We start from the raw sequence: 206048 nt of genomic DNA, 5'->3' as shown, positions 1-206048 counted from the left end.
TCAGTTTTCCTTCAGATTTTTACCTCTTTTTTCCCTACAGCCTTAAAATGCACATATAGATAAGAGCAATAATAATAGCTAGCTCTTATTAGATAAGAGTTGCTGAGTAAGGGGAGGTTGTGCCTTTTAAATGTTTTATTAAGCACTACTACTTGGAGAAGGTTTAAGTTTCTTATTTCTTAGTAACAAATTTCCACAGTAAATAGTGTCTTCATATCCAGAGTCACAAAATGATTATTCTAAAACCAAGTAATTTTTTTTATTAAATAGCTGCTGTGTAAGTAAAGGTCATATTGCAGAGTGGCATTTTGCCAGTATATGACAACTCATTGATTGCGATTTTTCAACCATATTATTCTGGGAACACTGTGGTAATCGAAAACTACCCAGAACTAATGTGTAAATAACTGCCTGCTCCCCTTGCTAATCCTGTGTAAGTGCCAAACTAGTATCCATTTTAGGAGAGGTGGTAAATCCTTTTGTTTGCATTCCAGGATAGCTTGAGTGTTTTTAAACTGTCACATGTTTTATTGCTTCCCTGTGCCCAGAAAGGTAATGCATCTTACTGTTTCTTTACAAAAATAATATTAATATAAAATACAAATATTTACATGCAATACTTTAATAAGACAGAAAGTGTGGAACGGTTGCACTGCACAGAGTGTACATTTTTCTCTGGAAAATTACAGGACTAGTAAAATATATAATAAATAATACAATGTTCAGCTCATCTGGAGAAAACCTTCTGTGGTGCTGTCTGGTTGTGTGGATTAGGGCCACTGGAACTACCTTTTATTTTTTAGAAGTTCCGTTACATTTTGTTTATTGTTTGTATTTTTAAATGTAAATTATTGTAAAAATAAAGGAAAGCAGGTATATCAGGCATGGGAGAAAGGATTGGTTCAAAAATCTTAAGAAATGTTACTAATATAAATTTGCAAGACAAGGGGACTAGAGAGTTGGAAGTTAAAACTACATGATACTGCCTGGAAAACGGAATAACCAAGATTTCTGATGGAAACACTCAAAATTGAGATTTACAAACCAAATGGGAAATCGTTCAAATGACCGAGAGATTATTTCCACAGTAAATAGAGGCGTTATAAAGAAAATTAAAGATGCTGCACAGATAATAGTTGTGTGTTAGTCACATATACACACACAGCTGTACACCTGGTTTTGACATGTATAACAGTCACATTAGCAATAGGTATTTGTTTCTGGCTCTGATATGTATATAAAATCAGAATCAGAAAAGCCATTGCAAATTTTGTAAAAATATTAAGGAATATTAGGAAAATATTTAGCAGCCATGTCTCACTGATTCTCAATACATTTTTATTTTGTTTTTTAAGAAAAAAGTTTCATATTTCCTCTCCCCCACGTTCTGTGCTTTCTTCAAGTCTACTGTTAAATTGCTGTTATAGAAAATCTACTTTATATATAGTTTTTACCATGGACTCTACTTTGAAGTTTGTGAATAAGATGGGCAAAGATCAAAACAGAAGACAGCAAGCCATTGTAAAAATAGAAGCATTAAAGCAATCTGTTATGCTCCTTGTTTACATCTCATCTGACATTAGGCTACTGAGGATTATTACTTGTAACAATTATATTTTGATTAGGATTCAGACATGTACAAAAACAGCAACATAATTTTAAGTTCACTTCTGTATTAAAGTGAAGTAACTGCTGAATTAATTTCCAAAACATTATGTAGGTTTCAAATGTTACAAAACACATTCTATACCCTGCATGCAGAATTTCAGTCTGCTGTGTTTGGGTTTGTTTTATAGTAATAATTGTTATGACAGTTAAGAACATGTTAGTCTCCAAAACTTCTAACCTTAAGAGAAGAAAGGGACAGAGAAAACTGTTACTGGCTTTCTGACAATGGCAGGGAGTGTGTTAAACCAGTGTAAAATTCAATTAAACTGTCTAGCCAGGTTTTTGAAGCTGAAATGCAGACCCTTTCAGTTAAGCTTCTTATTTTCCTGTGACCGACACCGGTGGATACTGTGTTATGCCAAAACCAACAGGCTGTAAAGCACCTTGTTTCATGCTCCCAGCTGATCAATATTTTTATTTTCCAGGCTTGCCCAGAAATATGGAGGCAGTATCACCTAACAGTAAGTAGAAACACCTTTTTTATTTTCTTGTACACCCAACCTATTTACTCTTCTGTGAACTGCTGACCATAAAATATAGACAAGCATCTTCTTCAGGAAGATAATAAACATCTGAAGAGTTTTTGAACTGGAGAATGCAATAATACGCTGTCCCTTTTTATCCATTCTTAGAAGTTCTGATTGTATTACTAGCATAATTTAATGACTGCACCCTATCACTTTCTGCTCCATAACTGCATTTACTGTATACATTACAAAAAGAAAGTTTAATTTTATACTGGGGTATAACAGTATTCCTCTCTCATTGTTTCCCAGATTTGGTTGTCAGATCCCCATATATTACAAGGCAGTTTCTTTAACTTTGATTTAAAGAACCTTACCTAGAGAATGGAATGTGAATTTTAGAAATAAACTTTAAAATCTTTGTACATGATTCTTAAAGAAGAAATCAACTGCCACTTCTTCTTTGGCACCTGGTTAGTTGGTCTATGGTTATAAAAATAACTACTGCACACTACAAATAAATCATTCAGTTTTTAATTTTTTTCTTGTATGCAAAACGCAGGGAAAATTTAAACAAACTGCACCTACATTAACTAATGTGGAGTCTGAAAACAAGATTTAACTTGTTTAGAATAATGTCTAATTGATCTACACTACAAACCTTAAATACAAAATAAATATATATGTATGTATATATACACACACACACACACCTTTATGTATAAAAAATTAGGCCTTGCCTATGACTTCTTTTCAACATAAGGAAAATGTGTGTTCAACTGGAATAACTTTATAACCACTGTAATCCTTGTACGATTAAAGAAACAGAAAAGTTTGTCCAGTACTTTTTGTTGTGCTGTGGTTTGAGGTTTTTCTTTCAAATAAGGGAATACTGGATGTCCTTTAAAATCTGTTCCTTGTGCCTTTTCAACATGTTGGAACTTTATCTTTTCTGTTTTAGCAGCTAAATTTAATAGTAAAGGATACACTCTGTTGAAAATCTTTCCTGTGCTTAGGGTTTGTTTTTTTTAAACATTCACTTTGGAAATCTCCATTTCTATATGCATATTTTCTTTGCTCTTAAATTACCAGATTAAAGAAGATGTAATAAGAATAGGTTTAGTTGCATTCATTTATATTGTTGTTTGCTTTATTTATTTAAAGATACTCAAAAGAAAAGATTCGATCCTTTGTAATTCTTTATGCTCCAGAAAAGGAAGTGTTAAAATGGTTTGTTAGATCCCTTATGGAACTTGAAATCTAAGAATCACATAGATAATGTGATGATGAATTAGGTTTCAGCTAATATGTCAAAATATATTTTGTTGTTCGGTCCTGTTTTGGACATTGAACAATTACTCAGAGAAGAGTTATAATCAACACTTCAAAAATTCTTACTTTTTAAAAGGCTACAAACAGATTCTTCCTGGCAATCATTGACAAGCAATCTGAGCTGTTTCACCATGAAGAATTGTAGCCAACTAATTTTCAGGGAAAGTATTTTGACTCTATACTTTCAATGGTGTGAAATTAACAATATCCACCAACAGAAGATCTACTTCAAAATTTTTGGAGCTATGCATGGAAATGTCATATTGGAAAAATTAATTAATTTGGAAAATCTGTGCTTGTGAGAGAATATTTTGAAATGTGATCAAATATACATACATATAAATATTTCCGATTTCATTACTAAATATGTAGTCCCTACCTTGTTTCTTATAAATGCCTTTGTTATTTAGTACTATAAATTATCCAGGTTTTTAAATTATGATGATATTTTGTATTTACATAGCATCTTTCATGTGAAGATCAATTTTGACAGCTACATTAATTGAAGCATAATCAGATTATACTTTTTTTAAAACTTCAGTTGACAACAGACATCGTAGACGTTTAAAATATAAAATATTTAATATAGTTCAAAAGAATCTATATTATTTAAACTACTTAAACATGTCAGGGTCAACTTTTGTTTTTTCACTTAAGAATTCTCTCTAGATCTAAACTGCAACAGAAGCAAATAATATCCACAGATGATGCTGAAACTGTTGTGTTAGACTAGACTTCTTGTCTATTTCTTCTACATAAGTATGACTAAAAGGTAGAAGTTGTTTGCTCTCATATAGGCATTCTACTGTTTAACTGCAGTCATCAATTTACAATTCCATCACAGTTTGCTATAAATACAGATTTATAAACAAATAATGCAAAAGAAGAAAAATACTTGCATTTATTATTTTTGGAGAATATGTACATCATTGCAGGTATATGTACTAATGTTAGATTCAGGTTTTTTCACACCTTAGCAATATATATAGCAAATTAACAACAGGGTTCAAACTGAATTTGGGAAAATTGTAAACTGATAATGTGCATAACATATATAGACATCAACCCAAGCAGAGCAACGATTATATTTTATAGAAATATGTGTCATGTTTATGAACTTTTAAAACCACTTCTATCATACCGCTTTGCCAAAGGTCCGTATAAAAATTGTGTTTAAATTCACATACATTCTTAAAATGTTCTTAATTAATCACTCTGAAAGCTTGTTAAAAACAACAGAACCCAATTCTTGTCTCTTTGTGACGCTTTTGATGATTTTATTCATTATATGTCTCTTTTCTAAGAGGTGGACTGCCATCTATTGACTCATAGTAGCTCTTGCACTTCAATGTAGCTTCAGGAGGAACAATGAGTACATAACAATTCCATTGCTACTGTTATGGTTGGTATTAGGTTTTAGTTTAAACTATTACGGTTGGAAATTTTGAAACACTAAAAAAAAGTTGTAATATTGTCAGAAATGTCTTGCTGGCAGCTTCTTTTTGTTAGAATTTCAAAAATGTTAAGAGGCAGTTGAAATGGCAAAAAAGAATTATGAGCAGAATATTTTAGTTTGTTCCGTGTCAGAAAAAACCAGACAATTAAATCATATTAATGATGCTTAAATTTAAAGGCTCTGTGATAATCAAAGGTTTATAACTGGAGAGGGTTAGGTTCTTGAAATTTTAACTAGAATTACTATTTAATGATCAGTTTTGATGATTATTTAAAACATGATTAAATAATTTTCGTTGTGGCTATTCTAAGTTTCTCCTTTTTTCAGAAAAAATAAAATAAAGTTGTCAACATATTTTATGGTTTTTTTCCTCTCATTGTTTCCTACATGCAATAAATGATAAGCAGATACACAGTTCTCCATTTAGCAAACTTGTTGTTACCTAACTCATAGCAGTAGGGTAATAATACAAGAAGTTGATTTTCAAAATCCAGTAAAAATAATTTTAAAATATTTTGGCCAGATATAAATAATGTGAGAATATGAAGAATCACAGTTCTACAAGAAAATAATTTTTAAGGGCCCCTGAAACAAGTTGAGTCCTACAGTGCATTGTCCCTGAGCCTTAGGAAACCTACCTATAACTCTGGCTGAAGAAATAGTATTGTTGTTTATGATTTTATTATGGTAGTAGCCAATGGCACCAATTGGTATTGGTGGCCTGGTTGTACAAGATGAGCTGCAAATACTCAGAAAGATGCAGTCTCTGATCCAAAGACCATACCAGCACTATAATCTCTTTCATATCATATCATATATATAGTAAAGAACACTTTCAGTCATAGCAATTCACTTTAAGAATAGCCTCTTTCTAAATTCTATCTTTCTGTTATTTTTCATTTCTGTTTATAAACTACTCACAACCCAAACTAGAATTGTATATGTGTTTGTAGAATATTTTGCTCTAGACAGATCCAGGCCTAGGAAAAAATCCTTCCCACTTCAGTTGCAAAAATAGTCCATACTGAAGTCAGTGGAACAAACAGGATTTATCTTCTAACTTTCATTTTTGGATAATTTTGTTCAGCTTTGCCGTTTGCTAAACCTAAAAATGCTCTGTATATTTAATCTGATCACCTTTCTTTTTTCCCTGTGGCAGTTCCCCTTTTAGGTAACTTTGCACTTCTTGGAGACCCACACACCTACAAATACCCCAAACTAATTTGTACTCAATCTTGACTGTATAGACTGTATCCTTAGATTGTGAAGTGCTTGGGACCGAGACCAGGCCTTCTGGAGAGTCTGGAAAATTCCTTGAACATAGTGAGCACTACCTTAAACAAATAATAATAGCAGCTAGCCCTGTTATTATACAGCAATATTACCCTCTTCAGAAGACTACTACTGCTGTGGAGTATTTCTGAAGAAAAAAAAATGCCATCACACTTTATATGTAACTACATGCGTGTGGCTTTGGGCTGAATCCAGTTTACTTTCACTGTGGCTGAGAAAGGCAATCAATCCAGTGGCTGGCAGTAGAAGCTAGACAAATTCAGACTGGAAATAATGCAAACGTTTTTAATGTTGAGAGTAATTAACCATTGGAACAATTTACCAAGAGTTGTGGTGGGTCTCCATCACTGACCATTTTAAAATCAAGATTGGATTTTTAAAAAAAAATCTTCTCCAGAAATTATTTTGGAGAAGTTCTCTGATCTTATATATAGGTCAGCTTAGATGATCACAATGGTCCCTTTTGGCCTTGGAATCTGTAAATCTATGAATAGCGTAGTGCCGTGGCTCTCAACCTTTCCAGACTACTGTACCCCTGTCAGGAGTCTGATTTGTCTTGCGAACCCCAAGTTTCACCTCACTTAAAAATTACTTGCTTACGAAATCAGACATAGATATACAAAAGTGCCACAGCATGCTATTATTGAAAAATTGCCGACTTACTCATTTTTACCATATATTTATAAAATAAATCAACTGTAAATAAATATTGTACTTACATTTCAGTGTATAATATATAGAGCAGCATAAACACATCACTGTCTGTATGAAATTTTAGTTTGTACTGACTTCGCTAGTGCTTTATACGTAGCCTGTGGTAAAACTAGGCAAATATCTGGATGAGTTGATGTATCCCCTGGAAGACCTCTGCGTACCCTTGCTTGAGAACCCTTGGCTTAGGGGGTCTACTAAAGTAAGTAAAATGAGTGGGATTTGGCTCTGTGGGGGGGGTATAGTGTGTGTGTGTGCGCGCACGCGTATTTTTTAATGAGCATTTACCTTTCAATCAAATAAAGGATAACTATGAAGAATGTAGGACAAAGCTTATTTTTAAAAAGCAACCCACAATGTTTTGTTTAAGGTACACAAGCGTATATTTCTATCTGTGTGTGTTCGTTCCTTTGCATGATTCAGGCTGAAAATGGGACAAAATGTACTGTATATTCACCTGATATGAGGCACAAGACATTAAGCACCAGGAAAGACACGGACAGCCACTGTAATGTTTTGGCATAAAATAAAATTTGCGTTCGTGTTGTATAATTTCATTTTTTTCTAACTATGTACATTATACTTTATCATAGCATATTGTAATCTAATGCATTCATACACTGAAGCATGTAGCAACCACAATCCAAGAATAAAATCTACGTACAATAAAGAAATATAAATTAATCTTTCATATATCAATATGGCCTTCTTCAGGAAATAGACGTAGAAAGACTAAGGAAAGGTAAATCCCAGCAGATGGACAAAATATAGGTTGTTTCTTGTTTTCTAATGTATTTTTCAGATGTGTAGATATACTTTAAAAAAAAATTCCTGCTGTTTTTAGGAGGGTTCTTTCCATAAGGATAGCTCATCCTTGATAATCCCTCCCTTCCTCTTCCAGTGTTCAGCCAGTAACGGTCCCCTCCCCCATCTCCTGTCTCTGCTAGTTTCATTTATATTACAACCCCAGTCCAAGATGGCCACCAACAGAGTTTTACAGACATCAGAATTTTTAACCAGCGGAGGCTACCGTTTAACACATTTTTTGACAATTTGTTAATCTTACTTTTAATCCACTTACATAAAAAAAGGTGAACCAGAAATTCGCTGTTTTGGCCTGTGTGCGTAAAAGACATGAAGGGACAATACATCTTTTGTGTTTAAATTTTGCGCTCTGATTTCTTTGTGTGCCATTATTACAATTCTACATGGCCTGCCACCTTTTTTCTGAAATAAAAATGTGAGCAGTCTAGCCTCAAATCAATTTAAATCCTTAAAAATGTGACTTTCAGAAAGCATTTTTAAAATACAGCATTTGTGAAAAAATATCTAAGCTGGAGAGTTGGAAAATTTGGAAACTAGAGAAGGCTTTGTAGGTTTTGTGCAGATGAAGGATGGAAAAAAGTATTTCGGTGGAGAGATTAAGTCTTGCTACTCTCCAGTCTTGCTGCTCTCTGACTCATGGATGGGATTAGTTGAGGCTCTTGGAACATGACTACAGTATTAACCCCTCTCGTTACTTGACCTAAGATTTCTAGAGCAGTAACTTTGTAAAGATTATGTAAATTATATTACATTTCACCAACTGATCACTGTTGTTGTCTTTTTAAAGAAAATACTGTAAAAATATTACTTTTGTTGGACATAGGCTGTATATTTTTCACATACGTTGGAGACACACAGCATCCCATCACAAGTTATATGTCAAAACTCACATAGCCATTTTACTGGATGTTTTACAGTGACGATAACCCAAAATTGCAAGGCATTTGAATTTGAAATAAGGATGACTTTGTGATGTTCTGTGCAATGGAAAAACCAGAGCATCTACACTTAGGAAAAAGTGGTTTATGATGTTTGGGTTGCATCAAGTTCTCACATGGCTTGAAAATTTATGCTGCAACATGCTTAGTTTAGGAGAATGATGTTCCAACCCTTTAATAATAACTGGTAGAGTTATTTTTTTTAATTATCAAATGTTTATGAAAATTTCATCCCTCCTGCTTTTACATGTGTGTGGCCTTTGCAGATGTTTCCATGAAGGTATTATGCTTTAAAAGTATTCCATTATTTTAAAAAAAAAATCAACCAGGAGTGGTTTGGTTTGACAGATTTATTAGTTAAAATAGAAACTTCTTTCATTTAGTTTTTGTTTTGCAGTATATAGTATTGTTTTCCTATTAATGGCTATTTCTTCCTTACTTGTGACTTCTTTGCAAGGTTAATTCAGAGTACGTTTACTGCTGTCACCATAGGGAACTCTTAGGGCTGGTCCTATTTCCAAATAGCCAAAGTATACAAAAGGCTACCCTGATAGCTTTGAGATATAAATTAGCAGTTAGATCATTCTACACATAGTAACTTTAACTGTATAATGAGTCCAAAATATATACTACAGGTATGGGTGAGATTGATTGTTAAAATGATGGAGTCTTTTCCAGTTTTTACTTTAAACTGCCTTTAAAATAGTAAAGGCAAAATGAACGATCTTCATAAGTAATAAAAAAGATCATGTTAAACTTTTGAATGTCTACAAACATGTACTCTATGCATACTTACCTGCTCAGGAAAATACAATTTTAGAACTAGATGCAGCTAACCACTTATAAGGGGAAATAATTGAAGTACGCAATAATCAGGTTTTGGTTTTTACTAGTAAAGACAGAGTAGAAAATTCCAATTGCAGATATTTTTAAGTGGCGACCATGTTACTATGTTTGTTTGAGGCTTTGCTATTGATGCTGTTCTTAATGTCTTTCTATACCTAGGGCTGGATCTTCAGCTCATGTAAATTGTCCTAGCTTTTCAGTGGAGCACTGTCAGTTTACACCAGCTGAGAATCTGGCCCTTAGCCGTATGCTATGTCCACCACTAAAGCACTCTGAGAATTCTATGCTGTTGTTAGAGCCTGTGAAAGTTAACTTTGTTGGAATATGAACCTGCAAGTGGCACAACAATGAACTGTCATTTATTTGAACCATTAACCATAATAGTTATTTTCTGAATATTTTCTATAATATTTTATGCTGAAACTAGGTGATGGTACGTATTAGGGCAGGGGAGTGATGTGGTACAGCTTAAGCCTTGATTATAAGTTGTGGTTTGATGTGCTGTTGGAAACAGTCCTACACCGGGAAGAGATGAATGGACTGATCTCATCAGACTGTTTTCATTTCTAACTTCTGCGCACCTATGTACAGTAGCCCCTTGAACTATTTCCATTTGTTAAGATCCATCCTTCAGTACATCTGTGACTTCCATGTGTCTTCTGAATGCATAATAAAGATATTTAAGGGACTCTGTACTTTCTGCGGGGTGGGAGACTAGGATCCTGGCTTTACGGGCGGTGAAATTAATGTATTTTTATTTCAATTAACAATAACACCTTTTTATTCTGAAGGCTGTTGTACAACACACGTAACTGTCAGTGATCCCAATGGCAGGGCATCCATACAACTGGGAAAGGATGACAATTACCCCAAATATTTACTAAGAACTGGAGTAGGAATCTCTGTGTTCTTAATGTCTAAACTGCCCTGTATTAATCTCTCTTCATCACACATTATTTTTGTGATGCACTGGAATGATTGGATAAATAGTTACTTAAGTAGAAAAAAAAATGATTAATGTTTAGATCTTATCAAAAGGCCTTCTCCCTCATATAACCACCACCAGCTTCATTTAACTAAAAGGATTAACATGTGCTATCATTTCTGTAATGTTTACGGTGCTGGCGACTATTTTGACTTGTTTTGTTTTTTTTTTAAATAAAAAAGATACCTATAAGCATTCATTTCGCTAATTTCTATGCTGACAAGTATTAACGATTTGAACAGTAAAATAAATAGGTGGAAGATTAGTGTCAGATTTGCTGCATTTTATGTTTACAGCCTTTAGTCTGAGAGAGTATGTAATAATTCTGTGCAGTTCACCTACAGTAAATATTTCATGCTTTTTACTGTAAATTGTTGCTGTTCATTGAATCTTGACATACAAGCTGTGAGTGCAGAAACAAAGTTTACTGCATTTTGTTAAAGTATGTGAGGTTGTGTCTAAGGTTGCTGTATGAAAAAAACAAAAAATTATGTTGTGGTTTAACATCTTTATATAAAATCTAGGTATACATATTTTTAATTTAAAATATTTGCATTTTGCTCTTTTAAGTGGATAAATGCCTTTGAATATTGCAAAATTTAAACAACAGTTTAAAAATGTAAACTGCTAACTCGGACATGGACATCCTGTTCTGATTCATAAGAATTTTGAGTCATAATAATAATGGCTCCTTTCCTTGTCAGTTGTCCAGTGAGTAATGGTCTGTAACTGGTATGCTTTAGTATCATTTAAAACTACTGCACTATATCATATAAATAATCTGCATGTTAAAAAGTCTATGAGTATTCACTTACCTGGGAGGAGAGAATATGGTGTGTTACACCAATTAATGTGTGTATATAACTCTTTTAGTAGACATGTATAGACCATAATTGCTGTTTAGGAGCTGAGAGTTTATCTTGTCAGTGAACTCAAACACATTAGATCATAACTTTTTAAGTTATGCTTGATCATGTTAATCATCTACAGATTGATTCCCTAAAAATATTCATTGACTTATTTCCGAGCGATCTGTCATGTCAATAATAACAGCAACACATCTAGGTATGGCCTGTCATGTCAATGAAGAAGTTACTATCTCTGACAGATTTACCGTGGTTTTGTTTTAATTAAAAAAAAAACCATAAAAGTGATTAAAATATAACCCCATATATTAAGAGTTAAAGAGCTTAGTTCCAGGCTGACTAGGCACCATTTTATTTCAGTATTAGCGAAGTCTCAGAACAGTGGGTGATCTGATTGATCACGTGTTAAAATAAATATGTATGACAAAGTAAGAAGTCTCTTGGCTCTGAATTTTTTGGCTTCTGTGGATTGAAGTTAGACCTTCAACTTTTAACTTATTTTAGTATGTTAATTTTGTTTGTAATGTATAGTAAATTTATTCCAAAAAGCCATGACTATAACTCTCAAATGTGCATAGATATACAATATATTTTTCCTTTGCTTCGGCAGTGCTTCAGGTTTAAACAGCCCATGACATTACTGCCATTGGCTGTTTGTTTCCACCACCACCAGGACTCGACAAACGTCTTTTTAATTACTCGTTTGATTTCGCAGTTTGGTGTATATCTACTTGAATGGGATATTCTCCATTAGTGCCTCATCTGTGCATCTGCAGTAGATTCTAATTGTTTTGTTATATAACTGTACCTACGATAAGTTCTCATACTGTAGTTATTTAGCTGACAATGCTGACTGCACATGGCATCTTTCTTTGTTTTTGTTCTTGACGGTGCTGTTAATTCTATTAGTAAATTGTTGCCCTGGCATTTTAAATAACCAGCAATAAAGCATAGGATTTCTCAGAAACAGCAGGTTGCCATAATGGCTCTAAAATGTTAGGGTTTATATTATTTTCTGTCTGTAAAGAGATTGAATTTAAATTATTATATTTATTTAGATATACTGGATTTGACAGTGGTATACAGTTTCTGTTTGACTTTTTGATGGGCAGCCCAGAGAACCTGGTTAAACGAGATCCCACTGATGCTGCTTTTTTGATGGTGGTACAGGGGTGTTTGAGAGGGGGGCATAGAAGTTTTCAGAAGGATGATTTGGGGACATGATTACTGTCAGTGGGGTATTGATTTAATTGATGTCAGAGGAAATTAAAATATTTTCTGCTTTGTTTTAAGAAACTTTAGTCTAGCTAGTCAAAGTTCCCCAAATCATGTTACAAAGTAAAATCTAGCGACAGGTACCAATAGAAATGGGTATATGGGAAAGACAATTTAAACACCATATGAAGTTTCAAAGAAGTTCATTTACAGATTGGTTTGAATTTGTTTGATCAGGGATTGTCTTCGCTACATGTATCAAATATTTCCTTAAAGGCAATTTATAGTTACCAGGGGCTCATTGCATAGGCAAATGAAAATAAGTACAAAGTTTCTGTCTGGGATATATGTGGTATCTTTAAAGGGGGATGCCTAAGGTACGTAGCTATCAAATTGTAGACGCTGCTTCCTGCCAAATGAACATTAACTTGGATAGTTAGTAATCATATTGGTCATGTGCCGGTGCCAAAGTTATAAGGAAATGACCGTGTCTTTTTAATAGTCTGATTATTTTAAATGCACTGTATGCCTTCACTCATCAATACAAGCAAAGGCAATACAGATTGACAGCTAGCTGATATGTCATTAACATAGGAATCTTTAGTTATAATTCGTTCCTCCTGAGTTTCTGATGTCAAGATAACACTCCAAAAGCACAGCTAGAGGGGACTGAAACACATTCTCTCAGAATCAGTTGTATTCAAGTACTACTGTAATAAGCTTGGTTTTCATATTCTGCCATATTTTAAAGAAATAATTCCTTTTCTGAAAAAAGCTTTACTTGTGGTTAAGGGTGTTCCAGTGGACCAGATATAGTTTGGGGGGGGGGGCGAAGGAAGCTGTAAATCATTTAGAATGACAGTAAAAATTAAAACCTTGGGGTTTGTTTAGCTCCCCAGTGTATTAGCTAATAAATATAACCAAGCTTCAGTTTTGTTCAGCTCCTAATTTTACAGGCTCTGGAAATGTTTGTGTTCAGATTAATGTATAAATGCTTGTGTAAACATGCATATTCTTAATAGTGTGAGTGTATATTATGTATGTGTCTATATAGTGTGTGTGTGCATGCGTATGTAAATGCATTTGATAGCTACACTAATAAACATTCAAATAAAATATACAGGGAGCCATATATGGCTCCTCCCCCTCCTTCAACTCCCTCTTTCCTCCCTCCACCCCCACCCCACATCAAAGCTTGTGGTCCTTTTCCATCCTTGTACTAAAAGGTTTCTTTGTAAGCCAGGCCATTTGTCCGTCATTGTTTGAGGTCCAAACAGTAGTAAAATACCCTGTCACCGATCCAGAGTGCTGTGAATGGCAGCTTCTCTCCGGACAATTGGCGGAGGTGCCTAGAAATATTCCTGAGAGGATTATTTAACCTTTCAATTTAGGGGGCACAAAGCCTGGCTGATTAATGAACTTTCTGATGGGTGCTGATAAGCGGATCTATTTCTTTATTTCCTCTAAGAGTGATTCCTTCTCCTGCCCCATATTACTATAATCTTAAACAGAAAATGTGGCAAATAGATTAAAAAACAGCACTAAAGAGTTTATCTGGCTGGCAAACTGAAGGAGCTAAATTAAAATTGGTAATGAAAGCAGTGGCTGAGCCCTGTATATGGTTTTTAAATGCGCTGTGTATTTTGAAGAGACTTATTCTCCAGCTTGCCTGGTAATGACTGCTTTTGGTGCACAGTCCGGGGTTGGCTTCTGTTATCCCCCCCCCACCCCCCCAAAAAATGAGTTGTGTTATCTGGATGACTGCAGACACATATGCATCCCCCTTTCTCACTGCATGGGCAGACAAGGTCGATAGCATTACAAGGTATTTGTGGCAGTGCTTGTTTCAGTTTTCAGAGCTGCCAGTTTCCAGCCAGATTTGAATTACAAAAGAAGAAGCTGGCATGAAAATTGAAAGGGTTTATCGGCTAGTCTGAAGCCTCATAGCACATTGCTTATTTATGCAGTCCATTTGCACTAAGAAATATAAAAAGGAAATACATTTTAAAAATAAGGTCATAAAGACCCAGATATGTTTAAGATGGCAAATAAAATATAGATCCCTATAATATCTTCCAGGAAACGATTTCACTTAATGTTGCACATTACTTCAGAGGAGCATTTATGTTACTGTCATAAATGTGTGCATTTGTGTCACTGTATAGGTAGTCTCTGGGGTTTAAGAAGGAAGCCTTTGCTAACTTACTTTAAAATTAAAATAGAGGAAAGATAGGTCTGTAGATTGAGAGCTCCATAGGAAATAGTTGAAATTTAATGCACCACCCTATTTAAATACCGTTTTGCATTCCATGTAAAATTAGGCATGGACCAGTGAATAAATGCCACCACCTTTGGAGAAAATTGGGATGCTTTTTAAGCCAGGAAGATTTTGGAGCATTCAGGGAGTGAATTGCTGTTATCCATACTGTCTTGCATATATTCATTGTTCTGAACTTACTGAAATTTTTTTTGTCCATTTTACAGAAGCGACATCCTAAATGAATATTTTAGTGTTTTTCCCCTATTCGTAAGAGTATCAAAAGATTACATTCATTTCTTTCATATGTATAATTTTCTAGTTTTTGTCTCTTGGTTTCATCTTTTCACACAGTGAATTGTAGCTGCCATTTGCATCTATTTAAAATGCATTATATAAATGTCTACTTCTGGAGAAGACTATCCTGTCTTACCCCTTGTATTGTGGATTGAACAAGTTATATTTCTCCTTGTGGTTATTTGCAGGTGTTTGCTTTTCCAGACTATCCAATTAAAAAAAAAATCTAGTCATTGATTTGTTACTTACTAGGTATCATTTACAGAAAATATAACTGCATAATTCACTCTGCTTTAGTAACACTTATTTCATTGTTTCTGCTATGTAGCCTATTTTTCTGAGGTTTATAAACACACCTAAATATACTCATTCACAAGTTATACCTTGTGAATAAGAGGTCACAAGCCAGGTGCAATTTAAAACAAAAAATTAATGGTTGGTGGATTTGAACAACGAATTTTTGGATGTGTACAGTTTATGTAAGAATGTAAGAAATAAATTTGACAAGGAATTGGTCCACTAAAATAGTCTAATTGCTTTGGTGGTTGTGAGATTTTTAAGCCAAAATATTTAAGTTATGTACTTCACCTGCATACTAAACATGCTCTGTACATTTTTTTTCATGAGTTTTCATAAGGATTTTTACTACGTAGCATGTGTGACTTAATGATGCAATCACGCGATAGACTAGGAATACTCTAAAGACGACGTTCCGGTCTGTTGTGTACATAATACACGTTTCAAAAATCTGCCTAATTAAGGAATTACCCAGTGGAGTGGAAGTCTGTTGGGTACATGACATGGTTTAAAAAAAAAATCTTAGTATAATTACGACATTACATGTTAGCTGTTACTGGCAGTTTTGAATGTAGGGGAATGACCTATAGTTGCTATTGCTTCTCCTAAAGTATAAATAGATTATGATCTGTTTTTAAAGAGAAATGAAATATGCTTTTACAGTAATGCAGTTGTTGTGTCACTTCCTTTGCCGCGTTTTGCCCAGTTGTAGTGACATCTGTAGTATGTCATGATACAGTCAGACCCTCGTGCCTTGGTCTCTGAAAGCAGACATAGCAGCACTGATGTAAGTGAGTTTCACTCTCAGTTTCACATTTCCTTACTTGTCTTTTTGAGTAGCACATTTATGGCCTACAGCTGCAGTCCTCATTCAAAATACACCCATTGACTTCGATGGGAGGTTTGCCTGAGTAAGGACTGCAGGATCATCTGTGTTGCCTAGATGAAGGTTTTTTTTCTGATTAATTAGCATTTTAATTGTTGAGCACTAGAGAGAGAAAATACTCTCTCAGTAGAATGAAGTAAGAAATAGCAGCAGAAAATGGAATCTGCCAGTGAGATGGAAACATAACAATTGCCATACCGGATCATCCCATCTAGTCCCAATATTTTTTGACCAGCAGAGGCCAGTGCCAGATGCTTTAGCGGTGGTACCAGAAATCTTGCAGTGGGCAGCTATATAGGATAAGCTGTATAGACAGTTTCCAGAGAGTTTGTGTGTTGGGTGCTAAAGTGGACTCTACCTACAATGTTGTTTGGTGTACTCAGGAAAATAGGCTTTAGCCTTAAAACAGAGGCAGAATGGTGGCTGGTAAAAACTGATCTGTGTAAGAAGACAGTGACCTTGGTTTCAGCTAATGTAATTAATAGCAATTGAAACTTTTCACATTTTACTCAACTGTCAAAATCATTCCATTAGGTATTTGTGGATCATAGTAGACTTGGTTCTTTGGATGGGGTTCTCGCTGATAATCAAGTGGGAATCCGATATCTTAAATTATGTTTTCATGCAGTTTATTAGAGAATAATGTGGCTTGGAAGGACTTTGTAAGTGTCAGGTCTAAACTTTATTTAATCATTGCAGTTCTATGCATTATTCAAGTTGGATATATGTGTGTGTATAAATTTGAGTTATGGAGTATGCAGTTAAGCACTGTATTTTCCTTTAAAAGTGACATTATGTGCTTGACTGTGAAATGAATAAACTTGTCAAAAATGCAGTGTTCAATTCACATAGCATATTCTAGTGTAGTTTGGTCTCTCTGTGTGTAATCACACACATGCATTAATATAAAACTGAGACTAGAAGATTCTCTTTAATTAGTGAGATTTAGTCAGATTGCATATCCTGGGTAGTAATGAGCTTCATATAAGCAAACCCTCATTGGATCAAAGTCAGTTTAGATAAGGGCAGCTCAAGGTCACAGAGGGAGCTGCCCAGCAGGCCAATTTGCATAAAAAATTACTGTCAGAAATAGGCCACTGAGGCAGCCCTGGCATTTTGATCTCTTGGCCTTTGTCATGGAGATTCCTGGTTGAGAAGAGAGGAAGGCCAGTGTCCCAGATAATGATTAACTGTTTTAATGGCATTCATTCATTCATTCCGCACTAACTACTCATGCAGAAAAAAGGGTTATGTAAAATGACATTAGAAGAAAAATCATTTGTAATCGTTGCATCGGGCTGCACTTTGAGGAGACATTAGGAGTAAATCCGTGGCGTGGTAGGCTTATGCTTTATCTTCTGATATTTACTGAGTTTACTGGTGCATGAAAAGCTTTCAGCAAGAATAGCAGATGGGATGGACCTTTCATAGGTAATACTATCTACCAGGTTATTACTTCTATATATTGATAGTGAAGTAATCTCCTAGATATCACCCTACAAATATAGATTATTTAAATGTTTGTAACAAAAAAAATAACATAGAGGAGCTACTTTCATGAATGCTTTATTTTGTACCCATTGGATTGGAGTCCTTAGATGCTTTTTTAAACCTTAAATAATAAGAAAATAGAGGGCTTAAAAACATACAGGTTCCCCTTGTGTTTGGCTTTTGGAAAGCCGTAGAGATGTGTATAGTTGTAATCTGAACAGTAAGTATTCGGTTTAATTTGTCTCTTTAAATCTGACCTTTTCTATTTGCTAAACACAAGGGAATGTTGTATGGAGCTTTTTTCGTGTCACATGAGCATACATTCCTAATGCAGTGAATACTCTCAAGGATTCTTGTTAGACCTTGTACAGTACAATAAGAAAAGCTTAACATCCCTCTCTTTCCACCACTGAGTTCTGATGTACAATTGTTTTCTAATGAAGAAGACCTATTCAGAGTGCCATCCTCTTTTCTTAGTAGCATGGTGTACTGTAGTTGGTTAAAAGATAGCATGCTGATAACATTTATCATAGTAATTAAAGTTTTCAGCTCAAAGTGTTACTCAGATTAACAGCCAGACGTTTATCAGTCAGATCAGCGGAACATGAACTTCTGAGGAGAGCTGTCAGAGGCTGTAACTGCTAAGAACTTCAAGTGCTAGTGTTGACCCATCTTTAAATAGAAGAAAAGACACAAACTACAGAAGTACACACATAATTTATGAGCTGGGAGGATTACTTTTATCTTGAACTGTAAGATTTAACTACTGGATTAGAGTGAAGGAGTCTATAAGTACTTTTTATTTATTCATTTAGTCATATAAATTACTAGCATTATCACTGGCAGACATGCTAAATTCTATGCTAGCAGTATCATTCTGATCCTTAAGTCTGGTGTTTATTTAACAAATCGTGTCTCAAGAGAGAAGAAACCCTGATTTTTCTTTTTCAAAATAAAGTTATGTTGTTTTAAGCTTCCTGTAAATTTTAATAGATATTTTAAATACATACAACAACAGTAGTCTAAATTGTTTTATTGGCTAAATCCATGTAACTCCATTTGACAGTGCAAGGTGTAAAACCTCACTAACATTGTAACAGATACTTTAACATATGTTAATATGTGTCTCTGATGTGTCACAGTTGCAATTTCACATTCCAAATACATTACAAACTGTAAGAATAAGACCATTTAATCAAATTTCTCCAGTTGAAATATAACCCTTTTAAGGCTTACCGGTAATAGAAATATAGAGTCATTTGTAATATAATGCAGTTGATCTTCCCTTGACAGATACACTCCACAGATATTCTAGATGAAGAGTTCTCTCTAGTAGACAAGTGGTGACTGAAGTAACCAGAGATAGATAACCTGTTGCAGTTTCTTGGTCACATCACAATGTGAGCGTCAATTGACATAAGCCTTGTAAACGGATTTCATACACATAAAATTCTGTATGACGGCAGAGGGCGAAGGATCCAGATTATTTAATTTATTTCTCCTTCTAAGGAACTCTGTATTAGAACCCATGGAACTTTATTTCCCATGAGTGGCAGGGTATGGGATCCAAAAACTGGAACTGGCCAAACCTACTAGGGTTGAAGGCTTTGCACACCACCTGTTCAAAAACAGTTCGAATTTATGAATGTTTTTTTTTCTCCTGTACATTAAATCTGGGGAGGGCTTTTTAGCCTGTTCTATGTAGTAGACAGAATGTCCAAAAAGCTAGGCTGGCACAAGTGCGTGGCCTGAACACATTATTACTAGCTCTATATCTTATCTACAGAGAGCGACAGACTATATATTTGTTGTTTTATATGAGATTTTCTCTTTTTGTCTTTGTGCTCCTTTTGTCACAAACACTGGTTTTCATTCTCTCTGATGTTTGCTCCATGTTTATACTGTTTTTCATTGGACATGTCCTTTCTCTGATTCTTTATTCACAGTGTGTAGTGAATGAAATGTGAACTGAGTTAAATGAATCTGAAGCGTGCTTTTAAAGCCATGTGGGTTCAAAATGTGGTGAAACAAGCTTGTCCTGTCCTACCAAAAATGTGGTCAGATGCATAAAAGATGATCAAGGAATAATCCTGTAGTTTCTATCTATTTTACAAGCATCACTATAATTCCTCTGTAAAGAAAGAATATGCAGTGGCATTAGAAGTATTAATGGGAGGTAAACACAATGAGAGGTTTGAAAGAAAAAAGCATCCCTTGCAATAAAAAAATATTGGTGAGTTCTTTGAAATCTCACACATTTTCCTGTGTTCCACTGGAATGAATAATAAAGGAAAATAGGTGGAGCTTTAAGTTAATTGGATTCTGTTTTGACCAGTTTTCATAGAACCTTTATTCCATCCCCCTTCCTTGGCAGATATGCCAACTCTGATTAAACAAAGGTTTTTTTATTGTTTTCTATTAAATAAGTGTGTGTTTATAACCTAGAACATATACATGTGTGCTCATGCATGCCCTTGAAAACATATGTGGTGGTACTCTGAGCAAAGTTATTATTTACTGGCTCTGGATTTAAAAAATAAAGCTGCCTGACCCATTGAGTTCAGTTTAGTGTTCCAAATCTTTCTTTGCATTAAAAAATTGTTCTGACTTCAAACAACTAAACACAATAATTTAATTTGGTGTTTGGTGGAGATTCAGATCCACTAGATTGACTTGAAAATTGACATTGGCAGATTCTGTTCAGTGACTGAGGGGAGGGGGCAGGGGAGGTGGAGGGTGAGAGGAAATATGAGTGTGGTAGATTTAGACTATGTATCTCTCTCAGAAGACCTTCCCCATATTGCCTTAAGTGAGTCCTGCTGGGAGGGACTAGTTTTGCAATACACCAATGCTCCTATCCAGCTGGTGGATGTAATATCTGATGGCCCTGGTTGTTCCCTGAGGATAGTGGGACATCTGCAAAAAAGAGAAAGAGAAATCAGCAGCCTACTTTCCTGTATTGAGAGTCGAAATAAAATGGCTTTATGGAATTGACATTGAAGTTTCCTGTCCCATTTGATTTTGGTTATCAAGGTTTAATTTGCTCTGTAATATTACAGTAACATGAGCAACTTGCTCCTTTTTCCAAACTTCTTGCTTGCAGCTGGAACGCTGTTGATTTAGACAGCTTTTTGTTAAGATTATTTTAATTGTAATTCAACATTTGGAATTCACTAGACCTAAATCTCACCTGTTTTCCATATTGCAGACCAGACCAGGATCAATCAAGAAGTCCAGTTCGTACTCTGAGCATTCTGCATTGGTGTACTGCTACAACTGCTCCCAGAAAGGACATTATGGATATGTAAGTCTCAGTAGTCTCTGGCTAAATGTGAAATGTATCCGTCTTATACATATGCTTATCTTCACTATGGTGTGTGGTTGGAGGAATGAGCTGAAAGACTCACGCCAGCACTGTAGACAGAACAACGGTAATTAAATATTTGTGATCTTGCAGCATTGTTAAAAATAATTGGATGCCACTGTAAAATGATCTGGAACAGATAAAAGAAGAAACACCGTAGGCTAATTTTTAAAAACGTGTGTGCATGCGTGTGTGTGTTACAGAGAGAGAGCATATATATGGAAGAAATGGATAGTTGCTGTAGGGATTTAACCTTAAGTTCTCCTGGGGTGGAATATTGTTGAAATATTCAGTCTCTCCACTTTAGTCAGCCAGACTATTTCAAATTGGCAGGATTTGGTACTCCCAATTGTTCTGACATTGGGATAGGTATATATTAAAGTACCATAGAAGGAGTCCCAAAACCATGCCTTGAAGCAGTGCCATCTGATTAGAAATTCCCCCAGCCCAGCCAACTTTCCAGGCCATTTAACCACCAGTTTTCATACAGAAAAAATGGATGGTTTCTAACCTGTAACTTAATGTCTCTTATTGAGTTTCATATAATTTCTTTATTAGGGAACAAATTTTGCAGGAGATGAGGGCATTTAGCACCTTACAGGATCAGTTCCTTGATATATATTTTGATTGTCAGTATCCTTACACAACAGGTGGAGCTCTGCACCTGTAGACACACAAAACAGGTGCTGTCATCTTAACTTTGCTGTGAAATATGTCAAGGGGAAATTTTACAGTGAGAAACAATATTGATAGAAAATCCACATTTCTAGTGTCTTGAAAGCTTTAGGTTCATGCTTTTCTAAAGCCTATGGATAGTATTCACCCAGACCCCCAAACACTCCTTCCTTCCCTCCTAACTGTTGTACATGGCAAATGCTGTGCCTAGGTGGACATGTTTTTCAGCATCACAAACAGAATAGGGTATGTTGTTTTCAAGGAGTTTCAGTCCTCATATGAAATGGTATTAGGGAAATAAGGCAGTTAAAGGTCAATCAGGTTAATTAGGGCTACCCCTCCAGCAGACTTAAAAGTTAAATGAAGAACTTTAAAATTGGTGCATAACTTTACTTGGAGCCAGTGTAAAGATTTCTAGATTGGAGTGCTGTATTGTGACAAACATGTACCTGTTAGGAAATCTGCTACACTTTGGATAAAGTGTGTCCTTCGGAGTGGGGAGGGACCCCAGAAAATAGGCAACTGCAATAATCCAATCTGTATAAAATATGAGCATTAGTCATCAGCCCTATGTCATTCATATTGAGCAGCAGTCACAAGCTTGGCAGTAGTTCTCAGATGGTACAAAGCGGTCTGCCTAATGATAGATCTAAGGTGCAAGTCATCTGCTTTAAGATGTAATGATGAATCTGCTGATAGTATGACACACTAACATTTATTCCTGTAGTTTGGTCTGTCGTTGCTCAATCTAGGATTTCAGACTTTAATTATCAGAACCTTCTACAAAGGAAATGTTGAAATTATTGGTCACATTTGTTATCTATAAACAGAATAAAGTCCAAACCAGTAATATATATATACTTGGTGCTTTAAAAGAGCTTATATCACAAAGTTGAAAATAATTATGAGCCGAAACATTTGGGAGAAAAAATTTAAACAGAAAACATGAATGATAATTCAGAAGTGTTAAAATGTTCTTGATGCCCAAAAAGTCACAATCAAGAGAGAAGACCACAGTGGTTAAAAAAATTAACCTGGCTTAGAGAGGAAGTGAAAAAATAAAACACTGTAAACAAGGAAGTGAAAGTTGATAGTAATGAATGTGTAAATCAGAAAATTGGGAATTGTAGAAAATTGATAAGGGAAGTAAAAGGACACAAGAACAAAATTATGCCCAGCGGAATTCAGGACAAAGAGAAGAAGTTTTTTAAGAATATTGGGAACAAAATGAATACTAACAACGTTATTGGTCCATTATTAGATGGAAATGGTAGAATTGTCAATAATAAAGCATAAAAGATGGAAGTGTTCAAAACATATTTATAAAATATTCATATCAGATAATGATGATGAAATAATTTCCTTTCCAACAGCAATTAAGGATGATGTTAAACTGCAGCTACTAAAGCTAGACATTTTTAACTTAGCAGAACTGGGTGACTTGCAACCAAGAGTATTAGAAGAGCTGGCCAAGGAGCTATCTCAACTATTAATGTTGATTTTCAATAAATCTTGGAACACTGTGGAAGGTCCAGAGGACTAAAATGATAGCTAAAATTTTAAAAAGGGTAAGCAGGGTGATCCAGGTAATTGTAGAGCGACCTGCCTGACATTGATTCCAGGCAAAATAATGGATACGGGACTTTATTAATAAAGAATTAAAGGAGGGTGATATAATTAATGCCAATCAGCATGGTTTTATTACAAATAGATCTTGTCAAATTAACTTGATACCTTTTCTGATGAGATTGCAAATTTGGCTGATAAAGGTAATAGTGTTGATGCAATAGACTTCTTTAAGGTGTTTGACTTGGCATCACATAACATTTTGAGTAAGAAATTAGAATGATACATAATTAAAATGGCACTCTTTAAATTGTCAAAGATATAACAAGATCCAATGGCTGGAAGTTGAAGCTGGACAAATTCAGATTAGAATTAAGGCACAAATTTTCAACAGTGTGAGTAATTATCCATTGGAACAATTTACCAAGGTCTGTGCTGGATTTTCCATCACTGGAAACTTTTAAATCGGGATTGGATGTTTTTTGTAAATAAGATGCTCTAGTTCAAACAGAAATTAATTCAGGGAAGACCTATGGCCTTTGTTAGGCAGGAACAGAGATGAGAATATCTCAGTGGTCCTCGCAGACTTTATAATCTGTGAATCTATTACCTTTGTTTAAAGCCTGATAGAACCACCCCAAAACCAGGATAGTTTTACCATCCCACAAACGGAGCTAACCACACCTGGCAGGAGTAAACTCCCATGGGACACAGTCCTGCAAGCTAGCAAAACCCAAAGAAAAGGACTTAGTTCACTCAAAATAGAGTTGAAACAAGGTGGGACTCTGAGAAGGAATCTTCAGTCGTGACTTGTTATAGGACCTGAATACGTGTAGACAACCCACAGCCAACTGCAACAAGGTGTATGGGAGACTAGCAGCCATTTAGCAGGGTCTGAGCCATGAGGATGAAATCTGTGTTTTTTTACCCACTCGACTTGACCCCATTGTGGGTGACACATCTACTCGCAATCATATTTCCCTGTGAAAGATTGCTGCAAAAGTGAATTCTGTGGCAATTGTAAGGGTGTGGAGTCCCCGTGCATAGTTTTCCACACATTTTGCCCCCAACTCAGCAGAAGGGTATTGTGTTTGCAGCCTTGTGCATCGTCAGAGCAGTTAAGAATTCAGTCCTTTGTAATTAAAGAATGTGTCATTCACACTTTGGCTTAAGTTGCTCTATTGTAAAAATTCCAGCTCGGAAGTGGCTGAAAGTACGGACAGTGGCCCTTGCAGACATCTTGGTAGTGTTGCACCTAGACACATGTAGTCAGTAGATAGAGTTCAAATCTACAAATCCCACAAACAAAGAGAGCTGGTTCATAAAGTAAGTACAAAAACCATTGCCCCTCTCAACTCAGGGTTCTAAGCAATGGACATCTCTGCCTGGGTTTAAAAAATCTGTCTTTAGAACAGAAAAAGGCTGCAGGAATGCCAAAATAACTAAATCTGCATAGTTTTCCTCAATTTGCTGTTTCCAAACCCCAAGAAGTAAATGACACACAGCAGAGTGCTCCTTTCCTTTAAAGCTGAAGTGTACCAAGGTGACTAAGGAGAGAGAAGGCTCAGATTATGGTTTTGTAAAGAACTATCTCAGCCAACGTTTTTCACAATCACCCATCATATTTTAAGCTACCTCTTACTCCAGTTGATGAAATCTGAAATACTCAGTACTTGCTAGAAATTTAGGGATTCACTAGACTTTCACCATTCCCAAAAACTGAAGCAACAGCAAAAGGTAGTTAATTGCTAGAGTTAACAGGACCATTTCCATCGATAAGATCATCGTAGGCCAACACACTTCCCCCATTGTTTTTAGATGTGGAAATACTTGGACATATGCTTAATACAGCATGGATGCCTTGAGCTTACAATTGCCATAGACTTAAGTTACCATATTATCTGTTTACATTTTTTTTTAAACTGTCGCTTCCAAGAATGCTCCATTTCATTACAATCTATACATCCAAGCCATCTATTGGAACAGGCATAACGAGGACTAATTTTTAAGGGTCTCACCATTAAGTGTAATAACTTCCCACATTAATCAGTGACAACCCATTGCATTATTCAGATTTTGCGGCAGGTTTTGCATGTAACAAAACTAAGGAACTGGGTAGTGTCTGCAGATGTGCCTTGCATTCACATTCAAATGTGTCAATCAGATAGAAAATACCTCCGTTGGGTTAGTAGCAGGCTGTGCTTTCAGTCCTATGTGGGTTACCTGTAGTGCTGAAAAATGCCCCAAGAGTATTTAATGGTACAAAGTGTGTGGCAGTGTATTTGAAAGAGAAGGGTGTGGGAAAGTGCATGCTGTAAACTATTGAGATGATTATTCAATGCGGTGAAGTTAAAAGAGGAAGCAGAAGTGCTGGTTTTGGAGCCATGTGCATTTCATCCACTAGGGCTTTACTGTCAACATAGTAACAACATGAAAACTAACGAAAGGGCCATCTGTCTGCCGCACAAGCCCTAGACTTGGTGCAGCATCTCAGAACAGACCTGAGGGAGTGTGTTTCACAGCCATCAAAGAAGATAACTGTGTCTTTGCATTACTTGTCTAAAACAGTATCACCGCTGCTTTTGAGTAAATATTTGGCAATTTTTTGGCTTAATGTTTCCTTTCACTTGCTCTCTTCCTAGGCTTCTCTCATCTTAAACCTTGGCCAAGTGTATAATATGCATCTCTGAAGCGTTTTTATGTACTAAAGATGCAGTTATGCTTCTCTGTCTCTTTATACCTGAGTGGTGCAACTGGAATTGGGGCATGTGAGAGCTGGGATTATGCAAAGAGCAGAATCCTGTGCTTTATAGAGACTCAAACTGTCTCTCTCCACCACTTAGTTTTACATTGAATTATTGCATTAGGAGGACTGGCTCATGCCACTCAAATTTAAAAGATGCTTTTTTCCTACCTATGTCTTAACATTTCATCATACAGGCATTGTTTCAAACAGACCTCATAGGAAGAGGAGGAGCGTTAGTTGCTTAACATGGGAGGGAATCCTTTATCCCCTTTTCTCAGGGGCTGCCTTGCACTTTTCAATATTCAGAAGAATCTAATAAGTGGTGAAAGCACCATGTTGGAGGCAAGAATAGGAAAAAGTTTGGGATTTGTAATTATCAGTAGTTAGACACAGATTACAAATTGCAACAATATATATTGCATGCCAGAAAAGGGAGTAGATTGATTCTGAGACCTACAAATTTCTATTGGAGAACAGCCATATTGGAGTCCTTATCCAGCGGCTCTGTGGTTGGGGGACATGCCTCCCCCAGTCTCAAAAAAGAAAACTGTTTTAGAATTCTGTAGAAAAATTCAGAAGTAGTTCTGATTTGTTTGTAGGCATTTCACCTGTCTTTGCTGTCTGTCCCATCACACTCCCTTAAAGTGGCCTATTTAAAGATAGCTGAAAAAATACTTCAGTGTCCTCCTCTTGATCTTTCCCAGCAGTAACCAGTTCATTAGCCATTCTACAGCCCCCCTGCTCCACATTTATTCTGCTAATATGTGTTTTGAGGAGTTTGGCAGGAGGGCTACGATCTTGACATGTCAGGTACTGATTACTGCTGGAAACAGCTTGCTAAATGTATTGTGCCAAATAATCAGTGCTTGACCTGGAATGGAAATCTTGTGGTCCAATATGTATCTCCTTCTTGGATATTCCTATTGTGTAATAGAATCCTAGAACCACAGAGTTAGAAGGGACCACAGTGGACATGTAGTCCAACCCCCTGCCAAGATGCAGGATTTGTTGTGTCTAAACCATCCAAGACAGACCATCCTACCCAGCCTCCTTTGGAAAACCTTCCATGAAGGAGCAGCCGCAATCTCTTCCATGGTCCTACTGTTCTTACAGTTCGAAAGTTTTTCCTGAGATTTAATCTAAACCTTCTATGCTGTAGTTTGAACCCATTGTCTCTTGTCCTGCCCTCTGTGGCAAGAGGGAACTTTTCTTTTTTTATGGCAGCCTTTCAAGTATATGAAAACCGTTATCATGTCCCACCCCCTTAATCTTCTCTTTTCCAACTAAACATACCCAGTTCCTTCAGCCTTTGCTCATCTGGCTGCATTCCATCCCTTTGATCATCTTTGACACTTGCCCCTGGATCCTTTCCAGTTTCTCTGCAACTTTTCTATATGTTGGTGACCAAAACTGGGGCACTACTCCAGGTGAGGCCTAACCAGCACTAGTAGAGCGGTACTATCGCCTCCTATGACTTGCATGCTATGCCTCTGTTAATGCAACCTAACGTTGCATTTGCTTTGTTTGCAACAGCATCTCATTGCTGGCTCATGTTGAGATTCTGGTCCACCACAACTCCCAGATCCTTCTCAGCAGCGCTGCTGCCAAGCCAGTTTTCCCCCGTCTGTATTTGTGCATTTGATTTTTCTTCCCTAAATGTAGCACCTTACATTTGTCTTTACTGAATTTCATTTTGTTATCTATAGGCCAATTCTCCAATTTATCAAGACCCTTTTGAATTTTAGCTCTAGCCTCCAAAGTGTTGGCAGCCCCCTCCCTCAGCTTTGTGTCATCTGCACATTCGATCAGTATGCTCTGTATTCCTACATCTCTGTCATTAATAAAGTAGGGCTGTCACGCGATTAAAAAAATTAATTGCGATTAATCGCACACAAAAAATTAATCGTGATTAATCACGTTATTAAACAATAATGGAATACCATCTATTTAAATATTTTCTGATATTTTCTGCATTTTCAAATATATCGATTTCAATTATAGCACAGAATACAAAGTGTACAGTGCTCACTTTATATTTATTTTTTATTACAAATATTTGCACTGTAAAAAACAAAAGAAATAGTATTTTTCAATTCACCTCATACAAGTACTGTAGTGCAATCTCTTTATCATGAAAGTTGAACTTATAAATGTAGAATTATGTACAAAAAAATAACTGCATTGAAAAATAAAACAAACCTACAAGTCCACTCAGTCCTACTTCAGCCAATCATTCAAACAAACTTGGTTACAATTTGCAGGGGATAATGCTGCCTGCTTCTTGTTTACAATGTTAACTGAAAGTGAGAACAGGCACATGCATGGCACTGTTGTAGCTGGCATCGCAAGATATTTACATGCCAGATGCTCTAAAGATTCACATGTCCCTTCATGCTTCAACCACCATTCCAGAGGACTGGTGCATCCATGCTTCCATGCTGATGATGGGTTCTGCTTGATAACGATCCAAAGTAGTGTGGATTGATACGTTCATTTTCATCATCTGAGTCAGATGCCACCAGCAGAAGGTTGATTTTCTTTTTTGGTGGTTCGGGTTCTGTAGTTTCCGCATCTGAGTGTTGCTCTTTTACGACTTCTGAAAGCATGCTCCACACCTCGTCCCTCTCAGATTTTGGAAGGCACTTCAGATTCTTAAACCTTAGGTTGAGTGCTGTAGCTATTTTTAGAAATCTCACATTGGTACCTTCTTTGCGTTTTGTCAAATCTGCTGTGAAAGTGTTCTTAAAATGTCAATGTGCTGGGTCATCATCCAAGACTGCTATAACATGAAATATATGGCAGAATGTGGGTAAAACAGAGCCAAAGACATACAGTTCTCCCCCAAGGAGTTCAGTCACAAATTTAATTAACACATTATTTTTTTTAATAAGCATCATCAGCATGGAAGCGTGTCCTCTGGAATGGTGGCTGAAGCATGAAGGGGCATATGAATGTTTAGCATATCTGGCATGTAAATACTTTGGAACGCCAGCTACAAAAGTGCCATGCAAAAGCCTGTTCTCACTTTCACGTGACATTGTAAATAAGAAACAGACAGCAGCATCTCCTGTAAATGTAAACAAACTTGTTTGTCTTAGCGATTGGCTGAACAAGAAGGAGGACTGAGTGCACTTGTAGGCTCTAAAGTTTTACATTGTTTTGATTTTGAGAGCAATTAGGTAACAAAAAAAATCTACATTTGTAAGTTGCACTTTCATGATAAAGAGATGGCACTACAGTACTTGTATGAGGTGAATTGAAAAATACTATTTCTTTTGTTTTTTACAGTGCAAATATTTGTAATAAAAAATAAGGTGAGCACTGTACACTTTGTATTCTGTGTTATAATTGAAATCGATATATTTGAAAATGTAGAAAAACATCCAAAAATATTTAATAAATTTCAATTGTTATTCTATTGTTTAATAGTGCGATTAATCGCGATTAATTTTTTTGAGTTAATTGCATGAGTTAACTGCGATTAATTGACAGCCCTATAATAAAGATGTTAAATAATACTGGACCAAAAACAGAGCTCTGTGGAACCACACTCGAGACCTCCTTCCAGTCTGACTTCATTTCATTAATAGTTACTTGTTGTTTGCGGTTGTTTAACCAATTATGTATCCGCTTAATGGCAGTTCTGCTGAGACCGTATTTCTCCAGCTTATTTATCAGAATATCTTGTGGGACTGTGTCAGAAGCCTTACTGAAATCCAGGTATACTATGTCCAGTGCATTCCCCCATCCATCAAACCAGTTACCCTGTCAAAGAAGGAAATCCAGCTGGTTTGGCAGGATTTCTTCTTGGTAAATCTATGCAATAATAGCACTACACTTAAAATAACTCCCTGCTTTACCTCTTGCTTTGAGACTGTTACACGGCAATATGTCTTAGGGCTTGTCTACACTTGAAATGCTACAACAGTGCCGTGGTGCTTCAGTGTAGACACTACCTACCCTGATGGGAATGATTCTCCTGTCAATGTAGGTAATCTAACTCCCTGAGAGGCGGGGTGGCTGGGTCGACGGAAGAACTCTTCCATCAGCCTAGCACTGGCTACACCCGGGGATAAGTCAACTTAACTGCTCAGGGGTGTGGATTTTTCACATCCCTGCGCGACATAGCTGGATTGACCTAACTTCTTAGTATAGACCAGGCGTCAGTAAACTTTTACACTAGTCTAATCTTCATTCTCACTGACACACGCTTTTCTTTCAAAACTGCCTTCCATTTGCATGAGCACTGAATGCAGTATGGCTAAGCTTCCCCAGCTACCGTTTTAAATGTCCGTCGAGATAGAGCCCACATAACTGAGATCACATAACCCTAAAGTCTGAGAGCTTTTTGTGTTGGTCACTCTGTTCACCAGCTCCTGCCTGTTAGTCAGTTTTCATGCTTGTACATAGTGTCAAGGTTTGCAAACTTTCAGGGAACATATCACAAAGATAATGTCATGGGGGTGAGGGGGAGGATATCAGAGATGTCAGTGTTGATACGTCATATCTACACACTGTGCTTTCTAGACTTTTGCTGCATATTTGACAGTATTAGTGTACTGATTTGTTCAGTGGAAAAAGAGAAAAAGTCAAAGATGAAATATTTTGGCATATTTTGTCAGCTAGCTGTGCAGAGGGCCAGCACAAGTCTTGAGTGGGATTTAAGTTGGGTATGGGGGCAAATTTCACCTTAACAGATCATTAATAACATTGCAAGCTTACGCTATAGACTGTAGACTTCTTGAAAACCTGAGACAAAGACTCTGATCCAAGACCAACACAACTTGCAAAGTATCTATCAAAAGGAATAAAGAAAGGAGGGTTGGAAGATGAAATCACTTAGATGGCAGAATAAAGGTGGTTTGAGTTCCTTAATTGTGAATTTGGATATTTTCAAGTGTTTGGAGTTCTTGGACATTTGATCTTTTAACTTTCCTGATTTTTAATGTGTTTTTTTGTTTGTGTGTGGGGGGTTTCCTGACTGCAGTGTGCTAATAAGGATTTTTACTCTTAAGTTACTGAAGTGTTCTCTGAACCTTAGCTTTACTTCAGCCAAGTTCTTTATCTGAATAGGAACCAGAGTAGTTAGAAATTTTAAAAAATGCATTCAGCTGCCAAGTACACTGCTGCCAGTTCGGGATATAGTGCCTCATTTAATCTTGGCCCAAAGACCAAGGAAATCCTAGCTGAAGACATTTCTAGTGTGTTGTAGATCTAAAGTGTATAGGAGGAAGAATGAGGTCGCGTAGGAAGAATAGATTGTAGAGTTGGCAGTACCAAAGTCTTGAAAGAAAGCTGCTCAGCATCTGCTGGGGACTTCACAAAAGTGAAAGCTACTGGTGATTTCATGAGAGCTACAAGACAGACTTAATTAGATTTGTGCAATGTTCAGAGAGGAAAAGAATCACACCTCCAAGAAATTTACAAGCAAAACAAAGCAGCAATTAGTATCACATGGCACCCTGAATAAGTGCAGTCAGGGTTATAGGAAGCAATACAAGTTTAGCCAGATTGGCTATCAAGACAGCAATAACACGGAATTTGTACGATTGCACGATTCGTATTTGCCAATCTGTGAGATTGATGAGCCTCACTATAAGTGAGATTGTGAGTACAACTAAACCAATCAGTTTCTGTGACTCAAGATTCTAGACTTTCCCATCTCATCTCTTCTTCACACCACGTCTGATGTATTTGCAGGCGAAGTCTCCTGCAGAACGTGTTTTGATTCAGTATCTTTCAGAAAGTTAATTTCGCCAGATCCCCTCAATCAATCAATTCATTTTTTTGTACAGCACCTGCCTACGGTGTGCCCGACTCTAGCCCTTCACTTCTGTGTGTACTACATTTGCTACATAACTTTATAAATCAAAATAAGAGCAGGTTTGTAATAACCGATGGGAGACATGGGATTCCATCTGTCACACCCCTAGCTATCAGAGGAGAGTAACAAAGAAGTTGAATAAATATTTAAATAAATGTTGCTTCATAGGCACAGTTGTGATACAAATATACGCAGGGCTATTGGAAACTTATACAATTTTCAGGATTTAAAGAACTGAAGGCCAGATCCCCAGCTGGTGTAAATCAACATTGAGACTTCAGTGGAATAAACCTGATTTATACCCTTTGAGATTCTGGCCTGGAGAATCTGGTTTATTTCCTTAACTCTGAAATCAATAATCCAAAGCTTAACAAGTTGTCACAGCATGTAGTAACCTAAAATGTGATTTGCAGGAGTGCTCAGAGAAGCGGATGTACAATGGGGCATTCCCTTCTTCCCCATTCATCTACTACTATGATGATGAGTATGACATCAAGAGGAGAGCTCAGAGGGCAAAGAGAAAGGTTGAAGGTATGGTATATTTTGTGAAATACTTCTTACTGACCATCACGTTTTTAAGTGGTCTCTAATCAGGGTACATTGGTATACTTACTGCTTTTTGTTAGGCATTTTGTAATCTTGGCTTTCTCCATGTTGTGGAAGATGATGATGGAGATTATCTCAATCAACAAGCAGGGCAAGGTTGATGAGTTTAGTAACCTCAATCTGTTCCTGAAATTCATTGTTCCAAGCCTCTAAAAGGAAGTACTTTAACCCCAAAAATCTCACTGGCCTTAAAATGGTTATAAACTGATGGGGAGTGTTCTCTGAATTGTAAATTATGTTTTTTTAAAAATCTGTTACCAAAAACAATTACAATGAAAAAAAATATATAGATAGATATATGAATGGCCACTTTCTACAATGAGACCACTTGTGGAGGAAGGTACTACTCAACATGAGTAAAACTGGCAGGGTCTGGTCATTACTCTGTCCAAATCTCTGAAAACGCATCTGTAGAACAGGCGTATCTACTTCACAGCCAGATCAGCAATTTTTGGACTGCAGAATTTTGACTATAGAAATGTCCGAGGTAAAATGGCACCGTTTGACTTTCCAATCCCAGATTGAATATATGGGTCTTCCAAAGATCATCGTTTTTTAAACTGAGCAAATTTCATATGAAGTCACTGAGAGAAAATGATTATGAAAACCCACAGTATCACTTTTTTGGCTGTAACTGCACTTTAAAATGACATGACGATAAACTTCTGGCTTACCCAGTGTTTACCAAAATGTCTGAGTTTTATCTAGGTCCTCAGATTTTTACATACCAGGTCAATTGCTGACCCCCAAACTGCAAACAGAGCTGTGGTTTTCCAGGGTTGTGGTTCTGGCCTCTTAGTGACCATTAAAAGAAACTATTCTATTTTACAGAACTTCAAGAAGCCGGCCTTTTGCCAGTGCAGTTCAAGAGGCTGCGCAAGGAGGAAGAGCGTAGGGGACAGTGTCTTAAGAAAAAGAAAAACCTTTGGAAAGAGCATGTCAAGAGTCCTAAAGAAGAAAAGCGCCACAAAAAGGCCAATAAGAAGTCCTGGGCAAAGGAACACAAAGAGAAGAAACACAAGAAAGACGCCCAAAGGAATAACGACCAGGAGGAGGACTTTCCTAGGGGGGGTAGAACACATTCCCCTAAGGGCAGCACAAAGCATCACAGCTCTGCCTTCTCTCCTCATGGCAGGAAAACAAAAACTGGCCAGGAGCTGCTGGATGCAGCTAAAAAGAAGAAGAAAAAGAGAAGGCAGAGAAACAAAAAGGACAGTAGTTCCACCATTGATGAGAGCTTATTCCTTATAAAACAGAGGAAAAAGAAATCAAAACAGGAATCCAGCTGCTAATCTGTCAACAGAAAGCTACGGTGGGAGGGGGGCGTAACTCACTACGGTTTTGCCATGGTATTTTTCTGACCCCGTGCTAAGATGTAGAATTTGAATCCACCTTTGCATAGAGGCTTGGACGTGTAAAACCAACACGAGAAAGAATACTGACCTTGTGACTCTCAGCTTCTGAAAGAGAGTATTTGCCAACGGGTAGAAGTGGTTCATGTACACGAGTAAAATCATACTGTATTTTTTGACAGTCCCTCTTTTTCTGTAGGTCGATGAAAGGTTGGGAACCTTTTTATTTTTGTTTGGGGTTTTTTTGTTTGGATGAATGAGGGAAAAGGTCCATAGTGGGGAGGTTTGGCCTTCTCTCCTTTGAGCGATTCCTTTTAAGAATGCTACACCTGTCAAAGTTCTGTAGTTGAGCAAATGTGATTCCCTTGCAGCCTGACTTTAAAGAGAGGCTTTCACACTGGGGAGACTTGGAGAAGGGGCAGGGAAGGGGAAAGTAAATAGCAATACAAAAAACAATCCTTTTGGTGAAGCATTTTCTTGCTTCTCACCCAGCTGGAGTCTGCAGTGACATTGTTGTATTGTACTTACAGCATGACAGTCGTCTGCTGTGGAAACTCATGGGATGTCACAAATTCATCATAATCACAGCATTGCAAGTTTAAGTATCAGGAGCAGAGGAACTACGAGGAAGCAAATCCTTGATTGAATAACAAATCTCTTTGCTAACTGGTAAGCAAGAGAAGTTCAATTAAAAAATATTACAAGCAGTTGGGTTGATATCTGGAATTAAAAATGCCATAGTTTTCCACAGTGTGGAAGTCCTGCTTCTTAAAAGATAAAATTATGTAGCCAAGCTATAGAATTGCAAGCAATTTACCTGCTTCCAGAAATAGAATGCCTAAGTTTAATGGCTTAATGGGTCTTTTTGTTTTGTTTTGTTTTGTTTTGTTTTTTAAGAGATGAAGTATTTTTTGTACTCAAAGAATTAAAAACTTTGTAAGGATAAATACTTTATCAAAGGAACCAACCAAATAAAGTTGTACATGGGGATACATGAAAAGATACATTGGTTATACATTTTCTTTTCAGGTAGAAAACAATACCTGGTTTTTGTTAACAAGATTAAATTATGTCAGTTCCGACCAAAAGGCTCTCTGCTATGGAATAATATAGATACCCTCTTCTAAGCACCTTTTCTAGCCTGAGCAAAACAGTAGCTAACAATAATGGCTTCATGGAGTTGGTATGTACTCCTTGAGAGAGTTCTGCTGGCTTTGAAACCTGTTGGATTTTGAAACGGAACAGGATGTGTGTTACCCTGTGTAGGCAAGCCCTTAGTTACATGGGGAAGATTGCCTTTATAGCTATACCAATATAATTATGCCCGTACAATTCCCCATGTGGACACTGTTATCCCAGGATAATTATGCTGGTAATTTTCATCGGCTTCTGGGTTGAAGGGATCACCTGGGTGAACGTAAGGATTTCAGTAGCCATATTCTTACATATCAGAGATTATTTGGAGCAAAAATAGACAAATATGAATTCATGTATCTCAGGCCCCAATTCCACTTCACATAAGATGTGTCCTCAGAGGTGGTTTCAAACTGATTTTTGTTTAACTCAATGCTGTATTTAAATGACAATTCTCTAGGGGCACTTGGAAAAAAATAATCACATGTAATTTCTTTAGTTCATTCTTGAAAAGACTTTTCCTTAATATCCATTCTGAGCCTCCTTCCCTATCTGGTGCATTTCACGTTCCTTTTCACTTCTCAGCAGACCATCCAGTCTGGAACAAAGGCCCTTGTGGGACAGCAAATTGCGGAGCTTTTCTTGCTTTGGATTGAATCCATCAGCCAACCCCCTAGCCTCTGTTCTGTCTCCGTGGTGTGGGGGTATGGCCAGGTAGCCCACGGCAAAGCAGCTGGGCTCCTTCAGAAGAGGAGAGTTTTCTGCACAGTATGAAGTGGTCTGCTCGTCACTCTCATGCAGTCAGCTCCCAAAGCCCAGGAAACAGCACCCAGCATAATGAGGTGTAAGTGAGCACCCAAAGGAACAGCATGGCCCCGTTCCTCAGGCTTGCACCCATATACAATGGGTACGTTCCAATGCTGGCTTCCCTCTCCACAAGTAATGGGCAGTCCAGGCACTGGAGATGCTGTTCCCATCTTCTGGGAAAACAAACATATTCAAAGCACACACGCAGTCCTGCATGAATGGAATTCATCCTGGCAGGGGGACTCCATGGGTATGTCTACACTGCAAGTAAACACCTGCTTCTGGCCTGTATCAGCTGATTTGGGCTCAAGGGGCTCAGCCTACAAGGCTGTTTTATTGCAGTGCAGATGTTCAGGCTCAGGGATCCTCCCTGCAATGGGAGAATCCAGAATTACCTCAGCAGTCAGCAATGAGTAAAAGGCCCCGGTGTGACGTGGCCTGTCATAAACGAGAGAGGCTAGAATGCGATAATTCAAGGGCAGGCAAACTTTTTGGCCTGAGGGCCACAATGGGTTTCCGAAATTCTATGGAGGGCTGGTTAGGGGAGGCTGTGCCTCCCCAAACAGTCAGGCGTGGCCCAGCCCCCACCCCCTAGCCGACCCCCCCCCCTGCTTCTTGCCCCTTGACAGCCCCCCTGGGACTCCTGCACCATTCAGCTGCCCCTGTTCCCTGTCCCCTGATGGCTGCCCCTGGGACCTCTGCCCCATCCACCCTTCCCTGTCCCCTGACCACCCCCACATCCCCCACCCCTGACCTCCCCCCGCCACCCCATCCAACCCCTCCTCTCATTCCTGACTACCCCCCCTGGGGCCCCTGCCCCATCCAACCACCCCTTCCTCCCTGTGCCCTGTCTGCCCCCCAGAACCTCTGCCCCTGACTGCCCCCTTTCGCCCCATCCAACTCACCATCACCTTCCTGACTGCCCCCCTGGAACTCCTGCCCCCATGTTCCCTGCCCTCTGACCGCCCCCACCCCATCCACACCCCTGCCCCCTGACCACCACCCCGAACTCCCCTGCCCTCTATCCCCCTGCCCCCTTACCGCACTGCCTGGAGCACTGGTGGCTGGCAGCACTACAGCCATGCCGCCCAGAGCACCAGGACAGGCAGCCGCACCGCCCGGCTGGACCCAGCCACGCCACCGCCTCACACAGAGCACCGAGTCAGGCCGGACCCTGCAGCTGCGCTGCCCCAGGAGCTCACAGAGCATTGCACCAGTGGCCGAGCGAGCTCAGGCTGCGGGGGAGAGGAAACGGCAGGGGAGGGGCTGGGGGCGAGCCTCCTGGGCCAGGAGCTCAGGGGATGGGCAGGAGGGTCCCGCGGGCCATAGTTTGCCCACCTCTGCGATAATTCATAGATTTTATGGCAGGAGTGACCATTACGATCAACAAACCTGACCTGCCCAACACAGGCCACGGAATCTCAGTGATTCCTGCCTCAGGCCCATCACTTCCGGTTAGCGTGAATCCAGCCTTGTATCTCATTTTCAAGACACCCACAAGGAAATAAAGGGCACAGTGCATTCCTCACCCATCCATCCTTCAGTGTCCACAATGTGGAGATGTGTAAACTTTATGTAACGGCATAGCCCAGTGACATGAAACACAGGGATTCCACAAATACAGTGCAATAAAAATACTCAAAAAAGCAAATTATAGCATCACTATCATTACCATAGTAATGAGGCAACACTATAGAAAATCTAGCAATTATCGTGCTTAGTAACTACAAGTGTCCTTTAAATAACCATATGGATTCATAAAATCCAAGATCAGACGGGACCACTTGTGACCTCTAGTCTGAGCTCCTGTATAACATAGGACTTCCCCAAATTATTTCTAGAGCAGATCATTTAGAAAAACATCCAATCTTGATTTGAAAATTGTCATTGATGAAGGATCCACCATGACCGATGGTACATTGTTCCACTGTCTAATTACCCCTACCAGTCAAAATGTAGGCCTTATTTCCCATTTGAATTTGTCTGGTTTCAACTTATGGCCACGGGATTTGGGGGGCTGCAGAGGGGATAGCTCAGTGGTTTGAGCACTGACCTGCTAAACCCAGGGCTGCGAGTTCAATCCTTGAGGGGACCACTTAGGGATCTGCAGCAAAATCAGTACTTGGTCCTGCTAGTGAAAGCAGGGGGCTGGACTTGATGACATTTCAGCGTCCCTTCCAGTTCTATGGGATAGGTACATCCCTGTAAATTTTATTTATTATATTATATTTACCTTTCTCTGCTAGATCAAGGAGCCCGTTAGTTAAATATTTGTTCCCCACATAGGTACTTACAAACTGTGATCAAGTCACCCCTTCACCTTCTCTTTGTTAAGCTAAATAGATGGAGTTCCCTGAGTCTGTCACTATAAGGCAGGTTTTCTAATCTTTTTATCCTTATTGTGGCTCTTCTCTGAACTCTCTCCAATTTATGAACATCCTTCTTGATTTTTGAGCACCAGAACTGGACGCACCAGTGCCAAATACAGAGGTAAAATAACCTCTCTGCTCCTATTTGTGATTCCCCTATTTACGGATCCCAGCATTGCATTAACCCTTTTGGCCACTGCATCACATTGGGAGCTCATGTTCAGCTGATTATCCGCCATGGCCCCCAAATCTTTTTTCAGAGTCACTGCTTCCCAGGAATGAGTCACCCATTCTGTAAGCATGGCCTGTGGTTTTTTATCCTATATTGAGCAGTACTAAAATGCATATTGTTTGCTTGCACCCAGCTTACCAAGAGATCCAGATCACGCTGAATCAGTGACCCGTCCTCTTCATTATTTACTACTTTCTCAATTTTTGTGTCATCTGCAAACTTTATTAGTGATGATTTTATGTTTTCTTCCAGGTCATTGATAAAATGTTAATTAGCGGAGGGCCAAGCACGATCCCTGCAGGACCCCCTGGAAACACACCTTTTCAATGACAATTCACCATTTACAGTTACATTTTGAGACCTATCAGTTAGCCAGTTTTTAATCCATTTAATCTGTGCCATCTTAATTCTATATCGTTCTGGATTTTAAATCAAAATGTCGTGCAGTACCAAGTCAAAGGCCTTACACAAGTCTAAGTATATTACATCAGCACAATGACCTTTATTAGCCTAATGTGTAATCTGATCAAAAAAGGTATAAAGTTAGTTTGACAAAACCTATCAATCCATGTTGATTTGCATTAATTACATTACCCTTCTTTAATTCGTTATTAATAGAGTCCCATATCAGCTACTCCGTTGTTTTGCCCAGGATCAATCTCAGATTGAGAGGCCTATAATAACTAAGTCATCCTGAATATCCTTTTTAAAACTTAGCAGAACTTTAGCTTTCTTCCTGTCTTCTGGAACTTTCCCAGTTTTCTCGAAGACTTATTGAAAATCAACATTAATGGTCCAGCAAGCTCTTCAGCCACCTCTTTTAAAACTCTTGGTTGCAAGTTATCAAGACCTGCTGATTTTAAAATGTCTAACTTTAGTATGTTCCCTTTAACATACTCTGGAGATATTAATAGAATGGAATGAGTATTATCACCATATGATAAGACTATATCATCTGTTTTTCTCCAGATACAGAACAGACATATTTATTGAACACTTCTGCCTTTTCTGTATTGTTGTTGATAATTCTACCATTTCTATCTAGTAATGGACCAATACTATTGTCGGGATACTTTTTGCTCCTAGTATATTCTAAAAATTCCTTTTTATTGTCCTCAACTCTGCTGGCCATAGATTTCCTTTTTGGGCGTCTAATAAGGTGTTCTTCAGTGATTCCCAATTATTATTAAAAACACTTGTTCTGAGGTGCTGAAGGATGTGGGAGGCAGACCAGCTGAGAGTCTCTGGGTAAGATAAAAGGTGTAAAAAATAGGGGTGATGTCAAGGTTGAGCTCTACTGTAGACCACCAGATCAGGATGAGAAGACAGATGAAGCATTTCTAGAACAAGTAACAGAAATACCCAGAACACAAGACCTGGTAGTAATGGGGGACTTTAACTTCCCAGACATCTGTTGGAAAAGTAATGCAGTAACTCCTCACTTAACGTTGTAGTTGTGTTCCTGAAAAATGCAACTTTAAGCAAAACGATGTTAAGTGAATCCAATTTCCCCATAAGAATTAATGTAAATGAGGGGGTTAGGTTCCAGGGAAATTTTTTTCACCAGACAAAAGACTGTGTGTGTGTTAAACAAACAATTTAATACTGGTACACAGTGATGATGATTGTGAAGACTGGTTGAGATGGAGGAGTCAGAGGGTGGGATATTTCCCTTACTGCTAAATGATGAACTAGCTATTGGCTGAGCCCTCAAAGGTTAATGCTCTCACTCTACAAGGCAGCAGGAATGAAGGGAGATATGCAAATTTCCCCTTTAAGTACACTGCCTTGTTAATTAGATCAGCTTGCTGAGACCACAGCTGCTGCAAGCTCCCTGCATCCTGAGCCCTGGTGTGTCCCCCCTGCTCTATGGAAGATGGGGTAAGTGGGGTGCAGGAGCAGGGGGCAGGGGGACACCCTAACAGGAGTGTCATGTATAAGAAACAGGAGGTAATTGTTCTGTCCTACTGGGCCCTGGCGAGGCCTCAGCTGGAATAGTGTGTTCATTCTGGGCGCCACAGTTCAGGAAAGGTGTGGACAAATTGGAGAGAGTCCAGAGGACAGCAACAAAGATGATTAAAGGTTTAGAGGACCTGATCTCCGAGGAAAGGGTAACAAAAACCTGAGCATGTTTAGTCTTGAGAAAAGAAGACCAAGGGGAACCCGATAAGTCTTCGTATATGGCGAGGGCTGTTACAAAGAGGATTGGGATCAATTGTTCTTCATATCCACCAAAGGTAGGAAAAGAAGAATTGGACTTAATCTACAGCACAGGAGATTTAGGTTAGATGTCAGGAAAAGCTTTTTCTAAATCTAAAGGCAGGTAAGCTCTGGAACAGGCTTCCAAGGGAGGTTGTGGAATCCCCGTCACTGGAGGCTTTTAATAACAGGTTGAACGAACCCCTGTCAGGGGCGGTCTGGGTTTACTTGGGCGTGCCTCAGCACAGGGGGCTTGGACTTGAGGTCCCTTCCCGCCCAACATTTGTATGAGTCTATGATCATTCACGTTTTTCTGATTAAATCCTTCCTCCGGGTAATGTGGCTCATGATTGTTTTCAGCTTTGTGAACTGGCCCTATTAAAGCACGAAGTGTATATATCATTAGTCTGGGCTTTATAAACCGGGCTGGAAGGGTATTAGCTATGGAGTGAGGAAGGGCCTGATGAAATGCCCAGTGATATCAAGGGGTGCTTTCCATTGACTTTAATGAGAGCTGGATGAGGCCTGAAAGCAGTAGAAGAAGCCTATTTGGGTGATTTCTCAGAGACTTAGGCCTGGTCTACACTAAGAAGGGGGTTCTAATTAGGGTACGCAAATTCAGCTACGTGAATAGCGTAGCTGAATTCGAAGTACCCTAATTCGAACAACTCACCCTTCCAGACACGGCGGGGTCGAACTCCGCGGCTCCCCCGTCGACTCCGCCGACTCCTTCTGCCGAGGTGGAGTACCGGAGTCGACCGCGGCGCTTCCAGAGTTCGAACTATCGCGTCTAGATCAGACGCGATAGTTCGAACTCCAAAAAGTCGAACTCTCCGCGTCGAACCGGCAGGTAAGTGTAGACGTACCCTCAGTGACATCCGCCAACTCTGTGGTAATCTAGATTCTACTGCCATGTTTTCAGTTTTGGGTCTCTGGTGCCTTACTGCAAAGTGGCATGATTTGTCTTGGAAGTTAATGGGAGCTGTGGATGTCAAAATCAGGCCACTTATTTAGGTGTCTAAATATACTGATCGGGGCCCAACATCAGGCGCAGAATGTAAAAAATGTGTCCGTTATCTCTCAGTGGTGGTGATGCTCTCAAGCCCTGGCTCACGCAGCTGGGAAGGAAGTGAATGGTGGTAAGAGAGAGCCATCCCCTCGCTGTGCTGAACGTGCAACCCAAGGACTAAGGCAGTTTCCTTTGCCACTAAATTGAGGAACATCAGAGTGCTGCTTCTACCCAGCCGGTAGACTCCGACTGATGCTCAGTTCCCTCTGCGTGTGGAATAGACCTGGCAGTGCAGATGGCAAATAAACAGCTCCCTTTGCACCCACACGCACCGAGAGGAAGCAGAACATTGGGGGTAAGGGGAAGGAAAAGAGAGAGCAGGAATGGGAAGGAACGGATGGGTGCTGGACACAGTGTCTCCCCGGCCCGTCGTTGCTGTGTAGAGCATGCTAGCCTTGCAGTCTCCATTCAAATGAACAGTGCTCCTACCGACTGTCAGTGGAACTCCCCAGCATGTGGGGGAGGTAGCGTACCGTGCAGGGCTGGAGCAGAGCCATGGAATGGAGAGATTGAAAAGGCCTCGAAGGCTCTAAGAGTCCATCTCTCTGCCAGTGCAGGATCATCCCTCACACTCTACTGGACCCTGTCTTGTCTAGTTTTAAGTGTCTTCAACAATAGTTCCCAGTCCCGGTACATGCCCGCACTGAACTTCCAGTTCTTGTCACTGGTGCTAGGCCATCTGACCTCCCGTCCTCCTCCTGATCTTCATTGCATCCCTCCTCCTCCTGCAAGGTGAACGTGGGTTTGGATGCTCTCCTGGGCCACCCTGCAGTCAGCTGAACACTCAGTGGTGCTTGGCGTGTTCTAGCCACTAGACTTGCCCATTGTGACCTGCTCCAAGCCTTGACCCTGCATTGTTCACTTGGTTTGCAGACGGGGGTCCACTGGCGGTGGGGGAAACTGAGTCTGGCACAGCTGAGTTCCTAGTTTGGTGAACCATTCTGAGAAGAGCTGCAGCATACCCATCCTCTGGCATGCCCACGGGGGAGCCCCTGTTCAAATCCCTTTTCCCCCTCAGGCCGAGGGGGGAATTGAGCCAGGGTCTCCCACAGCCCTGATAAGTGCTGTAATCACAGGGCCAGTGGTTACCAGAGGGGAGTTCTTTTTGTGTGGAGTGAGGCAGACATCTCACTCATTTTTACAAGAAGCAGCTTGGTCGCCTAGCCCCCGCATCCAGGAGAGGGAGTCCTGGCCGCGGATCTCCACCAGAGAGAGGCGCCTCAGTCCGCACAAGGGGCGGGGCTCAGCACACACCCCTCTCGTCCACTTTTCCCCTTGGCCCTAGCATGCTGGCTTTGGCGGCTCCCATTCATAGGCACCTCTCTCCCCCTATGCATTGTACAGGGAGCCTGGGCACCTCACTCAGGCGTGGTCAATCCCAGTCTTGCAGTGATTTTCCAAGTGCCTAAAAGTTTGCAACGCCTAAGTCCCTTTGTGGCTCTGGGGCTCAGTAACCTCCAGTAGAGCAGTGTTACCGGCTATGTAACCGAGCACTTGCTGATGGGCCGGGGGAGGGGAGGAAGTGCCACTGAGACTCGGTTCGACTCTTTGCTTTCTGAGGGCCTAATCCACGCGGGCAAAAAACCTCACTGGCTTCAAGACTGAGCTTGATAAGTTTGTGATGGGACGGTCTACAATGGCATGGAGCCGAACTGCCACTTGCTAGCAGCAAATATCTCCAACGGCCAGTGATGCAGCACTAGATGGGGAGGGCGAGTTACAACAGAGAATTCTTTCCCATGTGTCTAGCCGGTGGGTATTGCTCAGGGTCTGATTGATCGCCATATTTGGGATCAGGAAGGAATTTTCCCCCAGGTCAGATTGGCAGAGACCCTGGGGGGTTTTCACCTTCCTCTGCAGCATGGGTCACGGGTCACTTGCTGGTTTGAACTAGTGTCAGTGGTAGATTCTCTGCAACTTGACATCTTTAAATGATGATTTGAGGATGTCAGTAACCCAGCCAGAGTTCAGGGGTCTGTTACAGGAGTGGATGGGTGAGATTCTGTAGCCTGCATTGTGCAAGAGGTTGGACTAGATGATCACGATGGTCCCTTCTGACCTTAAAGTCTGTACGTCTAAAACATGAACTTCACTTAAGTTTTTTCAATCCCTTTGTCTCAGACCTGGTGGCCAAATGCTGCTGGCTTTTTCCCTGCTGTAATTTTTGCCTTGCAGGGTAATGAGCATTTTTGTTCTGTTTTAACTCCTCTGGGTGGTATTATTTTGGGGTAATTAAAGGTAGCAAAGGTTAATATTAACAATCACAGCTGTTATATCCTGCCTTTCCACCATCTGCTCCAAGCTTAATATAGGAGGTCAGCATCATTAGCCCCATTTCACAGATGGGGTAACTGAGTCATAGAGTGGGGAGGTGACTTGCCTAAGTTTGCCCAGCAGGCCTAGGAATGGGACCCGGTCTCCTGAGTCTCTGTCCAGTGCTCCATCTAGTAGGATCCACTGTGTTACTGGAGCACTTGGGCCTGGATCCCCAAAGATGTTTAGGCACCTAACACCATTGATCTCAGTGGGAGCTGGCAGCTACGCACGTTTGAGAATCTGGGCCCTGGAAACCCCCAATTGAGATCAGAGTTCCAATGTGCTAGGTCCTGTATATACATTCAGGGCAGATCTACACTTAAAACATTGCATTGGTGCTGCTGCACGACTTAAGTGAAGACACGCCTACACCAACAGGAGAGACTCTCCTACTGCCAGCGCTGCCTACGGGGTTAGGTAGATCTAATTGTGTGGATTTTTCACACCCCTGAACGACGTAGTTCTACTGACACAGGGCTGTAGTGTAGACCAGGCCATAGTGAGAGGCAGTCCTCGTCCCAGTGAATTTACAGTCGAAATAGACAAGACGAAGGATTATTTCTCCATCAACAGCTGGGCACTGGGGCACGAAGAGTCTGGCAGAGCTGGAGATTGGACCAAGCCCTTCCCTGCCCCATTCCTGGCCCCTAAGCATAAGATCATCCTCTTACATTCCACAAAATCAAATCAGGAGCATTTAACCGTAAGGCTCACCTTTTCAATCAGTGCCCGGGGAGTGGGGTCAAACACTAAAGAGTTTTCGAAGGAATCACAATAATAGAGTTGAAAACATTTTTACACAGGACAAAAGACAGGGTAGGAAGGGAACAGGGAAATCCTAGACAAGAGCAAACAGTGCCGGCAGTAATACTTAGTGACTTGTCCACTAGCAAAGGGAGCCTCAGCCGATGTCCTAATTAAAGGACAGTGTCTCTGTAAGATCCTCAGCTAGGCCAAGGGAACTGCAGACCTGAGTAAGTTTGACTCATCTCAATTTTATCCTATTAAACCAAAGTGCACGTCAGTATGTCATCCCTCCCACCTGCTATTTTTTCTTCTTTTAAAGAGCTGTCAGGCTTCACTCCAGAGATGTCTGGGACTGGAAAACATGCTCATCCCAGGAGGGGATGGTGTCTCAAGGTCACAGTTGATATGCATTGGTGAAGCAGCAGGAGGAAGCCTACAGTGTGTGAATAACTAAAGGGCTTTAGCTCAGCCTGAGCATGCAGGGCTGGGTGGGAGGCTCAGAGTCTTGGCTAGTATTGGGGGCAGATGTCCCAGGAGTGGGCAGGGGGGAAGAGAGAATTCAGTGTTTCGTTTGTTGCAGCTACTGCAGGGCAGACACTGCGGGGCTGGGGGTGGGGGGAATAAAGCAGCGTGTGTGTTCAGAGGAAGGAAAGGGGAGGACTCTGGGGAGGTGCTGGCTTCTCCTCAGCAAAGGCTGCAGCCAAGCCTCTGTTTAAAGCTAGCTGCTCCCTAGGGTCTACCACAGAGCTCTGTAAAATCACGATCGGGGTGGCATGAATGAGGAAGTGGTATCCACCCCTGCACAAGGGTCACCCGGTGAAATGAATAGGCAGCAGCTTTAAAACAAACAAAAGGAAGAACCACTTCACACAACACACCGCATGGATGCTGTTATGCCAGTGTAAAGGAGCTGATGTCTGTACAGTCTATTCCCGCATGGCATCACAGCCTCCACCCTTGGCTTTGTGTCAGTATAACTATAACAGTAAAAGGAATCATCACCCCCCCCCCCCACACACACACACGTCCTACCCGAGCACCCAAACCGTGTGTAGAACAAGCCTCACTCCTTTCCTTGGCAGCAGTAGTAGGCTCTTGTCCTCCTTTGTGGACCAGACAGCAGGGGAGGGCACACAGCTTGCACTGGGTTCCCTTTACCCTCAGGGTAGGGTACATGGGGGAAGTCCCCCAAGGTCATTTCTGCCAGGGCCAGGAATAGAACTTAGCCCCCTCTTACTGCCGAGCCAACTCTTGGCCACGCTGCCTCTCCGAAAGGTGAGGCCAGATCTGTGTGCCTGGCTGTGCTGTGAGGCAGACACAAAGGAAGGCCTGGGCAGTGAATTCAGTAGGGTTCGGTAAAGAGGGGGATGGTTGACTGTCCAGGGCACTGCCTGGGCATCTAGGAACCTTGGCTTTGCTGCAGCCTCCCTGCATGGTGTCTGGCTTACAGCAGGACCTGCCGAGACCTCCCTACCTTTCACAAGAGCTATGGGGATGATGGGACCCAAGCAGAGGGGCCCTGGGTTGGGGCAGTACCAGCGGTGCAGGGGTCTTGTGTGGAGCGGGAGAGCAGGAAGCAGAGGGCCGAGGCCAGAGGCTGCAGCCGCCCTCCCCTAAGTAGCCTTAGGCTCACTGAGCCTCCCTTCTCCCTCTGCGTCTGAGGAGGGTCATGCGGGGTCACACAGCCCCATATGCCCCTTAGCAGGCTGTTTGGTTCTTTGGCAAACTCGCTGGGGCCTGGTCAGCTCGCTAAGGGGGAGGAGCTGCAAGGAATCCCCTCCTCCCTGCATGGGATCATCACCGATGGGAATACACTGCACCCTCCCAAGGGGCACCAGCCCGTGTGTGCTGTGGAGCACTCAGCACCTCCCGGGGCTGGTGCTACACAGTGTCACCCCCGAAAAGCATCCTCCTACCCCTGCATCCGACCCATGTTCCTATTCCAAGTGAAACCAAGCTAGTGGGAGGCCATTACGCCCCACCACGCTCTTAGGAAGAATCTAGGCCCAGATGTAGGTAGGTGCCCAAGTCCCATTGAAACTGCTTTCAGTGCCAGTTAGGTGCCTAAATGGCCTTGAGGATCTGGGTCCTACGTGTGTAAAGGCCTTCGTATTAGAGCAGGTGAGAGCTGCCGCTTCCCCTCACTTGATGGAGATGTTTGTTTACCCCTCCCAGCCTTGGGCCAGGTTACAAGCATAAAATAATCCACCGTCGGTCCCGTGATGGCTACCCCTCACTGAAACGATCCCTCTGGAGGAGAAAGGACATTCAGGCTGGAAGCATGTGGACTGTCCAGCTGTATTTGCCTATCAGGAGCACTATGCTTCTGGAGCGGTGAAGCACATCCAGCAGCTTTACAGGCCTCCTAGAGGAGCCAGCTGTTATTCCTGGGTATCCCAGAAGCACGTAAAGGCCTTAGCCAAGACCAGGTGCAGTGTGGCCTAGTGGAAAGATGACTAGGCTTCAGGAGAGCTGTGTTCTATTCCAGAAGCTCTCTGAAGTCTGCCTCCCAAATAAGGGAAAGAAATTCAGAGGGAAGGGTTGAGCAAAGGGGATGAGCAAGCATCTCCAACAGGTGATTAGGAGAAAGCAGAAAGCCTATAAGAAATGCAAGGTGGGAGGGATCAGCAAGGGAAGCTACCTCTGGGAGGTCATCCTGCGTAGGGAAAAAGTAAGAACTGCCAAAAGCCAAGCAGAGTTGGACCTTGCAAAAGAAATTAAAACCAACAGTAAAAGGTTTTTTAGTCATATAAATAAGAAGAAAACAAAGAAAGACGTGGGACGGCTAAACACTGAGGATGGGGTGCAGATTAAAGATAATCTAGGCCTGGCTCAACACCTAAACCAAGATGGAAGTCAAATTCAAACAGTTTAATGGAACCAAAACAGGGGTCCTGGATAATCTCCCTCCAAGAATATTAAAGGAACTGGCACATGCAATGGCAAGGCCAATAACAAGGATTTTGAATGAATCCGTAAACTCAGGGGTCAAACCCCATGACTGGAAAGTCGCTAATATAGTTCCTATTTTTAAGGGGGAAAAGTGATCTAGGAAACTACAGGCTTGTTAGTTTAACCTCAGTTGTATGCAAGGTCTTGGAACAAATGTTGAAAGAGAGAGTCGTTAAGGACATAGAGGTACATGGTAATTGGGATAAAATACAATATGGTTTTACAAAAGTTTGATCTTTTAGAGGATAACTCATTTTTTAGACAAAGGAAATGCAGATGATCTAATCTCCCTGGATTTCAGTAAAGCATTTGATACAGGTCCACATGGGAAATTATTAGTTAAATTGGAGAAGATGGGGATTAATATGAGGACTGAAAGGTGAATAAGGAACTGGTTAAAGGGGAGACTCCAATGGGTCATGCTGAATGGTGAACAGTCAGGCTGGAAGGAGGTTACTAGTGGAGTTCCTCAGGGATTGGTCTTGGGGTCAGTCTCATTTAACATTGTCATTAATGACCTGGGCACAAAAAGTGGGCATATGCTAATAAAATTTGAAGATGGCACAAAGTTGGGAGGTATTGCCAATATGGAGGAGGACCGGAATCAGTAGCGTAGCTGGGGGGGAGCGGCTGCTCCCCCACCAAGCACAAGTGGTGCCTTTTTAATTTTACTCACCCGGGAGCCGGAAAAAAAAATGGCGCCACGCACTGCAGTGCTTTTACTGACAGGGCGGCGCTCCGGGTCTTCGGCGGCACTTCGGCAGCGGGACCTTCACTCGCTTTGGGTGTCTTCGGCGGCACTGAAGCTTCATCACCAAAATGCCGCTGAAGACCTGTGGAGCAAGTGACGGTCCCGCCGCCGAGGTACCGCCGAAGACCTGGAGTGCTGCCCCGTCAGTAAAAGCGTTGCAGCGGGTGGTGCCATTTTTTTTTCCACTCCCCCTCTTCCCTCCACCTGGCTACGCCACTGACCGGAATATCATACAAGAAGATCTGGATGACCTTGAAAACTGGAGTAATGGAAATGGGATGAAATTTAACAGTGAAAGGTACAAGGTCATGCACTTAGGGACTAACAAGATTTTTTTCTATAAGCTGGGGACATATCAGTTGGAAGCTACAGAGGAGGAGAAAGACCTGAGTGTATTGGTTGATCACAGATGACTATGAGCCACCAGTGTGATGGAGCTGTGAAAAAGGCTAATGCAATCCTAGGATGCATCAGGCGAGGTATTTCCAGCAGAGACAGGGAAGCGTTAGTACCGTTATCCAAGACACTGGGGAGACTTCATCTGTGCAATTTTGGTCTCCCATGTTTAAGAAAGATTAATTCAAACTGGAACAGGTGCAGAAAATGGCTACTAGTGTGATCAGAGGAATGGAGAACCTACCTCATGAGAGGAGACTCAAGGAGCTTGCTTGTTTAGCCTAACAAAACAAAGGGAGTGGGGAGATATCATGATTTCTCTCCATAAATACATCAGTGGGATAAATATCAGGGGGAGGGAGAGGAATTATTTAAGTTAAGAGTCAATGCTGGCACAAGAACAAATGGATGTAAACTGGCCATCAACAAGTTTAGGTTTTAAATTAGCCAAAGGTTTCTAACCATCAGAAGAGTGAAATTCTGGAACAGTTTTCCACAAGGAGCAGTGGGGGCTAAAAACCTAACTGGCTTCAAGACTGAGCTTGATACGTTTATGGAGGGGGATGGTATGATGAGACTGCCTACAGATGACTGCTGGCAGCAAATATCTTCAGTGGCCAGTGATGGGACACTAGATGGGGAGGGCTCTGAGTTACTATAGAGAATTCTTTCCCAGGTGTCTGACTGGTGAATCTTGCCCACATGCTCAGGGTCTAACAGATCACTATATATGGGGACAGGAAGGAATTTCTCCCCAGGTCAGATTGGCAGAGACCCTGTGGGGGAGGGGGTTTGCCTTCCTCTGCAGCATGGTTTGGTTTCACTTGCTGGTTTGAACTGGAGTAAATGGTGGATTCTCTGTAACTTTAAGTCTTTAAATCTTGATTGGAGGACTTCAGTAACTCAGCCAGAGGTCAGAGGTCTGTGACAGGAGTGGGTGGGTGAGGTTCTGTGGCCTGCAATGTGAAGGCGGTCGGACAAGATGATCATGATGGTCCCTTCTGGCCTTAAAGTCTATGAGATGTCCTCAGTGTCCAGTACTGGGCTAAAGATCATTCACTGTGTGGATCCCAAGAAGGCCTGTGTGAAACCCCTGTGGAGAGGAGAATGGATACAAATGTACCCTTGGCACTATCCCTGTGGGGTTGAAGATAAAGAACATTGTGCTGGACAGAAGGTCCATTAGTTCCTTTGGGTCTTCTTCATGTGGAGATCTAGAGGCCAATAGAAGGGCTCCAGCTTTTCTCCTATAGTTAACCTAATTCCATATCTGATCTATACACATGCTTCAAAGCTCTGATCTGTTCCAGGTTCAGGGTAAGAGAATCAATAGTCGTTTATGAGAAAGAAAGCCATGAATTGATCCTTCCTGTCTATGTATCTCTTACATCTTCTTCTTCTTCCTCTTATTCCATCAACTAGGGGTCAGGATGTCAAGCAAGCATCTCCTATCTTCATGTGCCTGAGGAGCCCTTAAGATCTAACTGCTTACCATCTTCTTCAATGCAATCCATCCATTGCCTCATTGGGTGTCCTTGAGATCTCTTTCCTACCACCTTTCCTGTCCATGTCTATCTGTAAGGGGGGGAAATCCATTAATTTAAACCTTGTCAGGAGATCTTAGATAGAAGCAAAGGATCCTTGTTGCCTATTAGGGATCAAATCCTAGCCCGATTGAAGTTAATGGCAAAAGTTCCATTGACTTCAATGGGGACAAGTTTTCATCTTAGGTCTTTAGCTGTCTGGTTGAAGAGACTCCCAAATAACATTTCCTGCAGAAGACTAGGATAATCAGGTAGAATCTTTGAGGGTAATAGCAACAATAAAGGCTATGGAAATTGCAACAAAGGCCACATTCTTAGTAAGTAAAGGAATCGACACAACTGTTGCATTATGGAGAAAACCTGATGATGTAGTTGATGGAGAGAGAATCCTAGTAGCCAGTTCAGGTCTGGTGCTATGATTCATAGGCAAGATGAAGGATGGGATTTTTGAAGAGTACCTAAGTGATTTACGAGCACAAGTCCCAAGGAAAGACAAATGCTTCTGAAAACCATGCCCAAGGGCACTAGAACTTGTTTATTGCTGATTGATTGCTGCCATTCATTAATTATTCAAAAGTACATTTCTGAATGAGGGGTTAAGGGCACAAAAGACTCATTGAACTGTTTCTAAAAAAATGTCAAATCCTAGTTAGACGCTGTCTTGGATCTGCATGGACAAAATACGGCCTCCATTAGGGAGGAGAGAAGTTTTTCCAATGGCTTGCTTCGATACAAGGAATGATGCTATTGATAAGATATTCCTTATCAAATTGTAACAATATTAAGGAGACAAGTTGGTGAGATATTATCTTTTATTGGACCAACTTCTGTTGGAGAAAGTGACAAGCTTTTGAGCTTACACAGAACTCTTCTGCAAACCACAATATTTAGGTGCAGAAGGTCAAATTTTGGATCTACGCTCTTGCCCCTTAGGAAAGGACCTCATCACACAAACCATCAGTTTAAAATCGTACCTTTAAGCCCTCATATTTACTCACAATGACATGTTATCCCTACTATTACTATTTACCTGCATGTTGGAAGTTCAAACCCTAAAGGAGTTTCACTCCTCTGGAGGTTTAAAGTGTGATTGTAATTCACCAAACCAATTGGCATGGTGGGATTCCAGGTTAATTGAGTCTCAATGAGTCAATATCAAATATGCTCAGTTTTCAAATAAAGAGATATTTTTCTAATGGACAGCCTCACAACCTGGGAGCTGAAAGTCAGTCTGGGTTCTTTCCTTCCGCCTGCCTTCACCAGTTGATAAACATTCTGCAGGCCAAACCATGCCCTCTGGGCCACCTGTGCAAACCTCTTCAATGAGGCTGCAAATCTGTTTCTGTTTGGAATTAAGTAAACAGTTCTGCTGATGATGCTCGAGAAGGAATAGGATCCACCTCTCTCCCTTGTACCTGTGTTAGCTCTGCAGGGCTAGCAGGTGTAAAAAGTGGTGATGGTACTTTATTACTGTATTTACACACACCGGATTCAGGCTGGCTCTGTCAGAAGAGGTCATTTGTACACAGATATTTTCCAGAGTAGTACCGCATTTTAAGACAGAATTTTAATATTCATTCAACAGGGTGTATTTTTTTAATGAATAAACTCCATCATTGATAAAGCCAGATTTTTAAAAAGCACCAAACAAAGAATAACATTCCACCCCCACCACCTCCCACCGAGGAGAATACATTATCATTAAGGCCTTACTTAATTTGCAGTATTGCGGAAATACCCGCAATATTAGGTTTCCATCGCAATTTTGTCAGCCACCCGGGGCTGACAGCGCATGGTGGGATTCCCGCTGTCAGCCCCGTGCATTAATGACTGTAATATAGCTGCAGCAAAATGTCTGGTTATCAAAAAAATTAGCAGGCATAACCTAGTAATTGAGTGTTTATATTGTTCCAGCAAATTTTTCTTAAACAAACAGGTCTTCTCTGGCTTTTCCAAGTTACTGCAATTAATAAAGGTCCATTATTACTTTTCCGCAATTTTCCATGTCTTGTCCACAACTCAGCCGCAATTATTTGACAATCATCCTGCAATTCAAGTACGGCCTTAACTATCATTTTTCCATAAGCGTTGTTTTCTCCCTTTCTTTCCTGACATATTAATGCAATTTGTCAGACGCCTACCCAGCTCTCACCACTATGGTCATTGACTCCATATGTGGCATTCACATAGGGCCTGATCCAAAGCATCCAGGGGTCTCCTGTGAGGGCTAACTGCGGAGGAAGTTTGAAGTGCTATGTCAGAATGAACACGGCTCTTTTGATAAACTAGGAAAGCTCTTGTGATTTTTGTAATGTCTGACAGCTTGGCCCAGATGACTCAAGCATAGTTTCCCAATGGAGACCTTCACGCAGGTTTGCCGGGTGAGAACATCTATCTGCATAAGAATTCTTTTGAAAAAAACCACATTTCCAGCTATAAATTAGCCATGAAAGCTGCCTGGGTTGAAGACGCTGCTCTGTGGACTGTTACCACTTGAAATCTCATTGTGTGTACTTTCTAAAACAAAGTTAATGAGGACTAACAATGCTGTGAAGGCCAATCTCCAACATTTCAACTCCCTAATCACCCCGAGAACGTGGCAGCACTTGCATAAAAATACATTTTTATCCTGTTATTCGGGGCTTAAACAGAATGTAAGCTCCAGGAACCCTAGTGTATGGAAAAATTTGCCACTGACTGAGCAGCCTAGATACATCTCGCTCCTCCTCCTCCACTCAACTTGTGTCTTAAGAGGTTCTTTTGAACTCTTGGTGGATTTTCTATGCCCAGTGGTTTTTCATTTTGCCTTTTAATTTTGACTTTAATGACTTACTTTTAACAAAAGAACAAAGTAACCACAAAGCTTTAAAATAATAATTAAAAAAACTCCTCACACACACATTGGGTTGTTTAAATTTTAAATTAGCTTCAGCAAAATTCTGCTTTAATTGAACTTAGAAATTTCCACCTAAACTGCATCCTGTGTATAGATTAGTCAGACACTCTGTATTCATCTATTTAGATGGCTGATCTGAAATCTGGGGGTTATCGTGTGTTTAGAAGGTATGTGGGTGCTATAGAATGGGGAGACTTTAGACTAATGTATAACTTGTACCTATTCATACAGACAAAGGTATCAGAGTGTGTGAGCCCAACAGAACGAATGCCTCCAAAATGAACCCAAGTCTGTTTTCAGCTGTATCCTCCAGTAAAAAGAGAACCAAAGAGGCAGAAGTTGTTGGATTGTATCCAGCTTTGTCACTTATTCTATGCCTATGCTGTGCAACCTCCTTTACAACAATACAGATTTTTATTTTATAAAAATAGTATTTTCTCTGTATGTGTGTACAGTGCACTGTAGTATTCAAAACAACTCAGTGTGGTGAGAAACAAAGAATTCCTTAAACCAGTCAATACAAATAGACTGATTTGGGGGAAAAAATAGTTCTTAGGGCAGTTCCAAAAGGTTAATCAAGTTTTTTTTAAATAGTATTTTTGTATCATTCCAACACTTCTTTGCTATTATATTTTTCCTCCTTTAAGGAGAGCAGACTAGGGTTCTTGAGAGAAAGTCAGTTTTGAGTGGAATTAACCAGAAGGTTCTGTCTGGGAAGGGGAAGAGTAGTGGGGAAATCTACATAAAATTTGTAAATACTTAAAATATTGTAAAAGTTGATAAGATATTCCAGAGTTTCACCTTTTCCAAATTGTCCTGTTTTCAACACTTGTCTTGTCTTGTCGGCAACTGCTACAATATATAACATAGCTGTAACAATTCCAGAAACAGTGCTTTGACTTTCAGTACTACAGCTGTAATTCATCCTTGACACAAGCAGTCCAGGGTTCCTTGTGCCGTTCAGTGATATGTCTTTATTCACAACAGCAGACAGGCTCAGAAGAGGGGGTTGAATGAATTTGATACACTAATTTTCAAACGGTGATTTTTTGAAGTTTCATTGCTATAATCTAACAGTCACTCAGCCCATAAAAATGGGGAGCTTTTGTGTTCATTCTCTTCATTTTTCTGACCAAAATGAGTCAGCGACATTATATAATGCTGCCCGGTGCTCTTTGTCATATAACTGTCTCCTGGCCACTTCTAACAGCGATGGTCTGTCAGTGTTCCTCAGTATCCATGCCTGGGTGTAAGACCTCCCCTTACGTAAGCACATATATATGTGTAGACATGGGACAACACTGAATTCCAAGTTCTGTTTCCCCCTTCACTACTGTTCAGAATGATAAATTGCCTCTGTTTAGTAAGAAGACAGCCAGCGCTATTCTTGTTCGATCTGTTCCCTGTTTACCAAAGCTCAAAGGGCTTCTGCTCAACTATAACATATTTTAAAATAAAGACCTACAGGGAGCCAACACTTCCATGGTCAACAACCGACCCAGAAAGAACTTCACTGAGGAGACCCAGTTACCAGAGATGATGTACCCTGGCAGAGTTCACCTCTGCTGAAATATTTAGTCTTTGGAAACCAGGCCTGACCCAAAGCCCACTGAAGTCAATGGAAAAACTCCCATTGGCTTAGGTAGGTTAGGGATCAGGCCCCAAGTCCTGTCTTCAGGGAGGAGTGGCAGGAGAATGGGTTGGCTTCATGAGATGGCAGCCAAGCAGCTGTTAGCAGCATCCATGATGAGTCATTATTAAGGAGCGCCATTGTAGGTATCACTTGGAGTGGAGTGGGTTATTGTCCCTGTGATGGGAGATATAAGGCCCATCCTGCCTCGGGTTGCCAATTTGGCAATATTTAAAATCCAGACACTCCAGCAGGAGTGCTGGAATGTCCCCTGCCCTGTCTCTTCCCCCTGAGGCCTCACCTCTTCCTGTTTCTTCCCCCCAAAGCCCCGCCTCTTCCCCTGGGGCCCCGACCCACGTCCACTCCTCTTCCCCTCTCCCTCCTGCTGCTTTTCTCCTCCCACTTCCCCACCCCCTGCCTGGGTCAGGAGGGACTCGCCTGCGGCGCCGGAGCTGGGAGCTGCACCCACCCAACGCAGGGAGGAAGTGGCCCCGGCTGAGTAGGGGCTGGCACGGGTGATGACCCAGCGCCTCCCCTGCCCACAGTAACTGGACTTTGGGTGTCCGGTCAGTAGATCTGACCAGACTTCCCAGTGAAAAACCGGGCACCTGACCACCCTAATCCTGCCACAGCTACTAAGGTGTTAAGAGGCAGTAGGTACCTCCTCAGCGGAGGCTAATTAGCGGATCTTCAACAGCTGGATCAGAGCCTGCAGACCAGGCAGGAGGGGACTGCTACGGGGACCTGCGTCAGCCACGAGATGGCAGGAAGCAGCCCAAGGAGCTGGACCCTCCTGGGAGAAAGTGCCGGAAGGAATTGCTCTGCAAAAGGTTCCTGGAGGTAGACGAAGGTAGAGCGTGGCCCAGGGAAACAGCAGAGGGTCTGAGGAAGCAGATCAAAGCTGCTGCCCTCCTGATGCCTGTGGATAAGGACTATGGAGCCTGGGGGAGGATGAAGACCTGACATAAGCTCACTGAACTTTTTTTTTATTGTACTCTTCACTCCCCTGGAAGGGGTGAGCCCTAGAAGTGACCTGACTGGGGGGGTGGCATTGTGAGAGGGGCTGTTGACAGGAAGCACCAGAGCCCAAGAGGCTGCTGGACCATGCCTGGTCAGGAGGGGGGCCCCAACTGATGAGTGACCCCTTCACAGCCCCCCAGGTAAAGGGAATAATCTACATCACTGAGCTAAGAAGCCCACCCTTCGAGGCACTGGGTAGGGGTGGTACTAACTCTTAACAGAGTAAGTTGGCCAAGCCTGGGGAGGTCAGAGGACTGAATTAGTGCAGACTCCAATGCAAGAGATCTAGGATCACCCAGTGTCAGATCCAATGTGCTGCCCTGCCTGGGAGAGGGACCATACCCGCCTTTTGCTGTGTGGACTATTTGCTTATTCTGCTGTGTCTTAACAGAGCTGCAGCTATTCTGCCAAAGGTGTTGCATGTTCTTTGCTCTGCATGCCTATGGCAAGGCGATGGATATATTCAACCAATCAGATTAGCCCCAGTGGCACTTTCCCTCAGTCTTCCAATCAGCAATCAACAGTTCTGTGCATCAGCAGCTTGGCTACTCGTGTGAAGGAAATATAATAGCAAAAATGGTTGGTTAGTCAACTCAAGAATGTCAAAGAGCAGAAGTACCACCATGTAATGAAAGTTAAGGAGGCAGACCCATGGAGTGAAAATGCATAAGTTCTGCATCTGCGTTACGGGTGACAATCTCCAGGACATGACAAATGTTGGAGAAGACGTGTCACTAAAAGCCAATAGCAGAGACAGCTCTCATCTACAGCAAGCAGATTGAAAGGAAGCAAAATCAAAGGTGACGGACCAATATTAGCCTCCCATGGCATTAGAGCAACTTTAAGATCACCATGGATTGGGAACCTTAGGTTTCTGTTTTGCCATCCAATTTAACATTTATACTTGTGTTTACATGAAATCCATCTACCAGCAAAGGGATTACAAACCCCAGGGTGTCGTCCACCACTGATCTCGCCCCACGTTCCTGCCCGTAGCACTCAAGCGCCTTCTCCCACAGCTAAACGTCCTTTCAAACAATTATAGCCGAGTGTGACACTGCGCTGCCTGACAGTCAGTAATTGGGCTTTTTTGCATTGCAAAATGATTATTAGCCCCTCAGTTCATTATCAAAGCAAATTTAATTTTTCCATGTAGAGGAGCCAGTTGCATTTATAAAGGCTATATTGTTGATACAGGCAGAAAAAATTAATTCACGACAAATGTGAGGAAAATTAATAGTCTTTAACCAGGACAATATTTGACTGTGTCTAATTGTCCTTTGCCATGTAAAGCATGCTATCTCCTGGAAAGTACTGACAGCGATTCTTCCTAAGGTGTTCTACATTTATTCTGAAGAGACTGTATTTAAACCATTTTAAAAATAGAAATTAACCTAATACCAATCTGGTAAATGTGGGGAAAAAAAGTTTCAGAAACTCCAAGTTTCAGCCGTCTCTGGTGTATTTGTGGGTAAAACCATTGGCAGAGCAACTGTGTACATTTCAGGAAGGGCTCATCTAATCCATCAGGCACGGGGGAAAAGAGAAACTGCCAAGGAACTGGTGGTCACTGAGTGCAAATGGCCCTGAACTGGTCTTTGGAGTCAGCTGCCTACTGGCACTTTGAACAGCTCCCCCTTCAGGTGTAAAGGGCGTGACAGAGAAAGGAATTTCAGCCACTCTAAAAATATCCACTTTAGAAAAATTATCATCTATTTAGTGTCAAATTAGTTATGATACTAATGGCAATAACCCCGACCAGAGCTTAACTTGTACCAGGGCTTTCTAGGCTTGGCAGGACATATCCCGAGCACCTCTGGGCTTGGCACATCAGTTATTAAAGTAAACAATTTGCTTGAGCCTCTTTCATTACGAATTAAGCACTGGCCGAGACAGTCATGCTCCTTGTCCCTTATTTAGTGCTAATGCAACAGGAGAGGAAGCACTACCACTGCCGTGTATAACGTCGTCCTTTACAACGCCGGACGCTTCCAATGCTGCCATTTTAGGAGCTCACACCTGTCTGTGACCAGCCTCGCTTCCTCTAACGTCTTGTTGGACAATGGGAACGGCTGCCTGGAAAGGGAATGTCATGCTAGAGCAAGCCACAGGTAAACCGGACATTACTGCTTCAGAGAGCCCAAGGATGGAAGATCAGGGCAAGGGTGAAAAGCACTGGCAGTGACAGCGCCTGCTTGCACCATGCCCAGCCAAATCCAGCTCTCAATCCAGCTGCTTTGTGCCAAGTGGATGGAACCCTTGTGTGGCACTGAACAGCCGCAAAATTTCTCATGCTAGCCCTGCCCCCAACTTCTGGTGTATAGAGTGTGTTTGGGGGGGGGGGGGTGTCTAGGGTATCCTCACACCCCAGCAATGGAATGGGGCAATTAAGTATGACTTAGAGCAGCCCAGAGGCTACTCTTCCTTACACGGATAACTGTTGACCCCGAGCTGGGCACCAGCATCACAGGAGCATAAAGAATTTAGGAAATCTGACTTACAAGGAAAGGTTAAAAAAAACGGGCTTGTTTCGTCTTGAGAAAAGAAGGCTGAGGAGGGGACCTGATAAGTCTTCAAATATGTGAAGCACTGTTATAAAGAGGACTTAGAGCAGTTGTTCTCCATGTCCACTGGCAGTAGGGCAAGACGTAATGGGCTTAGTTTGCAGCAAGGGAGATTTAAAGTAGATATTAGGAAAATCTTTCTCACTCTAAGGGTAATTCAGCTCTGGAACAGGCTTCTGAGGGAGGTTGTGGAAGCCTCAGGACTGGAGATATTTAAGAACAAGTTAGACAAACCCCTGCCAGGGTGGCCTAGGTTGACTTGGTCCTGCCTTCGCACCGGGGGCTGGATTTGACGACCTCGCAAAGTCCCTTCCAGCACTAGGTTTTTATGGTTCTATAAAGCAGGCTTGAAGGCACCTTTGCTCCCCTGCCCAGCCTTGCACTAAGCTCAGCACTGGGTCAGTGTCATTGGTCCCTCACATTTATACACACTGAAATTATTCTACAAGTGCTTTGGAGAGGAAAACTTTTTTCACAATCCCTGGAGGAACAGGGTCTGACAGCTGGCTTTGATCTACAGGGGTTGTAAGGAGCAGCCCATAGTTCACAGGGGCAATGTTACCTGGCAACTCCCTGGAGCATTGTGGGAAAGCAGGGAATCTGCAAACCCCAGCAAGGAGCAAAATCTTGCCAGTGCTGCACCTTCTACTGCCACTTCCTGGCCTGGCGGATGCCCTGGCAGCTAGAGCAGGTGGCTTCTGGAAGAGCTAGACAAAGAGAAATCAGCCAGTTTGCTCTTTTTCCTTGAGCCTCCAGCTTTCTCCAATCTGAAGCCCTAATCTGAATTCTGTCCCCTACTCACCCCCTTCACTGAGGGCTCTATGTATCATCTAGAATTAAGACAGCAAAACCTTGTCTGATGGGCCTCTAACGACCACACAGACCTCTGGAGCTTGAGTTTTGCAAGCGCAGCCGTTACTAAAATCCTTTTGACTGCATTAGAGCCTGGTTATTCGCTGCTGCTATGTCCTCCATCTCTCTAACAAGCATGCTTGCTTCATTGGAGTGTACAATTATTTTCAACGCTTACAATAACATAAACACTTTCACGCAGCTCTCTTTCATAGTTACACTGTGAAAGGCCTCATACTCCTCTGTCTTATAACACATCCTTTATCTCTACTGTTACATATACCTAAAACATCCACCTCGATCCCCCTTTACACTGATCTGAAATGCTCCCTTCGTTCTACTCAGCTAGGCAACTTGAAGTTAATTTGCATTGGATAATTATTTTCAATTAAGTGATAACAATCCTGTTCCGTACAGAAATAATCTCGTCCACAGGCCAAATAGTTTATCCTGACTAGGAAACAAGGCTAGAGCAGTGCCATTACTGTTGTCAAGCTACCAGGGCTGGAGAGCGTGATGCTGTGATCAGGGAGGGTTAAAGGAAAATCCCAGGGCTAATTCAGCTCTTCTCCATCACTTTTAAAGTGGCCCACAAATGCAATCAGCACTTGGTACCAATCCACAAAGCTAATGAGGTGGCTAACTCCCTATAACTAATAACTAAGTATTGTTGACACTCGGTCCATTCCATTTAGATTCCTAAATGAAAGCTAAACTGTTCCGAAAATCTGCTGCTTGTGCCTGTTGTGGCCTCTGTCCCTCTCCCTTTATAGCACCGGTGACAAGGTTTGGCACCAAAAGGGAGTGACGGACGAGCGATGCCCACTGTGTCATTATGATGCCAAAAAACCCAAATACACTTAGGTAAACTGGATTTAAGTTTGCAGATTTCAATCAGCCACTTAAGGGAAAAAATATCTCAACTCATGGGAAAAGTGCAGCTTTCTCAAAAGAAAAGCATTAGCCTGGAAATGAATGGTTAGGGTGCACTTTGCAGTGAGCGGAAGGGTGGGGTTGTACATAAGGCATTAGCTGGGATTCAGGATACCTGCGTTTAGTTCCCGAACCTGCACCAGACTCCCTCTGTGACCTTGGTCAAGTCTGTGAGGCTCTGATCTTGTTCCCATTTACATCTTGTCAAAACTCCCGGTAATTCCAATGGGCACAGAATCGAGGTTTTCAGCTCTCTGTGCCTCCAATACCCAGCTGTAAAGGGAGGATATTAATGACTGCTTTGTCTACTTAGCCGGTAAGCTCTTCAGGATGGGGACTCCTTCTCAGTATGAATATATTCAGCACCAACAACAATGGGGCCTTGCAGTGTTGCTGTATCATTTTAAAATGAGATGTTACTGAAATGTGCAATTCTCATCCCTAAACAACCTTTGCTCTGCCCGTGTCAGGGCAAAGCCATGTGGTGGTGCTTATGGGGCCTGATTTTCTGCAAATAAATGTAGGCGTCCTTGTGCACGCATTGCTTGATGTGTGCATTCCAATGGCCAGCTCCTCACGCCCAGGGCTAAATGCTCAGCTACTTAGCTAGGTGCATATGCAAGCCAGAGGTGTCCATTTTGCAAGCCCATAAATCCTGCATTGGAGCTGTGTGGATGGGGCCTAGCATACAGCACAAGCGATGTGACCCACTGTGTCACAAAGAATTTGACAGCAAAAAGAAGGCGTATTGATCAGATTATATCTCATTAAGGTTCACATCACTACCGGACACACTTTACAAGCCACAAAAGACTTGGTCATTCCACGTCTACACTACGGGACTATTCCGAATTTGCATAAACCGGTTTTGTAAAACAGATTTTATAAAATCGAGTGCGCGCGGCCACACTAAACACATTAAATCGGTGGTGTGCGTCCACGGTTCGAGGCTAGTGTCGATTTCTGGAGCGTTGCACTGTGGGTAGCTATTCCGTAGCTATCCCATAGTTCCCGCAGCCTCCCCCGCCCCTTGGAACTTCCGGGTTGAGATCCCAGTGCCTGATGGGGCAAAAATCATTGTCGCGGGTGGTTCTGGGTAAATGTCGTCAGTCACTCCTTCCTCTGGGAAAGCAACGGCAGACAAGCATTTCGCGGCTTTTTTCCCTGGATTGCCCTGGCAGATGCCATAGCATGGCAATCATTGAGCCTGTTTTGCCTTTTGTGACTGTCACCGTATGTGTAATAGATGCCGCTCGCAGAGGCGATTCAGCAGCGCTACACAGAAGCATGCTTTTGCTTTTGCATGATAGCAGAGATGGTTACTAGCCATACTGCACCATCTACCATACCATAAATTGGTAATAAGATGGTCATGGTTACCAGTCCTTTTGCACTGTGCCATTTGCTGCTGTCATAAGTGCCCCTGGCCAATCAGCCAGGGGCGCAAAAGCCAAAATTGGGAATGACTCCCTGAGTCAATCCCTCCTTTTTGGTATCTAAAAATAGAATCAGTCCTGCCTAGAACATGGGCAAGTGTATTAGAGAACCGCTGTATCATAGAACCAGAGAGCACAGCTGCTCTGTGTCAGATCCCACAGAAATTATGAGCTGTATGCTATTCACAGGGGGTGCTCCTGCAACAACCCCACCTGTTGATTCCATTCTTCCCCCAGCCTTCCTGGGCTACCATAGCATTGCACCCCCACTTGTGTGATGAATTAATAAAGAATGCAGGAATAAGACACAGTGACTTGTTAGTGAGAAATGAGTGGAAGGCAGCTTCCAGCTGCTATGATAGTCCAGACAGGACAGTAAGGAGTGTGGAGAAGAGGAGCCCAGCATCCCTCTGCTAGTCCAGGGGCAATTGAATCTTTTCTTTACACATGAAGGGTGGGGGCTGATGGAGCTCAGCCCCCTGTTGCTATTATGAGGATGGTTACCAGCCATACTGCACCATCTACAAGGAAAAATTAGGGCCAGGCGCCCTTGATTGACCTCACTGATGCTAGTCGGCATGGTTACCAGCCCTTTTGCACTGCCCCATGTGCCAATAGACTGATGACGAGGACGGGTATCAGTCGTATTGCACCATCAGCCACCCATGGCGGGGGGGGGGAGTGAGGATGTTGGTGTTGACGGCTGCAGCATCGCGTCTATCTGCAGCATTCAGTAAAGATAGGGTGACATGTAAAAGAGTCAAGAGAGGATTGTTTTCCCTTTCACTTCTGGGGGTGGGTGGGGGGGTGCGTAAATTGCCGAGCTATGCCCTGACCCACCGCGGATACGGTGTTTGACCCTAGAAGCATTTGGAGCTCAGCCAAGAATGCAAATGCTTTTCGGAGACTGCAGGAACTGTGGGATAGCTTGAGTCCTCCAGTCCATGAGCGTCCATTTGATTCTTTGGCTTTCCGTTACGCTTGTCACGCAGCAGTGCGCTGAGCCCCTGCTATGGCGTCTGTCTGGAGATTTTAAAAAAATGATTTTGAATTTCGTCTTCTGTAACGGAGCGCTGATAGAACAGATTTGCCTGCCCTTACAGCGATCACGTCCGCATGGTCCATGCGGGAGCTCTTTCTTTATTTTGATTTTTAACTGCATCGCCACACGTGCTGATCGGAGCTCCATGCTGGGCAAACAGGAAATATTCAAAACTTCGCGGGGCTTTTCCTGTCTACCTGGCCACTGCATCCGAGTTCAGATTGCTGTCCAGAGCGGTCAGTGGTGCACTGTGGGATACCGCCCGGAGGCCAATACCGTCGATCAGCGGCCACACTAACCCTAATCCGATATGGTAATACCGATACTAGCGCTACTCCTCTCGTTAGGGAGGAGTACAGAAACCGGTTTAAAGAGCCATTAAAATCGATATAAGGTGCCTCCTAGTGTGGACGGTTGTGGCGTTAAATTGGTTTTACGCTCCTAAAACTGATTTAAACGCCTAGTGTAGACCAGGCTATAGATTCTATAGCGGATACAGTGTTTGGGACTGTTTACTAAGGGTACGTCCATACTACCCGCCTGGGTCGGCGGGTAGCGATCGACTTTTCGGAGTTCGATATATCGCGTCTCATCTAGACGCGATATATCGAACTCCGAACATGCTCCCGTCGACTCCGGAACTCCACCACTGCGAACGGCGATCCCGCGCCGTGAGGACGGGTAAGTACTTTGAACTAAGGTGCTTCGAGTTCAGCCACGCTATTCGCGTAGCTGAACTTGCGTACCTTAGTTCGAACCGCCCCCCTAGTGTAGACCAGGCCTAAGATTTCATGAATGTTACCAAATGTATGAGAGGACCGTCGCTGTATTCTCTGCAGTATCATCATCATCAAAGCTAAACTGAAATTGACCGAGGCGTATTTAGAGTTCTTTGTATTGTGAGAGTTCTCTTTACTTACCAGTCGCATGATTTAGTAATTCACAAGGGGGCTCCCAGCCGCTAGTGACATTCTACTGAGAGTAGTGTACAGATAGAAAATCCTAATGTGCAAAGCAACAATACCATGAAAAGAAATACTGGGGGGGGAGGGGAATCATTACAGGAGTTTGGGTAAATGTTTACATTTTTTAGAAAAATAGGGTGAAATCCTGGTCCCCTTAAACTCAATGAGCGTTTAGGCATTGTCTTCCATAGGGCCAGAATTCACCCATAGCTAACAGCCTCATATGGCAGACAGCTCAGTTCAATGTACTGAAACTTCAGCATTAAAAATGTCAGAACTCTTTCAAGTGAAGATGGCAATACCCTTTAACCCACTAGAGGGCACTCTGTCTAGGCCAGGACTGAGTTACATTAACAGAGCCATGTTCAGAGGCTTCTCTACCTTGTGCATACTGATCTTATTTATTCACATAACTTTTGTTGACAAACCTCTGTACTGTAGACAGTGCTTATGAATGCTTGTAAGTTCCTGCATACATTAATCTCACTTAGAACATCTGCACCCCATGCTTTAAGGTGATGATAAGTGTTGGTGTAGTGCAATCCTTTGTAAGTCATCAAACAGGAAAGAAACATTCATTAATGTAAAATGCTGGCTTCCTAAAGAAGGTGTTAGGTCCTGCCTACCAAGAAGGCCTATTGAAACCAAATGAGCCATTATGGACCATCAAAGAACAAAGACTTTGTTGATTTCATTCCTCTCTCCCTGCACCCCATGAAGAGGAGACAGGCATATGAACTCATCCCATCAGCTTGAACTCTGTGGGAAAGGCAATAAAAATCCCTAACAAGAAGAAACTTGTATCTCTGTGCTGCTCGGACTTTGGGAGGACAAGATTTCTAAGCATAAGCAAGGGATCCTCAACTGCTTAGCCTGGATTAGCCCTAAAAGACATATAGAGTTTGCACATTACAGCAGCGTTTAGCACCTTTTGGAGCCTAACACTGTAACTCATTTCTGTGTGTGTGTTTCCCTGCTTTAACCTTGTAAATAATCTTTTATTTCTTCTTACTTGATACATCTTTAGATAGTTTATTATAGGATTGGCTACAAATGTTGTCTTTGGTGTCAGATCTAAAGTGTAATTGACCTGGGGTAAGTGACTGGTCTTTTAGGATTGGGAGTAACCTGAATATTGTTGTGATTTTTGGTGTAAGGGACCATCTATCACAAAGGCAGGCTTACCTAGCTGGCAGGCTAGACTGGAGTACCCAAGGGGACTGTCTGTGACTCCATGGTTGGCCTTTTATAGCGCCTGAGGAGCTTACACTTGATACTTGGTTGGTGAAATCTGACAGCCAGGTTGCGGTTGGTGCCTTGAGGTTGGTACTCCTGCTCGTAAGCCACTCTAGACAGCTTGACACACATCAAGCAATGAATGACCACGGAGTGGACAGAACTAGTTTGTCTGCCTAAGGCTCCCATCAGAGTTCTCCAGGCCCAAAGGTCTGCCATTGTGTACTGCCTGGGGGATCTGGGCCTTAGGTTATAAGCTCCTTGGAGCAGCATCTTAGTTACTGGGATCAGTATCATACTGAGCACGCGGACAGTTCTCAATACATGTATCTATTATATTCACGCATTGTCTCCCTTCCAGCATAGGGGAGTGAAATACAGTCACCGAGCTAAAATAAAAAGATAAACATTAGAGATAGTCGGAACATTTTTTGCCAAAATATGCTGTTCCGAAGCTGAAGTGATTGGCAGAGACGTGTTGGTTTCCACAAATCTCCATCAGGCAGATTGATAGCATGAGGATCCCTGGGCCGAGAGCCCAGCTCTGCGGAGCCTGGACAGCTGATGTTCTCACAGCACCCGCAGCAGCCATGCATAGCCCCGGCCAAGGCGCCCTTTGGAGATTAGGCACTGCAGGAAGAGCCTCCCAAAGGCTCCAGCATGGCAGCACCCTGCCGGCCTCTGATTGGCCAATGTGCACTATTTAACCCTGGAGGGTGGCTCAGGCCGTTGTCTGGGTAACCACGCAGATTTCTGGCCTGCTGTGACTCCAGACCATGCCTCGCTTTCCCATCTCCAGTCTCCAACCCAGCCTCACGCTGACCCTGTCTCTTGCTTAGTGGTCCCAGCCCTAGCGATTACTCCCATCCCTGCTCGGTGACTTGTGCACACCAGCCCAACTGTGACTGCTAGGCCAGACTGCCTAGGCCCTGGTCCCTTACATAGAGGCAGCAACAGCGGGAGAGACTCTATAGCTGAGGGCTAGAGGGACTAGCCTGGGTTTGAGGGCTGGCTCTGTCTGATTTGAAGTGATCAGGGGTTCTCCCCACTGCCAGACCTAGCCCCTAGGGTATGGAGTGTGACATACACAAGGCCATTGTTGTGAAAAGGTTTGAAAGGTTTTGTTTCCAGGCCAGTGTGGAACACAAACAAGTTCTGAAACCTTAAAAGTTGCCATGAGACAGAATTGGTCCCCACCAGTCAGCCCTTACACAAAGGAAACACCTTTGCTGAAAGTGGACGATATTTTTTGTAAACGTCGCACAGCTACCCCAAGCCAGGGAGCCAGTAAAATGAAGCATGATTACACCTGCATTCTACGCGAAAGGAAATGCGTTAATGCTTAGCAAATCAGTCATAGGGCCTAATCATGCTTCTGTTTGTCAGGCTTAGGTTCCAGGGGGTCAGGCTTGGAGCCGGGGTCAAGAACAGGTCCCCAAGGGTCAAAGCTGGCTGTAGCGTTGGGAGCAGGCCAAAAGCAGTGCTGAAACCAGAGCTGGGGGACACGCCATGGGTCAGACCCGAGGTCAGAGTCAGTAGACAGGGTCAGAGTCAGAGCCTGGACGTAGGCTAATGGTTGAAGCTGGGTTGGAGTCAGGTAGGGCTGGAGCAGGGTTAGAGATGGGCACGGACAAGTCGGGAGCAAGGGTCGGGTTTGGCTGGGACAGGACCTGGCTCAAAGGCCAGCTGGAAGCTTAGGGAGCCTGTAGCACTGCCAGGCAGTAGGAGAGTTCCTGGCAGAGTAGTGCCCGTTGCACAGACTAAGGGCTTGTCTACATTTAAAATGCTCTAATGGCACAGCTGCAGCACTTCTCCCGTCAGCGCAGGTAATCCGCCTCCCCAAGAGGAGGTCGTGTCAGCCTAGCGCTGCCTACAGAGGGTTGAGGTCGGTTTAACTATGCCCTGAGTGATGTAGTTATGCTGACCTAATTTTCTAGTGCAGCCCAGGCATTACTCCCAGCTCTGGCAGGGTCAGTGAAATACCTGTGCCTGGGGGTCATCTGAGCCGGGCCCTGCCCAGGGATAGGTTGTTGCAGAATGCCGGAGGGCTGCAGGCTCTGTTTACAGAATGAGTCAGTGCAGCTGAGGATGAGTCACTGCAGGCTCTGAGGGAGGGGTGAGTCATGGCAGCTGACTGAGCAGCCCTAGTCTGGCTGCAGATTTGCCTCATGTTACCTTCCCCACGGGTGCCTCCCCGGTGTCCCCGGGCCGGGTTTGTGGGGATAGGACTGGTGGCACTCACAGAGGGGACATGGATGTTGAAGGTGGTGTAGAGTCTGGGAGTGAAGGTGGGCCCATGCTCTTTCTTCTCTCCTATGTATGCTGACAAGCAGATTAGCCTTGTCCTCTTGCTGTCTCAAGGGCCCTGTTTGCTACTTATACGTATTGAGGTAAATACACATTCCTTTACATATGATACACCTGTTTAACCATTGCTGCCTAGTCAGGGCTATGTGAGTTTGAACATGAGAAGGTCCAAGGTCCTGCTAGCCTAATATCCTGTCTTCCGACAGTGACCAATGTCAGGTGCCCCAGAGGGAATGAACAGAACAGACAATCATCAAGTGATCCATCCCCTGTCGCCCATTCCCAGCTTCTGGCAAACAGAGGCTAGGGACACCATCCTTGCCCATCCTGGCTAATAGCCATTGATGGACCTATCCTCCATGAACTTCTATAGTTCATTTTTGAACCCTGTTATAGTCTTGGCCTTCACAACATCCTCTGGCAAAGAGTTCCACAGGTTAACTGGGCATTGTGTGAAGAAATACTTCCTTTTGTTTGTTTTAAACCTGCTGCCTATTAATTTCAATGGGCAACCCTTGGTTCTCCACACCAGTCCAGGGCACACCAGAGGGGGGGCAAGTGGGGCAATTTGCCCCAGGTCCTGGGCCCCACAGGGGCCCCCATGAGAGTTTTCAGCAGGTCCTTCAGTGCCTCTGAACACACCCGGAGTGAGTGAAGGACCCGCTGGCGAAGACCCGGAGCTTCTTCCACTCTGGGTCTTCGGCGGCAATTCGGCGGCGAGGGCTCCTTCCACTCCGGGTCTGCGGCGGCAATTCGGCGGCGAGGGCTCCTTCCACTCCGGGTCTGTGGTGGCAGTTCAGTGGGGGGTCCTTCACTCGCTCTGGGACCCGCCGCTGAAGTGCCCCGAAGATCCGGAGCAGAAGGACCGCCCCCTGCCGCCGAAGACCCCAGGCCCCCTGAATCCTCTGGGAAGCCCTGCACCAGTCAAGATTTTATAGACCTCTATCATATTCCCCCTTAGTCGTCTCTTTTCCTAGCTGAAAAGTCCCAGTCTTATTAATCTCTCCTCATACAACATCCATTCCATACCCCTAATCATTTTTGTTGCCCTTTTCTGAACCTTTTCCAATTCCAATATATCTTTTTTGAGATGGAGCAACCACATCTGCATGCAGTATTCAAGATATGAGCGTACCATGGATTTATATAGAGGCAATATGATATTTTCTGTCTTATTATCTATCCCTTTCTTAATGAGTCCCAACATTCTGTTCACTTTTTTGACTGCCGCTGCACATTGAGTGGATGATTTCAGAGAACTATCCACAGTGACTTCAAGATCTCTTTCTTCAGTGGTAACAGCTAATTTAGACCCCATCATTTTAGATGTATAGCTGGGATTAGGTTTTCCAATGTTCATTACTTTGCATTTATCAACACTGAATTTCATCTCCCATTTTGTTGCCCAGTCACCCAGTTTTGTGAGATCCTTTTGTAGCTCTTTGCAGTCTGCCTGGGACTTAACTACCTTGAGTAGTTTTGTATCATCTGCAAATTTTGCCACCTCACTGCTTTCTGAAAATCCAAGTACTGTATATTCACTGGGTCACCCCTGTCCCCATGTTTGTTGAGCCCCTCAAAGAATTCTAGTAGATTGGTGAGGCATGATTTCCCTTTACAAAAGTTGTGTTGACTCTTCCCTAACAAATCATGTTCATTTAGGGGTTTGGTAAATCTGTTCTTTACTATAGTTTCAACCAGTTTGCCTGATACTAAAGTTAGACCTACTGGCCTCTAATTCCCAGCATCACCTCTGGATCCTTTTTGAAAAATTGGTATCACATTAGCCATCCTTCATTCATCAAAAGTTGATTTAAGTCAGGGGTCGGCAACCTTTCAGAAGTGGTGTGCCGAGTCTTCATTTATTCACTCTGATTTAAGGTTTTGTGTGCCAGTAATACATTTTAACATTTTTAGAAGGTCTCTTTCTATAAGTCTATAATATATAACAAGACTATTGTTGTATGTAAAGTAAATAAGGGTTTTAAAATGTTTAAGAAGCTTCATTTAAAATTAAATTAAAATGCAGAGCCCCCTGCACTGGTGGCCAGGACCCGGGCAGTGTGAGTGCCACTGAAAATCAGCTTGCCATAGGTGCCATAGTTGCCTACCCCTGATTTAAGTGCTAGGTTGTATGCCAGAGTTAGTAGTTCTGCAATTTCACATTTGAGTTCCTTCAGAACTCTTGGGTGAATGCTATCTGGTCCTGGTGACTTATTACTGTTTAATGTTTGGCGTGAAAGAGTGGCAAAGAGATCAGGTCGAACTGCATAATCTCCTGGTGCTCTCAGATCACAACCTAGAGAGAGGCTGTCTCATGGGAAATGGGCCAGGAGGCCAGCATACTGCCATTGATAGCCTCCCGCTGCTCTGGGACAAACTTCCTCTGGATGGGCTAGTGGTTGGCTTGGGCAAAGGCCAGTCCATAAAGTTGCTGGACACCCCAGAGTCAATCAACAAGCGGGGTGTAGCTTACTTCAGTTGTGGCTGTGGCCCGGAGCAGGAGGGGGGATTGCAGGTGTAGTTGGCAGGCGTCCACCTTTGCAGAGGCACATGTGAGTAGTGAGAGGATTTTTATGGGAAATTGCTCTCCAGGTTATGTCCAGCCACAACCGTTCTACCAGAGCTGGATGGAGTGGTTTCCAGTAACCGTAGTGGATCTGGGTTTATGGGGCGCCCTGAGGCGAAGTGGCCACCTTCTCCACAGTACAGGCAGGGGCCATGCAGCACCTGTATTCCTGCTCTTGGTCTGCACAGTGCCTCCTGGTGATGTCGATCTGCATGGGGTCTGGGACAGAACTGGGCAACAGGCATGCGCAGGAGCCCTCGATACAAGGCTGGGGATGGGTAGAAGCCTGTTTCCTTTCCAGGCAGCTCTCACGCAGCCAGTTATTGATTCATAGGAGGCGCTTAATGTAGGATGGCAGCTCAACAGGGGGCTCTAGGGGACCCAAGCCATTTCCTTTATTGCGTTGTTCAAGTCAGTAGCAACATTCCCAATTACTTCAACGGGAGCAGGACCAAGGAAAGAATTACACAACCCTTGGTAGGACTGTACCACTTCCAAAATTCAGGGTATTTATAGACAATCAAAAGCTTCAACCTAAAGAGATGCAAAGGCAGAGCCAGTCCTTCAAACACTTTACTCACATGTCGGCCCAATGAGTTTCATGGAGTTAGTCCGCTGAGTAAAGTTACTCACTCCACAAGTGTTTGCAAGATCAGGCCCTAGATATTTGCTACAAATTTTATAGATGCGCCATATATCTATAAGCAAGGGGATGCACTGGCAGATATACTTGTGTTATACACATTGTCAGTGATCAACAGTAAGATTTGGGATTGCAATAGAAAAACTTGGGGCTAGATTCTCAACTGGTATGAACTGGTCCAGCTGCATTGCATTCAGAGGCGCAACCCTGATCTACACCAGCTGAGGAACTGGCCTGGGAGTTTTAGAGTAAGGCTGACAACTCCTAGTTGTTGTTTACTTCCCACAGCTCGCTAGTTGTTTTACCACTGTTTAAAGCTACATGCAAGGTATATACTGGAGAGCAGACATCTTCACAGTGAAGTAAGTTGCTTGGTGTTCTCATTTGCATGCCATACCCAGAATGCTTAGGGCACAAACTGAAAGGTTTGGGGGCATATTTATGAGCACATAAATTTCTATAGTGTGCTTTGCTTGAGTAAGATTTTTTTTTTAATCCACTGACGCCCAATCAGTTGGGAAGATTGGCCTGTGGAGCTCCTGCAAGTGAGAAATAGCCTATACGGTATCTTGTGAGTGGTATTTTTATATTCAAATTAGACATAATCTCCATGAATAAAATGACTGTTCCCAAAGGGATCATGCCCAATTTAAATGTCTAAAATGCCATTAAAAGGGCACTGGCTTGCCATTAAAATTTAACTCCAGCAAACCCCCAATGTCATTTGAATTATACTTTTATAATTAAGCCTGCGATGTTGGAATAATAGTTTTGATGTACAATCTGGTACTGTACAGTAAAAGTGCATTGTTTCTAAAAAGACCGCAGCCAGATCCATTGTTAACAACAAAGCTAAACACCAGTCGTGCCTGCATGCAAATAGGCAGCCATGACTTGGCAGTGCGACTCAGGGCTCCCAGAGAGAGGATGGCAAGTCAAGACCTCCGCTTAATAGAAGCTCAACGGGGAATAAGTAACATTCTGGTCTCAAGTTAAGGCTTTGACTCCTGCTCGTTAAATAGGCTCAGCTATGACAAATTACTACGGTAATAATTTTTATGACAGGAATTACTCACCATCAGTATGAGCCATGACCACTAAATATACTTGGCACTGAATTCTAGGTCGGTTTAAAAAATGTAGAGCAGGCATAGTTAGACTTCACCTCATTCAGCCAAGCCCATCAGAACTGTTCCTAGCCCAGAGCAAGACACTCAAAGTCTATGGATGCAGGAATCTCATGGGTAGGTCCCCTTGCTTTCCAGAACCTGGGCAAGTGGCTTTTTAAAACCTCAAGCCTGTGTAACTCATTGCCACGAGATGTTATTGAAGGCATGAATTGAGCAGGATCTTATTAATCACTTCTATTTCAGTAGCACCTAAAGGCCTCAGTCAGGTATCATTGCGGTGGACACTATATAAACATGTATCAAATGGCAATTCCTACCCCAGGAATGTCTACAAGACATAAGTGACAGAGGGAAAAAGCGAGTGGGGGATGGAGAAGGGCAGTGAGACAGGACAGAGTAACAAAACTAGGATTTCATAGCATGGACTAGCTGAGTACACGATTCGTAGCCAGTCAGTAATCACAATTCGCCACCCAATGAAAAAGAGAATTAGACCCTTATACGAATAAGAACCATCCACAGTTGTATTAAGTTAAAATATATTTGTAAGTGATATAAACCCTCATGTTTCAAGGCATAAATCAACTCCTAAATACCTGGGAATAGGAAGAAACGTTCCTGATGGACAGGTCATTCCACAAACTCCTACTGGTGCTGATCACAGTCAGGACATTGGACTTCAGACCACTGGTCTGATCCACTCTGGCAGCTCCTATGGCCCTACAAAGCACAGCTAAGCACACCAGCCAGCCAGGTAAACCTCCAAGGGAGAAAGGCCTGTGTGAATGAACTGCCTCCCCCCTCTCCACCCCCCCGAACAGCTGACCTGCTAAACCACTTCGCACAGCTAGCCTGTCTGCTTGCAAGTTTAAGTTTCAATAGGAAATCAATACGGATAGCGCTAAGCTGCTCCTGACTGCAGCCTGTTCCATGAGCCACTTGAGCTGAATGAGGCCAGGTGCCTTCAAAGCGGTGTTTAGCACACGGGCCAGATTGTCATGATGAAGAGTGCTTGAAGGAGGACTAGACCTCAGCCTTCTCCTAGAAGGGCTTACCCAGGAGCGTTAAACAGCCAACGCCTTCCAAGGGAAAGTCTGGGGGAGCAGCTCTTTGGACAATAAGGCCACTTATTTAGGAACCTAAATCTGGGCTTAGGAGCCTACTTTTAGGCCCTCATTTCTTTGTTACAGAGGCAGCTCCAGTGGCCTCTAGCATCACCTGGTAAGCATGTGGTCATGCATCTCCTGCCAGGAGCGGGCCTCCACAGTGGTCACGCTGGCAGGACTTGGTGGTATGATGACTGTTCTGGAGCAGGGCAAGCCGGCAGCTAACATGAGAACCGAACTAGCAGCCCAAGCTCCAGCGGGAAACTTGAAGCATGGAGACAGACTGGTTGATGGGGGAGGTTCACCGCTGTGGGAATCTCACACACGCCACTCGGTCGTTTCCCTCTCTCCCGACCTGTTCCCTGGAAGGAGGGGCAGTTCCTGCCCTGCACGTGCTCCTGTGGGGGCTGGCAGCTGCAGAGAAGCGGGAGGAAGGGCTAGAAAAAATTCTCCTCTAACTCCATTGCTGGGAGGCTGGTGGCAGCAGCAGGGACCGGGGCAGGGGAGCAAGGAGAGTGAAGAGGCCTAATCTCTCAGGCTTAGCAGCAGAGACCAAGGATGGCGGAGGCTGGGATGGAGCCAGTGCAGTGGATGTGCAAAGCACCAAAGCTGGCAGGAAGGACTCAGGTGCCCATTCCCTCCCCGCCCCTCTGAGCTGCAGCCAGCTGGGAGCAGGATCCCTTGTGAACTGCAGAAGGAGATGCAGGTAAGACAAAGGGCCATGATGGCTTGAAGGCCACACGTTTCAATACATGGGGAGAAGAACCTGGGGGTGGGAAATTTTCACCTGGTTTTGCCTGGTTCCTCAGAGGATCACCGTCCTTATCTTGACGGCCCCAAATCATCTGTCATCTCCAAATGTTGCCACCGCCAGCTCACCCCTTTCTCCAGATCACGACTCCATTTACTAAGCATGGAGCCCTGGGACACCCCCTCGTTACTGCATCGCCGTGCTGAAAAGCTGACCCCTCATTCCTACCCTTTGTTCTCTGCCCCAGCGGGCTCTGAGCCACGACTGCTTCCTCTCAGCCCGCGTCCGCTTCGTGCTTAACTGCCACCGGCGAGCCTTTGTCCCAGGCTTTTTGAAAGGCCAAATAAACAATGTCGCCCGTTATTAACGATTGTGTGAGCATGCGCAAAGAACTGGCGTAAGTTAGGGAGCTGGGGTTTTCCTGGCCAGAAGATGGCTGGTTCATTCTTACCTCACATTCATCGAGGTGTTGCAGAATTCTGGTTTTAATTGTTTCAGTCAGCTTAGCTAGCGCTGGCAGAAAGACTCCCTGGTCTGTAATTCACATGGTCTCTCCTCGCAGCTTTTTAAGGATAGAGCAACATTTGTTCCCCTCCTGTCCTCTGATATTAGTGCTGTAGCTGATTTAATGAGAGGTGGCATATGTTGTACTTGGCAACTCGGGTTTCCTTCAGAACGCTTGGATGCACAGCTTCTAGCCCAGGAGGTTTTAATGGACTGATCTTCCAGCGCCTCTTTTTTACCTGGAAACAATAAGTATCGCCCCAATCTCCTCTGTAGCAATGTCTGGTACCAATAAATCATTTAGTTTCTGCGTAATGTCCTTATCCTCTTTAATTGCTCCATTAGGCACTGACCAGCAGAGCACTTAAGCACATACTTAACAGAATCAAAGCCAGAGAGATGTGACTTGCCCCAGGTCACACAGGAAGTCTGTGGCAGAGCGGAGGACTGAAGCCAGATCTCTGGAGTCCCAGTCTAGTGCATTAACCACTAGGACATCCTGCCACATATTTCCTCTGAAACCTAAAGAGTTTAAATATCAAGTGTTAACATGTTACTCCCATTGACTTCAATGGCCATTGGATCGGGCCATAGCGCTATTAAGCTGTGACTGTATATTTGTCAATTAAAAGGGCTTTAAAAGGAATAAGTGTGGCACATGTGCAGTGCGTTCTTTTTATACCACACAATATACTGCACATTGTAACACTGTTGTTGTGGAGGTGCACATATCAACACAATACTAAATATGGATTTATTTGCACGATAGACCATAAGAAGTCTGAAGCAGCTATTGTATAACGAGTCCGTAATATACTTTATGCGTAAATATCTATTCCCCAGACAGAATATCTCAGAATGAGCTTTCTCTCGCTACCAAATAATTAATATGCATTAAAGTGTATAATACATATTTAAATATGCATTTAACTGTTTGAGTAAGTAGTTGGGTGAATATGCATGTTATACAAAATACATATTTAACTAATAGTGTAATTAATTAGAGAAAACATTCAAAACCACTTATTACTTAAGGGAACAGAATATCTGCAAAAGTGTTTTAATTACTTTGATTGTTATATTCTACAAAAACAAAGATGGAAGTGGTCTGTTCCAAGCAACATAAAAATGAACCTAACACCTGCTGAGTCAATCTGGAAAGGGAGAAAAAGTCAGTAAAAGAATCTATAGACTTCTGAGCAGCCACACAGCTAACAGACTGTGCTGGTTGTTATAAAGAAGATGGTGATCAATTGATCTCCGTGTCCACCAATGGTAGGACAAGAAGGAATTCACTAAGTTTGCAGCAAGGAAGATTTAGGTTAGACATCAGGTAAAACTTTCTAGCTACAAGGACAGTGAAGAACTGGAACAGGTTACCCAGGGCGGTTGTGAAATCCCCATCACTGGTGATTTTTAAGTACCGGTTAGACAAACACTTGTCAGGGATGGCCTAGGTATTCTTAATCCTGCCACTGTATGTAAGGGGGTGATCTCCTGAGGTCCCTTCCAGCCCTACCTGTCTATGATTCTATAGCTAGGGGATTCAGAAGTCCTCTAGGTCAGGCTTATTAAAAACATGTATGTGGTCTGGAACTTACAGCTTTTTATTTATCTACAATATAATGCAATAAACAAAATATATCATCTGATGGAACGAAGTAATCAGTAATTGCCCATAACACAGCCATCAATAACAAAATAATTAGTCTGAATATACAAAATAAATATGACTTTCTTCAGCTATGCTGGGTCTTGGAATTCAGGGCTCAGCTGTATCAGAATGTTCTTTCACGGTGCTGGTTGTTTCTAGCTCAGCCTTTTCAGGACAAGAATGTGCCCCCCCCCCCGGTGAAGTCCACTGCAATCGTTTGCCCACTGCAATCGAGTCTCACGTGGGAGAGAATTAAAATATTGCCAGCCCAGGAACCTGATTGTCCTTTTTACTAGGTTTACGGTGGAACTCCATAGGACGTGAATGGCATGACTGAGAGAAATGAAAATCAGCTGCAGAACTTGAAGCTGCTTCTTTACATTCCCTTTAAACCCAAGAGGCCTGTAGCCAAGCTAAGTGTGCGCTGCCCTGGGATCCCCTCGCCTTGGGCTTGGCTGTCCTCAGAATCAGCTGCCTGAGTATGTATCTAGCACTTGTCTGCATTATAGCTGAACCGCCGGACACAGTCCAGAGCATGTTATCACAAAGCTCTCAAAAATAAACTGTCCTGTATGGAGCAGTCAAGTCACCCTCATGAAGACTGCCAGCAAAGAAGAGGTGTGATGGCAGTTGTTGCTGGCACGGTTTAGCTTTCAACCATTGCATGCCAGGGCCCAGCAGTCAGTTACCTAAAGCTTTGTCAATGTCGCTATAACTTGGAGAGCGATATAAAAACCTGCATGAAATAGAAGTTTAGGCTGAGATTTTCAAAGCTACGTAAGGCCTTTGGACACTTCGATTTCAATGGGAGTTTGGCACCTAAATACTTTTGCGGCTCTGGGCCCCGGTTACTGTTCAAATCAAATGGGACTGGGGTGCCCAGATTCCCAAGACTGAGATTCCAATGCTGCCTAATGCTCCACTAACATGTTGGCAGGTCATTCTTAGTTCCAGTGGCACTGTGGCAGCAGAAGGAGCTTCTACTCCATTCCCGCTGAGATCTAAATCAGCCCCCCGATGACATTGCAAACAGAGGCCTGGCTCAACATTCTGAGGAAAGTTACCACCTCTCCCTGCAAAACACCGGGAGCCCCCGGACTCACTCTTGAACTTCATAAAACACAAGCAAGCTGCCAACAAAATGGAAACCATTCATCTGAACAACAGCCCAGCTAGCTAGCCTGTATACCCTGCGGATGGAGCCAGTAGCTCTGTCCCTGTCTATCCGAGGGGAGAGAGAGAGATTGCATTCACTGCTGTGATATTTCTCCCGTGGACATTACAAGAAGATGCCGCGGAAGGAAACAAGGCAAAGCTTTTTGTTATGCATGCATGATCTACAATGGATAAAACATAGGGATGGCATGTGTCATCCACTAACTCCCAGCTTGATTTCCACTTTGCATTGTGACAAGAGGTATAATAAAAATCCTGTTTCTCTACCTCTGCTCTCTTGTGCCTTCCGTGGGATCCAGCCCCAAGCCCTGCCTTTCAGTCACAGGGAATAGCTTCCTGGATAGTAAAGCCAAACGGGACCATTGTGATCACCTAGTGAGTCTGGCCTCCTCCATAACCCAGGCCGTAGAACTTCCCTACATTAATTCCTCTTTGAACTAGAGACAATCTGAGCAGAGTTTTATAGAAAAATCCATCCTTGCCCAGTGCTGCTTCTTGCTGATTGCTCTTCCTTCAGAGGGACCACAGACCTCCCAGTGGGTCCGGGTCATATGCTCCCGTGGCTGAGGTCTACCCAGTGGTACTCTCACCTCTATGACTTGCAGGCTATGTCTCTGTTAATACAACCTAACATTGCATTTGCTTTGTTTGCACCAGCACGGCATTGCTGAGGTGGTGATCCACTATAACTCCCAGATCCTTCTTAGCAGTGCTGCTGCCAAGCCAGTTAGTACATGTGAAGGTCCCCTGTGCTGTGCATCTTCCCAAAGACGGATCTGTGGGTCCATATAGCCCTTCCCAGTGGATTGCTCCAGTTTTGTTTCCCTGGGGAATGGGTGGCAAGCTACGGGGCAACATACTGTGCCTGATCCAAAGCCCATTGAGGCCAATGGAAAGACTCCCAGTGGGCTTTGAATCAGGCCCTTTTGTGGTTATCTGCCCCCTTCATGCATTTCCCCTCCACAGGGGGAACATATGGTCTGTGTCAGCAGCAAGTGTCCCAGCAGGCATCAGCTGAAGCAATCAGATAAACTCTCTCCAATGCAAATGTAACAGACAGATACAGGGCTCAGCCCAGGTTTTTACAGGCCGGTTCTAGTGTTGAAAACTCCATGGAACAGCTTGCTGTACATATGTCTCCATATTGCTAACCCGGGCTGGGAGCAAATTCAGAGCTCTCTTTGTTCCTGCAGTACAGCTGCCCCCTTCGTAACCTATCTAAAGGAGAGGGTGCCGATAGCCTAACTCTAGGGACAAAGCCTCTGCTTTTATGTTTGATTGGAGGAAACGGCCAATATGTCTTTTAAAAAATGAAGCAGTGTCCGCATACACGCCAGCCTCTAACTGGGCTGTCACGTTATGTGGCTTTGCTCACGGTGTCGCATTTTGCGAACAGGTATGTGAATCCGAGACACAAATATTGCCCCACCCAGCAGCCCACCGCATCGATGCCCCCATCAAGGCAGCTGGTGACAGGAGCTTGCCGAGCTCAGCCCTGACCACCGACGCTTTGTGCTATTGTGTAAAAGAAATAAATCAGACCATGTTAATTCTTTACAAAGAAAACAGTTTAATCACGGTAAGAAACTATACCTTGAGGGTATCATTTCATATCAATACAGGCAGAGATTAGAAGGGATTTGTGAGATTGTGTTTATTCCCAATTTAGGCGCTTTCCATAAATTAATTATAGAAGCAAAGCGAAACAAGTGAGAAGTACACTGGGAAATTCTCAGTGTTAGTCATTTTCATGCACTAATATTCATGCCATCTGCTTTCCTTTCTCTCCTTTCTTTAAATGCTCCATTGTTAACCAGGGCTTATTTTCTTCTGCTGCATTTGTTCCATCTACTTCTGTCGTGCTGTGGCGGGCGGTAACACAGCCTGCACTGTTACATTTATATTGAAAATGCATTAAAAGTAGGAATGCTTGTTTTTTGCAACTGGCACTTTACACAGCAAACAGCGCTTAGCCACGTGGCATGGATATTTATTCCTTTTGGAAAGCCAACACTTGCTTGGTCTTTACCCACTGTCAGAGTCTGAGCTATAAATTAGAACAGTGGGGGCTAGTTCATAGATCCCCAGGCTAAAAGGGACCATTATGATCATCTACTGCCGGGGGAGGCAGCCATGAGCTGCCAAGTAAGTGGCACCGAAAGTTTGCACCCTGGGTTTTGGGGGGGGGGGGGGGTTGGTTCACTGCTCCAGTCTCCCTGCACCCTGGTTGGTTTTTTGTTTTGTTTTGTTATTGGGGTTTTTTTTTTGTTTGGGGCAACAAAAAAAGCCAGAGCCAGCCCTCAGTGCAGGCAGCAGACAGGGCTAGCCAGACCTTGGGCTTCAGCCTGGAGATGGCTCGCCCATCCGGCCCCTGGGCCACCGCGGCTATGCTATTTTTAGCGACTAGCTAAATCAGTGGTTCTCAAACTTTTGTCCCGGCAACCCCTTTCACACAGCGAGACTCTGAGTGCGACCCCCCGCCCCTTATAAATTAAAAAAACACATTTTTTATATTTAACACTCATAAAGGTGGGAGGCAAAGCGGGGTTTGGGGGTGGAGACTGACAGTTCACGACCCCTCACATAATAACCTCGCAACCCCCAGTCTGAGAACCCCCTGAGCTAAATCAAAGCAAACACAAGTCTGGCTCTCCAAGCTGGAAATTACACCTCCAGCTCTAGTGCAGACATGCCCTAAATCTTAAAAAGCAGCTGAGTTCCTTTCAGCAGAACAACAGAGACGCTTGCTGACAAAAAGCCAGAAGAGGGAGCTCTGAAGACATAAGAGCTGCCCTATTAAGGTTGTTTGGGATTCACATTGTTTGCCTGGCCCCGTAAACAATTAGGGCCAGATCCTCTCCTGGTATAAATTGGTGTTGCTCCATTGGAGTGGTGCTGATTTACAGCACCAGAGAATCTGGCCCTCAGCCACATGCAAGAAAGATGGCCACAGATTTCACAGGTGGGTAGGGTGACCAGACAGCAAAGTGAAAAATTGGGACAGGGAGTGGGGTGTAATAGGAGCCTATGTAAGAAAAAGACCCAAAAATTGGGACTGTCCCTATAAAATGGGGACATCTGGTCACCCTACAGGTGGGTTACACAAGAAAGATCTCAGAAGATAAACCTTTGCATTTAATTGCATGGCCTACTGCCTTTGCTTCGCTAGAGTGGTCAGAAAATGTTTTTTAACACCATAGAAAGTTTTGATTTTTCATGTGAAACCCTAAAGATCCATTTTTATCTCAAAGGTTTTAGGGTCTCTCTGTTTTTTGATGACAAGTCATTTTTCCGCAGCGAGCAGACACATCCCATGGAAAATGTAATGTGGTGAAATCTCCAGTTTTCTGCTGAAAAACAGTTTGGATGGAAAATTATCAACTGAGTGGAAGTTGAGAAACCTGCTCATCTTGCTGCAGCGCCGTGAGGCCAGGCTCCACCCCTTTGGGGCACCGTGCATCCATGCAGAAGGTCATATGAGCACTGAGACCAGCTCCCAGAGTTGCTGAGCCCGGAGCATGTTCCCTGCCCTGTGCGGTGATTGTCTGCCCTGCTCCACACCTTGCTGCTGCACAAATCAGGTTCATTCCTGCTCTGGGCAGATCGAAACCTACTTTCAATAATACCATTCCAATTCCTGCATCAGGGTGAAGCAGGGTGGGTTAGGGAACGTACACAAGGGAAGGTGCCCACCTGTGATCAGCCACTTACAGTGGGGGCCAATGATCATCTCATCTACATCAGTGTAGCTACTACATTGGCTTCAGTGGAGTTGTTCCCGATTTACAGCAGAGTGAGGTCAAAGCAGATTCAGTGAACTAAAACCGAGCTACGAACTCGCAATAGGCTAAATCACAATGAGAACACAAATCCAGTCGGGCAAGTGTCCTGGCAGAGATCACAGAACAGTTGCATCACCCACACACTAATGAAGTAAGTCCACCAGGTTGAAACTTCCTTGTGAAGCACAGAACTGGGCTAGCCAGTCAGCTGCTGAGCAAGGACTTGGAGCTCTGAGATCTGGTTTCGAAGCTTCCTACGTTATAAACTGTTGGCCCTACAATATGATCACATGACCCACATTAGAGAAGAAGCAAAAGGCCAGGCAACCAAACTACAATCAGAAAATCATCAAAAGGGGAGGAGGGAGAGAACAGACACAAATGGATGAAGATACACTTGGTCATTTCTAATCTGATGTTGCAAGATCAAATGAATCATTTGTAGGAGAGAGGAAAGGTACTAGCCCCCTTTCTAAGCTGTAAGTAACAGGGCACATGAGAAAAAACAATAAGGGAAGATTCAAATCAAAGACAAAAATAAATAGTGTTCCTAGGATGGAACAACTGAAGCCAAGCAGGCTATAGTCATATGCAGGCACCACAGTAGGAAGAGAGAATTCCAGAGACATTTGAGAAGAAAGGAGAAATAGCGTATTCAGCTGCCGCATCACCAGCAGTTGGTGTGTCACTATAGCCCACTGGCCACAGGGGCCTAGTCGTGGAAGCGAGAGTGCGGCCTGGTGGTTAGAGCTGGCTCCAGGGAGGGCAGAGTCCAGGAAACAAACCGAGGGTCAGGACTGGAGGAACGGAAGCCAAATGCCAGAGCTGAGGGGGGAGGGGTCTGATTCCACCACTGCATTTGTCCAGTTTTACGTCAGTCTTACCTAAAATTAGAGCAGCATAGTAGTGAATCAGGCCCAGGATTTTTCTGAACTGCTAGGGTATTTTTTGTCTGCAGAGTTATGTTGGTCCCAGGCTATGAGCGCGACAAGGTGGGTGAGGTAACGTCTTTTACTGGACCAAATTCTTTTGGTGGAAGGGACAAGCATTCATGTGTAGCTCAAACTCTTGTCTCTTTCACCAATAGAAGTTGGTCCAATAAAAGATAATACAGGCGTTCCCAAACTTTTTGCCTGCAGGTCCCCATTTTGAGACTAACTTCTTTCCTGTGATCCCCAGACAGCAACAAAGCAACATACCGATCAAGGAATCTAATGCTTTTACACATTAAATACATTATTTAATGCTCCCTGATGTGACATATGGACTTGTGTGTTGCGACACAGCTTCTCGAAGTCGGACGGCATGGTAAAAATTGCACATCTAATCTCTGATGCAACATCAGCAGTAGATTGATACTGATGGACCCAAGTGCGCTGAATCCAGCTTCACACAAATACACGCTCACAAATGGCCCCATCAGTTTCAAGGCGCATGTTGAGCGTGCAGGACATTTGTTCTTGACAGGGAATCGGAACTCTGGGAGAGAAAGTTGGGCATAGGTTCCTCACAAGAATCGATCGCAGGAAATTTCGATGAGCTATTCAGTTTCAGCTGCTGGCAAATCCTTGGCATCAGGCTCACACTGAAAGGGGTTTCGCGCCCAATCAGATTTTGTCATCATGTCCAAGTCAAGGTAAAAGGATGCAAACTGTTCCTTTGTGTGGTGGAGATGCTCAGCCATCACCTGCGTGGGAGGCTGAATAATTTCATTGTCAGCCAGGAACTTGCAGAGCTGCAGGAAGGATTCATTTGTTGTCTTTAATCGATTAGTCTTCCAGAAATCAATTTCCTTTGTGAATCCTGTGATTCAATCACTCAGCTGATGGATGTGGGTGTTCTTTCCTTGGAGACCTGTATTCCATTCATTCACTTTCCCAAATATGCCTGTGACATAGGCAAGACGGCACATCTTCCTTTGATCACACAGGAAATCAGTGAATCCACTCTTTGTGCCATTCATTGCATAGGCACCCAGCTCATCTCTCAGTTCAGAAAATCATCCCAGTAGTTTTCCTTTCAAGGGCCAATGAGCTTCAGTGTGGAACAAAAACAGGTGATGAACGGACCCTGGGTTTCCACACACTGTTGCAAATAGCTGCACGCGAAGAGGATGAGTCTTCATGTAGTGCACAATAGATGAGACCTGGACTCAGAGCTTTAGCTGCCAGGTATTGTCTGTGAATCATGCAGTGAGTCCACACAGCAGATGGAGCAACTTTCTTTACCAAAGCACACAGACCTGGTTTGTGGCCTGCCATAGGCAGTGCTCCAGCTACACAAAAGCCCACTCTGCGATCACACGAGATATTTTTGTCTTGCATGTGGCACATCAAATATTCCTTGTGCCATCTCATGTTCAGGAAGTGGCAGCAGAACAGAATATCGTCATCATCAACTTGAAGAGCAAAAGCATCCGGGTGTTTCAGGTGCTCCACCAGTGCGTTGTCCTGATCTGCTGCCATCGCCGCAATCCTTCGCTTCACTGTGGTGTCAGAGAGCGGTGTGGCTTTGAGTTGGCTTGCCTTGGTTTCCCCACACATTATCTTTACCATATCGATTGCAGCTGGAAAAATCAAAGTCTCTCCAATGGTGTGAAACTTCTTGGCCTGTGCGATGAGGTGTCACCTTTTAAGAGTGGACAGAGACAGACATGGATCTCTTGAAGTGCACTTGTTGACATGGAAGTTCTTTCCAGAACTGGAAAAATGACCTTGGTGTTCTTTGTGACGGGTTTCCTAGTGTGATTTAAGAGTATGAGGCTTCATGCTTCCGCTAGCGAACTGCGACACATCAGGCACTTCCGCCTTTCTTCATTCTTGACAAAATCCCACTGGTGAAGCCACGTGCAAAGGAAGCCTCGTCATATTTGTGAGCAGGTTTCTTATGCTATTGTTTTTCCTTCATAACTGCGGGGTGAGACTCGCTGTTGGAGGCTGAAGCAGAGACTGTGTAAAAACAACTTTACAAAATGTCAGCCTCTGCACAACGTGACTTCGCATGCACCATGTGCTCTTGGCACGGCATCCGTGGAGCAGGTCTGGACACATCTGGGGGCAAACAGCATCGTCTTATGGGCTGAATCTGACCCGTGGGATCTGTGGATGGTGCGAGCCCATTTGGGGTTGCGACCCACAATTTGGGAACTGCTGAGAAAATGCCTCACCCAGTATATTTTTTGACATAGTCCCATGTAAATATTTGGGACCCCCCAGTCTCAATCTTTGTTACTTCACAATTCAAAAACAAATTGTTTTTAAACATCTATGGGATCTCAACTTCAAATAGAACTTTTTAATGCAACAGGAAACATAAACCAACAGTTGTTCTGCAGAAGTTCAGTGTTTTTCCCCAAGTCACAAAGGTTGGCATGAGCCGTGTTTTCTTATTAACCAGGTTTTCCCTCCTCACAGTCCTTGTCTTATTTAAACTGCTAGATTAAATAAGAGTGTGCAAACATAAACTGTGACAGGTCAGCTCAGTAAAGAGAACCCGGCCTCACCACTCATTGGTCCAAGGGATCTTATCACACAACCTCCCACTCCCTGGTCACACAAACTCGCTGAACTGACTGGCACAAAAACATCTCATCCAAAGGCCTGCTTTTGGACGCTGTCAGTGCCTTTGCTCTGCAATGCGGACGCTCAGTCATTTGAGACGGCTGAAGACGACGCTGGTGCCAGAGTTCCACAGCTGGTGTAAATTACAAGCACCAAATGCAGCTGGGAAGCAGTTACCTAGAATCTATGTGACCCGGCGGATTCCACCGGATGGGATGAAGATCCTGAGCCAGTCAGGGCTGTGAGTATTCCTTTTATGTCCATCCAAAGCCTCCCCTGGGAAAAGAAAGGCAGAGCAAAGCCCACGCCTCGCACACCATTGTCAAACGTTGCAGTCTGTGGAGTAACAATAACGTAAAACTGGAGTAACTGAAAGGAACCCCCTGCCCCAGTATGTCAGTGTCTCTGAAGTCAGTCCAGCTGGGTTGAAGGTGGACTGTAGCACTGAGTGAATCATTAACTTCCAAGGAAGGAGGTGCTGGATTTCCAACAGGTCCATGGTGCATTTCTCGAATGCTTGAGGTTCGTCTGACTCCCCCTCATCTGACTCCCCCAACTAGCTTGAAAGCAGACTCTGAGGCTGAAATCCTGGCTCCACTGAAGTCAATGGAAGCTTTGCCATTGACTTCAGTGCGACCAGGATTTCACCCCAGGTGAGGGGAGAAGTTGTTCGGCATCCATGAATTCATTACGCAGAGTCATTTCGTGGGCTTGGACATCTCACTGCGAAGCTGCTGTTTGGGTTTGATACAGATGGAATCACAAAATTCATAGCAATGTGGCTATTGGGAACTCAGTTTGCCTTGGCAATGATTCGCCTGCATTGTAAAGCTACTGTTCTGCCATTGAAATCCAGGGAAATGTTACCATAGACTTTAGCAGTAGCCTTTAACCAGGATGCCTGCTGGAATTCACAGGCATCCCAACATGTGCGACTACTGTTGTTTTTATTAGATGTGCTGGAGAAAACAGTACAAAAATGTAAGATTTCAATAAAATTCCCTACATTTAAGCCAATGAAAGGCCAAGGCATTTATAAAGCTCTCTTCTGCAACAATGTCACTTTACAATGTAAAAATCAGACAGTGTTCCAAATGATTGCAAATATAATTTTAATATTCTAACCAAATATACATTTCAAGCCTAGAACCAACAGTCACCTGACTTTACATGACAAATCTCTCTGAAAAAATTAGATATTGTTGGATTTTCTAAAACAAAATATTGAGCTTTGAGAAACCAGGTTAAATGAGGGCAGAAAAAATAGCAAGTCTTAATTAAAGAGCGTTTGATCCAAGTGGGAATTAGATGCTGAATGGATGAATAGGCCGAGTGCCTAATAGGGGAAAGTTAAATAATAAAACAGTCAAAGAGTTAGTTCCGAACTCTGTACAGTTACTCAGCCTTCAGTGGGGTCAAAACCCAGAAGGCCATGAATGGTGACTGGACTGGGTCCACCTGTTCTGGGGCCAGGTTGGCATGAGGCACAAAGAAGTCAAAAAACCAGCCCCAAGGCTAGAAATTCCAGCCCTGCATGGCACCAGAAAGCATTGTCTATGCAAAACGTGAGTGGAGTATGGAAATCCAGGCTGGTTGGAATTTTTGAATTACAAAATCGGGCGGGGTGGGGTGAGAATTGGGAAATCAATTTTTTTTTCTGAGCTGGTTGAAGTGTTTTGAAAATTTGAAGTTTTAAAGAGGTTTTTAAATTCAATTTTTTTAAACTTGAAAAAAGTCACCCTTGTTTGACCAGCTCTGTTGGAACTAGGTGAGATGCTTCTGACAACACGTGGTGAGATGCTTCTGACAACAGACCTGTTCACATCTATGGGTACAATCTATATGGAGTTTGAACGGCAAGGAGAAAGAGAGACCTCACCGCACAATTCAGCCGGGAACAGGGTAGCAGTGAAGGGAGGTATTTTCAAGACTGCCTAAGTGAGTTAGGAGCACTGTTTGTAGTTCTAGCCAAACCCAGGAATGTCACCGCAGACCCCTGAGTGGCCAGTGGAGTCACTAACACCTGCACATTAAACTTCAGAGGCTGCTACTGCGCTTGCTATTAGAGCATCAGTGGCTGTGGGAGGGGGAGTATTTCTGGGTCTCTTGCTGACCTCTGGGGAGTTCAAACCATTGCCTGACCCATCGCAAGCCCATGACTGGATAGCAGCAGTCAGTGGCCCTACTCAGTGCTCTGGAGAAAGCAGACGAGGTGCCTCAGAAGAGAGTCAGGCTGAAATCAGGCCACTCCTTTCCCTCCACACACACCAGAGGAGAGCTAAGGGCAGTGGGAAGGAGTCCTGGGGAGAGAGCATGTGAAAACTTGAACCTCTAAGTAAATGTGCAAATTTGGCCTGTCGTCACCCCCTCTGAACTGCAGGGACCCTGTAGAATTGTCCAGCCCTGGTTGGCACTAGACAGCTATCTGTGCAGCAGTTCCAGATTGTAAGTGATATTGACATTGGAACGAGCAATATCTGTGATATGTGAATAAACTTCAATAGTCCCTGGCCCGGCTGATCGCTGCGATCACATACAGTGTGCTGCGTCTCATCCTGCCCCAGAGGCGCTCTAGGGTTTAGCACCATTATTCGGGGATGTTTGGGGAAAGGAAGCAATTTCGTATCATTCCTGAGAGCCAGAGCCTCGCGGTGCTGGCAAGACAGGCATAATAAAGGCAGGCACGGTGCCATCTCAAACCCACAGGCTCTGCCAATGTCCTGCACTCCTGAGCTGGCTGTAGGGCTGCCCAGCCCGGGTTGCCCCAGTCCCAAGCAGGTGCCAGCTTGCCTGACGGTTTGTCCTGTGGAGGAGAGAGATGTCAGCCATTTCTAACTCATGTCAACTGAGGAAGGGACTCCTGGGAAAGCCCCTGTCCACTGCTGGGAGAGTTAGTCAAAGATTTTCCAGTGAAACCATTTTCTCATAGGAAAATAGGGCTTTGTCAAAATGTATTTTTCTGCAGAAAAAAAAATGTTGTTAGACGTAAGTGTTTCATAATGAAATATTTTTGGGAATGAAACCCAATTGTTCATTTCAAAATTAAGGGGCGCCCCCCCACACACACACTTCCCAACACTCTTTTCCAACTGCCAGAGGTTGGAAAGAACCCCTGCTTTTTCATGCCACTTTACTGTTATAGTTAAAAAACAATAAGAGTGAAAAGGGGGTTTTCTCCCCACTTCCCTCCTTTTTTTTCCCTTGGAAATGGGGGGGAGGAAGGGGGCAAACTGCTGGGGAAAACACCCAAAAAGGTTTTTAAGAACAGAATTTTGGAGGGCTTTATAAACCAAACCATTTTGAAGTCAAACACGTTTTCATTCGGGTTTAAAGTTTCCCATAGGAAATCCTCATTTTTTAGTTACAACAAATGGATGTGGATTCCACCCCCCTGCAAATCCCCTCCAATCCAAATCCCTCTGAAGCCACTAGAGAGGCTCCCAGTGACTTTAATGAGTGCTAGCCTATATATGGAAACGGTGGGAATTGCCCTGTAATGGGGCGGCCTTACCCTGCCAAGGACCAGCAGGCCTCAGGCAGGCCAGCCAGTCCTGTTCAGTCAGCCCCGCCCATGCCAGATTAGCTGCCTCCCAGCCTAAACGTGCAGGATTAATTGGGGTCAGGTGACAGTCTGAGACATCGGGGCTGAGAAAAGACAGTTGGGTAGAGGAATTGCAGGGGGTGGGTTGTGGAGGGCCGGGAAGGACTCCTGAGAACGTGCCTGAGACTCAGTGCTCTGCCCCCTGACACTTAAATGGAGCCCTCGGGTGGGCTAGGAGGAGCCCCAGTGGGGAAAGAACTCTTCGGTTGTTTGCATATTTGTGACTGGCAGGAGACTGAAATCTGAGAGCCACGTGAACCCTGGGAGAGACTGAAATCTGGCTGAGGAAAACCGAGGCAGGCAGAGCAATAGGTGGCCAGCAGGGACTGCTGCAAGGCAGGCGTGCCCTGCTATACCATATGATTTACCATAGATGGGGATGGGGGGAAAGGAAAGTTTGGCACAATTCCCTGGCAGAGATTCCTCCTACTCCTTCCCTTGGAGGGGGCAGGCTTCACCCCAGGCCTTCTCCTAACAGATCAGAGAGCAGCTCGGCCCGCCCCACAGTGCCACAGAGCTGGGGTGGTTTGCAAGAGGCACAGGCCTTGGCAGAAGCGCTGGCCTCCTTGGTGCCAGGCTAATAGTGAATGGGGCAGGGTCACGAGTCTGTGTGGCGTTGTACAGCTTGCCTCTCCCATACGCTGCTTTGGTTGCTAACGAGGCCGTAGCGATCTAACTAGAGAGGCAGCAGGTGGCCATCAAGGTCAAACTAAAGTTTTTGCCCAAGTCACCACTGTGTGAACGTGGTGCTGGAACGCTTTTTGCAGTGGGGGTGCTGCCTCTCCCTGTGCCACCTCTCCCCAGAACTGGGGCCAGGACCGGGCAGTGGCTCCGGGAGGGGACGGGAACGCAGACGGGGTAAGGCAGCTGAGGCTGGGAGCAGAGCTCCGGGGGCGGATCCTGCAGCTGGGACCCCGGCATGGGGCCAGGAGCAGAGCTCCAGGTGTGGGGCTGACGGCCGGAACCCCGTGCAAAACCTGGGAGTACTGCAGCACGCCCCACACCACACCCCTAGTTCCCATACCTATGGTGTGACCCTGGTTTTAAGCTGGCGCCGCTACTGGTCTCGGTGGAATTACACTGGTCTAAGAATGATGGAGCAAAGTGAAGAATTGGGCTGTATGTCTTCAGTGCTGTTTTGAATTCACCCCGCCCCGCACAAACAGGCATTACCACAGCCCCCTCCTGCGTAAAGAAAGAGGCATTTCCTCACACTTTTAGTGCAATCACTCACTTTGGCAAATAGGGAGTTAATCGGTTCACTGCCGCTGGTTAATGTGCAGTCTGGAATGACTCAAACCATGAGTATCCACCATGAGATCACACCACTAGAATCTAAAGGACATGGTATTGGTGGTAGGGACCATCTTGTGCTTTTGTGTGTGTATAGCACCTGTACAATGGGGTCCTGGAGCTCCTTAGCACCCTGCAATAGAAGCACGCTAAGTGAGTTCTTCAGTTGCACCCATCCGGTTGGTCTGACTATGAAATTTCTCCTGTCAAAGCTTTAAAACTAAAAATAAGCAGACGTCATTATCTCTTTTAATAAAGGAAAATTAAAATGCTGCTCCTTAGAACACAATTGCCCAAAGATTTTGGTTGCAGCTAACTAATTACAAAATCCCATGCCTTAAGAAGGATTAAATAAACTGGGCTGGTTAAAATCCCTAATGGAGAAAATATGTTGTTTTCTCCCCTACAGGAAACCTTCGAATTCTTAGACTGTTACTGCAAGATTATTTTTATAACAGCCTAAATACATGTGTTTGCACTTCAGTGAGCACAGACTTTCATCTGCTTAATAGACTCCGAATGTCACAAAACCTGAAACAATGATGCCCATTTATGATCCACATGTAAAATCTCTGGTGGTGCAACCTGCAAAAGGAAACGAATCACTGCTGTGAGTGGGGTATGATGCTCTAGATGACTGAGCAATGCAAAACTGAGACTGATGACAGGCACCAAACCCTCAACACAAAATTAAATTAAAAACCTGGCCTCTGGCTGGGCCGGTGACCTAGCCAGGAGGGGAATATGCTTCTGTCTAGGATAACTGGGTTCTGCATTCTTGCTCTTACTGCAGGGATTAAGGGCCAAACTCATCCCTGGAGTAAGTGCACTGGCTCCTGTGGAGTCACACTAGGAAGGAATGTGGCCTCTCAGATGGAGAGTGGAGTTAGTCAATTCGTGTAGCAGTTAAGCACAATACAATAATGACAGGTGATTCCCAGAATCATAGAAGATCAGGGTTGGAAGGGACCTCAGGAGGTCATCTCATCCAACTCCTTGCTCAAAGCAGGACCCGGTGTAATTCTGGAGTAACCCCAGCAAAGATAATGGATTTACATGCATAAAGTGACCACATATCTCAGTTTCACTGAGCTCATCCTGTTTGTCCATATGAAGTGCCCCAGCAAAACTGACATCACCCTCCACAGCGCAGGGACACACTCTGTTTCCAGTCCTGCTGGAATGCTGGACCGAACCCAAGGAAGTTAGTAGAGTTACGCTGTATTTACACCCAAATAACTGAGAGGACAATTGTCCCAAAAGGACCATAGAACTGGTTACAGTACAATGACAGGAAGCCTTTCACTAGACACCATTCAAGATTTGACACCAAACACTGCAGTGGTAACGGTAGCTCTTCTGAAATTGCCTCCTGTGCAATTTAGGTATCTGATAAACCCAGACTTTTAATTTTAGTGGTTCTCTTCATTTTCTGATCCTGTTTGGAGAAATAGATATTGCTTGCCCTGAAAAAATAATTCACAAGTAGCACACACCGAACAGATACTTAGCACTTCTGAGACACGTTCTCCTTTCTGTGTAACTTGGCACAGAGCTCGCTGGTCCAAGAGCAGGCCAGAGAACATGCTGTGCCTCCAAGAGCCATTGCTTCCTGCCCTGCTCTCCCCTGGATCTGGGATGTTCTAGAGTAAAACGTCACCGCAGGTTATCCTCGCCCAGTCCACGGGCCCAGCCAGCTGCTCTGATTTTCAAACAAGGTGAGAACCCAAGTCTCCTCAGTCTCCCTCTAGCCTCTTGTTCACAGGGGTAGTTGGGAGACTAGCCAGACATTGTCTGGCGCTGCAATCGGAGCAGGAGGGCAAGGGGGCTTTGCTGCCTGGTAAGGGTTGTAGCAGACTAGCCTTGTGGGCTTTACAAACCACAGCCATGGCCCTGATACCTTTCCCCGTCTCTCCTCTTGCAGCTGCAGCATTGAGCAGTGGGATTCGGATGAGCCCGTGCCACGCTCGGAACTCCTGGCGAAGGTTGCTGGGATTCGAGGCCTGTATTGCCTCCTGACAGAGAAGATAGATGCCGAAGTGCTGGATGCGGCAGGTAGGGCACTGAATGCTGCAGAAGTACTTTGAACTTGTCGGTATGAGATGCCCCCAAACGATCATGCATTCATGTCCACTCATGCTAGCGTGTTCCCATTTTACATTATTGATGGTCAGGTGTGGAAGCTCAACAGCTGAAATGGGCTTTGAAGGGGCCCTTCTACTTCCCAGTGTGTACAGATAAAGAGGCATCTATGCTGGAATCAGTCCATGAGGCAGGTTTCTTTCTGAGTGGCTATTTCCCTGATTTGAATTAGGGTTCTGCATGCACCCTGCTATTTGGCTGGGGGGTAGCCGGGGGTCTGTTTGGGTAACTGAAGAATGATTTTTTAAATCACGTAAAGAATGAGGATCTTGTTGTAATCCAATGCTGTGAGCTAAAGGAGTAAATTCATTAGCAAGTAGCAGTAGTAGGCTTTTATCCTCCATTGCAAGAATCTGATGCAGCTTACCCTCTGAGGAGCACTGCACAGGTATAACACAGTGGGAATGTGAGACAGCCATCTGCAGAACATGGTGTGCCGAGGGGACAGGGAGGGTACAACGGAGCTAAGATAAGCACCCATGTCCTAGCCAGTGGTTGCTGTAGTGGTTGTTTGCAGGAGGAGTAATGGAAGGTTACTAGAACTATAGGGCTGGAAAGGACCTCAAGAAGTCATCAAGTCTAGCCCCTTGCGCTGAGTCTGGACCAAGTAAACCTAGACCAGTCCTAATGGGTGTTTGTCTCACCTGTTCTTCAAAACGTACAGTGATGGGGATGCCACAGCCTCCCTTGGAGGACTACTCTTGAGCTGAACTACCCTTAGAGTTAGAAAGTTTTTCCTGGTATCTAACCTAAATCTCCTTTGCTGCAGATTAAGCCCATTGCTTCTTGTCCTATCTTCAGTGGACATGGAGAACAATTGATCCCCATCCTCTTTGCAACCGCCCTTATCATAGCTGAAAACTATCAGATCCCCACTCAGTTTTCTCAAGACTCAAGCTATTGAATGTGTGCAGTAGTAGATCTCACCTAGCTCTCACCGACCATGGAGCTGAGGCTGCCAATGTTGTTACACAATCAAGCTCTGGTTGGATGTGAACGTCAATCCATTTGTTCTCTCCTCCAACCACAGGGCCCAGCCTGCAGGTGGTCAGCACGATGTCAGTGGGCTATGATCATGTGTCTCTGGAGGAGCTGAAGAAGAGGTACAATGTGCTGTTGTGGTTTAGTCACAAGCTGTACAAATGCAAGAGTCACCACAGTCCCGTCTCCACAAGAAGGGAAATGGGGGTAGTTTAAAGGTCTGTCTGCCCTTGGGCTCGCTCAGGAGCTCCTTGTTACATTGGAATCCTAGTCACTCCCTTCTTTGTTAGGAGCATGGTGCTATCCATCAAGATTATAAACGATGCCAAAGCAGACATCACGGAAACCATCTTGTTCGGCACTAACTTCTATCACCATCCCCACTCTTCCTGGCCGTGTCAGCAAGACAGCCAAGGAGGTACTGGGTTTGGGGGCTGATGTCTCAGTGAGGTCAGCAATAGGAAGTTAGCAAGGAGAGCAGCTGTGCAGTCCCTGGTCTTTGTAGAATGAAGAACCTCAGTCCCAGATCTTGCCCCTTTCTCGTTTGTTTGTCTCTCATACTTAGGTGACCTCCATGTCTTTGTGACCCCTCCCATCTCCTGAAGGGGAAGTCACTGCTAGTTCCCCAGGCGCTCCATCCCCTTCTTGAAGGTTAAATAGACTGGCACCTTGCAGGAGCAACAAATGTGTTTTACAAGAGAAAGTACCAGTCAGTGTGTGATTATCTAATGCACAAAAATGAACAACGAGCCACATTAATATTATTATCTTAAACAGAACTGCACAGCATCTGCTGTGCACCACACTCATCCTCCTTCTTCACAGTCAGCCACCCCACCCACCCCGTCCCTGCTTGCAATTCCTAACCTCACCTTTTCCCCTGCCATGATGCCAATCCCCAATCGCCTCAAGTGGCCCTTCTTAGGGTTTTTTTTTAATGCAGTTGCAACGTTCCCTGGAAATACCCAATTCCTGAAACAGTCAATAGGAGTCAATAGATGCCTCACCCCAGTGTTGAGTTATATTTAAACCCCGAAATCTCCTCAGGTGGAATGACTAGAAGGCCTCCATTTTCAGAAGCAGCTAATGATTTTGGGTATCTGTCTTGACACGTTGGGGGAAGGGGAGGGATCAGTTTTCAGAAAGCGTGGCGCACTCGCTCTCTGGTAATCAGCCCCCTGGAGATGTCTCAAGTGTGGCCTGGAAAAAAAAACCAATACCAAAATTTGGCTCAGTGGTGATCCCAGCTATAATGCTCAAAGTTCACCAAAATATTTTTGTATACAATGTAGAGGCTCAATGATTTCAGCAAGTTTCCCGTCCATCGCGAACCCCCAACCGGATGTGCTGGGTTTTCATACTGAACTTTCGCACAGCTCTAACCATAGCTTCAATCAAAGACCTTTCTATAAGTCTAGAGAAACATTTATTTCTGAGGACATGTGGCATAACCTTCATATCCTAATGGTCTGGAAACACTTCAGGTGCGACCATTTCTACATTGAGAAGACTCCAGTGATGTAATGGTGTATTTGTTATTTTTGTCCTTTGATGCAGAGGAATCAGATTAGGATACACACCAGACGTATTGACTGAAGCAGTTGCTGAACTGACAGTTGCTCTTCTTCTGGCAACCTCCCGTCGACTGTTAGAAGCTGTGCATGAAGCTAAGAAGTAATTTTGTTTCTCTTTATTCAAACTACCTCATGAAAAACGTTTATGTTGAGTATGTCGGCAGGAACTGAAAGACCAATGTTTTGATGAGTAAACAACCAAAAGCTAGGGACTTAGACAAGAATTTTAGAAGCATATTCTCCTCTCCGTGATTAGGAGTTTTATAGATGATACTTCAGGCTAGGGCTAGGGTTAGGGTTCCTGAGGATAGGGCACTCAGAGGAGGGTTAGGTTTCCTAAGGGTAGGGCAATTGGAGATATGATTATGGTTCCTATGGGTATGGCTTCCCGCACTAGGGTTAAGGTTCTTAAGGCTAGGGCACTTCGAGCTATGGTGAGGGTATTTATGGTTAGGGCACTTGGAGCGAGGGTTAGGGTTCCTATGGGTAGGGCTTCCTGCCCTAGGTTTACGGTTCCTAAGGATAGGGCACTTGGAGCTAGGATTAGGGTTCCTATCGGTGGGGCACATGGAGCTAGGGTTAGGGTTCCTATGAGTAGGGCTTCCGACCCTAGGGTTAGGGTTCCTAAGGGTAGGACACCCGGTGTTAGGTTAGGGTTCCTATGGGTAGGGCTCTTGGAGCTAGGGTTAGGGATCCTATGGGTAGGGCTTCCCACACTAGCGTTAGGGTTCCTAAGGGTAAGACACTTGGAGCTAGAGTTAGGGTTCTCATGGGTAGGGCTTCCTGCACTAGGTTTAGGGTTCCTAAGGATAGGGCACTTGGAGCTAGGATTAAGGTTCCTATCGGTGGGGCACTTGGAGCTAGGATTAGGATTCCTATCGGTAGGGCTTCCTGCCCGAGGTTTAGAGTTCCTAAGGATAGGGCACTTAGAAACCCTAATCCTAGCTCCAAGTGCCCTATCCTTAGGAACCCTAAACCTCGGGCAGGAAGCCCTACCGATAGAAACCCTAATCCTAGCTCCATCGGTGGGGTTTCCTGCCCTAGGTTTAGGGTTCCTAAGGATAGGGCACTTGGAGCTAGGATTAGGGTTCCTAACGGTGGGGCACTTGGAGCTAGGCTTAGGATTCCTATGGCTAGGACACCCGGCGCTAGGGTTAGGGTTCCTATGGGTAGGGCACTTAAAGCTAGGGTTAGGGTTCCTATGGGTAGGGCTTCCCGCACTAGCGTTAGGGTTCCTAAGGGTAAGACATTTGGAGCTAGGGTTAGGGTTCCTACGGTTAGGGCTTCCCACCCTAGGGTTAGGGTTCCTATTGTAAGGGCACTTGGAACTAGGATTAAGGTTCCTATGGTTAAGGCTTCCGGCCCGAGCATTAGAGTTCATATCGGTAGGGCACTTCGAGCTAGGGTTAGGGTTCCTATGGGTAGGGCACTTCGAGCTTGGGTTAGGATTGCTATGGATAGGGCACTTGGAGCTAGGGTTACGGTTACTATGGGTAGGGCTTCCTGCCCTAGGGTTAGAGTCCCTAAGGATAGGACTCTTGAAGCTACGGTTTGGGTTCCTATGGTTAAGACACTGGATGCTAGGGTTAGGGTTCTTATGGGTACAGCTCTCCACCCACTAGTAAAGGTTCCTATGTGAAGAGCTCTTGAAGCTAGGGTTAGGGTTCCTATGAGTAGAGCACTTCGAGCTAGGGTTACGGTTCCTATGGGTAGGGAACTTGGAGCTCAGCTTAGAGTTCCTATGGGTAGAGCTTCCCGCCCTAGGGTTAGGGTTCCTAAGGTTTAAGCACTTGGAACTAGGATTAGGGTTCCTAAGATTAGGGCTTCCCGCCCGAGCATTAGGGTTCCTATGGGTAGTGCACCCCGCCCTAGGGTTAGGGTTCCTATGGGTAGGGCACTTGGAGCTAGGGTTAGGGTTCCAATGGGTTTGGTACCCCGACCTAGGATTAGGGTTCCTATGGGTATGGCACTTGGAGCTAGGGTTAGGGTTTCTATTGATAGGGCACTCAGAGGAGGGTTAGGTTTCCTAAGGGTAGGGCAATTGGAGATATGATTATGGTTCCTATGGGTATGGCTTCCCGCACTAGGGTTAAGGTTCTTAAGGTTAGGGCACTTGGAGCTATGGTGAGGGTATTTATGGTTAGGGCACTTGGAGCGAGGGTTAGGGTTCCTATAGGTAGGGCTTCCTGCCCTAGGTTTACGGTTCCTAAGGATAGGGCACTTGGAGCTAGGATTAGGGTTCCTATCGGTGGGGCACATGGAGCTAGGGTTAGGGTTCCTATGAGTAGGGCTTCCGACCCTAGGGTTAGGGTTCCTAAGGGTAGGACACCCGGTGTTAGGTTAGGGTTCCTATGGGTAGGGCTCTTGGAGCTAGGGTTAGGGATCCTATGGGTAGGGCTTCCCACACTAGCGTTAGGGTTCCTAAGGGTAAGACACTTGGAGCTAGAGTTAGGGTTCTCATGGGTAGGGCTTCCTGCACTAGGTTTAGGGTTCCTAAGGATAGGGCACTTGGAGCTAGGATTAAGGTTCCTATCGGTGGGGCACTTGGAGCTAGGATTAGGATTCCTATCGGTAGGGCTTCCTGCCCGAGGTTTAGGGTTCCTAAGGATAGGGCACTTGGAGCTAGGATTAGGGTTCCTAACGGTGGGGCACTTGGAGCTAGGCTTAGGATTCCTATGGCTAGGACACCCGGCGCTAGGGTTAGGGTTCCTATGGGTAGGGCACTTAAAGCTAGGGTTAGGGTTCCTATGGGTAGGGCTTCCCGCACTAGCGTTAGGGTTCCTAAGGGTAAGACATTTGGAGCTAGGGTTAGGGTTCCCATGGGTAAGGCACTTGGAGCTAGGGTTAGGGTTCCTACGGTTAGGGCTTCCCACCCTAGGGTTAGGGTTCCTATTGTTAGGGCACTTGGAACTAGGATTAAGGTTCCTATGGTTAAGGCTTCCGGCCCGAGCATTAGAGTTCATATCGGTAGGGCACTTCGAGCTAGGGTTAGGGTTCCTATGGGTAGGGCACTTCGAGCTTCGGTTAGGATTGCTATGGATAGGGCACTTGGAGCTAGGGTTACGGTTACTATGGGTAGGGCTTCCTGCCCTAGGGTTAGAGTCCCTAAGGATAGGACTCTTGAAGCTACGGTTTGTTTCCTATGGTTAAGACACTGGATGCTAGGGTTAGGGTTCTTATGGGTACAGCTCTCCACCCACTAGTAAAGGTTCCTATGTGAAGAGCTCTTGAAGCTAGGGTTAGGGTTCCTAAGGTTAAGGCATTTGGAGCTAGGGTTAGGGTTCCTAACGGGAGGACTGCCTGCCCTACGGTTAGGGTTGCTATGTGTAGGGCACTTGGAGCTAGAGTTAGGGTTCCAATGGGTAGGGCACTTGGAGCTAGGGTTAGAGTTGCTATGGGTAGGGCTTCCCACCATAGGGTTAGGGTTCCTAAGGGTAGGGCACTTAGAGCTACGATTAGGGTTCCTATCGGTAGGGCTACCCGCTCTGGGGTTAGGGTTCCAATGGGTAGGGCACTTGGAGCTAGGGTTAGGGTTCCTATGGGTAGGGAACATGGACCTAGGGTTAGGGATCCTATGGGTAGGACACTTGGAGATAGGGTTAGGTTTCCTATAGGTAGGGTATGTGGAGCTAGGGTTAGGGTTCGTATGGGTAGGTCTTCCCTCCCTAGGATTTGGTTTCCTATGGTTAGGGCTGTTGGAGTTAGGGTTAGGGTTCCTATGCGTAGGTCTTCCCGCCCTATGGTTAGTGTTTCTATTGGTAGGGCACATGGAGCTAGGGTTAGGGTTCCAATGGGTAGGGCACTAGCAGCTAGGGATAGGGTTCCTATGTTTAGGGAACGTGGAGCTAGTGTTCGGGTTCCTCTAGGTTGGTTTAACAGCCCAAGAGTTATGGTTCCTATGGGTAGGTCTTGCCCCGCTAGGGTTAACCTTCCTATGGGTGAGACACTTGGAGCTAGTGTTATGGATCCCATGGGTAGGTCACTGGGACCTAGGGTTAGGGTTCCTATGGGTAGAGCACTTGATTCTAGAGTTAGGATTCCTATGGGTAGGTTTTCCGGCCCGACAGTTCCTATGGGTAGGGCACTCGGATCTAGGGTTAGGGTTCGTATCGGTAGGGTACTTGGAGCAACGGTTAGGGTTCCTATAGCTAGGGAATGTGGAGCTAGGGTTAGGGTTCCTATGCGTAGAGAACGTGGAGCTGGGGTTAGCGTTCCTATGGGTAGGGAACGTGGAGCTAGGGTTAGGGTTCCTATGGGTAGGGAATGTGGAGCTAGGGTTAGGGTTCCTATTGGTAGGGGACTTGGAGCTAGGGTTAGGGTTCCTATGGGTAGAGAACGTGGAGCTAGGGTTAGGGTTCCTATGGGAATGGAACGTGGAGCTAGGGTTAGGGTTCCTATTGGTAAGGGACTTGGAGCTAGGGTTAGGGTTCCTATGCGTAGGGCTTCCCGCCCTAGGGTTAGGGTTCCTATGGGTAGGGCACTTGGAGCTAGGGTTAGGATTCCTATGGGTAGGGCTTCCCGCCCTAGGGTTAGGGTTCCTATGGGTAGGGCACATGGAGCTAGGGTTAGGGTTCCTATGGGTAGGGATTTCCGCCCTAGGGATCGGGTTCCTATGGGTAGGGCACTTGGAGCTAGGGTTAGGGTTCCTATGGGTAGGGCTTTCCCCCCTAGGGTTAGGGTTCTTATGGGTAGGGCACTTGGAGCTTGGGTTAGGGTTCCCATGGGTAGGGCTTCCCGCCCTATGGTTAGGGTTCCTATGGGAAGTGCACTTGCAGCTAGGGTTAGGGTGCGTATCGGTAGGGTTTCGCGCCCTAGGGTCAGTGTTCCTGCGAGTAGGGTACTTCGAACTAGGGTTACGGTTCCTATGGGTAAGGCTTCCCACCCTAGGGTCAGGGTTACTATGGGTAGGGCACTTGGAGCTAGGGTTAGGGTTCCTATGGGTAGGGCACATGGAGCTAGGGTTAGGGTTCCTTTGTGTTGGGCGTCCCACCCTAGGGTTAGGGTTCCTATGGGTAGGACTCTTGGTGCTAGGGTTAAGGTTCCTATGGGTACGGCACTTGGAGCTAGGGTTAGGGTTCCTATGGGTAGGGTTTCCCTCCCTAGGTTTAGGGTTCCTATGGGTAGGGAACTTGCAACTAGGGTTAGGGTTCCTATGGGTATGGCACTTGGAGCTGGGGATACGGTTCTTATGGTTAGGGCACTTCGAGCTAGGGTTAGGGTTCCTATGGGTAGGACACTTGGAGCTAGGGTTAGGGTTCCTGTGGGTAGGGTTTCCCGCCCTAGGGTTAGGGTTCCTGTGGGTAGAGCACGTGGAGCTAGGGTTAGGGTTCCTATGGGTAGGGCACTTCGAGCTGCTGTTAGGGTTCTTATACGTAGGGCACTTTCAACTACGGTTAGGGTTCCTATGGGTAGGGTTTCACACCCTAGGGTCAGTGTTCCTATTCGTAGGGCACTTCGAGCTAGGTTTAGGATTCCTATGGGTAGGGCACTTGGAGCTAGGGTTAGGGTTGCTATGGGTAGGGCACTTGGAGGTAGGATTAGGGTTCCTATGGGTAGGGATTCCCGCCCTAGGGTTAGTGTTCCTATCGTTATGGCACTTGGAGCTACGGTTAGCGTTCCTATGGGTAGGGCACTTGGAGCTAGGGTTAGGGTTCCTATGGGTAAGGCTTCCCACCCTAGGGTTAATGTTCCTATGGGTAGGGAACTTGGAGCTAGGGTTAGGGTTCCTATGGGTAGGGCTTCCCGCCCTAGGGTTAGGGTTCCTATGGGTAGGGCACTTGGAGCTTTGGTTAGGGTTCCCATGGGTAGGGCTTCCCGCCCTAGGGTCAGGGTTCCTATGGGTAGGGCACTTAGAGCTAGGGTTAGGGTTCCTATGGGTAGGGTTTCCCGCCCTAGCGTCAGTGTTCCTATGAGTAGGGCACTTCGAACTAGGGTTAGGGTTCCTATGCGTAGGGCACTTGGAGCTAGGGTTAGGGTTGCTATGGGTAGGGCACTTGGAGCTAGGATTAGGGTTCCTATGAGTAGGGATTCCCGCCCTAGGATTAGTGTTCCTATGGTTATGGCACTTGGAGCGAGGGTTAGGGTTCCTATGGGTAGGGCACATGGAGCTAGGGTTAGGGTTCCTTTGGGTAGGACCTCCCACCCTAGGGTTAGGGTTCCTATGGGTAGGGCTCTTGGTGCTAGCGTTAAGGTTCCTATGGGTACGGCACTTGGAGCTAGGTTTAGGGTTCCTATGGGTAGGGTTTCCCTCCCTAGGTTTAGGGTTCCTATGGGTAGGGCACTTGGAGCTTGGGTTAGGGTTCCTATGGGTAGGGCACTTCGAGCTGGTGTTAGGGTTCTTATAGGTAGGGAACTTGCAACTAGGGTTAGGGTTCCTATGGGTAGGGCCCTTGGAGCAACGGTTAGGGTTCCTATGGGTATGGCACTTGGAGCTAGGGTTAGGGTTGTTATTGGTAGGGCACTTGGAGCTAGGATTAGGGTTCCTATGGGTAGGGATTCCCGCCCTAGGATTACTGTTCCTATGGTTATGGCACTTGGAGCGAGGGTTAGGGTTCCTATGGGTAGGGCACTTGGAGATAGGGTTAGGGTTCCTATAGGTAAGGCTTCCCACCCTAGGGTTAGGGTTCCTATGGGTAGGGCACATGGAGTTAGGGTTAGGGTTCCTATGGGTAGGGCTTCCCACCCTAGGGTTAGGGTTCCTATGGGTACGGCACTTGGGGCTAGGGTTAGGGTTCCTATGGGTAGGGTTTCCCGCCCTAGTTTTAGGGTTCCTATGGTTAGGGCACTTCGAGCTTGGGTTAGGGTTCCTATGGGTAGGGTTTCCCGCCCTATGGTTTGGGTTCGTATGGGTAGGGCCCTTGGAGCTAGGGTTAGTGTTCCTATGGGTAGGGCACTTGGAGCTAGGGTTAGGGTTCCTAAGGGTTAGGGTTTCCCGCTCTAGGGTTAGAGTTCCTATGGGTAGGGTCCTTCGAGCTACGGTTAGGATTCCTATGTGCATGGCACTTGGAGCTGGGGATACGGTTCTTATGGGTAGGGCACTTGGAGCTAGGGTTAGGATTCCTGTGGGTAGGGTTTCCCGCCATAGGGTTAGGGTTCCTATGGGTAGGGCACTTCGAGCTGGTGTTAGGGTTCTTATAGATAGGGCACTTGCAACTAGGGTTAGGGTTCCTATGGGTACGGCACTTGGAGAGAGGGTTAGGGTGCCTATGGGTAGGGTTTCACACCCTAGGGTTAGTGTTCCTATGGGTAGGGCACTTCGAGCTAGGGTTAGAGTTCCTATGGGTACAGCACTTGGAGCTATGGTTAAGATTCCTATGGGAATGGCACTTGGAGCTGGGGATACGGTGCTTATGGGTAGGTCACTTGGAGCTAGAGTTAGGGTTCCTATGGGTAGGACACTTGCAGCTAGGGTTAGGGTTCCTGTGGGTAGGGTTTCCCGCCCTAGGGTTAGGGTTCCTATGGGTAGGGCACGTGGAGCTAGGGTTAGGGTTCCTGTGGGTAGGGCACGTGGAGCTAGGTTTAGGGTTCCTATGGGTAGGGCACATCGAGCTGGTGTTAGGGTTCTTATAGGTAGGGCACTTGCAACTAGGGTTAGGGTTCCTATGAGTACGGCACTTGGAGCGAGGGTTAGGGTGCCTATAGGTAGGGTTTCACGCCCTAGGGTCAGTGCTCCTATTGGTAGGGCACTTCGAGCGAGGGTTAGGGTTCCTATGGGTAGGGCACTTGGAGCTAGGGTTAGGGTTGCTATGGGTAGGGCACTTGGAGGTAGGATTAGGTTTCCTATCGGTAGGGATTCCCGCCCTAGGTTTAGTGTTCCTATGGTTATAGCACTTGAAGCTAGGGTTAGGGTTCCTATGGGTAGGGCACTTGGAGTTAGGGTTAGGGTTCCTATCGGTAAGGCTTCCCACCCTAGGGTTAGGGTTCCTATGGGTAGGGCACTTGGAGCTAGGGTTAGGGTTCCTATGGGTAGGGCATATGGAGCTAGGGATAGGGTTCCTATGGGTAGGGATTCCCGCCATAGGGTTAGGGTTCCTATGGGTAGGGCAGTTGGGACTATGGTTAGGGTTCCTATGGGTACGGCCTCCCGCCCTAGGGTTAGGATTCCTATGTGTAGGGCACTTCCAGCTAGGGTTAGGGTGCCTATGGGTAGGGTTTCCCGCCCTAGGGTCAGTGTTCCTATGAGTAGGGCACTCCGAACTAGGGTTAGGGTTCCTATGCGTAGGGCACTTGGAGCTAGGGTTAGGGTTGCTATCGGTAGGGCACTTGGAGCTAGGATTAGGGTTCCTATGAGTAGGGATTCCCGCCCTAGGGTTAGGGTTCCTCTGGGTAGGGCTCTTGGATCTAGGGTTAGGGTTCCTATGGGTAGAGCACTTGGACCTAGGGTTAGGGTTCCTATGGGTAGGGTTTCCCGCTGTAGGGTTAGGGTTCCTATGTGTAGGGGACTTGGAACTAAGGTTAGGGTTCCTATGGGTAGGGCTTCCCGCCCTAGAGTTACGATTCCTGTTGGTAGGGCACTTGGAGCTAGGGTTAGGGTTCCTATGGTAGGGCCTCCCGCCCTAGAGTTAGGGTTTCTATGGGTAGGGCACTTCGAGCTAGGCTTAGGGTTCCTATGAGTAGGGCACTTGGAACTAGGGTTAGGGTTCCTATGGGTAGGGTTTCCCGCTGTAGGGTTAGGGTTCCTATGTGTAGGGCAATTGGATCTAGGGTTCGGTTTCCTATGGGTAGGGCTTCCCGCCCTAGGGTTAGGGTTCCTATGGGTTTGGCTTCCCGCTCTTGGGTTAGGGTTCCTATGGGTAGGGCTTCCCTCCCTAGAGTTAGGGTTCCTATTTGTAGGGCAATTGGATCTAGGGTTCGGTTTCCTATGGGTAGTGCTTCCTGGCCTATGGTTAGGGTTCCTATGTGTAGGGCACTTGGAGCTAAGGTTAGGGTTCATACGTGTAGGCCACTTGGAGCTAGGGTAAGGGTTCCTATGGGTACGGCACTTGTAGCTAGGGTTAGGGTTCCTATGGGTAAGGTTTCCCGCCCTAGGGTTAGGGTTCCTATGGGTAGGGCACTTGGAGCTAGTGTTAGGGTTCCTGTGGGTAGGGCTTCCCGCCCTAGAGTTAGGATTCCTGTTGCTAGGGCACTTCGAGCTAGGCTTAGGGTTCCTATGAGTAGGGCACTTGGAGCTAGGGTAAGCGTTCCTATGGGTAGGGCACTAGGATCTAGGGTTAGGGCTCCTATGGGTATGGCACTTGGATCTAGGGTTAAGGTTCCAATGGGTAGGGCACTTGGAGTTAGGCTTAGGGTTCCTAAGGGTTAGGGTTTCCCGCTCTAGGGTTAGAGTTCCTATGGGTAGGGTCCTTCGAGCTACGGTTAGGATTCCTATGTGCATGGCACTTGGAGCTGGGGATACGGTTCTTATGGGTAGGGCACTTGGAGCTAGGGTTAGGATTCCTGTGGGTAGGGTTTCCCGCCATAGGGTTAGGGTTCCTATGGGTAGGGCACTTCGAGCTGGTGCTAGGGTTCTTATAGATAGGGCACTTGCAACTAGGGTTAGGGTTCCTATGGGTACGGCACTTGGAGAGAGGGTTAGGGTGCCTATGGGTAGGGTTTCACACCCTAGGGTTAGTGTTCCTATGGGTAGGGCACTTCGAGCTAGGGTTAGAGTTCCTATGGGTACAGCACTTGGAGCTATGGTTAAGATTCCTATGGGAATGGCACTTGGAGCTGGGGATACGGTGCTTATGGGTAGGTCACTTGGAGCTAGAGTTAGGGTTCCTATGGGTAGGACACTTGCAGCTAGGGTTAGGGTTCCTGTGGGTAGGGTTTCCCGCCCTAGGGTTAGGGTTCCTATGGGTAGGGCACGTGGAGCTAGGGTTAGGGTTCCTGTGGGTAGGGCACGTGGAGCTAGGTTTAGGGTTCCTATGGGTAGGGCACATCGAGCTGGTGTTAGGGTTCTTATAGGTAGGGCACTTGCAACTAGGGTTAGGGTTCCTATGAGTACGGCACTTGGAGCGAGGGTTAGGGTGCCTATAGGTAGGGTTTCACGCCCTAGGGTCAGTGCTCCTATTGGTAGGGCACTTCGAGCGAGGGTTAGGGTTCCTATGGGTAGGGCACTTGGAGCTAGGGTTAGGGTTCCTATGGGTAGGGCACTTGGAGTTAGGGTTAGGGTTCCTATCGGTAAGGCTTCCCACCCTAGGGTTAGGGTTCCTATGGGTAGGGCACTTGGAGCTAGGGTTAGGGTTCCTATGGGTAGGGCATATGGAGCTAGGGATAGGGTTCCTATGGGTAGGGATTCCCGCCATAGGGTTAGGGTTCCTATGGGTAGGGCAGTTGGGACTATGGTTAGGGTTCCTATGGGTACGGCCTCCCGCCCTAGGGTTAGGATTCCTATGTGTAGGGCACTTCCAGCTAGGGTTAGGGTGCCTATGGGTAGGGTTTCCCGCCCTAGGGTCAGTGTTCCTATGAGTAGGGCACTCCGAACTAGGGTTAGGGTTCCTATGCGTAGGGCACTTGGAGCTAGGGTTAGGGTTGCTATCGGTAGGGCACTTGGAGCTAGGATTAGGGTTCCTATGAGTAGGGATTCCCGCCCTAGGGTTAGGGTTCCTCTGGGTAGGGCTCTTGGATCTAGGGTTAGGGTTCCTATGGGTAGAGCACTTGGACCTAGGGTTAGGGTTCCTATGGGTAGGGTTTCCCGCTGTAGGGTTAGGGTTCCTATGTGTAGGGGACTTGGAACTAAGGTTAGGGTTCCTATGGGTAGGGCTTCCCGCCCTAGAGTTACGATTCCTGTTGGTAGGGCACTTGGAGCTAGGGTTAGGGTTCCTATGGTAGGGCCTCCCGCCCTAGAGTTAGGGTTTCTATGGGTAGGGCACTTCGAGCTAGGCTTAGGGTTCCTATGAGTAGGTCACTTGGAACTAGGGTTAGGGTTCCTATGGGTAGGGTTTCCCGCTGTAGGGTTAGGGTTCCTATGTGTAGGGCAATTGGATCTAGGGTTCGGTTTCCTATGGGTAGGGCTTCCCGCCCTAGGGTTAGGGTTCCTATGGGTTTGGCTTCCCGCTCTTGGGTTAGGGTTCCTATGGGTAGGGCTTCCCTCCCTAGAGTTAGGGTTCCTATTTGTAGGGCAATTGGATCTAGGGTTCGGTTTCCTATGGGTAGTGCTTCCTGGCCTATGGTTAGGGTTCCTATGTGTAGGGCACTTGGAGCTAAGGTTAGGGTTCCTACGTGTAGGCCACTTGGAGCTAGGGTAAGGGTTCCTATGGGTACGGCACTTGTAGCTAGGGTTAGGGTTCCTATGGGTAAGGTTTCCCGCCCTAGGGTTAGGGTTCCTATGGGTAGGGCACTTGGAGCTAGTGTTAGGGTTCCTGTGGGTAGGGCTTCCCGCCCTAGAGTTAGGATTCCTGTTGCTAGGGCACTTCGAGCTAGGCTTAGGGTTCCTATGAGTAGGGCACTTGGAGCTAGGGTAAGCGTTCCTATGGGTAGGGCACTAGGATCTAGGGTTAGGGCTCCTATGGGTATGGCACTTGGATCTAGGGTTAAGGTTCCTATGCGTAGAGCACTTCGAGCTAGGGTTTCGTTTCCTTTGGGTAGGGTTTCCCTCCCTAGGGTTCGGGTTCCTACGGGTAGGGCACTTCGATCTAGGGTTAGGGTTCCTATGGGTAGGGCACTTGGAGCTAGGGTTAGGATTCCTATTGGTAGGGCTTCCCGCCCTAGGGTTAGGGTTACTATTGGTAGGGCACTTGGAGCTAGGGTTAGGGTTTCTATGGGTAGGGCAAGTGGAGCTAGGGTTAGGGTTCCTATGGGTTGGACACTTGGAGCTAGGGTTAGGGTTCCTATGGGTAGGGCTTCCCGCCCTAGAGTTAGGGTTCCTATGGGTAGGGCACTTGGAGCTAGGGTTAGGGTTTCTATGGGTAGGGTTTCCGCCCTAGGGTTAGGTTTCCTATGTGTAGTGCCTCCCGCCCTAGTGTTAGGGTTCCTATGTGTAGGGCTTCCCGCCATAGGGTTACGGTTCCTATGGGTAGGTCACTTGGAGCTAGGGTTAGGGTTCCTATGGGTAGGGCACTTGGAGCTAGGGTTAGGGTTCCTATGGGTAGGGTTTCCCTCCCTAAGGTTAGGGTTCCTAAGCGTAGGGCACTTGGAGCCAGGGTTAGGGTTGCTATGGGTAGGGCACTTGGAGCAAGGATTACGGTTCCTATGAGTAGGGATTCCCGCCCTAGGATTAGTGTTCCTATGGTTATGGCACTTGGAGCGAGGGTTAGGGTTCCTATGGGTAGGGCACATGGAGCTAGGGTTAGGGTTCCTTTGGGTAGGACCTCCCGTTCAAGGGTTAAGGTTCCTATGGGTAGGGCTCTTGGTGCAAAGGTTAAGGTTCCTATGGGTACGGCACTTGGAGCTAGGGTTAGGGTTCCTATGGGTAGGGTTTCCCTCCCTAGGTTTAGGGTTCCTATGGGTAGGGCACTTGGAGCTTGGGTTAGGGTTCCTATGGGTAGGGCACTTCGAGCTGGTGTTAGGGTTCTTATAGGTAGGGAACTTGCAACTAGGGTTAGGGTTTCTATGGGTATGGCACATGGAGCTTGGGATACGGTTCTTATGGGTAGGGCACTTGGAGCTAGGGTTAGGGTTCCTATGCGTAGAGTAGTTGGAGCTAGGGTTTGGGTTCCTATGGGTAGGGTTTCCCTCCCTAGGGTTCGGGTTCCTACGGTTATGGCACTTGGAGCTAGGGTTAGGGTTCCTATGGGTAGGGCACTTGGAGCTAGGTTTACGGTTCCTATTGGTAGGGCTTCCCGCCCTAGGGTTAGGGTTCCTATGGGTAGGTCACTTGTAGCTAGGGTTAGGGTTTCTATGGGTAGGGCAAATGGAGCTAGTGTTAGGGTTCCTATGGGTAGGGCACTTGGAGCTAGGGTTAGGATTCCTATGGGTAGGACTTCCCACCCTAGCATTAGGGTTCCTATGGGTAGGGCACTTGGAGCTAGGGTTAGGTTTGCTATGGGTAGGGTTTCCCGTCCTAAGATTAGGGTTCCTATGGGTAGGGCACTTGGAGCTAGGGTTAGGGTTCCTATGGGTAGGGCACTAGGAGCTAGGGTTAGGGTTCCTGTGGGTAGGGCACTTGGATCTAGGGTTAGGGTTCCTATGTGTAGAGCACTTGGAGCTAGAGTTTGGGTTCCTGTGGGTAGGGTTTCGTTCCGTAGGGTTCGGGTTCCTACGGGTAGGGCACTTGGAGCTAGGGTTAGGGTTCCTATGGGTAGGGCACTTGGAGCTAGGGTTAAGGTTCCTATTGGTAGGGCTGCCTGCCCTAGGGTTAGGGTTCCTATTGGTAGGGCTTTTGGAGCTAGTGTTATGGTTTCTATGGGTAGGGCAAATGGAGCTAGTGTTAGGGTTTCTATGGGAAGGACACTTGGAGCTAGGGTTAGGGTTCCTATGGGTAGGGCTTTCTGCCCTAGGGTTAGGGTTCCTATGGGTAGGGCACTTGAAGCTAGTGTTAGGGTTTCTAAGGGTAGGGTTTCCCGCCCAAGGGTTACGGTTCCTATGGGTAGGGCCTCCCGCCCTAGGGTTAGGGTTCCTGTGGGTAGGGCTTTCCACCCTAGGGTTAGGGTTTCTATTGGTAGGAGACTTGGAGCTAGGAGTAGGGTTCCTATGGGTAGGGCTTCCCACCCTAGGGTTAGGGTTCGTATGGGTAGGGCTTCCTGACCTTCGGTTAGGGTTCCTATGGGTAGGAGCTGCCCGCCCTAGGGTTACGGTTCCTATGGGTAGGGCAGTTGGAGCTAGGGTTACGGTTCCTATGGGTACGTCACTTGAGCTAGGGTTAGGGTTCCTATGGGTAGGGCTTCCCACCCTAGCGTTAGTGTTCCTATGGGTAGGGCACTTGGAGCTAGGGTTAGGGTTCCTATGGGTAGGGCTTCCCGCCCTAGGGTTAGGGTTTCTGTGAGTAGGGCACTTGGAGCTAGGGTAGGGTTTCCTATGGGTAGGGCACTTGTAGCTATGGTTAGGGTTCCTATGGGTAGGGCACTTGGATCTAGGGTTAGGGTTCCTATGCGTAGAGCACTTGGAGCTAGGGTTTTGGTTCCTATCAGTCGGGTTTCCCTCCCTAGGGTACGGGTTCCTACGGTTAGAGCACTTGGAGCTAGGGTTACGGTTCCTATGGGTACGTCACTTGGAGCTCGGGTTAGGGTTCCTATGGGTAGGGCACTTGGAGCTAGGGTTAGGGTTCCTATGGGTAGGGCTTTCCGCCCCAGGGTTAGGGTTTCTGTGAGTAGGGCACTTGGAGCTAGGGTTAGGGTTCCTATGGGTAGGGCACTTGGAGCTAAGGTTAGGGTTTCTATGGGTAGGGCAAATGGAGCTAGGGTTAGGGTTCCTATGGGTAGGACACTTGGAGCTAGGGTTAGGGTTCCTATGAGTAGGGCTTCCCGCCCTAGGGTTAGGGTTTCTATGGGTAGGGTTTCTCGCCCAAGGGTTAGGGTTCCTATGGGTAGGGCCTCCTGCCCTAGGGTTAGGGTTCCTATGTGTAGGGCTTCCCGTCCTAGCGTTAGGGTTGGTATTGGTAGAGCTTCCTGACCTACGGTTAGGGTACGTATAAGTAGGGTTTCCCACCCTTGGGTTACGGTTCCTATGGGTAGGGCAGTTGGAGCTGGGGTTAGGGTTCTTATAGGTAGGGCACTTGCAACTAGGGTTAGGGTTCCTATGAGTACGGCACTTGGAGCGAGGGTTAGGGTGCCTATAGGTAGGGTTTCACGCCCTAGGGTCAGTGCTCCTATTGGTAGGGCACTTCGAGCGAGGGTTAGGGTTCCTATGGGTAGGGCACTTGGAGCTAGGGTTAGGGTTGCTATGGGTAGGGCACTTGGAGGTAGGATTAGGTTTCCTATCAGTAGGGATTCCCGCCCTAGGTTTAGTGTTCCTATGGTTATAGCACTTGAAGCTAGGGTTAGGGTTCCTATGGGTAGGGCACTTGGAGTTAGGGTTAGGGTTCCTATCGGTAAGGCTTCCCACCCTAGGGTTAGGGTTCCTATGGGTAGGGCACTTGGAGCTAGGGTTAGGGTTCCTATGGGTAGGGCATATGGAGCTAGGGATAGGGTTCCTATGGGTAGGGATTCCCGCCATAGGGTTAGGGTTCCTATGGGTAGGGCAGTTGGGACTATGGTTAGGGTTCCTATGGGTACGGCCTCCCGCCCTAGGGTTAGGATTCCTATGTGTAGGGCACTTCCAGCTAGGGTTAGGGTGCCTATGGGTAGGGTTTCCCGCCCTAGGGTCAGTGTTCCTATGAGTAGGGCACTCCGAACTAGGGTTAGGGTTCCTATGCGTAGGGCACTTGGAGCTAGGGTTAGGGTTGCTATCGGTAGGGCACTTGGAGCTAGGATTAGGGTTCCTATGAGTAGGGATTCCCGCCCTAGGGTTAGGGTTCCTCTGGGTAGGGCTCTTGGATCTAGGGTTAGGGTTCCTATGGGTAGAGCACTTGGACCTAGGGTTAGGGTTCCTATGGGTAGGGTTTCCCGCTGTAGGGTTAGGGTTCCTATGTGTAGGGGACTTGGAACTAAGGTTAGGGTTCCTATGGGTAGGGCTTCCCGCCCTAGAGTTACGATTCCTGTTGGTAGGGCACTTGGAGCTAGGGTTAGGGTTCCTATGGTAGGGCCTCCCGCCCTAGAGTTAGGGTTTCTATGGGTAGGGCACTTCGAGCTAGGCTTAGGGTTCCTATGAGTAGGTCACTTGGAACTAGGGTTAGGGTTCCTATGGGTAGGGTTTCCCGCTGTAGGGTTAGGGTTCCTATGTGTAGGGCAATTGGATCTAGGGTTCGGTTTCCTATGGGTAGGGCTTCCCGCCCTAGGGTTAGGGTTCCTATGGGTTTGGCTTCCCGCTCTTGGGTTAGGGTTCCTATGGGTAGGGCTTCCCTCCCTAGAGTTAGGGTTCCTATTTGTAGGGCAATTGGATCTAGGGTTCGGTTTCCTATGGGTAGTGCTTCCTGGCCTATGGTTAGGGTTCCTATGTGTAGGGCACTTGGAGCTAAGGTTAGGGTTCCTACGTGTAGGCCACTTGGAGCTAGGGTAAGGGTTCCTATGGGTACGGCACTTGTAGCTAGGGTTAGGGTTCCTATGGGTAAGGTTTCCCGCCCTAGGGTTAGGGTTCCTATGGGTAGGGCACTTGGAGCTAGTGTTAGGGTTCCTGTGGGTAGGGCTTCCCGCCCTAGAGTTAGGATTCCTGTTGCTAGGGCACTTCGAGCTAGGCTTAGGGTTCCTATGAGTAGGGCACTTGGAGCTAGGGTAAGCGTTCCTATGGGTAGGGCACTAGGATCTAGGGTTAGGGCTCCTATGGGTATGGCACTTGGATCTAGGGTTAAGGTTCCTATGCGTAGAGCACTTCGAGCTAGGGTTTCGTTTCCTTTGGGTAGGGTTTCCCTCCCTAGGGTTCGGGTTCCTACGGGTAGGGCACTTCGATCTAGGGTTAGGGTTCCTATGGGTAGGGCACTTGGAGCTAGGGTTAGGATTCCTATTGGTAGGGCTTCCCGCCCTAGGGTTAGGGTTACTATTGGTAGGGCACTTGGAGCTAGGGTTAGGGTTTCTATGGGTAGGGCAAGTGGAGCTAGGGTTAGGGTTCCTATGGGTTGGACACTTGGAGCTAGGGTTAGGGTTCCTATGGGTAGGGCTTCCCGCCCTAGAGTTAGGGTTCCTATGGGTAGGGCACTTGGAGCTAGGGTTAGGGTTTCTATGGGTAGGGTTTCCGCCCTAGGGTTAGGTTTCCTATGTGTAGTGCCTCCCGCCCTAGGGTTAGGGTTCCTATGTGTAGGGCTTCCCGCCATAGGGTTACGGTTCCTATGGGTAGGTCACTTGGAGCTAGGGTTAGGGTTCCTATGGGTAGGGCACTTGGAGCTAGGGTTAGGGTTCCTATGGGTAGGGTTTCCCTCCCTAAGGTTAGGGTTCCTAAGCGTAGGGCACTTGGAGCCAGGGTTAGGGTTGCTATGGGTAGGGCACTTGGAGCAAGGATTACGGTTCCTATGAGTAGGGATTCCCGCCCTAGGATTAGTGTTCCTATGGTTATGGCACTTGGAGCGAGGGTTAGGGTTCCTATGGGTAGGGCACATGGAGCTAGGGTTAGGGTTCCTTTGGGTAGGACCTCCCGTTCAAGGGTTAAGGTTCCTATGGGTAGGGCTCTTGGTGCAAAGGTTAAGGTTCCTATGGGTACGGCACTTGGAGCTAGGGTTAGGGTTCCTATGGGTAGGGTTTCCCTCCCTAGGTTTAGGGTTCCTATGGGTAGGGCACTTGGAGCTTGGGTTAGGGTTCCTATGGGTAGGGCACTTCGAGCTGGTGTTAGGGTTCTTATAGGTAGGGAACTTGCAACTAGGGTTAGGGTTTCTATGGGTATGGCACATGGAGCTTGGGATACGGTTCTTATGGGTAGGGCACTTGGAGCTAGGGTTAGGGTTCCTATGCGTAGAGTAGTTGGAGCTAGGGTTTGGGTTCCTATGGGTAGGGTTTCCCTCCCTAGGGTTCGGGTTCCTACGGTTATGGCACTTGGAGCTAGGGTTAGGGTTCCTATGGGTAGGGCACTTGGAGCTAGGTTTACGGTTCCTATTGGTAGGGCTTCCCGCCCTAGGGTTAGGGTTCCTATGGGTAGGTCACTTGTAGCTAGGGTTAGGGTTTCTATGGGTAGGGCAAATGGAGCTAGTGTTAGGGTTCCTATGGGTAGGGCACTTGGAGCTAGGGTTAGGATTCCTATGGGTAGGACTTCCCACCCTAGCATTAGGGTTCCTATGGGTAGGGCACTTGGAGCTAGGGTTAGGTTTGCTATGGGTAGGGTTTCCCGTCCTAAGATTAGGGTTCCTATGGGTAGGGCACTTGGAGCTAGGGTTAGGGTTCCTATGGGTAGGGCACTAGGAGCTAGGGTTAGGGTTCCTGTGGGTAGGGCACTTGGATCTAGGGTTAGGGTTCCTATGTGTAGAGCACTTGGAGCTAGAGTTTGGGTTCCTGTGGGTAGGGTTTCGTTCCGTAGGGTTCGGGTTCCTACGGGTAGGGCACTTGGAGCTAGGGTTAGGGTTCCTATGGGTAGGGCACTTGGAGCTAGGGTTAAGGTTCCTATTGGTAGGGCTGCCTGCCCTAGGGTTAGGGTTCCTATTGGTAGGGCTTTTGGAGCTAGTGTTATGGTTTCTATGGGTAGGGCAAATGGAGCTAGTGTTAGGGTTTCTATGGGAAGGACACTTGGAGCTAGGGTTAGGGTTCCTATGGGTAGGGCTTTCTGCCCTAGGGTTAGGGTTCCTATGGGTAGGGCACTTGAAGCTAGTGTTAGGGTTTCTAAGGGTAGGGTTTCCCGCCCAAGGGTTACGGTTCCTATGGGTAGGGCCTCCCGCCCTAGGGTTAGGGTTCCTGTGGGTAGGGCTTTCCACCCTAGGGTTAGGGTTTCTATTGGTAGGAGACTTGGAGCTAGGAGTAGGGTTCCTATGGGTAGGGCTTCCCACCCTAGGGTTAGGGTTCGTATGGGTAGGGCTTCCTGACCTTCGGTTAGGGTTCCTATGGGTAGGAGCTGCCCGCCCTAGGGTTACGGTTCCTATGGGTAGGGCAGTTGGAGCTAGGGTTACGGTTCCTATGGGTACGTCACTTGAGCTAGGGTTAGGGTTCCTATGGGTAGGGCTTCCCACCCTAGCGTTAGTGTTCCTATGGGTAGGGCACTTGGAGCTAGGGTTAGGGTTCCTATGGGTAGGGCTTCCCGCCCTAGGGTTAGGGTTTCTGTGAGTAGGGCACTTGGAGCTAGGGTAGGGTTTCCTATGGGTAGGGCACTTGTAGCTATGGTTAGGGTTCCTATGGGTAGGGCACTTGGATCTAGGGTTAGGGTTCCTATGCGTAGAGCACTTGGAGCTAGGGTTTTGGTTCCTATCAGTCGGGTTTCCCTCCCTAGGGTACGGGTTCCTACGGTTAGAGCACTTGGAGCTAGGGTTACGGTTCCTATGGGTACGTCACTTGGAGCTCGGGTTAGGGTTCCTATGGGTAGGGCACTTGGAGCTAGGGTTAGGGTTCCTATGGGTAGGGCTTTCCGCCCCAGGGTTAGGGTTTCTGTGAGTAGGGCACTTGGAGCTAGGGTTAGGGTTCCTATGGGTAGGGCACTTGGAGCTAAGGTTAGGGTTTCTATGGGTAGGGCAAATGGAGCTAGGGTTAGGGTTCCTATGGGTAGGACACTTGGAGCTAGGGTTAGGGTTCCTATGAGTAGGGCTTCCCGCCCTAGGGTTAGGGTTTCTATGGGTAGGGTTTCTCGCCCAAGGGTTAGGGTTCCTATGGGTAGGGCCTCCTGCCCTAGGGTTAGGGTTCCTATGTGTAGGGCTTCCCGTCCTAGCGTTAGGGTTGGTATTGGTAGAGCTTCCTGACCTACGGTTAGGGTACGTATAAGTAGGGTTTCCCACCCTTGGGTTACGGTTCCTATGGGTAGGGCAGTTGGAGCTGGGGTTAGGGTTCCTATTGGTAGGGCTTCCCACCCTAGCGTTAGGGTTCCTATGCGTAGGGCACTGGGAGCTAGGGTTAGGGTTCCTATGGGTAGGGTTTTTCACCCTAAGGTTAGGGTTCCTATGGGTAGGGCCCTTGGAGCTAGGGTTAGGGTTCCTATGGGTAGGGCTTCCCGCCCTGGGGTGAGGGTTTCTGTGAGTAGGGCACTTGGATCTAGGGTTAGGGTTCCTATGCGCAGAGCACTAGGAGCTAGGGTTTGGGTTCCTATGGGTAGGGTTTCCCTCCCTAGGGTTCGGGTTCCTACGAGTAGGGCACTTGGAGCTAGGGTTGGGGTTCCCATGGGTAGGGCTTCCTGCCCTAGGGTTAGGGTTCCTATGGGTAGGGCACTTGGAGCTAGGGTTAAGGTTCCTATGGGTAGGGCACTTGGAGCTAGGGTTAGGGTTCCTATTGGTAGGGCTTCCTGCCCTAGGGTTAGGGTTCCTATAGGTAGGGCACTTGGAGCTAGGGTTAGGGTTTCTATGGGTAGGGTTTCCCGACCTAGGGTTAGGGTTCCTATTGGTAGGGAACTTAGAGATAGGGTTAGGGTTTCAATGGGTAGGGCAAATGGAGCTAGGGTTAGGGTTCCTATGGGTAGGGAACTTGGAGCTAGGGTTAGGGTTCCTATTGGTAGGGCTTCCTGCCCTAGGGTTAGGGTTCCTATTGGTAGGGCTCTTAGAGATAGGGTTAGGGTTTCAATGGGTACGGCAAATGGAGCTAGGGTTAGGGTTCCTATGGGTAGGGTTTCCTGCCCTAGGGTTAGGGTTCCTATAGGTAGGGCACTTGGAGTTAGGGTTTCTATGGGTAGGGTTTCCCGACCTAGGGTTAGGGTTCCTATTGGTAGGGCCTCCCGCCCTAGGGTTATGGTTCCTATGTGTAGGGCTTCCCGTCCTAGGGTTAGGGTTCCAATGTGTAGGGTTTCCCGTCCTAGGGTTAGAGTTCCTATGGGTACGGCACTTGGAGCTAGGGTTAGGGTTTCTATGGGTAGGGTTTCCCGACCTAGGGTTAGGGTTCCTATTGGTAGGGAACTTAGAGATAGGGTTAGGGTTTCAATGGGTAGGGCAAATGGAGCTAGGGTTAGGGTTCCTATGGGTAGGGAACTTGGAGCTAGGGTTAGCGTTCCTATTGGTAGGGCTTCCTGCCCTAGGGTTAGGGTTCCTATTGGTAGGGCACTTAGAGATAGGGTTAGGGTTTCAATGGGTACGGCAAATGGAGCTAGGGTTAGGGTTCCTATGGGTAGGGTTTCCTGCCCTAGGGTTAGGGTTCCTATAGGTAGGGCACTTGGAGTTAGGGTTTCTATGGGTAGGGTTTCCCGACCTAGGGTTAGGGTTCCTATTGGTAGGGCCTCCCGCCCTAGGGTTATGGTTCCTATGTGTAGGGCTTCCCGTCCTAGGGTTAGGGTTCCAATGTGTAGGGTTTCCCGTCCTAGGGTTAGAGTTCCTATGGGTACGGCACTTGGAGCTAGGGTTAGGGTTTCTATGGGTAGGGTTTCCCGACATAGGGTTAGGGTTCCTATTGGTAGGGCCTCCTGCCCTAGGGTTATGGTTCCTGTGTGTAGGTCTTCCCAACCTAGGGTCAGGATTCCTATGGGTAAGGCACTTGGATCTAGGGTTAGGCTTCCTATGGGTAGGGATTGACACCCTAGGGTTAGGGTTCCTATGGGTAGGGCTTCCTGACCTACGGTTATGGTTCCTATGGGTAGGGGTGTTGGAACTAGGGTTAAGGTTCCTATGGGTAGGGCTTCCCGCCGTAGGGTTAGGGTTCCTATGCGTAGGGCACTTGGAGCTAGGGTTAGGGTTCCTATGGGTAGGTCCTCCCTCCCTAGGGTTAGGGTTCCTATGGGTAGGGCTTCCCGCCCAAGGCTTAGGGTTCCTATGGATAGGGCAGTTGGAGCTAGGGTTACGATTGCTATGGTTAGGAATTCCCTCCCTAGGGTTAGGGTTCCTATGGCTAAGGTTTACCGCCCTAGGGTTCATGTTCCTACGGGTAGGGCACTTGGAGCTAGGTTTAGGGTTCCTATGGGTAGGCCACTTGGAGCTAGAGTTAGGGTTCCTGTTGGTAGGGATTCCTGCCCTAGGGTTAGGGTTCCTATGGGTAGGGCACTTGGAGCTAGTGTTAGGGTTTCAATGTGTAGGGCACTTGGAGCAAGGCTTAGGGTTACTATGGATAGGGTACTTGGAGCTAATTTTAGGTTTCCTATGGGTAGGGTTTCCCGCCCTAGGGTTAGGGTTCCTGTGGGTAGGGCACTTGGAGCTAGTGTTAGGGTTCCTATGGTAGGGCACTTGGAGCTAGGGTTAGGGTTCCTATGGGTAGGGCTTCCCACCCTAGGATTCGGGTTCGTATGGAAAAGGCTTCCTGCCCTAGGGTTAGGGTTCCTATGAATATGGCACTTGGAGCTAAGTTTAGGGTTCCTATGGGTAGGGTTTCCCGCCCTAGGCTTAGGGTTCCTGTGGGTAGGGCACTTGGAGCTAGGGTTAGGGTTCCTTTGGGTAGGGCTTCCCGCCCTAGGTTTCGGGTTGCTATGGGTAGGGCACTTGGAGCCAGGGTTAGGGTTCCTTTGGGTAGTGCCTCCCGCCCTAGGCTTAGGGTTCCTATGGGTAGGGCACTTGGAGCTAGGGTAAGGGTTTCTATGGGTAGGGTTTCCCGCCCTAGGGTTAGGGTTCCTTTGGGTAGTGCCTCCTGCCCTAGGGTTAGGGTTCCTATGTGTAGGTTTTCCCGCCCTAGGGTTAGGGTCCTATGGGTAGGTCACTTGGAGCGAGGGTTAGAGTTCCTATCGGTAGCGCTTCCCGCCCTAAGGGTTGGGTTCCTATGGGTAGGCCACTTGGAGCTAGTGTTAGGGTTCCTATGGGTAGGGCTTCCCACCCTAGGGTTAGGGTTCCTATGAGTAGGCCACTTGGAGCTAGGGTGAGGGTTCCTATTGGTAGGGCACTAGGAGCTAGGGTTAGGGTTCCTATGGGTAGGGCACTTGGATCTAGGGTTAGGGTTCCTATGGGTAGGTCACTTGGAGCTAGGGTTAGGGTTCCTATCGGTAGGGCTTCCCACCCTAAGGTTTGGGTTCCTATCGGTAGGGCCCTTTGAACAAGGGTTAACGTTCCTATGGGTAGGGCTTCCCGCCCTAGCGTTAGCGTTCCTATGGGTAGGGCACTTGGAGCTAGGGTTAGGGTTCCTATGGGTAGGACTTCCCGCCCTAGCGTTAGCGTTCCTATGGGTAGGTCACTTGGAGCTAGGGTTAGGGTTGCTATGGGTAGGGCCCTTGGAGCTAGGGTTAGGGTTCCTATGGGTAGGGCTTCCCGCCCTAGCGTTAGGGTTCCTATGGGTAGGGCACTTGGAGCTAGGGTTAGGGTTCCTACGGGTAGGGCCCTTGGAGCTAGGGTTAGGGTTCCTATGGGTAGGGCCCTTGGAGCTAGGGTTAGGGTTCCTATGGGTAGGGCTTCCCGCCTAGCGTTAGCGTTCCTATGGGTAGAGCACTTGGATCTAGGGGTAGGGTTCCTATGGGTAGAGCACTTGGAGCTAGGGTTAGGGTTCCTATGGAAAGGGTTTCCCGCTGTAGGCTTAGGGTTCCTATGTGTAGGGGACTTGGAACTAAGGTTAGGGTTTCTATGGGTAGGGCTTCACGCCCTCGGGTTAGGGTTCCTATGGGTTTGGCTTCCCGCTCTTGTGTTAGGGTTCCTATGGGTAGGGCTTCCCGCCCTAGAGTTAGGGTTCCTATATGTAGAGCAATTGGAGCTAGGGTTCGGTTTCCTATGGGTAGGGCTTCCTCCCTAGGGTTAGGGTTCCTATGGGTAGGCCACTTGGAGCTAGGGTAAGGGTTCCTATGGGTACGGAACTTGTAGCTAGGGTTAGGGTTCCTATGTGTAAGGTTTACCGCCCTAGGGTTAGGATTCCTATGGGTAGGGCACTTGGAGGTAGTGTTAGGGTTCCTATGGGTAGGGCTTCCCGCCCTAGAGTTAGGGTTCCTGTTGGTAGGGCACTTGGACCTAGGGTTAGGGTTCCTATGGTAGGGCCTCCCACCCTAGGGTTAGTGTTCCTATTGGTAGGGCTTGCCGCCCAAGGCTTACGGTTCCTATGGGTAGGGCACTTGGAGCTAGGGTTAGGGTTCCTATAGGTAGGCCACTTGGAGCTAGAGTTAGGGTACCTGTTGGTAGGGATTCCTGCCCTAGGGTTAGGGTTCCTATGGGTAAAGCACTTGGAGCTAGGGTTAACGTTCCTATGGGTAGGGCTTCCCGCCCTAGGGTTAGGGTTCCTATGGGTAGGGCACTTGGAGCTAGTGTTAGGGTTTCAATGTGTAGGGCACTTGGAGCAAGGGTTAGGGTTACTATGGGTAGGGTACTTGGAGCTAATTTTAGGGTTCCTATGGGTAGGGTTTCCCGCCCTAGGGTTAGGGTTCCTGTGGGTAGGGCACTTGGAGCTAGGGTTAGGGTTCCTATGGTAGGGCACTTGGAGCTAGGGTTAGGGTTCCTGTGGGTAGGGCTCTTGGATCTAAGGTTAGGGTTCCTATGGGTAGAGCACTTGGAGCTAGGGTTAGGGTTCCTATGGGTAGGGTTTCCCGCTGTAGGGTTAGGGTTCCTATGTGTAGGGGACTTGGAACTAAGGTTAGGGTTTCTATGGGTAGGGCTTCCCGCCCTAGGGTTAGGGTTCCTATGGGTTTGGCTTCCCGCTCTTGGGTTAGGGTTCCTATGGGTAGGGCTTCCCTCCCTAGAGTTAGGGTTCCTATGTGTAGGGCAATTGGATCTAGGGTTCGGTTTCCTATGGGTAGGGCTTCCCGGCCTATGGTTAGGGTTCCTATGGGTAGGGCCCTTGGAGCTAGGGTTAGGGTTCCTATGGGTAGGGCTTTCCGCCCTAGCGTTAGGGTTCCTATGGGTAGGGCACTTGGAGCTAGGGTTAGGGTTCCTATGGGTAGGGCTTCCCGCCCTAGCGTTAGGGTTCCTATGGGTAGGGCACTTGGAGCTAGGGTTAGGGTTCCTATGGGTAGGGCTTCCCGCCCTAGGCTTAGGGTTCCTATGGGTAGGGCCCTTGGAGCTAGGGTAACGGTTCCTATGGGTAGGGCCCTTGGAGCTAGGGTTAGGGTTCCTATGGGTAGGACCCTTGGAGCTAGGGTTAGGGTTCCTATGGGTAGGGCGTCCCGCCCTAGCGTTTGGGTTCCTATGGGTAGGGCACTTGTAGTTAGCGTTAGGGTTCCTATGGGTAGGGCACTTGGAGCTAGGGTTAGTGTTCCTATGGGTAGGGCTTCCCGCCCTAGGGTTAGGGTTCCTATGGGTAGGGCACTTGGAGCTAGGGTTAGGGTTCCTATGGGTAGGGCCCTCGGAGCTAGGGTTAGGGTTCCTATGGGTAGGGCACTTAGAGCTAGGGTTAGGGTTCCTATGGGTAGGGCTTCCCGACCTAGCGTTAGGGTTCCTATGGGTAGGGCACTTGGAGCTAGGGTTAGGGTTCCTATGGGTAGGGCACTTGGAGCTAGGGTTAGGGTTCCTATGGGTAGGGCACTTGGAGCTAGGGTTAGGGTTCCTATGGGTAGGGCCCTTGGAGCTTGTGTTAGGGTTTCAATATGTAGGGCACTTGGAGCAAGGCTTAGGGTTACTATGGATAGGGTACTTGGAGCTAATTTTAGGGTTCCTATGGGTAGGGTTTCCCGCCCTAGGGTTAGGGTTCCTGTGGGTAGGGCACTTGGAGCTAGGGTTAGGGTTCCTACGGGTAGGGCCCTTGGAGCTAGGGTTAGGGTTCCTACGGGTAGGGCCCTTGGAGCTAGGGTTAGGGTTCCTATGGGTAGGGCTTCCCGCCCTAGCGTTAGGGTTCCTATGGGTAGGGCACTTGGAGCTAGGGTTAGGGTTCCTATGGGTAGGACTTCCCGCCCTAGCGTTAGGGTTCCTATGGGTAGGTCACTTGGAGCTAGGGTTAGGGTTCCTATGGGTAGGGCCCTTGGAGCTAGGGTTAGGGTTCCTATGGGTAGGGCCCTTGGAGCTAGGGTTAGGGTTCCTATGGGTAGGGCTTCCCGCCTAGCGTTAGCGTTCCTATGGGTAGAGCACTTGGATCTAGGGGTAGGGTTCCTATGGGTAGAGCACTTGGAGCTAGGGGTAGGGTTCCTATGGAAAGGGTTTCCCGCTGTAGGCTTAGGGTTCCTATGTGTAGGGGACTTGGAACTAAGGTTAGGGTTTCTATGGGTAGGGCTTCCCGCCCTAGGGTTAGTGTTCCTATGGGTTTGGCTTCCCGCTCTTGTGTTAGGGTTCCTATGGGTAGGGCTTCCCGCCCTAGGGTTAGGGTTCCTATATGTAGAGCAATTGGAGCTAGGGTTCGGTTTCCTATGGGTAGGGCTTCCGCCCTAGGGTTAGGGTTCCTATGGGTAGGCCACTTGGAGCTAGGGTAAGGGTTCCTATGGGTACGGAACTTGTAGCTAGGGTTAGGGTTCCTATGTGTAAGGTTTACCGCCCTAGGTTTAGGATTCCTATGGGTAGGGCACTTGGAGGTAGTGTTAGGGTTCCTATGGGTAGGGCTTCCCGCCCTAGAGTTAGGGTTCCTGTTGGTAGGGCACTTGGACCTAGGGTTAGGGTTCCTATGGTAGGGCCTCCCACCCTAGGGTTAGTGTTCCTATTGGTAGGGCTTGCCGCCCAAGGCTTAGGGTTCCTATGGATAGTGCAGTTGGAGCTAGGGTTACGATTCCTATGGTTAGGAATTCCCTCCCTAGGGTTAGGGTTCCTATGGCTAAGGTTTACCGCCCTAGGGTTCATGTTCCTATGGGTAGGGCACTTGGAGCTAGGGTTAGGGTTCCTATGGGTAGGCCACTTGGAGCTAGAGTTAGGGTACCTGTTGGTAGGGATTCCTGCCCTAGGGTTAGGGTTCCTATGGGTAGGGCCCTTTGAACAAGGGTTAGCGTTCCTATGGGTAGGGCCTCCTGCCCTAGGGTTAGGGTTACTATGGGTAAAGCACTTGGAGCTAGGGTTAACGTTCCTATGGGTAGGGCTTCCTGCCCTAGGGTTAGGGTTCCTATGGGTAGGGCACTTGGAGCTAGTGTTAGGGTTTCAATGTGTAGGGCACTTGGAGCAAGGGTTAGGGTTACTATGGGTAGGGTACTTGGAGCTAATTTTAGGGTTCCTATGGGTAGGGTTTCCCGCCCTAGGGTTAGGGTTCCTGTGGGTAGGGCACTTGGAGCTAGGGTTAGGGTTCCTATGGTAGGGCACTTGGAGCTAGGGTTAGGGTTCCTATGGGTAGGGCTTCCCGCCCTAGGGTTAGGGTTCCTATGAATAGGGCACTTGGAGCTAAGTTTAGGGTTCCTATGGGTAGGGTTTCCCGCCCTAGGGTTAGGGTTCCTGTGGGTAGGGCACTTGGAGCTAGGGTTAGGGTTCCTTTGGGTAGGGCTTCCCGCCCTAGGTTTCGGGTTGCTATGGGTAGGGCACTTGGAGCCAGGGTTAGGGTTCCTTTGGGTAGTGCCTCCCGCCCAAGGCTTAGGGTTCCTATGGGTAGGGCACTTGGAGCTAGGGTTACGGTTCCTATGGGTAGGGCACTTGGAGCTAGGATTAGGGTTCCTATGGGTAGGGTTTCCCGCCCTAGGGTTAGGGTTTCTGTGGGTAGGGCACTTGGAGCTAGGGTGAGGGTTCCTATGCGTAGGGCACTTGGAGCTAGGGTTAGGGTTGCTATGGGTAGGGCACTTGGAGCTAGGATTAGGGTTCCTATGAGGAGGGATTCCCGCCCTACTGTTAGGGTTCCTATGGGTAGGGCTCTTGGATCTAAGGTTAGGGTTCCTATGGGTAGAGCACTTGGAGCTAGGGTTAGGGTTCCTATGGGTAGGGTTTCCCGCTGTAGGGTTAGGGTTCCTATGTGTAGGGGACTTGGAACTAAGGTTAGGGTTTCTATGGGTAGGGCTTCCCGCCCTAGGGTGAGGGTTCCTATGGGTTTGGCTTCCCGCTCTTGGGTTAGGGTTCCTATGGGTAGGGCTTCCCTCCCTAGAGTTAGGGTTCCTATGTGTAGGGCAATTGGATCTAGGGTTCGGTTTCCTATGGGTAGGGCTTCCCGGCCTATGGTTAGGGTTCCTATGGGTAGGGCCCTTGGAGCTAGGGTTAGGGTTCCTATGGGTAGGGCTTTCCGCCCTAGCGTTAGGGTTCCTATGGGTAGGGCACTTGGAGCTAGGGTTAGGGTTCCTATGGGTAGGGCTTCCCGCCCTAGCTTTAGGGTTCCTATGGGTAGGGCACTTGGAGCTAGGGTTAGGGTTCCTATGGGTAGGGCTTCCCGCCCTAGGCTTAGGGTTCCTATGGGTAGGGCCCTTGGAGCTAGGGTTAGGGTTCCTATGGGTAGGGCCCTTGGAGCTAGGGTTAGGGTTCCTATGGGTAGGACCCTTGGAGCTAGGGTTAGGGTTCCTATGGGTAGGGCGTCCCGCCCTAGCGTTTGGGTTCCTATGGGTAGGGCTCTTGTAGTTAGCGTTAGGGTTCCTATGGGTAGGGCACTTGGAGCTAGGGTTAGTGTTCCTATGGGTAGGGCACTTGGAGCTAGGGTTAGGGTTCCTATGGGTAGGGCCCTTGGAGCTAGGGTTAGGGTTCCTATGGGTAGGGCACTTGGAGCTAGGGTTAGGGTTCCTATGGGTAGGGCACTTGGAGCTAGGGTTAGGGTTCCTATGGGTAGGGCTTCCCGCCCTAGCGTTAGGGTTCCTATGGGTAGGGCACTTGGAGCTAGCGTTAGGGTTCCTATGGGTAGGGCACTTGGAGCTAGGGTTAGGGTTCCTATGGGTAGGGCACTTGGAGCTAGGGTTAGGGTTCCTATGGGTAGGGCCCTTGGAGCTAGGGTTAGGGTTCCTATGGGTAGGGCCCTTGGAGCCAAGGTTAGGGTTCCTATAGGTAGGGCCCTTGGAGCTAGGGTTAGGGTTCCTATGGGTAGGGCTTCCCGCCCTAGCGTTAGGGTTCCTACGGGTAGGGCACTTGGAGCTAGGGTTAGGGTTCCTATGGGTAGGGCACTTGGAGCTAGGGTTAGGGTTCCTATGGGTAGGGTACTTGGAGCTAGGGTTAGGGTTCCTATGGGTTGGGATTCCTGCCCTAGGGTTAGGGTTCCTATGGGTAGGGCCCTTTGAACAAGGGTTAGCGTTCCTATGGGTAGGGCCTCCTGCCCTAGGGTTAGGGTTACTATGGGTAAAGCACTTGGAGCTAGGGTTAACGTTCCTATGGGTAGGGCTTCCTGCCCTAGGGTTAGGGTTCCTATGGGTAGGGCACTTGGAGCTAGTGTTAGGGTTTCAATGTGTAGGGCACTTGGAGCAAGGGTTAGGGTTACTATGGGTAGGGTACTTGGAGCTAATTTTAGGGTTCCTATGGGTAGGGTTTCCCGCCCTAGGGTTAGGGTTCCTGTGGGTAGGGCACTTGGAGCTAGGGTTAGGGTTCCTATGGTAGGGCACTTGGAGCTAGGGTTAGGGTTCCTATGGGTAGGGCTTCCCGCCCTAGGGTTAGGGTTCCTATGAATAGGGCACTTGGAGCTAAGTTTAGGGTTCCTATGGGTAGGGTTTCCCGCCCTAGGGTTAGGGTTCCTGTGGGTAGGGCACTTGGAGCTAGGGTTAGGGTTCCTTTGGGTAGGGCTTCCCGCCCTAGGTTTCGGGTTGCTATGGGTAGGGCACTTGGAGCCAGGGTTAGGGTTCCTTTGGGTAGTGCCTCCCGCCCAAGGCTTAGGGTTCCTATGGGTAGGGCACTTGGAGCTAGGGTTACGGTTCCTATGGGTAGGGCACTTGGAGCTAGGATTAGGGTTCCTATGGGTAGGGTTTCCCGCCCTAGGGTTAGGGTTTCTGTGGGTAGGGCACTTGGAGCTAGGGTGAGGGTTCCTATGCGTAGGGCACTTGGAGCTAGGGTTAGGGTTGCTATGGGTAGGGCACTTGGAGCTAGGATTAGGGTTCCTATGAGGAGGGATTCCCGCCCTACGGTTAGGGTTCCTATGGGTAGGGCTCTTGGATCTAAGGTTAGGGTTCCTATGGGTAGAGCACTTGGAGCTAGGGTTAGGGTTCCTATGGGTAGGGTTTCCCGCTGTAGGGTTAGGGTTCCTATGTGTAGGGGACTTGGAACTAAGGTTAGGGTTTCTATGGGTAGGGCTTCCCGCCCTAGGGTGAGGGTTCCTATGGGTTTGGATTCCCGCTCTTGGGTTAGGGTTCCTATGGGTAGGGCTTCCCTCCCTAGAGTTAGGGTTCCTATGTGTAGGGCAATTGGATCTAGGGTTCGGTTTCCTATGGGTAGGGCTTCCCGGCCTATGGTTAGGGTTCCTATGGGTAGGGCCCTTGGAGCTAGGGTTAGGGTTCCTATGGGTAGGGCTTTCCGCCCTAGCGTTAGGGTTCCTATGGGTAGGGCACTTGGAGCTAGGGTTAGGGTTCCTATGGGTAGGGCTTCCCGCCCTAGCGTTAGGGTTCCTATGGGTAGGGCACTTGGAGCTAGGGTTAGGGTTCCTATGGGTAGGGCTTCCCGCCCTAGGCTTAGGGTTCCTATGGGTAGGGCCCTTGGAGCTAGGGTTAGGGTTCCTATGGGTAGGGCCCTTGGAGCTAGGGTTAGGGTTCCTATGGGTAGGACCCTTGGAGCTAGGGTTAGGGTTCCTATGGGTAGGGCGTCCCGCCCTAGCGTTTGGGTTCCTATGGGTAGGGCACTTGTAGTTAGCGTTAGGGTTCCTATGGGTAGGGCACTTGGAGCTAGGGTTAGTGTTCCTATGGGTAGGGCACTTGGAGCTAGGGTTAGGGTTCCTATGGGTAGGGCCCTTGGAGCTAGGGTTAGGGTTCCTATGGGTAGGGCACTTGGAGCTAGGGTTAGGGTTCCTATGGGTAGGGCACTTGGAGCTAGGGTTAGGGTTCCTATGGGTAGGGCTTCCCGCCCTAGCGTTAGGGTTCCTATGGGTAGGGCACTTGGAGCTAGCGTTAGGGTTCCTATGGGTAGGGCACTTGGAGCTAGGGTTAGGGTTCCTATGGGTAGGGCACTTGGAGCTAGGGTTAGGGTTCCTATGGGTAGGGCCCTTGGAGCTAGGGTTAGGGTTCCTATGGGTAGGGCCCTTGGAGCCAAGGTTAGGGTTCCTATAGGTAGGGCCCTTGGAGCTAGGGTTAGGGTTCCTATGGGTAGGGCTTCCCGCCCTAGCGTTAGGGTTCCTACGGGTAGGGCACTTGGAGCTAGGGTTAGGGTTCCTATGGGTAGGGCACTTGGAGCTAGGGTTAGGGTTCCTATGGGTAGGGTACTTGGAGCTAGGGTTAGGGTTCCTATGGGTTGGGCTTCCCCACCTAGCGTTAGGGTTCCTATGGGTAGGGCACTTGGAGCTAGAGTTAGGGTTCCTATGGGTAGGGCCCTTGGAGCTAGGGTTAGGTATCCTATGGGTAGGGCTTCCCGCCCTAGGGTTAGGGTTCCTATGGGTAGGGCCCTTGCAGCTAGGGTTCGGGTTCCTATGGGTAGGGCTTCCCGCCCTAGCGTTAGGGTTCCTATGGGTAGGGCACTTGGAGCTAGGGTTAGGGTTCCTATGGGTAGGGCACTTGGAGCTAGGGTTAGGGTTCCTATGGGTAGGGCACTTGGAGCTAGGGTTAGGGTTCCTATGGGTAGGGCCCTTGGAGCTAGGGTTAGGGTTCCTATGGGTAGGGCCCTTGGAGCTAGGGTTCGGGTTCCTATGGGTAGGTCTTCCCGCCCTAGGGTTAGGGTTCCTATGGGTAGGGCACTTGGAGCTAGGGTTAGGGTTCCTATGGGTAGGGCCCTTGGAGCTAGGGTTAGGGTTCCTATGGGTAGGGCTTCCCGCCCTAGCGTTAGGGTTCCTATGGGTAGGGCACTTGGAGCTCGGGTTAGGGTTCCTATGGGTAGGGCCCTTGGAGCTAGGGTTAGGGTTCCTATCGGTAGGTCTTCCCGCCCTAAGGTTTGGGTTCCTATCGGTAGGGCCCTTTGAACAAGGGTTAACGTTCCTATGGGTAGGGCTTCCCGCCCTAGGGTTAGGGTTCCTATGGGTAGGGCAGTTTGAGCTAGTGTTAGGGTTTCAATATGTAGGGCACTTGGAGCAAGGCTTAGGGTTACTATGGATAGGGTACTTGGAGCTAATTTTAGGGTTCCTATGGGTAGGGTTTCCCGCCCTAGGGTTAGGGTTCCTGTGGGTAGGGCACTTGGAGCTAGGGTTAGGGTTCCTATTGTAGGGCACTTGGAGCTAGGGTTAGGGTTCCTATGGGTAGGGCTTCCCGCCCTAGGTTTCGGGTTCCTATGGGTAGGGCACTTGGAGCTAGGGTTAGGGTTCCTATGGGTAGGGCTTCCCGCCCTAGCGTTAGGGTTCCTATGGGTAGGGCACTTGGAGCTAGGGTTAGGGTTCCTATGGGTAGGGCTTCCCGCCCTAGGCTTAGGGTTCCTATGGGTAGGGCCCTTGGAGCTAGGGTTAGGGTTCCTATGGGTAGGGCCCTTGGAGCTAGGGTTAGGGTTCCTATGGGTAGGACCCTTGGAGCTAGGGTTAGGGTTCCTATGGGTAGGGCGTCCCGCCCTAGCGTTTGGGTTCCTATGGGTAGGGCACTTGTAGTTAGCGTTAGGGTTCCTATGGGTAGGGCACTTGGAGCTAGGGTTAGTGTTCCTATGGGTAGGGCACTTGGAGCTAGGGTTAGGGTTCCTATGGGTAGGGCCCTTGGAGCTAGGGTTAGGGTTCCTATGGGTAGGGCACTTGGAGCTAGGGTTAGGGTTCCTATGGGTAGGGCACTTGGAGCTAGGGTTAGGGTTCCTATGGGTAGGGCTTCCCGCCCTAGCGTTAGGGTTCCTATGGGTAGGGCACTTGGAGCTAGCGTTAGGGTTCCTATGGGTAGGGCACTTGGAGCTAGGGTTAGGGTTCCTATGGGTAGGGCACTTGGAGCTAGGGTTAGGGTTCCTATGGGTAGGGCCCTTGGAGCTAGGGTTAGGGTTCCTATGGGTAGGGCCCTTGGAGCCAAGGTTAGGGTTCCTATAGGTAGGGCCCTTGGAGCTAGGGTTAGGGTTCCTATGGGTAGGGCTTCCCGCCCTAGCGTTAGGGTTCCTACGGGTAGGGCACTTGGAGCTAGGGTTAGGGTTCCTATGGGTAGGGCACTTGGAGCTAGGGTTAGGGTTCCTATGGGTAGGGTACTTGGAGCTAGGGTTAGGGTTCCTATGGGTTGGGCTTCCCGCCCTAGCGTTAGGGTTCCTATGGGTAGGGCACTTGGAGCTAGAGTTAGGGTTCCTATGGGTAGGGCCCTTGGAGCTAGGGTTAGGTATCCTATGGGTAGGGCTTCCCGCCCTAGGGTTAGGGTTCCTATGGGTAGGGCCCTTGCAGCTAGGGTTCGGGTTCCTATGGGTAGGGCTTCCCGCCCTAGCGTTAGGGTTCCTATGGGTAGGGCACTTGGAGCTAGGGTTAGGGTTCCTATGGGTAGGGCACTTGGAGCTAGGGTTAGGGTTCCTATGGGTAGGGCACTTGGAGCTAGGGTTAGGGTTCCTATGGGTAGGGCCCTTGGAGCTAGGGTTAGGGTTCCTATGGGTAGGGCCCTTGGAGCTAGGGTTCGGGTTCCTATGGGTAGGTCTTCCCGCCCTAGGGTTAGGGTTCCTATGGGTAGGGCACTTGGAGCTAGGGTTAGGGTTCCTATGGGTAGGGCCCTTGGAGCTAGGGTTAGGGTTCCTATGGGTAGGGCTTCCCGCCCTAGCGTTAGGGTTCCTATGGGTAGGGCACTTGGAGCTCGGGTTAGGGTTCCTATGGGTAGGGCCCTTGGAGCTAGGGTTAGGGTTCCTATCGGTAGGTCTTCCCGCCCTAAGGTTTGGGTTCCTATCGGTAGGGCCCTTTGAACAAGGGTTAACGTTCCTATGGGTAGGGCTTCCCGCCCTAGGGTTAGGGTTCCTATGGGTAGGGCAGTTTGAGCTAGTGTTAGGGTTTCAATATGTAGGGCACTTGGAGCAAGGCTTAGGGTTACTATGGATAGGGTACTTGGAGCTAATTTTAGGGTTCCTATGGGTAGGGTTTCCCGCCCTAGGGTTAGGGTTCCTGTGGGTAGGGCACTTGGAGCTAGGGTTAGGGTTCCTATTGTAGGGCACTTGGAGCTAGGGTTAGGGTTCCTATGGGTAGGGCTTCCCGCCCTAGGTTTCGGGTTCCTATGGGAAGGGCTTCCCGCCCTAGGGTTAGGGTTCCTATGAATAGGGCACTTGGAGCTAAGTTTAGGGTTCCTATGGTTAGAGTTTCCCGCCCTAGGGTTAGGGTTCCTGTGGGTAGGGCACTTGGAGCTAGGGTTAGGGTTCCTTTGGGTAGGGCTTCCCGCCCTAGGTTTCGGGTTGCTATGGGTAGGGCACTTGGAGCCAGGGTTAGGGTTCCTTTGGTTAGTGTCTCCCGCCCTAGGCTTAGGGTTCCTATGGGTAGGGCACTTGGAGCTAGGATTCGGGTTCCTATGGGTAGGGTTTCCAGCCCTAGGGTTAGGGTTTCTGTGGGTATGGCACTTGGAGCTAGGGTGAGGGTTCCTATACGTAGGGCACTTGGAGCTAGGGTTAGGGTTGCTATGGGTAGGGCTCTTGGAGCTAGGATTAGGGTTCCTATGAGTAGGGATTCCCGCCCTAGGGTTAGGGTTCCTATGGGTAGGGCTCTTGGATCTAGGGTTAGGGTTCCTATGTGTAGGGGACTTGGAACTAAGGTTAGGGTTTCTATGGGTAGGGCTTCCCACCCTAGGGTTAGGGTTCCTACGGGTTTGGCTTCCCGCTCTTGGGTTAGGGTTCCTATGGGTAAGGCTTCCCGCCCTAGCATTAGGGTTCTAATGGGTAGGGCCCTTGGAGCTAGGGTTAGGGTTCCTATGGGTAGGGCTTCCCGCCCTAGCGTTAGCGTTCCTATGGGTAGGGCACTTGGACCTAGGGTTAGGGTTCCTATGGTAGGGCCTCCCGCCCTAGAGTTAGGGTTCCTATGGGTAGGGCACTTCGAGCTAGGCTTAGGGTTCCTATGAGTAGGGTTTCCCGTCCCAAGATTAGGGTTCATATGGGTAGGGCACTTGGAGCTAGGGTTCAGGTTCCTATGCATAGAGCACTTCGAGCTAGGTTTTGGGTTCCTATGGGTAGGGTTTCCCTCCCTAGGGTTCGGGTTCCTACGGGTAGGGCACTTGGAGCTAGGGTTAGGGTTCCTATGGGTAGGGCACTAGTAGCTAGGTTGAGGGTTCCTATGGGTAGGGCACTTGGATCTAGGCTTAGGGTTCCTATGCGTAGAGCACTTGGAGCTACGGTGAGGGTTTCAATGGGTAGGGCAAATGGATCTAGGGTTAGGGTTCCTATGGGTAGGGCTTCCCGCCCTAGGCTTAGGGTTCCTATAGGTAGGGCACTTGGAGCTAGGGTTACGGTTCCTATGGGTAGGGCACTTGGAGCTAGGGTTAGGGTTCCTATGGGTAGGGCTACCCGCCCTAGGGTTAGGGTTCCTATGGGTAGGGCACTTGGAGCTAGGAATAGGGTTCCTATGGGTAGGGCTTCCCGCCCTAGCGTTAGGGTTCCTATGGGTAGGGCACTTGGAGCTAGGGTTAGGGTTCCTATGGGTAGGGCCCTTGGAGGTAGGGTTAGGGTTCGTAGGGGTAGGGCCCTTGGAGCTAGGGTTAGGGTTCCTATGGGTAGGGACCTTGGAGCTAGGGTTAGGGTTCCTAGGGGTAGGGCACTTGGAGCTAGGGTTAGGGTTCCTATGGGTAGGGCTTCCCGCGCTAGCGTTAGGGTTCCTATGAGTAGGGCACTTGGAGCTAGGGTTAGGTTTCCTATGGGTAGGGCCCTTGGAGCTAGGGTTAGGGTTCCTATGGGTAGGGCCCTTGGAGCTAGCCTTAGGGTTCCTATGGGTAGGGCCCTTGGAGCTAGGGTTAGGGTTCCTATGGGTAGGGCCCTTGGAGCTTGTTTTAGGGTTCCTATAGGTAGGGCACTTGGAGCTAGGGTTAGGGTTCCTATGGGTAGGGCCCTTTGAGCTAGGGTTAGGGTTCCTATGGGTAGGGCACTTGGAGCTAGGGTTAGGGTTCCTATGGGTAGGGCCCTTGGAGCTAGGGTAAGGGTTCCTATGGGTAGGGCCCTTGGAGCTAGCCTTAGGGTTCCTATGGGTAGGGCCCTTGGAGCTAGGGTTAGGGTTCCTACGGGTAGGGCCCTTGGAGCTAGGGTTAGGGTTCCTATAGGTAGGGCACTTGGAGCTAGGGTTAGGGTTCCTATGGGTAGGGTAATTGGAGCTAGGGTTAGGGTTCCTATGGGTAGGGCCCTTGGAGCTAGGGTTAGGGTTCCTATGGGTAGGGCTTCCCGCCCTAGCGTTAGGGTTCCTATGGGTAGGGCACTTTCAGCTAGGGTTAGGGTTCATATGGGTAGGGCTACCCGCCCTAGGGTTAGGGTTCCTATGTGTAGGGCCCTTGGAGCTAGGGTTAGGGTTCCTATGGGTAGGGCTTCCCGCCCTAGTGTTAGGGTTCCTATGGGTAGGGCACTTGGAGCTAGGGTTAGGGATCCTATGGGTAGGGCTTCCCGCCCTAGCGTTAGGGTTCCAATGGGTAGAGCACTTGGAGCTAGGGTTAGGGTTCCTATGGGTAGGACCCTTGGAGCTAGGGTTAGGGTTCCTAGGGGTAGGGCCCTTGGAGCTAGGATTAGGGTTCCTTTGGGTAGGGCCCTTGGAGCTAGGGTTAGGGTTCCTATGGCTCCGGCCCTTGGAGCTAGGGTTAGGGTTCCTATAGTTAGGGCACTTGGAGCTAGAGTTACGGAACCTATGGGTAGGGCTTCCCGCCCTAGCGTTAGGGTTCCTATGGGTAGGACACTTGGAGCTAGGGTTAGGGTTCCTATGGGTAGGGCCCTTGGAGCTAGGGTTAGGGTTCCTATAGGTAGGGCACTTGGAGCTAGGGTTAGGGTTCCTATGGGTAGGGCTTCCCGCCCTAGCGTTAGGGTTCCTGTGGGTAGGGCACTTGGAGCTAGGGTTAGGGTTCCTATGGGTAGGGCCCTTGGAGCTAGAGTTAGGGTTCCTATGCGTAGGGCCCTTGGAGCTAGGGTTAGGGTTCCTATAGGTAGGACACTTGGAGCTAGGGTTAGGGTTCCTATGGGTAGGGCTTCCCGCCCTAGCGTTAGGGTTCCTATGGGTAGGGCACTTGGAGCTAGGGTTAGGGTTCCCATGGGTAGGGCCCTTGGAGTTAGGGTTAGGGTTCCTATAGGGAGGGCACTTGGAGCTAGGGTTAGGGTTCCTATGGGTAGGGCCCTTGGAGCTAGGGTTAGGGTTCCTGTGGGTAGGGCCCTTGGAGCTAGGGTTAGGGTTCCTATGGGTAGGGCCCTTGGAGCTAGGGTTAGGGTTCCTATAGGTAGGGCACTTGGAGCTAGGGTTAGGGTTCCTATGGGTAGGGCTTCCCGCCCTAGCGTTAGGGTTCCTATGGGTAGGGCACTTGGAGCTAAGGTTAGGGTTCCTATGGGTAGGGCCCTTGGAGCTAAGGTTAGGGTTCATATGGGTAGGGCCCTTGGAGCTAGGGTTAGGGTTCCTATAGGTAGGGCACTTGGAGCTTGGGTTAGGGTTCCTATGGGTAGGGCCCTTGGAGCTAGGGTTAAGGTTCCTATGGGTAGGACTTCCCGCCCTAGCGTTAGGGTTCCTATGGGTAGGGCACTTGGAGCTAGGGTTAGGGTTCCTATGGGTAGAGCTTCCCGCCCTAGCGTTAGGGTTCCTATGGGTAGGGCACTTGGAGCTAGGGTTAGGGTTCCTATGGGTAGGACCCTTGGAGCTAGGGTTAGGGTTCCTAGGGGTAGGGCCCTTGGCGCTAGGGTTAGGGTTCCTATGGGTAGGGCCCTTGGAGCTAGGGTTAGGGTTCCTATAGATAGGGCACTTGGAGCTAGGCTTAGGGTTCCTATGGGTAGGGCTTCCCGCGCTAGCGTTAGGGTTCCTATGAGTAGGGCACTTGGAGCTAGGGTTAGGTTTCCTATGGGTAGGGCCCTTGGAGCTAGGGTTAGGGTTCCTATGGGTAGGGCCCTTGGAGCTAGCCTTAGGGTTCCTATGGGTAGGGCCCTTGGAGCTAGGGTTAGGGTTCCTATGGGTAGGGCCCTTGGAGCTTGTTTTAGGGTTCCTATAGGTAGGGCACTTGGAGCTAGGGTTAGGGTTCCTATGGGTAGGGCCCTTTGAGCTAGGGTTAGGGTTCCTATGGGTAGGGCACTTGGAGCTAGGGTTAGGGTTCCTATGGGTAGGGCCCTTGGAGCTAGGGTAAGGGTTCCTATGGGTAGGGCCCTTGGAGCTAGCCTTAGGGTTCCTATGGGTAGGGCCCTTGGAGCTAGGGTTAGGGTTCCTACGGGTAGGGCCCTTGGAGCTAGGGTTAGGGTTCCTATAGGTAGGTCACTTGGAGCTAGGGTTAGGGTTCCTATGGGTAGGGTAATTAGAGCTAGGGTTAGGGTTCCTATGGGTAGGGCCCTTGGAGCTAGGGTTAGGGTTCCTATGGGTAGGGCTTCCCGCCCTAGCGTTAGGGTTCCTATGGGTAGGGCACTTTCAGCTAGGGTTAGGGTTCATATGGGTAGGGCTACCCGCCCTAGGGTTAGGGTTCCTATGTGTAGGGCCCTTGGAGCTAGGGTTAGGGTTCCTATGGGTAGGGCTTCCCGCCCTAGTGTTAGGGTTCCTATGGGTAGGGCACTTGGAGCTAGGGTTAGGGATCCTATGGGTAGGGCTTCCCGCCCTAGCGTTAGGGTTCCAATGGGTAGAGCACTTGGAGCTAGGGTTAGGGTTCCTATGGGTAGGACCCTTGGAGCTAGGGTTAGGGTTCCTAGGGGTAGGGCCCTTGGAGCTAGGATTAGGGTTCCTTTGGGTAGGGCCCTTGGAGCTAGGGTTAGGGTTCCTATGGCTCCGGCCCTTGGAGCTAGGGTTAGGGTTCCTATAGTTAGGGCACTTGGAGCTAGAGTTACGGAACCTATGGGTAGGGCTTCCCGCCCTAGCGTTAGGGTTCCTATGGGTAGGACACTTGGAGCTAGGGTTAGGGTTCCTATGGGTAGGGCCCTTGGAGCTAGGGTTAGGGTTCCTATGGGTAGGGCCCTTGGAGCTAGGGTTAGGGTTCCTATGGGTAGGGCTTCCCGCCCTAGCGTTAGGGTTCCTGTGGGTAGGGCACTTGGAGCTAGGGTTAGGGTTCCTATGGGTAGGGCCCTTGGAGCTAGAGTTAGGGTTCCTATGCGTAGGGCCCTTGGAGCTAGGGTTAGGGTTCCTATAGGTAGGACACTTGGAGCTAGGGTTAGGGTTCCTATGGGTAGGGCTTCCCGCCCTAGCGTTAGGGTTCCTATGGGTAGGGCACTTGGAGCTAGGGTTAGGGTTCCTATGGATAGGGCACTTGGAGCTAGGGTTAGGGTTCCCATGGGTAGGGCCCTTGGAGTTAGGGTTAGGGTTCCTATAGGGAGGGCACTTGGAGCTAGGGTTAGGGTTCCTATGGGTAGGGCCCTTGGAGCTAGGGTTAGGGTTCCTGTGGGTAGGGCCCTTGGAGCTAGGGTTAGGGTTCCTATGGGTAGGGCCCTTGGAGCTATGGTTAGGGTTCCTATAGGTAGGGCACTTGGAGCTAGGGTTAGGGTTCCTATGGGTAGGGCTTCCCGCCCTAGCGTTAGGGTTCCTATGGGTAGGGCACTTGGAGCTAGGGTTAGGGTTCCTATGGGTAGGGCCCTTGGAGCTAAGGTTAGGGTTCATATGGGTAGGGCCCTTGGAGCTAGGGTTAGGGTTCCTATAGGTAGGGCACTTGGAGCTAGGGTTAGGGTTCCTATGGGTAGGGCCCTTGGAGCTAGGGTTAAGGTTCCTATGGGTAGGACTTCCCGCCCTAGCGTTAGGGTTCCTATGGGTAGGGCACTTGGAGCTAGGGTTAGGGTTCCTATGGGTAGAGCTTCCCGCCCTAGCGTTAGGGTTCCTATGGTTAGGGCACTTGGAGCTAGGGTTAGGGTTCCTATGGGTAGGACCCTTGGAGCTAGGGTTAGGGTTCCTAGGGGTAGGGCCCTTGGCGCTAGGGTTACGGTTCCTATGGGTAGGGCCCTTGGAGCTAGGGTTAGGGTTCCTATAGATAGGGCACTTGGAGCTAGGCTTAGGGTTCCTATGCATAGGGCTTCCCGCCCTAGCGTTAGGGTTCCTATGGGTAGGGCACTTGGAGCTAGGGTTAGGGTTCCTATGGGTAGGGCCCTTGGTGCTAGGCTTAGGGTTCCTATGGGTAGGGCCCTTGGAGCTAGGGTTAGGGTTCCTATAGGTAGGGCACTTGGAGCTAGGGTTAGGGTTCCTATGGGTAGGGCCCTTGGAGCTAGGGTTAGGGTTCCTGTGGGTAGGGCCCTTGGAGCTAGGGTTAGGGTTCCTATGGGTAGGACCCTTGGAGCTAGGGTTAGGGTTCCTATAGGTAGGGCACTTGGAGCTAGGGTTAGGGTTCCTATGGGTAGGGCTTCCCGCCCTAGCGTTAGGGTTCCTATGGGTAGGGCACTTGGAGCTAGGGTTAGGGTTCCTATGGGTAGGGCCCTTGGAGATAAGGTTAGGGTTCCTATGGGTAGAGCCCTTGGAGCTAGGGTTAGGGTTCCTATAGGTAGGGCACTTGGAGCTATGGTTAGGGTTCCTATGGGTAGGGCTTCCCGCCCTAGCGTTAGGGTTCCTATGGGTAGGGCACTTGGAGCTAGGGTTAGGGTTCCTATGGGTAGGGCTACCCGCCCTAGGGTTAGGGTTCCTATGGGTAGGGCACTTGGAGCTAGGGTTAGGGTTCCTATGGGTAGGGCTTCCCGCCCTAGCGTTAGGGTTCCTATGGGTAGGGCCCTTGGAGCTAGGGTTAGGGTTCCTAGGGGTAGGGCACTTGGAGCTAGGGTTAGGGTTCCTATGGGTAGGGCTACCCGCCCTAGGGTTAGGGTTCCTATGGGTAGGGCCCTTGGAGCTAGGGTTAGGGTTCCTATGGGTAGGGCTTCCAGCCCTAGCGTTAGGGTTCCTATGGGTAGGGCACTTGGAGCTAGGGTTTGGGTTCCTATGGGTAGGGCACTTGGAGCTAGGGTTAGGGTTCCTAGCGGTAGGGCCCTTGGAGCTAGGGTTAGGGTTCCTATGGGTAGGGTCCTTGGAACTAGGGTTAGGGTTCCTATGGGTAGGGCACTTGGAGCTAGGGTTAGGGTTCCTATGGGTAGGGCTTCCCGCCCTATCGTTAAAGTTCCTATGGGTAGGGCACTTGGAGCTAGGGTTAGGGTTCCTATGGGTAGGGCACTTGGAGCTAGGGTTAGGGTTCCTATGGGTAGGGCTACCCGCCCTAGCGTTAGGGTTCCTGTGGGTAGGGCACTTGGAGCTAGGGTTAGGGTTCCTATGGGTAGGGCCCTTGGAGCTAGAGTTAGGGTTCCTATGCGTAGGGCCCTTGGAGCTAGGGTTAGGGTTCCTATAGGTAGGACACTTGGAGCTAGGGTTAGGGTTCCTATGGGTAGGGCTTCCCGCCCTAGCGTTAGGGTTCCTATGGGTAGGGCACTTGGAGCTAGGGTTAGGGTTCCTATGGATAGGGCACTTGGAGCTAGGGTTAGGGTTCCCATGGGTAGGGCCCTTGGAGTTAGGGTTAGGGTTCCTATAGGGAGGGCACTTGGAGCTAGGGTTAGGGTTCCTATGGGTAGGGCCCTTGGAGCTAGGGTTAGGGTTCCTGTGGGTAGGGCCCTTGGAGCTAGGGTTAGGGTTCCTATGGGTAGGGCCCTTGGAGCTATGGTTAGGGTTCCTATAGGTAGGGCACTTGGAGCTAGGGTTAGGGTTCCTATGGGTAGGGCTTCCCGCCCTAGCGTTAGGGTTCCTATGGGTAGGGCACTTGGAGATAGGGTTAGGGTTCCTATGGGTAGGGCCCTTGGAGCTAAGGTTAGGGTTCATATGGGTAGGGCCCTTGGAGCTAGGGTTAGGGTTCCTATAGGTAGGGCACTTGGAGCTAGGGTTAGGGTTCCTATGGGTAGCGCCCTTGGAGCTAGGGTTAAGGTTCCTATGGGTAGGACTTCCCGCCCTAGCGTTAGGGTTCCTATGGGTAGGGCACTTGGAGCTAGGGTTAGGGTTCCTATGGGTAGAGCTTCCCGCCCTAGCGTTAGGGTTCCTATGGTTAGGGCACTTGGAGCTAGGGTTAGGGTTCCTATGGGTAGGACCCTTGGAGCTAGGGTTAGGGTTCCTAGGGGTAGGGCCCTTGGCGCTAGGGTTACGGTTCCTATGGGTAGGGCCCTTGGAGCTAGGCTTAGGGTTCCTATGGGTAGGGCCCTTGGTGCTAGGCTTAGGGTTCCTATGGGTAGGGCCCTTGGAGCTAGGGTTAGGGTTCCTATAGGTAGGGCACTTGGAGCTAGGGTTAGGGTTCCTATGGGTAGGGCCCTTGGAGCTAGGGTTAGGGTTCCTGTGGGTAGGGCCCTTGGAGCTAGGGTTAGGGTTCCTATGGGTAGGACCCTTGGAGCTAGGGTTAGGGTTCCTATAGGTAGGGCACTTGGAGCTAGGGTTAGGGTTCCTATGGGTAGGGCTTCCCGCCCTAGCGTTAGGGTTCCTATGGGTAGGGCACTTGGAGCTAGGGTTAGGGTTCCTATGGGTAGGGCCCTTGGAGCTAAGGTTAGGGTTCCTATGGGTAGGGCCCTTGGAGCTAGGGTTAGGGTTCCTATAGGTAGGGCACTTGGAGCTATGGTTAGGGTTCCTATGGGTAGGGCTTCCCGCCCTAGCGTTAGGGTTCCTATGGGTAGGGCACTTGGAGCTAGGGTTAGGGTTCCTATGGGTAGGGCTTCCCGCCCTAGCGTTAGGGTTCCTATGGGTAGGGCACTTGGAGCTAGGGTTAGGGTTCCTATGGGTAGGGCCCTTGGAGGTAGGGTTAGGGTTCGTAGGGGTAGGGCCCTTCGAGCTAGGGTTAGGGTTCCTATGGGTAGGGCCCTTGGAGCTAGGGTAAGGGTTCCTAGGGGTAGGGCTTCCCGCCCTAGCGTTAGGGTTCCTATGAGTAGGGCACTTGGAGCTAGGGTTAGGTTTCCTATGGGTAGGGCCCTTGGAGCTAGGGTTAGGGTTCCTAGGGGTAGGGCCCTTGGAGCTAGGGTTAGGGTTCCTATGGGTAGGGCTACCCGCCCTAAGGTTAGGGTTCCTATGGGTAGGGCCCTTGGAGCTAGGGTTAGGGTTCCTATGGGTAGGGCTTCCAGCCCTAGCGTTAGGGTTCCTATGGGTAGGGCACTTGGAGCTAGGGTTTGGGTTCCTATGGGTAGGGCACTTGGAGCTAGGGTTAGGGTTCCTAGCGGTAGGGCCCTTGGAGCTAGGGTTAGGGTTCCTATGGGTAGGGTCCTTGGAACTAGGGTTAGGGTTCCTATGGGTAGGGCACTTGGAGCTAGGGTTAGGGTTCCTATGGGTAGGGCTTCCCGCCCTATCGTTAAAGTTCCTATGGGTAGGGCACTTGGAGCTAGGGTTAGGGTTCCTATGGGTAGGGCACTTGGAGCTAGGGTTAGGGTTCCTATGGGTAGGGCTACCCGCCCTAGGGTTAGGGTTCCTATGGGTAGGGCACTTGGAGTTAGGGTTAGGGTTCCTATGGGTAGGGCTTCCCGCCCTAGGGTTAGGGTTCCTATGGGTAGGGCACTTTGAGCTAGGGTTAGGGTTCCTATGGGTAGGGCCCTTGGAGGTAGGGTTAGGGTTCGTAGGGGTAGGGCCCTTGGAGCTAGGAATAGGGTTCCTATGGGTAGGGCCCTTGGAGCTAGGGTTAGGGTTCCTAGGGGTAGGGCACTTGGAGCTAGGGTTAGGGTTCCTATGGGTAGGGCTTCCCGCCCTAGCGTTAGGGTTCCTATGAGTAGGGCACTTGGAGCTAGGGTTAGGTTTCCTATGGGTAGGGCCCTTGGAGCTAGGGTTAGGGTTCCTATGGGTAGGGCCCTTGGAGCTAGGCTTAGGGTTCCTATGGTTAGGGCCCTTGGAGCTAGGGTTAGGGTTCCTATGGGTAGGGCCCTTGGAGCTAGGGTTAGGGTTCCTATGGGTAGGGACCTTGGAGCTAGGGTTAGGGTTCCTATGGGTAGGGCCCTTGGAGCTAGGGTTAGGGTTCCTATAGGTAGGGCCCTTGGAGCTAGGGTTAGGGTTCCTATGGGTAGGGCTTCCCGCCCTAGCGTTAGGGTTCCTATGGGTAGGGCCCTTGGAGCTAGGGATAGGGTTCCTATGGGTAGGGCCCTTGGAGCTAGGGTTAGGGTTCCTATATGTAGGGCACTTGGAGCTAGGGTTAGGGTTCCTATGGGTAGGGTAATTGGAGCTAGGGTTAGATTTCCTATGGGTAGGGCACTTGGAGCTAGGGTTAGGGTTCCTATGGGTAGGGCCCTTGGAGCTAGGGTTAGGGTTCCTATGGGTAGGGCTTCCCGCCCTAGGGTTAGGGTTCCTATGGGTAGGGCACTTGGAGCTAGGGTTAGGGTTCCTATGGGTAGGGCCCTTGTAGCTAGGGTTAGGGTTCCTATGGGTACGGCCCTTGGAGCTAGGGTTAGGGTTCCTATAGGTAGGGCACTTGGAGCTAGGGTTAGGGTTCCTATGGGTAGGGCTTCCCGCCCTAGCGTTAGGGTTCCTATGGGTAGGGCACTTGGAGCTAGGGTTAGGGTTCCTATGGGTAGGGCTACCCGCCCTAGGGTTAGGGTTCCTATGGGTAGGGCCCTTGGAGCTAGGGTTAGGGTTCCTATGGGTAGGGCTTCCCGCCCTAGCGTTAGGGTTCCTATGGGTAGGGCACTTGGAGCTAGGGTTACGGTTCCTATGGGTAGGGCTTCCCGCCCTAGCGTTAGGGTTCCTATGGGTAGGGCACTTGTAGCTAGGGTTAGGGTTCCTATGGGTAGGACCCTTGCAGCTAGCGTTAGGGTTCCTATGGGTAGGGCCCTTGGAGCTAGGGTTAGGGTTCCTATGGGTAGGGCCCTTGGAGCTATGGTTAGGGTTCCTATGGGTAGGGCCCTTGGAGCTAGGGTTAGGGTTCCTATAGGTAGGGCACTTGGAGCTAGGCTTAGGGTTCCTATGGGTAAGGCTTCCCGCCCTAGCGTTAGGGTTCCTATGGGTAGGGCACTTGGAGCTAGGGTTAGGGTTCCTATGGGTAGGGCCCTTGGAGCTAGGGTTAGGGTTCCTATGGGTAGGGCCCTTGGAGCTAGGGTTAGGGTTCCTATAGGTAGGGCACTTGGAGCTATGGTTAGGGTTCCTATGGGTAGGGCTTCCCATCCTAGCGTTAGGGTTCCTATCGGTAGGGTACTTGGAGTTAGGGTTAGGGTTCCTACGGGTAGGGCCCTTGGAGTTAGGGTTAGGGTTCCTATAGGTAGGGCACTTGGAGCTAGGGTTAGGGTTCCTATAGATAGGGCCCTTGGAGCTAGGGTTAGGGTTCCTATGGGTAGGGACCTTGGAGCTAGGGTTAGGGTTCCTATAGGTAGGGCACTTGGAGCTAGGGTTAGGGTTCCTATGGGTAGGGCTTCCCGCCCTAGCGTTAGGGTTCCTATGGGTAGGGCACTTGGAGCTAGGGTTAGGGTTCCTATGGGTAGGGCTTCCCGCCCTAGCGTTAGGGTTCCTATGGGTACGGCACTTGGATCTAGGGTTAGGGTTCCTATGGGTAGGGCTACCCGCCCTAGGGTTAGGGTTCCTATGGGTAGGGTCCTTGGAGCTAGGGTTAGGGTTCCTATGGGTAGGGCTTCCCGCCCTAACTTTAGGGTTCCTATGGGTAGGGCACTTGGAGCTAGGGTTAGGGTTCCTATGGGTAGGGCTTCCCGCCCTAGCGTTAGGGTTCCTATGGGTAGGGCACTTGGAGCTAGGGTTAGGGTTCCTATGGGTAGGACCCTTGGAGCTAGGGTTAGGGTTCCTAGGGGTAGGGCCCTTGGAGCTAGGGTTAGGGTTCCTATGGGTAGGGCCCTTGGAGCTAGGGTTAGGGTTCCTATGGGTAGGGCCCTTGGAGCTAGGGTTAGGGTTCCTATAGGTAGGGCACTTGGAGCTAGGCTTAGGGTTCCTATGGGTATGGCTTCCCGTCCTAGCGTTAGGGTTCCTATGGGTAGGGCACTTGGAGCTAGGGTTAGGGTTCCTATGGGTAGGGCCCTTGGAGCTAGGGATAGGGTTCCTATGGGTAGGGCCCTTCGAGCTAGGGTTAGGGTTCCTATGGGTAGGGCACTTGGAGCTAGGGTTAGGGTTCCTATGGGTAGGGCTTCCCGCCCTAGCGTTAGGGTTCCTATGGGTAGGGCACTTGGAGCTAGGGTTAGGGTTCCTATGGGTAGGGCCCTTGGAGCTAGGGTTAGAGTTCCTAGGGGTAGGGCCCTTGGAGCTAGGGTTAGGGTTCCTATGTGTAGGGATTCCCGCCCTAGTGTTAGGGTTCCTATGGGTAGGGCACTTGGAGCTAGAGTTAGGGTTCCTATGGGTAGGCCTACCCGCCCTAGGGTTAGGGTTCCTATGGGTAGGGCACTTGGAGCTAGGGTTAGGGTTCCTATGGGTAGGGCTACCCGCCCTAGGGTTAGGGTTCCTATGCGTAGGGCACTTGGAGCTAGGGTTAGGGTTCCTATGGGTAGGGCTTCCCACCCTAGCGTTAGGGTTCCTATGGGTAGGGCACTTGGAGCTAGGGTTAGGGTTCCTATGGGTAGGGCTACCCGCCCTAGTGTTAGGGTTCCTATGGGTAGGGCACTTGGAGCTAGGGTTAGGGTTCCTATGGGTAGGGCTTCCCGCCCTAGCGTTAGGGTTCCTATGGGTAGGGCACTTGGAGCTAGGGTTAGGGTTCCTAGGGGTAGGGCCCTTGGAGGTCGGGTTAGGGTTCGTAGGGGTAGGGCCCTTGGAGCTAGGGTTAGGGTTCCTATGGGTAGGGCCCTTGGAGCTAGGGTTAGAGTTCCTAGGGGTAGGGCACTTGGAGCTAGGGTTAGGGTTCCTATAGGTAGGGCTTCCCGCCCTAGCGTTAGGGTTCCTATGAGTAGGGCACTTGGAGCTAGGGTTAGGTTTCCTATGGGTAGGGCCCTTGGAGCTAGGGTTAGGGTTCCTAGGGGTAGTGCCCTTGGAGCTAGGGTTAGGGTTCCTAGGGGTAGGGCACTTGGAGCTAGGGTTAGGGTTCCTAGGGGTAGGGCACTTGGAGCTAGGGTTAGGGTTCCTATGGGTAGGGCTTCCCGCCCTAGCGTTAGGGTTCCTATGAGTAGGGCACTTGGAGCTAGGGTTAGGTTTCCTATGGGTAGGGCCCTTGGAGCTAGGGTTAGGGTTCCTATGGGTAGGGCCCTTGGAGCTAGGCTTAGGGTTCCTATGGTTAGGGCCCTTGGAGCTAGGGTTAGGGTTCCTATGGGTAGGGCCCTTGGAGCTAGGGTTAGGGTTCCTATGGGTAGGGACCTTGGAGCTAGGGTTAGGGTTCCTATGGGTAGGGCCCTTGGAGCTAGGGTTAGGGTTCCTATAGGTAGGGCCCTTGGAGCTAGGGTTAGGGTTCCTATGGGTAGGGCTTCCCGCCCTAGCGTTAGGGTTCCTATGGGTAGGGCCCTTGGAGCTAGGGATAGGGTTCCTATGGGTAGGGCCCTTGGAGCTAGGGTTAGGGTTCCTATATGTAGGGCACTTGGAGCTAGGGTTAGGGTTCCTATGGGTAGGGTAATTGGAGCTAGGGTTAGATTTCCTATGGGTAGGGCACTTGGAGCTAGGGTTAGGGTTCCTATGGGTAGGGCCCTTGGAGCTAGGGTTAGGGTTCCTATGGGTAGGGCTTCCCGCCCTAGGGTTAGGGTTCCTATGGGTAGGGCACTTGGAGCTAGGGTTAGGGTTCCTATGGGTAGGGCCCTTGTAGCTAGGGTTAGGGTTCCTATGGGTACGGCCCTTGGAGCTAGGGTTAGGGTTCCTATAGGTAGGGCACTTGGAGCTAGGGTTAGGGTTCCTATGGGTAGGGCTTCCCGCCCTAGCGTTAGGGTTCCTATGGGTAGGGCACTTGGAGCTAGGGTTAGGGTTCCTATGGGTAGGGCTACCCGCCCTAGGGTTAGGGTTCCTATGGGTAGGGCCCTTGGAGCTAGGGTTAGGGTTCCTATGGGTAGGGCTTCCCGCCCTAGCGTTAGGGTTCCTATGGGTAGGGCACTTGGAGCTAGGGTTACGGTTCCTATGGGTAGGGCTTCCCGCCCTAGCGTTAGGGTTCCTATGGGTAGGGCACTTGTAGCTAGGGTTAGGGTTCCTATGGGTAGGACCCTTGCAGCTAGCGTTAGGGTTCCTATGGGTAGGGCCCTTGGAGCTAGGGTTAGGGTTCCTATGGGTAGGGCCCTTGGAGCTATGGTTAGGGTTCCTATGGGTAGGGCCCTTGGAGCTAGGGTTAGGGTTCCTATAGGTAGGGCACTTGGAGCTAGGCTTAGGGTTCCTATGGGTAAGGCTTCCCGCCCTAGCGTTAGGGTTCCTATGGGTAGGGCACTTGGAGCTAGGGTTAGGGTTCCTATGGGTAGGGCCCTTGGAGCTAGGGTTAGGGTTCCTATGGGTAGGGCCCTTGGAGCTAGGGTTAGGGTTCCTATAGGTAGGGCACTTGGAGCTATGGTTAGGGTTCCTATGGGTAGGGCTTCCCATCCTAGCGTTAGGGTTCCTATCGGTAGGGTACTTGGAGTTAGGGTTAGGGTTCCTACGGGTAGGGCCCTTGGAGTTAGGGTTAGGGTTCCTATAGGTAGGGCACTTGGAGCTAGGGTTAGGGTTCCTATAGATAGGGCCCTTGGAGCTAGGGTTAGGGTTCCTATGGGTAGGGACCTTGGAGCTAGGGTTAGGGTTCCTATAGGTAGGGCACTTGGAGCTAGGGTTAGGGTTCCTATGGGTAGGGCTTCCCGCCCTAGCGTTAGGGTTCCTATGGGTAGGGCACTTGGAGCTAGGGTTAGGGTTCCTATGGGTAGGGCTTCCCGCCCTAGCGTTAGGGTTCCTATGGGTACGGCACTTGGATCTAGGGTTAGGGTTCCTATGGGTAGGGCTACCCGCCCTAGGGTTAGGGTTCCTATGGGTAGGGTCCTTGGAGCTAGGGTTAGGGTTCCTATGGGTAGGGCTTCCCGCCCTAACTTTAGGGTTCCTATGGGTAGGGCACTTGGAGCTAGGGTTAGGGTTCCTATGGGTAGGGCTTCCCGCCCTAGCGTTAGGGTTCCTATGGGTAGGGCACTTGGAGCTAGGGTTAGGGTTCCTATGGGTAGGACCCTTGGAGCTAGGGTTAGGGTTCCTAGGGGTAGGGCCCTTGGAGCTAGGGTTAGGGTTCCTATGGGTAGGGCCCTTGGAGCTAGGGTTAGGGTTCCTATGGGTAGGGCCCTTGGAGCTAGGGTTAGGGTTCCTATAGGTAGGGCACTTGGAGCTAGGCTTAGGGTTCCTATGGGTATGGCTTCCCGCCCTAGCGTTAGGGTTCCTATGGGTAGGGCACTTGGAGCTAGGGTTAGGGTTCCTATGGGTAGGGCCCTTGGAGCTAGGGATAGGGTTCCTATGGGTAGGGCCCTTCGAGCTAGGGTTAGGGTTCCTATGGGTAGGGCACTTGGAGCTAGGGTTAGGGTTCCTATGGGTAGGGCTTCCCGCCCTAGCGTTAGGGTTCCTATGGGTAGGGCACTTGGAGCTAGGGTTAGGGTTCCTATGGGTAGGGCCCTTGGAGCTAGGGTTAGAGTTCCTAGGGGTAGGGCCCTTGGAGCTAGGGTTAGGGTTCCTATGTGTAGGGATTCCCGCCCTAGTGTTAGGGTTCCTATGGGTAGGGCACTTGGAGCTAGAGTTAGGGTTCCTATGGGTAGGCCTACCCGCCCTAGGGTTAGGGTTCCTATGGGTAGGGCACTTGGAGCTAGGGTTAGGGTTCCTATGGGTAGGGCTACCCGCCCTAGGGTTAGGGTTCCTATGCGTAGGGCACTTGGAGCTAGGGTTAGGGTTCCTATGGGTAGGGCTTCCCACCCTAGCGTTAGGGTTCCTATGGGTAGGGCACTTGGAGCTAGGGTTAGGGTTCCTATGGGTAGGGCTACCCGCCCTAGTGTTAGGGTTCCTATGGGTAGGGCACTTGGAGCTAGGGTTAGGGTTCCTATGGGTAGGGCTTCCCGCCCTAGCGTTAGGGTTCCTATGGGTAGGGCACTTGGAGCTAGGGTTAGGGTTCCTATGGGTAGGGCCCTTGGAGCTAGGGTTAGGGTTCCTATGCGTAGGGCTTCCCGCCCTAGCGTTAGGGTTCCTATGGGTAGGGCCCTTGGAGCTAGGGTTAGGGTTCCTATGGGTAGGGCCCTTGGAGCTAGGGTTAGGGTTCCTATAGGTAGGGCACTTGAAGCTAGGGTTAGGGTTCCTATGGGTAGGGTAATTGGAGCTAGGGTTAGGTTTCCTATGGGTAGGGCCCTTGGAGCTAGGGTTAGGGTTCCTATAGGTAGGGCCCTTGGAGCTAGGGTTAGGGTTCCTATAGGTAGGGCACTTGGAGCTAGGGTTAGGGTTCCTATGGGTAGGGCTTCCCGCCCTAGCGTTAGGGTTCCTATGGGTAGGGCACTTGGTGCTAGGGTTAGGGTTCCTATGGGTAGGGCTACCCGCTCTAGGGTTAGGGTTCCTATGGGTAGGGCCCTTGGAGCTAGGGTTAGGGTTCCTATGGGTAGGGCTTCCCGCCCTAGCGTTAGGGTTCCTATGGGTAGGGCACTTGGAGCTAGGGTTAGGGTTCCTATGGTTAGGGCTTCCCGCCCTAGCGTTAGGGTTCCTATGGGTAGGGCACTTGGAGCTAGGGTTAGGGTTCCTATGGGTAGGACCCTTGGAGCTAGGGTTAGGGTTCCTAGGGGTAGGGCCCTTGGAGCTAGGGTTAGGGTTCCTATGGGTCGGGCCCTTGGAGCTAGGGTTAGGGTTCCTATAGGTAGGGCACTTGGAGCTAGGGTTAGGGTTCCTATGGGTAGGGCTTCCCGCCCTAGCGTTAGGGTTCCTATGGGTAGGGCACTTGGAGCTAGGGTTAGGGTTCCTATGGGTAGGGCCCTTGGAGCTAGGGTTAGGGTTCCTATGGGTAGGGCCCTTGGAGCTAGGGTTAGGGTTCCTATAGGTAGGGCACTTGGAGCTATGGTTAGGGTTCCTATGGGTAGGGCTTCCCGCCCTAGCGTTAGGGTTCCTATGGGTAGGGCACTTGGAGTTAGGGTTAGGGTTCCTATGGGTAGGGCTTCCAGCCCTAGCGTTAGGGTTCCTATGGGTAGGGCACTTGGAGCTAGGGTTAGGGTTCCTATGGGTAGGGCACTTGGAGCTAGGGTTAGGGTTCCTAGCGGTAGGGCCCTTGGAGCTAGGGTTAGGGTTCCTATGGGTAGGGTCCTTGGAACTAGGGTTAGAGTTCCTATGGGTAGGGCACTTGGAGCTAGGGTTAGGGTTCCTATGGGTAGGGCACTTGGAGCTAGGGTTAGGGTTCCTATGGGTAGGGCACTTGGAGCTAGGGTTAGGGTTCCTATGGGTAGGGCTACCCGCCCTATGGTTAGGGTTCCTATGGGTAGGGCACTTGGAGCTAGGGTTAGGGTTCCTATGGGTAGGGCTTCCCGCCCTAGCGTTACGGTTCCTATGGGTAGGGCACTTGGAGCTAGGGTTAGGGTTCCTATGGGTAGGGCCCTTGGAGGTAGGGTTAGGGTTCGTAGGGGTAGGGCCCTTGGAGCTAGGAATAGGGTTCCTATGGGTAGGGCCCTTGGAGCTAGGGTTAGGGTTCCTATGGGTAGGGCCCTTGGAGCTAGGCTTTGGGTTCCTATGGTTAGGGCCCTTGGAGCTAGGGTTAGGGTTCCTATGGGTAGGGCCCTTGGAGCTAGGGTTAGGGTTCCTATGGGTAGGGCCCTTGGAGCTAGGGTTAGGGTTCCTATGGGTAGGGCCCTTGGAGCTAGGGTTAGGGTTCCTATGGGTAGGGCTTCCCGCCCTAGCGTTAGGGTTCCTATGGGTAGGGCCCTTGGAGCTAGGGTTAGGGTTCCTATGGGTAGGGCCCTTGGAGCTAGGGTTAGGGTTCCTATATGTAGGGCACTTGGAGCTAGGGTTAGGGTTCCTATGGGTAGGGTAATTGGAGCTAGGGTTAGGGTTCCTATGGGTAGGGCACTTGGAGCTAGGGTTAGGGTTCCTATGGGTAGGGCCCTTGGAGCTAGGTTTAGGGTTCCTATGGGTAGGGCTTCCCGCCCTAGGGTTAGGGTTCCTATGGGTAGGGCCCTTGGAGCTAGGGTTAGGGTTCCTATGGGTAGGACCCTTGGAGCTAGGGTTAGGGTTCCTATAGGTAGGGCACTTGGAGCTAGGGTTAGGGTTCCTATGGGTAGGGCTTCCCGCCCTAGCGTTAGGGTTCCTATGGGTAGGGCATTTGGAGCTAGGGTTAGGGTTCCTATGGGTAGGGCTACCCGCCCTAGGGTTAGGGTTCCTATGGGTAGGGCCCTTGGAGCTAGGGTTAGGGTTCCTATGGGTAGGGCTTCCCGCCCTAGCGTTAGGGTTCCTATGGGTAGGGCACTTGGAGCTAGGGTTAGGGTTCCTATGGGTAGGGCTTCCCGCCCTAGCGTTAGGGTTCCTATGGGTAGGGCACTTGGAGCTAGGGTTAGGGTTCCTATGGGTAGGACCCTTGGAGCTAGGGTTAGGGTTCCTATGGGTAGGGCCCTTGGAGCTAGGGTTAGGGTTCCTATGGGTAGGGCCCTTGGAGCTAGGGTTAGGGTTCCTATGGGTAGGGCCCTTGGAGCTAGGGTTAGGGTTCCTATAGGTAGGGCACTTGGAGCTAGGCTTAGGGTTCCTATGGGTAGGGCTTCCCGCCCTAGCGTTAGGGTTCCTATGGGTAGGGCACTTGGAGCTAGGGTTAGGGTTCCTATGGGTAGGGCCCTTGGAGCTAGGGTTAGGGTTCCTATGGGTAGGGCCCTTGGAGCTAGGGTTAGGGTTCCTATAGGTAGGGCACTTGGAGCTATGGTTAGGGTTCCTATGGGTAGGGCTTCCCGCCCTAGCTTTAGGGTTCCTATGGGTAGGGCACTTGGAGTTAGGGTTAGGGTTCCTATGGGTAGGGCACTTGGAGCTAGGGTTAGGGTTCCTACGGGTAGGGCCCTTGGAGTTAGGATTAGGGTTCCTATAGGTAGGGCACTTGGAGCTAGGGTTAGGGTTCCTATGGGTAGGGCCCTTGGAGCTAGGGTTAGGGTTCCTGTGCGTAGGGCCCTTGGAGCTAGGGTTAGGGTTCCTATGGGTAGGGCCCTTGGAGCTAGGGTTAGGGTTCCTATAGGTAGGGCACTTGGAGCTAGGGTTAGGGTTCCTATGGGTAGGACTTCCCGCCCTAGCGTTAGGGTTCCTATGGGTAGGGCACTTGGAGCTAGGGTTAGGGTTCCTATGGGTAGGGCTTCCCGCCCTAGCGTTAGGGTTCCTATGGGTAGGGCACTTGGATCTAGGGTTAGGGTTCCTATGGGTAGGGCTACCCGCCCTAGGGTTAGGGTTCCTATGGGTAGGGTCCTTGGAGCTAGGGTTAGGGTTCCTATGGGTAGGGCTTCCCGCCCTAGCTTTAGGGTTCCTATGGGTAGGGAACTTGGAGCTAGGGTTAGGGTTCCTATGGGTAGGGCTTCCCGCCCTAGCGTTAGGGTTCCTATGGGTAGGGCACTTGGAGCTAGGGTTAGGGTTCCTATGGGTAGGACCCTTGGAGCTAGGGTTAGGGTTCCTAGGGGTAGGGCCCTTGGAGCTAGGGTTAGGGTTCCTATGGGTAGGGCCCTTGGAGCTAGGGTTAGGGTTCCTATGGGTAGGGCCATTGGAGCTAGGGTTAGGGTTCCTATAGGTAGGGCACTTGGAGCTAGGCTTAGGGTTCCTATGGGTAGGGCTTCCCGCCCTAGCGTTAGGGTTCCTATGGGTAGGGCACTTGGAGCTAGGGTTAGGGTTCCTATGGGTAGGGCCCTTGGAGCTAGGGTTAGGGTTCCTATGGGTAGGGCCCTTGGAGCTAGAGTTAGGGTTCCTATGGGTAGGGCACTTGGAGCTAGGGTTAGGGTTCCTATGGGTAGGGCTTCCCGCCCTAGCGTTAGGGTTCCTATGGGTAGGGCACTTGGAGCTAGGGTTAGGGTTCCTATGGGTAGGGCCCTTGGAGCTAGGGTTAGAGTTCCTAGGGGTAGGGCCCTTGGAGCTAGGGTTAGGGTTCCTATGGGTAGGGATTCCCGCCCTAGTGTTAGGGGTCCAATGGGTAGGGCACTTGGAGCTAGAGTTAGGGTTCCTATGGGTAGGGCTACCCGCCCTAGGGTTAGGGTTCCTATGGGTACGGCACTTGGAGCTATTGTTAGGGTTCCTATGGGTAGGGCTTCCCTCCCTAGCGTTAGGGTTCCTATGGGTAGGGCCCTTGGAGCTAGGGTTAGGGTTCCTATGGGTAGGGCACTTGGAGCTAGGGTTAGCGTTCCTATGGGTAGGGCCCTTGGAGCTAGGGTTAGGGTTCCTATGGGTAGGGCACTTGGAGCTAGGGTTAGGGTTCCTATGGGTAGGGCCCTTGGAGCTAGGGTTAGGGTTCCTATGGGTAGGGCCCTTGGAGCTAGGGTTAGGGTTCCTATAGGTAGGGCACTTGGAGCTGTGGTTAGGGTTCCTATGGGTAGGGCTTCCCGCCCTAGCGTTAGGGTTCCTATGGGTAGGGCACTTGGAGTTAGGGTTAGGGTTCCTATGGGTAGGGCACTTGGAGCTAGGGTTAGGGTTCCTAAGGGTAGGGCCCTTGGAGTTAGGGTTAGGGTTCCTATAGGTAGGGCACTTGGAGCTAGGGTTAGGGTTCCTATGGGTAGGGCCCTTGGAGCTAGGGTTAGGGTTCCTGTGCGTAGGGCCCTTGGAGCTAGGGTTAGGGTTCCTATGGGTAGGGCCCTTGGAGCTAGGGATAGGGTTCCTATAGGTAGGGCACTTGGAGCTAGGCTTAGGGTTCCTATGGGTAGGACTTCCCGCCCTAGCGTTAGGGTTCCTATGGGTAGGGCACTTGGAGCTAGGGTTAGGGTTCCTATGGGTAGGGCTTCCCGCCCTAGCGTTAGGGTTCCTATGGGTAGGGCACTTGGATCTAGGGTTAGGGTTCCTATGGGTAGGGCTACCCGCCCTAGGGTTAGGGTTCCTATGGGTAGGGTCCTTGGAGCTAGGGTTAGGGTTCCTATGGGTAGGGCTTCCCGCCCTAGCTTTAGGGTTCCTATGGGTAGGGCACTTGGAGCTAGGGTTAGGGTTCCTATGGGTAGGGCTTCCCGCCCTAGCGTTAGGGTTCCTATGGGTAGGGCACTTGGAGCTAGGGTTAGGGTTCCTATGGGTAGGACCCTTGGAGCTAGGGTTAGGGTTCCTAGGGGTAGGGACCTTGGAGCTAGGGTTAGGGTTCCTGTGCGTAGGGCCCTTGGAGCTAGGGTTAGGGTTCCTATGGGTAGGGCCCTTGGAGCTAGGGTTAGGGTTCCTATAGGTAGGGCACTTGGAGCTAGGGTTAGGGTTCCTATGGGTAGGATTTCCCGCCCTAGCGTTAGGGTTCCTATGGGTGGGGCACTTGGAGCTAGGGTTAGGGTTCCTATGGGTAGGGCTTCCCGCCCTAGCGTTAGGGTTCCTATGGGTAGGGCACTTGGATCTAGGGTTAGGGTTCCTATGGGTAGGGCTACCCGCCCTAGGGTTAGGGTTCCTATGGGTAGGGTCCTTGGAGCTAGGGTTAGGGTTCCTATGGGTAGGGCTTCCCGCCCTAGCTTTAGGGTTCCTATGGGTAGGGAACTTGGAGCTAGGGTTAGGGTTCCTATGGGTAGGGCTTCCCGCCCTAGCGTTAGGGTTCCTATGGGTAGGGCACTTGGAGCTAGGGTTAGGGTTCCTATGGGTAGGACCCTTGGAGCTAGGGTTAGGGTTCCTAGGGGTAGGGCCCTTGAAGCTAGGGTTAGGGTTCCTATGGGTAGGGCCCTTGGAGCTAGGGTTAGGGTTCCTATGGGTAGGGCTTCCCGCCCTAGCGTTTGGGTTCCTATGGGTAGGGCCCTTGGAGCTAGGGTTAGGGTTCCTATTGGTAGGGCCCTTGGAGCTAGGGTTAGAGTTCCTAGGGGTAGGGCCCTTGGAGCTAGGGTTAGGGTTCCTATGGGTAGGGATTCCCGCCCTAGTGTTAGGGTTCCTATGGGTAGGGCACTTGGAGCTAGAGTTAGGGTTCCTATGGGTAGGGCTACCCGCCCTAGGGTTAGGGTTCCTATGGGTACGGCACTTGGAGCTAGGGTTAGGGTTCCTATGGGTAGGGCTTCCCTCCCTAGCGTTAGGGTTCCTATGGGTATGGACCTTGGAGCTAGGGTTAGGGTTCCTATGGGTAGGGCACTTGGAGCTAGGGTTAGCGTTCCTATGGGTAGGGCCCTTGGAGCTAGGGTTAGGGTTCCTATGGGTAGGGCCCTTGGAGCTAGGGTTAGGGTTCCTATGGGTAGGGCCCTTGGAGCTAGGGTTAGGGTTCCTATAGGTAGGGCACTTGGAGCTAGGCTTAGGGTTCCTATGGGTAGGGCTTCCCGCCCTAGCGTTAGTGTTCCTATGGGTAGGGCACTTGGAGCTAGAGTTAGGGTTCCTATGGGTAGGGCACTTGGAGCTAGGGTTAGGGTTCCTATGGGTAGGGCTTCCCGCCCTAGCTTTTGGGTTCCTATGGGTAGGGCACTTGGAGCTAGGGTTAGGGTTCCTATGGGTAGGGCCCTTGGAGCTAGGGTTAGGGTTCCTATGGGTAGGGCCCTTGGAGCTAGAGTTAGGGTTCCTATGGGTAGGGCACTTGGAGCTAGGGTTAGGGTTCCTATGGGTAGGGCTTCCCGCCCTAGCGTTTGGGTTCCTATGGGTAGGGCACTTGGAGCTAGGGTTAGGGTTCCTATTGGTAGGGCCCTTGGAGCTAGGGTTAGAGTTCCTAGGGGTAGGGCCCTTGGAGCTAGGGTTAGGGTTCCTATGGGTAGGGATTCCCGCCCTAGTGTTAGGGTTCCTATGGGTAGGGCACTTGGAGCTAGAGTTAGGGTTCCTATGGGTAGGGCTACCCGCCCTAGGGTTAGGGTTCCTATGGGTACGGCACTTGGAGCTAGGGTTAGGGTTCCTATGGGTAGGGCTTCCCTCCCTAGCGTTAGGGTTCCTATGGGTATGGACCTTGGAGCTAGGGTTAGGGTTCCTATGGGTAGGGCACTTGGAGCTAGGGTTAGCGTTCCTATGGGTAGGGCCCTTGGAGCTAGGGTTAGGGTTCCTATGGGTAGGGCCCTTGGAGCTAGGGTTAGGGTTCCTATGGGTAGGGCCCTTGGAGCTAGGGTTAGGGTTCCTATGGGTAGGGCCATTGGAGCTAGGGTTAGGGTTCCTATAGGTAGGGCACTTGGAGCTAGGCTTAGGGTTCCTATGGGTAGGGCTTCCCGCCCTAGCGTTAGGGTTCCTATGGGTAGGGCACTTGGAGCTAGGGTTAGGGTTCCTATGGGTAGGGCCCTTGGAGCTAGGGTTAGGGTTCCTATGGGTAGGGCCCTTGGAGCTAGAGTTAGGGTTCCTATGGGTAGGGCACTTGGAGCTAGGGTTAGGGTTCCTATGGGTAGGGCTTCCCGCCCTAGCGTTAGGGTTCCTATGGGTAGGGCACTTGGAGCTAGGGTTAGGGTTCCTATGGGTAGGGCCCTTGGAGCTAGGGTTAGAGTTCCTAGGGGTAGGGCCCTTGGAGCTAGGGTTAGGGTTCCTATGGGTAGGGATTCCCGCCCTAGTGTTAGGGTTCCTATGGGTTGGGCACTTGGAGCTAGAGTTAGGGTTCCTATGGGTAGGGCTACCCGCCCTAGGGTTAGGGTTCCTATGGGTACGGCACTTGGAGCTATTGTTAGGGTTCCTATGGGTAGGGCTTCCCTCCCTAGCGTTAGGGTTCCTATGGGTAGGGCCCTTGGAGCTAGGGTTAGGGTTCCTATGGGTAGGGCACTTGGAGCTAGGGTTAGCGTTCCTATGGGTAGGGCCCTTGGAGCTAGGGTTAGGGTTCCTATGGGTAGGGCACTTGGAGCTAGGGTTAGGGTTCCTATGGGTAGGGCCCTTGGAGCTAGGGTTAGGGTTCCTATGGGTAGGGCCCTTGGAGCTAGGGTTAGGGTTCCTATAGGTAGGGCACTTGGAGCTGTGGTTAGGGTTCCTATGGGTAGGGCTTCCCGCCCTAGCGTTAGGGTTCCTATGGGTAGGGCACTTGGAGTTAGGGTTAGGGTTCCTATGGGTAGGGCACTTGGAGCTAGGGTTAGGGTTCCTAAGGGTAGGGCCCTTGGAGTTAGGGTTAGGGTTCCTATAGGTAGGGCACTTGGAGCTAGGGTTAGGGTTCCTATGGGTAGGGCCCTTGGAGCTAGGGTTAGGGTTCCTGTGCGTAGGGCCCTTGGAGCTAGGGTTAGGGTTCCTATGGGTAGGGCCCTTGGAGCTAGGGATAGGGTTCCTATAGGTAGGGCACTTGGAGCTAGGCTTAGGGTTCCTATGGGTAGGACTTCCCGCCCTAGCGTTAGGGTTCCTATGGGTAGGGCACTTGGAGCTAGGGTTAGGGTTCCTATGGGTAGGGCTACCCGCCCTAGGGTTAGGGTTCCTATGGGTAGGGTCCTTGGAGCTAGGGTTAGGGTTCCTATGGGTAGGGCTTCCCGCCCTAGCTTTAGGGTTCCTATGGGTAGGGCACTTGGAGCTAGGGTTAGGGTTCCTATGGGTAGGGCTTCCCGCCCTAGCGTTAGGGTTCCTATGGGTAGGGCACTTGGAGCTAGGGTTAGGGTTCCTATGGGTAGGACCCTTGGAGCTAGGGTTAGGGTTCCTAGGGGTAGGGACCTTGGAGCTAGGGTTAGGGTTCCTGTGCGTAGGGCCCTTGGAGCTAGGGTTAGGGTTCCTATGGGTAGGGCCCTTGGAGCTAGGGTTAGGGTTCCTATAGGTAGGGCACTTGGAGCTAGTTTTAGGGTTCCTATGGGTAGGATTTCCCGCCCTAGCGTTAGGGTTCCTATGGGTGGGGCACTTGGAGCTAGGGTTAGGGTTCCTATGGGTAGGGCTTCCCGCCCTAGCGTTAGGGTTCCTATGGGTAGGGCACTTGGATCTAGGGTTAGGGTTCCTATGGGTAGGGCTACCCGCCCTAGGGTTAGGGTTCCTATGGGTAGGGTCCTTGGAGCTAGGGTTAGGGTTCCTATGGGTAGGGCTTCCCGCCCTAGCTTTAGGGTTCCTATGGGTAGGGAACTTGGAGCTAGGGTTAGGGTTCCTATGGGTAGGGCTTCCCGCCCTAGCGTTAGGGTTCCTATGGGTAGGGCACTTGGAGCTAGGGTTAGGGTTCCTATGGGTAGGACCCTTGGAGCTAGGGTTAGGGTTCCTAGGGGTAGGGCCCTTGGAGCTAGGGTTAGGGTTCCTATGGGTAGGGCCCTTGGAGCTAGGGTTAGGGTTCCTATGGGTAGGGCTTCCCGCCCTAGCGTTTGGGTTCCTATGGGTAGGGCCCTTGGAGCTAGGGTTAGGGTTCCTATTGGTAGGGCCCTTGGAGCTAGGGTTAGAGTTCCTAGGGGTAGGGCCCTTGGAGCTAGGGTTAGGGTTCCTATGGGTAGGGATTCCCGCCCTAGTGTTAGGGTTCCTATGGGTAGGGCACTTGGAGCTAGAGTTAGGGTTCCTATGGGTAGGGCTACCCGCCCTAGGGTTAGGGTTCCTATGGGTACGGCACTTGGAGCTAGGGTTAGGGTTCCTATGGGTAGGGCTTCCCTCCCTAGCGTTAGGGTTCCTATGGGTATGGACCTTGGAGCTAGGGTTAGGGTTCCTATGGGTAGGGCACTTGGAGCTAGGGTTAGCGTTCCTATGGGTAGGGCCCTTGGAGCTAGGGTTAGGGTTCCTATGGGTAGGGCCCTTGGAGCTAGGGTTAGGGTTCCTATGGGTAGGGCCCTTGGAGCTAGGGTTAGGGTTCCTATAGGTAGGGCACTTGGAGCTAGGCTTAGGGTTCCTATGGGTAGGGCTTCCCGCCCTAGCGTTAGGGTTCCTATGGGTAGGGCACTTGGAGCTAGAGTTAGGGTTCCTATGGGTAGGGCACTTGGAGCTAGGGTTAGGGTTCCTATGGGTAGGGCTTCCCGCCCTAGCGTTTGGGTTCCTATGGGTAGGGCACTTGGAGCTAGGGTTAGGGTTCCTATGGGTAGGGCCCTTGGAGCTAGGGTTAGGGTTCCTATGGGTAGGGCCCTTGGAGCTAGAGTTAGGGTTCCTATGGGTAGGGCACTTGGAGCTAGGGTTAGGGTTCCTATGGGTAGGGCTTCCCGCCCTAGCGTTTGGGTTCCTATGGGTAGGGCACTTGGAGCTAGGGTTAGGGTTCCTATTGGTAGGGCCCTTGGAGCTAGGGTTAGAGTTCCTAGGGGTAGGGCCCTTGGAGCTAGGGTTAGGGTTCCTATGGGTAGGGATTCCCGCCCTAGTGTTAGGGTTCCTATGGGTAGGGCACTTGGAGCTAGAGTTAGGGTTCCTATGGGTAGGGCTACCCGCCCTAGGGTTAGGGTTCCTATGGGTACGGCACTTGGAGCTAGGGTTAGGGTTCCTATGGGTAGGGCTTCCCTCCCTAGCGTTAGGGTTCCTATGGGTATGGACCTTGGAGCTAGGGTTAGGGTTCCTATGGGTAGGGCACTTGGAGCTAGGGTTAGCGTTCCTATGGGTAGGGCCCTTGGAGCTAGGGTTAGGGTTCCTATGGGTAGGGCCCTTGGAGCTAGGGTTAGGGTTCCTATGGGTAGGGCCCTTGGAGCTAGGGTTAGGGTTCCTATAGGTAGGGCACTTGGAGCTAGGCTTAGGGTTCCTATGGGTAGGGCTTCCCGCCCTAGCGTTAGGGTTCCTATGGGTAGGGCACTTGGAGCTAGGGTTAGGGTTCCTATGGGTAGGGCCCTTGGAGCTAGGGTTAGGGTTCCTATGGGTAGGGCCCTTGGAGCTAGAGTTAGGGTTCCTATGGGTAGGGCTTCCCGCCCTAGCGTTTGGGTTCCTATGGGTAGGGCACTTGGAGCTAGGGTTAGGGTTCCTATGGGTAGGGCCCTTGGAGCTAGGGTTAGAGTTCCTAGGGGTAGGGCCCTTGGAGCTAGGGTTAGGGTTCCTATGGGTAGGGATTCCCGCCCTAGTGTTAGGGTTCCTATGGGTAGGGCACTTGGAGCTAGAGTTAGGGTTCCTATGGGTAGGGCTACACGCCCTAGGGTTAGGGTTCCTATGGGTACGGCACTTGGAGCTAGGGTTAGGGTTCCTATGGGTAGGGCTTCCCTCCCTAGCGTTAGGGTTCCTATGGGTATGGACCTTGGAGCTAGGGTTAGGGTTCCTATGGGTAGGGCACTTGGAGCTAGGGTTAGCGTTCCTATGGGTAGGGCCCTTGGAGCTAGGGTTAGGGTTCCTATGGGTAGGGCCCTTGGAGCTAGGGTTAGGGTTCCTATGGGTAGGGCCCTTGGAGCTAGGGTTAGGGTTCCTATAGGTAGGGCACTTGGAGCTAGGGTTAGGGTTCCTATGGGTAGGGCTTCCCGCCCTAGCGTTAGGGTTCCTATGGGTAGGGCACTTGGAGCTAGGGTTAGGGTTCCTATGGGTAGGGCCCTTGGAGCTAGGGTTAGGGTTCTATGGGTAGGGCCCTTGGAGCTAGGGTTAGGGTTCCTATGGGTAGGGCACTTGGAGATAGGGTTAGGGTTCCTATGGGTAGGGCTTCCCGCCCTAGCGTTAGGGTTCCTATGGGTAGGGCACTTGGAGCTAGGGTTAGGGTTCCTATGGGTAGGGCCCTTGGAGCTAGGGTTAGAGTTCCTAGGGGTAGGGCCCTTGGTGCTAGGGTTAGGGTTCCTATGGGTAGGGATTCCCGCCCTAGTGTTAGGGTTCCTATGGGTAGGGCACTTGGAGCTAGAGTTAGGGTTCCTATGGGTAGGGCTACCCGCCCTAGGGTTAGGGTTCCTATGGGTAGGGCACTTGGAGCTAGGGTTAGGGTTCCTATGGGTAGGGCTTCCCTCCCTAGCGTTAGGGTTCCTATGGGTAGGGCCCTTCGAGCTAGGGTTAGGGTTCCTATGGGTAGGGCACTTGGAGCTAGGGTTAGCGTTCCTATGGGTAGGGCCCTTGGAGCTAGGGTTAGGGTTCCTATGGGTAGGGCACTTGGAGCTAGGGTTAGGGTTCCTATGGGTAGGGCTTCCCGCCCTAGCGTTATGGTTCCTATGGGTAGGGCACTTGGAGCTAGGGTTAGGGTTCCTATTGGTAGGGTTAGGGTTCCTAGGGGTAGGGCCCTTGGAGCTAGGGTTAGGGTTCCTATGGGTAGGGCTACCCGCCCTAGGATTAGGGTTCCTATGGGTAGGGCCCTTGCAGCTAGGGTTAGGGTTCCTATGGGTAGGGCTTCCCGCCCTAGTGTTAGGGTTCCTATGGGTAGGGCACTTGGAGCTAGAGTTAGCGTTCCTATGGATAGGGCTACCCGCCCTAGGGTTAGGGTTCCTATGGGTAGGGCACTTGGAGCTAGGGTTAGGGTTCCTATGTGTAGGGCTTCCCACCCTAGCGTTAGGGTTCCTATGGGTAGGGCACTTGGAGCTAGGGTTAGGGTTCCTATGGGTAGGGCTACCCGCCCTAGGGTTAGGGTTCCTATGGGTAGGGCACTTGGAGCTAGGGTTAGGGTTCCTATGGGTAGGGCTTCCCGCCCTAGCGTTAGGGTTCCTATGGGTAGGGCACTTGGAGCTAGGGTTAGGGTTCCTATGGGTAGGGCCCTTGGAGGTCGGGTTAGGGTTCGTAGGCGTAGGGCCCTTGGAGCTAGGGTTAGGGTTCCTATGGGTAGGGCCCTTGGAGCTAGGGTTAGGGTTCCTAGGGGTAGGGCACTTGGAGCTAGGGTTAGGGTTCCTATGGGTAGGGCTTCCCGCCCTAGCGTTAAGGTTCCTATGAGTAGGGCACTTGGAGCTAGGGTTAGGTTTCCTATGGGTAGGGCCCTTGGAGCTAGGGTTAGGGTTCCTAGGGGTAGGGCCCTTAGAGCTAGGGTTAGGGTTCCTATGGGTAGGGCCCTTTGAGCTAGGCTTAGGGTTCCTATGGTTAGGGCCCTTGGAGCTAGGGTTAGGGTTCCTATAGGTAGGGCACTTGTAGCTAGGGTTAGGGTTCCTATGTGTAGGGCCCTTGGAGCTAGGGTTAGGGTTCCTATGGGTAGGGCCCTTGGAGCTAGGGTTAGGGTTCCTATAGGTAGGGCCCTTGGAGCTAGGGTTAGGGTTCCTATGGGTAGGGCTTCCCGCCCTAGCGTTAGGGTTCCTATGGGTATGGCCCTTGGAGCTAGGGTTAGGGTTCCTATGGGTAGGGCCCTTGGAGCTAGGGTTAGGGTTCCTATAGGTAGGGCACTTGGAGCTAGGGTTAGGGTTCTTATGGGTAGTGTAATTGGAGCTAGGGTTAGGGTTCCTGTGGGTAGGGCACTTGGAGCTAGGGTTAGGGTTCCTATGGGTAGGGCCCTTGGAGCTAGGGTTACGGTTCCTATGGGTAGGGCCCTTGGAGCTAGGGTTATGGTTCCTATGGGTAGGGCTTCCCGCCCTAGGGTTAGGGTTCCTATGGGTAGGGCACTTGGAGCTTGGGTTAGGGTTCCCATGGGTAGGGCCCTTGGAGCTAGGGTTAGGGTTCCTATGGGTAGGGCCCTTGGAGCTAGGGTTAGGGTTCCTATAGGTAGGGCACTTGGAGCTAGGGTTAGGGTTCCTATGGGTTGGGCTTCCCGCCCTAGCGTTAGGGTTCCTATGGGTAGGGCACTTGGAGCTAGGGTTAGGGTTCCTATGGGTAGGGCTACCCGCTCTAGGGTTAGGGTTCCTATGGGTAGTGCCCTTGGAGCTAGGTTTAGGGTTCCTATGGGTAGGGCTTCCCGCCCTAGCGTTAGGGTTCCTATGGGTAGGGCACTTGGAGCTAGGGTTAGGGATCCTATGGGTAGGGCTTCCCGCCCTAGCGTTACGGTTCCTATGGGTAGGGCACTTGGAGCTAGGGTTAGGGTTCCTATGGGTAGGACCCTTGGAGCTAGGGTTAGGGTTCCTAGGGCTAGGGCCCTTGGAGCTAGGATTAGGGTTCCTATGGTTAGGGCCCTTGGAGCTAGGGTTAGGGTTCCTATAGGTAGGGCACTTGGAGCTAGGGTTAGGGTTCCTATGGGTAGGGCTTCCCGCCCTAGCGTTAGGGTTCCTATGGGTAGGGCACTTGGAGCTAGGGTTAGGGTTCCTATGGGTAGGGCCCTTGGAGCTAAGGTTAGGGTTCCTATGGGTAGGGCCCTTGGAGCTAGGCATAGGGTTCCTATAGGTAGGGCACTTGGAGCTAGGGTTAGGGTTCCTATGGGTAGGGCTACGCGCCCTAGGGTTAGGGTTCCTATGGGTAGGGTTCTTGGAGCTAGGGTTAGGGTTCCTATGGGTAGGGCTTCCCGCCCTAGCTTTAGGGTTCCTATGGGTAGGGCACTTGGAGCTAGGGTTAGGGTTCCTATGGGTAGGGCTTCCCACCCTAGCGTTAGGGTTCCTATGGGTAGGGCACTTGGAGCTAGGGTTAGGGTTCCTATGGGTAGGACCCTTGGATCTAGGGTTAGGGTTCCTAGGGGTAGGGCCCTTGGAGCTAGGCTTAGGGTTCCTATGGGTAGGGCCCTTGGAGCTAGGGTTAGGGTTCCTATGGGTAGGGCCCTTGGAGCTAGGGTTAGGGTTCCAATAGGTAGGGCACTTGGAGCTAGGCTTAGGGTTCCTATGGGTAGGGCTTCCCGCCCTAGCGTTAGGGTTCCTATGGGTAGGGCACTTGGAGCTAGGGTTAGGGTTCCTATGGGTAGGGCCCTTGGAGCTAGGGTTAGGGTTCCTATGGGTAGGGCCCTTGGAGCTAGGGTTAGGGTTCCTATGGGTAGGGCACTTGGAGCTAGGGTTAGGGTTCCTATGGGTAGGGCTTCCCGCCCTAGCGTTAGGGTTCCTATGGGTAGGGCACTTGGAGCTAGGGTTAGGGTTCCTATTGGTAGGGCCCTTGGAGCTAGGGTTAGAGTTCCTAGGGGTAGGGCCCTTGGAGCTAGGGTTAGGGTTCCTATGGGTAGGGATTCCCGCCCTAGTGTTAGGGTTCCTATGGGTAGGGCACTTGGAGCTAGAGTTAGGGTTCCTATGGGTAGGGCTACCCGCCCTAGGGTTAGGGTTCCTATGCGTAGGGCACTTGGATCTAGGGTTAGGGTTCCTATGGGTAGGGCTTCCCTCCCTAGCGTTAGGGTTCCTATGGGTAGGGCCCTTGGAGCTAGGGTTAGGGTTCCTATGGGTAGGGCACTTGGAGCTAGGGTTAGGGTTCCTATGGGTAGGGACCTTGGAGCTAGGGTTAGGGTTCCTATGGGTAGGGCCCTTGGAGCTAGGGTTAGGGTTCCTATAGGTAGGGCACTTGGAGCGAGGGTTAGGGTTCCTATGGGTAGGGCTTCCCGCCCTAGTGTTAGGGTTCCTATGGGTAGGGCACTTGGAGCTAGGGTTAGGGTTCCTATGGGTAGGGCCCTTGGAGCTAAGGTTAGGGTTCCTATGGGTAGGGCCCTTGGAGCTAGGCATAGGGTTCCTATAGGTAGGGCACTTGGAGCTAGGGTTAGGGTTCCTATGGGTAGGGCTACCCGCCCTAGGGTTAGGGTTCCTATGGGTAGGGTTCTTGGAGCTAGGGTTAGGGTTCCTATGGGTAGGGCTTCCCACCCTAGCTTTAGGGTTCCTATGGGTAGGGCACTTGGAGCTAGGGTTAGGGTTCCTATGGGTAGGGCTTCCCACCCTAGCGTTAGGGTTCCTATGGGTAGGGCACTTGGAGCTAGGGTTAGGGTTCCTATGGGTAGGACCCTTGGAGCTAGGGTTAGGGTTCCTAGGGGTAGGGCCCTTGGTGCTAGGGTAAGGGTTCCTATGGGTAGGGCCCTTGGAGCTAGGGTTAGGGTTCCTATGGGTCGGGCCCTTGGAGCTAGGGTTAGGGTTCCAATAGGTAGGGCACTTGGAGCTAGGCTTAGGGTTCCTATGGGTAGGGCTTCCCGCCCTAGCGTTAGGGTTCCTATGGGTAGGGCACTTGGAGCTAGGGTTAGGGTTCCTATGGGTAGGGCCCTTGGAGCTAGGGTTAGGGTTCCTATGGGTAGGGCCCTTGGAGCTAGGGTTAGGGTTCCTATGGGTAGGGCACTTGGAGCTAGGGTTAGGGTTCCTATGGGTAGGGCTTCCCGCCCTAGCGTTAGGGTTCCTATGGGTAGGGCACTTGGAGCTAGGGTTAGGGTTCCTATGGGTAGGGCCCTTGGAGCTAGGGTTAGAGTTCCTAGGGGTAGGGCCCTTGGAGCTAGGGTTAGGGTTCCTATGGGTAGGGATTCCCGCCCTAGTGTTAGGGTTCCTATGGGTAGGGCACTTGGAGCTAGAGTTAGGGTTCCTATGGGTAGGGCTACCCGCCCTAGGGTTAGGGTTCCTATGCGTAGGGCACTTGGATCTAGGGTTAGGGTTCCTATGGGTAGGGCCCTTGGAGCTAGGGTTAGGGTTCCTATGGGTAGGGCACTTGGAGCTAGGGTTAGGGTTCCTATGGGTAGGGCCCTTGGAGCTAGGGTTAGGGTTCCTATGGGTAGGGCACTTGGAGCTAGGGTTAGGGTTCCTATGGGTAGGGCTTCCCGCCCTAGCGTTAGGGTTCCTATGGGTAGGGCACTTGGAGCTAGGATTAGGGTTCCTATGGGTAGGGTTAGGGTTCCTAGGGGTAGGGCCCTTGGAGCTAGAGTTAGGGTTCCTATGGGTAGGGCTACCCGCCCTAGCGTTAGGGTTCCTATGGGTAGGGCACTTGGAGCTAGGGTTAGGGTTCCTATGGGTAGGGCCCTTGCAGCTAGGGTTAGGGTTCCTATGGGTAGGGCTTCCCGCCCTACCGTTAGGGTTCCTATGGGTAGGGCACTTGGAGCTAGGGTTAGGGTTCCTATGGATAGGGCTACCCGCCCTAGGGTTAGGGTTCCTATGGGTAGCTCCCTTGGAGCTAGGGTTAGGGTTCCTATGGGTAGGGCTTCCCGCCCTAGCGTTAGGGTTCCTATGGGTAGGGCACTTGGAGCTAGGGTTAGGGTTTCTATGGGTAGGGCACTTGGAGCTAGTGTTAGGGTTCCTATGGGTAGGGCTTCCCGCCCTAGTGTTAATGTTCCTATGGGTAGAGCCCTTGGAGCTAGGGTTAGGGTTCCTATGGGTACGGCACTTGGAGCTAGGGTTATGGTTCCTATAGGTAGGGCTTCCCGCCCTAGGTGTAGGCTTCCTATGGGTATTGCACTTGGAGCTAGCATTAGGGTTCCTAAGGGTAGGGCACTTGGGCTTGGCTTAGGGTTCCTATGGGTAGGACATTTGGAGCTAGGGTTAGGGTTGCTATGGGTAGGGCACTTGGGCTTGGGTTAGGGTTCCTATGGGTAGGACTTCCAGCCCTAGGGTTAGGCTTCCTACGGGTAGGGCACTTGGAGCTAGGGTTAGGGTTGCTATAGGTAGGGCCCTTGGAGCTAGGGATAGTGTTGCTATGGGTAGGGCCCTTGGAGCTAGGGTTAGGGTTCCTATGGGCAGGGCACTTGGAGCTAGGGTTACGGTTCCTATGGGTAGGGCTTCCCGCCCTAGGGTTAGGGTTCCTATGGGTAGGGCCCTTAGAGCTAGGGTTAGGGTCCTCTGGGTAGGGCTTCCCGCCCTAGTGTCAATGTTCCTATGGGTAGGGGCCTTGGAGCTAGGGTTAGGGTTCCTATGGGTAGGGCCCTTGGAGCTTGGGTTGGGGTCCTATGGGTAGTGCACTTGCAACTAGGGTTAGAGTTCCTATGGGTAGGGCACTTGGCGCTAGGGTTAGGGTTCCTATGGGTAGGGCACTTGGGGCTCGGGTTATGGTTCCTATAGGTAGGGCTTCCCGCCCTAGGGTTAGCTTTCCTATGGGTAGGGTACTTGTAGCTAGGGCTAGGGTTCCTATGGTTAGGGCACTTGGAGCTAGGGTTAGGGTTCCTATGGGTAGGGTTAGGGTTCCTAGGGGTAGGGCCCTTGGAGCTAGGGTTAGGGTTCCTATGGGTAGGGCTTCCCGCCCTAGGGTTAGGTTTCCTATTGGTAGGGTACTTGTAGCTAGTGTTAGGGTTCCTATGGGTAGGGCTTCCCTCCCTAGCGTTAATGTTCCTATGGGTAGAGCCCTTGGAGCTAGGGTTAGGGTTCCTATGGGTAGGGCACTTGGAGCTAGGGTTAGGGTTCCTATAGGTAGGACTTCCCGCCATAGGTGTAGGCTTTCTATGGGTAGGACATTTGGAGCTAGGGTTAGGGTTGCTATGGGTAGGGCATTTGGTCTTGGGTTAGGGTTCCTATGGGTAGGACTTCCAGCCCTAGTTTTAGGCTTCCTACGGGTAGGGCACTTGGAGCCAGGGTTAGGGTTGCTATGGGCAGGGCACTTGGAGGTAGGGTTACGGTTCCTATGGGTAGGGCTTCCCGCCCTAGGGTTAGGGTTCCTATGGGTAGGGCCCTTAGAGCTAGGGTTAGGGTCCTCTGGGTAGGGCTTCCCGCCCTAGTGTCAATGTTCCTATGGGTAGGGCCCTTGGAGCTAGGGATAGTGTTGCTATGGGTAGGACCCTTGGAGCTAGGGTTAGGGTTCATATGAGTAGGGCTTCTAGCCCTAGGGTTAGGGTTCCTATGGGTAGGGCCCTTGGAGCTAGGGTTAGGGTTCATATGAGTAGGGTACTTGGAGCTTGGGTTAGGGTTCGTATAGGTAGGGCACTTGCAGCTAGGGTTAGGGTTCCTATGGGTAGGGCACTTGGCGCTAGGGTTAGGATGCCTATGGCTAGGGCGCTTGGAGCTAGGGTTAGGGTTCCCATGGGTAGGGCTTCCCTCCCTAGGGTTAGGGTTCCTATGGGTAGGGCACTTGGCGCTAGGGTTAGGATGCCTATGGCTAGGTCGCTTGGAGCTATGGTTTGGGTTCCTATGGGTAGGGCACTTGGAGCTAGGTTTAGGGTTCCTATGGGTAGGGCACTTGGAGCTAGGGTTAGGGTTCCTATGGGTAGGTCTTCCAGCCCTAGGGTTTGGCTTCCTATGGGTAGGGCACTTGGAGCTAGGGTTAGGGTTGCTTTAGGTAGGGACCTTGGAGCTATGGTTAGGGTTGCTATGGGTAGGGCACTTGGAGCTAGGGTTAGGGTTCCTATAGGTAGGGCTTCCCACCCTAGGTTTAGGCTTCCTATGGGTAGGGCACTTGGAGCTAGGGTTATGGTTCCTATTGGTAGGGCATCCCGCCCTAGGGTTAGGTTTCCTATGGGTAGGGCACTTAGAGCTAGTGTTAGGGTTCCTATGGGTACGGCTTCCCGCCCTAGGGTTAGGGTTCCTATGGGTAGGGCACTTAGAGCTAGGGTTAGGGTTCCTATGGGTAGGGCCTTTGGAGCTAGGGTTAGGGTTCCTATGGGTAGGGCACTTGCTGCTAGGGTTAGGGTTCCTATGGATAGGACTGCCCTACGGTTAGGTTTCCTATTTGTAGGTCACTTAGAGCTAGGGTTTGGGTACCTATGGGTAGGGCACTTGGAGCTAGGGTTAGGGTTCCTATGGGTAGGGCTTCCCGCCCTATGGTTAGTGTTCCTGTGGATAGGGCACTTGGAGCTAGGGTTAGGGTTCCTATGGGTAGGGCACTTTGAGCTAGGGTTAGGGTTTCAATGGGTATGGTTTCCCTCCCTAGGGTTAGTGTTCCTATGGGTAGGGCACTTCGAGCTAGGGTTAGGCTTCCTATGGATAGGGCACTTGGAGCTAGTGTTAGGTTTACTATGGGTAGGGCACTTGGAGCTTGAGTTAGGGTTCCTATGGTTAGGGAACTTGGAGCTAGAGTTAGCGTTCCTATGGGTAGGGCTTCCCGCCCTATGGTTAGGGTTACTATGGGTCGGGCTTCCCGCCCTAGGGTTCGGGTTCCTATGGTTAGGGCTTCCCGCCCTAGGGTTAGGGTTCCTATGGGTAGGGGACTTAGAGCTAGAGTTAGGGTTCCTATGGGTAGTGCCTCCTGCCCTAGGGTTAGTGTTCCTATGGGTAGGGCACTTGGAGCTAGGGTTAAGGTTCATATGGGTAGAGCACTTGGAGCTAGGATTATGGTTCCTATGGGTAGGGCCTCCCGCCCTAGGGTTAGTGTTACTATGGGTAGGGCTTCCCGCGCTAGCGTTAGGGTTCCTATGTGTAGGGCACTTGGAGCTATTGTTAGGCTTCCTATGGGTAGGGCACTTGGAGCTAAGGTTAGGGTTCCTATGCCTAGGGCACTTGGATCTAGGGTTAGGGTTCCTATGGGTAGGGCATTCCGCCCTAGGGTTAGGGTTCCTATGGGTAGGGCTTCCCGCCCTATTGTTAGTGTTCCTATGGATAGGGCACTTGGAACTACGGTTTGGGTTCCTATCGGTAGGACACTTGGAGCTAGGGTTAGTGTTCCTATGTGTAAGGCTTCCGTCCCTAGGGTTAGGGTTCCTATGGGTACGGCACCTGGAGCTAGGGTTAGCCTTCCTATGCGTATGGCTTCCCGCCCTAGGGTTAGGGTTCCTATGGGTAGGGAACTTGGAGCTAGGGTTAGGGTTCCTATTGTTAGGGCTTCCCGCACTAGGGTTAGAGTTCCTATGGGTAGGGCCTCCCGCCCCAGGGTTAGGGTTCCTATGGGTAGGGCACTTTGAGCTAGGGTTAGGGTTCCTATGGTTAGGGCACTTGGAGCTAGGGTTAGGGTTCCTATGGGTAGGTCTTCCCGCCCTATAGTTAGGGTTCCTATGGGTAGGGCACTTGGAGCTAGGGTTAGGGTTCCTATGGGTAGGTCTTCTCGCCCTAGGGTTAGGGTTCCTATATGTAGGGGACTTCGAGCTAGGGTTAGGGTTCCTAAAGGTAGGGAACGTGGAGCTAGGGTTAGGGTTCCTATGGGTAGGTCTTCCCGCCCTACGGTTAGGGTTCCTAAGGTTAGGGGACGTGGAGCTAGGGTTAGGGATCCTACGGGTAGGGAATGCGGAGCAAGGGTTAGGGTTCCTATGGGTAGGCCTTCCTGCCCTAGGGTTTTAAGGTTCCTATGAGTAGGAGACTTTGAGCTTCGGTTAGGATTACTATGGGTAGGTCTTCCCGCTCTAGGGTCTCGGTTCCTATGGCTAGGGAACGTGGAGCTAGGGTTAGGGTTCCTATGGGTATGGAATTTGGACCTAGGGTTAGGGTTCCTATTGGTAGGGGACTTGGAGCTAGAATTAGGATTCCTATGGATAGGGAATGTGGAGCTAGGGTTAGGGTTCCTATGGCTAGGTCTTCCCGCCCTAGGGTTTGGATTCCTATGGGTAGGGAACGTGGAGCTAGGGTTTTGGTTCCTATGGGTATGGAATTTGAATCTAGGGTTAGGGTTCCTATGGTTAGGGAACGTGGAGCTAGGGTGAGGGTTCCTATTGGTAGGAGATTTGAAGCTAGGATTAGGGTTCCTATCGGTAGGGGACTTGGAGCTAGGGTTAGGGTTCCTATTGGTAGGGGTCTTGGAGCTAGGGTTAGGATTTATATGGGTAGGGCACGTGGAGCTAGTGCTCGGGTTCCTATGCGTAGGTCTTCCCGCCCTAGGGTTAAGATTCCTAGGGTTAGGGTTCCTATGGGTAGGTCTTCCTGCCCTAGGGATAGGGTTGCTATGGCTAGGAAACGTAGAGCTAGGGTTAGGGTTCCTATGGGTAGGAAACGTGGAGCTGGGGTTAGCGTTCCTATTGGTAGGGGACGTGGAGCTAGGTTTAGGGTTCCTATGTGTAGGTCTTCGCGCCCTAGGTTTAGGGTTCCTATGTGTACGGGTCTTGGAGCTAGTGTTAAGGTTCCTATTGGTAGGTAATGTGCAGCTAGGGTTAGGGTTCCTACGTGTAGGGAATTTGGAGCTAGGGTTAGGGTTCCTTGGAGTAGGGAATTTGGAGCTACGGTTAGGGTTCCTATGGGTAGGGAACGTGGAGCTATGGTTAGGGTTCCTATAGTTAGGGGACTTGGAGCTAGGGTTAGCGTTCCTATCGGTAGGGGACTTAGAGTTAGGGTTAGGGTTCCTATGGGTAGGTCTTCCCACCCTAGCGTTAGGGTTCGGTTAGGATTACTATGGGTAGGTCTTCTTGCCCTAGGGAACGTGGAGCTAGGGTTAGGGTTCCTGTGAGTAGGGAATTTGGAGCTAGGGTTAGGCTTCCTAAGGATAGGGAACGTGGAGCTAGGGTTAGGGTTCCTATGGCTAGGTCTTCCCGCCCTAGGGTTTGGATTCCTATGGGTAGGGGACTTGGAGCTAGAATTAGGATTCCTATGGATAGGGAATGTGGAGCTAGGGTTAGGGTTCCTATGGCTAGGTCTTCCCGCCCTAGGGTTTGGATTCCTATGGGTAGGGAACGTGGAGCTAGCGTTTGGGTTCCTATGGGTATGGAATTTGGACCTAGGGTTAGGGTTCCTATGGGTAGGGAACGTGGAACTAGGGTTAATGTTCCTATTGGTAGGGGACTTGAAGCTAGGGTTAGGATTCCTATCGGTAGGGGACTTGGAGCTAGGGTTAGGGTTCCTATGGGTAGGGGACTTGGAGCTAGGGTTAGGATTCATATGGGTAGGGCACGTGGAGCTAGTGCTCGGGTTCCTATGCGTAGGCCTTCCTGCCCTAGGGTTAAGATTCCTAGGGTTAGGTTTCCTATGGCTAGGAAACGTAAAGCTAGGTTTAGGGTTCCTATGGGTAGGTCTTCGCGGCCTAGGTTTAGGGTTCCTATATGTACGGTTCCTGGAGCTAGTGTTAAGGTTTCTATTGGTAGGTAATGTGCAGCTAGGGTTAGGGTTCCTACGAGTAGGGAATTTGGAGCTAGGGTTAGGGTTCCTTGGGGTAGGGAAAGTGGAGCTAGGGTTAGGGTTCCTTTGGGTATGGGACTTGGAGCTATGGTTAGGGTTCCTATATTTAGGGGACTTGGAGCTAGGGCTAGCGTTCCTATCGGTAGGGGACTTAGAGTTAGGGTTAGGGTTCCTATGGGTAGGTCTTCCCACCCTAGCGTTAGGGTTCCTATGGGTCGGGAACGCGGAGCTACGGTTAGGGTTCCTATGGGTATACGACCTGGAGCTAGGGTTAGGGTTCATATGGGTAGGGAATGTGCAGCTAGGGTTAGGGTTCCTACGAGTAGGGAATTTGGAGCTAGGGTTAGGGTTCCTTGGGGTAGCCCAAGTGGAGCTTGGGTTAGGGTTCCTAAAGTTAGGGGACTTGGAGCTACGGTTAAGGTTCCTATGGGTAGGGGACCTGGAACTAGGGTTAGGGTTCATATGGGTAGGTCTTCCCGCCCTACGGTTAGGGTTCCTAAGGTTAGGGGACGTGGATCTAGGGTTAGGGATCCTACGGGTAGGGAATGCGGAGCAAGGTTTAGGGTTCCTATGGGTAGGCCTTCCTTCCCTATGGTGTTAAGGTTGCTATGAGTAGGAGACTCTGAGCTTTGGTTAGGATTACTATGGGTAGGTCTTCCCGCCCTAGGGTTTCTGTTCCTATGGCTAGGGAACGTGGAGCTAGGGTTAGGGTTCCTGTGGGTAGGGAATGTGCAGCTAGGGTTAGGGTTCCTACGAGTAGGGAATTTGGAGCTAGGGTTAGGGTTCCTTGGGGTAGGGAAAGTGGAGCTAGGGTTAGGGTTCCTTTGGGTATGGGACTTGGAGCTAGGTTTAGGGTTCCTATGGGTAGGGAACGTGGAGCTATGGTTAGGGTTCCTATAGTTAGGGGACTTGGAGCTAGGGTTAGCGTTCCTATCGGTAGGGGACTTAGAGTTAGGGTTAGGGTTCCTATGGGGAGGTCTTCCCACCCTAGCGTTAGGGTTCCTATGGGTCGGGAACGGGGAGCTACGGTTAAGGATCCTATGGGTAGGCGACCTGGAGCTAGGGTTAGGGTTCATATGGGTAGGTCTTCCCGCCCTACGGTTACGGTTCCTATGGGTAGGGAACGTGGAAATAGGGTTAGGGTTCCTATTGGTATGGGACTTGGAGCTAGGGTTAGGGTTCCTATGGGTAGGGAACGTGGAGCTGGGATTAGCGTTCCTATTGGTAGGGAACGTGGAGCTAGGGTTAGGATTCCTATGGGTAGTGAATGTGGAGCTAGGGTTAGGTTTTCTACCGGTAGGGAACGTGGAGCTAGGGTTAGGTTTTCTATTGTTAGGGGACTTGGAGGTAGGGTTAGGGTTCCTATGGGTAGGGATCGTGGAGCTAGGGTTAGGGTTTCTATGGGTAGGTCTTCCCGCCCTAGGGTTAGGGTTCCTATGGGTAGGGAACGTGGAGCTAGGGTTATGGTTCCTATGGGTAGGGGACTTGGAGCTAGGTTTATGTTTCCTATGGGTATGGGACTTGGAGCTAGGGTTAGGGTTCCTATGGGTAGGACACGTGGAGTTAGTGCTAAGGTTCCTATGGGTAGGTCTTCCCGCCCTAGGTTTAAGGTTCCTACAGGCAGAGAACGTGGAGCTAGGGTAAGCGTTCCTATGGGTAGGGGACGTGGCGCTAGGTTTAGGGTTCCCTATGTGTGGGGCACTTGGAGCTAGGGTTAGGGTTCCTTTAGGTCAGGCACTTCGAGCTATGGTTAGGGATCCTATGAGTAGTGAATTTGCAGCTAGGGTTAGGGTTCCTGTGGGTAGGGAAGGTGGAGCTAGGGTTCGGGTTCCTATATGTAGGGAATGTGGAGCTAGGGTTAGGGTTCCTATGGCTAGGAAACATGGAGCTAGGGTTAGGGTTCCTATTGGTAGGGGACTTGGGGCTAGGGTTAGGTTTCCTGTGGGTAGTTCTTCCCGCCCTAGGGTTAGCGTTCCTGTGGGTATGGGACTTGCAGTTAGGGTTAGGTTTCCTATGGGTAGGGAACGTGGAGCTGGGATTAGCGTTCTTATGGGTAGGGAACGTGGAGATAGGGTTACGGTTCATATGGGTAGGGAACGTGGATCTAGGGTTAGGGTTCCTATGATTAGGGAATTTGGAGCTAGGGTTAGGGTTCCTATAGGTAGGGGACTTGGAGATAAGGTTAGGGTTCCTATGGGTAGGGAACGTGGAGCTAGGGTTAGGGTTCCTATGGGTAGGGAACGTGGAACTAGGGTTAGGGTTCCTATAGGTAGGGGACTTGGAGATAAGGTTAGGTTTCCTATGGCTAGGGAACGTGGAGCTAGGGTTAGGGTTCCTGTGGGTAGGGAACGTGAAGGTAGGGTTAGGCTTCCTATTGGTAGGGGACTTGGAGCTAGGGTTCGGGTTCCTATGGGTAGGGCACGTGTATCTAGTGCTCGGGTTCCTATGGGTAGGTCTTCCCGCCCTCAGGTTAAGGTTCCTAGGGGTAGGGGACGTGGAGCTAGATTTAGGGTTCCTATGGGTATGGAACCTGGAGCTAGGGTTAGCGTTCCTATGGGTAGGGAACTTGGAGCTAGGGTTAGCGTTCCTATGGGTAGGGAACGTGGAGCTAGGGTTAGGGTTCCTATGGGTAGGGCACGTGGAGCTAGTGCTCGGGTTCCTATGGGTAGGTCTTCCCGCACAAGGGTTAAGGTTCCTAGGGGTAGGGGACGTGGAGCTAGGTTTAGGGTTCCTATGGGTAGGTCTTCACGCCCTAGGTTTATGGTTCCTATTGGTACGGGACGTTGAGGTAGGGTTAGGGTTCCTATGGGTAGGTCTTCCCTCCCTAGAGTTAGTGTTCCTATGGGTAGGGGAATTGGACCTAGGGTTAGGTTTCTTATAGGTAGGGAACGTGGATCTAGGGTTAGAGTTCCTATGGGTAGTTCTTCCTGCCGTAGGGTTACGGTTCATATGGGTAGGGCCCATGGAGCTGGGTTAGGGTTCCTATTTGTAGGGAACGTGGAGCTAGGGTGAGGGTTCCAATGAACAGGGAACATGGAGCTAGGATTAGGGTTCCTCTTGGTAGGGGACTTGGAGCTTTGATTAGATTTCCTATGGGTAGGGAAGGTGGAGGTAGGGTTACGGTTCCTGTAGGTAGGTCTTTCCGCCCTAGGGTTAGGGTTCCGATGGGTTGGGAACATGGAGCTAGGGTTATGGTTCCTTTGGGTAGGTCTTCCCTCCCTAGGGTTAGGGTTCCTATGGGTAGGGAACGTGGAGCTAGGGTTAGGGTTCCTATGGGTAGGGAACGTAGAGCTACGGTTAGGGTTCCTACAGGTAGAGGACTTGGAGTTAGGGTTAGGGTTTCTATGGGTACGGAACGTGGAGCTAGGGTTAGGGTTCTTATAGGTAGGGGACTTGGAGCTAGGGTTAGGGTTCCTATCGGTAGGGGACTTGGAGTTAGGGTTAGGGTTCCTATGGGTAAGTCTTCCCGCCCTAGGCTTAGGGTTCTTATGGCTACGGGACTTGGAGCTTCGGTTAGCGTTCCTATGGGTAGGTCTTCCCGCCCTATTGTTAGGTTTCCTTTGGGTAGGGAACGTGGAGGTATGTTTTGGCTTCCTATGGGTGGGTCACGCGGATCTAGGGTTAGGGTTCCTATGGGTAGGGGACTTGGAGCTAGGGTTAGCGTTCTTATGGGTAGTGGACTTGGAGCTAGGGTTGGGATTCCTATGGGTAGGGCACGTGGAGCTAGTGCTACGGTTCCTATGGGTAGGGGACGTGGCGCTAGGTTTAGAATTCCTATGGTTAGGGCACTTGTAGGTAGGGTTAGGGTTCCTATGGGTAGAGCTTCCCGCCCTAGGTTTAGGGTTCCTATGGGTAGGGCACTTGGAGCTAGGGTTAGGGTTCCTATTGGTAGGGGACTTGGGGCTAGGGTTAGGTTTCCTGTGGGTAGTTCTTCCCGCCCTAGGGTTAGCGTTCCTGTGGGTATGGGACTTGCAGTTAGGGTTAGGTTTCCTATGGGTAGGGAACGTGGAGCTGGGATTAGCGTTCTTATGGGTAGGGAACGTGGAGATAGGGTTACGGTTCATATGGGTAGGGAACGTGGATCTAGGGTTAGGGTTCCTATGATTAGGGAATTTGGAGCTAGGGTTAGGGTTCCTATAGGTAGGGGACTTGGAGATAAGGTTAGGGTTCCTATGGGTAGGGAACGTGGAGCTAGGGTTAGGGTTCCTATGGGTAGGGAACGTGGAACTAGGGTTAGGGTTCCTATAGGTAGGGGACTTGGAGATAAGGTTAGGTTTCCTATGGCTAGGGAACGTGGAGCTAGGGTTAGGCTTCCTATTGGTAGGGGACTTGGAGCTAGGGTTCGGGTTCCTATGGGTAGGGAACGTGGAACTAGGGTTAGGGTTCCTATAGGTAGGGGACTTGGAGATAAGGTTAGGGTTCCTGTGGGTAGGGAACGTGAAGGTAGGGTTAGGCTTCCTATTGGTAGGGGACTTGGAGCTAGGGTTCGGGTTCCTATGGGTAGGGCACGTGGATCTAGTGCTCGGGTTCCTATGGGTAGGTCTTCCCGCCCTCAGGTTAAGGTTCCTAGGGGTAGGGGACGTGGAGCTAGGTTTAGGGTTCCTATGGGTATGGAACCTGGAGCTAGGGTTAGCGTTCCTATGGGTAGGGAACTTGGAGCTAGGGTTAGCGTTCCTATGGGTAGGGAACGTGGAGCTAGGGTTAGGGTTCCTATGGGTAGGGCACGTGGAGCTAGTGCTCGGGTTCCTATGGGTAGGTCTTCCCGCACAAGGGTTAAGGTTCCTAGGGGTAGGGGACGTGGAGCTAGGTTTAGGGTTCCTATGGGTAGGTCTTCACTCCCTAGGTTTATGGTTCCTATCGGTACGGGACGTTGAGGTAGGGTTAGGGTTCCTATGGGTAGGTCTTCCCTCACTAGGGTTAGTGTTCCTATGGGTAGGGGAATTGGACCTAGGGTTAGGTTTCTTATAGGTAGGGAACGTGGATCTAGGGTTAGAGTTCCTATGGGTAGTTCTTCCTGCCGTAGGGTTACGGTTCATATGGGTAGGGCCCGTGGAGCTGGGTTAGGGTTCCTATTTGTAGGGAACGTGGAGCTAGGGTGAGGGTTCCAATGAACAGGGAACATGGAGCTAGGATTAGGGTTCCTCTTGGTAGGGGACTTGGAGCTTTGATTAGATTTCCTATGGGTAGGGAAGGTGGAGGTAGGGTTACGGTTCCTGTAGGTAGGTCTTTCCGCCCTAGGGTTAGGGTTCCGATGGGTTGGGAACATGGAGCTAGGGTTATGGTTCCTTTGGGTAGGTCTTCCCTCCCTAGGGTTAGGGTTCCTATGGGTAGGGAACGTGGAGCTAGGGTTAGGGTTCCTATGGGTAGGGAACGTAGAGCTACGGTTAGGGTTCCTACAGGTAGAGGACTTGGAGTTAGGGTTAGGGTTTCTATGGGTACGGAACGTGGAGCTAGGGTTAGGGTTCTTATAGGTAGGGGACTTGGAGCTAGGGTTAGGGTTCCTATCGGTAGGGGACTTGGAGTTAGGGTTAGGGTTCCTATGGGTAAGTCTTCCCGCCCTAGGCTTAGGGTTCTTATGGCTACGGGACTTGGAGCTTCGGTTAGCGTTCCTATGGGTAGGTCTTCCCGCCCTATTGTTAGGTTTCCTTTGGGTAGGGAACGTGGAGGTATGTTTTGGCTTCCTATGGGTGGGTCACGCGGATCTAGGGTTAGGGTTCCTATGGGTAGGGAACGTGGAGCTGGGGTTTGCGTTCCTATGTGTAGGGAACGTGGAGCTGGGGTTAGCGTTCCTGTGGGTAGGGAACGTGGAGCTAGGTTTAGTGTTCCTATGGGTAGGGAACATGGAGCTAGGGTTAGGGTTCCTACGAGTAGGGAATTTGGAGCTAGGGTTAGGGTTCCTTTGGGTATGGGACTTGGAGCTAGGGTTAGGGTTCTTATGGGTAGGGAACGTGGAGCTAGGGTTAGGGTTCTTATAGGTAGGGGACTTGGAGCTAGGGTTAGGGTTCCTATCGGTAGGGGACTTGGAGTTAGGGTTAGGGTTCCTATGGGTAGGACTTCCCGCCCTAGGGTTAGGGTTCCTATGGGTAGGGAACATGGTGCTAGGGTTAGGGTTCCAATGGGTACGGAACGTGGATCTAGGGGTAGGGTTCGTATTGGTAGGGGACTTGTAGCTAGGGTCAGGGTTCCTATAGAGGTAGGTCTTTCCGCCCTAAGGTTAGGGTTCCTATGGGTAGGGAATATGGACCTAGGGTTAGTGTTCCTATGGGTAGGGGACTTGGAGCTAGGTTTAGGGTTCCTATGGGTAGGGGACTTGGAGCTAGGGTTAGGGTTTCTATGGGTGGGGAACGTGGAGCTACGGTTAGGGTTCCTCTGGGTAGAGAACGTGGAGCTAGAGTTAATGTTCCAATGGGTAGGGGACTTGGAGCTAGGGTTAGGGTTCCTATGGGTAGGGAACGTGGAGCTGGGGTTAGCGTACCTATTAGTAGGGAACGTGGAACTAGGGTTAGGGTTCCTATTGTTAGTGGACCTTGAGCTAGGGTTAGGGATCCTATGGTTAGGGAACGTGGAGCTAGGGTTAGGGTTCCTTTGGGTAGGTCTTACCGTCCTAGAGTTTGGGTTCCTATGGGTAGGGAACGTGGAGCTAGGTTTAGGGTTCCTATAGGTAGGGGACTTGGAGCTAGGGTTAGGGTTCCTATGGTTAGGGGACTTGGAGCTAGGGTTAGGGTTCCTATGGTTAGGGGACTTGGAGCTAGGGTTAGGATTCCTATGTCTAGGGCACGTGGAGCTGGTGCTCCTGTTTCTTTGGGTAGGTCTTCCCGCCCTAGGGTTAAGGTTCCTAGGGGTAGAGAACGTGGAGCTAGGGTAAGGGTTCCTGTAGGTAGGGGATGTGGAGCTAGGTTTAGGGTTCCTATGGGTGGGGAACGTGGAGCTGGGGTTAGCGTTCCTATTGGTAGGGAATGTGTAGCTAGGGTTAGGATTCCTATGGGTAGGGAACGTGGAGCTAGGGTTAGGGTTCCTATTGTCAGGGGACTTGGAGCTAGGGTTAGGGTTTCTTTGGTAGGGAACGTGGAGCTAGGGTTATGGTTCCTATTGGTAGGGGACTTTGAGTTAGGGTTAGGGTTCCTATGGGTAGGGGACTTGGAGCTAGGGTTAGCGTTCTTATGGGTAGTGGACTTGGAGCTAGGGTTGGGATTCCTATGGGTAGGGCACGTGGAGCTAGTGCTACGGTTCCTATGGGTAGGGGACGTGGCGCTAGGTTTAGAATTCCTATGGTTAGGGCACTTGTAGGTAGGGTTAGGGTTCCTATGGGTAGAGCTTCCCGCCCTAGGGTTTGGGTTCCTATGGGTAGGGCACTTGGAGCTAGGGTTAGGGTTCCTATGGGTTAGGCACTTCCATCTAGAGTTAGGGTTCCTATGGGTAGGGTACTTGGAGCTAGGTTTATGGTCAGGGCCGCCAGTGTGGGCAAGTGGCTATAGGCGTTCTTGTAACTTCCTCCTGGCCAGTGTTGGAGACAGGACTACTGACTTAATTCAAGCCTTGGTCTGACCCAGTCTGGCAGTTCAACCAGAGCTAAATAGAAACAGCCTCACATTCCAAAGTGCCAGGGAAGGGTGGATGCTGTACTGTGTATGCCTGAAATAGCTTCCAATGATATTTTAAAGCGGTGGCTGGGGAACCTGGAAGCCTCTGTGGATGTGTGGCTATGGTCTGACAGACAGCACTGTGGGGATTCTAGGACTTGGAAGAATAGGTAAGTTGCAAAATCCGTGTAGAGTTTTCATAGAGAGCTGGCCAAAATGGTCTGTATTTTGATTTCTTTTGCTAAAAAATCAAATGGATGAAAAGAGACCAAAAAAATCAAACAGAGTTAGAGTCAAAATCTGAGTATTTTTGAAAAGTGTCAACAATTTAAAAAATCATGAGGTTGCTTTTTTTTACATTTCTGTTTTTATAGCCATGCATATAAAAAAGTAGATCTGGCCAACATTTTAGAATTTGCCAATTTTTAAAAAATTGACACATTTTGCAAAATTCTCCTCTTCCAATGTTGCTCCTCAAATGTGTTCAACATTTGAGAATGAAGGAAACCTGTTGACAAAACTTTTCATGAATATTTTTCCTTTTTGGATCAGTTCTAATAAAAACACCATTAAGTGCTTCCACTTTGTTGCTTATACATTTCTAATGTGATAGTGGTGGATAGATCTAGATTTCAAGTACTGATTTTATATAGGTCTGATAGTCTACTACCTCGCATCGTAAGACCTCATTTATACCTGTGCAATGTCAGTACTGCTGGTGTAAACGAATGAAGAATTCTTATGTGGCAGTCTACACTTTGCACATTTGTCAGTAGAGCCGGGTAAAATTTGCTTGGCAAATAATACATTTGCCACAGAAAATGAATTTTGACGAGGCACTGAAACTACTTGAGAATTGTGGTCAAATTTGGCAAATAGTTTTAACCAAAAAATGATTTTTTTTCCCCCTGAAAAGGTTGAAATGGTTCATTTTGGCCATTTTGAAACAACACGTTTTGACTTTTTGTTTGAAGCAATGTTTCATTTAGAAATGTAGCTAATTAAATAAAAACAAAAAGGAAGATTCAAAGCACCTGAAAATGACCCAAAATGAAATGGAAAACTGGTAAAAAATTGTTTCAGGTCAAATAAAATGATTTGGTGACCCCAAAACTATTTTTTCAGAGCTTTTCCCCCCCACAATGAGAAATACTGAAAAAAATCAGTTGTGGTTTGAAACCAACCAATTTTTTCAGATCCCCCATCCCCCGACCAAAACATCAATTATTCACTCAGCTCTGCTTCTAATTGACAACATAAAGTGTTGGGCAGTGGAAAACCTTTTAGCCTCTGTGGCTATTTCATCCCTCGATCTGCTAAAATCCTTTCAAAACCCACTAAATTCCACGTAAGCGCTATTAAATCCACAGGGGTGAATTTTGCCCTCACGGCACGGTGTAGAGCAGGTTAGGATTACAATAAAAGTATTTGCTGTATTTGCACATTGGCATCAATTGGATTAGCAGGTGATCAGCATCTCTGAAATTGGGCCACTTTGTAGGTTCCTAAATATGGAGTTGTGTCTCTAGGTTTAAAAATGTCGCCTCTTTGCCTCAGTTTCCCCATCTGGACTGTGGACAGCAGACTTAATCCTGTTTGTTTACGCACCCCATCAGGTTGTCATGAGAGTGAGTCGGTGTTTGTAAAGTGCATGGAGGAAGAAAGGCGATTGTTATTAGGTTTCTTTACCGTCACCGCAAGAAAGTAGGACAATGGATGCACTTCCTGGGGCATGGTTACTTGCCAGACTATTTAATAACAGCACTAACCAAATCCAGTTGGTTACTAAACAAGACACAGGAGTGTTCTTTGCAGTCAGGGCTGGAAGTTATGGTAGGGGCTCAGCAGCTTGTTCTCATCTCCCACCAGTCCCGCAGAAAGCCCCTCAGCCAAAACACTTGGGCGAGAAGAGGTCCCAGACTGGCATGTGGATGCCTGTTCTTCATGGCATCATCCCATCTCGACACCGAACAGATTATTCCCCTGTGTTCAGTAAATCTGGCCCGGTCATTCTACAGTGACCTCTCCACTCAGCAAGTCCCTCTTCCCTTGGGAATGAGCTGAGGGGTGGTTTCTGGAAGGGACTGCTGCCATGGGCCTCCATGGATGTCCTGAGATCCATGCAGATTTGGGGGACCCCTCACAGGTGTAGGGAGGTGGACACCTGCTTATCCCACAGGGCAGTAAAATCCCTCTCCACAACGTGATGATGTAAAGGAAACTCACCTTAGGGATTCCTGCACCCTGCACACTGGTTCTCCTGCAGAGGGGGAGAATTTGCACAGCAGATGAGCAGCGATAAGGTGGAACTCATGGCTGTAATTCCCACTTTTTAGGAGCAGCTGTCACGGCCCGGTTAAAGCCATTTGGAGTCAAGAGATTCCTCTATGCCGACACTGGCCCGAGACCTGACATGGCCACCAAGATCCCGGCCGAGTTTGGTAAGATGGAACAGACCGTTTTTCAGACAGTGGAGAAGTCCAGCTGGAGTCCCACCTCACCAATGCAAAGCCTGAACTGCTGGAAAGAATGTTTTCCTAACTACCTGGCTAGGGAGCTTCCTGCCTTGCATGTGTATGGGCTGTGCAGTGGTGGCTTTAGTTTAGATTAAAAATAGAGGTAGACTGCGGTTCCCCCAGCCATCCTTTCAGAACACCCCCATTTAAAGCCATGGCCTCCCCCCACCAAAAAACATGAGATTGCCATAGAAATGATGAGATTTTAAAAATCATAAGTAACTGATTCCTTTTATTTGAGTTTCTGAGCCTGTAAGGGTCTCTCGCCTTTTCATGTTTTTCCGCACTCGTGAGACCCGGAAATATGCTTTTTATAACATTTTTAAATGAAAGCTGAGATTCTCATGGAAACACATGACTCCAGGAGCTGGGGCTTTAAGAAAAACACTCAATTTTGGGAGACTCGAGATCAAACCATGAGAGCTGGTGACGTCCCTTAACTCCAGAGAAGCAGTTTGGTTTAAAAGCTTTTCCCTCCCTATTTATTTAGCCACAAGCCTTTTTGTATCATTTCCAAGGGGTAGCCCGTCACGTCAGCATATTGCAAATGACATGGTTGATTCAAAGCCCAGGGAAGTCACTGAGCACAGATGTAATTAAGTGCGACCAATCACCCCCATGCCGTATTATCCAGACAATACACACAGAAAGAGTTTGCCCCCAACTGCTGTGACTGCAGAATCTAAAACAGTAAAATGGCTCTTTCTGCAAATGTACTTTTAATGCATTTCATTGGTGTAACTTGCTCTGTGCCTCGAGGTATGTCTCCCAGACTAGCCATCATGCCCATTCTCAGCTGGGCATTTTGAACTGTGACCTGCTGACCAGCCACATCCACCGGGGGGGAAGGAGTGGGGGACACTCCAGGCCGAAGGGGTGGGGAGCTGCCCCCACGTGCTCTGCCCCAGGGCCCCACAAACCCGCCTCTGGGTACGCTGATTGCAGATGGGGAGGGCTTGTCAGAAAGCTGCAGGCCTGTGGAACTCGGAGGATGTCAATAACTACCTTAAACTGGACTAACCAGTCCCACTTGGAGGAAATTGTTTTTACATTAATTTACAGTAAACATCAAATATGTTGGGCCCCCAAGAATATTCAGACTAAGGCCATAGGATTGGAAGGGGCCTCCTGGGACATCGAGTCCAATCCCTCCTACGGCAACCCTGTATATCATCCCATTTACAAACTTATCAAGCTCCATCTTAAAACTAGTTCGATTGTCTGCCCCACTGCTCCTATTGGAAGGCTGTTCCGGAGCCTCGCTCCTCTGGTCAGAAACCTCTTTCTAGGTCAGTCTGTTATCTGTGGACTCTGGTCAACGCAGCGCAAAGATAAATCTGAGGCTTTTTCCAATGGTATGTGCCTTTTTTTTTAATCTCTGCAGCCTTTCTGCTTTCTTCTGAATAGTGCCACTGGAGGAATTGGCTCGGCATTCGGACTTCATCGTTGTGTGCTGTGCCTTAACGCCTGAAACACAGGGCATCTGTGGCAACGGTCTTTTCTCCCTAATGAAGGATACTGCCATCTTTATCAACACCAGCAGGTGAGGTAGGACAGGAGGGAAAGAAACAGCTTAGAGCCAAGGCTCAGCAAGATAAACACACAGATGTCACACTGGAGGACATAAACTTCTGACACAAATCCTTCCATGATCATAGAGGGAGACAAGATTTATATTCCCAACTCTGACAGCAGCCCAGCTCAATAAAATAATATCAACTTTCAAGCAATTATTAAAAATAAAGGGCTTTCGTTGGTGTAATCCGACAACACGCTGATTGAGGGAGATGTATCATGACACAGGCAAATCCCATCCAGAGGATTCGGTCTCATTAGATAAGCTGATCCCACACATAATACAGTATGAATCGTGCCGGAGGACAGAACTGTAAGCCCCTGGCCTCAGAGTTTATTATAAAGCAGCCTCTAAGATCAGCCTGCTGTGCACTCCAACTTCATCCAACCCCGTTGTTAAAGCTTTCACCAGATAATTAAGGCTCTTAGCTGCTAGAACAGCTACACAGAGAAGATGTCCAGAAGTTGATAGATACTTTGTTTTTCTTTTCCCAACAGGGGTGGTGTAGTGAACCAGGAAGACCTGTACCAGGCATTGGTCAATGGTCAGATTGCAGCTGCTGGTCTGGATGTCACAGAGCCCGAGCCTCTGCCTACAGATCATCCTCTTTTTAAACTTAAAAACTGTGGTGAGTCTGTGTTGACAGCTGCTACTGCCGCCTGAAGAGCGGTGGCTGAAAATGGTGATTTGGGAATTTAAAACTATGGCCTGATTTCTAGAGCAGGCAGCCTATACCTGCGCTGGTTTGTAGTTGTTTCGATGGAACAGTATTCCTTCGGACAAGGCAGCTGCCTTGATATGAAAATGTTTTGGGAGAGCGTGTGAATTTTGACAACAGGAGGAAGTTGACAGTAATAATTTAGACTTTTTATAGTTCATTTCAATATTGTCAAAATGTTTACCTTGCTGAAATGAAACATGTTTCATTTTGACTTTATTGTTTCGATCCATTTCAGTGAAACTTTTTTATATTATATTCAAATCACAATTGTAATATTATATTAGATTTGTAGCTCATAATTACTACTATGTATACTAATTAATATTTTGTGTTATATTATAATGTTTTGACACTATCAAAACACAATGTTTGGATGTTTCCAAATTAACATTTTTTTTAAATTTCTGTTCTGTGGCAGAATTTCTAAATTTTGACCAATTCAGAATGAAACCAAATTTCAAAATGTCAGAATTTCCCACAAAATAGAAATTCCAGTTTCCAGCCAGCTGAGGGGTTCATTTCTGCATGTTTGTTTTTCCAGTGATCTTTACAATCCTGTGGATTCTGCATATCAATTAATCTCCTTTAAGAGATGTGCATCCTGGAATAAAAAATAATAGGTCAGACCCTCAGCTGGTATAAATCAGTATAACTCCACTGTAGTCAATGGTGCTGCACCAGTTTACCCCAAGGTGCATGGATAAAGACACAACTTTAACTCTGCATTAAAACAGTCTTGATTTCCATGATCACATTATTTCTTAATAATAAGTACAACATCATACACAATGTTTGTGCTGTATACACCCTTGTATGTCTTATCATTTTCCCTATTCTTTTTCTATGACCACTAATTTCATTGTCATAAAGGGCCAGTAAATCAGTACTGACTTAGGGTCAGATCCTCAGCTAATTACATCACATGAGGATTTGATCCTTTGACCTTCCCTCTAATTTAGCCATTTGGTCAATACTAGTGTCCTGTATTTTCTTTTCAATCAACAGAAGTGAAAGTCCTTTAGGGGCAAATTAGGGAAGGAGGCAGTTAACTACAAATTTGGTGGCTTAGATGTGCCCGTACATTTTCACCCTTGCTCTAAGACAGATACTGGATGTGTAAGTATGGCTTGCTGTGTATTTCCATGGGCCTCACTTGTCTGGCATACACAAAGTAAAACATAACACTACAAAGTGTTTATCTAAAGCTCTAGGCTATTGCATTTATTTGGCAAGTTGCATAGCCTATATTCATTATCGATGTGCTGTAATGCATCCACACAAGGAGGTTGAATTAACTAGCTATGATACAGATCCCCCAATCCCCAGCCTCAGTGTATTTATTGTGAGAACATCCCTCAGAGGTAGGGAAGTGCCATTGTCAAGATGAGAAACTGAGATTAAGTGACCAGAAATCTGTGGTAGAGCAAGGAATTGAACTTGAGTCTACCAGAAGTGCAAGCTAGGGCCCTAGCCGCTGGACTAGACTTCCTCTCCAATTAAGGTTGCATGGACCACCTTGACTGTCAGAGGACTCAGCGGGGCAACCCTTGTGTTCCAGTGACATATTTTTCTCTGGAATTTCTGGTGGGTTTTTAAAAGAAAAAAGATGAGGAAAAAGAGGAAAAAAAACATTCAAAAGCAAGTGCTTCACTCTGCAGACCTTTGCTGGAGTGCAAAGAATTCATAATGACGTGTAAATTCCATATTGTGGAACTATTTAGCAAGATACCATCAGAAAAACAGCTCCCATGCCTTTAAAAGGCCCACGCCAGAGCTCTGGTCCCACCAACCTCAGGAGTGGTACAACAAGCCCATCAAAACAGTGTTATACAAAGAGTGCCAGAGCGCTCCCTAACCCTCATGGCAACTTACAGGAAGCTAGGCCCCGCTCTGTGCTCCATCACCTTTGCGCTATGTTCCAGTGGGAACGTTGCTGAAAAGGGTGGCAAGGATATTTTTACAGTGGGGGACATGTATTTGCTTTACTCCCCGCCTTAAATGGCTGAACTGGGTTTGCTCAAACTACCAAAACAAAAAATCACATGCCAGAAGAGACCAAACCTAAAACATCGTAGCCCCAAAGCCAGAAGCTTCAGTAAGTTCTGAGTGAGATACGCGAGACTGGAGATGCCGTGTTAGAAGGGAAACTGCTACATGAACTTACCTACAGCAATAACAGCTACCGCCCCGTCTGCTAACATTCAGGGGGCTAGGGTCTGGCCTGGCAGTGGGAAACCGAGCCCCGGGACCCATGCTGGGCAGGTCTGTACAGGGCCGGCTCCAGGCACCAGCATTCCAAGCCGGTGCTTGGGGCGGCAATCTGCAAGAGGCGGCAGTCCCTGTGTTTTTGCCCCCAAGCAGTGTGCCAAATTGCCACCGCAGATGGCGGGGGCAGTCCGTGTGCCGTTAGGGCAGCTGGTGCATTTCTGTGGTGGCAGCAATTCGGCGGCAGTTTTTATGTTCAGCTGTCTGCAGCGGTGCAGCTTCTGTCTTCCGGCAGAAACGCACGTGCCGCCCTAGCGGCACACGGACTCCCCCTCCCAACCCCCCGTCCACAGCGGCAATTCGGCACGCTGCTTGGGGCAGTGAAAACAGTAGAGCCGGCCCTGGGTCTGTAGATCATGTTTGACAAATAGCATGAACTGGCTATAGTCAACCCATCTTTAAAGGTGTTGAACTCTGTCTACATGAGGCGTAAAGGCATGTCTAAAAGCATTGGCCCGCACGGTGTCAAGGATGACCTATTTCCTTAGTCTAGGCCGGGCCTTGGTTGCCAATTTAAAACCAGCCCAGCTGGGTAGTCATTACCACATGGTGACAGTTAGGCGGCCTGTGCAGAAAGAGTGCAGTAGCTTTGCCATGTCCAGGGAACAGAGCTTCACATCATACCAAACCGCCAGGTGTCAGCTCCTCGGGGCACAGACTGTCTTTTTGTCCTGTGTTTGTACAGCACCTAGCACCGTGGGGCCCTGGTCTGCAGCTGGGCTCCTAGGCACCACAGTATTACAAATAATGCTAACAATGAGCAGTAGTTTGCATTTTCACTGGTCATCCCAGAAGTGAGCCCAAGGAGAGGCTGGGCCATGGAACTCACTCAAAGCTCTTCCTAGCTGAATGGGAACCTTTTCTGGCATGGCAGTAGCTAAACAGAGGTATGCATTCTCCTAGGCTGCCACTTTCCAAGAGCATTACAAATAAACACACATGCCGTCTCCTTCCCCTGCACACCCCCAGGAGCCAGGCTCATGTGCAGCCCAACCGGCGTGTGTACCTGCCTGCGGCCCAGGAACGTCCCTGTGCATGTTATACCATCCATAGCAAAAAAAAATGTTAAGTACATCAGAAGCAGGAAGCCTGCTAAACAACCACTAGGGCCACTGGATGATCAAGGTGCTAAAGGAGCACTCAAGGACGATAAGGCCATTGCAGAGAAACTAAATGAGTTCTTTGCATCGGTCTTCACGGCTCAGGATGTGAGGGAGATTCCCAAACCTGAGCCATTTTTTTTAGGTGACAGATCTGAGGAACTGTCCCAGATTGAGGTGTCATTAGAGGAGGTTTGGGAACAAATTGATAAATTAAACAGTAATAAGTCACCAGGACCAGGTGTTCTGAAGGAGTTCTGAAGGAACTCAAGTGTGAAATTGCAGAACTACTAACTGTAGTCTGGTTTCAGAGTGGTAGCCACGTTAGTCTGTATCAGCAAAAACAACGAGGAGTCCTTGTGGCACCTTAGAGACTAATACATTTATTTGGGCATAAGCTTTCATGGGCTAAAACCCACTTCATCAGATGCATGTAGTGGAAAATACAGTAGGCAGGTATATATACACAGTACATGAAAAGATGGGAGTTGCCTTACCAAGTGGGGGGTCAGTGCTAACGAGGCAATATAATTAAAGTGGAAGTGGGCTATTATCAACAGTAGAATACCAAGGGAGGAAAAATCATTTTTGTAGTGGTAATGAGGCCAATGTATGAGGAGAGATTAATAAGACTGGGACTTTTCAGCTTGGAAAAGAGATGGCTAAAAGGAGAAATGATTGAGGTCTATAAAATCATGACTGATGTAGAGAAAGTAGATAAGGAAGTGTTGTTTACTACTTCTCATAGCATGAGAACTAGGGGTCACCAAATGAAATTAATAGGCAGCAGGTTTAAAACAAACAAAAGGAAGTATTTCTTCACACAACACACAGTCAAACTGGGGAACTCCTCGCCAGGGGATGTTATGAAGGCCAAGATCATAACAGGGTTCAAAAAAGAACTAGATAAATTCATGGAGGACAGGTCCATCAGTGGCTATTAGCCAGGATGGGCAGGGATGGTGTCCCTAGACTCTGTTTGCCAGAAGCTGGAAATGAGCGAAAGGGGATGGATCACTTGATGATTGTCTGTTCTGTTCATTCCCTCTGGGGTACCTGGCATTGGCCACTGTCAGAAGACAGGATACTGGTCTGACCCAGTAAGGCTGTTCTTATGTTCTTATCCGTCCGGTCGCTTTGCCTGTTCTGGTCTTGTGAGCCACCAGGGGAGTGACATTTATAAGAATCCGGTAGGATTTGACTAAAACATCATCTTAACTTTAAAAATCCTTTTAAAACCCTGCAGGATTCGTGTAAATTTCAATCCCCTGCCAGCTCACCCGGACAGAGCAGGCAGGCAGAGCGGCGGGTCGATGTGACTTGCATGCAGACAAAACACAGCTAGTAGGTCTAGTCTTAAGCTGGCCATTCCTGGCAGTGCCCTTTCAATCCTCTGGGCTTGCAGCCCCCCCTAGCAAATCCAGCTCAGTTACAAGGGGTGAAGAGGCCTCTGTGAAGAGAACAATTCCCCACCTCTGTCAAACAATCTGTATTTCCCCCCTCCTGTCCTTACACGTCCTCCTGGAATCATTTTAGCCTGGTGTATTCCCATGCAAAGTGCAGCAGTGCAGGTCAGGGCCCTAACAAGATCCAGCATCAATGGAATCCTGGTGTCCTCAATGGGCTGTTGCTCAGGAGGAAAGTGCGGTCTGTCCCGGGAGCCGATCGTCTCCCATGGCCAGGGCAAACGCTGTCAGGGGACATCTGCACAGTGGGTGATGAATGCTGGTGAGAGGGTGAAATAAATTCACAGCAGGGCAGGCCCTTTGATTGCGATTGCAGGTCCCGGCACCGAGAAATGATCTCTCTGAACTTTGTTCCCTTTCCGTTTGCAGTTATTCTCCCCCATATCGCCAGCGCTACGGTGGCTACCCGGAACGCCATGGCTGCCTTAGCTGCCAGCAATTTACTGGCGGGCCTTCAGGGAAAAGCCATGGGCAAGGAGGTGCCACTCTGAGGGGGGAACGCAAAGCGCTCACTCTCCTTGTGCTCACCCTCCTGCAAACCGCCCCTGGCCTGGATGAATCCAGCCTGCCATTGCTTGGAGCTGTTTGATTGGCGGAGGTCCCACGGCAAGCTGTTGGAGGGCGAGAGCACCATTGTTTTCTTCACCGAGAGAAAGAATAGGCCAGGTCTACTGATGTCTCAGCTATCCTGTGTCCAGTTCTTGGGAGCCAGCAGCCCATCTCCCTCTCCTCTCCCATTACCAACGTGCTGCAGCTCAGCATATGTATTACATATTGTGCCGTGTCTCCCCACAGCGTTCGGTGCTGCTGGAGGGTATATGGACAACGCCCCCTCCCCCCCCCCCGACATTAGCAGCTGGTTACAGCGAGTATGTTCTGCTCGTTGCTGGACGTGAATGTCACCAAGAGATAAGCAATCGCTTTCGAATGTGACCTTTTTTCTTAAAGCTAACTTGGCATTTGCTAAGGGGGAGAGGGTTCATTAAAATTGTCTGTAGTCTTATTGTGCATTAGGCAATCAGCAGGGAAGATCTCCAGGAAATTTGCATTTTTAGAATGGGCACGTTCCCAGAAATAAAATGTATAACATTGTTATCAACCTTGGTACTTTTTTTTTTTTAGTTTAATTTTCTTTGTGAATTCAGATTATGTTCTCCTTGTTACGCTGAAACTTCTGAAAGCTACTGTCCATTAACGATATGAAAAGACCTTTCCATTTCTACTGTGTTAAAAAAGATGGTTGCCAAACTGCAAAAGTTTTGAAGTTCCTAATTAACCAAAATGAAATCTTTATACCCACCTCTTGTATTTTCTTCCTCGTATCTTAGTGTCTTATTTCAGTGCAGCACGTTACATCTGCTGCATCAAGAGTAAGATTCTCAAGGGTTTTATTTTTCATACTATGTGCTTCATTTGTCCCCAGTCACCATGTGTATTTTCTCAGTGGCTGCATATTTATTTTACTGACAGTAGATGTGATTCATCATACTCCGACTGGAAATTATTACTAGGTCTTCTTTTTCCCCAGTCACAGCGTGTAAAAAGGACTAAAATGATGGTGTTGTCTGAGGAAGAGAAACACATAGGGGCGGGGGCGAGGGAGGCGCAAATGCATCAATGACTTTAGACAGTGGTGTAACTTACATGTGTGATTTCAGTGTGCTGGAAAATAAGTGTAAGGGGTAAAGTGGTGAAAATGAGTGGGCCAGTCTGGCTTTCAGTGTGTGTGCAAAATGAATGTCTCGTGCACACCCAGGCTATGCCTCCACTGGAGTTTTAAGGTGAGGGTGGACTGGACAAGTTGTAGTTTTACTGAATCCTAGAGGAGAACCTAGAGCCCATCTCAACCAGCTAAATCAAGGCAAATCAATTTGTCAACCCGGTCTATTCCTAAGCCATGTGCTTGGAAGCAGAGCACGGTGGCCAACTCCTGCTTCCCCTTCCTGGTGCAAGTGATCACTCTGTCTTCACTGGGGCTACTCACTTGAGTAAGGGAACAGGATGTGTTCCACTGTTGACCAGTCCACAAGTAGGATAAACCCTTTGATGGGCTGTTGTCTCAATAATTTACCACTCGTATAGGGAGATTCAGATTCCTTACAAGTCCCCTAACTCTTTTGGCCAAAACCCTAGGGTTCTTCTGGCGTATCTGTACTCACCTGCACAGTGCTTCACCAACTACACTGCTGTTTATACCCGTGCTAGCTGGGCATGCAGTGTGTGTCCTCTACACACCACCATAAAGGAAACCTATCTGAAGAGATATAGCTTGGAACATTCAAAGGAGTTAAGTGCCCAAACCCAATTGGCTGCACTTCCTGAGGTTCTATTGGAAATCCCGAGCTCTTGCCTATTTTGCTAACCCAGAGGAATCTCCCTGGACGTCAACAGAACTGCTCACGTAAGGAAAGCGGCCATTGAAAAGCCTGACCCCAAAGGAGCTCCTGGAATATTTGGAGTGAGACTCACTATCTGTTTAAGGGACTTATCCAGCTCCCATCATTGTAGTCTCTGAGCACCTCACAATCTGTAATGATCTAACCTCACAGCACTCTTGGGGGACAGGGCAGTGCCATTATCCCCATTGAAGAAATAGAGAATTGAGACACAGAGATCCTAAGTGCCTGATCCAAGGCCCCCTCCCCACAGCAGAGACATGCTCCTCGGTCTCTCAGCTTCTAGGCCAGCAACCTAACCCCAGATCAGCCTGAACCAGCAAGAAGTTTCTAAAGAAGATGGATTTTTTATTTTCGCGTCCCAGTTCCTGGATCGTTATTTAAAACGTCCAGCCATGTCTGAGGTGACCTAGTGCTAATTCTGTGCAGATTTACAGTTGCTGACTTCCTGTTAACTTCAGCGGCGTATAAATCAGCACAGAATTTGGCTCATTACTCATTGGTGCATTCCCTCTTCGTAGGTTCTTTCTGGACAAAGGCAGGTTGATTTGGATTCGCCTGTGTTTTCGCCTGTGTTGCCTGCTGACAACATAATGTATTATTCACCTGCCTGGTTTGTGTCCATCACAGTCTGCGCACCATCAGTACATTAAATGTTAGGTCACTAAAGTTTAGACACGAGAGCTGGTGGGAGGATGACAATTCTCTTTTGAAGCAATTTTCAAGGTTTGAAAGTTGGTCTCTACGTTGGGATGAAAACTTCTGAATATTTTTTACTTATTGGAATGGCGTCAAAGTGTCCATTTTCTGGTTGAAACCTCCATATGAAATTTTGTAGGGGTCCACAAATGAAAAAAGTTTGCAAACCACAGCTGTAAAGCATGAGTCTCACCCGCTGCCTCTGACAAAAGCTTTATGGAAACAGCTACATGTTGTCAAAAATGTTCCAACCAGTTCTAGGAGACAAACCACAGAGAGTGGCTGGGATGGGTGCAATGGAGACATCTACTAGTTAAATTGGTGCATGTATAGTGTTACCTCTTTTTGACTCAAGCAGTTAGCTAGTTTTCAGGGTCTAGTTGGTTATTTCCATTAGGAGGAGAAACTGCTGGTGGAGTCAGGTGCTTCTTTGATGCAATCCTGTATACATACAAAATCCTGTTTCCCTGAACACAGCAAGAATCAAACAGTATGACACAGTTACAAGCCTCTTTTGGTCAGCACTCAGCCCAAAAGCTCTCTCTTAGCTTTTTCTCTTGATCTTGCTACCACTGCTCTGGCAGTGTCTGGAGCTTCTTTGGTCTTTCTGTGTGTTTCTGTTGGTTGTTTCGCTCGCTCGCTCACACACATGCACGCACACACACACCCTCCCTCCACCAACCTGTGCCCCAACCCCTGCATTCACTATGTCAGTCTCTAGGGAAAACCCCTTGAGCCACATGGCTCAGCTTCTACTCAAGCCTTGCCATGTGCCTGTGCTTTAGGTGGTGGCTCCTATTGTTTCAGAAACATGGTTCCATAAAGGAGCTTCGTTGTTTCTTACATTTATCCTGAAAGAAGGGCAACGGTTACTTCCACCAGCTTCAGTGAGGTTTCACCCAACCTCCCAGCATAACTATAGCATCATCCATTAGGCTATGGATTTTTGGTAGCCTATTGTTCATTTGTAGTAGCAAGAACATTATCAGAGGCAGAGCAACATGCATCTTTCTACAGCACTTGGCCTAAAGCTAGAAGTACAGTGGATTTATTAAATGTTTATTAAATGCTCAACAGCTTAGTCTTGGTGCACCTTCACAGACTACTTCCACTGTCTGGGCCCTGACGAGGACAGGTCACGGTGGGATGGGCAGGTGTCTGGTAGGAGCTTGTTGAGGCTAGAGAGAGGGAGGAACTAGCAGCAGAAAGACAGGTCAACACCGGAGAGAGTCTGAACTGTGCTGGGGGATGGAGCAAAGGGAGCCAGAAGGTTTGCCGGGGACATAGCTCAGGAGTGGGATAAGGCTGGCTAAGCTTCAGAGACACATCTCATTCTGGGGATGCTTATATAGGAGCAAATTTAAAAAACAGTAAGAGAACCAAAAAAGAGCCACTGTGGCTAAACAACCAAGTTAAAGAAGCAGTGAGAGCCAAAAAGGCATCCTTTAAAAAGTGGAAGTTAAATCCTATTAAGGAAAATAGAAAGGAGCATAAACTCTGGCAAATGAAGTGTAAAAATATAATTAGGAAGGCCACAAAAAGAATTTGAAGAACAGCTAGCCAAAGATTCAAAAAGTAATAGCAAACATTTTTTTAAGTACATCAGAAGCAGGAAGCCTGCTAAACAACCAGTGGGGCCACTGAAGGATCGAGATGCTAAAGGAGCACTCAAGGACGATAAGACCATTGCAGAGAAACTAAATTAGTTCTTTGCATCGGTCTTCATGGCTGAGGATGTGTGGGAGATTCCCAAACCCAGCGGCGGCTCCAGGCACCAGCGCTCCAAGCACGTGCCTGGGGCGGCAAGCCGCGGCGGACGGCCTGCTGGTCCCTGCAAGGGAGGCAGTCAGGCTGCCTTTGGCGGTGCGCCTGCGGGAGGTCCGCCGGTCCTGTGGATTCGGAGGCAATTCGGCGGCGGGTACGCTGAAGCCACGGGACTGGCAGACCTCCTGCAGGCAAGCCACCGAATCTGCGAGACTAGGGACCTCCCGCAGGCAAGCTGCCAAATCTGCAGGACCGGGGACCTCCCGCAGGCAAACCGCCGAAGGCAGCCTGACTGCCATGCTTGGGCCGGCAAAAAAGCTAGAGCCGCCCCTGCCCAAACCTGAGCCATTCTTTTTAGGTGACAAATCTAAGGAACTGTTGCTGATTGAGGTGTCATTACAGGAGGTTTTGGAACCCGTTAATAAACTAAACAATAATAAGTCACCAGAACCAGATGGTATTCACTCAAGAGTTCTAAAGGAACTCAAATGTGAAATTGCAGAACTACTAACTGTAGTTTGTAACCTACCATTTCTATCAGTTTCTGTACCAAATGACTAGAGGATAGCTAATGTGATGCCAATTTTTAAAAAGGGCTCCAGAGGTGATCATGGCAATTACAGGCCGGTAAGCCTGACTTCTGTACTGGGCAATCTGGTTGAAACTATAGTAAAGAACAAAATTGTCAGACACGTAGATGAACATAATTTGTTGGGGAAGAGTAAACATGGTTTTTAAAAGGGAAATCATGCCTCACCAATCTACTAGAATTCTTTGAGGGGGTCAACAAGCATGTGGACAAGGGGGATCCAGTGGATTTAGTGTATTTAGATTTTCAGAAAGCTTTGACAAGGTCCCTCACCAAAGGCTCTTAAGCAAAGTAAGCAGTCATAAAATAAGAGGGAAGGTCCTCTCATGGATTGGTAACTGGTTAAAAGATTGGAAACAAAGCGTAGGAATAAACGGTCGGTTTTCAGAATGGAGAGAGGTAAATAGTGGTGTCCCCCAGGGGTCTGTACTGGGACCAGTCCTATTCAACATATTCATAAATGATCTGGAAAAAGGGGTAAACAGTGAGGTTGCAAAATTTGCAGATGATACAAAACTACTCAAGATAGTTAAGTCCCAGGCAGACTGCGAAGAGCTACAAAAGGATCTCACAAAGCTGGGTGACTTGGCAACAAAATGGCAGATGAAATTCACTGCTGATAAGTGCAAAGTAATACACATTGGAAAACATACATCTAAAATGACGGAGTCTAAATTAGCTGTTACCACTGAAGAAAGAGATCTTGGAGTCATTGTGGATAGTTCTCTGAAAACATCCACTCAATGTGCAGCGGCAGTCAAAAATGCAAACAGAATGTGGGGAATCATTAAGAAAGGGATAGATAATAAGACAGAAAATATCATATTGCCCCTATATAAATCCATGGTATATCCACATCTTGAATACTGCATGCAGATGTGGTTGCCACATCTCAAAAAAGATATACTGGAATTGGAAAAGGTTCATAAAAGGGCAACAAAAATGATTAGGGTTATGGAACAGCTTCCATAGGAGGAGATATTAATAAGACTGGGACTTGTCAGCTTGGAAAAGAGACGACTATGGGGGGATCTGATAGAGGTCTATAAAATCATGACTGGTGCGGAGAAAGTAAATAAGGAAGTGTTATTTACTCCTTCTCATAACACAAGAACTACAGGGTCACCAAATTAAATGAATAGGCAGCAGGTTTAAAACAAACAAAAGGAAGTATTTTTTCACACAATGCACAGTCAATCTTGGAACTCCTTGCCAGAGGATGTTGTGAAGGCCAAGACTATAACGGTTCAAAAAAAGAACTCGATAAGTTCATGGAAGATAGATCCAGCAATGGCTATTAGCCAGGATGGTGTCCCTAGCCTCTGTTTGCCAAAAGCTGGGAATGAGTGACGGGATGGATCACTTGATGATTCCCTGTTCTGTTCATTCCCTCTGGGGCACCTGGCATTGGCCACTGTCGGAAGACAGGATATTGGGCTAGATGGACCTTTGGTCTGACCCAGTATGGCTGTTCTTATGAGTGAAATCATTTGTGAAGGTCTCCATCCCTGAATGCCATGTCTTCACGCCCCGCCGGCCCAGGGGCACCTTGCTATCAGTGCTGAGCGCATTGCAGCTCCTAGGCACTGAGGAGCAATGACGTTCGCATGCCAGCTTTGCAGAGCCCGGTGCAAAGGAAAGTGTGAGGGAGCCTCAGGCAGATTGGGACTGGGCAGGAGGAGGATGCTCATTAGGGAGATGGGAAGGAGGGGGGGGACAGGGCACTTGTCATGTCTGTGGTAGTGTCATAAGCAGGGAGCAGACCGACAGGGAAGATTTCAACCCCTGGGAGGGGGCTGGGACTGCGCAGTTCAAAGGAGGGGGAGTCAGGCCATCGAGAAGGGGATGAGCTACATTGCATGCTGGGACAAATGCTGACAAAACAAAGGCCTGCCACGGTGTGGCTGCACAATTAGGGTATCTATCTAGGGCTGGCCCTGTTAGCTGAGAAATCCCCAGGGAGCTCCTGCTTCTCTTAGCAGCATCCTCTCCTCACTGACTTTCAAGGCACGCTGCTTTGGTGTCTTCAAACAGCTCTGGGCTGAAAGCAGCTGGGGTGGTTTCACGCCCCCTGCCTCTCCCCAACCAGATGTATTTTCTTTCTGCTGTTTTGCCCTTTATTGATGGTGTGCAGAGCTCTGCTTTCCCTATGGGCAACTGAAATGCTGCTCCTGACTGTGATTTTGGAGGTGCCAGCTGATCAATAGGATAGCGCCAACGTGGTCCATGAAATAGCTGGCTCTGCACTGGGCCATGTTGTGCAGGATCTAAGCCGGCAGCTCAGCGATCCAATCAGACCTCTCTCACCGAGGCCCTACATTATGAGGCAATGGCCGCCTGCAAAACTTGTTACTTGTTTGTTTGCTGGTTAGTTAAATAGGTTCGCTGGGGACCGAGTCTGATCTCACTGACAACAGTGTGAATCCAGAGTAACTCCATGGAAGCTACTAGAGACAACTCCAGTTATTTTGCTGCTGCTAAGAGCAGAATTCATCCATTAGATAGTTGTGTAGAAGCAAAGTCTACCCTGCCTTGTATCCCTGGCCCCCACTCTGTAAGCAGTGGGGTTGCTCAGGGCAGAAGTTAGTCAGTTAGCTCCTATCACTTGGTGTTCCAGGGGGAGGGATAGCTCAGTGGTTTGAGCACTGGCCTGCTAAATCCAGGGTTGTAAATTCAATCCTTGTGGGGGCCATTTAAGGATCTGAGGCAAAAATCTGTCTGGGGATTGGTTCTGCTTTGAGCAGGGGTTGGACAACATGACCTTCTGAGGCCCCTTCCAACCCTGTGACAGCTTATGACTGTTCTGGCAGGCATCCCATGGTTCAAACTCCAGCTGAAGAAGCACATGCTGCTCACATATTAGCAAAGACACCATAAAAGCAAGTTAATGCACACACAGAACCATTGCCCAGGACTGCCCCAGAAGCAGGGTTCAGAAATCCCTGCTGTGTTCTGCCAAGCTACCACCTGCTGACCCATCATTGTTGCATGCAGGAGAGCTGGGCCAGCTTTCACAGTGAGCTACTGAAACTAAGGATGGCATAAAGAAATGCAAATATCTCCTCTTGACTTGTTTGCAGCTTTAAGTGTGTGAAACACAGAAGTGGTCTGATAACCTGTCTCTGGCCTATACCTGATGTTTCGGAGGAAGGAACAAACAACTAACCCTTAATGTACCTATTCAACTGACCAATCGTTTGTAGTGGTGGGAGATTCCTTTTGAACCCCAGAGCCCATCAGTGCATGCTCTGGACTCTGGAGCAATCGAACTGGGATTCCTTGTAACTTGATGACTTGGTTTCTGCATCCGACAATGTTATTCTTGGAGGTAAACAGCTGTTCCTTTCCCTTTCCTAAAACAGGCTGGAGCAGTCGCTCCATGCATGGCTCGCCAGCCTGCAGTTCTCAGCGTCCCACGGCGCTTCCTTTGATCATTCTGAAGCGGGGCGTCACACCCTTCCAGCCACGCCTTTGGCGGGCTCGTCGCTTTCATTTACTATGAACCGTCCAGGGATGCATCTTAATGAGCTTCCCCTCGGGGGGAGGGGAGGGGAGGGGAGGGGAGGAAATCTTTGACAACAGCAAAGAGAATTTGGATGGAAGTCCCCCCAAAACAGCTCTTCCCCGGGGGGCTGCTCCCGTCCAGCCTCGCCGCTTCCTGCCTGTGATCCGAGCGTGCATCACGCGATCCCGACAGAGGCAAAGGCCCCACAGATCCCTCCCTCCAAACCACCCGCCGGCGGCTCCTGGCTCCACGCAGGCGGGGAAGGAGACGCCGCTGGCGGGGAGAGGACGCGGGGGGCGCGGCCCAGGATAAGTCGGGGCGGGCCAGCGCGGCGGCTGCGGGCTGATGCAGGTGTTTGTCACCCGGCGGATCCCCCGCGAGGGGCTGGCGGCCCTGAGCCAGGCTGGCGTGTAAGCGATGGCTGCAGGCGGCGGGGCCCGGTCCCGGTTCCCCCCCCGGGCGGGGGTCTGCAGGCGGCGGGGCCCGGGCCCGGTTTCCCCCCCCCCCGGGCGGGGGGGCTGCAAGCGGCGGGGCCTGGGCCCGGTTTCCCCCCCCCCCCCGGGCGGGGGGGCTGCAAGCGGCGGGGCCTGGGCCCGGTTTCCCCCCCCCCCCGGGCGGGGGGGCTGCAAGCGGCGGGGCCCGGGCCCTGTTCCCACTCCCCGGGCGGGGGCCGCAGAGACAGGCGGGTGCTGGGCTCCCCCCACGTGCGGCCGCCCCGGGAGCCCGCCGGGCCCGTTCGCAGCAGGCGGGTTCGGTGGCCGGGCGGGTTCCCGGCGGGGGGGCCGGTGGGACTCTGCGGGGGCAGGTTGGGGTTGGAGGCCAGACTCGGGGCTCGATCCTTAGCGGTGCTGAGCAGCCCCGGCCCCGCTGGGAGGCCCGAGCAGCGCCTGGGCGGGGTGGCAGCCTGGGCACCCAGAATTAGCCGCTGCTTCTGGAAAGGCAGGTCCCAGGCCTGTGTCCCGAGGGCCGAGGGGTCCTTCACCAACGCCAGTGACTGGCTGGGGTCCTGTTCCCATTGCTGAGACCAACAGCAGGGTCGGGGAGGGATAGCTCAGTGGTTCCAGCATTGGCCTGCTAAACCCAGGGTTGCGAGTTCAATCCTTGAGGGGGCCATTTGGGGTTGGGTCCTGCTTTGAGCAGGGGGTAGGACTAGATACCTCCTCAGGTCCCTTCCAACCCTGATATTCTATGAACACCTTGGCAAATGGTCCTTGTTTTGTGTTTTGACATGGTGCGCAGCAACGCCAGTCATGGCCCCTGGTGCTGGGTGCTGTACAAACACCGCACAGAAAGACGCCTCTGTCCCCAGGTGCTGCCGGCCTAAGGATAAGAACCTTCTGCTGCTGCATCCACCAGGGAAATTAAGGTTTTGGGTACAAATGTTGTTGCTGATTTCATCACTTGTCACTCTGCAGGTTTACTACAGTTGCACGTTCAAAGACAGAGACCCAGCCCTGAAGAGTTTACAGCCTATTTCAGACATAGAGTGATTGTCTAGCCTGCGCTGCGGCGTGTTCTGTGCCCCATGGGGCAAGGGGCAGGTGTTTAGAACGTGGATTGTTGTGGTGCCACCTATTTTACAGCAGTTCCATTTCTGACCCTTTCCATGACAAACTTTTTGATGCTCAGAGGTGTTTGTAGATGGGTGGTGGTTTCTTTTTTCTTGTAACTGATCCATCCGAGGCTGAGGCCTGGGGGACCGAGAGCTGGTGTCTATTTACAAGGAAAGAAACAAACTGCTGCGCTCTTCTTGTCTTAGGCACGTCTGAAAATATTGTCCTTTGAAGCCTCTAAGTCCCACTGACTTTCAGTAGGATTTGGGCTCCTAAATCACTTAGACCCCCAGATCCACAGAGATAGACGCCTAACTCCCCTTGATGTTGGGATTTGTGGCACTTTTGAAAAATTTTCCCAGAACCCCTCTTTCCCTTCCTGTGACTTGAAAAGACTTTGCTTTTTAAAAAAAAAATAAAAATGCAGAAATATTTTGTAAGCCATTGATCTCCGATGCTGGTTGGTGCCTTTGATTCCAAGAAGCAAAAGTTAAAATAACAATAACTATGCTGTGCATAGAATGTAGCCAGCTAAGGTCCCAATTCCAATTGTGTAAACACTTATGTATATCCTTAATTTTATGCACCTGGCTAAACCAGTTGACATCAGTGGAATTACTCATATGCATAAAATTAAGGCCATGCCTATGTGTTGGTAGGATCAGGGCCTAAGTTTTGCAACAGGGAGATCAATGGGAGCAGATGGAGGCCTGTTATGTGTCCTCCCTCCCTCTCTCTGGCTATGGGTTACTTGAATTTTTTAACCTTAGTTTGATATTGTACATTATCCTTAGAACAGCAGTTTTTTAACTATCTTTGGCCTTCCGGTACTTCCCAGGCAAAACATTCAGAAACCAAACCTGTGTTTCTATTAAAAGTTGTTTTCCTAACTACGGCTCACTTCCCTCCCCTCCCCCATTATTTTGTCTGTGCAAAGCCAAAGGACAAACAGTGCCTTAAAAGAATTAACCCCCCCGACCCCCAGCTCTGGTGTAGCTGCCACTGGATTTCCCTTCTCCTGGTGCACAGGTCCTGACAGCTCAGCGTTGTTTCATGCATTGAATGTGCTAAAATGAGTTATGTTGTGTTTTGTGCCCGTGTTTGTTCTTTAAGAAAACCAGCAACTTTCACATATTGCAAAATGCCAATTACTGGCGTTACGGAAATGCAATGACCTTCCCCCAACACACGCACGCTAGTGCATGGGCAGTGAGTGGTTGTGTGGTGTCTTTGTTTAAATTGGCATTCCAGGCCTTCTGTAAAGTGGTAGGCCCCCAAATCGATTGCAGTAATGTGTTCCCAGAACGTTGTTGGGGCACCGCAGGCTGCCTGAGAGCAGTAGAAAACCACCCCCTTAAAATGAAAGGAGCAAATCGACCAGCATCCAAACCAAGGCCTTCAGAAAGGAGTGGGCAATGAGGTCTGTGTGATTATGGGGCTGGCTAGGGGTGCAGACTGCCCTGGGTGACCTCGGAAAAGTCGCTTAGTCTGTCCGTGACTCAGTTTTCCCATCTGTAAAACGGCAATGATAATACTTCCCTGCCTCGCCTCATGGGGGTGCTGTGAAGATAAATTCATTGCTGATTAGTAGGTGCTCAGATATTCCAGTGATGGGGGAGCCATATAAGAACCTAGAGAGGCCAAGTGCCACCCAGGAAAAGTTTCCGTTGCTATTTAAAAGTGTGGAAAGATGAACTGGGGGCAAAGGTTAAGGGAAAGCCAGTTCCGCCCCTGAGGACTCTCCACAGTAAGGGCCGCTGATGCAGTCCTGCGGGGGGGGGGGTCCCTGAACCACGGGTCACTTCTGAGCACAGAGACCATCCAGGCTGAGGCTCAAGGGGAAGTTCCTGACCTGCCCTAGTGTCTGTACTATTTGAAGCTTTAAACAACAAGTTTGCCCCGTTAGGCAGCCCGTGCAAAGCCCACCAGACCCATAGGCAGTGATTCCCAGCTGATGCAGGCTCGAGGCAAGGTTTGGACAAGCTGAAAGTGATGCCAGAGCTCAGGTGGTGTTCCAAGCAAGCAGCGTACGCGTATTGTCAGATCATTGCAAGACTAATGTTCTTTGCTCTATGCGTGAAGAGATCCTGCCATTATTCTTCCTCCTTCCGCTGCTGCGGTTGTTGAAAGAAGGCGACGGACCTTTCGTGTGCCAGTTCACAGGTGGCTTGCATGTGCTACACAGGACATCATGTGGCTGTATTTTTAGTAACTGTGTGCCACCGTCCTGGGCTGTGAAAGGGAAATCCACAAGGGAGGAAAGGAGGGAATCCTAATCTGCCTGCCTAAAATAAGAGCGTTTCTCTCACTCCGTTTTGCTGACTTCCCTTGGCAAACACAGTACGAATACCTGGGGCAATACGCAGCACTGGCTTGAAGAGGGCCTCTTTCTCGTGCTTTAATGTGATTTGTGACTCTCATGTATCCTTGTAGCTGCAGCATCCAGCAATGGGATTCGGATGAACCTATCCCGCGGTCAGAATTGCTGGCGGGGGTGGCCGGGAAGCATGGTCTGCTCTGTCTCTTGTCTGACCGGATAGACAAAGAGGTCCTCGATGCAGCAGGTGGGTATGGACGGCGGCTCTCTTGTGAATGGCTCATCGAAAAAAGAGAGGACATACAGAATTGGATCTTTGCTGCCCGGATCTCTGTCCCGGTGTCTCGCCCTCACAGCCCCTGAGAAGCGGATTGGCTGACCCTTCCTTTGCTGACATGCATTAATACGAATCCTCCACTTCAATTCCACCTCACACTGTCCCTCCATCATGGCAGCACGGAGTTGTAAGACACAAAGAGATGTGTCTAGGTCCCTGGTATCCGCTGGCCGGAAATTCAGGATCCAGTGAAGCTCATTAGCCAGAATTCACTGTCAGTCCCTTTTGGGTGTGTGGTTTTTTTCCCCTGCAAGAAGAAACTTCTCAGCCTAGCGCAGTGTTCCCCAGAAAATGACCACTAAAGAATGACTTGTGCCCATCCCAGTCAAAGAGAAGAAGCTAGGAATATAGATGCAGCATCTTTAAAGAGACTTTTCCTTAGCTAAAGGGACACTGTCAACTTTCTTTGATGTTTTTGGCATTTAAAAAAAATCCTATTTCTGGCAAATCCTCCTGATTTTGGTTTCAATTCCTTTAAAAGTTATAAGGGATTTTCTGCTTCCCTTCCCAGTTAATGTTTACAAGGTGTCTTGTAAAAAATCTGTTCTAGTCCAGCAGAAGTTACGAGCTTGATGCAGAAATGTCTGGGCGATGTTCCCTGGCCTGTGTTAACATGAGATCAGCTCAGATGGCCATAATGGTCACTCTGGCCTAACTCTGTGAAATCTCAGTGAAGGAGAAAACTGACCAGCTGTGAAGGGGAAACAGTGAAACTGACTATGCACAAAACACTGTCAAATGTCTAGAGTCAGCTGCCTGAAAAAGTAGTATTTCGGTTTTGCTGACTTCCTTCAGTGTCAGCCCTGTTAGGTTTTTCTGGTCATTAGAATAGATTCCAAAGATTCAGACAGTTACAAGCCGGTAATTGTAAGACATTTTTATCCTTTCATTTTTCCATTGTTCTGTTGTTGTGTTTCGTTCTTTTTAAGCTCTGTAGGTTCTGAGGGTTCTGTCTTCATGTTTTGCAGGGTCCAACCTTAAAGTAATCAGCACGTTGTCTGTGGGTGTTGACCATCTGGCTCTAGAAGAAATTAAAAAGCGGTATTGTTTGCTCCTTTGTGTGCTAACTCTTAACTATGGAAGGCATTTGCTTCTGCTATTTGCTGTGTCCCCTGCCATTCTCTTGGGTGCAAGAAATGGAGAACTGTTAATTGAGAGAAACCAGCTGGAACAGAGGATGGGTCGGCTTGGGGGTAAGGCATTGCACTGGGACTCGGGGGAAACGTTGGTTCGGTTCCCAGTTCTACCACAGGCCCTAGATAGCTTTTAAAACGTGACCCTCAGTCTCTCTCTGTGCCTCAGTTCCCTGTCTGTACAGTGGGGATAAGAGTACTGCCCGAGCTCCCAGCGGGGTTGTGAGATCGATGATTGATTCATTATTATTTGCTTGGTGCTCCGATAATACGGTAATAGAGGAACCTGTGTGGGGAAAAAATGCCCAGCAGAATGAAGTGTAATACAAACAGGATTTCGTCCACATGTAAACAAACGCGCAAACTAGCATTTCACATCTTAACACTTGGGGACCGAAATGCTGTGTCTGAATTGCAGTGGAATCCGTGTGGGATACACCCCGGACATCCTGACGGACGCCACGGCCGAGCTCTCGGTAGCTTTGCTCTTAGCTACGTGTCGCAGGCTGCCAGAGGCAGTGGAGGAAGTGAAGAAGTGAGTATTTACAATTTAGGGCTGGCTTCTGAGCTGTGCGACGTCAGTGAGAGTCTGGAGTAACTCCACAGACTGTGTGCGTGATCAGTCCTGGACCCAATTACAAGGACGTTGGGGCTATGGCCAGAGTACACTGCACAAAGGGGCTGTGAGGAGTGGAACAAAAGTTAGATCAGTCTTGAGGCTGCTCTAAATAACGCTAAAGGTGACTTAAAGCAGGAACATTATAGAGCCCGTCACTTCATGCTAGCACCATTCAGACCTGTTCATTTCTGTTTCTAGGGTGCTAAATCATTTCCACCGGTATGTGACACTGGGGTTGTGAAGTATTTGTGCCATTCGTCGGGTCCATATCCAGACTCCAAGCCAGCCTGGAAAATGGAATCAGTCTAACATCTGTTTGTATTTCACTTCCTTTTGTAGTGGTGGTTGGACAACATGGAAGCCTCTGTGGATGTGTGGGTACGGGCTGTCCGGTAGCACTGTAGGAATCATAGGGCTGGGAAGAATAGGTGAGTGTATTGTATTGTGTAGAGATATACTAGTATTTATCTCCCAATAATGGGAGCACTGTTGACTGACATAGCAATGTGTGTGTAAGATACCATTTTCCAAAAGAAGACACTTCACTGCACGCACCCCTCCCTCTGGGGAGGGGATGAGAGAGAAGATACAGGCCATCTGTCGTTACTTAGTGCACTAGTGGAAGGTGCTCAGATACCGTGGTGATGAGCATGGTACAACTACCTGCATAGAATAGAATGGTTGATTAAAATAATGAACTCAGTGATCAGTAAGAAGATGTTTAGCTCTCCAGTGTGTACTCTCTGTAGCTTTAATATTTTCCTCAGTTTTACTACGGCCAGAAACTTTCTTCTCTTTGCCTCTGTTTTTTGTGTGCATGTGAACTTGTGTCTAGCCCTCTTTCCTGCAGGGAACAACCCATGACTCAGGTGTTCTCTTTCTTGTTAGTTAGAGAATCGATGAATCCTGGATGTAACTTTCAGCCCTTATGTTCACTCAGGCTTTTGCTGAGCAGACATTTATGCTCTCACCCGTTAGGTGGGGAGTTCACAAGTTACTTCATTCTTTGGTTATGCTAACAGTTTTGTGTTTAACTTTGCCCCGTTGTAGCGGTGCCGGGCACATTCACAGAAATTGCAAAATAAATAGAGAACTGTAAAGGACAAAAAATTCTGAGGACTTTCAAACCAGTGGCTGATGGGACACTCACCCATTCACCTGCCCTTCCAGGAGCCAGAGGCTGACTGAGCAGGAATCCATCTCTCCATCCTACTAATCAGCGTGCGATTGCAATCAGGCTTAGACCTTAAGCTGTAAAACATTCACATTTCCACCTTATCGGGCTCCTAAAGCAAACTGGACTTTCTCTTGCTTTATTTCAGTTAAACAAATATCCCAAAGTCCATGGTGCCATGGGAGTGCTGACTTGTCTGTTAGCTTGTGGAGTTGGTCAATGGATTTTTTTTTTCCTTCCTTAAATTTTCTCTCTAAATCTGAAGTGACATTTTGATGTCCCATCATTCCCTTTACTGCAACCACCTTACCAATCGAAAATTCATTCACTTCCCACGGAGTGAATGAGAGCATGTTGCCTCCAAAATGAATGTGAAACCTCCAGGGACGATCCTAACTGGTGCAGTCAGAGTAGTCTCTTAATGAAAGTGGCAGGTTTCATTGCAGTTGAGTGAACAGTGGATGCATTCTGTGGCCTTGTCGAAAAATGCAGGAGTAATACACTTGGTTTTGGGCTGTCAGATTGCAGGGTTAGTGGTTTACTTCCTGCAGTGCATGATCTAAGGCTAGGTCTACATTGGGGGAGTCGACCTAAGATACGCCAACTTCAGCTACGCGAATAGTATTGCTGAAGTCAGCGTATCTTAGGTCGATTTACCTGGCCATGAGGACGGCAGCGAGTCAACCGCTGTCGCTCCCCCATCGACTCCGCTTCCGCCTCTCGCCAATGTGGAGTTCCGGAGTCGACGGCAGAGTGATCGGGGATCGATTTTTTATTGCGTCTACACTAGATGCGATAAATCGATCCCCGATAGATCCAGGGCGGGTAGTGTAGACGTACCCTTAGTGTGCAGAGACGTGACTGTTTCTTCTTGTTTTTAGGACAGGCAGTGGCGCGCCGTTTAAAGCCATTTGGGGTCAAGAAATTTTTGTATACAGGAAGTCACCCAAAACCAGAGAGCGCCGTGGAGTTTCAAGCCGACTTTGGTAAGAGACATAAATGAAACTGGAAAGACAGCTCTGGAAAGAAAATTTCCTTTGTAAGAGCAGAATAACAAACAGTACAAATGAGTTGATGCAGGGAAGATCTTGTCCTCGGGTGTGGTGATTGGAAACTTGAAGGCTTCCTCAAGCGCAGTGTGTGGAGCCTTAATAATAATTCAGCACCGCTAGAGTGGCTGGTGTTTGAGTGTAGAGCGCAAACACATTTAGTATGTTGTTGATTGAAAGTGGTGACGATGTCATGAGTGAAATCTGGCCCTCACTGACTTCAGGGGGCCAAGATTTCATCCCAGACCTCTTTGAAATAACTGGCAACTCCCAAATGAGACTCCCTTCATATATAGTCACATTTACATCAAATATTTGTTTTCCTTCCTATAATAATACCCATGCTCTGTACTGTGCCTTTCTGCATGTTCAAACTCATTGGTAGACTTTGTCCTGCAAAGTCCTAAGCTGTTGCCCAGCTGTGACTTGCGTTTGGAAAATAAACGGTTCCAAAAAAATCAATTTCTATTGGGGTCAATCTTTTGGTTTGTAAATCCAGTGAACTCTACCTATTCCTCTCCACCCATCCTTGGGTGAAAGCTGAAAGAGTTGTCAAATCTGTCTTCAGGCCTTACAGAACTTCTAAATGTTTAAAATATTATGGTAATATTTTGCTAACTAATATGTGCCACCCCTGAAATGCACAATGCAGCCACCTCTGGGGTGAAAGACTGACTTGCTAAGCATGGGTGAATTTCCTCTTTTGGTTGATGAAACCTTGTCTATTTTTTTTTTAAAAAGGTCCTTTAAAATATGGCACCTTGTTCATATGTTTTATTTTGTTTGGGTTTGGTAACCCAGTCATGGGGTGAGATTAGCAAGGTCTTCCTGAAGCAGAAGTCCTTCACTGATGACTCTTTAATGGACATTGGGTAGTTCCCAAACTAGTTAAAATAAACGAGACCCATCCTTGCTGCCCCCCCACCCCCCATCACCTCCCCCCGGAAACTCATGATGTGTTTTTCGTTTTTTTCCCCCAGTCCCACTCGCCAAGCTAGCAGAGGAGTCAGACTTCGTTGTTGTTACCTGTTCCTTAACTCCTGACACGAAAGGAATGTGCAACAAGGATTTCTTCAGCCAAATGAAGAAAACGTCTGTGTTCATCAACACAAGCAGGTGAAAATCTTCACTGTCATCTTAAACAAGACTAGATTGTGGTGAAAAAGGAAAAGCAGGTGATATTCAGATAACTGATATACGGGTGTTACGGATGTCAAGGGATTGCGCTGAAATTGCCATAGGGGGCAAGTACTGGCTTGTGGCACCAACTCTGAGCTTGGGCTTGCTAGCCTTGTAGCTTGGCCTGTTGCGACTGTCTTTTAAACGGATGCTGTATATTAATGTACACCAGAAAGCAACTTTTCTCCCCCTTAGGGTGGAGTCCAGTGAATATCATGGGATTATTGCCGCTCTAAAAGCTGCAAAGTGGGCGCCATCTTGGATTCTCTCTTTAATGGGAGGAAGTGGCTGTGGCCGTTCTCCATGGTGGAAAAGCTTTGTGTTGGTGGTGATAATCAAACGGCCTTTCTCCCAGGAAGGGGTACGCGGGCTGTCAACATGGAAGATAGGAGCTGCATGGGAATTGGCCAGATGCTACGGTCCCATCTACATGGATGTTACAGCTGAGAGTTAAAACTGTGCTTAAACACAGTTCAAATGATGTGTGCCCAAATGGGGTTCGAATGCAATGGGACACCACAGCCAGGTTTGTACCTGGGTACAGTGACTGTTACAATAACCCGTTGCAGAGCATCGAGAGAGCAGTTAAGCAGAACCTGCTTGTTAGTGGTGTGAACAACGGGCACAAAGTGACATACAGAGCTGACTATTCCTGCCTAAGGCTGATGGGGCAAACGCTCAGGCAGGTGAGTCGTTCCACTGAAGCCAGTAGGACGACTCGAGTGTGTAAAGTTAAGCACGTGGCAGTGTTTGTGTCCCATGCTTCTCTGGCTTACTAGTAACAATACCTAGCTCTTGTATAGCTTAAACTGTGTTTCTTAGGGGAGCGGTGGTGAACCAGGAAGACCTGTACCAGGCTTTGGTTAGTGGCCAGATTGTAGCTGCTGGTCTGGATGTCACAACCCCAGAGCCGCTGCCTACAGACAACCCTTTCCTTTCCCTGAAGAATTGTGGTAAGCCACCGTCTTTGCTAACAGCAACTGTTTGCACCTTCTCGTACATTCCACTTCCTGCATTTCTGATGGGGAGGCAGTGGCTTCCAGTGGCTAGAGCAGGGGGCTCATGTAGTTCTTGCTATTCTGTTTGCCACACTGATCTGACGAGGAATTTCAGTCCTGGGGAGCTTGGCATGGTTCGTGTCTAGGAAGGGTTTAATATGAGGGGCTAATGAGTCACAGGCAGGGAAAGCCAAACCATATGTGCTTAAGTAAGCTGCCCGTAGCACTGAGCCACAGCAAGGCAGTGTGATAGAGGGACATTGAGGAGGGAAAACCTTGTCAGCTGAGTGTGTTACTTAAATTCAGGGCAAATTTTAATGAATTCAAATAGATTTGCTCATTTGCAAACATCTCACTGACTGATCTCAGTATTCCATCCACTGTGAACTTACACCCCATTTCAGCAAGGGACTTAAGCACATTGCCTGGCTTTGAGCACGAGTAGTCTCCTTAACGTCAATGGATTGGGACCGTACTGCTCAGATACCAAGGTGATGAGCATGTTAGCAGAGCTGTCAAGCCAATAAAAAAAATTAATCACGATTAATCGTGTGATTAAAGGGATAATAGAATACCATTTATTGAAATATTTGTGGATGTTTTCTAAATTTTCAAGTATATTGATTTCAGTTACAACACGGACTAGAAAGTGTACCATGCTCACTTTATATTTCTTTTTTATTATAAATATTTGCACTGTAAAAAACAAAAGAAATAGTATTTTTTAATTCACCTAATACAAGCAGGGGACCTGAGTTAGTGAACCAGGAAGACCCTTCCAGTCCTGTGTTCTTGTCAAACAGTGAGATGTTAGATTGGGTCTGTTTAGTCTGGAGAAGAGAAGACTGAGAGAGGACATAACTGTTGTTACAAGGACAAGGGAAAAAAATTGTTCTTCTGAACCTCTGAGGATAGAAGCAGCCGCAATGGGCTTAAATTGCAACAAGGGCGGTTTAGATTGGACATTTGGAAAAAGTTCCTCACTGTCGGGGCGGTTAAGCACTGGAATAAATTGCCCAGGGGGTGGTGGAATCTCCATCATTGGGGATTTTTAAGAGCAGGTTGGACAAACACCTGTCAGGGATGGTCTAGATAATACTTAGCCCTGCCATGAGTGTAGGGGACTGGTCTAGATAACTTGTTGAGGTCCCTTCCAGTCCTATGATTTTATGTTAGGAACAAGAGGTCCTAACAATGATGAATGGGGAAGAAGGGAATGCCCCATTAGTTGTAAAGAGGTAGCTTTTATACTACATAAAGGGTACAAGATCACAAATACTTTCCATCTCCCCTTTAAAAGCATTAAGCTTTAAAATGTATTATTAATTTCATTGACAGAGCTGCTCAGATACCAAACCCATCTGGCATGTAGCTGTGACACCAACAAAAGCAAGGACACTCTGGAGTTGGTTTTCACTCTCTCTGACTGGAAACTCCTTGCTCTTCTGTTCACTGGTGAAGCTACAGCCAGCACTGCCAATAGACCATAGTTTGTGGAGCTGATGTAATTCTGGAAACCTGGGGTGAAATCCTGGCCCCATTGAAGTCAGAGGGAAAACTGCCATTGGCATCAGTGAGGCCAGGATTTCACCAATGGTGACTAGGATAAAGCCACCAAACTCTTCTCCCAAATTACTCCCATAGCTGGCGCATTAGCTCAGCTGAACTTCTCAGACCCATCCCACATGGAGACTAGTTACAGAGACGTGGCATAAGAGAGCTACCATAAAATGAAAGTGTACATGCTAGAGTAACAAGCATACTGCTTTGGTGCACAGACCAATCTCTGAAATATGTCTTCTCTCCCCCCGTATAGTGATTTTGCCTCACATTGGAAGTGCTACCTATGCCACCAGAAGCGCCATGTCTGTGCTGTCCGCTAACAACCTCCTGGCTGGCTTGAAAGGGGAAAGTATGCCAAGTGAATTCCAGCTGTGAAGAGAAGAGAATCCCAAGAACATCGCTGGCTAGGCCAGGTCATACCTTAAAAATGACCATTTTCTCTTAGCCCAGAGAAGCAGAATAGATCCTGACTCATTCCTGCTGTAAAGTTGGTGTATGTGTCTCTGTCGTTCTGCAAGTAGAACTTATTAAACCAGGCTTGAGTAACACACAGTTGTGTGGTGGTTGTGTGGAAGCGGTATGTGTATTGTGCTATTTCTAAGAGAAAAACTGAATGCTTGCGAGACTCTGGAGAGCACATAACTGTATGTGGATGGAAACTCAAGAGATCAAAGAAAATCACTTCTTTTCCTGGAACAATTGGGCCTAATTTTACAAGGCAACAATCCTAATCAGATGGGTGGCTTTATTCTTTATGGCTCTGATAAAGCAAGACTTAATCGTACTTGCCGGCCATTGGGTCACATCTGACGTTATGTTATGTGCCCCCCTCCATGTCTGATCTACCGAGGATATGGGTCTGTTATCGCTCTCAACTTGAGAGCAAAGCTCTGTAGCTCAAGTTGTAGAGACTCATGATTTTAGCGGTGAGGGTCCCCAGTTCAGTCTCCAGGTTGTCAGCCCAGATGGCAGGTATCGCATTAGCATATGTCAAACGCCTCCATAGTGGGGCTGCTCAGATGTTCAAATTTCTGGATTAACTAAAGGTGGCTGAACACCGTGAAATTCAGAATTTCCAATAAGAACATTTCCTACTATGCAGCAACTATTAATTCTGCTTTAACCCACGTGGGCAGAATAGTTGTGAGAGGAAAATTAAGTCTCCCAGGAATGAGTTTCTGCACATGGGACGGGCTGGGATCTGCAGGTTTTTGGTAAGGTACGATTTTTCTTATTCTTCTTCCTAGAGAAGGTCTGCATATCCCTTAGAGTGGGATGTCAAATGGAGGCACGTAGTCAGGGCTGGTATAATATAATTAACTATATACAATTGTGTAATTAGATTCTGACCCTCTGAATTGCCTTGGGGAGTGTTGCAAAAAGTGGAAAGGCAGGTCCTGATTGCTGCGGGGGAAAGTGCATCCCTGGCTCTGGCTCAGAGATCCCTCCTAGAGAAGAAACTGGAACTAGGTCTCATGATGAGTGACCCAGGGCTCTGACTATTGAGTCAAAGTCCTGGGTGAAGATTCCATTCCCCCAGCTCTATCGTCTGTCTGCCCAGCCTGGGTGTTCAACTCCTCTTTAATGTAGAGAGCTTAAAGGGACAAAAAGTTGTTTTCTGCCCATAAGTGTGGGAGGTTGGATTCCTGTAGGATGGCTGTGGATCTGGTGCATCCTTGTTTGACAGAAGCTACTGTGGTGTGAGACATCACTATTTAAAGGCATTCCTGATTGTTTGAGGCCATTTGATAGTGTTGAAGCTCCTTGTCCATTCGTGATCCTTAGATGGATTTGTTCCCTGAATGGGCTCCCCGTGCTTTGAGACCGGCATTGATTGTCGCCAAGGTTCTCTCTGGCTCTGCCATTGTGTGGTCTGATGCATAGCTGATTTGCAACCACCAGGATAGAGATTTCAATACTGCTTTGGGCAATGAGATTAAGGTAGATAGAGTTGATGGGTCCTGTGGATCCAGAGAAATCAGGAACTAGAGAATACAGGTAGAATCTTGCCCATTGCAGGACATCTGTGCAGGATACCATCATATGGAGGGATGATATCAGAACCCTTGTAATAAAGTTGAGTGATTGCTGGGGGATAGTATCTATTATCCTGCATATCCTGTCTGTTAGGAAAACTTGGTGTAGCTCAGTATCTCTCATGACTTCCAAGTGTAACTTGGGCTGAACTAGACTCATTTGGCTGTCTGTATGGTGGATAATGAAGCCATGCTGCTCTAGAACTTAGCTGTGCAGAGAATTGTCTGTTGTGCTCATTCCAAGGAGTGGGACCTGATCAGAAGACTATCCAGGAAGCAATATGCATGTACCCTCCTCTCTGAGAGGTTGGGATAATGAGCACCTGAGTAAATAGCCTGGGGGTGGTTGCAAGGTAATCTATAGCCTTTTTCAGGCAGCTGTGTTTCATCTAGTTGGGGGAAGTTCGGGAGATCAAGAACCTAGGTTTGGG

General features: G+C 48.3%; 3 protein-coding genes across 6 annotated transcripts in view; all 3 read left to right on the top strand.

The window, feature by feature from the left end:
* Positions 1–34964, top strand: part of ZCCHC7 (zinc finger CCHC-type containing 7) — a 161145-nt gene extending 126181 nt beyond the window's left edge. For all 3 annotated transcript variants that reach the window (XM_045021798.1, XM_045021799.1, XM_045021800.1), the window contains 4 exons: positions 2094–2129; positions 21036–21131; positions 32416–32533; positions 33440–34964. In XM_045021798.1, the coding sequence (XP_044877733.1) occupies positions 2094–2129; positions 21036–21131; positions 32416–32533; positions 33440–33900 (711 nt within the window). In that variant the 3' untranslated portion in view covers positions 33901–34964. The remainder of the gene's footprint in view (positions 1–2093; positions 2130–21035; positions 21132–32415; positions 32534–33439) is intronic.
* Positions 34965–84219: 49255 nt separating this feature from the next.
* On the top strand, positions 84220–183805 carry LOC123372776 (glyoxylate reductase/hydroxypyruvate reductase-like). Of its 2 annotated transcripts, none has more exons than XM_045021236.1 (9): positions 84220–84473; positions 91051–91181; positions 92299–92371; positions 93807–93923; positions 173144–173232; positions 175399–175503; positions 176986–177121; positions 177652–177782; positions 178881–180243. In XM_045021236.1, the coding sequence occupies exons 1-9, from the start codon at positions 84307–84309 to the stop codon at positions 178895–178897; spliced, it is 966 nt and encodes a 321-aa protein (XP_044877171.1). In that variant the 5' UTR covers positions 84220–84306; the 3' UTR covers positions 178898–180243. The 2 variants fall into 2 exon arrangements, with proteins under 2 accessions (XP_044877171.1, XP_044877170.1); XM_045021235.1 differs by lacking the exon at positions 178881–180243 and adding an exon at positions 183076–183805 and having other exon boundaries at positions 84223–84473.
* An 8106-nt stretch (positions 183806–191911) lies between these two features.
* Positions 191912–204129, top strand: GRHPR (glyoxylate and hydroxypyruvate reductase). The gene is made up of 9 exons (XM_045021261.1): positions 191912–192069; positions 195646–195776; positions 196835–196907; positions 197418–197534; positions 197958–198046; positions 199674–199778; positions 200822–200957; positions 201843–201973; positions 203835–204129. The coding sequence occupies exons 1-9, from the start codon at positions 192005–192007 to the stop codon at positions 203954–203956; spliced, it is 969 nt and encodes a 322-aa protein (XP_044877196.1). The 5' UTR covers positions 191912–192004; the 3' UTR covers positions 203957–204129.
* Positions 204130–206048: the final 1919 nt, after the last annotated feature.

Source organism: Mauremys mutica, chromosome 6, assembly GCF_020497125.1.
Source record: "Mauremys mutica isolate MM-2020 ecotype Southern chromosome 6, ASM2049712v1, whole genome shotgun sequence".
Classification (NCBI taxonomy): Eukaryota; Metazoa; Chordata; order Testudines; family Geoemydidae; genus Mauremys; species Mauremys mutica.
The sequence above is the reverse complement of the archived record's forward strand: the minus strand, read 5'-3'. Positions and strand labels throughout refer to the sequence as shown.

Excerpts from the sequence above, each read along its gene's own strand:
- GRHPR (XM_045021261.1), top strand. The coding sequence starts at position 192,005 with ATGCAGGTGTTTGTCACCCGGCGGATCCCCCGCGAGGGGCTGGCGGCC. Across the intron at positions 195,777-196,834 it reads AGAGGTCCTCGATGCAGCAG|GGTCCAACCTTAAAGTAATC; the intron begins GTGGGTATGGAC and ends CATGTTTTGCAG. Across the intron at positions 198,047-199,673 it reads CATAGGGCTGGGAAGAATAG|GACAGGCAGTGGCGCGCCGT; the intron begins GTGAGTGTATTG and ends TCTTGTTTTTAG.
- LOC123372776 (XM_045021235.1), top strand. The coding sequence starts at position 84,307 with ATGCGGACGCTCAGTCATTTGAGACGGCTGAAGACGACGCTGGTGCCA. Across the intron at positions 84,474-91,050 it reads ATCCTGAGCCAGTCAGGGCT|CTGCAGCATTGAGCAGTGGG; the intron begins GTGAGTATTCCT and ends CTCCTCTTGCAG. Across the intron at positions 177,783-183,075 it reads TTTTAAACTTAAAAACTGTG|TTATTCTCCCCCATATCGCC; the intron begins GTGAGTCTGTGT and ends TTCCGTTTGCAG.